This window comes from Passer montanus, unplaced genomic scaffold (assembly GCF_014805655.1).
Source record: "Passer montanus isolate IOZ18808 unplaced genomic scaffold, ASM1480565v1 scaffold3, whole genome shotgun sequence".
NCBI lineage: Eukaryota > Metazoa > Chordata > Aves > Passeriformes > Passeridae > Passer > Passer montanus.
The window spans coordinates 8,020,009-8,308,366 of record NW_024367707.1 but is presented as its reverse complement, the minus strand read 5'-3'; the positions used below and the strand labels follow the sequence as shown (position 1 = coordinate 8,308,366).

General features: G+C 39.5%; 1 protein-coding gene across 7 annotated transcripts; it reads left to right on the top strand.

Annotated features, from left to right (window-relative positions):
• The first annotated feature begins 133,019 nt into the window (after nt 1-133,019).
• On the top strand, nt 133,020-256,659 carry GLRA2 (glycine receptor alpha 2). Of its 7 annotated transcripts, none has more exons than XM_039714552.1 (10): nt 133,020-133,659; nt 135,901-135,966; nt 158,059-158,126; nt 164,950-165,173; nt 178,381-178,463; nt 179,602-179,739; nt 181,960-182,174; nt 228,098-228,247; nt 230,023-230,142; nt 255,142-256,659. In XM_039714552.1, the coding sequence occupies exons 2-10, from the start codon at nt 135,918-135,920 to the stop codon at nt 255,418-255,420; spliced, it is 1,326 nt and encodes a 441-aa protein (XP_039570486.1). In that variant the 5' UTR covers nt 133,020-133,659; nt 135,901-135,917; the 3' UTR covers nt 255,421-256,659. The 7 variants fall into 7 exon arrangements, with proteins under 7 accessions (XP_039570486.1, XP_039570482.1, XP_039570485.1 ...); XM_039714548.1 differs by lacking the exon at nt 158,059-158,126 and adding an exon at nt 158,223-158,290 and having other exon boundaries at nt 135,833-135,966; XM_039714551.1 differs by having other exon boundaries at nt 135,833-135,966; nt 182,098-182,174.
• The last annotated feature ends 31,699 nt before the right edge of the window (nt 256,660-288,358 follow it).

Here is a 288,358-nt window from a genome sequence, read left to right as displayed (position 1 = left end):
TATGGTACCTTGAGATTATTAAAAGCACAGTTCCATTGTTTTGCAAATGTGATTGAAAATGGTATTTCTTCACTTCTGAATAAATTTAGTCTCACCTGTCTTTTGCCTCTGCCTGCTACTACTTTTCTGAGACACGAAATGGGTTTTTGAGATGTTTTGTCTATGAAAAAGAAATGAGCTTTATATTCAGGTCAGCATTGCGGTCAGGGAAAAACAGCTCTGAGATTATTATTTTTCCGTAATTGCCTTTTGCTTGGTCGTTTTTGAACAGCTTTCCTCCCAGCTCCCTCTTATTCAGGATGCTTGAGGTGGAAAAAGGTCCCTTAAATCCTGTGTATGGCGTGCACCCCGCGTCATCTCATTCTCCCGAGTGTGAATAGCTGGACTCTGAGGAGGGATTCATCCCAGCTGCCTTGCATCCATTATCACTCTTGGCTGGTGTGTTCAGTGTGAGGGGAGCTCAGGAGGCTGGGCAGTGCTGCTCTCGCCTGCTGCCTGCTGTGAAGCCCCAGGCAGTTAATGGGGTGCACAGTGATGGGGTGCCTTCCTGGGGCAGTGACCCCTAATGCACCCAGGGCAGAAGCACATCTCCTATGAGGCTGTGTAAAAGGCAGTGATTTCTTTCACCTGGGGTCTGTGGATCCTGGAGGCATGTGAAAAATTGTGGAGGAATGTGTAAATTCAGAGCACACACAATAATGCCAGTTCCAGGAAATGTGCAGAGCTGCAGTTTCTGGGCAGGTGGAAAATCACTGAAATAGTCTCTTTGGAAAAGACTTTACCTCACCACAGGTAGACAGGTGCACTTGTGGGATTCTTTTGTAGGAAATTCTTCAGCAGTCCTTCAGCCTGTCTTACCCTCTCACCATTCCTTGGCAGGCAAATGTGAAAAGGACCAGAAGAGTGTGTGGTAAAGTACAAGTGGAAATATTTGATAAAAATGGAAATTTGTCTTATTGATTTGTGCTCTTTCAGGGTACATTTCATGATGTCTTATCATTTGAACTTCAAGAGCCTAGCGTTTAGAATAAAGCATGTTTTATATTCATTATGATGACAACTCTCCTCCCTCTCCACTTCCCCTGTTGAGGCTGCATGTACTTTGTTTAATAATAGAAATTCTGATAGGTTTTCTAAGAGAACAAAACCTCTGAGAGCACAGTTCAATTCATAGTTACAACTGCTGCCTATGTGTGGTGCTTTTTATTAATTTTTGAGGCAGCAGTCAATTACTGAGTCTTCAGAATTTTTTTTCCTTCTGTGTTGAAGGGCCACTGGAAGGCAGTACATTAAGCATCCCCTCTAACAATAAAGATATCTGAACCTCTCCATCAGAAGGATTCTGTATCCAATTATTTGCAAGCTCCTTGTAGATATGATTCTATGGAGTAAATGGAAAGCATGCCTCAGTCATTCTCTGCACTGATAGTAATTTAATAAAAATAAAAAGCTATTGATTTTTTGTTAGCTGTGTTAAAAGACCACTGTAATCTTGGCTTCACTCTGCTGTTGGCAGAGCATTTGCCAGCAAGTAGATTTTTTACTTTTCCTAGGGCACCATTTATTAAATGCTATCTTAATGTGTACAGATTATTAGATTTGTTGAAGTGGGGGAAGATTTATAATACCTTCCTGTTATTTAACTTCTCTTAGTCGATTCAGATGTTAGAAGCATTTGCAGAGATTTATCTCCTGTACTTTGTGATTTTTGTTTTTTCCATTCCTTAAGCCAAATGTGCCTTTGAGGTTACTGAGCCAGCACTTACTGGGCAGGAGCTACTTTTGATAGAGATAGAAAATAACATTCTATTTGCTGACTCTTATTGAAGTAACCACTCTGGGTTGACAGAGGAATGTCACTTAAGCTGTTCAGTAAACCTCAGCTTGAATAAGGAGTTAAATCAGTAAAGCTGGACTGATGTAAAATAATTTATTTGTCTAAAAGACTTGGTCTACTCTAAACTAAACTGCTCAGGAATATGCCTTCTCAAAAACTTTTCATATAATCTATTCCATTTAGAAGTTTATATTCATCTGCATTGACCATAGCTAGAGCCTACACAATTCTTTAAGTGAGTGGTGAATTTCAGATGTTGTAGTGAATTTCAGATACTGAAAAATTAGTTACACACTTTCATTGCATTTTAGGTGCAACTTGTATCTCTCTAAAACAATGTTTTCTGTGGTGCTGGAACATAAAAATTTGAAATTAATTTGTCAAATATGATTAATCCTGATGCAGTCCCAAAACATTTATGCAGGGGCATATCTTTGTTCAGGGAACGGCAAAGAAGCTGTTGAAGGGGTCTAGAGGGTAAATTCCATGTGGAGTGGCTGAGGGAGCTGTGGGGGTTCAGCCTGGAGAAAAGGAGACTCGGGGGTGTCCTTGTCACTCTCTACAGCTGTGTGAAAGGAGGCTGTGATCCCAGCTGTGGGGGCAACCTCTTCTCCTAGGCAAATTAAAGGATAAGAGGACGTATACCCAAGCTGCACCAGGGGAGATTCAGGGTGTGCATTAGGAGAAATTTATTCACAGAAAGGGTTGCCATGCATTGGAATGGACTGCCCAGGGACTGGGTGGAGTCACCATGCCTGGAGGTGCTTAAGGAAAGACTGGACATGGCACTTGGTGCCATTGTGTAGTTGACAAGGTAGTGTCCAGTCAAAGCTTGGACTTGATGACCTCAAAGGTCTTTTCCCACAGAATTGATTCTGTGCTTCTCTGATCTTCACCTCTAACCCTTTTAAAGATTTAGAGTTGTTGGCCGGGATCAGAGAGTCCATCTTTATTTCCACATGTGCTGGTTTTGACTGGAATAGACTTTATTTTCTTCATAGTAGCTAGTAGAGGAGCTATGTTTGGATTTGTGCTGAAAATAGTGCAGATAATACAGGGATGTTTTTGTTATGGCTAAGCAGTGCTTGCAGAGTCAAGGCCTTTTCTGCCTGTTACCCCACCAGTGAGCAGACTGGGGGTGCACAAGGGTTGGGAGGAGTTACAACCAGGACAGCTGACCCCAATTGACCCAAGGAATATCCCACACTGCTCATGCTCAGCATACAGACCTGGGGAAAATGGAGGAAGGCAGAGACATTCGGAGTTTTGGTGTTTGTCTTCCCAAGTCACCATCACCTGGCTTTCCTGGAGATGGCTGAACACCTGCCTGCCCATGGGAAATGGTAAATTCCTTGTTTTGCAACAAAGGCACTTGCAGAGTTGAGTGTCAGATGTGTCTGCAGAGAGTTTCAAAGAAAGGGAGGGACACACCTGGCAGGTTCATATAGATTCCCAGTCCATCTCAAGCACAGTGCCAACTGACTATGACAATTTTCAGTGTCAGTGACATTGTTCTGAGCAATGCCATTTGTAGTTTTGTTTCAACTAATACACTAATATCAGGAAAGTCACAGGATATCATAATCCTTATGCTCAGACCCAGGTATGTGGATGATTTTGTGTATACATCCTGATGAGCTAAGGACAGTAGCACATAGTCCTCCAGATGGACTGGACAGAAAGGACGAGGTTGAAAGCGATCTCTAGAGGTCTCTTGACCAACTCAGTGCTCAAGCATGACCACCTTGAGCTGGTTGCCCAGGACCATGTCCAGACTGGTTTTGAGTATCACCAAGGTGGAGACTTGACAGCTTCTCTGGGCAGCTCATGCCAATGCTCAGCCACTCTCACAATAAAAAAGTGTTTCCTGATCTGCAGAGAAAACCTCCTGTGTTTCAGTTTGTGCCCATTGTCTCTGGTCCTGGCACTGGACACCTCTTTTCTGTCAGTGCCCATCATATACATGGGGTTGTTCCTCAGGTGCAGGCTGAAGAACAACAGGATTGCAATTCTCCTTATTGAACTTCATGATGTACTCCACCATCTCATGTTTACTGCAAGTTTCAGTTTGTGCCCATTGTCTCTGGTCCTGGCACTGGGCACCTCTTTTCTGTCAGCCCCCATCATATACGTGGGGTTGTTCCTCAGGTGCAGGCTGAAGGACAACAGGATTGCAATTCTCCTTGTTGAACTTTGATGTACACTGAACTCCACCATCTCATGTTTACTGCAGGCAAGATTGCCTTCAAGCCTCACATTCCCAGCAAGATCCTCACTGGAATGAGGACCATTCCTCACTCAAAGATTGCCTTCAAGCCTCACATTCCCAGCAAGATCCTCACTGGAATGAGGTCCAACTCAGTGTTTTTCTTCATTGACTCCTCATTTGGAGGAGAATGATATAAAGAACCTCCTGGACTGCTTTTGTCCTGCCCTATTGTCCTCTAGAAGATTTGGGGTGATTGAAGTTTTTCTGAGGGCCAGGGCCTGTGAATGTGAGGCTAAATGGATGACTTGCAGTAGGCTAGTAATCCGTGACTGCCAGTGTCCTTCCTGACCATATGTTAGGAAGTGGTATAGGCTCTTAAGGAACAGGACACTTATTTCAATTGCCTCATTGTGGTCAGGAAGCATCTGGTCATCTCTAGATGGAAGCTGGCACTGCTCTCTTGCTCTTCAGCTGTGGCACAGCAGTGCAGTACTGGAAAGCCTGCTGTGACAATTGCTGTGATGAGTTATGCAAACCCTGATTGTATCTCCTTTGTCCTGAACTGACACCATCTAGAAGTTTGGCATGCCCAGCATTATCAAGTAATCAAAGTCACATCCAGTGTTCAGTGTTCTCTGAGAGAAGCTATGACTGCTGTAATTGTGAGAAGCACTTTCTATCTTGCATTTGGAAAATCAGTGATCACACTGTAATTTATGCATGCTGATACTGGACACACCATGCATATTACATCTGTATTTCAGAGTGGGGTATTTTCCTTCAGAAACTTGTGAATGTCCTTTCCAAACCATGTCATCTGTAACAGTGAAACAAAAGAATGTATATATCTACCACAGTGCACATGTCCTATGCTGGTTACTGCATCCCCAATGGATAGTTCAGGTACAGCCCAGCTCCAGTCAGTTTTCCCTCCTCTGCCAGTGAGGCAGCTGCTATGGCACACTGAGGGGAGTCCAAGACCTGACTGCTATGGGTGCTGTTAGAGATGTCCACTAAGGTCAGATGGATCAACGAAAAAGTTCCAAAGAGATCAATATCATGTGACCTGACAGTAAATTTATATGACTGCTAGCTGTCAGATCAGGTGGGTCTGGGGCTACAATTTCTGGGGAAGAAAAACAAACACGGGATAAATTTTGTACTTGATGCTAAATTAATGTAATATTTAGCAGATACAGACATTCAATAATAGGTCATAATCTGGTCCTGCTACTATCAAACACATACATCATAATAGATATCTTTTTACTTCCTGTTGCATTGCCAGTTTTCAGGAAGAAAAACAGAGAAGGCTTTCACAACCTTGTATAGCAATGGTCAAATTATAAATTTCCCACAAAGTTCAGTCAAAAGCCCATCACTGTTTGTAAAGAGCTTTCCTGTATTATCTTTAAAAGTGCATTAGAAAATAATAAGAGTTGGATAGAACATTTCCTACAGCGTGTTAAATAGGAAGTGAAGTGTTCTTTTAATTCTTCTACATCTGCTAGCTGTTTACTTCACTGAAACAGGGTATAGTTTTTTTATCAATGATGACATATAACCCATTTTTCTAAAAATACTTTGGATTTTCCATATAATTTCAGTGCCTCTGGGTAACTGATAGGAAGAAATGGTATAACAGCCTTTTATGTTTTTTCCCTTGCTACCGTGGTAGAAGCTGTTAGATCCATCAACTGATAATGAGGAATATACCTTCCATCAGATTATAACTGTGAAAAGAAAACTTTCCCAATTACTGTTCAAATTCACTGTCTTCCTTTGCTTTAACCTAATTTCCTTAGTACTCAGGTCTTTTTCTGGTGCACAGTGTATTTTTTAAGCACATTCCCAGGGAGTGCTTCTGCCCCACCCTGTTTTCCTTTGTTCAGTGTTTTTCTCAATAATTTTCCTCTGATTGCAGCCAGTAATCAGCCAGCAGTATCCTGCTTTGGCCCATTCCTGTACTGCTTTCATTGCTTACACCTGTTATGTTGCAAAAGGACTTCTACACTAAAAAAGTGATATTATTCAGGCTTTTTTCAAGTTCTACTTAATAGCTGTTAGCAGTTGCAAGGATAGTTTGATACTTGAGCACTTATGGCCCAAAAGTAAATGTTGTAGTTTGATAACCAATCACCAAAAACATAATGAAAATATATAATTAAAATGCTTAGTTTCTCTAGAAAATCTCATTTTTTCAATTAAAAAAAATTATTATTTTCCGGTGAACATAGTTTTTTCACTGCTAATGAAACTGCTTGTGTGCATTTCATACCTTTCTCTTCAGAATGAGTAGACAGCAGCAGAGACAGATCTGATGACATTCTTACTTTAGATCTACCTTACTTTGTATTTCAGAAATGCAGTTAACTAAATCTGAGGAAGCCTTCCACAGCTCCCATCAAAGTCTTTGGTGAGAAATAAGCATTTCTGGGACATGAGTCATCTGGCTTATTTTAGACTGCTCCTTTGGATGACGTGAATCACACCTAAGTGGCTCTTTCTCTGAGCTGATCATAAAAGACACTGATGGTGACCGGGTCACTCAAATCCCATCTCTGCTGTCCACATTGTGCATCGTGGTGGTTGATGTGATTGCAATTCACACTAACACAGCATCTGAACTTGACATTTGATTGCTGGTGACTGAAATCATAAAATCGTAGCATCTTAGAGTCATTAGGCCTCCAAGAAAAGTCCGACCTTTGACTGAACACCACCACGTCAACAAAACCATAGCATTAAATGGTACATCCAGTTGTTTCTTGAGCACCTCTAGGGGTGGTGACCCCACCATGTCCCTGCATTCCAAGCCCATTCCAATGCTTGCAACCCTTTCAGTGCAGAAATTTTTCCTGATGTCCAACCTGAACCTTCCCTGGTACAGCTTGAGGCCATTTCCTCTCATCCTCTCTCTTGGATGCCTGGGAGAAGAGGCCAACCCCCACCTGGCTACAACCTCCTTTTGGGAAGTTGTAGAGAGGGATAAGGTCTCCCCATACACTCTTTTTCTCCAGGCTGAACAACCCCAGCTCCTTCAGCTGCTCCTCTTATTGTTTAGTCTCCAGGCCCTCCACCAGCCCTGTTGCCCTTCTCTGGACACACTCCAGCACCTCAATGTCTTTCTTGAAATGAGGGACCCAGAACTGAACACAGGATTTGAGGTGCAGCCTCACCAGGGCTGAGAATAGCAGGACAATCACTGCCCTAATCCTGCTGGTCACACCATTCCTGGCAGGGTGCAGGATTCCCTTTGCCTTTCTGGGCACTGCTGACTCATGTTCAAGTCCTTTTCCTCTGGGCCACTCTCCAGCCACTCTTCCCCCAGCCTGTAGCACTGTGTGGGACTGTTGTGACCCAGGTGTAGGACCTGGCACTTCACCTTATTGAACCTCATACAATTGGCCTCAGCCCATTGATCCAGCCTGTCCAGATTCCCCTGCAGATCCTTCCTACCCCCCAGCAGATCAACACCACTACCCAGCTTGTAGTCTGGGAGCTTGCTGAGGGTGCACTTGAAGTCCTCATCCAGATCAGTGACAAAAATATTAAACAGGACTGAAATGAAAGAGCAGAAAAATTTTTGTCTACATAGATGAGAATTATCTCTCAAATATGGGCAATTATAGTTTTAAACATAATGGAAGAAATTATATTAAACAAAAATATAAATAAACAAATGGGGTAATTGTAGCTAAACAAAAATTATGAGCTCCTTGTTGTATCTTAGGCAGCAATACATTCTTCAGGAATCATAGAGAACTGCAAATAATGATTAGCTTGATGATTGATTCACCTATAGAATTTGTTAGAACTGTAAATGCAGTCAATGCTTTCCCTTAAAAATCATCAGAGAATCTTTGACAGATATAGTGAAAAAAAGGGATATTTTTGAGGGTGCTTGATGGGGATGATAAGAAAAAATACACTTCCTTCTTGCCCCAAGGTGAGGTTTGAACTCCAGATGATATTCCTGATGAAGTCTGATACATAAAGTGCTGAAACAATCTTGTATGGCTTTATTTTATTTTTTTTTTCAGTGGTATTTAATGGCTGCTTGAGTTTCTAGAAATCAAGCAGATGGAAAATGCCTGCAGTTCACCTGCTGTTTTTAAACAGCAATAGAGGTCAGAGTGAATTATATTTTCTTTAGTGCAGATATCCAGAAAGTTTTACTTGCCTCTGGTGTTGAAAGAAAACATGTAATTGGCACTTCTGTGAAGGAAAATAGATGTGTGCAATCATGGAGTCTTTTTTTTTTTTTTGAGGGCAAACCATAAGTGGAGGGAGTGAAGGGAATCTTCCAAATCATGCGTGAGTACCACTAGCTCAGAAACTTGTGACAGTCTTTTGCAAACACAAAGACCATATCACAGAGACAATTCACATTACAGAGGACATAAGCTTTTTCTCAAAATACTTGACGAATCTTCTGGAAGCACAGCAGTACCAAATATGGAGGGTTTACTACAAAATTTCCTAGGCATTGAAATACTGTTCTGTTTTCCCTAACAAATTAATCTCTACACATAGTGAGGTTGTAAATGTGTCAAATTCATTTGGAAAAGGACCTGTACCAGTGAAAGAGCCTGTGGTTGTCCCACATGGACATAAGTTCCTGCTCTGGTCTTGCTGTCTTCAGTGATGAGAGTTCAAAACACTTAATAGGATCCTAAACTCTCCCAATCCAGACCAAATATGTGTATTCTCAAAATAGCCCTGGTTGGAAGATTAAAAAAACCTAAATCTTATTCCCCCTGGACTATTAATACTGTCTTGTCTCCATATAATTTCCATTGCCTCCATTTCCTTCTCCACAATTAAATTTTCAATAATTTCTTCAAAGAGAAGACTTAAAAAAGACACTACAGATACTCTCTGGACTTTGATTTCTTTATCTTTTTGGTACTCCTTTCCGTTCACAAGTACAAACCTCTCTTTTTTTCTTTTTTCCTCCATTTCACTTCTGTTATCTCCCAGTGTCTTCAGATGCCTTTCTTATGCACTGAGTGTTAGCTGAGAGAATTTCCCCATATTCCACACTTAAGGTACCCACCCAGAGCCCTCACCTACCATTCCAACCCCTTTCAAGGCCTTCCTTTTCTTTTGTTCCTAAGCTAGTTATTACTCCAAAATTTTTTCTTCTTCCTCTCTCCAGTCTCTCCTCTATCCCTGACATATCTCTAAAACTTCTCTCACCAAGGCCTTTGATGACAGCACTGCATCTCAGATCCAGAGTCAGCTTATCTTTTTCAAGCTGTCAGGCTCATGCAGCGTGTTTAACCAGACTTTTCTACCTTAATTCTTGCCCCTTCCCCTATCCTTTCTGGGCTTCTTTCCTACTCTCTAATCATGTTTCTTGGAGACAATTCCTTTAGCATTCTCTGGATTTTCAGTAGCTCTTTTATGACCTTATCAGCATGTACTGTCTTTGAATGATTTCATCAGAAAACAAACTCAGCTCTGGTCCCTAAGAAGACAGACAAACAGATTTTCTCTTGTACTAAATCCTGGTTTCTCTCTTTGGTACTCCCTTCTGAGTGTTCAGTGATACACTTTACTTACCTGTGATTAAAGGCAAACTCATCCTCTCAGGGCCACTTGGCAGAGATAGGTCCTGTTTGTTCAGTCTTTAGTCAGTGGGGTTATGGCTGATGACTGGAATGCTGCAGCAGTATGACCATTCAAATAACAACTGTAGAGTTGAACTAGATGGAAATAAATCAATATTGAAATGAATGGTGCATTACCTGTGAGAATACTTACATAAAGAATATTATTGGCATTAAAAAATCTGCATTTGAGTCTATTGTTCCATCTAGTTGAGCCAATGTCTTTGATACTTCCAAAACCAATATATTTTGGTGATGTTGAATGAAAACATTTTATGTAAATGTTGATCACAGTGTCAGATGACATGCATGCTAGGTTTTGAATGCAGTTTAGAAACTAAACCATTCCAAATAATTTGCTTTCTTTTGGTTTTGCCAATCTTCTGAGGAATTAGAAGGTCTCTAGATGTAAAATGGCGGTATAACATAGGGATATGGAGTCCAGGTGATGCAACAAGGATTTGACTGTTCCATTAGAATTACAATGTTAATAAACTAATAAATACTCTATTCCCATCTTAATTTTAACACTAAATTTGAAAGCAGTGTACCAATAAATAGTAATGGCTTGTAAAAGAAGTGTTTAGGTCCAACTAAATTTCCATCTAGGTTTTCATTTCAAAATCAATAATGTGAAAACATTTGCACACAATCAAGTAATTGTGAGGGGATAAAATAGCCTGTGAGCTTTCAGTGATCATATTGGATAAGCTGTGGCTTTATCTCTCTCTATTGATTCTTCCTCCTTTCATTTACTTTATACTCTATGGAAATCTTCTCATCTAGGCACCTGTGTTTTCTTAAGAAATTACAATCAAGCCTGACAAGTTTATGTCTATTTTCACCCATGCATGAATGTACTGGAGGAAGATATGCATTTTTCTATCTTATTCTTCTGTGAAGCTTTATTATTCCCTATGTAAGACAGCATCTCTTTGATGTTTCATCTGTAGAAAAAATAACACATTTATCTTCATTGACACCTTTTTATTTCCAATGTGTGTTGAAAATAGATGTTGAGTGAAGCAGACTTCCAAGCTGATAGTTTGAAACCAAAACCACAGAATCCTTTAGATTCTAAAAAGACCTCTTAGAGAATAGATTCTAGCCACTAACCTAGCACTGGCTGCCACCACTAAATTATGTTCTCAGTGCAACATCCACCCTTCTTCTAAATACCTCCAGGAGTGGTGACTCAGCCACTGCCCTGGACAGCCTGTTTTGTTGCTCAGTAACCCTTTCAGTGAAAACATTTTTCCAAGCTGAACTTCTCCTGGTACAACTTGAGGTGGTTTTCTCTTGTTCTGTCACTTGTTACCCGAAAACAACTATCATTTGGCTGTAACTTCCTTTCAGGGAGTTGTACAGCGTGCTAAGATCTCATCCTGAGCCTCCATTTCCCCACAGGCTAAACACCCCAAACTCCCTCAGCCACTCCACATCAGACTTGTGCTCCAGACCCTTCACCAGCTCCATTGCCTGCCCTTCTCTGGACTCACTCCAGCACCTCAGTGTCTTTCTTGTAGTGAGGGGCCCAGAGCTGAGCACAGAATTGGAATTGTTGTCTCACCAGTGCTGAGTACAGGAGGACAATCCCTGCCCTGGTCCTGCTGGCCACACTATTGCTGATCCAGGGCAGGCTGCCATTGGCCTTCGTGGCCACCTGGGCACACCCTAGTTCGTGTTCAGCCAGTTAGCAGCCAGGATCATCAGGTCATTTTTTGCTGAACACCTTTCCAGCCACTCTTCCCCCTGCCTGAATTGTTGCCTGGGGTTGTAACCCAAGTGCAGGACGTGGCCCATTGATCTAGCCTGCCCAAATCCCTCTGCAGACCCTTCCTGCCCTACATCAGATCAGCATTCCCCCAGAACCTGTCTGCAAAATGGTTGAGAGGTCTCTCAATCCCCTCACCCAGAAAATTGACAAAGATTTGGATTATGACTGTATCTAACACGGAGCCCTGGAGAGCACCACTTGTGGCTGGCCCCTGACTGGATGTACCTCCATTCACACCTCTCAGGCCCCAGCTGTCCTGCCAGGATTTTACCCAGGCAAGAACACACCCTTCCACACTGGAAGGCAGTTTCTCCTTGAGAATGCTGTGGGAAACTGTGTCAAAGGCTTTACTAAATTCCAGATTTGCAACATCTACAAACTTTCATCCACTCAGTGGGTTACCTTGTCATAGAAGAACAGATTTCTTATTGGCTGGGTCTGTTCACCTGATCATCCTATTAAACTGTTTATTCATAGAAACATAATAAACCCATTTGGTAGCTAATGCTTTGTCTGATTATTAATGCTGGATATAAAAGAAAATGGCACTTATGATTACTTGCATGTCTCAAACTAGTTTCAAAAACACACCATATTTCATGTCACTCAGTGGTGTGTATTGTTATTGTCCTTTGAGGCACAGAATACCCTTGTTCCTCTGATTCAAAGCATGTGAAAGCCTTTATCTGTGAGAATCTAATACCTGACATTAAAAAAAAATCTATATTTTTTAATTAACTTGATGTCATAATTCACTTCTGTATTCAGGGAAAAACCCAGTTGTTTGTATTAAAATTGCTGGGCCAATGCTCTCAGGGCCAAAATTTCAGCTAGAGTAAACTATGTGTTTTGAAGGAACTATGCATATACCATTTGAAGGTATAGATTTTGGCTTCCATCTCACAGAGTCATTGTCTTCTGTGGGCTTCTGGAAATGCATGTTAAACAAGAACTGGTGAGAAATGCAAGCACTCAGATAATCTTACATCTATGCATATAGGGCTTTCCACGGGGTAGTTTAATGTCTGTAGTGAATACAATCTTTAGTCCAAAAATATCAAACAATTTGATTAATATTGACAAGGTAGGGAAATCTTGTAAAATTTTACATATCTGTGGCAAGACCTTTCACAATGTTAATGTTAACCAATTGTAGACTATCTGAAGGTATGAATGCTAGTGTTACGTTTAGAAATTTAAAATAATTCTGCTACAAATGTAAATATTGAGTGTCATGTTTCTGAAGTTTCTGTGCTTTCCAGGGAGTTGTGTTCCAATCAGTTTGTTGGTGTGATTTAAAGCAGTGCCTCAGTTTAAAGCTGCAAGGCACAGAAGAAACATCTTTTCAGCATTTTGCTCTTGTCTTGAAACACCAGTTATCTCTCAAGGTCCTAAATATAGAACAATTTTCTTGTGAAATTGGGCAAAATCATAGCAGAATCATCAGACCTCAGATGTGTTGGGTTTTTTTATTTTGTTTTGTTTTAGTGTTTTTGATCTGGTAGTGATATTTTGAAGAGCTGGTCACCATAGCAACAAAATAGGTTTTACAGGCTGCAAACAGTTCAAGAGTCTGTTGAACTGACAAAATGGCATGGTGCAGACAAAATAGAAAAATGAGTTGTGTTTCTTTTGGGACTGCTGCAGGAAGGGATGAGGTCTTTGAGCTGTTTGAGAAAATTTTGACCTTGAATATGATTTTTTTTTCCCAAATGTGAGTATAAAGTGTGTCTAAACACTAAAAGAAATGCTGTTGCAAATGGCATTGTAGATGGTGAGATCTAGTTGGATCACGGATGTATTTGAGTTGCCAGGAGAATATGTCCAAACCGGGGCAGGGGGTGCAAGGGGGTCAGCACAAGGACAGGTTTCTGTCCCCCCTGGCAGTAGCACTGCAGGCAGGGTGCCTTGGGGCCCCTGGGCTGGTGAGCTGTGTGTGACAGAGCATCTTGAGCATGGCACAGGGCACAGTCCTAGAGCCAGGAGAGGGGCACTGTGGCAGCCTTGAGGTCCTCATGGCTGGAGTGGTGGATCAGGGAGTCAGGACAGCCACTGACACAGCTCCAGAAAGGCAGAGTTGAGGGCATCCAGCACCTCTTGTGCCCCTTGTATGGCTGTTGTTGGAGGAGCTGGGTACAGTTTTTCTTTTTTTCTGCAATACATTCAACTGTGTTATGAATGTAGGTGATCAATTAAAAACCTGCCTCCTTGAGTGAACATGATCCTGGGATTTTCTGGTCTGCGAGTCTCTGTGATTGCTTTTTTTACTTGACTGTCAGTATTTTGGGGAAGGTCATAAGTCTAGCTATACTTTTTTCCAATTCTTTGTCCTGGCTTATACCATTTTTTTTCTAATCTCCTAACTAAAATCCAGTACTTTCACCATATTTCTCTTTTTCCTTCTGGGGCATTAACTCATTCTTTCTCAACCTGGTTGTCAATGAAGATTGTCCTGGGAGTGCAGAGGAGGGTTCAAGTGCTAGTTTGCTGAGTGTACTTAAGCTCCAGAGAATTAGCTTGTGGTAAATGTAGTGTTGCTTTAATAAAAATCTGTTGAGTCCATTGCTTTAATCCCCATAGCGAAACTTTCTTTCTTTTATTCTATATCTCAGGTTTAAGATTGCATCCACTTCTAGAGTGCAGAAACCTAAAGGGAGGTGGAGGTGCAAGGAAATTCTTATCATACCTATATCACCAACTAATCCTTGATTAATCCTTAAATGAGATTTTCTCAAGTCCACTCTTCCTCTGTACTTGACTGTACTCGGAAGCATTCATGGAGAGGCAGGTTTAGATTGAGTTCTGAAATATTCTTTAGGGGAAGAGACTGTCTCACCCAATTCTTGTTCACATGTGATAAGTAGACAAGACCTGGTCTAGTTGAAGAGCTGACAGTCTGTATTACCAGCAGGTATTCTGGGCTCAGCTCACCTCCAGCCTGTTCGGGATGCAGTAGATCCAAGTTCAAGTTGAACAGTACCCAGTAGCCTGGAAAGTGGCCAGGCAATGTGAGTGGCATGCTTGCATATATTCCTGAAGCTGTTGTTTCCATTTCATGGCAGATGGAGCTGGGATTTTTCAATTTCCTGTAAGGGAGAAGTATCTGGAGCCAGAAGTAAAAGTCTAGTGAATTCCAGAATTTTGTAACAAAGCTAAGCTCTGCAGTAAACCAGCCAAAGCAGAGGTATCCAGGCAAAGAATTGACCACTTATTATCACATTTCTGTAATTTATTTCCTTGAAAGCAAGAAGGAAGTACAGGAGAAAAGAAGAAGCAAGGATGATTGTCATTCAAGCATCACTAAGAAATTCTGATCTAAGATGGTAGGTTAGAAAGTTAGAAAAGATGGTAGGTTAGAAAAGTTAGGGGAATACAAAGTCTTAATCCAACGATTTCCTCTTGAGTTCTTAGATACAGCAGTTTATTTAAGTAGGAGATTGAAACAATCTGCTTTCTTTTTTTGTGTGTGTGTGTATAGCTTCATATTTGGAGTTAGTCAGATAGCAGAAAATTGTTGATGAGTAACTCAGTCACTAAATTATGGAACAAAAGCATTTTAAGCATACATATTACAGAAATGGTTAAAATACCTTTCTTTTTGTCTAGCCCCATCATATGCTTATGTGTGTGTATAGAGATATATCTACATACCCACACACCCCCCTACACACCCACCCACCACACACCCCTTCAGTAGCTTTGCTTGAATTCATCATCATGTCCCTCAAGCCAAGTGACTCTGTGTCCATAAAGCACCTCCAAAGGTGCTCAGGAACTTTCCTTTTCTCTCTGTATCCCAAGGCCTGTGCTTCCCCAACGATGCATCTCCATTCTAATCTCCAGACAACAATGTACCTAGAGACTTGCAAAAGCTTGAAAAAATTTGATCTGGGGCACAAACTTGAGACCCATGTTATCAACATGACATGGTAGCAAATGAACTACATACAAATAAGTTCCTGTTGCATCACAATTCTTTCATGCTATTCTACTCTTTTATCTTGAATTCTGTCTGTAATAACTTTTCAGCAACCTTATCTCAAGCAGCCTGCTCCTTACAGAAACTGGTGTCCTGACAAATCAATTACCTTTTGCCTATTCATAATCAGTTCTTGAGGTCACAACAAATGCCTGCAAACATATAGAGAGTGTGAGGAGGCATAAACAAGAGGTGAGTTGTACCAGTCACCAACAGGGCAATGAATCTCTCTGGTCTGTGTCAGATGGATCATTCATTAGTACCTGCAGAAACATCTGCAAAACTGTGTGGAGCAAACTGAGGGTATAGAAACATGAATGAGGGCAGCAGTCCCAGGTGGACAAATGCATTATCAGATTTTTTTTTTAAATATAAAAAAACCAGATGGCTGTAGTTATCTTGTCTTTAGTATGTTGCAAACATTCTGCCTCCAAGATGTTCTGACTCCTCAGTCAGTGCCAAGTGGCAGTATAAGCCACCTCACTTAACTCTGAACCCATAACAGCTAGATATGAAGTTTAAGCCTGCTTGGCTGCTATGGACACACTAAGTGCATCTGCAGAGGAAGTCTAATTTTGCCTTTTCTGGATACCTATCTTAAAAAGAGTTGGATTGTTATCCATATTGAATCACCTCTGCTCAATATATAAGGAATTTAAGCTTTGGCTTAAGGTGATATGGCTAAGTTTTAGAGGGCTGATTATAGACAAGAGGAACCCTGACTTAATAATCCATGTAAAGTCTCCCATGCATTGCTGTTCTTAAATATAGATCACAGTTGGCAAGGGCTGAGCTTATCTATTCTGTGTCTTTTAAAAAGGATGTGGTTGTCTCATTCGTTTTGAGAATCAAAAAGTCTTCCTGTCCTGGAGGTGGTGGTCCCTTATGATCCTTGTAAGAAAGGCACTCAGACTACATAAGACATCACTTAAAATACCATTTATTAGCACTAACAGTGGAGGATAAAGCAGTATTGTTAATCTTACATCCTTTTAGGTGCCAGAAATCACAGTTTGTGCAGTTGAAGAGGCCAATGATCCACAAAGTGCAGACCTTGTCTGTGGAAGAGGTCAGTCCATTTTGATCATTTGAGCTATTATGGAATTTTCCTACCAAAAAATGGCTTTTTTCATAATTTCTACTGTCAAACTTAGGGGTTTCTTGCTATACTTTTAGAGACATATGGGGTTAGGCTGATGGCCTAATCCCTGGTACCAAGTGGGAGCTGCCTGCAGGCTCCTCTATTAGAGCAAACTGGCTGAGTTTATTCTGCATCCATGACCTTTGTGTGGTACAACACTGCCCAAAGGCCAGGCTGGGCTTGCAGAACAGCATTGCACAGCACAGCAATGCTGCTCAGGTTAAAACTGCTGTGGGGATTGCTGTCTCCTCAGTGTACAATGCTCTTCAGTCAGGACCACTGTAATATCTTCAGAACAGCTGTGGAGCTCATGCAAGCAGTATCTGCTTTTTGGGGAAGCTTTAACAATGCATGGATGATATTTTGGGGCATTTCTGCTGAATGTCCTTGCTCCCCTTCTGTACGTCCTGGGCTATTTACTCAACTGCTGCTCTTCTGCAGCAAGCTGGTGCACACTAAACTTTGGAGGCCTCAGCAAAGCCCCAGACATGAGATGCCTCTGTGAAAGAACCTTAAAACATTGCAGTGTCAAATTGAGAGCTGGGACAGGTGCATAGAGCAGAGATCCAGGCTGATTGTTTTAGCCCAGCATAGGAAAGGCACATTCTAAGATAACCTTTTTGTCAGACTTACTGTTAGGGAATTTTGCACTGAGATGTGTGCACCTCTTTTTATGAGAGTCCCAGGGTGGGTTTTTGAGTCAAACTGACATCTCTTCCTGGGAGGCAGGCTCCATTTAAGATGCTTTGGTATCTCAGTCTCTCCCTAGTACAGATGTGCACCCTCAGAGGTTGTGAGTGAATGGCTTTGGGACTTTTGAAATGCTACTTTTGCAGCTAACTAATTCAATGAGTAAGTAAATTTTCTCCCAGTGAAAGATCCAATATCCTTAATGTACATGGTAGCATTTTTACTGTAGAGACAATCATCATGGCAGATGCTGAACAAAAATACAGATATTCCCTGCCCTTAAACATACCCAAAGCCCTGGGCATCATCTGCCCTTACAGCTTGTTTATAGCTTTCATCTGGTAGGTATTTTTTTCCTGTCCTTTTATTCAGATAATTTATTGTATCTTGGTGATAAGTTTTTCCTTGAAACCTTATGCTGAGGTGTGTGTATTTGGTCTCTTATAAGGCTAAATAGAAAGGAAGAATGGTTTTAGGGTTGGCCAAACACAGCTTGACAATGACTGTATAGGGAAACATTAGAGAGAATGCCAAATTTTTGTTTGAGGTAAGATGATTCTTTTCTCTTTACCTTCAGCCATCCCAATCTTGAGCTAATAAGACTCATCTCCCCAAAGTCACTTATTAGTTTTTAATTTTTTTTGCTTGGCACAATCTCAGCTATATTCAGTCCTCTCTATGCTTTAACCCTGCCATTACATTTTTTTATATGTAGTTCTCATTTTTTCCTGGCCTTGGTGTCCAGACAGTGCAACCTCCTCTTCATGCTTGGCAGATGAGTTTCTCCTACACTGATTCTATCTGATCAGGCAGTCATGAATTTTTCGTTGTTTGAGGAATTTTCAAAACTTTCCCAAGGCTGTTTTTAAAGTGTTTCCAGTCCTTCAAGTTTTCTTTTATAAGATCAAGGTCCTTCAGTTTTGTATCTGGCTCTTTACCATACAAGTTGCCTTCAAAGGTCATTTGTTTCAATTAATTTTGATTAAGAAATAATAATTTTCAACTGTAAATTGAGTGCATGCTCAGATTGCTGAGGGAAATTGTTTTTTTTTTTTCTGCTACAGTATGTATTTAAACTGTGTCATTTGTTTCAATTAATTTTGATTAAGAAATAATAATTTTCAACTGTAAATTGAGTGCATGCTCAGATTGCTGAGGGAAATTGTTTTTTTTTTTTTTTCTGCTACAGCATGTATTTAAACTGGTTTTGTTATCATTCGTTCTGTTGTGAAGGACAGAACAGAAGTCCCCAGTTTGGCTGTGGTGCAGGTTGAGCCTAACTTTAAAATATTGATTCAGCATATGAAGGCTTGATACAACTTGATCTGGTCACTACAGACCATTACTCAGAGTCCTTGACTTTTGTCACTCTCAGCTGTAGGCTTGGTCTGGATGAACACCAGGTGCTGCTCCCAGAAACCTGCTAAATAAAACTTGGTCTGAGAAAAGGGGTCACTTGAATAATTTAATACCTAACAGATGGACTTCCTTAAATACAGAAGTCATCATGATTGTATGGACATTGTCTTTTAGAAGTGGGGAAGGGTCTGTGAAAAGGAAATACTGTCAGTTTCTTTGGCTGTAGGATGTTGAGAGCAACTTGGCAGTTATAGTTTGTGGGAAAGTAATTTAAAATTGGAGGTATTTTCTTGTATTTGAAGTTTCTAAAACTTCAGTCAGCTGTGACTGAGATTTTGGACAGAAAGATTATAGTAATTATGACTGACATACTTGTTTATCCTTTTAACATAGGCAGAAAGAGGTTGTTAAGTCATTGGAATAATTCAGATAGAATGAGGAGAAATGTTTTATATAATCAAGAATGAATTTGCTGCTCCAAGGACTAGCATTTATTATGGAAAATTTTTGGTACTTATGTACCATGCAAATTTACAAGGGTACTTACAGATACATGCACTCAAAGTACTTTGCATAACAGTAATGGCTGCAAACGAATGAAAATATACTTAGGTCAGACACTAAAACCTACCAAAACATTCTTAAAGTAAAGCTCAATAAAATAAACCCCACCATTATCACCTGAGCTAGGATTTAATAACATAAAACCACATTTGTGTAATAGTATTTTATATTAGATACAAGAAAGCTATTCTGACAAGAGTCTATTTGATTGACTCTCTGGTAACAGAAGAAATATGTTATCAAAAGCAGTTTCCTCCTACCAGACCTGGTGCACTAAAGTCCAAATATATGTTATTACGTTTGTAGATGCAGTTTTTGACAGAGCTTTTCATTTTTTGAAACTGTTCATTAATGACACACAGTGCCTACATAATTTTTCAAATACTCACATATTGACCAAACTCAGTTACATAAACATCTTGGGTCTTGATTTTACCTTACAAAGAATTTGCTAGGAAAATAATAGAGCTACTTAAAATGACCACTTTTTCCAACACTTTTCTATATGTACATGTCTTAGATACCCACAGACCTCTGGAAATTACATAGTTATTATGGATATTTAGGAAAAGACAGCTACTATATGTCCCTAGCTAGCTCACATTGCACTGGGTACCTGAGTGTCTTAAATATCTTAAATATTGCCATCTCTGATGGTAACACTCTCATTTCCTCTGAAGTTTCCTTCTGTTACTGCAATTACATGGTTTTCATATTGCTGTACCTCAATCTATGTAAATCTGATTGCTGGATTGGGTCCTTCCTTTGTGTAGGTTTGATTTCACACATCTGGACCTCTTTGTACTGAAATATATAAAATTTTTCCTTGGAGTGTAATAAATGATTTTAACACAGCATCGTGAAGGAGCAGAAATTCCTTCTCCTTCCTCCCACTTACTGCTGTGGCTTATTTGAAACCACAGAACTCACAGAGATCTTATTTCAACTGTTTCAAAACTTTTTCTACAATCTCTGTCATTAATTTGTGTTATTGCTTTTTTGCCTTCTTTCTATTTATTATGAGGGTCTGGCCTCAGTATGAACCTTGAGAGATTGCTATCTGGGAGCATTAAAGAGATTTAAATCCCTTAATGTTCAATACTTTAAAAACTATTTTATGATATGCCAATTAAAGGTGACATGCTGCAATCCCTCATTGAGTGGCTGCCTAAAGTAACAGGATCCCACGGAGTACATTACAGATATGGCTCAAGAGAAAATTGACAGTATGTCATATTTCTCCTCTTGCCCTTTCCTCATTCCCTGAAAAATGCAACTTTAAAAAGGTAAGGAATTCAATACAGATTATTACTGAGTTGAAAGGTGCTGTTTTTGTTGGAGGAGAGAAAGTTGCAAGTGCTTTAGACAAAAACAATGGCCATCCAAAGTGGATAATTCCTGGTGCAGGAAATGTAACTCCTGGGATGGGGGGCTCTCCCTTCATAAATACTTTCCAGAAAAAGGTATAAACTCAAGCATTATTGCTAGAGAGGATCAGTCTTAATATTCATGTGTCATTTCTGACCTGTGTTTATTGTCCACTTTAACTGTTTGCAGTGATGACCACTCTGTCATCATTCTGGGAGAGTGGATGGCAACCCCACATTTAGGGGACAAGAGAAAACATAATCACTTTGGCACACTTGCTACCATGTTCTCTACATTTTTGAGAATCATTTAATGTTTCTTCTGTACCACTCAACCCACTACTCTTATTAAATGGAATAAAATTATGAAGGAAAATGTATTCTGGGCAAACCTGAAGCCAAATCTACCTTTAGTGGAACGAGATGCAATTTCTCATAAGTTAGGACAGCTGCACCCTCATATATTACAGATATATTTGATGAATTTGCACTCTCCTTCTGTTTAATCAAATGGTTGGATTAAAAAAGGCTTTACACATAGAGAAAGGGAGAAGACTGAAGTGGTTGCTTTTAGTGCTCATGTGGGAAGTGCTATCCACCCAAAAGTACTACTCAGACATGGCCCTTCTTGGCTTCTCTGTGGCCAACAAAAGTGGCAAAACCCAGATACTATTGCATATCTGCACATTCTCCATCTATTCACTCATAGCCATTGCCCAGTTTAACTTCTGAAATTCTCTCAGACCACAGCATGGTGGTGAGCAGCTGACAAATTTTAAGGACTGAAGGAGACGCAAATGAATCTTCCTGTTTCTAAAGTTCCTTATATGCTTTCTGTTAACCTCTAAATATTAGAAATGTAGTATAGTTATAAATTCCTGCTCTGTTTAATCAGCACCCAGGAGTAGTACAGCTATTGCAAAGGGGGCTTGGCTGAGCCCTAAACAAGCAGCTCTTTCAGAGATGCTCTTAGTAGGCAAAGCATGTGTCTGGCTGTTGGGTTTTGGGGTTTTTTGCTTGGGTTGCTTTTTTTTTTTTTCCACTTAAGGAAATGTGATGTATTCATGTTATGTATCTCTTATCTTTGCCTTGCCTCATGCTGGAAGGCTCTTTAAGAAAACAATTTAAAGCCCCCTCTGTATAGGATGAACCGACACAACTCGCTGTGAGCTGCAGAATGCCTGTGTATCTTTGGTTCATCTCTCAGCACTGGATAGCACAGGGGTAGGGCTTTGCTCTCTTCAAAACTAGAATGCCTTTTCAGAAAGCACTTGATAGGAAAAGTTCCCACTTTTTGAAATGTAAAGAGGCCAAAAAATGTAGCATTTTCTGTACTGTTGATATCTCTACTGTTGTCTGGAGGAAGGGCTGATAATCAGCATGTCTATGTTGCACCTTATCTGTGGCTTCAGTTGAAGGTCTTGCAAAGCAAGATCCGAAATCTTGAAATTTACAGTTAGTGAAAACAGGATATTCACTCACAGATTGAGATAAAAGTGACAGATGGGAGTAAGAAGAAAGTCTCATCACATCTAGCCTTTTTTCTCAAGCCAGAGACCCTCTGTCAGACTGTGATCTCATAGCATCACATAGTTGAAACAGAGATTGTATTTGGTTACTGCTCAAGTGGGAGACTTTGGGGGGTGAAATCCCATGGTGGTGTGGAAGCAGAGTAACAGCTGTCACCCTTCCCAAACCACCTGAGATCTGAGAAGAGTTCAAGAAAACAGGGGTAGTTCCATTTGCAGCCCAGTAAGAAAGCCGAGTTCCCAGGGCGGAGGTCTGCATGAAAACAGTCTTTAGTAAAACCTGTTTGAGACATGAGCCTTTCAGTTTCTAATTTCTGCAGCACTTTATGACCCTCCTCAGGTCAGTGCAACCATTGGTTGGCCTGTATAAATTACATCAAGCACTGGTGGGAATGACAGTGTAAGGTAGCAGTAGCTTAAAGAGATTTTTGCAAGCAGAGCTATTTAGCCCTCAGGGAATTGACACTGGTATAGTTTTTATCAATCACATTTTGCAAGAAGTAGAAGGATGTGATTGGGATAGCATTGATTTCAGTTTTCCTTTTCAACCAAGAAATCTAGAAGAATTTGGTAATAGAGAATTGGGCTCTGTAGTATCATGGAGGGGGGGGACATATCTTAACCAAATAATATTTTTATAAAATTTATTTCCTGCTCTCATGTAAGCATTAAAAAAAGTTATACTGAAGACTAAACCAATTGCTGGACCAATGAGATTCCATCTACACATATTTAATTAATCTCCAGACTTTAGGTGTCCCTATATAGATGTCTGTGGGGGATCTAGGGTCTTGGCTTGCTTCTTCACATAAAGGGACCTGATGCCAGTTGAGGCCCTCAGTGATCTGTCCTTGCCTCCTGCTCTTGGGCCAGACGGGTCTGGGGCTCCACTCTCATGCCCAGGAGCCCTTTACATACATCTTTGATTCACATCACACTTCTACACAAGTTTAAAGTAAAGCTGTTGGATGTGCTGATTGGAGCACTTACCCAGTGAACAGAAATGGGTTCAATGTGTCTTTGTATCATTGGAATACAGAAAAAAAAATCAGCTCCAAAAAGCCAAAAAAAAAATGGTAAGAAGTGATCTCACTGCTGCACTAGCCCAGGCAGATCCAGTTGTGAGCCATTCAGTGTGGTGGCTTCACGCTCTCACCAGCAAGATTCACTGTGAAGCCTGGTGATGAGGGACTTTGCCTGTAAGAGATTTAAATGTGGCTTCAATTCTTAGTCTGGAACTTTTTCCAGTCATTTATTCATTAATTGTTTGCAGTAAAAATAAACACAGAGGCATGTAACTGATGTGCCATAAAATGTGGTGTACGTTATTTATGTGCTCATGTTTCTCAGTCACTGGACTGATAAATTCTGAATTTGTTAATAGAAAGTAAAAAAAAAAAAATAGCTCCATACTGTAAGGATTGACTGGCACAGACTTTGCTTATGCTAGTAAAGCAAAGCTAATTTATTACTTAAGTTTACTAGTATTTATAGGTTGTTATGTTTGGTATATACAAAATGTTTTACTTGACCCCTTTTGCCTTGGGCTCTTTTAGAAACACACATTTCTTGATAATCCTTCTTATGCTAGTAATTTCTTTGTTAAACTCTTTTGCTAGCAATGTCTTTGTTATCTCTCTTCTTATCAGAGTGACCAGACATGATGTCTTCACTTCTGCTCTTGCCTTGGGTTTCTCTCTCCCTTGGCTTTCACTGTACCAGGGCTAAAATGCTGGCAGCACTACCCAGCTCAGCTTCTGTAGCTGTCTGATCTCTAACACCAAACAGGAACACAAAAGGGGTAGTGGGGTGTTCATGTGTGCTGCTGCACTCCTTTCCTGCCATTCTCAAAGCCCTGTACTTGACACACCTGACAGAAGGGCAGGTGATTTGGGTGTGAACACCAATGACACGGAGGGAGCTCAACCAAATCACTGTTCTCTGGGCAATCACTCCTTCAGCAGAAATGCAACAAGAGCAAGAAATCATGGGCATGGTCTTCAGGAGTAATATTTTGAACATTCAGGTACTGCCATGGTTTCTGTTTTAAGCTGAGATCAGAAAAGATCATATTTTCTTTGTGTAATGTAAGTGCAAGGATTTGAATAAAACCACAGAAAACAGTATTCTGTAAGGGAATTATACGCCACAAGATTTTCTGCAAAGGACAGTTTCAAATAACTGGAACTGGTGTGTTTCTCATGTCTGCTTAGTTTTACAGTAATTGGTATCTTCTAGGTCCCCAAACAATGTAGGATTCTGGCTAAGCATTTTGCTAAAATGCAATGCAGATGAGACAGCTCTGCACTGAACTAGCACCTGTTTTGCAACAAATCTGTATTTCTCTCTTAAAACATTAAAACAAAAAATGCATGAATGTGAAGTTAAAGAGTCACCTTAGCATCTGGTTTTAAAAATTTTACTATTTGCTCAGATTGATTAATCCCTGGGTTTCTGTTATTTGAGTGCTGCCCATAATAACTTCAGAGCTGAATTATGGTGAATGAATTAGGTACCAAATCACCTGTCAGAAGCTACTCTTACATCAAAGCAAGGCTGCATCCAACCCTAAGAGAAGAAGAGGTATTACTAGTCTAATCAGCCTAACAGTGGTTAAAAATCTCTTTTTAAAATTTCTTTAAGCACATCTGTTATTGGGTGATATATTTCAAGAATAAAATTTGTGAGAACATAAGTGATCTACACGTACAAAGCTAACCAGCTATCACTAGAACAGAGTATGTGGTATTTTCTGTACTCTTGGAACACACTAAAACTAGACTTCCATGTTTCACTGCTAACTCTTATGTCATAGCCTTGAGAAATGTGCAACAGCTCTGCAAATTAATCAACAGAATTATGCTGTCCTTTTAATATAGCTCACTCTCCTCCTTGACTATGGAGAGAAAGGACATTTTGGATCAGTATTTAATCAGTAGGTTCTCAGACTTAGTCTTGAAATGTCAGATCTTAATCTCTCTTGCCTTGAAAAGTGAAGATATTGGGATTTGATATTGGGATTTGATATAATAGCTTTGTCTGAGGGATATAGTCCTTCTGTCAATACTCTCCTTAGAGAGCAGCTTGCCCATAACCCAGGGCCCTGCATTTCTACTGCCCTGGAACCAGACTCTGTTTCCTGAGACTAAATGGCAAAGTCAGAAAGTTTCTCTGTACATTTTCTTCAGCTTTAAACATATGAATTTGCAGACATTTAATTTAAACATGGGGTCAATAAAAAAATAGTAAAATACTAGTTTAGGAAAATTGCATGAAGGATTTATTAATGACGTGTGGTAAAAGTTATCAAATCATAAAGATTAATTAATGTTCTATTAAAACCAAGAGTTCTCCACTGTGCCCAACATATTTTTATATAGAGAGAACAGTTAAGTAACTGATTTCATGGGGGAAGTTGGCCACAATTAGCAAGGAGAGAGCTGACAATCTCTAATGACTTCTTGGTGAGCTCTGTGGTGAAAGTGGGAAAGACAGACAAAAAAAGTGAGTAGGATCAGCAGAAAAAACAGTGGTTTCATGCATTTTGAATCCAAATACAAGTACCTCTGTCTGCTTTATAACTTGCTCATATTGCAGTAAATCCTAAACTAATTTCTTAAAGGTTCATCTGGAGCCTTAGCTGGTCATTCTGTCACTGTAAACCTTTCAGGCAGAAAAAGTGTCAGCAAATATAGATCACTGATTTGATAGCTTAGATCAGAGCAGGTTTTGGAGTGACCATGTCTTGCTAAGGAGGACTTATGAAGCAATTCTCTTTTCCATGAGTTCAAATGGTACTAAATCTTTGTTCCCAGCTGTACCAGTTTTAATTATCTGAAGTGTTTTTAAGAGTAGTCAAGAGAGTGAGTACCCTATCCAAAGCTGAATTGCTGAAGTTGAGGAAAGATTCACAGCTTATGTGAGGAGTGCAAGTGGCTTTGTGGGCACCACGCACAACCGCAGTTCTCACACGTCCATGCTGGAACACTGCCGGGGTGCCCTGCTGCTGCCTTTGTCCTCTGGAATTTGCTTTTCTCCCATGGAATTGAATTTAGGGATTAAAGGTGGAGATAAACTGCCCAATATTTTGTCCAATTAAACCTTCTGGATGAGAAGAGCTTTTGAATCTTGGCATTAACCTATCTTTAATGATTTCAGTAGACTTTGTGGATGACAGTAGACCAGCACTGAAGGTCAAGTCTGAACAAACAATATGAAATTAGAGGAGGTTATGCAGAAGAGATTGTTTTACCTAGTACTTTATAAATAAGCAATAGTTATTACACGTGAATCTTATTTTCCAGGGTATCATAGAAGTATTTTTCAAAGCTGGTGTTTTTCTCATTTCCTGTGCAGTCAGGTAGACAGTTTCCAATAATTTCAGGTCAGAATGCTTTGTATTTTTCCTCACATGCTGATAGCAATGACTTCAGACCTCATACCTAAAAATCCCATACCTGTTTAATCTGAAGGACATTAAGGCTACAGAAAAAATGTGAAAGAATTAAACAAGCACATCCCTATTTTCACTTGGTAGAGTAAAGATAATTTGTGCTGCCTTCTGTATTTGTTTATGGTTTTTTGTTGACTTTGGGTAACAGAAATGATCTAATTTTCTGCAGGACATTTCTATACTCAAGTTCTTCATTACTACCCTTCCCCCAAGGTCCTGCTTCCCTTTTTTGTCAAATATCATGAAAACTTTGGGTATCAATCCCATGGTAGTGAAGGTAGAATTTGTCAACCCAACAATAGGTGGGACCTACTGCCAGCTGAGCCCAAGACAACTTCAAACAGACCATGAAGGACATCTCCTGAAGAATGTAGGCAAGGGCACAGGAGAATCACATGGTCCTGCTGCAGGCTGTCACTGGGAGAATGAGGTGTCCAGAACTCCCAGATTCAAATCTCATGGCATTCAGGTAAAGCACCATTACCTTTAGACAGAGCCTGGAATCTCTGATATTGTGATTTACTTAAGAAAGTATGGAGTAAACACCATAAAGTAAACTCCTTAAAGTAAACTCAGATTGAATTAATGTTGCCTTTCATACAAAACAAAGATGCTTAATGGCTTACAAGATAGCAGCCTTGAAAAATTAAACTTTCAGTTTTAGATCCTTATATCCTATCTAGGGGAGAAATTTTGTGATTAGTAGGGTGGTGTGGGAACATCCATTACTTTTCCTTGACAAGGTTCCAAAAACGTGAAATTTCAGAAAAATTCAGATGAAGAATCGCATAACACTGAGGCTGAAATGGCACCTCTGGAGATTTTCTTGTCCGACCCTTGCTAGCTACAGCAACTTGCTCAGGACTGCATCCAGTTGGGTTTTGAATATCTCAGAGGTGGAGATACCTCTTTGGAAAACCTATTCTTGTGTTTGGTCAACTTCATATTAAAAGAAGTGTTTTCTTGTGTCCAGGTGCAATTTTATGTGTATTCAGTTTGTGCCCACTGCCTTTTCTCCTGTTACTGAGCACCACTGAACAGAATCTGGCACTCTCTTCTTTGTTCTCTTCTACCAGGCATTCTACACATCGATGAGTTTCCCCTAAAGTTTTCTTCTCCAGTCTAAGCAGTCCCAGGCCTCTCAACCTCTTCTCAGATGTTCCAGTCCCTTCATCACTTTCATGGCCCTTTGCTGGACTCCAGCACCCCTGGGGAACCCAGAGCTGGGCCCAGCACTACAATTGCTGGATCCACCAGTGCTGGAGAATCCCTTCCCTCAGCCTGCTGCCTGTGCTGTGTCTAACACAGCCCCCAGTCTTTGGTCACAAAGGCACATCTCTGGATCATGGTCATCTCGGTGACACTGGGGATGCCCAGATCCTTCTCTGCAGTCCTGCTTCCAAGCATGTAGCCCCCAACCTGTCCTGATGCCTGGGATTATTCCTCAGCAGGGGCAAGACTTTGCATTTCCCCTTGTTGAGTGTCATGACATTCCTCACAGTCCAACTGTCCAGCCTGTCCAGATCCCTCTGAATGGCAGCACACCTGACTGTTACTGTCACCACCTGCCCCAGTTTTGTGTCATCTGCAAACTTGTGAAGGGTGCACTCTCTCCAAACATCTAGATGATTAATGAAGATGTTAGCCAATATCTCCCTCAGTAGTGATCCCTGGGATACTCTGCCTAAATAAGTAATAATGTACTACCTAAGTACATAAGGATGACCTCAGTTCCACCACACACTTTCCTCAAGTCTGTAATACAGTTTTAGTTGAACTAAAATAAAGCTTAATCATAACTTCCCTAAAATCAGAAAGCTCTGTCACTACAATGTTGTACTGTCAGTACAATGCTGTTATGTTATGGTTTCAAGGATGTTAACTATAGGTCTTCCATATATTTTTAGCTGGTCTCATGTTATTGAATTATAGCTAATTTTGTACTTTTCTTTTTTTTTTTTTTAGCACAATTGTAATTGTCATGTGTGAAGATGGAGAACAAATTTTATCCAGTAACTTTGTATGAATGACAAAATGCCATCCTTACAAGATTTGTAGGGTGAAGTGATTCCTTTTTCTGGACTGACTGGAAAAGAATGTAGAGAAGCTATGTAAGGCCCTGACAGATCTGAAATAGAAGATGGGTGGTGGAATAGGGAGCACTGACCTTCAAAGGTAAATACAGTGTGAGAAGAGCTGCTTTGACTGTAACTGAACAGTGCCAACCATTTAAGGAGAAGTTAGCTTGAAAACAGAGGAGCATAGGGAAGGAAATGAAATTGTTAGAGTTCAGATCACATACACTGAGACAATAATTTCCATATATCACGTGTGAGATTCTTCTGCCAAGTGAGAAAGTATCATTGATTTTACTCACAGAGAGTTATGGCAGAAATGAGAAGCATCATAAATCTCTACCAAGCACTGTAAGTGAACTCTGTTCATCACCATTTCCTCCACTGTCCAGCAAAGAAGGTGGGGCAAGAGTTCTTAAAAGACAAAAAAATGGTGCAAGAGTTATAAAAGAGACAGTACTAGGAGAAAATGAAAGGGCATTCAGTGATTTGCCTCTAAGTGTGGATGTGATGCCTTACACAGCTGCAAACAAGTTGCAGGCATTAAACAAGTGAATAATGAGCTTCATGGCAGGTGTTGGCTGGATTTCTTTTGTTCCACTCTCTCTGCTCCGTGCTCTGTGTGAGCAGTGAGAGGGAGACAGAAACATCACCTGCTTGCTCAGTAGGAATTATATTGTCACTCAAACTATGAAGCAGAAGCTGGAGAATATTTGCTGCCTGCTCATAGCCAGTTCAGGTATGCAATGCTGTGGGCAAAGCGTGATGGAGCCTAAAGAACACAACTGGCCTTTGCAGAGTCTGGCCTCAGTTGTCTCTGAGAGGAGCTTTCCCTGCTATGGCAGTAATTTGTCTACAATCACACTGTGATTCATATCTCTGGGCTAAAACATATTGCAAAGGGAGTAGAAGCTTGTAGTTTTGTTTGAGGGTTGATACAAGGATGAAAAGTGAGAGAGAAGTACCCCTGTCCAATCTAGGGTAGGAAGTCTGTGCCTCAAATAGTCATCTACAGGTTAACAGTGGAAAATATTTCCATTTGTTATTTATATTTCTCAGTGTCTTCTTGGAACATTTTGCCCTCCATCAGGACATTCTCCCTCATTGCTTCCCTGTTGTACAGGGATGGACTTGGGACATGTGGATCCTCCAGTGCTGGAATGGTCTCAGCCCAGTTGCAAATTGCAGAATACTTCCTACAGCTCCTTGCCCAGAGAAATAGAGTGCCTTTTGTCACCACAAGTACTTTTATTTTCTCTTGCCCAGAGTTTTTCTCTCTGCATTGCTGATTTTTGATTATTTTCACTGATGTTATGCTGGTGAAAGCTCTGGGAAATACTTCTTCAGCTATTATTTTGCCTCTAATAATCTGATGTGATCTTCTGATATGAGAAAGTGAAGAATCTGCTTTCTGTTTTTGGTTTCTCATAAATGTGTTTGGACACTCATTCAAACATCACTGCAATTTACATCACACAGGTACACAGAATGCAAACAGTAATATTTTTGATAACAGCCAGGAGAAAAAGGATGGCTGAAAAGGCAGCACTGAGAGAATAAAACAAAAATATAAGAAAAATGTAACTTACCCATCCCTGAAGTTCTTCTCTCTATGTTATTCATTGCACCTGTTAATATGGTGCTGCCGGGGTGCGTTGCTTCAATGGTCATTTCTTGGAATTACAGAATGTGCCAAGTTGGAAGGGAGCCATCAGGATCGAGTCCAAAGCCTGACCCTGCACAGGACACCCCAGGAATCAACCATGTGCCTGAGAGCATTGCCCAAACTCTCCTTGAACTCAGGCTTAGTGCTGTAAACACCTTTCTGGGGAGCCTGTTCCAGTGCCTACCCACTCTCTGGGTGAAAAGCCTTTTTCTAATAAATATACCCTTTCTATGAAATATAATTTATATCCGTTAATGTCAATCTCAGACATCAGGCAACAAAAGCCCAAGGCATGTAAACACTGAAGCTCCTGGTCATTCTGCCCCATTTTCCTACCTTTCCTCACAAAGGCCTCGAGCAGGTGGGAAAACAGTGCTAATCAAGGCACACAAAACAAAAAATCCACAGTTGCAGCATGAGGATATCAGATGAGGTCTCTCAAGCCCTGACAGTGGTTGGATGAGTGTGATATGCACAGACTGACAGCTCCCAAGCGCTGGCAGAGATGTGAGTTCCTTGAACATATCTCACACTGAAATCAGAGGAAAGCATCATGAGTAACTGCTCTGTGCATGCTGGGGTACCTGGCTCCCGGATCCAAGTCTGGGAGCACAGAGTCTGATGTGCAGAAGGATATAAGAGGCACTCCCCAAGACTCTGGCAGGTAGATAGGAATGACTGCACAGAGTGGAGCTCTCCTTGTGGCCTCCACTCTGGGAAAGCCACAGATCAGCAGCTCCTCTTGCAATAGAAGAACACAGAAAATGTGCACTTTCTGCAAAGAAAGGTGAAATCACAGCACATCAGCTGAGGTTCCTATTGCTGCTAATGCTGACAGAGCTGAATGAGCAGAACAAACAAAATATGAGAGATCCCTGGAGAGACCCCAGAGTAAATATTCACCAAAGTTTTGCCACTTTAAAGCTGATATAAAGGGGTTTACTCACAGAAGTATTACCATGTATTAAAATGGGATTGCTCATGTGGATGCATCAGGTCTTAGGCAATGTTTGGGGTAATTTTTTTCCTACATATCAGGTTTTAATATTACTATTGTTGTCTTTTCTTACAAAGATAAACAGATTTTTAGCATGGCATGTCATATAGCTATCTCTTTCTAGTTAGTTTTAAAAATACTATTTTACATAGTATTTTTGATATTATTTGCCTCTCTTGCTGCATCATTGCTATGTATTTTTTCCTAACTGATGGGAATGTTTTTATCACAATTTATTTTACTGACTATATTGAAACGAGTTGCAAATATATCATGAACATTTTCCTCTTATATCAGTAAATTCTCATTCCTTTTAATCACTTTGTATGATGGCTTGCTTCCTCAAATCCAGTGTATTTTGTTTCCTGCTTTTATCTTTTTTTCTTGCAGATATTGCTGACCTTCATCCAAACGCTGTTCTCATAATCAGGTAATATAACCACAAACTTTAAGCTTCTTCCCAGCTTTATCCTCTCTCACATATGATGGATGAGCTCCATTTAAGCCATAGCCTCCAGTATCAGCATTCAGATCCATGCACTGGAGATAATGGGGAGATTTGCTGTACCTGAGGGAGCTGGGATCCAAGGGAATGAGGCAAGCTGAAAAGAAGAGCTGCAGGAAAAGGGTTTGGCAAATTTTTTCACAGGACAATGACAGTGACCTGCTCAGTGCCTTCTATTTGAGGATCACCTGGAAATAGGCTTTGCCACAGTGCTTGCTTAAGCTCCTTCAAATTAATTATTATACCTCTCAGCCTTATTATTAATGTATACTTTGTCACTGATCATCCAATTCATGTGTGTTACACCTCCTCCTTGGCTCAAAGTCTCATTAAATCTCCAAAGAGACTTGTGCTATCTTCCAGTGTGCCCACATATTTATGTAAACCTCTGCAAAATCAGACCTAGGAGCCCTGTCTTGAAAAAATTTTTACTGACAGTCTGCCATGCAATGTGGTTTCAAAAATGTATTAAAAAAGAAAGTGAACAATTTGTTTAATGAACATTTAAATGTATTATTCTGTCATATTTGCACGTTTAAAGTGTTTGTAGAACTGTGATACAGGAGCCACAAAATTTTATGTACAAAGCATGCAAACTTTGCCTAATATAGACTCCAAACAGCATCTGACTATTGCATCTGGCTCAGGTGAATCCCAATGTTTAAGTCATTACTAGTAAAGTAATGGGTGACTTTTGGGAAATAAATTGATGATCTCAGACGTTCTCCTTCTGGACAGTTCACATCACCATATAAATGAAATCATTATTCTACTGTTTTACAAGCTCGGGAGAGAGATAATGAACAGGTCAGGTAAAATAGCTGAAAGACACCTTGTCTTTAAAACAAGGTGGCAGCTAATTAACAGGATGCTAGGGTGATAACTTTTATTCCCACTGCCCTTCCATGTCTTCTTTAGGTTGAAAAATAGAGCTTCTAAGCTCTCTGAAACAGATACAAAGCTCCACACAGGTTTCTGCAATTCCTACATAAAGCTGATAATTTTTGTCTCAGAATTGTATACTAAATGTTTTCTAAACCCTTTACTGATTACTGGAAAATGAGGTTTTATTTACAAACAACCTAACCCTTGGGAAAAAATAAGGTGATTAAAAAAGCAGAAATAACAATATGCAAGAATGCATCTTTAATTAAATAACTTACAAGAGGGGAAACACATTCTAGTATATTTCTCATCTGCTGAGGACTGTTAAAGAAGAGCATATTCTACTAAAAAGGGTTCAGCTATTTTCAGTACATAAAACCATATATATATATTAGAAAATTGAAAGGTCAGTAGGTGCCTTAAGATAACATCTAAAGATAACATCTACTCTATCAACGCCCTGGAAGGCAGTATCAAGATGTATTATTCTTGACCCTTGTTTGTCTAACTGGTTCCTGAAAGTCTCCAATAATGGAGATAGATACCCTTTATGCATCCAACAGCATACCCCAATGTTTAATTTAACTTGCTTTTCTCATTTTTCCTCACATCTGCACAAACTCTTCCATGCATCAGCTTAAGCTGCATCTTGTGTTACCGACTACAGGTTTGGTAAACAGATTATTTTGTTCTTCTTTGGACCAGCTTTTGGTGTACTTTTGTCTTTTTCTCATCGGCCTTGTTCAGCATTCTGCTCTTACTGCCAAGAAACCTGAGTTTGTTATGTTCTTCCTTGAAGATGTTTGCTTTGCTTCTAAAGGATTTTGCTACTTTTCTATGGGTTCTGCCCTTAAAACCTTACTAAAGTTAATTATATGTTAACTACTCCTTCCCTTTTTACTTCCAAAACCTCGTCCTGTGATTGCACATTTGCTTTTCTTGACAAGATTTTTTCTTGACAAACTCATGACCTCAGTAATGACATATGTACTTACAGGGCAAGAATCAAATCTTCATCTTTCTCATCTCTAAAGTATAAGCCAGATGTGAAGTTTCTCATTATTGATTAATAGTTTTTTTCATCCTTATTATTATGGCAGCATTCAAGGCACTGAGAACATAAGGATATGGCATGGAATGTGGGGTTTGAACATTCTTCTGAGACCTGTCAATAAAAAATCAGCTAAAGTATAGTGTATGAGTCAGCAAAACCTGTAAAAATTCCTGAAGTCTTATCTGTCTGATGAGCTTGTCCTAGAAGATATGGTGGTTTTATCATGGCACACAAAGAATTTGAGCATCTGTGTCAAGAAAAGGTCAAACAGAACTCACTTCTGTGTGCCCACTGCAAGGCTGAAGGTTACTGCTTTCCCAAGGACCCTCTGCTCAGCACGGCACTGATGAAAGGTCAGATAACCAGTGGAGATCAGCAATAGGTGGAACTGCATAACCAGATAGTCATAAAGCTTGCCAAGAAATAGAACATGGTTTTATCCATAAAATTTCATTATACAAATGGAAATTTATATTACAGGTAAGACAATAATTATACAAGCATCCTGATAATTTCATTTCCATTTAGAAGTTTCTCCTCCAAAGTTTGTTTTCCCATTGGAAAAATTTCCTCCTGGGTTATTATAAAACCACTTCTCTTGCCTTTAATAGTTTTTCTCCTCCCACACATTTTCATAGTCTTCTCCCTGGATGTCTCTCCTTAGAGTGTGAGTAGGAAAAATAGAGCAACAGTAAAGCCAGTAAGACTTCTTGCTCCCTCATGAAAAACAAAGCATAGCAGCAGATACAGACAATCCCTCTCACTTCCTTGCAGAATAAAACTAACAAACATGCAGTTGCATGAGGGACTGCTCTCCTCAGTTCCTCTGAAGAAATAAAACACACATGACATTAGTAATGAAGTCCTGCTTTGTCACTTAGTACATTCAAAAACATGCTATTGCTGCTAAGAATCATATAGAATAGAAGTAATAAGGCAATAAACAGCCCTTAACGGGGTTTGGCACAATTTCATCCTTGAGAAGGCTCCTTCAGAGGGGCCCCAAGCAGACATTTGTGCATGAACAGGAGGGCTGGAGATGGAATATCACATCTGCTGCAGAGTTTATACCCTGCATAGCACTGCTGGCAAGGAGGCACAGAGAAGGCAATAGTGCAGTGCAAATGTGGAAGGTTTAAGTGGGATTTAGGGGAGGAGGGAATTGAGGTGTTATTTCAGGCCTCCTGTGGATGCATGTAGGCTGGCAACCATGTACCTGTAATCCTCTTCTCCCCTTTCACCAGACCAGCACTAGATTAATTCTCATGTCTATTGCTGACAGGTTTACGAATTACCTCATTAGCTTCTGTGAGTCTGCATTCAGTGTGTGAGAGCAAACAAGCAAAGACAAAACAAAGACAAAAATTCCACAGCAGCCTGGAATTCATTTGTCAGGAAACACAATAGTATGGTATAAGGAATTAATGCAACAACAACAACAAAAAAATCCTGGTCAAAATAATTACATTTCATTTATGCCAGCTGCAGAAGGGAATATGTGGTTTGATTACTTATTGGAACGCTATATTGATAATCACATTTTCCTGGAGACCATGCACTCAGACTTTACCTGCAGGCACTTTCTGTGTATTGAGCTACTATTAAGTTACCATGGAAATTTTTTTTTTCCTTTTTTTGTAATTTTTTTACAGTATTATATTTGTGTTAGGAAACTCTAGTTCTGTATGAATGAGTACCATTGTAAAAACGCATATTATAGAAATACCTATTAAAAATATAAACAATAGCTACAACTGTGCATATGTTTTCAAAATGAAAGAAATGAACTTTTTTTCTCCATAAAATACTTAAAATATTTATGTACTACATATTAATCTTATAATTCCTTGATGAGCAAACCTGTTTTGGGGAAGACAATCCTTCATATCCATTTTTAAAGCTAAAAAGCTTACCAAGGTTCCTGAAGTCCTATAAGCTTTTCTTTTGGGAGGTAGTTTTGAGTCATATATTTATAAAGACCATCTCCTTATTGCCCATGTTCTGCCAAGTTTACAGCTTAGCCTGAAGTGTGGTTTTGTCTGCAAAATAATGTGCAAAAAAAGTGTTCGATTTTTGTGTGATTTTCTCTGTTCTGCCAAACATGAATACATAAAGTCCATCATTAAGTGCCTGAAAAATTAGCTTTCAGTAGCATAGTCAGCAACTCCCATGCACATTTGTGAGGTATTTTGACACTTCTGAAATACACATACTAATTTTTAGAGCAAAAACATGTCCTTTTTTTGATTTTTTTTTTAGATGTTTGAGATTACAAACTTGGACTGTAAGTCTGAAAGTTAAAATGTGTGAAATAGGATGCCTGGATTAAAAATTGCTTTGTGGACGTCTTAGAAAGTAAGTGGAAGGCATAATTTCAGAAGGAGAGTACTAACAGTGCACAAACCATACAGGAATGAATGCATTACAGAAAGTATCAGACAGTACAAATGAAATTAGATGATGTACCATGGGATTTTTGTGTGTGGAAATGTTACAGAAAACAGACAGAGAAAAGTGTGACAGCAGTGTGAATGACAGCCCATATAACCAGTGGAGCCAGCAACCACGAGATGCTACTTACCAGGGAGCCATCCAGGTGGGAAAGGGGTTTGGAAGGTCTCTGTGCCAAAGCAGGGCCACCTCTCATGTCAGACTGCATTACTCAAGGAATTGTCCTGTTGGGTGTTTAAAAACACAAAGGACAGAGGTGGCACAGCCACCTTTCCAAAACAACTGAGCATGGCCTCGCAGTGACACTGAGCAGCTCTCTTGCCACTCCTGGGTGTACTCATCAGACACCACTGATGTGGGTATTTCAAGAGTTCCTGGACTTGATTTTCCTCCAGCAAGGGTGACTTTGCTTCAGACCTTCTCACTGGTCTCAAGAGCCTGGGATTAATTTCTAAAGGCTGGTGTTGCTAAGAAAGAATGAGGCAAGAAAAACATTGAGAACCTCAGGCTTTTCTGTGTCTTTTGCTGATGACAACAAATGGGGCTGCTGCCCCATTTGGAAGCAGGCACACATATTCCCTCGTTTTCCTTTTTCAGTTTATGTACCAGTAGAAACCCTTATGTACCTGGTTTTTTTTTAGCTCCTATGCTTATCCTGTTTATGTCAGAATTTAGTGAAGAGCTCCTTTTTCATCCATGCTCATCTCCTGCCACATTGCCTTGATATTCTGCTCATTGGGTTGGTCCATCCTGGATGGTTTTCCACACCATGTCACCCCTTCAGCAGATATCAGGGTCTGAAAACCTGGGATTTCTTCCAGTTATCTGAAGGACTCCATTTGGGAGGCTGTCCCACATGCCAAGGGTTCTGGTGGCCTGCTGATGCACACAGACCTCTGTTCCTCTCAGATGTTCTGATTTCCCAGAAAGTGTATGAGATTTTTCCCCGTATGCCTGGGAGACATTTCAACAGTCTCAGGCAAAGAAGAAAACATGAGTAATATCAAATGTTTGTAACTTCCCAGGTCTACTTCAGATTGAGAAAATTATATCACCATGACGCACTTGTTCAGTGTTCAAACACCATTGAATTCCTTAGAGAGGTATCCCATAGAGCACATTGTCCTGCCTGTAGAAAAACAGCTCCTGATTTAATCTGGTTTAAGACAGAATTAACAGTCACCTATAACACTGCAGTCAGATTTGATATCCTGGTAAGCAAAAAAACCCAAAAACAAAACAAAAAACAAACAAAAAACCCCCAAACAAACAAACAAACAAAAACACATACCAAAAAAAAACCACCACTAAGAACCCCCCCCCAAAAAAAACCCCAATCAAATAAAACCAACACCAAAATGTACATTCCAGTAAAACTACCAGAGATTTAGCAGACGCTTAACTAAAAAATGGCAAAAAGTGTAAAAATATTGCAGACAGCATGGACACTGTTTGAAGGCTCAGACTAATTTTTTGTGTCACTTAATGTGCATTGCAAATCAATGTTTTAGGTTCAGAGACAGCGTATCATAACTCAGAAAGGACTTGAACAGGATCATAAGAAAGAAAAAAGGCCATGCTAAAGGAAGAGAAAGAAGGAAACTCTTGAAAGGAAGATGTCTCTAAAGCTCTGCTCAAATGAGGAAAGTACAAAGAGACACAAACTCTGGGAAGGTAAGAGTTAATCCACAGCAAGTCAAGCCAAAAAATATTTTGATGAGAGAATTGCTAAAAGCATTTAAACTAGCCATAAAAAGACAACTTATAAAAATTATCGGAAGCAGGAAGTCTGCCAGAGAATCCATGGGGCTGAGAGCTGACATAAGCACAGAAGGATTACTCAAGGAGAAAAAGTCATGAATTTTCTGTATCAGTATTTGTTATACAAAAACTTAGCAATATTCCTAAAACGGTTATAATCTTTAGTGGGATAGTGGTTTAAAGAACCCACTCAAAACTAAGGCATGGAATATATTGTAGAATATTGTCAAAAATGTTAAAATTTTCTTAAATGAGATGATATTTGCTCACAGGTTTGTAGGGAGTTAGCAGAGAGAATTGTTGGATTGCAATGGATAGGAGTATATCACCACTAGTCAAAAGAACCTGAGCTTCAGACAAATATGAAAATGGCACTAATTTGGTTAAAATGAATCTAAGAATGGTCAAAAAAAATCACACACTATAAAGAAATGTATCTATAAGATTGACAAAAATAATGGGAAAATGTATAATGAAAGGACACAGAAATAAATATTAATATATGATCAGGAGTTTTGTAGAAGAAGGTAATACCGTACACCATCTCTCAAGTTTGAAAGGCTCAAGAGATGCAACAAAAAAAGAGGGTCTGTATAAAAGAGTATCTAATACACATGAGTTTTGAAAAATCTCTCAGAGTTTTTGGCAAGACTTCTCAGTAGAGGCTCTGAAAGAAAAAGTCAGAAACAGAAAAAAGGAAGGTGCTTTCATGAATTAATAACTGGTTAAAACACAGAAAACAACAAAAAGAGATTGTTTTTTTAAACAGGAAGAAGGGTTTAGCATGATCAGTGACATCGTGATCAGTTCCACTCAAAATTTTTGTCAGTGAGTAGGAAGATCACATGAATGAAGAGGTGACAAAATCTGATGACAGTATAAAATTATTCAACATAATGAAAATTAATGCTGCTTATGAAGATCTATTGAAGGGTCTTGCATTATGGAGACTGTAAAGATACAACAGCAGGGGATGAGACTGTGCAAAGAGGCTGATGAGATTAGCAGTTAGTCTTCCACTGGTTACTATTTGTTACTTTTTCACTCAGTTAAATTATTTTGATCTAAAATGAAAGATAAACCAGACCAGGCCTCTTTGTGGATGAAAACTCTGGCAGAACATTGCTAACCTTTCAGTGTTACCTGGCTGTGCTGTGTCAATGCTTTTACTCAGTGGAACATTGTGGAAGTCAACCAAGAAAAGGATATTTTCATGCTTTCAAGTATCAACAGTTAGAGTCCAAATTAATTTGTTTTGATTTTAAAAAATGTCCCAAATGATTGCTGCAAAGATCAGAAAGTGTTTCCTATTATTTAGTTTCATCTCTTGGCAAATTATTTGAAGAGGAAGGGGTTTTTTGTTGCTTAGAATTTGGCAAGAATTTTCCAGCTTGCCTCACATTGATCTGAAACTCCCTTTTGAGAATAAAGGCACCACGGGGATATGTTTGTGCATTATTGCCTTTCAGATTCATTATGTAATAAATTTAATCTGTGTGCATCCTCAGCAGAGATTGAATTTTAAATGTCAAATGGATCCACCAAGGGCACAAGGAACTGGAACAATAATTCAAAATACTTTTTGAAGGTGTTAATGCAAAGACATGTGAATTCAGTAAAACACCATTAAAGTGCTTCAGTGATGATGAAGATTATTTTGGAAGATTTGTTCCCAGTGTAGGTGGAAAAGTCCTGCTTTTGATATATATCTGGGCTGGATTTTATGGTTTTTTCTTCAAAGAAATGGAAAGCCCTTGTGTGTGAATTTTAGCTCTTCATAGTCAGACAGGAAGAATTTCCTTGCCTGTCTCAAACCTAACTGTGCAGGAAATGTAATACCTGTGGCATCAGCCAGCCCCCCTGGGGCAGTGCACATCCTACCTCACTAAGCATAAATGTTTGACAGAAAAGTGTTTTTTCTGGACAGGGAGGAACTGGTACTTGGAGGTCAGCTATGAAAACCCTACTCCTACAAACATTTGACATCACTGATATCCGGCAAATGCTTTGGTTTGCAGATGAGAAAAAAATATCAGAAAATGTAAACTTGATTGTAATGGAAATTCATAAGAAAAAAGCTTATAAATATATATTTCATAATACATAGAAAAATGTGAATTATTTTCTCCAAGAATTAAAAAACTGGTTTAGCACATCCACATCAGCATTGAATTTGAGGGGGGAAATTTAATAATGTTTCAGTATCAGCAAGATATAAACCAAATGTAGTGTATCAGAGAATTCAGTCAAAAGAATAGAAAATGGAATGTTGTTTTCAAGGTGTAATAACCAATAACATAGTTACTGGGTCTTCTCCTATATGAAGGAAGAACTCACTCTTTGAAGTGGGGCCTGGCAATCTTCAAATGCTTTTGAGAAGCAGATGGCTCAGGTATTCAGCAAAATCCGTGGCCTTGGTATGTTCTGCACTCAGCATAAATCTACATCTGTGCTGCAGATTAGACCACTGCACTGGAGAATGCAGAAAAAATTTGCGTCTGGAATTTGGCAGGGCTAAAACCCACTGTTCCCTTAAAAGTCAACAAAGCAAACCCAAAAATTCATTACATTCCTTTGTCTCTGTCTGAACGGCACTTACACGTATCCAGAGATGTGCAGACTATTACAGACAGTGTGTTTTATGCAGGGTATGGGGACTTCCAGGTGAATGATTTGCAATGTTTTGGCCTTCCAGCTGAAAAAAAATGCCCATTTCTTTCATTAATGGGTTTAATTCATTGCACCTCCTTCACAGGAAAGTGACCTATGGGTGATATAAGTTGCTTTCAATATTTCAATATTGCTTTTAATTTCAACGAAAAACATTTATACTATTCTTGATGCAACAAGTGGTATGGATTCATAATTTAATATCTTTTCCAGTGAAAGACCTGAGACATCAAGTTTGGTTTCAGGATAAAAACAAATAGAAATAGTAAAGCTAAATAGGTATGAATTCTAAGATCACAATAGAATTTTCCAGGTCAGAAAACAGGAATGAACTCTACAGAGTGGAGAAAGATAATTTGTCAGACATTGTTTCTTTAAAACCCTAATTAAACCAATTAATCTACCCAGCATTCAGACAGAGTTGTAGAAGCCTTGGCAAAAAAGAGAGAGAACACTGGAATGAGAATTTTACTTGAACAAATAAAATGTCTACCTATTTTTTTTTCTTAAATGAGTGCTATTTTCTTCACTCAGAAAAATGCCTCCACAGTGTATTTGACAGCTCAGAGTGTGTAAAATTGTGCAAATCAGCTTTTCTAGCAGGCTGGATATCAAAGAACTCACCTTTTCAGTGAGGATATAGAGTGCAAATAATGATGTTAATACTGAAATTACTCACTTCCAAAATGTAGAATTTGCTTTCTTTTAAAGGAAAAAACTCTTCAATCTCCTTTCAATGACCATTACCATTAGGTATTACTCTGATTAGATATCCCTTTGATCCATGTGGCCCAGTAGGAAACATATGTAGAGATAAGAAAGAATAAATTTCTTTAGATCTGTGTGCCATCACCTTATGTATTCAGAGGTTAGTACAGGTTTTTTAGGTTTGTGAAGGGTGTGGAGGTTTGTGTGTTTCTGCTTGAAATTATCATTGTAAGAGAGAAACTAGTGCCTTTTTGGTAGAAGTCAGTAAGTGCTTCGTAGCTCTGTAAATAACTATTATCTTTTTTTTTTTTCAAGCCCCTATACCACTCTGTTGGTATCAGCTGTGTTAAAACCACAGAGGTTTTGTGCTGGAGTGATGCTGCAGAAGTCTTTCCATCTGTCTGAATGCCAGGTAAGTTTTCAAATCTTTGCATGTACAAATTAGCTCTGGTAATATTGTAAGATCTTTTTGCAACATTTATCAGCTCTACTGTCATTTCACCATGGAGCTGCTGAACCTCTCTAGGAAACTAGGGCAAAACCCCTGAAAAAGATGATGTGAGAACTGTCAGGATAGATAGACTCCATTCATTCACATAAAATGTCAGCAAGAAAAACAGACTACTACTGCAGAAAATTAGAAAAAACTGGTCCTTTAAGTACGGTAGACTTTAAAGTGTCAATAATGTTTTGAGCTGGTGCTTTGTAGAGCTGGCTTCCCTGTTCTGTTCTGAGTTGTGATGTCATTTCTGGAACACAATAGCAGAAGCTGAGCTGTTCTTTGCATAGTTTCTGGCCAAGGCTTGTTTGGCCCTTGGGAACAGAGACAGGAGCTGTCACCTGGCAGCTGTTATATTTTTAAAAAATTTCCTGTAAAGAGAGAGGCTCCACACTGATATTGCAGGTTCATACCATGGCTGCCTATGTTTTGTGGTCAGGCTCTTTGGTGTCAAGCAGCTAAAACTGTAGTAAGTGGTGGAGTGCCTTTGTCATTTCACCAATGGAAAGGAGCCTGTCTTTACCCTTGAATTTACCTGAACTTTGAGCTGAAAGGAACTGGATCAGAACTTGTGTGATTCATATATACCTAAATCAGATCATGAATAAGCCAACAGCCAGAACATTTACTGGAAAGAAGAGAAAAGGGTTAAGTTCTGCTCCTGGTCACATAGAATGGAATCTGGCTTTGGTGAATTAGTGCTTTTTAGAAGTATTGACTGTTGAATCTTTGTTGAGTACTGAACTTGCTGTAATTTTGTCACTATATCTAACAACCTAAAGTTATGGGGAGTTGAGGATTTTAGGGGAGTTATTTAATCACAAGTCCCCAGTCTAAACTCACCACCAAGTAGCTCTATCCAAATCCCTTGACTGGGCATGGTTATTTGACAGCAGAGATATAACCACATGGGAGTGATAAAGGTGTCTTTAACAAGCTGGACAGTCCCAGTGGGGTTTGCTCACAGTGGGTGTGACCTCTCATCCTCCTGCCTTGTTGTATTTTCTTGGGGGTGAGCTCTGCACCTACACCCAAGCTGGTTCCAAAGGGGAGCTAGAAAGTGCTTCCATCTTATACAAAATCCAAACCTTGCTACCTGGAAAATTTTCTAAAGTGTTCCAAACACCCCCAAAAGCAAAGGAAGCAATCTGAATTTATCTGCTGTCAGAACATCAGAAGATAAAGGAGAGACTCTGTGCCTACATTTTCCTACCTCTGAATATCTATTGAAAAGTTTAATGATATAACCTGAAGTGTCACATTAGAAAGAAAGCATAGGTGGAGGATAAAATCAGGATATTGTCATGAGGAAACTGACAACAGCAAGAGATCTAAAAAGAGACTGTTCTGGAAAACAATTTCAAAGATTAATTGGTAAAAAACACTGTTATTTTAGAAGCTCCCATCAAGAAAAACAACCCTCCAGAAGATGTTAGAAAAAGAAAAGTATGAGTTTTGAGATTAACATTTCCAGCTGAGGGAATACCCAAAAAGAAAAAAAAATTAAATGTTGTTGCCTGAAAGGTTTTCAGTTATCTGTGCAGATTAAAAAAGGAATTGAGATTCTGTGTGAGGCTACAGGCTCTGCTGCTCAGAGAGCCTCTTTGTAATGAGACTTCGGAATGTTCTGCTTGCAATGCCAAGGAAATTATCCTCAGTATGAAAGCAGGATATTCAGGATCCTTCTGAAGTGGTGAAAAAGTCTGAATTAGGGAATTGGTTGGGAGTAAGAAACACCTTAGTGTGAGGGTCCAGTTTTCTCTAGACATAGACCTATTTAGAGACTGACAAGTGTTTCTTTTTCCTTGTGTGGGAGGCAAAATGTTGTGAAAGAAGTTATAGTTTCATTCACAAAGTCAAACTGGGCACGCAGCTGTTGAAATATCTTAAAAATGTCTCATAGCACCACTTCAAAGAGACAGACCAACACTTTGGTTCATCAAGTATTAGGAGAGGTTGCAATACCTGGGGCAGGTGTTCTCACCCTGGTACTTCTGAATTTGCACATCACCATTCTAGGTGGCTGGTGAGGTCACTGCTGTCATGTGAAAAAGAGGTCATGAAGCATCATTAAGGTTTATTATTCCATGCCTGCTCACACTTTTCTAGACATCTGCTTTATCAAAGCCCATGTTCCTTGAAAGAAATGTTCCTTTTCTCGGCTGCCTTGCATGAAGAGCTTGTGGGACATGGTGTTATTAAGTATGATTAAATGTGAGAGAATCTGTCCCCTGTTTTGAGGACATAGTGTTCTTTTTTTCCCCTTCATTTTGAAAAAGCAGTAGAATAACCAGGGAAATTATCTAGTCTGATAATGATCAGCCTGGTGAGTGGCTGAGACATTAGCACACTAATTATGCCTCCTTGTTTGTGATTTGTTCCTGTGCTCACAGTTCCACTAAGTGTTTGATATATACTGCAGAATGGAAGAATGAAATGGTACACAGGGGCTATGATTAACCTTAAGGGTAAATAAATAACACTCTCAGACCTCTAGCAGTAACTGTCTCTTCAAAAGCTGCCCTTTGCTGATAATTAAAGGCCCATTGGAGTCAGTGTCATTACTCCTACTGACTTCTGTAGGAACCAAGCAGGCCACTTCTTTTCTACTCTGTTGACTGGAGGCTATTTATTCCAGACAGAATGATGGAAGTCGTGGCAGGAAATGTCTAACCCTGGCTCACAGTTCTTACTATGTCCAGTATCCAGAGCTTTCCAGGAGCAAAAGAGTGACAACAGGTTTTCCTCTCTTTTTTCTGTGATCAAAAGCTCTTGTCAGATGGGCTCAGTGTTTCCAGTTCCTGCTCCTGGAACTGGGAAGCCTGGATCTAGCAGGGAACCACTGCAAAACTCCTGTCTCTCTACCTTCTGTGGTGGTGGGAGCAATAAGGGATTTCGTTGTTGTAGCACAAGATAAAAAAGGAACAACTCCCAAACCCCTGCTATGTTGGAAAGTGGCACAAAAATCATGTTATTTACTGCTTTGAATCCAAGTCATTCCTGTAGATCTCTTCCCAGTAACGGAATAACATCATGTGCTCATGAATCAACCTTGCCCTTTTTTCCATGGAGTGGTTTGTATTCACATGTGTGAGTGATACATCTTGTCTGTGAATGTCTGTGGTGTCTGAAAGAATTGTGAGCTTTTTTTTGCTCTTTGTTAAATCCGCTTTTCCATGGAATACTTGATGTTATTGTGCTACATCTATAGCAATTCAGTTTTTGGAGCACATTCCTTTTTAACATTGTGCTGAATTCAACCTGATACCAGGCAGAGCCCTTGCCATTTGTCAAGAAAGGCTAATTTTGTGATTGCATATGAGACCTATGATGTGGGTAAAACTTGCTGTTATTACTGCCATAAGCTGTTAGAAATACATAAAAATATCTCAGATGTGCATTGTGAATCTTCTTATTAGTGACAATTTATTGCAGCTGAGCCCCTGCAATAACAGGGGGTTTATTAGTGGGAGAAATAAGGAAGTGTAAAAAATGAATATTCTTAAGTAAGCTGTAAGCAAAGGAAGTCCTTGCTGAGAAATCAGACCATATATTTGTCAAGGAAATTATTTTTTTTCCTAATTAAGACGATCTTATTAAAAATAAGCAAAATAAACCTGAAGACAGGCAGTAAGGAGTAGTCTTCTTCCCCTGTTTAATTTTTGATTATCACTTTTCAAATCCTTTTGTCATGACCATGGCAAATGGGCAGAATCCTACTCTGAATACAAGAATGGAAAAGCCATGTCATCTGCAGAGTGGGGCAGTGCAGTGGGGTGCAGTGATGGGGCACCTCTCAGCTGAACTGGGGACGTGTCTGCACCCAGATGTGTCACCCACTTTCACCCTGTCAGCACTGCTGCCTTATGAAGGGTGTCAATCAGATGGGTTTCTCCTCTAGAGAGGCGTGAGAAGCACAGAATTACTTGTGAAAGGGAACTCAAAGCAAGCCTGAGCTTAGTGAGATACAGGTTGGATCATATTGCTCAGGGCTTTTCCCAGGGAAATCCTCAATAGTTCTTCAGGAAATAGATTCCACAGCCCTTGTGGAAGAACTTGTCCCAGAGTTTGACTGTGCTTCCTGTCAGAAGTATTCTCCTAATACTTAAGCAGAATTCTCCTTGTTGCAACGTGTGTCTTTTGTCTCTCATCTTTTTCACTATATATCTTCAAGACAAATGTGACACTTCTTTTTTCTAGCCTCCCAATAGAGAGTTGAAGACTGTAGTAAGGCTCCACCCTTAGACTCCTCATCCTGAGAATGGTCCAACACAAAAAAGGCAAAAAGAGCCTTTTGTAAGACTCTTTTGTAAGACTCTTCCTTTGAAGGAAGGAAGGTCATTGATAGGCTGTCACATAAAATATGGAATATATGGTTAGAAAATATTAGTTACAGAATTAAAAATGTCAATATATGTGAAATGCAGGTTGAATTTTATTGTTTGTCAATGTTCTGAGAAAGAGAGGAGGGCTCTTATTTTAATCACATTTTGCTATGTAGCCCTACTTGTACAGATTTTCATGTCTCCTAGTGTGACCAAGAGGTCTTCCAGGTACTAAGACAAGGGAGGGTTTATAAAACACATTGGTAATATTCTGCTCCCAGCAGCTCTTCATGCAATAGAAACATCCAAATCACCTCTTCTTTTCTCTTCACAGCCATCTTTCTGCTGCAGAAGTGCTTCGATATGTGTGCAGTGTAGCAGCTGATGTTTGCCACTGTGATAAACAGCAGATTTTATCTCTGTGACATGTGTTGCAAGACTATCACTCTCTGCAATCACAGTGTTTTATACAGCAATACCACATTGCAAGCAGATACCTCTTTTGAATTTCAGGCACAAGTTTGAATATTTTTAATGCTATATATTTTAAAATACTTCACACAGGTGAATATCTATGTTTTGAATTGTTCCCTTCACAGTTTACCTATTTAAAACCTGACCCAGTTTTTCTCTTCTTCTCATTGTTTTGTCATTCATCCTCCTTCCATTATTTTAGTGATTGCAGTGTTTTCTGTTCTAATACAGCTAGTAACATGGTGTTGACTGATTCATCTAGGTATGGAAAATTTCAAACAATTGAGTAGTATTTCTTGCACCAGCTGGAATATCCCTGTCTTGTTTGATATTGACACCTTGTCAATATTTCTCCTTTTTGCTTATAGTCCTTCACTGACTTCGTTATTCTTCTAACCTGTCACTCCATGCAAAACAAGCCATAATAATTTTCACTTTTCAGAACAATTCTCACCCTGTATTCTCAGACAGAGAAACACTTTGAATTGTGTTGCTACAGGAACCAAAGCAGATAAACAACTGCACCAGTGCCCACCCCTGAGGGATGATGCTGGGTATGGCTGCCAGCTGGACTTGGCACCACTGATCACAGCAGTGGGCTCCATCACTTTACCAGGGATGGAGGTGAGGCTGACCAGCCTCTTCTTAGTTACCAGGATCCTCCTGCTTGCCTTCTTGAAGAGAGATGAAGACTTGCTACATGGGTTGCTGTTCCTGCCATGTTCCTATAATGTTTTAGAAGAATTATCTTTAAAAAAGACTATTTTAAATTATTGTTTTGACAAGATCAACTAGTAGTGAAATACTGTGGTTTGTGATTCCCTAGACCCCAGTAACTTTTTTAGACTTAGAACAGTTGCTAACCTGCAGACCTGCAATGATGCTCATTTTAACCAAAGATTGCATATTTTTTTAGCTGTATTTTATGAAATACATTCTCTATTCAGCAACTTTGGTCTTTAGGAAGGTATCTGCCAGTGCTAATGAGTTGTTGTTGTTCAATTTTCCAGTGCGTTCCAGCTTCTCACACTTCTTTGCATGGCCTGTCCTCACTACTTGAAATTTCTCATACTAGATTAGACACTGTACAATTTTGTTGTGAAATGGTAGGAAATAATTATTCAAATAATTATTTTAATTTATTTTCATTGCTGCTTCATTTTTGTTTTAGCTCATCTTGTCTTGAGATTTGCTAATTCATTAAGGATCATTAGGGTAGGAAAAGAGCTCCAACACCAACCTTTGGCTGAACACCCCTGTGTTAGCTAAACCACAGCACTTAGTGCCATGACAAGTAGTTTCTTGAACACTTCTAGGCATAGTGACTTCACTGCTTCCTTTCCTGTTTCTGTATTGGCTGAAGACATTAATGAGACTTTCGTTACATCTGGTAATTATTCTTCCTATTCCCTTTTTTCTGTTCTGTCTTCTTTTCTTCACAATGCCAGTGGTGGCTTCCTATTTCCCCAGTTGGCTTCTCTTGGGTCAGTTTTATTTCTTCTGAATGAGGTCAGCTATGCTCCAGTAGATTTTTAACTTTGGTATGTACCCAAATAATTTTCTTGGTTATTGGCTTATTTTTTGTACTCATCACCTAATTTTATCCATGAGGATAAACTTTCAAGTCATTCTGATGAGAAGAATGAAACTCTGAATGATCTGCTGGGAAAACCCCAGCTATTCATTAGCTGTCTAGAAACCCCGTTGCTCAGTGCCATAGGTGCACTTCTGTTAATTAAGGATAAGAATGCACTTCACCAATGGAAACTGAAGAGGAAATATCAGGAGATGAGGAAATGAGAGATTTTCCAGCATGGAGTATTTAAAGCAGTGACCCTAAAGTGAACTTTAACTACTCCTACAGACAGCAAAAAATTCAAAGCAGTTGACAATAACCTTTAAGGTGAAGGATGAATGCTGAGGGAGGAAAAAAACTCACCCAAACCACACACACATAAAACCAGTTTCTGGGTTTATACATTGCTACAGGGTACTGAAGGTGGTTAACTTGTTCAATTTCTGTAAATCTCTCTATGTGGAATAGTTCAGCCAGAGAATCAGTAATGCTACTTCTATAGTAGCTCTATAGTGTAAAATATTAGATAACTTTGCTAAAGGTTATTGATAATATTTTCTTATAATTACTCAGAAATCCACATATATTTGTGATTTCTAAGAGTAAAGGAACTTGTATTCCTGGAAGAGAATACTTTCTGAACTTCAACCCTAGCCTAAGAGATCTGTTTTCCTAGCTTTGTTATTCCTGGCAAGAACAGAAGTCCACAAGGGCTTCCTTCTTCATAACCCACAGGTTTCTCTAGCCTGCAGCCATTCTGAGTACTTAACGAGCTAGCTTCTGAGTCAGATGTAGGAAGGTGATATATTTACAGCAAAATAAAATTGCCATTGGAAGTCTGAAAACTGAAATAGTTATCACTTTATTTCTCTCTCCATTTTCATCATAATATCATAAATTAAGTTACCTTTTATTCTCTTGGAAAGGCCTTTGTAGCTACAAATCCAAATGGTTATAGCATGAAGACAGTTCATTCCTCCTCCTAGCCTTTAATTCAGTTTGCAACTCTGCCACTGGATCTGAGCTGAAAAATAAAGCATGATGGAAAAATACACTAAGGCTTTTTGATATTTCTAAATTATAAACAAAGATTTAACATTTTGAATGGATAATCGTAACTAAAGGAGCTTTTGTCAATTTTCCTTCCAGAATTCTCAAACGCTGAACCTTTGCAGCTCTCAGCTTCATTAATTAATTATGTTGAACTTGCCCAGAACCACGATCTGTGCCTCAGGATTTTCCCTGACTGTGTTTGGGAGCTCACAGATCCCAGTGTTGCTGCACTACACTGCATCTGATGGCCACAAGAGTGAGTTGCTTCTGATAGTGTTTCTAATTGGAAAATATGTTTAAAGAAATAGATGCATGAAATGGCAGTCTTCTTGCTTTTACATTCTTACATGAAAAATTACCTTATTAATTTTCAAATGGTAGCATATTTTACACAAATGTTAAAAATCACAAATTAAAGAAGACCTTTCAAATTACTGACTGGTGGAAATGACATATTTTGAGCATTTGTTCCAATCAAGCAGCAATTCAGGTTTCCTTCTAGACATCCCATTTCTTCTCCTTTACAGGTGGAATCTGGCAGTATTCCTCTCACGGCCTCTGTAGTCTGATGTGTGCATGAGAGAAGAAGCAGAATGATTTCTATGCATCAGAGGAAATGGCTGAGATGGCTGGAATGAATGATGATTACCAGGATTTCCATTGTGAAGGCAAAGGAGCAGAAAATACTATGGCAGAAAGAATCCTACAATCTAATCCATGCACTGGAGCTGTAGCCTTCAAAGGCTCTTATTCAATTATTCTCCTCTGTGACCACTGCCTTAATACCATTTTTGTTCATTAATATTCTAGGTTTGTGAAAAGCTAAAAGGTACCAAGACACAACCTATTAGCATGTCTGAAATGCCTAATGCAGGGCCAAGTTTGAGCACAGCAGTGTGATGTTCTCATGCAATGTCCACTGAAGAAACTGCTGTGTAGTGGAAGAACAGCCAGCTGTGCTTTCTGAGGAATAAGTAAGAGGGGTGGAATGAGGAAGAGCCCAACCTGTCTGTGAGAACACACATGCAGATGTTCTGTCCAAGTGTTGTTTGAATAAACATCTGATTTTGCAATGAAGTTTTCCATATCCTGAATTATTTTCAGCTGATATATACTATTAATTTAATATTTTATCTGTTGTTCTTTATTTTTCAGGAAAATGTTTTGAAGAAGCTTGGCTTTGTGTATATGACCCAGAAGGGGCTAACACATCTCAGCTTAAATATCTCTCATTCCAATCTTAAGGGGGACAACCAAAAAAGAAAGACATTAGCTTAATTTAATACTCAATGCTGCCTAGCTTTTTTTTTTTTTTTTAAATTAATTTCTCAAAGCTCCTCTTAAAAGAAACTAATTTTTATTTCAGTTTTTTAATTTTACCCTTTAGAGTCAGGTAAGGTCAAGATCCTTCCTCTCCAAACACATTTTTCCTATCTAATTGCAGGCAACTCTACCATGATCATTGTTCCAATGACTTGTCTTCCATGACCAAAATTAACAAGCTAGTACACACTATCATCTTTCTCCCAGGATGTTGTGGCCATGCCTCCTCAGAAATAGGATATCCAGTCTCAACTTGTGCAGTCTTTCAGGAGGAATTCTCCAGATTCTCAGATGTTTCTTGTGAATTGATTCTTTTATTGATTCATTATTCCCTGAATGTAACATATTCCCTGCAAAGGGTAAGCAGCAGAGTATACTAATGCATCTCTGAAGCTTGAGGGAATTTCCTGACATATAATCGGTTTACTCATTCACCCCAGCTAATTCCTAATCCTAAAATTTAAAACTTTCATAAACTTGATGATTAGGAGTTTCTCTGATGATCTTCATGTCATTAACAGATTTTGAGAGGATCACATGAACTAGAAATTTTAATTGTTTTAATTGTTTGTTGTACATCCTTACACGGTTTTGGTCCTGATGCTTTGAATTTAGAAGTTGCAGTAGCTTTTACATTGAGAAGTTTATTGAAGACACAATTTCAAAATAGCATTTACTTGAACTCATACTGTTTTGCATGCTGTGATCTATTTCAAGACAGTCTACAAAGTCAGAATGAACCAACACAATACCCTCTCTACAAATTTATCTGAGAGAAAAATCAAGCCCTTATTTTTAATTTCAGACACCTTCATTAATCCTGGAGCTTTACAGATATGTGATATGGATAAGAAAAATAAATTTGCAAACAAAATATTTTGGTAACGAAGACTTTAATAATGTTTTTCACTCCTAACTTTTAGGCTGCCTTACCTTGATGTAACTTTAATAATATTTAATATAAACATTGTCTAGATTTATATTGAAGTCTGACCAACATCAATAAAACATGAAAGAAACAAAAAGGGCAAGTTTTAAGAAAAAAACAAAAAGAAACTACTATAGATCAGGCTGGTGCTGCTTGAGAAGTCTGACCAACATCAATAAAACATGAAAGAAACAAAAAGGGCAAGTTTTAAGAAAAAACAAAAAGAAACCACTACAGACCAGGCTGGTGCTGCTTATTGGAGTTCAGTTTATCTGATGGTGATAGCCAAAGAGAAGTGACACAGTTGATAGTCACTTGCTTTTTCAACTAAATGGATCAATGGGGATGTACAGAAACGAAGCCAAAACTACTGATAAGTCTGCACTGAGCCATTCTGCCCATTCAGATTCTGTCTTTCCATTTGTGAAAATCATCACAGAGAACATGCCATTACAAATCGAGCCAAAATTAATGCTCATAAATATGTGATCAGAGAAAGGCAGAGTCCCCAGATAAAAGATTAATAATGGCTGGATGGCCTTAACATATTTCTTTTGATTCATGGGAGCATGGTTATAGCACAGGGAACTGCCATTGCTTTCAGATGAAACAAATGTCTTTGTATTGACTATCGAAAGCAACAGATGTTCTGCAAACCAGTACTTCCACAAAGGGACAGCCTTGGAACTATTTGTAAACAACCTAGCTTAAATTTTAATACATGCACTTTGAGGATGGCTGTGTGACAGATGGGTTGGGCAAGCTCTGCAATGCAAAGGGCATCTAACTGAATTTGGAAAGCCTGAAGCAGCCTGCTTTGTTATTGGAAAAATAAAATCTAAGAGCCTGTGTGTGTATGCTTGTACATTTCTGTGTGTGTGTGTGTGTCCTTTTCTGTGTATATATTTATGAGAAAATGAGAGTTCTTTCTTCAAAATGTTTCAAAACCATTATGGATCAATACATATATATATATATATACACACACACACACACATATATATACATATATATATATATACGTAATTTTCTGAAAGCATCTTTACACATTTGATTTCTTTTTTTCTTTAAGTGATGAGCTTACAAATAGATGCTTAATGAAAGCATGGTTTAAAAGCAGTTGGAAAACTCCAGTGATACTGTGAATCTACTAAATTAGTGTCATTAGGGTCTGTCTTTCAGCTGTAAATCCTGCTGTGTGCAGCTTACAAAGGCACAGCAGAGCACCATGAGGTCCTCTTCAACGGAGTGTTTTCTGACATGTCATAATGAGAATGGCAAAAGAGAGGTGCTATTTCAGGAGAACTGCTGGGATGGACAGGTTGGACACCTACATCAGAGACACATAAATCTGTGGGATGGAATTCTTGCCAGCTCTACCTGCTTATAATCAGGGGACAGTGCAGGCTGCCCATTCCCTGGTGGACTTGTGACAATCACTGGATCAGGGATGGATGGGCCCAGGTGGGGTTGAAATGGGACTCCTGAGCCTCTGAAAGGTGGAGATGGTGACGGGAGCAGGTATTCAAGCCCTGTTGGTACCCTCAGGGCCCTGACACTTGGCATGTCACTGCTCTTGGCTCTTGCTGCAGCTATTGGTGTGCTCCATGGAGACCTTCTATTATAAGGACATTTTATAGTTCACCTGGAAAATAAATCTGCACTTTCATTTTACACGTTGGGTCTGATGGCACCAGGAGATATGGCAGCTTTATTTTATAAGAATTTTTGTGTCTACCTATCATTCACAATTTTAAGTAATTTTCTTTCCTGAAAACTTCCACCTGCCGTTCAGTTTCAAGAAGAAAATTGATTAAACCCTTTTAAAATGTCCCTTTCCAAACAATACCACAATGAAGAAAAGAACAAATCTCCTCTGGATAAGCCAACTTTCTATGTTTTGAAGGGGTTTTCCCCCAGTTTTCTTTAATTTTTTCCGTTTTCAAGGGCAAAGATTGCAGAAAGATTAAATATTTTGAAGTATTGCATAGCCTATGTGCCTCTCTCTTGCAAAAGAGAAAATAAATTGAAACTTTATTTATGTTTCAATAAAAAAAGTACATAAATTAAAATATTTTGAAGTATTGCATAGCCTATGTGCCTCTCTCTTGCAAAAGAGAAAAGAAATTGAAGCTATGTACTTTTAAAATCAGTGAACTCTGATTTGCTTATTTCAGTAGTTATCACCATTGACAGACATTTCTAGGCATCTTTCTGCGCTTCTGGTACTTATATCACTTAAATGTCAAGCTTTAACAGTGCTCCTGTGCATGTATTTTAAACAAGAGAAATAGTCTGTTGGTTGAGACTATACACAGGCATGCATGGTTGTCTGGCCTTGAAGATGGAGTTAATGCTTGCTTGACTGGAAGGGACATAAAACATACATTTAATTTCACTGAATATGTGGGCTTTAAGAATGGACTTAAGTGCCTTTCTTGTTGCTTTCAGAGCTGAAGCCTTTGAAAATTAATGATGCCGACTTAGGTACCCAGGCAAAAAACCAGAAAAGCTTATTGACCTGTCACTTGTGAAGTTGGTAGATGAAAAATACCAGGCTGTTTTGGGTAGATTGCAGTCCAAGAGGAAGTATTAAATCCTTCTTAATAATAGTAATATGTATGAAAAATGGATTGCTGCCTACTTTGACTGATTGGGAAAAGAAAATATGTTAAGGTGAACTGGTTATGGTCTTATATAACACTGACTGAATGCCAGTGAGGTAATGTACAGGTAAAAAAAAAAAGACAAAAAAAGAGCTAGACTAACCTCCAAATCTTCATTACAATGCATAATTTCCATTTCCAGAGAAACATTGCTTGGGATATATTTGTGTGGATCAAGAAAGTTATTGCTCTGGTACTGCCCTTAGGTAGCACATGCAGTAGTGTCTTATTACCTCCAGGGACAGCTTGAACAATTGCTGTGCTAGTGGCTTTCTCCTTCAAAGATAGAAATTTGCATTGGATTCACATAAGGTTGCATCCTGAATGCAAATATGATCATAATTAATACAAGGAAGGGACAGGCATAGCACTGCTCTATTATGGTTATACTGTAAAATCCATTATGTTTATAGGAAGCTCCTGACAGAAATAGCTTGCCTTCTTAAACAGCACTAATGAAAAAGAGGACAAAAAGTCATTGATAAACTGCCACCACCCCTATGTCCTTGCAATATATTAGCCCAAAATAGCACACTGATGATGTATAAATCTATGGAATTATGATGGAGAAACACGAAGGGTACAAAAGCATGCCTTTCCAAGGGCATTTCCATTATGCAACCCACTACACTGAGTCAATAGACTTAATATGTCACTGTCTGATAATTAAAAGGGGAGGGTTACTAGAGACTTTTTACTTTATTTATTTATCAAGGTATCAATGGGAAATTAGCATAATAAGAATTCTGACACTCAGAATTGCTTGTCTTTCATTACAGTTTCTCAATAGCCAGTGAAAAGTTTCAGTTTCTTCTGACAGTCACAGTGGTGAGTCTTTCAGCCACTGTTCAAATCAGCGGCAAAATTCCCACCGATATTGGTCTGAGATTTCTTGGAATAATATTGAAGATGATGTTGTTACCTATGTCTCTTTTCACCTAAAGACAAATTACCTTATCTCTGGGCTGGGAATCTTGGTGCTTATGCAGAAGATGCTGCCAGTCACTGCCCTAAATCCTGCCTGGTGATCTCAAGAAGACCTGTCCATGTTCACTGCTGGTACCGCGGTGCCTCGCAGCTCCTGTTGGCATTAACCTCACCTGCACTAGGGATGCTTCCAGGGTCTGTCTTGTGCCACTGATCCTTCTGAGCCCCAAACTTAATTCTGTGGGATCAGGGTGGATCTGTGGCCCCTTCAGGCACAGAGCTGCTCAATGGCCCAGTTTGCCTTAGTGACTTCTGCACTGTCCATGGTCCTGAGGTCCTGAAATGAGCTTAAATGAGCTCGGTTTTGCTGGGTCACAGCCAACCCCATGCAGTAAATGAAGAATGAACAGATTGTGGAGGCACTGCTATCAGCTGAATGGCAGGCTGTGGTGGCAGACTGACGTGGGGTTTTGGCAGGAGATGCAGGAGAGAGATGTATGAGTAAGAAATTAATTGCTGGCCCTAGCAGATGCCATGTGCTTCATTAATAAGAGTTAATATTAGTAACACTAAATAAAGTAATATTAATCTCTCAAATCTAGTTTTGAATAAATTTATTAAATTTTAAAATTAAATTAATTTTGGTTTAAAATAAAATTCTACAGAAGCTGGTGAGGCTTTTTGCAACTAATTTGAGGCATTCTGTAAGAACAAGGACTCACAGCAGCAGCCTCAAGAGCACATTTGATTTAATGCTTTCTAAGTATTATTTGCTTTCCCTCTGGCAGATATAATTAGTGTCTCCCTAGCACCCTCAGAGCCTGATTTGCCTTAATTTAACATAAAATCATGAATCAATTATTTTTTTAGTTGTGCCACATATCTATAATTCTGATCAAGAACAATCTACACTGAATGAGCCTGCATTTGTAGGCAAATGCTGGAGCAGACTTTGCTTGCTATTTTTGTCTTTGTGTGTTTTGGTTTTCTTTTTTTAACAGAAGGCTCATATTGGCACATCTTGACATTTTGGGCAGTATTCCAGTGGAATTTAACTGAATTAGCTGCATAACTCAAGTGGACACTTTTTGGTCCAGTCAGATACATGTGTGCACTCAACATGAAGGAAAAAGGTTCACTGTTCCAGTATGTGCCTGGGCTTACAGTTTCTGGGAACTGAAACAATAAACTCTCCATCCTATTTTGTTTTTTGCAGTTCCCTGTCTTCACAACCCTGCCTGTTCTGATTAAATATAATTTGCTCTCCTAGCTCTTTGGACTGGCCATTTTCAGTATTTTTCATTTCTTGTTTTTTAAATGTCCTTTGTGTGCTACCAGACATTCTGGGTAATCTGGTGACAAGACAAGCAAGTGTCTTTCAGCAGGAATAAAAGTACATAGCTATTCCCTGAGACACAATACAGACAGCTTTCTGAGTGTTTTGTTAGTGATGCTCACAAGCCAATGAGAAGCAATCAAGCCAGACTGGCAATCTAAAACTCAATAGAATAAGGACCCAGGACTGAGCTATGCAAAATGCAAGCTGAAACACAAAGGGCTAATGCTATTTACATGGACGAGAGCTGATTCAAGAAGCCCCAAATTATCCCCTTTCTGAAATAGTGAAATTATCTCCTTAATACGATGATGCCTAAAGTCTTTATTTTTTTGAAGCCACAAGGAGTTAGAATTAAATAGTATATTTTCTCTGCTCTGTCTGCAGTTCATTTACAATTCAGTACTTCATTTTACCAAGTTACATTTTACCAAATCAAGTTTAATATTTTAATACTTACTGATAGTACTGTATCTGACAGCAGTCCATGAAGCATTTCAAGTTTAAGAGAGGTTGATTACATTGTGGCAAAAGCCTTTACTGTAGGAAGATCTCTGGTAGCCCATCACCAGTCATGGAAAGCGTTTGTGCATGGTATTTCCAAACAAGAGATTGTGTCTGTGTCCCTGAATTAAATAAACATTGTAATCTGTGGATGTTTGCAGGATAGCAGGAGGCCTGAAAATGGAGCACTGACTTCAAAATAGTGGGTTTAGGGGGAAGTCTTGTGAATATTGCCATTTCTTGGCAATATTCACAAGAGTGTCAAGGAATGACAGTAAACAAGCTATTAGAGACTGGGAAGGTACCTGGAGAAAATTCCACTGTCATGGCACAAGACCAAGGAGAATTATTAACAACCAGCTCTTGTAGGGCACAGGTTTCAAAACATTCACTTCCTTGATTCTAAAGAGACTTGATACACCTGGCTTCCTTCAGCAAAACAAAGGGGAACCTGGCAAAGTGAAAGGGGGGCGGAAGTTGGATCTGTTGATTTCGTAGAGACCAGAGGAACTGAAGGAGAATTTTGCAGGGAAGCGGCGTAAGAGCTCAGCAGGACTAAGCCTTTGGGCCCGCAGGGCATGATATCTCCACTACAGCAATGCACAGATGCTCTCCCTGTCACTCAGGCTGGAAAACCCAGACAGCAGGCCTGGCATATGTACAAACGCCTGTGCTCAGTTTATTTAAATGTAGACTTAGAGGGTTTTGTGTACTGATGGCTGCAAACTTGCTCTGTGCTACCACCGTGTTTGGGAGTGGAAGAAAGAATGGATCTTGTCAAGATCCCAGCATTCTCACAGTCTGGCTCTGCCCTGGGGAGCCCTGCAGATGGCCCTTGTCATCTGTGAGGGGACAAACCAGCCTCCCAGCACTCCTGACACTGGCTCTGCCTGTTTGCAGAGTCCTTGGCGGGGCTCACTTTGCTTCTGCTGCTGGGAGAGCTGCAGCTCGCTTAAACCAAGAGACTGCATGTACTGCAGCCTGTAGGCAGGATTTATTTCCTTTTTACCCCTCCAGCTGCTCTAAAATAGAGGGGTCACTATGCTCTACACTCCTGTGCATACAGGAATGCTTGAAAATGCGTCCATCCATTTAAAGGATGAAAAGCACAATACATCAATCATTCCTGCTGGTCTACATTGAAGGTATTGAGTGAAAGGAAAATATGTGTTAATGTCACAGTGCGTGGGAAAAAACAGTAGGATGTGATGACTAAAATACTACTTTCTTAAGGAAAGAAGCTACTCTATGAAATATTTCATAATCCAGAGGAAGTTCACAGATCTCAGTTTATCCCTTATCTCTCAAAATATTGTACATGTAAATCATCTGCTTAAGATATGTGTGATTCAGCTCGTGCTTGAACTCATTCTTCACCTTGTCAGTTGCAATATGGACAGATTCCAGAAAAATAAATATATTCTGTTGTGGATATTCAAAAAATAATGCAAATTATCATGTGCTGAAATTTGACATAGGATATAATTTCCAGTAAAAATACTGTATATAAGCCTAGGCAAAGAGAAAGCGCATTCTCTCTCTCTTTCTTGTTTGCACTACAGCACTTGTTTGCACTACAGTATGTACACTATATGTACATACGTATTTTGTCAGTGTTTGCTGAATGGCTGAGTCTTTTCTAATGGATTTCATAAACAAATTTCATTTTACATACAAAATTTTATATTACAAAACTTTTCCAATATGGTAGATTGGTTCTTTTTTGAATTTTTTTATCATTTTTTTGATTAATTTAATTTTTTTATTTCAGTCATCCCCTTTGTGATTAAACTTTCAAAACAGGACTTTATACAGTCCTGAAAAAACCCTCCTCAGTCGAGATTTACAGAGCATGACATTGCCTGTGTTCTGTTCCAATACAATAAACTTCCACATGGTCAGAAATCATGTAGTTTTATTGAGAATGCAGTAGCATCTACACGATTAATGGGCATCTACCAGAACTTAATGGCAATGCTTATAAACTGAGCATAGTTTAGAAAATATTATTATTATAAAATACACACACACACATATATATAAAGGACTATGCACAAAAAAAAATATATATTGCAAACCCAGAACTTTTTTCCTGGTTGCAACAGTGAGTTGCAACTTCTTTTCATGGCTAGTGACAAAATGGCAAGGAGGATATGAATCACATTAGGAGACGGAGAAACAGAGGCACTGTGAAACTGAGATTATTTTTCAGGGCACTCAGTCACTGGATATGAGGACCTTCCATCATGTTTAAAAGCTTACATAACACAGCATTGGGTTCAAATCATGCCCTGTATTACAAGCCCCAAATCAGCTGGACCTTATTTTGTTCTATAGAATCTTCATATGTTTTTCAACTGATTTGAGGCCTCATGGTCAGAAAATACAGATTATTATATAGTATAAATGAAATAAAAATAAAGTTTGAGATGCCAAATTTACCTTTAGATCATTGTCTCTCCTGTTACAGGCTTGAGATGCTACAGGCTTGAGAAATGTTGTATTATAACAGTGACAGGGAGCCTTTCCTAACTGAGTTCCCCCTTGGGTGTAAGCATGATTCCTCACAAAGCTATTTATAGAAATATGATTTGTGGCAGAACATCAGCCCTAGATATTACACTTTATACTTAGCAAATAATCTGAGAAAATTATGAGAGTTGTATTCTGGCAATATAACTGGGTGCACATTCCCATGTGATAACAAAAATTTACATTAATATTGGGTTGTCAGCAGTGTGCAAAAAGGTTACCAACATCACAAAAGAGAAAAAAGGTCATCTTTCATTTGCACAAATGTATTTTAATTAATCTGATTAGTTTGCATATCCTGTTGTTTCTGGCAATAATGAAGACTGAATTGTGCCAAACATATACTAGGAATCTGATAGAGAGAGCTTTGGCAGCTTTGCATTCAGTGATTCACAGCAACATGCTAAACCCTAACAACTGTTCCTTCTGTGATGCTGTAGTGCAAACAAGAAAGATAAATTGGAATTTAACTGGGCTGGATAAATGAGCCCATTACGACGGGTTTAGTTCACTGTCATTCTGAGATGACAGTTAGATAAAAGATCTGTACTTTACTTGGTATTACAAATAAGTCATCACTCCAGAATTTTTCAAACAGACGTCCCTTTGGAATTATTAATTTACTTATTCCCATTATCTTGGTATGTCTGGGCAACATTCTACTGGCTGCATTATCAGCAGAAACACAAACAAGCAAGTTGCCTTTAGGAGTCTATTGCAAGATCACGGAGAGCCATAAATCCAGCCTTACAATTTCTGTGCTTGCATCACTTACCTTCTTCTGTTCCTTTCTTTGCCTGCCTGGAAGGGTTGTCCAGGTAGAATTCACATGCTACAATTGACAAATCACATAAGGATGGCTTTGAAAAATGGGTGCCACTGTGCCATCGCCATCATGATATGTAGCATAGATATTTGGAAAATCCTTCTTATTCTCCTCATTTTCAACATGTCAGCAACTGCAAAGCAGTTTGTCTATGGCTAGTCATGAAGGGTCCATGCTTTTGTAGGAATCATCTATGACAGATTTATATGTTATCAAGGATTAAAAGAAATGTCTGAATTTCTCCTCTGGAGGGAGCCTAAGTCCCAAGTCACGGGTTTGTTTGATTTTTTTCTTTTAGTGAAACAGAGACCAATCTCTCCAATGAATTATACAATTCCAGAATAGTTTCTGGAATCAAAAAGGAAAAACCTACTCTTAAACTGACTTGAGGCAGTGTTGGGTGACAGATATATATCAATTGTTCAATGTCCAAGGCAGCTATCAAGACACCCATCTCTCCATACCATGGACATTGACAGACCCAAAGCCATGACCAAAGCTGATGGGTGAGTAAATACTTCTGACAGGTCCAGAAAATTGCACTGTAGATCAGGAAAATATGTGCCAATAGAGGAAGTTCTTCAAATGAAAGCCATTACCACCAAAAGCAGACATATAAATAACATGTAGGCTTCCTTCAAGCAATCATTGTAAAATCTCTGAGCACTTAAAACTATAAAGAAACTCGCATAATTTCTATGGCTTTATACAAGTCTTTTAGAAATCTTGGATGGTCATTTTAATCATTGCTATTGAAAATTTTCCAAAGGAGAATTACAGTTTTAACTACTCAGTCCCCCCAGATCTCATGCATTATCTTTTACAGTGTTTCCCGGAATGCTCTTTACAACCTTTCATCCTGAGCTATCTTTCTGGACCCCAACAGGTAGCCAGGTCAACATCTGAGTTGTAGGCACTGTGACTGGCCCTTAAACCTGTGCATCATTCTACAGCTGTAACAGAGAGCAGACTTGAAATTCACCTCCAATGTGCTCTCCTGACTCACTATAAACAAATCAATCACCTGCTTGCCTTTTCCCTGAAATTACAGTCACCCTGAAAGAAAAGGAATCTGCATACATTAGATCTTTTTTGGAGCTTGGCTTTATTACCCTGACAAGAACATACCATTTCTGGCTGTCACTTCTTGCACATTCAGCTGTAGATGGGTTTCCTAAAGGTCAAGTTATCTCATCTGAAAGAATATCAGTATGGATTGAAAAGCATGTAAGAGTGTAGCTGGCGTAGCTCTCCAGTGAGACAGCTAGGCTGACTGAAGCAGAATTCAGAGGTCATTTTCTTAGGGTATCAAAAATATGCCAAATCAGAAACCTGCAAAGCAGTGACATGGTGTAAGTCATTAATCTTTACAGAACGTCAGGAACTGGAATTAGGTGTGGGATCATGTGCCAAGTTCAGAAGAGCAATACAATAATTAGTATTCAGCATAAACCATGAATAGTCCCTTCTCTCATCTTTCTTCGTGTCTATAACAGGACATATGCTCAAGTGTACTTGGAAAAAAAAATCCCTCTGCAGCAGTCATGCTTCTTCAATGTTCTATATTCCCCAAATCTCTGCCTTTCCTTGCTTTTTGCAGAACTGCAAGGATACAGGGAAATCAATCCAAATCCTTACACAAGAACATATGGAAGCTGAATACACATATTCAGCTGTGGTTAGCCAGAAGGAAGTTTTTTTCAAATCTTCAGCAAGTGCTGCCTGCAGAGCAGCATCCTAGTGGCACTAGAAAGAGCAGCAGGTCATTCTTAAAAGTTGCTTGGTACTCGAACTTGGTTTCACTGACTTCATGCATGAAAAGTAAATAAAATCTGTGTATACCACTGCTACCTTTGTGATATGAAAGGTATCCTTGAGAGATTGGGATGTACTGATCAAAGAATCATTTAAGGCACAGAGAAAACCAGAGTTCAGCTCTATTCTATGCACAAAGTTTGTCTACTTGATACATTTGCTCAACACCACAAATGATTCTGATCATGCAAGTGCCATCAGTGGAAACTGATGAGAGTGGTCTTTGCGAAGTGGGAGTGGAAAAGCCATGCTGAAGAAGGAAGGTGCATAAAGAAAAATCTTGTGTTTTTGGTTCCCTCTACTGCTTTTTGGTGTTGTTCTGACAATTTCAGAGAAAATTCACTATAAAACATAAATACATTATTTCTATATGTAATTTTGGATAACATACAATTTTCACCCCTAATACATTTTTTCTCACTTTTTTTATTCCATGCAGTAATTGAAAAATTGTAGAACTAATAGGAAATGCTTGCTTACTTACTTTTTTTCCAGTTCAGCAGTGATTCAATAGTGGATTAGAAAACAAAAACAGGCAAGATGATATGTCTTGAGCAAGAGATAATGAGTTGTCACTGTCTGTGGTTCAACAGCAGTTCTGCTAGAAAGCAAACCCCAAGATTTTTATGAACCCAGGAGAGGCTGCTTGGAAAGCTCAATAGAGTGATATTTGAAATAGCAGATCAGAACATTGTGTTTGAAGCAAAGAGTAAAACTGAAGTAATTATTACTGTGTTTCTATAAGAAAATGTAAGGATGTTGGATCATACAGAACACAAACTCCCATTTTATCAGAGGCGATGTAGAAACTTTATCCAGAGGAAACAGAGGAAAAGCTTTCTGAGGAGCAGCTGATGTCTAGACTGCCTCTGCCCTCACAGATTTTCCCACTGAAATGATGGAACCTTATTGATGGAAATGCTTCTAAACCTGATTTAATTCAGAGAAATGAAAAGGGAATGTTGGCAAGTTTAGCATTGTACAGATGAGTATGGCCCAGAGGTCAGTAGACCTGAAGCTAAGCATGCATTAGCATACTTTTTTTCTGAACTAAAGCTGATAAATCCACAAAAGTGGTTAATTTCCAACATTTGGATATATTTACTGCATTGGTAAACCTAAGATAGAGTTCATAACTTAAATGTCTGATAGCTACAAGGCCTGATGATGTTTTGCAACTTTCTATTTGCAAACAAGAAGAGAATATGATTCTATTTGTGCAGCATTTGTGGAATGGATGATTTAATACAGATTTAATGTGAAGCTGCCTATTCGTCCACAGACAAGAACTTGGCTATTTGTTATTCATAATTCTTTAGCTTAAAATATGGGAATAAGAACCATAACTTATGAATTCAGTTATCTGTCAGATGCATGGAGCAGTCAATTAATCATTTTAAAGCACTCGTTAAAAAGGATTGAGTTCTTAACCGTGTGAAGATCCAATTTGAATAAGCAAATCTTTAACACAGATTTGAAAGGATCTGCCTTGTTTTCATGTTTTATATATTTCTGAAAGGCATTTCTACTCTGTGAATGTAAAGCTTCTTTCTTACCCCCCTCAGAATAAACATTGCTGCACAATGCAGAGACAACCAAGTCATCTGTCGGGTATCAGGAAAAATTGCCCCTATCCTTCAGGGTGATCCAACAGGGTATTTAGTCTATGGGACTGACTATCCAAATGGCTAAGGGCTGCCTGGAAGGTACTGAGTACTTCAATGCTCATTGAGGCATATGGGCCTCAGCCCCCATTATCTTAATGCTGTTAGATTTGAATGCATCTTTAAAGTGAGGGGAGCTGCTCTCTTTAAAGCAGCTTTAAAGAAAGCTTGGACACTATGACAAGATGGAGTGTTTAGCACCCTTTAGAGTCGGCTTCCCTGCCATTTTCTTTCTCCGATTGTCACTTCATCCTGAAAATAAGTTAATGCAGTTCCACATGGAGATGATTTTACAGATTTAGAAATCTATAAAGAAAATTGCAGAAGGGCCAGGAGCTTCAGAGATCAGTAGGATACAGCAGTGCTCCTGTATAACTCACGGCGTGGTGCAGCAGCGGGTGCCGTCACACGCAATCCAATTTCTTCGGAAAGATGATGGAAGACAGGTTTTATCACACGCATGGCAGTTTACTTCTCAAATGCAAATATGGATCTCCATAATTTACAGCTTAGGTTTCTTTTAAAGTTTATTTTTTGTTCTCTCTCTCTCTGCACAATTGTGGAGATATGCTGCCTGAGTAATTGCTAGAATGGAGCTTTTGTTTGCAAGAGGGATCTAACTCTATCTTAGATTATGCTGCGAGGCTTTCCATAACTCGACACACTGTGATCATTTCACCAATTTCCGTTTCCAACTGTCACATGGAGAATTGTGTTCTCCACATACACAAAAATCAGAAACCTTGCATAGGGGTTGTCTGTTTTCACTCACAGCAAGGATGTGAGTGAAATTTCTTCTGACAGACCTAGAAGAAGTGTTTCTCGAAAAACCACAGTCAGCTCTGCATACGGCCAGTTGGAAGGTGGAATTTCACTTGGTCCTTCTGCTAGAATTGCTTGGGGACACCTCATAAATCAGAGTGAAGACAAGAGCTATGTGTCTTGGATGGATCCAGTGTGTTTTAGCCATAGGCTGAGACTAGAAATCTGAAGGAAATAGCACAAAGTGCTCTCAGAAAAAAAAGATGATGATGTCAGAAATTTAAGTCATTAGAAACATTATACAAAATCTGTCCTTGTGACTTTTTCCAAGGGATTTCTTAGAACAAAGCCATTAGAAAGCATGTATAACAGAGGAATTATATTGTTAATAAATGGGAAGAATTGTCTTCTAACAAACAGAGAATTGCTTCCTTGGCTTTCTTGGTAGCCTAGAACAAATTATCTAGGGCTTCATTTTCTTTCAGTAGAGCTGTTCCTCTCCTACAGCCAAAATAATCTAATCCTGGCTGTAAGTATTGTGAGGAGGTTTCATGTGTATCTCTTCACTGAAAAATAAATCCACCTTCTCTGTAGGATCATGTACCTTCCTGATATGAACCTTTTGTTTGAAAGGAGGATGCTATTCATGGAACATGCAAGTCTCAGGAACAGCACTGTGGAGTAAAAGCTGACCTTGAAAACACAAGGACATTTGCAGCTTCCAGTAATGAGACAATACATGACAGATGAAGGGAGTACCTGAGAAAATGGCAGGATGGTGGAGGACGGTTTATTTGCTGTCTCTGTGGAGCAGTTGTTGAGGTCAGCAACTCAGATGAGTTCTGGGGAAGAGGGAGGTGTGAAGGAATTCAACAGCCTGTTGACACTTACTGTGCCTGTAGAGAAGCCATTTTCTATTTGCCAGTGGCTGGAGTCCAGCTGAAAATAAAATTGCTGATAAAATGAAGCATTAATTTACCTTCCTAGACCATTCACTTGCTGGTGCAGCGTTGTTCTCAAAAATAGATCAATTTCTGCATTTTGCCATGGAATAATTTTGGAGCTTGGATGATTTTGCTTCTCAAGGAATTACCTGTAGAAAAAAAAGCTTTCAACCATCTGACACAGCCAAATTTATTCTCACTATTATATAACTATTCAGACTGCTATACTATTAAAGATCACCTGATTCCCTTCTGCCCTTCACCAGTGTACTGCTCTTTTGGCTGCTGGTAGCACGTGGTATCCACAGACAGAGACACAGTGACCCCAGGCATGGAGCAGTTGTGGAGCTGAGGCAGCCAGCAGACAGACCCCTGGCTAACCCTTGCCTGCAGCACACAGGTCAGTCCAACAGCAGGAGGATACTGAGCCTTCCCTCACCTGCTTCCCTTATCCTTCCCTCGAGGACCGTCATCAATACAGACCTGATGCACTGTGATCTGAGCAGAAGCAAAGAGATTTGCCCTCTACTTTTTCCCCTCTCAGGCACATTTTTTGCCTTAGCAATTCAGCTACATCATATACTGTGCTATTACTGATTTCAGCTGCAGCCATGGAGAGGCAGGGAACCCCTTTCATTGATATTGCAGGAGTACAGCTTCAGGATGCCTGGGAGGGCAGCCAGGATGCTTCAATGTGTCCAAGGAAGCCTTGAAGGATTAAGCCTTGTGGTATCTCTGTGTATGGCAGGGGGCTTGAAACTATATAATCTTTAACTTCCCTTCCAATCAAAACCATTCTATCATTGTATGATTCTACACATCTATGATTCTCTGATTCTATGATTCTATGATTCTGTTATTCTACAATTCTATGATTATATGATTTTACAATTCTATTATTCTGATTCTGTGATTCTATGATCCACAATTCTGTGATTCTATGGTTCTGTAATTCTATGATTCTATGATTTTACAATTCTATGATTTTGTGATTTTACAATTCTATGATTCTGTGATTTTACAATTCTATGATTCTGTGATTCTACGATTCTATGATTCTGTGATTCTATGATTCTTTGATTAGAGTGGCAGACAGGGCTACTGTTGAGGGCCCTGAGTCCCTGCTCTCTACTGCCTTTGTGTCCCAGACCTCAAAACAGCAGCTGAGTAAAACATCTCCCAACACCTCTCCCATGGAGCTGAGAGAGCTTACATTTCTTTGGGACACAAGGTGATTTGCAATGCAGTGGAGACACATGAATTAATATCTTTCTGAAAAGCTTAAGCTGGCTATGATTGTGTGTCACTTTTCAACTTTTCAACTATATTTTCAGGGAGGCTGATGACTTTCCATGTCCATGTCCCTGACAGGCAGAACCCAATGGGATCTGAGCTGATCCAGGAGGAGCACGCACAAGCTCAGCTGTCATTGGACTCCACATCCTATTACCATTTCCAGCATTATCTCCTATCTGCCTTTCCCTCCACCTCATGTATTTAAGAAGATAACTCGTCACTGCTAGAATAAATATAGCACACAGCTCTCCTGTCAGGGTGCTTACTTCATTAGTCAAAAGGAAAAAAATGATCCTCATAATTTTTCTCCTTGTAATTTTCTTGAAAGGCACTTTTTTATTCTTGCTGGAGGCCCTGTATGTGTAGTCAGCCATAGTATGTATTGTTTAAATCACTATTTGAGCTCTCTGTAAGTAACCCTTTCAGCAGCATTACTTATTTTGGAAGAAGAAATGAATGATACCAGAAGAACTGAGATCTGGATTTTCAGACATTTTATGAACAACTTTTGAAGTTCTTGGATTGGATTATATTTCAGTGGGCTACTCAGTGTAGGGTTAACAGTTGATCTGTATAATCTTAAAAGTATTTTCCAAAATAAAGTTTTATGGTTCTAAGAATGGTATACAGTCCATCCACACATGTTTAGCTCAGAAGAGAATCACTTGATCTTGGACTGAATCAGCAAGGAGTGAATTTTGGAAGAAGAAGTGAGATTTTGCAGTCAGGCAACAATCTTAGTTATTGGTAAATGTGTCTGTTTCCTGTCAGAACACAAATAAGCAAGCTGCAGAAGGGATGATCCTTGCCTGTGAATTCTGATGTCTCTGATTGCCATCCACTGCAGTCAGGACCACATGGCCACTACGGGCTGCAATGGGCTCTGTACTCTTGGACCCCATCCCTCCCACTTCTACCCTCAGGGGAGCATGGATAAAAGGACCTTCTTAAACCTGGAGGCTGGCTTTGCTGCTGAACACTGCTGTGGGTGTACAGCACAAGGAAGAGCCTTTGCAAGAGCAGTTTATTTTGAATATTTCAAATTTTAATGGAGTTGAAATGGACACTGCATCTTAGTCATGTGATCTCCTTTTTGTTTCTTTATTTAGAAAAAGTAAGCCTGAAATATTTATTTTGGTTTTTTGTTTTAAATAATTTGTATTCCAGTTTCCCACCAGAAACACAGACACAGTCTACTCTCTTTTCCCCAGAGGACTCTATGGATAACCAAAAGCCACAAGTTTTTATCATCAGAAGAACAAAAGTAGTGAAAAGGGAGAAAGAGGACATAGATTTCTAGCCAGGTTACTTAAAACTCTTTCTCTTGTCTGTTTTTAACTCTTAATTAATTTGAGCACCTGCTAGACACTCAAGTCTTGAGAAAACTCCACAAACAAGTTTCTCAGTCCCCTAGCAAGGCATGAAAAAATTGAAGAAGGCAGATTATGCCTCAGAAATCAGAAATGAACAGTAAGCAGAAATCTTTAGAGAAAAAAAAAAAAGAGAAAAATTAATTTTTTGCACTTTATGCAAAAGCAAGCTGAAAGAAGGCATGTGTCTTCATGTGTCTATGCAACACTGAATGATATGAAGTAAGACATTGAAGGCCAGGAAGTTTGTTAAACAAACCTTAATATGTAATGGATCTTGATTTTAACAAAATAATTATGATTAACATTGCTGATCAGGAGGAATGGAAGGTGCTTCCTCTGCAAAAGATACTGTAGTATCTTCCAAGTGGTAATACCAACACTTAATCAGAATTTCAAAGGATCACCTCATAGAAAAATACCAAGTAAGAGACAGGTTCCTGCAAAACTGAGTAGAATGAATTCTCTTGCCAGATGTGGTTAAAGTGTAATTTATGATCAGTGGCCTGCACATCATAGCTTAAATAGCTGCACTCTCTTTCAGATAATAAGTAATAGGGTCACCTTCCTTTCTCCTGTACCGAAAGGGGGTTTCTCTGTTTGGATGGCTGATTCCTGAGCCAAAACCAGGGAATTTTCTTGATGCTAATGGAAGAGGGCAGAGGATAGCATGTGAATCCAATTTTGAGGATAATGAGTCTGCTTTCCACTTCCCAGAGCTGGCAGGCTGTTTTCAGATGGAGCTGTAACAGCACATTTTCCTCATCCCCTGCCCTTTCCCGAGGTCGTTTGACCTGGCATACACTTGTCAAATGGTGCAGATTGCCAGAGAGCTGAGACATAACCAGAGTGTTGGAAAAGGTATCAGGTGGATTTTTCTCTCACAGTAGACAATATTACCAGGATTGTTTGGGACTCCAGATGGAAAAGCACATGACCGTAAGAAGAGTCAGAGCAGAAGGCTGGATCTGAAATTACTGTGGGTGATATCAGGCAAAGAGTAGGGGGAAGTTGCAGAAATACTTTGAAGCTCAAGTACTTACTCCTTTTCTCCCTCTCTGTGAAGTTTTTATATCAGGAATTTGAAGGTCATTCTCCAGCAAAACTAAAGGTCAGAGGTGTTTTCTGCATAGATGGATGAAACTCACATTTCAACAGCCTTTGCTTCTCTCTGTGGTCCCTTTGGTCAGGTTTAAAATTCAGAATAAAAGATCTGAGGATGGAGATACAGCTGCTAGGACCTATAACTTGGACTCACATGAACACATGGCTTCTGGAGTAAACTGCTGCTAAGTTACAGAGAGGATAGAAGAGGAAAAAAAACCCAAACTAAAGAAGATTAAGTATAGTTTGAGTCTTATTCCTGTTCCACAGACAGTTTTAGGGAATGTTTACCATGTGCATTTTTGAGGTAAATTCTGCATTCATATTTAGCTTGTTGCCAGTTCATATTCTGTCACAACATAGTCCCCCATGCAGAAATCATGTTCTATTTTTGTGCAATTTATAGTATCTCTCTGAAATTAGTCTAGCAAACTGCCTGGTTTGCATGGATGAAACTACTGCACTAGAATAACTTACAAGAAAATCTGGAAATTCACATAGCAAGCTCTTGACACACAGTTGGCTCTGTGAATTACTTATCCTAAATATCCCAGAATGTGTTTATGCTAAATTATCAGCTATACCTTTTATTCAGCTACAACTGAGGTGCTACAGTGTTTATCAAGGCCTGCTGGTGAAAGAAAATCTTGAGGCTTGAAAACATTTATAAGCAGAGATGGTTAAAAAAAAATTGTTCAAAAGCCCTGTGTTTTCAGGCTACTCATTTTGAGTTAGGAAGCATTGACATCTCCCTCCTGGAGTTTCAGCTTGGATACAAAAACTGACAGAATGTCAGAAATGAAGAGGCCAACTAAGCATAGTGTTATGAAGAGAGCCCCTGCTAATCAGGATATAACCTTGTGATCACCTCTGCTGAAGACTGGATAAACAAACCTTGGACCAGTCCTGTGCTCTTGCTTCATGGGGAGAGGTGTCTGTCTTCATGGGAGATGTGGTATCTCAGCTAAGAGTAGTTTCTAGACTTGCTAGCATTGGAATGGGGAGAGGTGTCTGTCTTCATGGGAGATGTGGTCTGGTCTCTCAGCTAGGAGTAGTTTCTAGACTTGCTAGCATTGGCCACAAGGATGAAGGAGACATCTAATGTCTCTTTCCTTCATGGTGCAATGCACAGTTCCCTGGGGAATTCTGCTGAGGTCAGCTCTGTGATAACCATGCCTGTGTAAATGGACATCCCGGGGAGATGTCTGTGTCTGTGTTTTAATGAAGGACTAGAAATGAGAGGAGCTGAGAATCACCTTCATATGTGAAGTTCTTGTACGTGTTGCTGATCTCAGTCTGTGGTAGAACCAGGAATGATAGTGGCAAAGCAGTTGGGATGAATTCTAAAGAATGTCAGTTAAAAAAAAAGAAAAAAAAAGAGGAACATTTTAGAAAGAGCAGCTGAAATTAGGTGTCTAACAGAGAGCCCACCTCCTCTCATGGTTGATAATTGTTCTCTAAAGGCGGTGCAAATTTTCCTTCTTTGCTTAGCAATTATTAATACTAAAACTGAGATCATATTGCAGTCATGCTTCTGAATCTCCCACCCAACTTCTTGTTTAATATCATAGGCAGGGTTTCTGCCAGTGTTTTCTCAAGAGAGTAGCATACTTAATGAAACAATTAAATTTAAATTTGTTTGGTGGCCTGAAAGTCCTCAACAGTATTTCAGGCTTATAAACACAGTGGGAAGAAAATTATTCTTGAGAAATGAGAATAGAGTCAAGTTGGGGATAAATATCTTAAATTGTAATCTCAGCCACAAATCCCATTTCAGGAGCAGGGAGCAGCCAGAAGAGGTCATGATCCAGCCTGACAAGGGGTGGAATTGGCAGAACAAGCATGTTAAACATAACCACTGAAAGAAAAAGAGATGCTGGGCTGAAGTGACAAAATCAGACAACAACTGATTTGGTAACACAATCCATAAAAGGTGGAATTCCCTCTTAGGGAGAAAAGTTACCAAGATGAAAAGTCCTGTGCTCAATTACTCTCACTGTAGTAAAACTGGTAGCAGTCACTTATAAACTCAATACCATATAAGAATTAAACCTAATAATTTCCAACAGAAGTAAGTAAAAGCTTTTCATTCTGACTCATGTAAATGCATGGGCTGCTTGTAGATTTGAATGCTAGTAACATTATAACTGTTTTAAGATGAGGATTGCTTCTGGACCCTGTGTCCCATTTACCATGACAGTAACATCAATGCAGAAAAACAGTTGTGTAACTTGAGAGCTAGGCCTGATCACAGTGTAAGCCAAGCCTTAGGGAAACTGCTAGCACATCTTAACAAGTGGATAACAAAGCACTTAAATGTGTCTGAGGTGTGATCAGGAGTGGCCAGCTCAATAGGACTATTTATTCTGGGTGCCCAGATACTGAGGGGGTCAAATCACCCCAGAGAAGGCCAGCTTGGCCTGGAAGTGTTTTTCTGACTCAGAAAGGTGCTCAAGAAACATTACACACTTTTGCTTGTACTTGTTCCACTAACAGGAAACTTCTCAGTTCTTCATCACCTTCAGGGTTTTATGCTTCTCAGCATTGCACCACCAGCAAGCTAATTTTGGAGTTGAACTATTTTTGAACATCAGTTTTTAGAAGACACTTTGTCAATGTCCAGCTAGTTTTTGTTTTGTCTTTTGCTTTTGAACAGAAATAATAGTATATACCAATAAGGTGACACTGTATATGTCTCTGTTCTCCTTTACACTGTGTCCTATACCTGGCTTTCCCTTGCTAGTAATACCTCGTTCTTATCTCAAAAAAAAATCCCTACCAAGATTTCTCCTTGCCCTGATTCAAAGGAGCACCACATTTTTTGTTTTACATGGCCTGAATGGCTTCATTTACAATTGTCTTTCCTCATACAGGTTCAGTGGTATAATTTGCCTGTTCAATGGAAAAGACAATCAGGTGCAAATAGAAAGAAAAATTTGCTCCCTTTTGGACATATTTTAGCCCATGCAAAGGAAAAGAGAGTGAGGAAAGGAGAGTGAGGAGGTGGGAAATACAGTGAGAGAAACAAGATCTGGCTGGAGTTCCTTCTGTGAATTTGTGAGGGATTTTTGTCTGCCTGTTTAGTTGTGTTTTGTTTGTTTGTTTATTAACTAGTGAACCTTTTTTTTTACTAAAAGCTCAGGAAATTATGGAGAGGTCTAGGATAGCAGAGATGCTTGTTTGGGAGGAGAAAAGACAAAGTATAATCTTGTCTAGTGGAAACGAGGTTTGGGGCAGGGAGGAGAAGCTTAGTAAGGGTGAAGAGCCATCAAAGATTTCCCAGTTGGATCTATCAGGGACAGGCTGCATGTGTTTGTCCTTCTGTACCTGCTTTCCCAAACAGGAGGCAGAGCAGCACCCCCTTCCAGACACCCCATGGATGTGTCCTGTGTGTCACCCCTGAAGGGCAGTAGTATCCACAGATGGAGAGACATCCTTCTGTGCTTCCCTGGGAATGCCTGAGCAGATTGTGTTCTTCAGGGTGATTAGTTTTCATCCCAAATTGCAAACAACAGCTTTATGAGGTTACTCAAACAGTGGTTTATCCAGAGGAAATCTTGTGTAGCTTGTGACCTGATGGCTTTGTGACTGACAAAAATGGATTTTGAATGCTCACATACGGTGTTACCAAGTCTGGATTTTATTGTCCAGTGTAGTTTTATTTCAGTAGGAATAGTGTTGAAAATGTTTATTCATCACCACACATGAAAATAAGAATCTTCTAGCTACTCCCTTCCATCTCATTATGTTTATTTAAGCATGGTGAGAAACACCATGAGGAGAAGATTTTTTTAATTTATTTTGCTCTATTTAAAAATAGATTTATGACAGTGGTGGTGGGCTAGGCCTGGCTGGCAGATAAGCCCCATTTTGTTCACTCTTCCATCAAATGGGGGAGATAATTTGAAGGGCAAAAGTGTAAACAGTTGGTGGGTCAAGATCAAGACAGCTTAATTAGTGAAGAAAAGCTGCATGCACAAGCAAAGGGATTTGTTCTCTGCTTCCCACTGGCAAGAAGATGTTTATCCAGTTCCAGGAAAACAGTGCCTCAGCACGCATTATGGTTACTTGGGAGGGTAGGTGACAGAACTTGAAACACCTGTGACTTCCTCCTCCTTTCCCCAAGATTTATTGTTAAGCCTAATGTTGTAGTTTGGGATATCCCTGCAGTCTGTTCAGGTCCTGGCTGAGTCCTGTCCCTCTCAGCACCCAGGGTGCTGGGTACCCGAAGAACAATTGTTCTTATTATTGAAGACTAAGGCAAAGAAGGCATGAAGTATCTCAGCCTTTTCCTCTCCTTTTTCACCACATTTTCCCCCTTCTTCCAATGAAGGAGGGAGATTCTCTTTAGTCCTCCTTTCATTGCTAGTGTGTTTATAGAAACATTTTTTATTGTCTTTTATAACAGTTGTCAGATTAAGTTCTAGCTGGGCTTTGTCCTTTCTTATTTCCTCACTGCATAACCTCACAACATCCTTGTAGTCCTCCCAGGTTGCCTGCAACTGCTTCCAAAGGTCATAAATTGCCTTTTTATTCCTGCATTCCAGCTTCTTGTGAGGCTTTTCCTCCATCTGTTGTGGTGGTTCCTGCTATACTGCTTCCTATTAATTCAAATAGTGGCTTATGAGAATTTAAAGGTATGTTGAAGACTAAGTTTTCCAGGTATTTAATGGCATAAAAATATCTTGGCCCTGGGTGTACCACCCTTTCTGGTCACTCAGCTGGCTTCCCCCACTTTGCCCGTGGCTCAGAACCCACTTCAACCCCTCCGAATCCTCCCTCCCTACTCACAGCAAGGCTTCCTTCCCCCATTTTCTTTCAGCTTTTTTTCTTTTCTGCTTTCTAGATCCAAACTGAGTTTCTTGCCCAAGCACAGATCTTAGACATGAATCTTTCTAAACAACCACAATCGGAAATATTTCACAGTGAAATTATGATGCGTTTGCGCTCATGAATACATTGCCTAAAAGGCCAAGTTTCAAGACAGGGAGAAAATGAATGGAACACTAAAGAGTAAGGCATAGTTTGTAGGGAGAAATATGGAACATAATTTACATGTAATTGTGAAAGTGATTGTTCTCATGGAATATGGTGTGTGGATATTAATTAAGGATGACCCCTAAGAAATAACTTACAAAAAATTGCTTTCTCCAGTACCTTTGGTTTTGATAAAATGGGCATTTTTGAACTGTTTCTGTGTTCTGGACTGATTCTTGCTGCCTTATTTGGGTAGAACATTTGCAACACATTAAAATATTCTTTCTGCTAGAGGCTGTGTGAATCCTTGCACTCAGCAGATTCCCCTTAGTACTAACATTTTAAGTACTCAGCATTTTGTTGCTGCGGTGAGTTTTCTCTGTCATGTTATGGGTGTAGTTTTTCATGCCTGCTTTTTAAATTCACAGTGTGAAGGGTCAGGCTATGTCAAATCCAATCCCCAGTCAGATATGAGTGCTGCTGTATTTTCTGATGACTGACACCAGGAAGAAAAATGACCTCATTCATGTTTTTAAGCATCTACCTTAAGATTGTTTAGTAGGAAGCACTTGACCTCCTAACATGGGTATATAAGAGCAGGGTCAGGATTTAATTCCAAATTAATTTTTTCTTCGTCTTTCAGTACTGCTTACCAAAGTCCCTGGTTACTGTGATTATTGTTGTAGACAATTTACATTTATAAACAAATGTCCAAAATTCCAAGTCACCATTTCAGGCAAAAAGATACCTTTCTTCTAATGTTGTCAAGAAAGTCTAATACACTTGTAAGCTATATGCAAGTGTACCTTCCAAACAGTTTTTTCAAGTGAGAGTTTGGTGTGTTGCAAGGGAAGTTGAGGAAGGTACTTGCACTGCTAAAGGCAAATGTAGCTTTTTCTCTCAGCCAAAGCTTAAGCAAACATCATATTTTACAGGAATTTGGAAAATAATCAACAGTCACATTTATTTCTCTGTGTACATTCCATTTCTCTTTTGAATGAACTATTAAGGAAGGAATTGAACAAAGATATGACAATCTCTTTCTACTGATGACAAACAAACCTGTAGTAGAAGATATAATAAAATTGACAAAGAAGCATGAGAGAGGAAGAATGAAAGCTCAGATTCTGGCAGCTTGAAGCCAGGATATACTCAAAATTTTAGAGCTGACGTAATTTGACAGCTCTGATGAAATCCTAGGAGTATGTATGCACATTCAGCAAAAAAAATATAGCCATGAACTCTATCTGTCTTGACAGGCTGCCACTTGAATGGATACTTGATTAATATTATCTTTATTTACAGTGCTGCTTGGCATGAGCAAATGAATTTCAAAAAATCGAGCTAAATGCTTTCATGATTCACTATTGCAGGAAGTGCAAATAAGACCTGGAAAATCAGTCCTACTTTAAACCCAATCCATCACTCTTCCAAAGGTTTGGCTCATAGGGGTATACACGTAGATTTGTACATTACAATAATCATTGGAACACATATTTTATATAAATGCAGCTTAAATTATTATTCATGTTAAAAAAATGTTTTACGGGTTTGCTGAGTTGGGTATTTATCTGAAAAAAACACTCTTCTGTTTTGTGAACTCCAGGCTATCATTTATTATACTTTTATTTACTGTTGATTACAATTTCTAAATAGATTAACTCTCTCTTTAACAACTCAGTCTAGAGCAAAAAGGATCCAGCACAAAATCTGTCCTATCAGCAACCTGTATTTTGCAAAGAAAAGGGTTCTAGGAGTAAATTTTGGGGCACTTATTTTAATGTGCTTCCAACTTTCCTGCTAGCAATGTTGTCCTGTTTCTAGGGATCCATTTAGAGTATGATGAACCCTTCAGTTATAGTTTCCCTCTCTTGTAGTTTTTCTTCCACAATTCACGTTGCTGTTATTTGGCTTGGCTTCTCCTGGAAGCTGTCAGTGCTGGTTTTGGTTGTAACCAGACCCAGCACCATCATAATATTGGAAATACTGACCTTCTGGCTTAAAAGGACGGAAGCCCATCTAGGATGTTTCTGTATTCTCTTGGGTACAGAATGGCAGTCCTTTGGCACAATTGCAGCTGTGTGAGATTTGGAAAGAGCTGTGCTAATGCTTCTCAAGAAAATTCAACTAGAAATTCAACTCACAAAGAGCTTGTCAATGGAGAAATCTTTTCTCTCCTGGAGCAGAAACAGGGATATAGGTGAAAGCATAAGCCAGCTGGTGAGAGGAACCAAAGCCTGAAGGTGTTCCTTCAAGAAAGCATAATTCTCATTATGTTATTGAGATTTTCACCTTGCAAATCATGGGGCAGTGCTCAGGTGCTTGTGCATCAGTGTCATTTGGATGTCTTGGGACGCCTGATAAGGCTGCAAGAGACCTGCACCCCTTTGGTTGTAATTCAGCTGGGACTAGGGAGATATGCAATTGGCACATGATGTTCAATGTCTGTTTGGTAGATTTCTGTCTATATCACCTCCCAGCTGAGTGCCCTGTGGTTGTTGTAAGGACAAGGCAGAGAACAGAGAAGGGAAATTCACATGATGTGTTCTCAGAATGTACTGTAGGTTAGAGAAAGAGTACCACATCTCTGCCACAGCTGCTAATATGAAAACTTGTGTTTTGCATAGCATTTTATGGGTGTGCCTCTCAGCATATGGCCTTTTCTTACCACAGTTGCTCTGAAAATGTGTTCCTGGCCCTACATGAGTTGTGGCCTGGAGAAGAGGAAGCTTGAGCCTGTCAAGGCATGGACATTTCGTGAGAGTGCAGACATGTAGAAATATGTTTGCCTTAGTAACAGGAAGGTGTCCTTTTGCACTTTGAGAAGGATTGATAAAGGTGGAGATTGCTCATAGAGATATTCACTGAAAGCAAGAAAACTGTGCTACAAAAAGTGGAGTGACTTAGTTCATCTTTACTCATAAAAATACATTTAAACAGTTTTCTTGATCATTCCTTCTAATCCTCACACTGGCACAGAGTCAGAGGCAGACTGGTTATAATGAGGTTCTCTATTTAACAAAACCAGTAGAAGGAACTGTTTACTACACAACAGCTCACGCTCAAAAAAGCATGTTTCCTTTTATTTTGTTTATTATTTTTCTATTGTTTTCCTAATTCATGAACAAGAAAATTCAAGAGCATTTGTTTCTTTTTTTTTTTCTGAGAACAGAAAATGTTGTTGCAGTTTTTGTTTGGACATGCGCAAATTTTTTTTCCCAATGTAGGACAAGGTGGTTTGGAAATTGCCTTAATAGATGGCCCTGGGAACTGTTCCCAACTAATGAACACTATTAAGTAGCCAGATCTAGTTCAAGGATGATGACTTTGGTAATTCTGCATACAGGCACATGCTGGTTTTGCTTTGCAGTATAATTAGTCTCTGCACCTGCTTTATTTTAAATGTAAGCCATATGCTTGGTTTATGAAAACCAAACATCTGCCATAGAGTTGCTAAAATATGTTCCTTAAAATAAGCCTCTGATCTGCTACTATATATATTTTTTTTAAAAAAAGAGCATATGATATTTAAAAAAAAGCATATGAAGACTGAATTTATGGTTGCTCCTCATTTAATTCACAGGTTTTCTCAAAAACTGTACTTTTGATGTGCGTAAGTTACTTTGTCTAAAAATGCCTTTTATACTTCTGAATCATCTTTCACATATTACCCACAAAGCTTACTTCTCTCCAAGAGAGAGTAGATCTCATGAATTTCTCTGCTTAATAGTGCTGGGATTGAATCCTCTTGACCATTGCCTAATGAGGTTACCCTGGGAAGATTTAAGCTAGGTTTATTTTCTGTCAATTTCTAACAGAGTAAGAGTCACTGATTGATGGAATGACCATTTAAAATTTCACACCTATTTGGAAGCTGCCATAAATCATCTTTTTGCAATGTATTTGCAAGGAAAATACTAAAATATACCAATAGAGTAGATGAATGTGAAGGTCAGACAGATTTTTCTGCTGTAACAAAAAGCTTAGTACCCTAAGTGGTGATGGCTTTTACTGATGAGAAGAAATATTATCCTTTGTGTTTCTGAGCAGTGTATTAAGTTTTCTGGAAGCTTTTATTTTATCTTTCCTGCTTACTATGACTAGAAAGTACAATTAATACATTTTATGATTAAATTGTCTAGTCTATGTTAAATTTAACTGTACTACCTGTGCTTGTGTTAAAATCAGCAAGCCATCAAAATAACTTGATAGTATTTTCAACATTGTTTTAAAATGGCAAGTTAGAAAAACAAGCTAAAATATTTATAGTGGGTTTTTTGTCACTTAATTGACCTCAGCCAATAACTGATTGCTTACACAGAGTAAGAGCAAGAGGGAAAAGTTTGATCTCTCAGGACCCTAAAGTGCAGGGTCCATGTTTTCCATGCCTTTCCTCTAAAGCATAATCTCCAGTTAAAAGTGGGGTCTCCATTATAGGTGTGCTCAAAGACATGGCTGTTAAAGACAGCCTGGATTTCTTCTGGTCAGAGATGTATTCCATGGCAGGAATTAGTTTTAAAGATCCTCTGCTTCCTTAACAGAGTTTGGATGCAGCATAGGACAACGTTGATTCTATTTCTTCTCATGCATTCACTTCTTGGGTTTGGGTGGAGATTTTTTGATGGTGTGGGGGGAAGAGAGGGGAAATTATGAGAAGAGTGGATGTCTTTAAATAAGGCTGTGAAAAATAACAGAGGCATCAATGAAGTATTGATGACTACAATGAAGTATTAATCTTGCCCCGCAGACAACTATATGGGACCATCTTCCATTAGAAAATGGAGATTGTTAAATAAGAAAGATTTCAGAGGGATGTTATGAGAATAAATGAATATAAACTTTATTTCTAATGGAAAAGTATACAGTTTTGTGTGCTGTGTGCTAACAGTAAACTTGAAATACACACCCTATTTAACAGGATTATAGGTGTGTAATATGACATTAAGTGATTCGATGTTTAAAAAAATTGATTCTTTGGGCTGAGGGTATTCTGAGTTTCCTTCTGTGCAAATTTTGATTTTAATTTCAAGATTTGTTTTAGGAGAGAAGCAATGAACAGCTCTACATGTAAATAAAGTTTTGTAGCAGATGGGTTTGTTACCTAGCCTAAGAATTATTGTGTAACATTAGGATTCTAATCTGTTTGTGTTCACATACTTGGCAGTCTTCAAGAAAGCTATAAGCCAGCACTGTTAAACTCAGAAGTCAGTGTTTTTTCCCTAATACTGTATTTTAATGTTAACAAAAGAGAGAGAAACTGAGACAGAACTCAAATCCAAGTTGTTAATGTTCCTGTCTTAATACCTTAGTGCATAAACTCAAACATGGTTTTATTTTGTCTTATCCATTTTTTCAAGGAAAAGTTAAGTTTGTGCCCTGTTTTTGAAAAAGCAGCTAGCAACTAGTACATGAGGGAGAAACCTTTTCATCCAAATGGCTTTTCAGTGCTTATATATGTTTGCAGAAAATAGCATTTTTTCCTAGCATCTGTCTGCAATGCCATCTGCTACTATGCTTCAGGCAGCTTTGATTGTGTAAACTTAACTTTCCAGTTTGCCAAATGTAGTGACTTTGAAAATGTATCCCCATTCATCCTCTCCTGAGACATTTGGTGCCTTTAGCAGACCCAGTGCAGAATGTACCAGCTTCATCTCCAGTGAAAACATTTCCTGTTTCCTGACTTTTGCTTGTGCCTTCTCATGTCCCACAGCCATCAGGTCAAGCCTAAGGGATAGATAACAGCACTATCTATATCTATATAGATAGTGATTTTTAATTCCATTTTGGGTTAAACCTTCATTCATAGTTTTTTAGCACCTTTTAACATTATTTTCTCATGGCTACTGAGGGACAAGTTAGTACCATAATAATGAGCAGTGCTACTACCAACACACTTTTCTGTGTTTCATTGACCTGAACAAAAACTTAAAGTTGTTATTTTCTGGACTGCTTGTGTAACCACCTCTTATGCTGTGCTTGTACAGTTATGTATATATTCCTCCGCGGGGTGTAGTGGGACAAATCCTTCAAATACTTGCCTTTTCTTGTTCTTGAAACCCTATTTTAGGAGTTGTTTTAATCCTTGTCATGGCTTTAGTTTACATGAGCTTCCTGCCTTTTAATATGAGATTGTAACAATATGAAATAGCCAAGAACAGAAGATCCTCAGAGACAAGTGAGAGAAATCAGACAAAGGCTCAGTCATGCCAATATCATGTTGCTGAGAGACTTTCTGCACTTCATAAAAGCAAAGTTTGAATACATGGATACTGTCCTTTTTTTTTCTCCCCAGCTGGATTGGAAGAAACACACAGGATTTTAAAACACAATAGCTCTCCTTGAGCTCTGATGGAGGAGCAGCATCACACTTCAAGCTAAAAGCAAACTTGTAACAATACTCAATTATGGTAATCCATATAAAACCGAGAGAAAAGGATGATTGGTACCTTTAGAGTAGAGGCATGCTAGCAAGGACAAGACTCATGTCCCACAGCCATCAGGTCAAGCCTAAGGGATAGATAACAGCACTATCTATATCTATATAGATAGTGATTTTTAATTCCATTTTGGGTTAAACCTTCATTCATAGTTTTTTAGCACCTTTTAACATTATTTTCTCATGGCTACTGAGGGACAAGTTAGTACCATAATAATGAGCATGCTAGCAAGGACAAGAAAGTTCATATAGTTTAATATTTTTAGTAATTTTGACAGAGCAAAGGGAAAACCAGCTAATTATTATTGGTGGAAGTGAGACATTACCAGAGTTGAGAGTAGGAGTAAATATTAGTGTGCCAAAATAATCTCTGTGTGTGTGTGTGGTTTTGAGTATCCATTAGAATGATGAACTGAGTTTCCAGTGCCATCCTTTGGGTTCCAATCCTTGAGACTCAGGACTGAACTGTCCCAGAGGTGGGGTAGTTTTTTTGAGAAGAACCTTGTCCCATGAAGATCCAAGTGATTCTGCCCTTCACTGACCACACCAGCTCACCCCTCTGAGTGCAACACCCCTGTTGCAAGGGCTGTGAAAAATGTGTCAGACCAGAGGGCGTGTGAAGTGTCCCACTTGGCTTCCTTGAGCTGTCTTGTGCTGTGATCGATCCATTTTAGCCCCAGTGCTCTGGATGAATAGGATTGCAGACCCTGAGAGACACAGAGGCTGTTTTGTCCTGTCTTAGGGGAATTTCTCTTAGGGGAATTGCATGCCTTTGAGAAAGCTGTGCAAGGAGATTGCTCATCCTTCCAGGACCAGACTACATGGATGTATTAGTGTGAGATGGTACCAGCAGGACCAGGTTTAACCTGAACTCCTGGCAAATGAGCACAGAGTTTTTAACCTCGATGGGAAGAACCTGCAGGTGCACTCTTACTGCAAAAACTAGCAAGATGTCTTTCTATCCTGTACCTTTCTAGCCAGTGTGGAAGACATGAGTGTCTTTACTCACTGGATGCAGCGAGTCTGGGGCTGGACTGTTGAAGGTATTATGCAAATACCTGGGTATTATTTGCACTACAAGAGCTTCTCAAGAATTATGTGAATCACAAGACAGTTTGTTTTGGCAAACACAATGTATTCAAGACTTTTTTTCTGCTTCATCACATGATTAAAAAAAGAATTTGATATATTCCTATGTCAGCAAAGGCCTGGTTTTTAATTGCTACAGTGAAAAATGGTGGAAAAAATGTAGACATGAACAAAGCTGTGGGAGTTGGTGGAATAAATGCATAGATCATAAATGTAGATATTTTAACTCCCATTAAAGTACCAATTTTCACTTTTTGAGACCAAAGCAAAATAAATAGATGTATATTAATGTAAAATGGATCATCTATTGGAAGTCAGTAATACCTTCTATGGAAAAGGCAAGTTTTCAGAAATTTGCCATATGAAAGTGATTGTGAGATGAAGGGTCAAAAATAAGCAACACTAGATACTTGCTAACACCAGGAATTAAGGAACCTGAGGCTGATGTTTCCTCAAACCAGCTGCTCTTGGGTGTATAGAGCCAGGTGTCTTAGAGCATGACAGTATATACAGAATAAAAGGCACAAGAATTCTCATCAAATGAAGCTGGATGAGTTCTTCAGAGGTGACTGTATGGCTTGAGACATCTGAGTGAAAGGAATGGTAATCTCTTATAGCTGAAGAATTAAATTCCCTTTGGAGGTGATGACAGTGCTATTACTCTAAATATCAACAGGTGGATTAAACATGATGGTTTTTGGCCTGTAGGATCCTGGTCTTGCCCTCAGCTGAGTGGAGAAAATGAAGCAGTGTGGAATAGCTAGGTGTTAATAGTATAATTTTAATAAGCCATCCAACATCTTTTAAACTACTAGAGCTGGTAGAGGCTTTCCAGGAGCCTGCAGAAGCCATGCAGAAGGCCTTTAGTCCCTCTCAGGTTCTACAGAGAAAGGAGCTGTGCCCATAGATGCAGAATTTTAGTAACATGTCTGTCTTTCATTGAGTATGAAAAGCATACAAAAGCAGACAAAACCTGCCCACATCCATATACATGCCTCAATAACATGCTGAGGTCTACAGCTGATGGCAGAGCAGATGAAGTGTCAGGGATTCTCTTCCTGGAACAAAATGTACTTAGCAGAGAACACAGGTACACATTTGGACTTACAATAATAATAGCTGGCAACAGGAGGGATGAGAGACCTTGCCTGGAATGGAGAACATCAGTTCAGCTCAATTTGGCTTTAAGCATAGAGAAAATTCCTGGAGTTGTGGAGCAATACTTGGCTTTGCTTCGAGAGAAGCAGAAGCTTAGAAGGACATGGGGTAAGCAAAGGCCCCAACAGTTGTAGTACCTCCAGGGAAAGCAGGCTCCATGGGAGCTCCAGTTTCTCTGAGACTTGTGCTCAGCATCTGCACATTTAATTCACTGAATGAATAGATTCCCTGTGAGTTTTGTTTATTTACCTTATATATATGTGTGTGTTTATATATGTATATATATGTGTGTATATATATATATATATATATTTTTTTTTTTATTTTTATTTTTTTTTTTTTAAAGCTTAACTTCTAGGGTTAAAAGAGGCCATTCACTCAAAAAAGCAATTCAGTGATTATCCATTATTCCAGAAAAGAATGGCATGTTTCTTTGGAGTCTTTCACATGGAATTGGGGTAGTGGTGGGATGGGTAGTGATGATGGTATATAATTTTTTTAAAATTTGTTTTTACACTGGGATTGAAGATTCTGAATAAAAATGAAAGATAAAATAATCAAGGATAAAATAATCAGGATAAAATCAGTCCCCAAAAAACAGATTGAAACCCTACAATAAAGAGGTCAGATTTGCATGACTGAGGAAATAATGAATGACAGTGTCATTGTAAACAGCATTTATCCCTGCAAAAGAATAAGCATTCTCATCTGGGTATGAAATTCATAGATTATTCTTTTCAAGTACTAAAGCATAAGGAAAATATGGAGGAAAAGCCTGGGACTGTGGATATCTCAGATCAAAGCCACCATTCAGAAAATGTCACTGGGATAATCCACCCTCCAGCTGATCCTTCCAGGCTGCCACAAAGCATCATGAATTCTGTTGGAAGTGGAAGGAGCAGACAGAGTCACAAACAGTGGTGGCTGTTGGACTTCTGGTCCTTCTACGATGCATGTGAGCTGCACTTTAATTCTCATTCCTAAAGGCTTTTCCCCCATCAGATATGGACTTTTTAAAATGAGAAAAGCAAGATATAATTTTCTCAAAGTTACTGGTTTCTTTCTTCTGCACTCAGACTGCCCCTACTGCTGTGCTTTTTATCATCCCATCATTGTTTTAAAGCACAACATCTCTTCCTCACAACAATGTAGAAGATAGCCAAGAACTGTGAAGACTTTCAGATTGACACAGGCTGGTAAGGGTGTTGTGTGAATAATGGACAGCAGATCTTCTGTGAACCCTTCAGCATTAACGATTTTTGACACTTGCAGAAAACTGTCCTTGTCACTGGAGATCAGGTTGCTCCTTCCAATGCTGAGTTCCTGTGAATGTCACAAGCATATAGTTCTTTACACTAGAGCAAATACCTTGTGCAGACAAATATTTTAATGCCTCTTACCAAAATTTCTCTATATCATTACTTTCTTTCTGCAGAAGAATTTGTATTTCCAATTTATATTAAAAATAAATTCTTGGTGCATTTTACTGGAGTTGCTAAAATATATTAACTATGGTTAATTAATAACTAACTATAATGTCTTTCATCACTTGTGATAACTTAGAATGAAAATATGTCATTGGTTTTCAAACTTAAACATTCTTAGGATCACCCAGTATGGCAGATTATAGGATTTAATAGTATTCAAGTGCCATGAGATTGAATTCTCTCATTTCCCTCTTCTTAAAACAGGCTCTCTTTTCCCCATACTGAACAGCTTAAATTATTTCCCTTAATATCAAACCTAGATTAGTCAGATGTGAGAACAAAGAAGAGACCTTCTGGCTAACTGCAAGGAGCCCATGTCCTGCTGTTGAGTATTTATCTGGACCAATCAAAGTATGTCAAGTGAGTAAGTTCTATTTCTCTGCCTAATTTTATTCCAGGTAAAACTTGCAATTGAAACAAATCACTGCAATAAATGAAACTATTTGATACCACTGTGTTCATCATTGTCTGTATCATATTTTTTAAATGTCTGCAATATAAAGCACTCTAAACCCCTTTCTGGATTTAAAGGTCATCATTGATGGCCTGTATTGGAGATTTGACATGTAGGAGATATGTATGTACTCGGCACAACTTAAAAAAAAAAGAAAAAAAAAAGCAGAGAGACAAAATTATCAACTAAATGTGGATCTGTGAGGCTACTCCTTTTGTCTTCAGTGCAAGTGAGAGAATAAAGAGAATACTTAAGATTATGTCATTTATACCAGTCAAGAATGACCTCTACCTGTCAAGAAGGGGGTTAGCTGCAATATAAAATGGTTTTCACATTTTCCTCTGGATTCAGGTAGAATGGACTTGTTTAAGGTTTAAAAATGACCTAATCAAATGGGCAGAAAATGCCCCCCAACATCTGATAACACTGTTGTGCAGCACTGAGCTATGTAACTTCTACAGCTGCTGAGTTTCATGTGATAGGTGAGGTAAAAACCTAAGTATGACTGAATTAAATTAGATCTTAGTTTCCTAGCTCATAAGCTGTTTCCAATGTCAGTCAGAATCAGGTATGCAGGGAAGTGTGAAAGAAAATGAGTGCATGTAACACTTTGCCCCTTATTCAGCTGCCATCATTGTGTAATCTCTGTCATATTGCCTTCAGCCATACCTTTACTGTGCTGGTGAGATCTGATTGACAAAGTCATTCTCCATGTAGAAGCCATTGTTTATTTCTGATCACTCTTCTTGCCCTTCTTCATCTCATCTCTAATTACATTCTACAACTTTTGATATATAAGGAGCAGGACTACATTAAGCAAATAGGGCATTACATTTTACAGGGGCATAATAAAGTCTGGGGTTTTTTTCCTTCTTCTATTACTTTCCTAATTATTTTGAATAATGCCCTGCTATTTTGGTAGGTACTGAACAGAAGTTTTCATTGAATTGTCTATGATAAAGTCAACATTTTATTCCTGTGTTATAACAGACATCCCAGAGCCCATCATTTCAAGCATGAGTTTTGCATTCCTTGAACAAAGAACAAAATATATGCAATTTAATCTGACCTTTTATTTACATTCACTTGACTTTACAATGTTCTGCCAATCTGGGCAGCTAGCACATATCTTTGGAGATGCTGTTCATTCTTTGTAAACTCCAGTTTAGGTCCAATGAGCTTTTCTTGAGCTTTTTGTTCATGTTTACAGGCATCTGGAGCGCTTTATGCTATTTGCTTGTTTCCATGCTGGTAGCTAGGCTCAGGAATGATGGAAACCTTTTTAGGTGCCCTGAGTGAATGGAAAGACTCTTGGTTTCAGTACATCTAGGCATCAATAGGCCTTTAACCATTTACAATTTGTCCTGCAACAGATTTTAATAGCCGTTCCATATCTCTCATAGTCAGATAAGACAGCAAATCAACATGCTCATGTGTTTCAGCCTTAAATACTCATTAATATCTTCCTCTGGTTTCTTTAAAGTTTTGGCATTTACTTAAGTAATTACTGCCACCACTAAATGGCTGCCCATATTTTGTTCTTCTCCAGAATTATTTATGCCTTTGTTTCACTTTAGCTCTTTGAGCAGCCTTTATCGTGTCTGCCAGGTGCACTGTGCACACACATGCTGAATTAATCTCTCTAGTCTGTCAGAGTGTAAGGAAGTTCATTTATTCAAAGGAGAAGGGGGGAGGGAAAGGAACTCAACCTGAGATACCCTGGTCTTGGTTGTCTGTGAGTTACTTACACTGGGCAAAATGCTTTCCATGTGAATAGTGTCAGTGCAAGCAAAGACAGTGTCGGACATGAGCAGCCTCAAGTCAAATCCTGTGCCATCAACATGCCTCAAAACAAGCTGATTAATTCTTCAAACTCTTTTATTCCAAGAGCTTTGCTGCGCTGCACCATTTCCATCATGTAAAATCTCATGGCAATCTCCTTTCCCATCATGAGTGAGATGGCAGCCCTGATTCAGGATCTGGGCACTTTGCTCTGCAACCCATCTCATAGCTGCATAAGTAAATGCTTCCTGAGAGTTTAGTGTAGCTTTCCACAGCTGGGCAAGTAGATTTACAGGCACAAAATGACATGAACAGTGGTGCAGTTGCATGATTCTTCTCTGTGGAGGTGGCTGATCTGACCCTGCATTGGAAGGCTGGGTAAGTTTGGGATGTCATGTGGTGGTGCTTGAACTGGCACTGGTGGACTGGGAACTCAGCCCTGGAACATTGGTGTTAATCATTCAATATTCACATATAAGCAATCAAGACTGCAGGATAACACGACAAGGAGCTGAAAGAAAACTGGAACATCTTCTCTTTCAAGTCAGGCTCATCTGGACTCAGTGTGAATCTTTCCAGGTAATTTGAAAGCACCTTGCTCTTTAAAGAATGTCTCTGAGTGACAATTTTCCACTTGGAAATGAGAGGCAAAAAGGAATCAGGAGGAAACTAATTATGAGTGTATGCTGAATAAACCAAACTTGCTATTTAAATTTCAAAAATGTTCAAGAAATATATGAAGCGAAACTGCTCACACAAATTGGTGAAGACAGTCCTGAGCAGATTTCGCCAATGCACAGTGGGAGCTGTGTAAGAACTCTTAGATCCTCCTGAGAAGGGAGGTCTGTGGGACTGCTTTGAAGGCAGATAATGAATACAGTCAGGAAGAAGCAACTGGGAGATGCTAGGAAAAGCCCACTGAGTGCTGAGAAGAATCATGCCGGATATCCATCATCACAGGCTCTGTCTTTGATGTGTGCTTTGGTACAAAGCTCTGGGAGAGAAGAAAATATAACTAAAGAAGAGAATTAAAAAAAAAAAAAGAAGATGAAAAAAAGGGAAGTTTAAGTTAGCCACTAGAAAGTTTATCACTTCTTCAGCTGATATAAGTGGCTTCTATGCCAATAGTTGTCCCTAAAGGTGTAGTGATGTGATCCATGATGTCTTTTCTGAGTTTATAATTTAACTTCAAGCCCAAAGAGAATTTAAACCAGAGAAACAAACAAAAATTGTTTAAATACTTTCTTAAGAAAAGTTGGGATTTTTTAAAATCAAATTAATATTGCAATTGCATTAAAAATACAGAAAGAGAAAAAGAGTTTGATTTCTTCTGTGTTACATTTGGCTGAATGGTGTCTGTGGGTATATGTCCTATCTGCCTACTGGGTACCTTCAAAAAGCTCTTGGTAACTACTCAAGAAAATATACTTATTACAGTATTTACTGAAAGAACTTTTGGTTCTTAACTTGTAATTTCATAGAAAATCATCCACAACCTTTTCTGTTTTGTTTTCCCTTTCTGTAGATAAGTTATTTTCTTCTGCCAAAAGCATTTAGGGAAAATGAAACTTACTTGCTCAAATATTCACTGAAAGCAAATTTAAGTTTTTTCTCTATAAACAATTTTCTTATCAGATAGTCATCAGACTTGGCACTTCCCTTCCCTGAAACCTTACGATTTGTTAACTTATAAACTGGTCCCTGTGGCTCAGGCATGCTCTGAGCTCTAGGTTTGTTTACCAAATAGACCAAATACAGATTTACTTCCCTGTGCTGTAGAGTTCATATCAGATACTATGCAGTAGGCTAACATTTTCTGTGCAAGAGAAAAGAGATTTTTTTTTTTATTATTATTTTTCTGATTTTGTTGAGGAATGCAACTCCTACCATCTTCAAAGGATCAAGACAATTTGTAAGTTAATAGACCAGACATTATTGCACTAAAGCAATTTCAATTTGAGTTTATGGAAGTAAGCTGTAGTGGCAGGTTTATAAACCAAGAGATCATAAGGTTGCAATGAACTGAGGTTGCAAGTTTGATGTTTCTGTGCTGAGAAAATTGCCCAGCTTCCATTGGAACTGACAGATATTACAGCCGTGACACCATTTTATGGTGTAGGCCCCAAGTGTTTGGAATTTGTAAACAGAAATGGCTTTAAAACTCTGCAGTGTCAGTTTGAGACTGGACCATGATTGAGATGGAAAAAAAATCTTGTAGCACTCCCTCTCCTCAGTTTTGTATGCAACGCACAAGAATGGAAGAGCCCTCCTGGAAAGGGTTCAGTCTCCTGTTGACTCTTTTCTCTCTGTTTAAGAAGATGCCAGAAACTTCCCAGAGCAGCCAGTTGCATCTCAGGGGTTTTGCACAATAACTAAGTGGGCCCCAGCTGGGCCTGTGCAGTTCCTTCATGAAGCTTTTTTTCAACAAAGGTCAAGAAATGTTATTTTTGTAAGCAAACACAAATAAAGATATTGAAATCTTTGCTTCACTGGGAGAAAGGGAAATTGCTGTATCAGATTCCCATGGTCAATTTGTGTCCTCACACCATTCTGGCAATATGAGCTGGCTGGTGACTGCAGCACATTGTAGCTGTGAAAAAAGTGCAATTTAACAACCCAAACTGACATCCCTAATGGTGTAATGCCCATCTGCTCTTATCTGATGTTTGTCTATGCATTTTTCTCCTTTTAGTTGATACACATTTTAAGATGTTACAAAAAAACAAACAAACATGCAAATGAAATTGATTTGAAAGTGCTAGCATTTTTTCAAGCACAAATTTAAATATTTTGGCCCACCCAAAAATCATACCAAGAGCTTGTAGCTTCTCAGCTTGAAAGCAATTTCATGATGTCTCATGGAGGCTGTAGTTTGGTTGCCTTAAATTTCCATTCCTCTCTATATACTATATATGACAGAAGCAAGAGTCACCCTTCTGGTGAGAGAGGAGCCCTTTTCATCGTGAGTGTCAATGACCTGAAAATGAAGTTAGCCACTGAAAGTAGCCAGTAGGGGAGAACTAGTAGAGGAGATGACTGAAATATAACTTCTCTGACCTAGGAGGAGGATCTTTCCAAATCATTGCAATAACTTTTTCATTAAGGAGAAAATATGCATTTTGCCAAAACCCTATTGGATAACAAAACCTGTTTAATCTGAAATTTTCAACCCACACACCTGTGCAGATTGACACACTCATGACCTATTTAAACTTCAGGCTTACAACACAGCTATTAACTCTCTTTTTTGCACCAGTCACTCCATGTTATCACCTTTAAAACTTCTCTCTAGGAAATTATGGAGTTGTAAAGAGCCCACATTCACATTATGTAAGATAGAAATTTACACTCAAAGATTTAATTATAGATTCTAGTCTCTTCTCTAAACTTTTTATTTTAACTGATTTATAACTTTCAGACTGCACAGTGCAATAATTTCTAACATTAACTGAGAGTAATTAAATGAGTTCTCTGAGTCTTTATAAGATTCTTTTACATTTGTTTTTGAATAAATAAGAAAAAACTTTAAAATAAGCATTTCAGGCCTCATTTTCATAATTATGAGACTCATAAAACAAGAAAAGATCAGTGAAAAGTTTTCAGTCTTAAATTTGTGAAACATTTTATATAAAAGTTCCTACCACAAGCAGATGAGAAATTATCTACTATTTCCTAATTTTAAACTAAATCTCCCTTCTTCAGACAGCTGAGTTGCTAACTGTAATGTTGCTGAATCTGATGGCAGCCACTCGTGGAAAACTAGGAACCACCTACAATTTAAACTTCATACAGGTGCTTCAAGTCCTGGGCACAGGGACACCAGTGACATATTTGCATCTGTAGTTAACACACAGAAAATGTTTTGGTACATAAATAGATGCAACAGCAATTCAATAAATGCTTGGCTATGTTCCAAAATGCCAATCTGAGGAAAGCACACTAAGAGGTGGTTGAGGCAATGGACTAGCTTTTAAGAAAAATCAGAATTAAACTGCTAGCAATGTATTTATGTGTTGTCATCTCTTAGCCCAGGTGAGGTATCTTGAGTCTGTGGATTTGGCTTTATTGAGTTCTTAAGTCAAATGTCTGGGGTTCAACCAGGATCAAAATTGGTCCTTGAACTACAGCTTCTGGCCTTCCCATTGCTGTACATTGTATTTTGCTCATGTTGAAATTAACTGTAGGTGTCACAGGATCATTAAGGATGGAACAGACCTTCAGGATTATCCAGTACAACCATCAACCCAGCAGCACCATAATCACCTCTAAATCATATCCCCAGGTGCCACATCCAGATGCTTCTTAAACACTTTCGGGGACAGTGACTCCACCACTTCCCTGGGCAGCCTATTCCAATGCTACCCACTCTTTTAGTGAGACAATTTTTCTAATATCTCATCTGAACCACCCTTGGCACAAGTTCAGGCCATTTCCTCTCATCCTTTCACTTGAGACATGTCAGAAGAGACCAACCCCCAACTCACTACAACCTCCCTTCAGGTGATTGAGAGCAATGAGGTTCCCCCTGATCCTCCTGCTGTCCAGACTAAACAACCCAGTTCCCTCAGGGACTGTAACAATTCAGCATTCCAATTTAAGGCATTAAAACACACACATTTGCTTCCTGAATCTGAGCTGCTTTGAAAGGATGTAAAATTAAAGCCTGCCAACAAATATAAGGTATTAGCATATGCTGCATTTTGTCATAAAACATTAGTGATGTGAGGAATTCAGGGATGAAAAAGAAATGTGTAGATATATCATAGTTACAGTGGAGACAGATCCACTTAGAGTAATGTGATAAACTTTCACAGTTCAGGGCTTAACCAATTCTTTTTGATCACTTCCTGAAAGACATTACAAGCTGTGGATGCTTAAAATAGCAAGGGACTGGATACACAGATCAATCCTGGGTTCTGTTGATTAAGACCCAGAGCCTGAAAGATTATTTTCTCCATGAAAAAGTAATTCCCTTAATTGTCCATGACAGGCTGTTTTTGTAACATTCTCTGAAACATGTGGCACTTAACTGCTCTTGGAAATAGGGTATTGAACTTGATTAATCACAGCCCTAGGCTTGGCCATCCCTGCACACTGTATCCAATCAGCCACTTTTGTTACATGGAATTTATTATCTTATAACCTTTAGGTATCTTCAGCAAGATAAAGCAAAACATCTTATTTTTGAAATGCTGACACATAAGGCTGACTGGTGGTGGGGCCAAGGGACCTTGTTCTCACTCTCATGACCTTTCTCTCTGTGATACTTTAACACAAGCAGATGTCTGCATCTCTGGTGAACCATTCTGCCCTTTGTATATTTTTGCTCATCTGCTTTTTCTGCAGATGCTTTTCCCCTTTCTTTTGTGGGACAGTAAAGCATTAATACTTAGTACTGATGCCCAAGAGACATGCAAACAAACTCCTAGTTTACAGGTGAGTTCACTTAGAGTTTACAAAATCTTCAGCTCTAATGGCTGTATGCCACAAATTTCATGATATTTGCAAGGACACTTTTCAAGGATCTTGATATTTCAATTTAAGATCCTTTTCTTCTTGGAGTTGGTAGGTTGCCAGTTGAACTTTTGGTTACTGAAGGTGTGGGCAGATACTGAGTACATTTTAAAGTCACTAATAATAGTTTTACTTCTGCACTGTAGACCTTAGCATTTCATGAGACAATTACAGCATCAAAATAAGTCATAGCTGGAGGCACTGACTGACAGTCAGCAGACTCCTCTGATGCTCACAGTAGCTATGGGAAGGCTGCCATTTCAGCTTAGGACAAGGGATTCAATTTCCATTTGCACAAAAGCAGAGCAGAAGGAAAAACAAGCATGAAATTACAGTTGAGGATAGATCCTAATTCAGGGGTGCAAGCAGGAAAGGCAGTACAAAAAACCATGTTCTTGACATCCCTACATCCTGCCACCATGCTAGGACAAGTGCTGTCAGAGCACTTTCCAGATGGATGAATGGAGAGATGGACTTTTTATGTGTGCCACATTTACTCCTTTTAATTATTCTGAAATCATAGTAGTGCTAAGGAGATAGCAAAATCTGAATTTCTGCATTATATTTCCACAGAATAGGGTTTAGTTTTTTGATTTTTACTGTTATTGTTTCTAGTTGTAGAAATCACAAAATCAGAGTCACAGGGAGATTGAGATAGGAAGGGACCTCTGGAGGTCACCTGGTCCAACTCCCCTGCTAAGGCAGGAATACCCACAGATGATTGTCCAAGACCATGTCCAGATGACTTCTGAAAATCTTCAAGAATGGAGACCCTCACTTTCTCTCACTCACAGTTCCCTCTCTCCTTATTTAGTTCTCACATTCAGAGGGAAATATGCATGCAGTTGTATATATGTGAAATATGAAATATTTCACATATGAAATTTGCATACAGTTGGATCTTTGTGTGTGTGTGCGTGCACACCTTTATGCTTCCCCATCCTTTTTTAATACTGTGAGGGGTCCATAAAAGAGATAAAAGTCTGTATATCCTTCAAGACCCTAGAACTTTTTGTCTTTGGGTAGGACTTGGTTCTATCTGATCTACATTAAAAATCAACAATGCTTAATGGTCTAATACAAATCTGTTTGGTGTCCCCTGAGTACAGTGGCAGATGAATGAAGCTGCAAACTCATTATGATAGTAAGAGCAGCAGACTTGTCAGTGTGCCATTATTAATTGTCTTAATTAGTCGTCAGTATAGCATGAAAAGTTTATGGAGCATTTTACATATAAGGCAGCTTTTTTCCATTCCAGAGCACAACAACCTTAGACCAATAGCCTGACTTTTTTTTGGAGCTGATTTATAATTCCTCCTCCATCTGTTTTTTTATGAAAATGTTTTCTTTAGATGTTACATCTTTTCATGGAAATAAAGGTAAAGAAAAATATTGTCATTCAGCAGAAGAACAGTTGCAATTCTGAGTGTAAGTTTTTGATCCACTTACAGGGGAAATCCTGTAGGCTGAATAGCAGGCAATGGTCCCAGTTGATCAGCAAGCTCCTCCCGCTCATGACTAAACAAGGACAGGGAGGGAAAACCTGAGCCTGAGCCCGTTGTGTGTTACAAATTAGTCACTTGGTTCAGGAGAAATTGAGGTTGTGGACACAACATGGAGAAATCCTCCTCAGGTTTTTAATTCCTTTCCCTATTGTCTTGTGCAGAACTGCTTGTATTAAAAAATACAACACAACTGAGACGAGTGGGGAGCAAGAATGGCACACAGTGCACTAAGAAAGGCATCAGACTCAGCAGTGCATTGCCCATTCCCCCAGCTTCAGCTCTGGCAGTACCCAGCACTGTGCTACTGCAGCCGCATTTCTCTTCACACAGAAAAGCAAGGCACAACTTCCCAAGGATATTTCTGGGATTCACATTCTCTGAACCTCAGAGAAAGAAAAAACAATTCTTACCTCAGTTGCTGCACCTCTAGTTGTTCACAAGTGGAATGCATTGTGGAAGATTATTTACCTGAAGGAATTTGCTTGATTGGATTCCGGTGTGAGTGTTTTGATTCATTAACCTTTTGAATCCACGTGTGTCTGTTGGGACTGTTGACTGACAGTCATGAGGTTGGGTGCAGTTGGGTGCTTGTGCAGATTCAGTTGAGATGTAGTGTAATAGTATAGAATAATATAGTATAGTAAAGTAATTAATTAGCCTTCTGATATCAATGGAGTCCTCCTTGACATTTCCTGCTTTCGTTGGGATTGCCCTGTGCAGCGGCTACTGCTGACCTCTTGGTCTCTGTGTGCCTATCATTTCCTGCTTTCGTTGGGATTGCCCTGCTTTACTATATGCTATCTCCATTAGAAATAGGAAAATCAGCCCAACTTCTCAGTCTGGTGACAGAGTTTCTAACAGGAACCAAAGAACTTAAGAGTCCCTCCAGGCACATCACTACATTTTTATTTATCTTGACAATATTTAAACTTTTGATTTGTATGGATTTATGATTTCGAAAGATGCCAAAGGGAGTTAATGTCACATTGAAGCAAAATATTAAAACGTACAGCTGCAAGTTTGAGACATAATGCCTTGACTTAGATACAGGTTGCACTTAACAGAACTTCTGAAGCCTCTTTAAATGTCATTGTGCTCTATGTGATATCCTTCAGAGCCTGTGACTGCCTGCCTTAAAAGATTTTGTTTTATTGTGCTCTGAAGCATGTACTGACTAAAGAGCCTTCAGAATTACCTTTGGCAGTAGCCCACATGAACAATTCTCGATGCTGTGTTTACTGGAAACTTGTATTCTTAATTTGTGTTTGCTTTGCTCTTTGGTGAGTTCTAAAAGCAGCTATAGTTACAGTAACTGTAGTATAGTAACAAAAGGAAGGAACAAAGAGCTAAAGAGAACATTTTCTTATGGGCACTGAAAATTGTAGAGGTACAAGTGAAGAAAATATTTTCTTTTCTGCTACTGCTTATGTTTAAACTTCAGCACTTAACCTTGAGAGCTGTCAATACCATAAGAACCTGAAGATCTGTAAGGACTCCTTTCTTCCTTTGAAGGGTATATCTGAAGTACAGAACACAGAGAAATACAGATTTCTTGAACATTGAATGTGAAAAGATGTCTGGAATGCTTACAAATAATTCTCTGAGTCTGATATATTAGAGAACATTTGAAATACATATTAGGAGTACCTGGTGAAAACAATTATATTATTTCACATAATCACAGAATATCCTGAGTTGCAAGGGACCCACAAGGGTTATGGAGTCTGAATCTTAGCCCTGCCCAGGACACCTCAAGAATCACACCCTGTTCCTGAGAGCATTGTTTGAGCACTTATTGAACTCTGTCAGGCTTGGTGGCATGACCACTTCCCCGGGGAGCCTGGAGCACTTATTGAACTCTGTCAGGCTTGGTGCCATGACCACTTCCCTGGGGATCTTCTTCCAGGCCCCAAACACCCTCTTAATGAAGAACCTTCTCTGATATCCAACCCAAGCCTCCCATGACTCAGATTCATGCTGGTCCTATAGGTCTTGTCATTGGTTGCCAGAGTGGAGATTAGTTCCTGCCCCTCCTTTTCCCATCTGAGGATGTTGAAGAACACAATAGGATCTCCCTTCAGTCTCCTCCAGGCTGAGCAAACCAAATGATCTCAGCTGCTCCTCATAAAATTGTCTGAGTACATCTTGGATAAGAATTTTTATCCTTAAAGTATGACAAAACACATTCAGAAAAACCCAAATGCTTTCATTCGCTCTACATTTGCTTTGAATTTTTTAGTCACACAAATTCAGTGAAATACAGTGAGAGACGCAGTTATATGCTTTCAAATACTCAAGAAAATTTGCACTGCATCTAGGAAGAAAATTTGCACTATATTTAGAAGGAAAATTTTAGGAGGTTGTGTGATTTTTCCAAAATAAGGTGAAAGAGTCTAAAAGAACGCATAAATTAAAACATTCTGAGTAGCAAGCTTGGGACCAGCTGCCTCTTTCAGGTGGCTCGTTTCTGCTATTACTCAGCAGAGCACATTTGATGGTAACATGAAAGAGATATTTTGCTGTGTGAATTGCAGGGTCATTTTTTGATTGTGGCACAGTCATATGGGTTTGCAGCCTGTGTGCATCCAGCACATTGTAGGTGTGTGTGGGGCTGCAGGAATGTACAGAAATCTGCTGCTGCTGCTGCTGCTGAGGAGTGCTGGGCCTGCCCCCAGATGTGCCAAGCAGACTGCTGTGTTGCTTTCAGGCACAGGAACTCTCTGCATGTTTATCTTTCAGATCTAAAATGTCCCTTGGGAAATAATCTTTACCTTCCTTATGGCCCTCTTCTTCTCAGGTGCTGGTGGTAGTAAGTGCAACTCACTGACCTTCTCTGTTGTTTCATGTGTAGCCAGTAAATTTGGATGGAACCGTGATCACCTTTCCTAGGACCAGACAGGAGAGAGAGTGCTCCAGTCAGACTTACCGGGACCAGAAAATACACAAGCATCTTTTTGGTGTTGTCTGCCTCAGGAACTGACAGCAGGGTGGAAGACCAGCTCCCAGGAGCTGAGCTTCCTTCCAGTGGATCTCTGCCTAAGATTCCTCATACTTCTGTTTCCATGTCCTATTCAGTTTGGACTTCCATTCTCTGTTCTCTAAGTATTTCCAACAACTGTGTGATAGCATACATACATATTTTACTTATATGTGTTTTAGAATGTACAGCCTTCTGAACATGTTAAAAAAGTGCACAGAAATGACAGGGAAAGGGGCTTGGTGTGTTTTGGTCAAATAAAATGTTTGGCTTTAGAAACTATTCTTGGTTTAACTCTAGTCTAAAGGCTCTTTCTATAACACTTTTGAGTGATATGTTTTGTTTCCCATTTTGAAAAAATGTCTGATAAAATGGTATGCATGAAAAGAAAAGGCTTGCCTGAGTGTTAACACCCATTAATTGGGATGAAATCTGACAGTTTTACTTGAGATACAAAAGCATACATTTGTCTTGACTCTACCATGATAAGAAGGATAAAGTCAAGTCTGGTCTGAAGAATGCAGGCATTCCCCAGCAACATCTGCTTTTTGTCTCCAATGATGCTTGAGTAGCTGACAGAGTGGTAATGACTTTTAAAGTGCAATGTCTAATTAGAGTCATGTTTGCAGCAAAATTGCTTCAGGATAATTCAGCAAGAAAATGCTGCTCTTGGAGAACATTATTTCTTCAATCCTTTAAGAAAAACCAAATCTGACTCCAAAATCTGCACATATTTTCCTTCCTGTAGTACACAACATTGTGAGTCTAACGGGACATTGGAAAGGCATAAATAATCCATCTAAAGCTTCCTAGCATGGGAAGTGCTCAATATAGAAGGAAGAAGAGCTCTTTGAAGGCTGAAATATCAATGTACAGCAGCTGGTTTATATCTGTGGGATCTTCATGTTCCTGCAAATAACTGTAAAATCGGGCAATTTTTTTGTTTTTAAGTGAGTCTGTATATCTTCTGTGTAGTGACAGAAGGCTGGCTGTCTTTGTGCTCAAGTAGTACTCTGTATAACCGGAAAAAAAAAGTACAGACATTTGTTCTGCCCCCCGATGCAGACTGAGGCCCAGACTGCTACACAAATAATTCTGAAATAGCAGTAAGTCTGCTAAAGTTTTGGGCTGCCTGTGTTCAAGGGCAACAAATTAGTCTGACAGGAATGCAGTAAACATTGCAGAGTGTGGACACTTCCCTTCCCCAGATAGAAGAGTGAGAGTATAAATGGGAGATCCTTGAGATCCATGGATCTTCAGCTACACAACTTATTTGCTACTCTGGAGGGATATCCACCAAGTAGTCATCCCCATAGGTGAGGAGATGAGTTATAACTGGCAGAAGCACTTTAATTTAAAGCCTCATCAGCAAACATTTTGGGGAATAAATAAGAACTTATAAAACAGTTATCTGAAAGCAATGCCTAGCAAATTAGCAGCTCCTATGCTTTCATTTTAAGTTGTTTCTCTCTAACCACTCTTCATAGTGAATGGGCCTTAAAACTCTTCTTTCTTTTCTTTCATCAGGCATTCAGCTGCAAGATGCTGCAGTAATTAGCAAAATGCAAATAGAAATGTAAAACACATTCCATTCGTAGTTTTCTATCAACAAGTTAGTGGATTTTTATTCACAAAAACAGGGGGATAAATCACATATTCTAGAGGCATTGGATATCTAATTCTTGTATGGCCAGCTTATGTACTGGCAGAAATACAAAATCTAGGACAAAATAATACTGAGTTAAAACAGCTTCAAGAGGAAGATGTTCCCATGGAGACAAGGTTCTGGAGCAGATGCTCTTCAGAGCAACTGGCAGGGCAGAAGCACTCTGTCACAGTCTGATCTCTGTGTGTGGTCTTCTCTGAAGTGACTGTTTTTTCTGTAGAGCATCATTCTTCATCATGTCTGTAGCTCAGGATCTTGTTGACAAATGTTCATTAAATATTCAGCATTACAATTTCCCTTGAAACACTTTTCTCCACATTCTACCCTATCCTAAGGCAGCTAGAAGAATTTAGTAAGCTTTACTTTAACAGTTCAATGAAGCTGGACAATGCCAGGACAACATGAAATTGCTTTGGCTCTGAGGGTCTGTGCCCGGCCTTGCAATAAAGGCATAAATACACGTCACCTTAAAGGGATCTCTGGCATTGCCCATAACAGAAACGTGTGTGCAGATCTGTGGCCCCTGAGCTCAGAATGAACTGTGAAGTATATTACAAGCCAAAATCCCTTTCAGAGGTCTGCACAGGGAGTGTGGGCTGCAGCTAAGCTGGCATAGGATAAAATAAAGCATTCTGTTTCCAGCATCCACTTGGGAAAAACATCCACACTCAGACCTTCAGAAAATGCCTGAGATAACTTTCTGAAGTACGACACCAAGAGTGCTCAAACAGCACATGGCCTGAAAGCTCAGCCCCAGGCTGGGAGCTGATAACACAGAACAAGAGTGAGTGACAGAGCAAACCGTGGGGAGAGCGAAACAAGTGACAGTGCTGTGGGTCAGGTAGAGGCATGTCTGCCTACTTATCAGAGTTAATTTTTCATAGGTTTGATGTTTAAACCTTTATCTCAGATAACAGTTAATGGCGTCCTTAAATTATCTTTGTTTAAATGAAAGGATTGTGTGTCTTGCATGAAGAAGTGTTAGGGCTTTTTGTTTTCTTTTTTCTTTCTCCCCCTCCCTGCAGATAATAGTGTTCTTTTATCTACATCACAATTAATGATGGTTTCTAGAAGCTGCAATATCAGGGAGCTGTGAGGTGCATCAAGCTCTGTAAAAGCCCACAAAGCTTGGATATTATATTTACCATACTGCAAGTATGGCAAATGCTGAAATAGTATTTTTGTCTAGTAGTGTATAAGTGTTAAGCATGTTATAGTGCAACATTAGAATGCTTCAATACATCCTGGTACTTGCATTATATTGTCTAGTGAAATTAAATCTGTTAAAGAATTCTGAATAAAAGTCTGTTTTTAGTGACAGGAGAATTGGAGGTTGAGCTGTGATACTGATTGTATCTTGTTAAAATTTTCAGGTGAAACAGAGAATATGTGTAGAATGTATATATTTCTAAATTCATAGTGAGAAAAAACTTAAAATTTATGAGAGTAGCAGTGCAATGAATCAATGAATTTCAAAACCGTTTTAATTAAACATCCTTCCCTTATTCAAAAGAGCAGCCCATTTCTTTTTAACACACACAGAAGCTTGGCTCTTACATATTTCTTGCATGTGTAGGGTATGCGTGCTCTGGCTTCTGCATAAGACAGAAAACAGAGAGATGCATCTTTCTTCTAGTAAGACACCAATTTAAAAAAGGAAAGTAGGTGCTGGTAAGAATGAGAGTAAGTAGCTATTTAGAGGAGGATCATTGCTACACTCATCTGAGTGCAGTGGGGAAGGTGGACATCTGTTCAGAAACAGAATTTGTAAGAAATGTACACTGATAATACACTGATGATTTCTTCTTGCTTATCTTTGCTCTCCATCAGAGCACAGGGGTTTGTGTAGTATGTGGTAGACAGCTAAAAGTGAAGCACAGGTGCAGGCAAGTACTTCACTAACTCACCCAGATGGAGCAAGTGTGCATTCTGTAAGTCACATGGCAATGGTTCACTGGCAGCTGATTACAGGAAAGGTGGGAAACTCCCTCTCACTGGAATGCTCACTTTCCCTGGCACAAACTAACACCCATTACAGAAATGTATTGCTCCAAGTGTCCTACTGGTTAAAAAGCTGATCAGCTGATGGCCAGCCTCATCTGGGACAGGATCTGAGCAGTATCTGAAACTGTCACTGAGGAAATTCACTCCCAAGTACCTAAACATGGTGTAGAATGCTAAAACTACAGTTGGATGAACAGGGGAATAAATGGGAAACTACTTCTCAAAATGATACATTTTAATAAGGCCCATATGAATGCAGGATTCCAGGGATGAAGTGTTTCTGAAAACAACAAAACTGGGTTTCCAGTTTGAGGAATAAAGCCAGCTTGCTGGATTATTGTGTCAATCCCCAGCTATGATGAGGAAGAGGGCATTTAAACAGCAGTGTGGCATGTAATGAAAGTGATACTGAGTACTTTCGTCTTTACATTGTGTCAATCCCCAGCTATGATGAGGAAGAGGGCATTTAAACAGCAGTGTGGCATGTAATGAAAAGTAATACTGAGTACTTTCCTCTTTATGGGTGTGGAATAGTTATTTTTATATATTCTTACTCTTCCATTACACAAATATATGAGAGGTTTTCCTCAGAAAACACTGTGAGAAAAAACCACACACTATGTCCCCTGAGTGCTATTCTCAGTATGAGAAGGTGGAAAGTGTGTGGAGTGAATTTCAGGCAGGTAAGCAGCTCTGCTGTCTGTGAGCTCTGAATATCTGACAGCAGGGGTAACCTGACTGGCATGAACCAAGCTCAATAAACAATGGGAAAATTAATCACAATCGTGAAAGAAGAATGCATTCCAAAGAGTAAGTGAGCAAACAGCTTTGAAATTTATTAAAATAATGTCCTGGTTTTAGTAGCCAGGACAGGGTTAATATTTTACAACAGCCTTGAATAGGTGGAACCCGGGCGAGCATGTCTAGGTTGTTATTCTATATCATCTCTCACAGCTGGGAAGTGGGAATAAGAGATTCTTGCTTCTCAGAAGGGAGTGGCTTCAGGTTGAGAAAAAATGTGGCAGGAGGGTGAAACCCTTCCACCACTGTTCATTGTGGGGTCCTTAGTGAACACTTTGCATGTAAATCACCTCCTCTGTACACTTTTATTATTAATTCTGTTGGTGTTGCTGTTTGTTTTTCCTATCTTGTTGCTGTAAATTATTCTTAACTCATAATCTCTGCCTCTAGTCTCTCTCACTGGAGGAGGGAAGGGAGCCGCTTGAGGTTTTCTCTTAGGTGGAAATACTAAATTGGGGAATACCATTCCTAAACCACAACAGCCTTAATGTGGCCCTTCCTCCCAGAAGGAAGAGTCCCTTACTTCTGCCCCTGGCAGTGACATGAGTGGGATAGAATAACAACCCAATCATGCCCACATGGCTCTGCCCCCTCACAGCTACTGTGAAAAATTTAGCTCTCTCTCCTGGCCAAAACCAGGACAGTAATAATTCTATGTAGTAGAACTAAATACTGCTTTATCCATGAAGACATAATAATATCTTCATGTTCAACATGGCAAAGTCCAGATGTGTCATCTGGTAACGAAGGTGAAAAATGAGGCCTTACATTTTTTCAAAAAAACCCCAGATGCTAATATATAGACTGTTCCTGTATAGTAATTCACCTCTTGGAACTTATTCCCTACTCACTGGTATTTAAAGTACTAGTGTTGGAAATAAACTTAGCATGCTTGTCTTTAGCACTGTCATATCTAGCTTGCTAATAAATGGGAAAGCCAAGGATTAGTGTTAATAACAGTTCAGTTAATTGCAAATAAAGTGTAGCCCATGGTAACACAAGTGTTCATTACCACATTTTTATTCCAAGAAACCAGTTTTTAATAATGAATGCAAAGTACGTGTTACTGTCACAGTTCATTGTTTAATTAGTTTTCTGATCAAACACATTAATGAAGGAAGACCTAATAAATCATGCAAAAGCAGAATGAAGTACTTAGTTAATACGTGTTGCATTGATTAATGGTGATATGAAACCACAGCAATCTTGAAACAGTGGTTATATGTGACCATGCAGAATTACAAGGGCACTTTGAAACACGTTAAAAAAAAAAAGAAAAAAAAAGAAGAAAAGGTATTTTGAAATCGTAGTGCACACTGGATCTCTGTGTGATCAATGCAGGGTGGTGCAGGGTGGTGGAAAGGGGATGTAATGGATGCACTTGACCCCTTTATGAAATGAGCTGTGGTTTGGTACAGCTCCAAAGGAGGCAAAGGTCTTTGTTGTAGCTGGGCTAAGAACTCCTCCAGGAAACCCACAAGAAAGCCATAACACAGAGAACACACATAACACACATGCACAGGAGCTTGGAACTCTGATTGTGCATTAATACATTAATAGCAGGTGGCTTTTTCAAGATTCTGTGAAGAAAATTGAAGGTACAGGGAGTCTCATGCACACCTTTTCCAATGTATGCAATCTGACCACAAAGAAACCTCTTATCCAGTAACTATGAGAAACTAAGGGAGCTGTCTCTGAGCTCTCCCTGCCAGGCACTCTGGCTGAGGGGCAGAGAGACCTACTTATGACAGATCTTTTGAGTTCCCTCTAAATTTCAACTGGACTGCACTCCAGTGACTCTCCCCTGGAGCTGGGATATCTCTCAAGTTTTGAGATGCCTTACCTGACAACTGAAAGATTTTCTTTACCCAAGGTGGAGAGGTGCCTTATTCACAACAGATCACTGGAAAGTGGCTGAGAGCATGCTATATCAATACCAATGATAACCAAGGAAACAATTCCTTTAGACATAAATCATTGTCCAAGCCTGAGACTAAGATTGGACCTAACTGCATCTATGCTCCATCAGGTGTTTAGGGTGCCCAGTCTGAGACTCATGAATAAATGGGAGGGTCTTTGGTCTCTGTGTAAATTATTCTAGCTCAATTCCAACTTGATTTTTCAAATTGATTTTTCATTGTATATGTCATCTATGGAGTAACAGAGTGAACTTTGCCATCAAACTTTATTAGGTTGCACTTTTACAAATTCATGCTATAACCACTTTTGCTGGTGCCTTTGCAATCTGTCCCCTCAGCTGCCACAAAGTCTGCAGCAGTGGGGCACTTGGCCGAGCAGGCTACCTTGGGGCAGCTGCAATTTGGCCTGTTAACTTGGATCTACATCTAAGGAAGGTTTCTAGGACCATCTCTTTCCCACTTAGCCTTGGGCATTTGTGGGTACATAATGCTCAGATGACCAGACAGATTTACAAGTTTGGAAGAAGAAGAAAAACATAGGAATTTCCAGGAAGCAGGTGTAAAGCACCTGAGTTGCTCCAATGCTTTGGAAAATCCCAGGGGACCCTGACTGTACCTATTATGTGCTGAAATATTCTGAAAACTCTTGCCCTGCATAACTTCCTCCGAGTCCCACTGCTGGTGTGTGTTACAGCAAGGCTTTCTTCAGCCTACCCTCACCAGCAAGGCAACAGTTTGCCTTGACTTGCCTTTGCAGAATGCCCAAAGGACGTCTCCTTGTACAGCCCCAGGGGAGATTCCCCCACAAGCTGCCATGATTAATGCATACACGATCAGCTTCCTCTCCGAAAATTGCTCCTTTTGATTTCCAAACAAACAACAGAAAAAGGATGGAACAAGTTGTTCACCTGCCAGAGGAACAGAGGGAGCTGACCTGGATTTCCTCAGGCACAGCCATAACTGGGAAGGAGAATACGAGTTCGGTCGGCTGAGCCTTCACAAGCACTTTATTCATATGTTGCAAACTCCACTACCTTCCAGCTAAGAGAAAAGTTAGTTTTCTTTCTGCAGAACACCTTACTACACATCTAAAAGGAACTTCTCTGCAGTTTTTTCTTTTAAGTTGATTTCCCATGAGATGAAACTGACTATTTACAATATTCTTGGACAAGGCAAGAAACACAAATTAGATTTATGATCCTGTTGTTGGAGTATTTTCAAAAGGGGAAGCTCATAGTCATTACCAAATAAAACATAATTTGAGATGTTTAAAAATGTTCATGGATGGCAGAGAAAATTCAGGAAAATGATAATAAGAAAAAATGTATATACACAATATTACACAGTTGTGTAATATACACAATCCCCAGCTAGACTGTGTATATTTGATTTGATATATTTTAAAGAGGCAGGAGAAAGGCACAAGCAGAGAGAACCATTCAAATTACCTTTTGATTGACAGCTTCGACAGAATTTTTCCTTTGAAAAGTGAAAATGAATTCATACAACCTGACATCATTATGAAACCAAGGGCCAAAACCCTTTCCTTGCTGGAAAGAAAATAGGATAAATGCCATAAGCAGAACATTTTTAAGTTTGTCTTATATTAATTGGTAGAATTTCTTGGGTTTTAGTTAAATAGGAATCAGCTTGGAAACCATGGCAGCCTTGTCCTCTGACAGTGAGGTAAATCAGCCCCGTGCTGTTTTGTTCTTACAGCTACTACACAACTTCCTATTGTATGTGTACTAAGGAGGGGGTCCAGATGTAATTTTCTGGTTTTCATCATCATTGAAGGTTGTGCCACTACACAGATTTAAAGGAAGTAACATGCAACATCTTCCTCAGAAGCAAACAGAGACATAACAAGAGCAATAATTATTCTATGAAATAGGATGAAAGAATTTTCATGGTGGGTTGTTGTGGCAGCAACTTTGATTTAAGTGACAAAAATTGAACCTGGTAAGACTAAAGTGTGCAATCTGTAATCCCACACTACCTAGAGTAGGAATAACAAATGTCTGTGTTATGTTCAGACACAGCATTCATCAGGTAGCATCTCTTCCCATCATATTCACTTAAAGAGACTTCAGAGATTCTGTGTCTAAGGGTGTCAGCCTCTGTTCCTGAAGGGGAAGGTTGAAAAGCAGGTTCAGAAGAGGTCTCCCCTGTATCTTTTAAAGGGATGAGGTTCAAACATTCATTGTTCACTCCCCCATTTACAACAGCTTTTGCACCCCTGTAGAATTCCCACTGACTTTCAGAGAGACAAGATTTCACGTCAGGTATTTGATCTCCAAAATATCAGATTTTTTTTTCCTGAAATTGTGGACTAATTTTAAATTAATTTCTTTTAAATAAGAAGAACAATAATTAAAACTCAAGAGGAAAGAAATATTCAGATTCATTGAGAATTTTAGAGAGGCTTTAATCAGAAATGAAAACCAGGATTTTCAAAACAGTTAAATGGAACGAAGCAGGTGAGAAAAAAAAAAAAGATTTTTTTCTTTCTACTGCAAATTGTCTAATGAGCAGAAAGCTTTGGAGATCCACTTTTTCCTTCATGGAGACAAACTAAATTTTTTGAAATGTTTCATGTGAAGTGGTGCAAAGAGACACTTGTCAACAGAAGGAGTTTTCCACTGCTTTCATTAGTTTTACTAATTGTTTCCCCAGCCTCATAATCAAAAGGTTGTTTCCTGCTTTTTTTTTTTTTTCCTTGGGGAAAAGGTAAGTGTTTCAAAGGCCCTGTTCTGTGCCGATCAGAAAAATCAGGTGTCACTTTGTTCCTTGATCAAACCATCAGTTCATATGTCCTGTGGCGATAAAAATGAAGATAGAACTTCACATTGAACCAACCAAAAGAGCTGGTTCAATGTGAAGTTCCATGGAACCCTCCCAAATCTCTTGGCTGTGTTAAATAGAAGCAATCACACGTGCACAAGGTCTGAACAAAAGACAAATATGACCAGTGTGATTGAGATATAGGTCACTTGTCTTTCTGTCCACTTGGGCCGCATCTGAAGAGGTAAAGGGTCTTTTCTGCTCATGTACCCCAGGTGAGAGGAGCAGCTTCCCACACCTTCATCTTCCACATTTCTTGAGGTGAGCTCTGTGAGCAATGAATAAAGGATGCTACCCAACGAACAAGAAACACCTACTTTCTTTGCCTCATGAAAGATGACAACCCAACAACCCTACTTTCCTTGCCACACCATGCAAATTAAAATCCAAAGGATCTTTTGAACAGCCTGCCCAAAGACTGGGGAATCACAGAATGGATGTGTCATACCTGCAGGGGTGTCAGGTCACTTAGAAAAATGATATATCATGAGGTATGAGATCTGTCACAGCTTCAGACAGCCAAGTTGTGATTTGGATAATCATTTTTTACTCTTCACCTATTTTAATAAACTTAGGAGTTAGAGACATCAAAGGCATTTTGTCCTGTGACAGTTTGTTGTTAGAATATAAATGGTGAGATCTGATGCACATAGCTTGGGTGAAAGACCACAAGGAGCCCTGCAAGCTCGAGCTACCTGTTCCTTACTGTCTAACGAGAGCAGTAGGGAGCTGATACACCAGTGCTCTTGTAATTGTCTGTAAAGGTGCAGATTATGCTAGAACATGTGTGTTGCTTTAGGGCACCTCAAGAACAATGTGGGTAAAGCACCATGAAATTGTAATGAGCTGCAATTGTACAAATTAATTCAATACACTCTAAAGATAATGCATGTTCTGCTTTGGTGCCCACAGGGTGAGAGAGACTGAAGGAGGTCACGCTCCTTTCTTGTCACTGACGCCCTCTCCTATTCTGGCAAAAAGCTTCAAAGGCTCCTGTGTCTAAAGCTTGTTGGAGCCCTTGCCCAGTGTCCTGAAAGCTGAGTGCTGTGCCAGTGTTTGCAGAAGGGAACAGGCAGGGCAGCGCTGTCACTGAGAGCTGGGGTGGGCCTGGCTGCATGCAGGGCCCCAAGGGCAGAGCTGTCTGCTGAAGTGAGCCAGGAGGGGAGCAGTGATGCTGCTGTGAGTGTAAGAATGAGCATTCTGAGAAATTAATGGCCTGGAAGAATTTCACTAGCACTGACTTGAGGGTTTCTTGTTTTGAGACTTTTCCCAGTCTAACAGAATTTTTCTGAGCTCATTGTCAGGGGGAATCTGGCAGTGTCTGTTGCCTGTGCAGCTTTCCAGCTTCACCTTCCCCTGAGTGTTGGAACTGGGGTCTGAACCCACCCCTTGTTGTTCCCAAATCTACTTCTGCACAGTACTTATATTTACCCCTTCTCACTGGGCAAAAAAAACCAAAGTTAGGATCACTTGGTGGTAAATTTTAGAATTTCAAATTCAAAAAGTTATGAGGATCTCTCTTGAATGAGATTCCTAAATCATTTAATGCAAGTCATCTTGTGCTCAGCTCTGCTGACCTGATCAATTTGAATGGCCTCATTTTCCAGAAATCAATCTTTGTAAGGATGTTGTGTTTTTACCTGGGGTGAATATACTGTACATTGGAAATACTGGTTTACCACCTTTTTCCTGAAACAGAACTACACTAGTGAAACTGGTGGTTGGACTAGGTGGTCTCCAGGGTTCCCTTGCAACCCCAACCATTCTGCAAAACCAGTATATTGAAAATTGAAAACCTTAAACTGTAATTAGAGTTCCACCATAGTACAAACAAAGCCCACCTGAACCACACACAGCTAGATGGGTTTTTTTGTAATGCCACAACAATGATAAATAAAAAACCTATAAACATAGCCAGTTAGCAATAGATATTATACAGACACTTTTGATGTATATTTATGGATCTAAGCTTGCTGGCTGCATTTGGCTTTATTTAGAGCAACATTAGAACAAACTGAATAAAGAAAGATATATATGTCCTGCAATTGCTACTTCAAAAACCTCGGATAAAAGATTTTCCTGGGCAAACACATGCACCTATACACAAGCTCATAGGACACATGCACATACATTATCTAAAGTGATGACACTATATATGTTTATAGTGCCATTAAAAGCCATTGAGAAAAGTGTTAACATTTACTTCTGTCTTGACAGAAGTAAAGGCTGAAAACTTTAGATTTGATAACATCAGAAGGTAGGTGATATCTGACCAGCCCAGTGCATTGCAACAATTACAGTGGGCAGGTACATACCAGGAGTGTGGTGATACCCTCAGTGTCCAAGGACACAGGGCTGAGCACAGTGGAGACCTCTCCATTGCTGCTTGACATGAAAGGAGGGCTGCAGCTGCTGGATCATCCTCCACAGTTTCCCCAAGAACCTCCTTATTAGTTTCACATTCAGCATAATGAACACTGTGGACCTTGATTTATATTCTTATTTGAGGTTAACAGAAAGAATTGCTTCACTCTTTAGAAAGCATAAGAGAGTGAATATTCCACTGCCTATACCAGCACATCAGGTCTTCTACAAAGATGTACCTTGCAGCTGAAACAAGGTTTTTGTTGAAATGGACTTTTATCAGAAGTCAGGCATCAATCAGTCAGACATCAACAAGTGTGTTTTAGGAGATACTTCCTGAACAAAATGTCTGTTTAACATAAAGTGCTTACATGGATTGTGGCTAAACTTACTGTAGTCACTCTTTTTGAGTACTTACTCTTTTTGAGCCAAATTTTGTCAACTTGGATGTAAAATTCTGAAATTAAAAGCAAAATTAACATTCTGGATCTTAAACTATTTTAATGGTTGAAGCCCATCTTGTGCACAGGATAAAGTGTATTGTTCAATATTCCATTAATAAAGGTAGGTTTTGTCAAGATTAGAAAGTGTATGCTGGTGTGTAGCAGTAAGTTAAAAAGTTTAAGCATATTCCAATCACTAATTTAAAAAAGTCTGTGGTTTTATTTCTGTTAATGTACATGCAAACACTTCACAAACTGGAATTTTTGATAGGGGCCATGACCAGAAGTTTCCTGAATAATGCTTCAAATTATACTGCCAGCAGCAAATTTAATTGTTGTATGCATACAACACATTAGCATTTATTTGCACTTTGTTCTATTCTTCAGTTGCACTGAAGATGCAATGGAAAACTGTCACATTGTAGGAATTAAAATAAATGTCATGGGCAACAAACTTATGCCGTGCCATACTAAGATATCTTCAGGGCAATATGCAGTAAAGCTTAAAATTGTTTAAAAGCTCACTCTGAATGCCTTTCAGCATGCATTGGTTTATGACAGGATGCAGAAGCATGAAAAAGAGTTTTCCAATGCCATTTTTTCTTCTAGTAGATCATTACAGGCAGATGTTTTTCTTTTTCACACTGAAATTCTTTAATTAATCTCTCCCATCTTTCACTTCCTTTGGCAGCAACAGTTTCTGTGTTACCTGGTGAAGGGTCAGTTATCCAGTTAATCTGAAGAGATGGGAGTATGAATCACTTGTTTGGTCCCTGTTTTTGCTTAGGTATAGGGATGCCAGCTGTTCTGGACTCTGCTGGAAATGGGCTGGCATTGGCATGCACTGCTTGTGTTGCTTGATAGATGAGTATCTAGCTCAGAGAAGAGCAAGCCAGAGCAGTTATCTCTATGGCATGGAGCCAGTGCTGTTTCACTTGCTGTTAACAAATAAAATGTATAGATAGCTGATTTCTCCTGTATAATGTAAAAGTAAAATTCCAGGTCATTTAAAAAAGGGATGAAATTGACTTCTGTTCGCAATGGTTTATCCTATGCTTGTGTAATCTTAAAGGCTTTTCTCTGCACAAATAATTTCAGTAGTTTCCTAGCTCCTGCCCCTGCTCAAGTCTGCTGACTGTATTTCAGGCTTCATTATCTCAAGAATTTGCTTTCTACCTGTGAACAATTTTTCCTGTCCTGAGAACAGAAAAGGAAGTATACTGTTAAATCATGTAGAGAATGGAAGTTTACAACAATAAAAGGAAGAAGGGGAAACACACTTCTAGAAGTAAATGGGTTTGAATCTTTTTTCTTTGTCCCAAGATTTATAAAATTTCATTGTGCTTTATACAGTAACATAGTGCATCTGGTTCTCAGCGATGACTGGTTGGTTTTGAGTTTGATTAGGTGTGATCTTCTCTTGTTCTCTTGGATCTTTGTATAAAAGTACACGTTTTATACTGTGACTGAAAAATAGCATGGCTTTTCTTCAGGGTACAGCTGGAAGAAGTTCATAGTATAGCGATACAGGAGAAAATGTCAGATCATCTCCCAAAGGCCCTGCTGTGTTCACCAAGACCAGGGAAGGTATCACAGGCTGGGGCTTCAGGAGAGTCCATGTAGATGCCTTGAGGGCTGAACTAGCTGATGGTGAACAAGAAAATTCTGAAGATACCATTGGGTGCTATGGCAGAACAACAGAGGCAGAGCAACAAAGTTCACCAAGGTTCAGATTTAGTACATAATGAAAAATAGCAAAATTTTCTGTAAAGACTAATTTTTTCAAGATAAGTTAATACCTAAACAGAGAACAACATGAAGAGAGGGTATTAAATATGCAAAGGTCAGGGCAGAGTATAGTTTGGGCTAAAGAGCCCTTTATTCTTCTCACCTAAAAGTTCTAAATTTGGCCTTCAATGATGCACTTTGCTGCTGACTGCCACTCCTTGCACCTGTGGCCATCAAATGCAGAATGAGTAACAGAATGTGTTGAGAGTTGTAAGAGCCCTTAAAAATGTTTTTCCAAGTGTCGTGGCTTAACCCCAGTAAAGTACCACACAATCTCTCACTCATTTACCAGCAGGATGGGGAAGAGGAACAGAAAAATTACAAAACTCATTGTTTGAGATACAGACAGTTAGGGAAAGCAAAAGCTGTGTACACAAGCAAAGCAAAACAAGGAATAGGACAAGAAGACATAGACTTATGTCAGGGAAGGTTTAGGTTGGACATTAGGAAGAATTTCTTTACAGAAGGAGTGACTGAACATTGGAATGGGCTGCCCAGGGAAGAGGTGGAGTCACCATCCCTGAGGGTGTTTGACAAAAGACTGGACACAACACTGGCACTCAGTGCCATGGTCTGGTTGATAGGGTGGTGGACTTGGGTTGGACTTGATGATCTCAAAAGTCTTTTTCCAACCTAAAAATTGACTCTGCGATTCTTACTTGTGACACAATACAGATTGAAAGCCTGTCTGCTGTTGGGTTTTATCTTCTATTTAATTTAGTTGCAAATAAACCTAATATCTTCAAGGTGGGATCAGCTAACTTAAAAAAAAAAAGTGCATGGATATGATTGAAAGTTTGCTGCTTTTATTTCAACATTAGAGATGTTTTTGTATTTATAAAGCTCATGAGACCTCTAGGTATAGCAAAACAAAAAACTCCTTATTACCTGTTGTAGATAAAAAGAATAACAGAGTCTGTTACAACCCTGAAAAACCCCAAATCATAAAACTGGGATTTGGACAATGAAATATCAGTAAATGTGCAATTTCATCTGTTTCTCAGTAGCCAGAGCAAAGGCATAACTTTTAAAGTAAAAAAAAGTTCTATTAAAAACCCAGATGGAGTTTGCCACACCATCTGGGTTTTTAATAGAAGATCTCAGTACTTGTGATACTTGATTCTTTGATGTGACTGCTGTTTTTCAGTTCTCTAAAGAAATGAGTAATCTCTGCTCTTCATTTCAAAAATTGGTCAGCCCAGTTCATTTATCAGTAGTACAGTAAGACAGAAAATGCCGCATTCGTTGCATTTTTATGCCTAAAGTATGGCATAAAAGGCAGCACATTGAGTATGCTTTGACAGATTGGTGCTGCTCCTGCAGTGAGTGCAACCAGAGGGGCTGAGCAGAGCTCTCCACCTGCGGGGAGCTGGGTGTGCAGGGTGATTGTATCAGGCTACTGGATGCTCTCCTGTGGTCCTTTGCCAGGTGCTGGGTGCTGGCAGCAGACACGGGAGCTTCAGGGGAAGAGTAGGTGGAGTTTTACAGGAGTCTGCTCCCCCAGCTGGTGTCAGCATGCTCGCTCAGCAGGGATCTGCTCATTGAGCAAATGTCTATGCTCACCTAAGAACCAAGCTCTGCTCACAATGCTGAGTCCAAAAGTCAAGTCTAAGAGTCAAGTCCAGAAGCAGAGTGGTTTCACAATCCACACAAAAGTCCCCAAAAGCTTCCAAAGGCACAGCCTCTGTGAAAGTTCATGAAGATGGATAAAAAATGAAGGGTTAATCTTCCCTGTTACATGTATGCTGCAGTGAAAACAGATGGCAATGCACAAATTTATGAGGATTAAAAAATAGCAATTAATCTTTCTTCAGACATGGATCAATGCCTCCTTCCCTCAGCTCATCACAGGAGGGCAGGGCCTCACCGAGCTCAGTCCCTGTTTACCAGAAGATGGTGCTGGCTGGTCACCCTGCCTTGCTATTAATTATTGACAGGATTATACTGGTGTAACTTGTCCTGGGATGCAGGAATTCAGCAATGTATTTGTTTTTAAAATGAGTATAGAGCAGCTGCTACACAGAATTACTTGGATGGCATCCTAGTGACTATAGAAACACCGTGGTACTTGAAACTTGGAAATTATATTAAGCAGAATGTCCACCTTTGTATTAGGAGTGAGAAAGAAAACCACAAGTGTTTGCAGGCAATTCTAAATAATTTTAGAGGAAGAGTTGATGGTGTTGGAATTCAGCTATTAGAAATGCAAATGATAGATCCAGCATAAGCTGTGAATTCTTCTGTCTTTGCTATGATGTTAAGGACAAGTCATTTCATGCTTCCTTGCCCATGCAAAACATGTGAACAAATTGTTTCTGAAACGTAAGTAGTGGACTGGTCATATAAATGCCATAAGACATTTATTTCTAGTTAATATATGGCAAAAAATTTCCCTTCATGCCTTTAACATGAATCTGGAGATAGGGTTGTGATAATGAAAAGCAGAAATTTGTCTTTGGCAGTAGTCAAACTGTAAAAGGGGTGACTTTTCAAAGTAGAAATCTTAAATTCAATGCATGTATCTTATGCAGACTGTGTTTACATTGAGCACCTTTCCCAAAGGAATTAAATCGGTTCTTTCAAGAGTGGTGGAAGGTGGAAGAATTGGGTTCTGGCAGTGAGTGGAGAAAACCCTTGAGAGAACAGAGCACATCACTGGTCAGTAAATGGGATTTTAAAAAATTTCTTGGGCTAACATATCCGTGTAGAACTGAAACTAGTAGTCTGCAGCTTCAGAACTGAAATTCTACTCATTAATGGTACAAACCCCATTTTTGTGATTTATTATTTAGTTATTTATTAAAAAATAATGAGATTATTTGGACAACAAGCAGTAGACTTTTTATGCAAGAAGACCTTGGTAGTATAAAGAAGAAAATACTTAAAAAAACCAATCCCATTGAAATTCATGATGATGATTTTATTTAATTCATGGAGAAGTATGCATCCATAATCATACCCTTTTGTGCATGTGCATTTTCATAAATTTTTGTTTGTGTATGTGAATCTTTAATTATTGGAAGACTAAGGAGGCCTGTGGTGTTTATCATATTTTCTAGCTTGCTGTTAAAATTTAATTATTGTGTATTTAATTTGATAAATTAATGGACTTATAATTACACACTTATTTACAACAAAGAAAGAAACAAACAAACAAAATCCCTCAGATACCCCAATCATTCTTGACTCTACATATTGAAAATACCATTTGAATTTTGGAACCATTTTTCTAGAAATGTTATTTTTCCATTTTTTGATTAATATGATCTTTGACAAACAAGCAAACGTCAACTGCTTATGAAAAACACATAAAAAGCTAACAAGACATGAAAAAAACCAGATTTTTAAACTCTAAGGGGATCAAGGAAAATCTGTTCTCATAAACATCCCCCACAAAAATCGCAAACCATAGAGGTCCTTGCCAGTTCTCACTGGAACTGAAATTTCCCCTCCATGGAAAGGCAGTTCTTAAAGTTTTATTTTGCCAGTCCATGCATGGCATTGCTGTTGTTATCCAAGCCAATACAACAGTCAGAATAACTCTGGCCCATTTCAGAAATGTGTTGTGTCAGTGTCCAGACAACAGAACACCATGGTTCTGTGCATTTCTTTGTGAAACACACCTACAGTTTTCCAGTGAAACATCTCTCCTTGATTCACTACTTTCAAAGATCTGAACAAGCCCTGTTTCATCTCTCTGGCTCAGAAATACTGCACAGGCACAGCATGCAGATATTATCTCTGTCCCATTAAAAGTAATTGCAGAGAGTAATGCAGATAATTATTTCTGACTGACTGAGTTGTTTATCTTTTTGGTTCAAGGAAACAATATGAAGGTCTTCTGCCCTCTTTCCCTGTCTTGTCCTGTTTAATTGACAGGCCAACATTACAGATTGCAGTCTCCTGTCAGATGACATTCTGAATTTAGAGCATAGTCTTACATTGCTTTGCTACTAAGGTTAATTAACACTTCTTTTTGCTGATACCAGAAACAGAAATGTGAAGGAAACAAGAAACTGGTATAAATGGAAATCTGCCAATTATACTCTCTGAACTTGACTTTAGATATTGCTTAGTGACAGTAATGAGAAAAACAAGTGTTTCATTTCTATTTTGTAGAAAACATTTTTTCCACATTTCAAGTGAGTATGTATTTGTAAAGCATAAATGCCACCCTTTTTTTGGCTTTGAAATATTTTTTGGGACAATAGCTTAATTGACTTATCTTTGAGTGACCCTTAATTCTTGACTATTTCCTCTTAAATATTTGCCAAAATTGTTCCAGTGCATGCCAGTTTCATTTTTCATTATTCTGCCTTAGTAGAAGTGCTCATTTTTCCCTGAATGATTTCTCATCCTTTTTATGAAAATTATTTCTAAGTTACAGTTCCTACAGTTCCACAAAGTTTGATCACAGGAAAAAAAAAACAAACCCTCAACTAAGTTCTGAAGACCCACACTTGTATTAAGGTCCATTAAAAAAGCTGGTTCCACTGAAAGTCAATCTCATCCTCCCACCAGCAGAAGGATTAGTTCCTTCCAGCAGCTGCTTTTTGGAAAAAGAATCAATGCTTTTGAAGCCTTTCCCTGAATCCATCCCCCTCATGGACATGTGGTGGATTGTAACACAACAGTTACCATAGCTGTAAGAGTGGGAGTCAAGCATGATGGATTTAAGTTTAACCTGGAACTGAACTGAGGAGGGGAATTCACAGAAAGGACACTAAAGTCACCACTCCTTTTCCCCAGCACTCTTGTGCCACACTTATGGATATTTGTTGTGATTCCCTCACTTGAAAGGGCTTTATATAAATACAGATCCATTTTTCCTGAAGAACTGAACTGTTCTGCTTCTCTCAGAGAAGTCCACTGTTTGTCCACTGGAATAGACATTCTTCTTCTTTTTACCTACAGGAACTCTAAGATGGTGAGGGACCAGATTCCTGAGGGAAAAGCCAAGGTGGTTTAAGCAAGGAACATGCTCCACAAACTCTCCTTTAGGCATAGCCACAAATGAATGTGGAAGCACTGACAAAAGAGCAGCCTCATGGTAGCCCACGTTGAACAATTCACTGTTTCTGGCAGATTGTGGGAACTTGATGTTAGTGTAAGTTCATTTGAAATGCAAGTGCACTTCAGAAATCCCAGAAGGGGGATACATTGTGAGAAAATGGGAAAATACCAAGAAATTGATCTACAGAAATCAACTTTCAGTAGGAGGAACTGAAACCCAAAATCAGTATGTTTATGGCAGGCATAGAAACCCAAGATGTATTTTTCAGACTAATAGAGGAAGACTGCTGGCAAGACTCCAAGACTGCTCTGTTTAATTACTTCATCTTCATCACAGATAGACTTTTATTGGTGATATTTCAGAATGCCCCAGGGTATCCTTGTTTGGACAACACAGATTGTAGGAAAAAAATAAAAAAAACTATTTATGATATAATAGTCTCTCTGTCATAGAATATCTGCTTATTTAATTCTTAAAGTGAAGATATTTTTTCTTACGTTCTTTTCCCCCCATATTTAACTAGCCAAATCTACTGCATCAAAACGGGATTTACAGGAGCAGAGTATGATAGGTTAATTGGACCATTATTGTAGGATGGTACAATGCAATTATCACTTCTGATATAATTTGGAAGTGTAGGTTCACAGTATATTGCAAACTATTGTAAAATCCCACGACTGGTATGAAATTAACCATGTTCAACATTGTAATTAGGAACAAAAATCTTAGTAGCAGTAATGTTGGCATACCTCCAGTTTCTTAAAAATGCTAAAACTGTTCTTCCTAAATTCAGTGTTCTACAAATTAAAAGTAAGTGTATTCAAAGTGATTCTGTCGCTTTGGGAGTATATTATAATTCTGCAAAAGGTACAATATTAATGGTAGAATACTTTGAAGACCTACCCCAAGAATACACATCAAATTAGAAAGCTGAAAACTCTGTAATAACCTATTTTTTCTTTCCTATGAGACAAAGGAAGCAAATATCACATTATGTAAATCTGTGTTTTGGGAATATCATCAAAGATTTGAAGGGCAGGAAGTCCAATCCCTGTCCCAAAGAACAGGGAGAAAGTTTTCACATTTCATAATTCCTAACTGATATTTATCTTGTCTATACCCAAATCTAATGATGAAGATTTCAAAGCATTCTGTAACAGTGTTTACCTCCAGATCTGAAGAACGGAAGCTATTGCCTGAGCACTGTCTAGGACCAAACACATTGCAGGACTAACTTGGTTTATGCTGAGTCCTAAAAGTGCTAAGTGCATTAAAATTGCAGGGAAAGCAATGATGGGTGACTTTTGCTTTCATACTGAAAATCAGGTCACTATTTTTCTCAAGGTGAGAAGTAAGACAGTAAGTTTCAATTCCTAACCCAGCTAATCTTTAACACAGAAAGGTGTTATCCTACAATAAGTTCTAGAAACAATTCTCATACATTTGATGCTGTCTGTGAAAATTTGAGCATTCCCATAACTAAATATTTACTTTCTGTGGTGTTCTTTAAAATTACATTACAGAGATTATTGAAAAGGCATGGGAAGGCTTTGAGGAAGTCTTTTGGCTGCTGGATGGTAGCTATACATATCATTGTGCTCTGAAGTTCCAGGCTGCAATTTAACTGACCATTTAGTTTGGTGAAACAAATAGTCAGAAATTATGCATTTGTGGAGGAATGTTATGCAGCTAAAATTAAATGTGTTACCACTTATAGCTTTAGAGATATTTAACACTTTGAATAGGGGGAATTATAAGAGGTGTTCTCAGAGTGCTTTCTGTCTGGTGTTTGTAGAGTTGAGCAGTCTCTGAATCTGTCTCTTACCAGCTATTCCTGTTAATCAAGCAAAGGATGTTTCTAGGAAGAGCAGTTCACTGATTGATGGAACTGCTCCTTGCAGCTCTGGTATTCAAACCTGTTTCTTTCAAGATATGAACATTGCAAAAAACATTCAGAAAAATAATTTTGCAGAAGTACTCTGATTTCAAACAGTGTTTCCACATATCATGGGATTCAAACTACCCTCTTGATAGGACTTGGATAAATTTTCTGTCTCCATCTGCAATAGTGTCCCTTGCTGTTGCTTCAGACTCAGGAATTTGAAGATGTCTTTACTCATGTGCATGGATTGTGAAAGACAACTGTCCTTTTCATGGGTATGCCAGTACATAAGTATACAAAAAGTTTTGAGTTGTTAAGATTACTGGATGAAAGATGGAGGAGATAGAATATTAATTATAGAAAAAACTACACAAACCATGATGGATACTTTCCTCTTCAAGCAATGAGGAGAAAAATAGGACCCAAGTGGCCTGACCAAATCAGGCAGTTGCAATACAAATTGGCATTGTTTTAGCAAGTGAATGGGACCAGATGACCTTCAGAGATCTCTTACAAAGCCAACTACTCTTTGTCTCCATAAGTGTATTTTTATAACATAAAAAGCACAGAAAAGTGCTCTGCACAAGGTTTCAGGAGGCTGTTTAGTCCCTCCTCACCCAGTTCAATGTCACCTGTTCTCAGTTGTTCCTTTTTCTCAGGGCTGAAGTATTTTCTCTGTGCATAGATATTTATTTTCACAGTCTCCCAGAAATCTGTTCCAGCATCCAAAAATTCTTACTATTTGGAACTTTTCCTTGACATCAAATCAAAATCTCTCCTGATGTAATTTAAGCTGATTATATTTGCCCTAACCTCAGTGCTGGCAAAGAAGAATTCATTAATCATTTGTTTTGCAGCTACCTTTCTCCAGCTGAAGCCAGCTGTACATCACCTTGGGGTCATTTTCCCTAGACTAAGCAACCCAGATTTTTTCAGTCCACAGGGCATGTAGACATCTGAGCATTTCTGTTATTCCCCTTGAACCTTCTCTAATGAGTCCATCGATCTCAGGAAAACAAAGTTCCAACCTGGACCTAGGTGAGACCTTCCCAGTGCCGAACTGAGTGGTAATCTCAGTAGAACTGAGATTGTTTGAAATGTTTCAGCAATGATCCTCTACTTGGTAGATCACAATACAATTTTTCCACTTTAAAATCAGCATAATATCACTGACTCGGCTTCAGCTGTAAGCATTTTAAAGCATGATCCTCAGTCTACGTGTTCTCAAACATTTTTCAACTATCACATTGCTATTATTATGTCTTTTGGTGAAATACAGCTCTCTACAACAAGGAACAAAAGTTATAGGACAACACTGGTTGGAATGCTCTGGTAGTCAGAAGGGATGTGTTTCAGAAGAGAACTCCTAAATGCCCCCTTTGCTAGAGAAATATATGACCTTTTCTGAAAGGAAACAATGAATACTTACGGTCAAGTAACAATATCTTAGCATGTATTTTCAATTAATTATTGCAAACACTTCGTGTTGCTTTGTCATCTGTTATCAGAAAGAACATCAGGCTGCATTAAATTTCCTACTCATTGCAATGGAGTTAAAAAAAAAAGCAGAGTTTCTGTACTTGGTTGGTTCCTTATTAGCTACAGTACTTCTTATGTTGTAATTTCAATCCTGTGCTCTGTGCAATAAAATTGTTAACAGTCATATTTTGAGCCTAGAAATAATGAGGTAGCTTTGGAATGCTGCCTTCCCTACCAACAAAACACTGTCCCTTAAATGAACGCTTCTAGGAATGCCTCAGGAGTACTATGCACAGCACGGATAACTTCAGATTACGTAAAATAATGATGCCTTATGGAAACCTTTTTTAGTTCTTTCTATGTCAAACTACAGTAAAAAAATCAGTGAGATATCATCCTTCAAATCCATCAAATTAGTAGTAATTGGATGCTCTCCTGCATGAGGAAAACTGAGACCAGGGAGAATGGCGAGGCCATTCTGCAAAAGGTCTGTGGCAGAATGGGGCACATCCAATGAATCCTGTTCTGAAAGGTGCAGAGCTATTACTGATTCAAAGAACTGAAGGACAAAATGTGACTATTGAGCTAAATGGGACATGCCATGCAATATTAGGTTCAGGTACTCAGCTGTTTTGAAGGTATACCCATGAAAGAAGCTTGTGTTAAGGAGAGCAGGAAAGCCATCAAAAGTCAGGAGTGCTGGCTCTGTGCACCTCCTACTAAACTCAAGGCAAACGCAAAGCTTCCCATTCATCTCATAAGTTGTCTATAGCAGTGATCCTCCGAGTCCTGTAATAAATTACTGCCAACTTTCATGGCTTTTCATGGACTACTGGGCATTCTTTATCTCAAACTTTTAACTGAAAACATGTTTTTTGACCATTTCACAGACAGAAGTGGACTGTGGACTATAATTGTGGAGTCATTAATACAAGGAGACATAGATGACAAAGACCTTGCAGTCTCCTGTGGGTATAAAAGGCAAAATTAAATTCAAGTCTGAACAGGTGTGTCACAATGTTGGCATTTTCACATACTTATACCAGCAATATGGACAAGATAATTCCTAGGGCTTAGCATCAAATAAGAAAATGCTTAGCACTTACAGCTACAGTTCAGTTTGTATTAGGGAGGTTTATTTTCTTTGTATACAGACATAACTTTACTGATCATTTCAAGCGGTTTGATCCAAAATCTGGTGCAGACTACTCTTTTATTCCCCTGCTATTTTTGCCTGTTGATTGATGGCTGTTTCAATTCTTTCATACAATCAGTTGTAGTCATTAGTTTTTCCTGCAATATTAAGCATCCAGTCACTGAACCACTACTAAATCCAGATAAAAGGAAGACTGTATGATACCTGACCCTGACATATACACATGGGCAGAGTGCCCCAGTGATTGTTACTGGGAAAAGAACTGTGAACTGCAACTGAGGAGGCAGGATAGAAGAGCCCAGTAGGAAGCAGGTGAAGCTGCTCACAGACACAAGGAGGACCTTAGAGGGGTAATGGACTGGTCTGCAGGCAGGGAATGGTCTGAAATGTCTCAGCAAGCCAGTCATTTTCTCCTTCATGATTTCACTGCTTGTTTCCACTTACTGATAAAGAACAGCATTGGGTGTCAAAGTCAGTCTTTTGAAAAAGAACCTGTGGCGAAGTCATAAGCTGAATAAATATGTGGATACATCTTGTAGAGTGCATGGCACAGCAGAAAATAAAAATAAAAAGCAAGATATCTGTTCTTCTAATTTAAAAAAAAGTTGATTATTTAAGGAATTGAAACTTTAATACATGTGTATTATACTACTATTTAAAGTACTCTGCAAATTAAATGGATACATGTTTTTAAACATTAGATTAGAAATTTCATTTGTTTGTGGAGTTTCCACTCAATGCTCTATTAACATCTTCCATTAAACATTATCTATAGCTATTAATTTATCTGTCTCTTGTAAGATGGTTATGGTAACTTTTTCTTTCTGCATCTACATCTCCTACTACACTTTAATGAAAAACAGGTGTAAATGATATCAGGTTAACCTCATTGCTCTACAGGTATGATGAAAGACAAACAAAAATTATTTAGTGGATGGTACAAGTCTTGGTAAAGTACTATTAGTGATTATAAGACCCTCCCGTATTTCAAAATACAGCAAATGTCACTGAGATATCTTACTGGACATGGGAGATTTGAATTTTTCAGTGTTCCCAGGCAGCTGTCCTGAAACACGATTTCGGTTGGAAAAATATTGCACTGATGAACCAGAAACACTGCTCTGCAATCTGACTGTGTTAATCAGATTTAGTAATGACATAATCTGGATAATACTTACCCAGATCTTTACCTAGATCCATACAGGATCCCATACATAAATTATACTCCCTTGTTTATCCATATAGGATTGCTCCCTTGTAGCCTGAGCACCACCTTCCTTTTGAGCTATTTGTATTGTAGACTAAGCCTAGATTTGTTTCCACAGGGAGCAATCTTATAGCTCTATATCGGGAAAGGGGCATTTCTTATTACAGATATTTGTCACTTGTTTGGATCATGAAGTGATACAGCATTTCAGCAACATCCTAAATTTTGTAATGAAGCAGGAAGCTCTTGATGAAGTTCACAGCTACACAGGAATTAGATGATCTTTCCTCTGAAGATGATTTGAGGGAACAGTGCTTTTTGTGGGACTGAAGCAGTGTCTAGCATGTGAATAAGTACGAAGTTACTTTGAGGACTTGTGTTAAAAAAATGAAAACAAATAATGTGGAAGGACTATACTTCTATGTGAATTTGCTGTGAAGGGTCAAGACATAATGAGTAATGTTTCATCACAAGGAAGGAAATTAAATCAAGAAATACGGCTCTAAAGAAAATATAGAACAAAGAAGTTGTTGTTTGCTAAATGGAAAAGACTAGTAGTCTTATTCATAGATATTTCCAAAAAGTTGCTTCAAAGATAATTATACAAAAAATTCATCAAAGACCTGAATTCTCCCTTTCCTTTCTTCACATATTTTTTAAGCTTTTCCTAATGAACACAAGCTCTAATTGAAGTCAGAAAAAACACTTGTTTTGATTGAATTAGGAATTAAGTAATTCTTAAATATACACAATTCCTCTTGATACCAATATGAGTTTTGTATGAAGACATGTAAAAATCAGTGATGCAGGTCAGGGAAGAGAATTTAGATTAAAAAAACCCCAAAACTAAGTGAATATGAAATATATTTCTATCAGTAGTTCTGTGGGAAAAGAAGGGGGGTAAAAAAGGCAACACTGATTCATGAGCAAGATAAGGAATATGTTAGTAAAATCAACTAAATGTTTCCTCATTAACTGAGGGTAGTCTCCTTTTCCAGACAAAGTTAGGTAGCAATATAACAGAAGGATGCGGTCAGAGTATACACCAAATAAATCTTTTCAAGCCTCTGCACTGCTTATTTACAGTGATATCAGTGATACACAATAAACATTCAAATACTCAAAACAGGTTGAATAAACATTATCATTGGTACTCTAAAGGAATCAGTTAGGTTGACTACAAATTAATCTAAATTTTTAAAAGTCTACAAGCAACTTACCAGCTTACTAACCACACTTGGTGCAGTATATCACACTTCAGTTTGGCCTGAAGCACATTTTATTATCCTCCTGCGTTAAGTACAAGAGGCAAGATGATTAATTAATACACTGATTACCATTTATCTCAAGTTTGTGGCATGTTCCAGTTACTTTATGTTATCCCAGCAACTGATAGCAGAGGATATGCCCAAATTAAGATTCCAAATAATCATACTGCCAAAAAGAAGACCTCAGCATCCTAGCAAATTTTGTTCAGAAGAGGAAGGAATAGCGAGTAAACTGAAACACATGAGCTTTTGGTTAATTCAAAGACACCAGTTGTTTCTCAATACCCACTGTGGCTTTCCAGTTCCACAGCTCTGAAAGAGTAGGAGCACAGGCACCTTGGGCTGAGCTTTCTGTATCTTGGAGTGCATGAGGATTCATGAGACACAGCTGAAATTCACTGTTTGCATGGCTTAGGAGGGACAGGTAAGGAAAGCTGATGCTCACTTAAGTTATCTGAAGGTCTTTTGGAAGTCTGCCTTCAGATGCTCAAAAGTTTCACATTTCACATGCAAGTGAAATGCAATTCTGAACTTAAATACCAGGGAAATTGACACATTCATTGTCTTCTGCTCCAAGATCTCTTCTAGGAGGTGCTATGGAATAGCTACACATTTGCTGTGATTATGGCACTTCCCTTGCATTTATAGTATAAATACTTTTTCTTGACCCCTCTCCTAAAAAAATTTTGGTTGGCATCCAAGATGTCAGAGTTAGAAGTACTGAGGAATTGTTGAAACATCAGATCTGGCAGTCAGGCACAAGAGCTGCCTTGGCTTGCACCAGCAGAGAGAGATTAGAGGATGTAAGAGAGTTGCTACTTTTTCCTGGGTGGTAACTTTTTGTTTTCTGAGTTTCAGTAAAGCTTCACAGGCTCCAAACCTTTTGTGAATCCTGTTTTTTCAGATCTAATTCAGAGGACATTCTACACTGTACTGATCTTTTATTCATATTATAGAAGAATAAAATAAAAAAATATCCTTCAAACATTTTCCTACAAACAAACAAAAAAAACCAAACATCCAGGCTCAGTAATTTTTTTAATGATGCCTCCTTCTCAGTGTCATTATCAAAAGAATAATTTGTAGGATTTGGTTGGTATTATTCTAAAGGTATTTCCCCATGGTTTTAAAGTCCTGTAGAGTTATGTGACTGAGTAACTCAACATTAGACAGAAGATTGGATGTTTTGACTTGGAAGACCTCATGTTTAAGAGAAAGGACCAAGACTGAGGGTGCTGGAAGTCCAGGGTCCCTGTGTCTGGGATCATGGAAACAGGGTAAGCGTATCACCAAGGCGCTGCAGCAATGCTTTGGGTGATGAATACTCCTGGAGCTGGATTTGCTTAAATCAGTATGAAGGCTGTCTTTCTGTATTGGTGTCAACCTTTAGCTTGCTAACAGGATTAGTTCCACAACAACATAAATTTAACTAGTAGGTGGTTAATATCTTTCTTTCAAAACACCTGTGTTCTTGTCTTTTTTTAACACAGACATCAACAGCTGCAAGAAAACTTCAGTATTTTTAAATTATGTTGTTAGGAAGGCTTTGGGTTTGTTATTTTTATTTTCTTTTTGTCTTCTGTTATATATTAATAATTATTGAAGCAGCAAAACTGATAACTCTGATTTTGAAAAATATATATTCTTTTATGAATAGGAGATTCTAAGAGCTATTTTTAAGGTATATCATCACCCAGATGATTTTAGAAGAGCCAGTATGTACCTAACTATAACTGTAGTGATGACTGAAACCTTGGCATAAGCAGCTTTTACTGAAGCTTTTATTGCTTTACTGAGCAAGCTTCTTTTTTTGTTTGTTTGTTTAAGGTTGGGTTTTTTGGGGGGGGGGTGCGGAGAGGTTGTTGTTTACAACATCTTTGAAATAAACCTGCTTAACAAGCTGAATTCTTACGATGTCTGAAAGCTTCAATGAAACTCCAATTGACTTTAATTTAGTTCATATTTTTGCAGGAAAGTAGAAAAGCCTGGGAGAATGACCTTTACTTATTCCCTAGAGTGTAAACAATTGAGAGATAGATATGAAGAGATCCACATTCTCTGTAGGAGCCTTTCTCTCCTCTCAGTGAGTACTGTGTAATGAAACCGTAACTCACACTGGTGTCGATAGTAATTATGTACATGCACTGGGAAGGAATGAAATTTTAAATTGGTAACTCTTCATAAAATCTTATTACAACAGTTCTATAGGCCACTGTTCAATGCAGTGGGTTAATAAGCATTAGTCAAACTCCTGCCAGGGCAGGAATCCAGTAGGATTAATATTGGTAAAATGTTTAATAGAAACTTGTTTTTTAATTACTTTTAAAAGAGAAGAGAGCATACCTAATATGAATGTTTTGTAAAAAAAAAAATCTTCTTTATTGTAGCTCTCTGTTACTTAATACTGGTTTTGTCACTGAATACCACTAGATATGAGAAAATCATTTAAACCATTGGAATAACAAAACTTTCATATAAAAAGCAAGGTGAGAGAATACAGACCTGCATTGCTAAGCCTTTCAGGAAATGTATGGGCAATGTTCATTTTACCCCATAATGAACACGGCATTATATTATTTTATGCCACTTCTTGAATAAAACTATTTTCTTCACCATGTTTTAAATACTGGTTTATGCAGGTTTTTTTCTAGTGCTATCTATTATTCAGTATATGCTAGAAAGGATCCAAGAAAAGTATTTTATATCAAATGACATAGCATGCTAATGTTGCCCAATACATTTACAAACAAATCACCCCTTTCTGCAACACTATTCTTCTTTGGCTCTCAGACAGCCTTACAGGGGACTGAGGCATACCTCAGCAGAATTTTAATTCCTCTAGGTCCCAAGAAGCTGACCCCTCCACAGCATGCCTTATTGGCATAATCAAACACATGTTCTAAAGTTAGGAAACAATCACAGCTCTAATATTGCTAATGACTGAGACAATGCCTTGCAGATATCTCTGTTCATAGAGAAATCCGATTATGAACATGCATACCAAAAACATGTAGGCTGTGAGGCTGCACTCAATACATTGCTAGGTCTTTTCTCTGCTTTTGAAGTTCAACAGACTCCTGATCACAGGAATACCCAAATTGTGCCAGCTACCAGGCAGCTGCAGAGCCAGCAGTGAGTCACTGGAATGCAGAACTCAAGACCCTCCCTCTCCACGCTGCACCACAGAAGCCAAAGAGATTGTCAGCTGAGGTAGAAATTACACTTCCCCTCCTTGTAAGCAGAACCATGGGAAAGATACAGGCAAAGAATTTATGCACCCACACATTCACACATTTGCTCTTGATACTCCTCTCTAGTAAACACTAGGGAGAAAAATAGAAATCAGACACTTCTATGGCACGGAAAAATCACGAAATGAAGTTTTCAGAGCACACATCAGTATTTGTTTTGTGATGCTGATACCTTATGGCATACTCCATGCTATAGTAGTTCTTATGCCACAGGTAAGTGTCCCAAATATCACCTGGGATGAAGTATTTTCCCCTTTCTAGTTTGTCAGGATTTTACATGTGTTAACAGTACTCATATGAGTATGTGTCTGCATTTTGGAGTTGCTACAGAGCAGCTAATCCTGACAAGGCAGAATCAGCACAAGCAGCACACACATAATTGTCTAAAACATCTATGTTTTGTGTCGTGATTATTTTCATCATGCTCTTCAGCAGGTATATGAAATTAAAAGATCAATTTTAAGTAACTCCTGTAATCCATTTATAAATAAATTAAGCTTTACAGCTTTTCTTTGGTCTGCATGCATGATTACAGCACTCAAGATCACAGCATTCTTATGGCTAGATCAGATACCATATTGCAAAATCTATTTTAAAATGCTATTTTGAGTAAGCTTGATAAGCATTAAATAGGGAAAAAAATTGTTTTGTTGCAAGCCAGGAAGAATGCATAGTTGATTAAATATCAAAGACCAAAATTTACAAAATAATACCATGAGAACAGAAGCAAATTTAGCTTACAAGCATTAAGGGAAGACATGATTAAACTGATTACCATGCACAGCATTAGTCATTGTTACTATACAATTCTGCTGTCTGCTGAAGTATCTAATCTACAATAGAAGTAAGATATTTTAGCATCAAGTTAACATATAACAGCTGGCACATAATAATTACTGCAAATGAAATTGAGAAGTGTGATGAAATTTTCATGTACTTATACATATATATGGGAAGGAAGTGTTCACCAGATAAATCATCTCTACATAAGAGAGCTCCTTGTTAGTCTACCTATAAGACATACATTAGATAAAACTCTTGTATAGTTTCTTCTAGCTGCTATTTCTGTCAGAACTTAAAAAAATTGAAATACTAAAGATGAATGAATGCTGGTCAGATATTTAATTTCTGCTACTAAATCCTAAGAAATGAATGGCATGTTGATTTTCTGTGAAAATAATGTCTGTCATAGTTGTAGTTACTTCAGAGAACACAAAAAAGGAGGTGGGTAATAGCATATATTTACAATAAAGTTGTATACAGGTTCATATACAGTAAATGTAAACATAACTTAGTTCAAATAATTGATTTTCCTTTTGAGTGGCTCCACTCAGTGAGCTCAATTTGCATGTGATGTGTTTTGTAGAAATTGTAACTGATGTTTCCATTCAAGTGAGATCAAAACAAGAGTCTTAATCTGTTTTCCTGCAGCAATGATGATCTAAGGGTGGTGATCCAAAGCCCAGACTCACTCAGAGGGACAAGAACTTATCTCACAACTCATTTAACTCTATTTTGGGTGTAAGTGTGCAGAAGAAAACAAGGTTATTTTCTGTTTTCCCTGTCCCTGGACCCTACATGAAGGTAGGTAATGGACATTACCTTGTCAATTCATGCCACCTTCTTTGCCTCCTGGCTATCATGAACTCAAATATCTTAGGGCAGAGAGGGGGAAATGCTCTGCTGGAATGGGTCTGGAATCACTTCTGACTACTGGAATCCCTTCCTCTAAGCCAGCCAGGATTTCCAAGTAAGGAGGTTCTAGTTCCACAAGAGAAGCTTTAAAGAAACAAGACACCAGTTAAATGTTTAAGACAGATTTTCTCATCATGGCTAGATTGCCTTGGGTGAAAGGGTCCTCTTTGGATACTTTATTGAAATACAATATATGGTACAAGTTGTCTTAAGGAATTTAAGTCATAAATGAGAGAAAGTGCTAGGAATTATTCAATTTTTATGTAAATTGCCAGGATGAAATATGAAAGGGGAAATAAGACAATTTTGTGCTGTTTCTGACTACTGTTTTTTTTTCCTGTTTGAGTATCTGACAGGTTCTTCCAATATGAATCACATACTGGGGCTGAAGGTCAAGGACTGAATGAGTTGCTCATTTTAACCTTCCTGCCTTCTTCTACAGTCAGACTGAAACATAAGTAACAGTTTATTCATATTTTCTACTTATTTTCAATGTTATCAAATTCCAAATGCCAGATATTTTTACTTTATTTGTATGAAATGCTCCCCTATTCTGTAATGGCACCATTCATACCACATGAGGAGTAAAGTGTTACAAATCATGCAAAACAAGAACCTAAAACTCAATAGCTGGATCTGCTTGAGCCAGCTGGTGAAACTGATGTAGTTCCCTACATAATTTTACACTGTAAAATTACCTTTAATGGAGGACACAAATTTTCAAATAAGATTTACTTCATTCTTTATCTCTTACATTTGCAGTGTAAAAAATTACACCAGGAATTTATATTATAAGGCACTTTATAATACAAAGAGGAATACATGCATATATTATAAATTATTATTGATGTAATATATAAAATATATTCAAGATTTCAGAAAACTAAATTCTGATAGAGGATGTAAACTCAATAAGAGTAGTATATTTAAAATACCTAATTCCATTAAAAGTAAATTTGTTATGCTCTCTTTCCAGGTATTTTTGTTACTATTTAAAAGGAAAAACTGCATAATATAGAACAATAAGGAATTTCTACGTGGGAGGTTTTATTTTAATTTAGAGATACCTTAGGATACTAAGGCAAGTAATAACCAAAAAAAAAAAAAGGAAGGATGTGAAAATATGTTGCAATGTTGCATATATACAAAACGGAGCTGTACTGACAAATGTACTGTATCTGCTAATGTCAGGTATAAAAATGTTCAGAATAAAACAATTTTTTCCTATTGGACAGTTGAAAGTCTAGCTATTGCCTTTTCCTGACAACTAAGGCTATCACTATCATTCACTGAGAATTCTCACTAACAGAGTTTCCAAAATTAAAACTAAGCAGGATTTAATTACATTGTTTGATCCTTTACGCAGTTTGTTATGGTTCATACACAGTTATGTATGGTTCAAAATCCAGGCCAGTTGGTTTCTTATCCTTAGCTCAACATGCAGTCACATTAGATTACCTTCAGGTTTTTGTTTTGGCTTTTTTTGCTTTCACTATAATTGGAAATTTTACATAGACTGTACTCTCAATTCATTTATATTTGGCACTATATTGAAATACACTCGTCATTGTTAACCAGCATCCAACAATTATGATAATTTGACATACCAGTTTGAAAGTTATATTGAATTTTCTCTTCTTATAGACACTAATTGCATATTTGAAGTGATGGATCTTGTTCTCTCAGAAGCATGCATCTGGATCCCTTATTTATCATAACTTGAGAAGGAGGTATGGCCTTATTTCTTCCATTTCTTAGGTTTTCAGAAATGCATAAACAGTGCAAACAAACATAAATCATGTTCCATCAACTAACTGCTATAAAACCATTTACATGGAAACAGGGTAATTCTGTCCTATTTTCTGCCCAGTAAGTTAGTCCTTAAAAACTCAGCTGGAATAGAGAAATTGGACTGAATTAGCTCATACTTGAAATATATGCCATATTTGGCACGATTATTAAGCTTTTGTGTATGCCTGGGAAACCACAGGGATGTGTTATTTAGCCTTTTCACCTGAAAACATTTCCATCTTGTCTCCGTGCCCATCCCTGTGCCATTTTACAAGCCTCCCCTCCAGTCCCAGGTGGGAGTCTTTGACTCCTATTTATTTGCAACACTTCTGCTGTCAGAAATGTGTTGTGGGAGATAACAAATGAGCGACATTGAAAGAATCCCATCTGTGCAACTGAACACACAAAGTTCATCCAGAACCTGCTGCACATCAGTGGCACTACTCCTCACAGCTCTGGCTCTGGCACAGGAGGGGGACACCACAAAGTGCCATGCACATCCAGGCAACTGAGCTCCCAAATGGTTCCCCTGCTCTGCAGGGCTCTGAATCCTCCCTTGCCATCGGGTGCACATTTAATAAACACATTTTCGTTGTGAATGAATGACAGCTCAGAGACTCACAGTACTCAAAACAACTATGAACAACTTTTTCATTTTTTATGAGTGGAGGATGAGGAGAAACTGTGTTGCAAGAATAGCTGAAAGTAAGAAGTTTTTCATACATGTGTTAATTAATGAAGAAATGGTGATGGACTGAAATCTGATCCCTGTTACCCCCAGTGTACACGGGAGCTTGACCTGGAAGTCTGATTAGAGAAAACATTTGCTTTGAACCCCCAGAATTTCAGGTACAGAACTATTTGAATGACTCTTGCTGTTAGCTAAATAAGCATCAGTAACACACTATTTTCAACCCTAAATAATTAATTTTTGCTTGGCACTTCCATGTAACCACCATACTGAGTAACATCTCACTGAAGACTAGACATTTGGAGGTGTAACAAATGGTGGAGCAGATACTTTAAATTTTCATCATGACATCTCTCACGATGTTTTTTAAAAGCCCACATCAATTAAGGGAACTCTGCTTTGAAGAACTTCCTGCAATTTTTGTTTAGCTTAGAGATATAGTTATTTAGCATTTCAAATAAGCCATGAAGTGCAGAAAATGGCCAGTAGCAGCTAAATCCTGGAAAGCAGAATTTTAAGTAGGTTTTCTACAGTTAGAAAACTTAAGGAAATGTTCAGTTACTTGCAGTTACCAAGAAGGGTAATGAACATTTATAGGTCTTTAAAAGCATGTCATGTCACAAAATCCATATTAACAGACTCATTGGAAAGACATCTGCCGTATTCAGTGACTCCTGCATTACGAACTCTGCAAGCAGTTCTGAGATTCCCCACACTTTTAAGCAGGTGGCAGTGTAGGTTAAAGAGACAGATTTTTCCTGCAGCTGATAGAAATCATGCTTTCCTATTTTACCATTTATCTCAACTTAAGGTAAAAATATCTAACACTATTACTGGGTTCCTATCTAGATGGGAACAGGCATGAACTTTGAAATGCACCTCTTTGTTGACTCAGAATTCCATTATTTCCAGATGCAGCTTTGTGAACTTTATTTCTCAGAATGATACACTGCAGTAAGAGACATAACTTAACCTCTCCTCTTTAATATGACAGTGGGAAGACCTGTCTTTTGAAGGGGTTAGGTGATGTTACAGCACAGTGATTCAGCACCTGTGCTCAGTGTCTAATCATAAACTTTGATAGCTTTAATAAAAGCAAATATGGTGCCCTTCTTTCTACTGGACTTTAATTCATGTCACTGACACAGACTCAGCTGCTAAGGAAATAAGGAATTTAGTTTACATTTGCAACTTTGGGTTGCCCTTTCAGTTATTTCAATCTTTTGTGCATAAAATGTTGCATTATCTAGCGTTTGTGCCTAAGGATCACTAATAAGGTTGATTTTAACATCTTTGACAGCGATGTGGATGGTGGGATGGAGTGCATCCTCTACAAGGCTAAGGATGACACTCAGCTGTGTGGTGCAGTGGACAGGCTAAAGGGAAAGGATCCTATCCAGAAGGTTCTTGAGAGGCTTGAGAGCTGGGCCACATGAACCTTGTGAAGCCCAACAAGACCAAGAATAATGTCATGCATCAGGGCAATCCCAAGCACAAATACTGGCTGAGCAGAGGATGGGCTGAGAGCAGCCCTCGGGGAAAGGACGTGGTGGTGTTGGCAGACAGGGAGCTACACATGAGCTGGCAATGTGTGCTTGCAGCCCAGAAATCCTAACACCTCCTGTACTGCAGCAAAAGCAGCGTGACCAGCAGATTGAGGGAGGGGATTCTCTCCCTCTGGTTTGTAAGACCCCTCCTGGAGTGCTGTGTCAGGTTCAGGGGTTATCCTGAACAAAAAGGACATTGACCTGTTGGGGCAAGTCCAGAGGGAGCCATAAAGATGATCAGAGGGATGGAGCACCTCTCCTATAAGCGAGTTGGGGTTGCTCAGACTGGAGAAGAGAAGGCTCCAGGGAGAACTTATAGCACCTTCCAGTCCCTAAAGGGAGCTTACAAGAGAGCTGGAGAGGGACATTTTACAAGAACATGTAGTGATAGACCTTAAACTGGAAGAGGGCAGGTTTAGATTAGATATTAGGAAGAAATTCTTTACTGTGAGGGTGGTGAGGTACTTCAAAACGTAGCCCAGAGAGGTTGTGGACACCCCACTCGTGGATGTGTTCAAGGTCAGGCTGGGTGGAGCTTTGAGCAGCCTGGTCTAGTGGAAGACGTCCATGACCATGGCAGGGGGGTTGGAACTAGATGATATCTAAGATGCCTTCCAACCACAACCATTCTTTGATTTTCTATATTTTTAAATTTTATATACTCTATTTAATTTCTGGGGGTTTCAGATACATCCTTCCTTATTAAACTAAAAGAAACAAAATGCAACAGCTGAGTATCATTTAATGAACAGTATGTGGCTTTGATCTCTTGCTAATGTGTGAACAGAACAACTCTTTTTCAGAAGCTTTTTTTTTTTTAGCTGACTAGACGCATGGTGACTGTAGCTGTCATGAAGCTATAGGTTTTTTACTCGGAGATATGAAAAATGTGTGCATGTGGAAATACTCTTGTGGAAGTGAAGCAGTGTTCAGGTGCACTGGTTCTGTGGCAGGAAAATACAGCTGGACTTAAAAAATATATATGAACCTAAAACCGAAGAAAGAACAATAGCTCCTTTTATTTTGGGAGTGCATGATGTGTAAAAATCCCAACTTCTTTGCAGGAATTGATTTCCACACTGCTGAAAGTAAAGTTCTTCGTGTTCAGGTGGAACTTGTGCATCAGCTTCTGCCTGCTGCCTCTCCTCCCAGCGGCTGGCACCACGGACAAGACCCCGGCCCCTTCCTCTCGAGGCCCGCCGTTTCGATATCCCCGCAGGGGGACGAGGCCCCGGCTCAGCCTCCTCCCTGAGGGCAGGTGCCCTGCGCGGGCTGAGGGCAGGGGCGCAGCTCCGCAGGGTGACGAGGCTCCCTTTGAGCCTTCTCCCTGAGGGCGGGTGCCCTGCGCGGGCTGAGGGCAGGGGCGCAGCTCCGCAGGGGGACGAGGCTCCCTTTGATCGGCCTCCCTGAGGGCGGGTGCCCTGCGCGGCTGAGGGCAGGGGCGCAGCTCCGCGGACACGCGGCCAGCGGCGGGCGGCGGCTCCCGCCCGGCACGGCCTNNNNCGCGGCCCCGCATGCGCGGCGCGGGCGCGGAGCTGTCCGAGCGCTGAAGCCGCGGCGCGCCCGCCCCATTCCAGCAGAGCGCCGGGCATCCCCGCCCCGCTCCCCCGGCACCGCACACCCTCCCTCCCTCACACCCTCCGCCCGCCCCGGCAACGCCGACGCTTCCCTACCCAACGAGGGGGAAAGCAGAGCGACCCAGTAGCCCCGCCACCGACCGTTCATAAATACTAATTGTCAGCGAAAGGGGAATAAAACATATCGACAACAGAGCCGCTCTCAGCGCTGTTCCCTTTTGCCTGATGCTCCTCGCATAGTTGTGTTTTCTCCTCCTCTCTTTTCATTTTTTTCCCCTTTCTTTCCATTTCTTTTCTTCTTTTTGCTTGCTTTTTTTCCCTCCCCCTCCATCAGCAAAAGCAAGTCGGGGGAACGACTGTGTCTGATGCCTTATCTCTTTCGTGCTGACTGCTGGAGATGAGCCTAGGCTTGACCTGACCATGATTCCAAGGACTGGCACTTCTCTTTTACCCCCACTTTGTAGAGATCCAGACCTTCTCTTCCTGATTGTCAAGAAAATTAAATTTTTGCTGAATTTGGAAATCTAGGCAGCAGCAGCTTACTTTTTCCCTGCATCTCTCTGGAATCGTTTCTGGGATATTTCCAAATCATCACAGAAAGCAGGAGGAATGAACCGGCAGCTAGTGAGAATTTTGACAACCTTGTTTGCATTTTTCTTAGAGACAAACCACTTCAGGTAGGTGATACCACTCTGTAATAATATTTGTCAAAAGGTTGTGAGAATCATAACTATAAAGATACTACGTCACAATAACCTAGTTTGTTTGCTGTATTTGAGAGTGTTTTGTGTTCATTCTATATAGACTATCCCTTTTACACTCAGAGACTCGTTGCTTGGTAACAAACACAAAAAATAATAATCTCAAGTTTGGGTGATCTATTTTCCATTTTCTGATGCAAAGATGTGGGGTGTTTTTCACTGTATATGAGTACAGCTAAGAACATGTTCTCTGGCTTTTCTTCCTAAATGCAAATTCTCTGCTCCTGGCAAAGGTTGTTTAGGAAGTTGCTTTGGTTCCCTCCTCTTCAATCTTTGGAAATGATTGTACCGGTTTTGTCAGGGATGTAGTTATTTGAAATTAGAGAAGGAGCCCTCTGATTTTGGGAAAACCCTGGATGAGACTAGTATTGTGTTGACTTAAAGTCCCAATGTTTCTGATTTTTTTTTTTATGTTTCATGAGCTTTTGCTTTAGCTAATGACTTTTCTGTGGTAGTGAGCAAAGAGGTCAGTCCTATTAACCAGAACAGCATTTCCGAGGAGATTCATTATTGGACTGGATGCTGCTGTGCATCTGCACGTACAGGTGAATCTACACGTAAAACTGTTCCAGGACTAATGAGGTGTACATATAGTGACACAGTGAAACAGTGTTTATATTTGTGAGCCTGGGTTCACAACACGACTCGTAACTAGTGGGCTCTAAATGAAAACAGAAGTAATTTGTATATGAATAAGTGTACTATCTTAATTTTCCAGTTCTTATTTTCTTAACTGAATTATTTCATTATTTAAGTTGGATAGATCATCTGCCGTGTATTAGATATTAAAAATATTTGCAATGGTACCCTGTCATTGACAAAAGCAAAAGGAAGCAACCGCCTCCTCTATATGGAACCTGAAAAAAATGCGTGGAATCACACCATGAGAATTTACTATCACCTTTCCTTTAAACAGTTTGAGTGAATTGTTTCTCTTTTGTAGCGAGAAAGGATTTGATATTGTCTTCTCCTTTCAGATGATCAGATATATATCTGATATTTTTGTACTTGCATGTAGATGCAAGTGTAATGAAAATACTCCATGAAACACTCCTGAAACTGAGAGGTTCCCTTTGGGCAAATATTTAAACAGAGAGTGGTTAAGAAGTCAGAGTCAGAATTAGTTTTAATTTAGCTCAAAGATGAAGTGGAAACAGACACAATTAAATTGGTTATTTAAGACTTAAGATAATGTTTTATTATTAAATCTGTGCCTCTGCACCCCAAATATGACCATTTTCATTCTAGTTTTTTTCCCCTGGGGAACAACTGTGGGGAACTCCTAAACTGGCTTTCTCTGCAATGTACTATGTGTTTGCAGTATGCAATGTGCTGTGTACACAGCATTTCACACACATGATATCGTATCAGAAGTTTTCTCTTAAATCCTTCAAACAGTCGTATTCAATGAACTTGCGTATGAATACCACCTGCTGATACTAAATTTTATTATTCAGTGCTCATGGAGAGGGGGTATAAACCCCCCTAAGATAGGTTGTGGCTGACTCTGAAGCCCTTTTTGCCGTGTTGGGAAAGAATCTGGACACTCACTAGCATGATTTAAATATATTTTGGGTAGCATCTGTAAAAAACAATTAAATTTTTTTTTCCCATCTGTATCTTTCCCAACATTAACAAATCCAGTATTTTTCAGTGTTGCTGGTTAAGTGTTGTAGGTTGTTGTTTGGAAGTTTAAGACCACCTTAAACCAGTGTTAACATAACATTTTAACAGCATCCATGCAATTAAAATAATAATATAAAATGGGTTATGAAAATCACTCTAAGATGGACCTATACATTGAGGTGAAAAGTAAATTGAATTTTCTTAAAGTATTAAAATTGTAATGAATTTTTTTAAAAGCTAAGGCTTTTTCTGAATAAAAAATTCTGTTAATGCATGATACCTGAAACTTGTCTTTATTTCTAGAATAAAGTTTTCAGATGAAATGTAGAGTTTGTTGCTCTTTAAGAACACTAATTTCTACCTTCACTGAGTTGAGACAATTTTATTTAGTTATGTAATTTCTCCATGACTTGAATACAATACAAGCTAAATATTAGCTAATGGTGGCTAATAATTTATTTAGGACGACTTTCTGTAAAGAACATGATTCAAGATCTGGAAAATCCCCCTCACAGACCCTGTCTCCTTCAGATTTTTTGGACAAATTGATGGGAAGGACATCGGGGTATGATGCTAGAATCAGACCAAATTTTAAAGGTAAGTTTTCTAAAACTTCTAATTAATTAATTGATGAAGTTTGGGATAAATTATAGGTTTTGAGGAGTTTTTAACCTCTGGGTTTAGATTAAGTTTTCAATAACTTCACTTTTCCAGTGTTATAGTGTCGTGGAAAACAGCTGGTCCATGGGATGGAATAGGAGACAGAGCAGTGTAGGTATTAAGGGTCCAGAGCTTGAAAACCCTCTTTTGACATGACAATAATGTTCAGCTGTCAAAAAATGCTTCTGAAGACCTTACTAACTTAACGTAGTGAATAGGATTATGAGCTTCAGAATAAAACCAAATGAGATGACTTGTTCCTGAAATTTTTGAGCCACAAAGACAATATAATTAAAACTTTAATGCTGAGATATTCTCTTCTTTATAGCAGTGTCTGAAGAAAAAAAATAAATCTATGTTTTCTTTCGACTTGGAGAAACTAAAATATTCTTCCCTAAGGTAGGGGGGACTCAAGGAATATACACAGAAGATTTTATCTTGCAAGTGCTGAATGAATAATAAAAAACAATGAATCAGGATCCCTATAAAATATAGAAACTGTATTTTGTTTGGTACTTTTATGACAGCCCCCATTTCTTCCAAAATTTAGGCTGAATTGTGGAACATCACCACTGCCATCCCAGCACGAAGAAGGCTATGTACTGGAAGCTTCTTTTGCAAACATTATTACTCAAAGCAAGTTTTCCTTGCTGTAGTCCTGTAAATCCCTATAGAAAAGAGCACAGAATTTCTTGTGGCTTTCTATGAAAGGAGCTGGAAGTGAAGTTTTCATTGCCAATATTTAGCATTTTGGGAGAGTCCTATAATTCCACCAAAATAATCTCCTCTATGCCAATTTAAAGCTCAGAATATGGTTTTACTTTGAAAACTGATAGAATGCTTTCTCCCTTAACAAATCTCATGGCAATGTACATTTGCAACTCCTGTCTATTAACTCTGGCCACTGAAATGCATTTTTGCCCATATTAAGCCTTTTCAGCAGTACTGTGAAAGTTGATAATGGATGGAAAAAATAATTTCTTAGCCAGTGAATGAACTGTAAGGAGAGAAGAAGCTCACATGTCAATGAGAAAAGTGTTTAATTAAATTTAGATCAAAGATTGGTTTCTTCTCTCTGTTCCACATGTGCAAATTACAAGATTTAGAACAAAGTGCCTTTTTTTGACTGCTTCCTATGCCTGAGCGAGGAGCAAACCAGTATGGATTTCAGATCCAAAGGTTTGAAAGCTGACAAATTAAGAAAACCAAGTCAGTGAAGTCTAAAGTCTTAATTTCAGAGTATTTTTCAAAGTGTTTATTGAGTTCCTGAACTGGTGTCCACATCAGCTTATAGTAAGTAATATTGCATAAGTTTCTCACATTCATTTCATGTGTTTCCATGAGTATCAGCGAAATTTTAGAGAATGTAAATGAAGGCAGAAATTGCCTGAGCTGAGCATGATATCAATCCTTAAGAACATTTTCCTGCTCTTTAAATGGGGTCAGGGGGTGCATAAAAAAATCTTCATCTCTTGTGTATCAGACAAAAACCCAGTAATAGCAACAGTTCCATGTACATACATGGCTTAGAGACAGAACTCTCTATTGCTCCCCAGGATGTATCTACAACCATTTCAGGACAGCACAGGAGGCAGATTCATGGCTTTGCTCCCCTGGTGCTGAAGTGTGTAGAGCAGGTATTGTGTGGTGCACAGCACTGTGAGGTGCACGCTGAGCTGTTTGACAGACACTTCTCCCTGCTGAGTCCTGTGTTTTGTTTGCGTTCCCAAGTGAAGTTGCTGCCTGTTGACACATATGAGACCTTACTGGGAAAGCATCTGCCATATTTTGGTTTTTGATTTTTTATTAAGCCACGCTCCGGAGCAGGATGGTACTTTGCGGTAGTTTGAACTGGTTAATAGATCTTCAATTCTTTCTCATAATTTTGTGTCTGTGAGAGTTCCCAGAGCTCTCAGTCTCCTATTGAGGGGCCTGAAAATTCTCCTTGTTCTTTTGCTATGTTCGTTTGAATGGTATTTTGGACCTCAGAGTTTAGAACTAGGGAGTTAAGTCATGCAGTTTTGAGCTTCATATCACCAGTCAAAACCTTGCCAGCTAATAACCCTCTTTATTAGTCAACATCCATATTTTCATTGCCCAAGTCTCATCAATGTTTCAAAGAAATGGAAAGTACTAATTGTTCTATATTACATACTTCTTCCTTTTAAAGAATAAGGACAGCTGCAAAGGAGTCAAAATAAATTTATTTTGCTTGAAGTTAGTAGGATAAAGATTATTTTTTTACTGAGTCTTTACTCTGTCCATAATAAACTTTTCTGGTTTTTAACATTTATATATATGTTGAAGATAATTTTGGGGGTAAGGCCTATTGCACAATACTGATATTATAAATCATCTAAATGGAAGAACGTATGAAATGCTGAATGAGTACCTGATTCATAACATTTCTCGTATTTTAAGGACAGAACTTTGTATAATAAAAGAGGCTGCTGGAGCAATGGTTTAAACTAGGGATCTTCTGTCTGGTTTTGATTTTAGTCTGGGGATAATATTTGTTTACTATATTTCAGGAAAGACATTGTGAGTCAAGATAGTCATGCCACCTTCAGCCTCTCCTCATAGGGTCTTGAGGAGCAGCTCTTTGAGGAGTGGCTGAGGGCACTTGGTCTGTTCAGCCACAGAGGAGGAGGCTGAGGGAAAACCTCACTGTGGTTTCAACATCCTCACATGGGGAAGTGGGGGGCAGGCACTGATCTTTTCTCGCTGGTGACCAGTGACAGGACCCGAGGGAATGGCCTGAAGCTGTGTCACGGGAGTGACAATAGGTTCAATATTATAAAAAAGATTTTTCACCCAAAGGGTGGTTGTGCACTGGAACAGGCTTCCCTGAGAAGTGATCACAGCACCAAGCCTGGAGAGCTCAAGAAGAATTTTGACAATGCTCTCAAGCACATGGTGGGATTATCTTGGCCCCTGTGCAGGGCCAGGAGTTGGGCTTGGTGATCCTGATGGTCTCTTGCAACTCAGTTAATTCTGTGATTCTACTCATGCATTTGTCTAGCTTTTTCTGGTTTAGACCAGTTACACAGCTTTTTCTGAGTCCACTACAGGGATTTTAAAGTGTCAGAAAAGTCTGATTTCATGGAAATGCAACTGAGTAGAACACATTTATCTTATGCCATTGATTTTACAATAATTAAATATACTTTTATGACTAGTTTGAATTACTGGAAAACAGCAGCTATTAGATTAATTTTTGAAATAAAGGCTGTGCACGCTAAAGAGAGAGGAAAATGCTACTTACTGGAACAAGGTGTTTTATCCAGATAAAGCATTTCTTCATTAGTGACTACTTTTTCCTATCTTGTTCTTGCAAATTAAAAAATTCAGGAAGATAGTGGGAGAGCAACAGGTGAATATATAAACATTTAGACATCAACAGCAGGGGTTCTTTGGTTGTGATTTTTTTTGTAGCTGGTTTTTTTTGGTTTTGTGCTTGGCTTTTTACAGCAGTACTGTATAATGAAAAATACTTTCTCTTTTTATCTTCAGGAATAAAACAGAACACATTGTTCTGTCTTATACAATCATTTGAACATAGAAAAACATATTTCTTTTTCTTTTTGATTTCAAGTGGTTGGATACAAAAATGTCAAGACACTGAGAGGGGATATCTTCCTGATGAAAAGCCAGAAGGAATTTCTAGAGTGACAGCTCTCAAAACTGCCCTTCTTTAATCATACTCTGTCAGATATTTAGTGCATACTTTTTCATCTTCCACTTATCTTTCACTGAATTTGAATAGGCTAATAATTTGTGTAAGGATACAGTGGGGAATACTTTTAAATGTAAATATGAAAATTGCTATCTATTGCTAACTGCAGTCCCTGAGAGTCTTTCTGTTGACAGCAAATGTATGCTCATGGTCCTATGAGTTGGTTTGCAGTTTCTTCATCAATTATAACATCAATTGAGCATGGTTTCTGAAATATAATAAAAGGTGAGGCTTGGACAATGCATTTTTACTTTATTGATATTAATTTTCTATTTTTTTATGGTAAAACACTAGAGAAGCAATATCTTTTACTTTCTCCAGTGCTCACTTTGCTTTCAAAGTTTAAAAAAAGGCAGGAAATAGCAGTGTAGAGCTAACCTCTGTTATGAAACTAGCCAAGAATGTGCTTTCTCATTGCTAGAAACAAGGGATGGTGAAGTGGTATCTTAGCTTAGTGCACGTTCAGCTCAGGCTCAAGAGCACTGCATGTAATGCTAGGATACAAGGGATCAATCTAAAACTGAATTACAACATGAGATGTGGGGTTAATGGAGAGCCAATTTGAATTTAACATTTCTGAGCAGGTGTTGGTCTTCAGAGGTTACTAAATTATTTCAACTTTTTAACACTTTCATCATCTACCACCCCCAAAAATCTAAATGCAATCTAGAAATTATCAGAAAGAAAAAACTCCCTTATCTATAGGTACTGCTACGTCCATTATGCCAAATACTTTAAGTAATAGGCTGGCTGTCATGCCCTGGGTACAGAGAAGGGGAGTTGGTCACCAAGAACTGCAGAAGTGTGCTATCATCAGGTATAGAAAACATTTACAATGAAGATGATAGCCATTTTCTTTTTATTGAATTTCATTCCATGTTTTAAATTCAGTCTTTCTGATTGAATCCTTATTTACTAAAGATTATTCTGATTTTTATGGAGTTACAGGAAAGTGTACAGCAATAGTGCCTGTTAATGTTACCCTCATGACTGGATGGTGCAATACAGTGTGAATTAACTTGCTCAAAAGCTGCTGTTTTGTTAGTGATGCAGTTTGGGGGTGTAGGGCCATAGTTGTAAAAGATTAGTCTGTGATTACAGCAGTGTAATGCCATTTTCATGCGGAGTCCGTGGGTTTATATCTGAATAATAAACACATGGACTAAGTAATTTACTGACAATTAGCCTGATAACTGTTACAGGAAATGGCTTATGCACTTTAATACTTTAACTCCTTGGCAGCAAGGATCAGGTTTTCCCATATGTTCAAACCCATTGCTTACTTATGTTGCCCCTGAATTGACCAGTAATGAAATGTTTAAAAAACATGAATGGAAAACACTGAATAACATTTAAGGTGAAATAACTGTCACCAAGCTTAATAAATAAAAGCAGTTTTCATTCACATGATAAGAGGATCTGTCTGCAAAAGCTGACCCTTATCTAAACATATAAAAGTTAAAAAACATGAAAGGAAAACACTGAATAACATTTAAGGTGAAATAACTGTCACCAAGCTTAATAAATAAAAACAGTTTTCATGCACAAGATAAGAGGATCTGTCTGCAAAAGCTGACCCTTATCTAAACATATAAAAGTTAAAAAACATGCCAAAGATAAGCCTGGGACTGTAGCAATTTGTTCTCCAGTGGCTAACAACCTTCCCACCCCACTTCAGTTGGTAATAATTACTGGTCCTGAAGTCAGATATGGTGGATATCCTGTACTGGGCTTTTCTTCACAAAGGGCCAAGTTCAAAGGCTCAGAGGGCCAAGTCCAATGGAGACTCAAATCTGCTTCAGGCAGAGCAGCATGTCATAAGAGAGGGCACATTATTGGTGCATTCAGGTTTCAGGGCATGGGATGAGGATTCTTTATAGGAGAAGCACAACTACCGGGGCGCTTTTCAGATCTGGCCAGACCGCTGCACTCCCTACATATAGTTGCTTGAGATGTCCAAGCATATATTATTAGGAAGGTAAGCTTCTGTTTTATTTTCTGTCTTGAAACACATCTAAAACATCACAATGTTTTCAGATAAAGTCATGTACACACCTCATTGCACAGCAAGGTACTGCACAAGGATACCTACCCACAGGACATGGGGTTTATTTGGTTTTGGTTTATTTTTCTTCAACTGCAAAAATGAAGCTAAGGAAATGATGCTCAGTCTCTGCCCTAGGTATGCACATTTTCAGGCAGAAGGAGCCTTTTAACTGTGTTTCTTTTAAAACTGCTAGGGGAAAAAATAAAGGGCTATGGATGTTGCACTTCTTCCTCTCTTACTTTAATTTCAGGTTCTTTCTCAGAACATGAATAGGCTGGATGAGTTGCATGGCTAGTTAGGTTATGTCTAGGCTACTGACAAATGGGGCCAGACAGCGAGCTCAAGGCACCCCTGATTAGCTATGCTGCTTGGCTTTTTGCTCACCCCCTGGACCTCTTTCTGAGCTACCCACAGCCAGCTGCTTGCAAGGCAAGCCAGAAAGGCTGTGAGCACGCAGCAGGGTAAAGCACAAGCTAACCAGTGCTGCCTGGCATCCAAGCTGAGGATCAGTCCAGGTCTTCTTTTATTTATAAATGTTTAGCCACAGTCATCTGTATTGTATTGGTGTGTTGCCTTTATTCAGAACCAATTATTTAATTGAGAGACATCAATAGAATTGTCTCTTGTTATATTATTCTGCTGCCGTATAAACTGCAAAGGGTATTTAGGAAAAACAAATGTCAAAGCAGAGCCAAAGACCTTTCATATCAAAGGAGTAGATGCTATTGTTTTGATCATATTCTAATAGAAGTGTAATGTTTTTATCACATCCAGTGTCATGTTCACACTTAAATTTTCTATGCAGTTGAAGCCAAGGCCCTTGGGTCATTCATTAAGGATCTTGTGTTTTGGGTGTTTTAGAAAGCAGTTTATATTTGGAACATATAAAAACATGTACATTACATTTACTGTAAGTATATACATTTATATTCTACAACTCTATTTTACATGGTCACTAGAAAAATGAATTCATAAATCAGAAATATGCAGTTTTATTCAACAGATTCAATACTTTATTTTTTTCTTCTGTAGATTTCCATGGAATCCTAGAATGGTTTGGGTTGGAAGAGACCTTAAAGATCATCTAGTTCCAAACCCCCTGCCACAGGAAGGGACACCTTCCACTAGACAAGATTACTCAGTTCTCAGGTCAGCCTGGCCTTGAGAACATCCAGGCATGGGTCCTCCACAACTTCTCTGGGCAACTTGTTCCAGTGTCTCACCACCCTCACAGAAAAGAATTTCTTCCTAATATCTGATCTAAACCTATTCTCTTTCAGGTTAAAGACATTATCTCTTGTCCTGTCAATACATATCCTTGTAAAATACCCCTCTCCATCTTTCTTGTAGGCTCACTTTAGGAGGCTACTGTAAGGTCTCCTCAGAGCCTCGTCTTCTCCAGGATGAACAACCCCAACTCTCTTAGTCTGTTCCCGTAGAAGAGGAGTTCCAGCCCTCTGTCCACATTTGTGGCCCTTCTTTGGACCTGTTCCAACTAACCTGTGTCTTTCCTGTGCTGAGGGTGCCAGAGCTGGATGCAATATTTCATGTGGGGCCTCATGAGAGCAGAGCCGAGGAGGACAGTCTTCTCCCTCTCCCTCTCCCTCTCCCTGCTGCCCACACTGTTTTTCATGCAGGCCAGGACAGGGTTGGCTCTCTGGGCTGTGAGCACACATTGCTGGGTCACGTGCAAGTCGTTCTCCTCATCCCTTCTCTGCCCAGCCTGTGCTGGTGTTTGGCATCGCCCCACATACAGGACCTTGCACTTGGCCTGGTTAAACTTCATGAGGTTCACACAGGCCCAGCTCTCAAGCCTCTCAAGGACCCTCAGGATGGCATCCCTGCCCCCCAGTGTGCTGACCACCCCACCCAGCTGGGTGTACGAGAGCTCTTGCTGAGGGGGCACTCAGTGCCACTGTCCATGTCACTGACAAAGACATTAAGCAGCACCAGTGCCAGTACTGACACGAGCTGTTGGACCTGGACATTGAGCTGTTGACTGCAACTCTAGCAGGACTGATGAAAGAGGTTCCTGCTCTCCAGAGTGCCTCATCACCATGCTCAGGGCTCTAATCTTTCCTGTACTCCTCAGGCAGCTCCTGGCTCCACATGAACCAGCAGCAGCAGGTGACAGTGGGCTGTACCAGGGTGAACAGCTCACCTCTCTTGAGAGCACATGGAAGAGTCCCCCACTGTCCCTTTTCTCAGCTGCACAGGTTGTCACACAGGGAGCAGATGGAGTGCCTTACTCAGTTCCAGCAGCAATCCTGATCTGACAGGTCTTTCCTCTTCTCTCTCCAAAGCAGTGAAGTGGTTCTGTGATGGCACCCCAGCCTCCAGGGGAAGTCCCTTCATCCTGCAGGTCCTTGCCTGTCCAAACTTCCATTCTTCTTCATTACTTCCAGTGCCTCATCACCATGCTCAGGGCTCTAATCTTTCCTGTACTCCTCAGGCAGCTCCTGGCTCCACATGAACCAGCAGCAGCAGGTGACAGTGGGCTGTACCAGGGTGAGCAGCTCACCTCTCTTGAGAGCACATGGAAGAGTCCCCCACTGTCCCTTTTCTCAGCTGCACAGGTTGTCACATAGGGAGCAGATGGAGTGCCTTACTCAGTTCCAGCAGCAATCCTGATCTGACAGGTCTTTCCTCTTCTCTCTCCAAAGCAGTGAAGTGGTTCTGTGATGGCACCCCAGCCTCCAGGGGAAGTCCCTTCATCCTGCAGGTCCTTGCCTGTCCAAACTTCCATTCTTCTTCATTACTGCCCCCCTCTCTCTCTGTGTGTGGGGGGCAGTTCTTGACTGTGGGTACATGTAAATCTCTGATTAAGTAGTTCAAAAATGTATGTATGACAATTCAGCTTCCAAATAAGCATTTCACAGTCTTTCACAGAAATGTGTGATTTTAAGTCTGCAGAGAGGAGCCCCCCAGATGATGCAGACAGGGTGGTACAGGGTCTGGCAGAACTCTAACATGAAGGATGCACCATGTATGGCATAGTGACCTGTCAATGTCATAAACACCAAGGCCATTATTAAAATTCTAAATTTATACAAATATAAAGGCTCTGGAAACTGTGCAAGATCTAAGACATACAGTACATGAGAGAGAAGTGCAATTTACCAAGCATTCAGTTACTTATGAAGGTTAAGTAAGAGCAGTCTAGTGGCTTATTTGAACTGTGCCAGCTACCAGCAATCCTCAAGTATTGCCAGGGAATGAAAACGTTATGATTAACCCTGATGCATCAACTTTCATGAGTCAATAAAAGAAGAAAGCATTTAAAATAGGACTTGTGGAATATGAGTCCACAAACAAACCCCATACCCCCTCTCCAGAAATCACTGATCCACCTGCTTTGTAACTCTTGGCAGTGCATTACTGTTTTACTTAAAGTTTCTCAGATTCTGTCAGTTTTGCTCTCAAGTGTGCACAGAAGTGCCCCAGTCTGCTTCACAGAGCACCCACCTCTCTCCTAACCCAAATTTAGACTCTCTGATGAGGCACTGCTCCACCTCCATCTCCCTTTATGGACCAGGCATCTCAGAGCCTGCCTTATATTCCACAGGAAAAAGATTCCTCTCAGTGTGGATCTGGAATCACTTAACATGCCATGCTGCCACCCCCAAACAAATGGTGTCTTCTGGGTGGCCTGCCATCCTCTACAATACATAGAAGATTTTCTGGCCCAGTTTTCCCTTGGCTTAAAGAGTTCTCCCTCTGATCCAAAGGAGTATAAATGATTCTGAGAGGTATATTTTGAAACAAAGAATTCAAACCTGACTAAGCCAGGAAAAAATTGCAAAGGGAATCTGACCTTTCAACCTTTCAATGTAGCTGCTTGTCTGAGAAAGGAGAGCCTTTACTCTTGACCACTTTGATGAGATGCACAGAAGTGTCTGTTGTAGGCAGTACACCTTAGGGACAGCTGACATGACTGTTACAGAAAATGTGGTAAGGACAGGGTCTGAGAAACAGCGCTTCTCTCACATTTCCTGATGATTGCCACAACCATTAAGATAGAAGTATTTTAGCAGTAACCACAGCTGCACTTTAGGATGAATCCCACCTCCTCTGAATAAGAGTGAGAGACATACCATCCCATTTGCCTAGAAATCCAGAGCATTGTAGCCTAAAAGATGCAAGTCAGCATCCCCTCAATCTGAGACAGGCATAGAAACTCTTAGAAAGGAACCTTTCACATGAAATCTCTCAATATTTTGTTATTGACCAAAAAAGAGATTGTATTTTAGAAGGAAAAACTGAAATTCTTGACTGATTTTTCAGTGTAAGGTTGAATATGCTGATCTGGTGCAGAGTGGTCTGAGCAGTGGATCCTGAAAGGAGGTGCCTCATACCCACTGAGAATCACAGTTTCTGGAGGGCACGCAAAGAGCCCCTTGCAGATTTCTTGCTCTCTGCAAGTAGAACCCTGCTGTGCTGAAGGATCATGTTCTGCCCCATGGACCACATGGCTCCTCCTCAGGGGCCTGGGTATTCTGCACCAAAGCAGCAGCCACTGCAACTTCTTCTGCCTGCCATGGGACTGTGATTTTTTTGGCTGTAACAAACAGTGGGCTGTCCAGGGAAGCACAGTAGCAGAATGATGCTCTTCTCCCAAAGCTAATAATCTCTACCTGTGTATTTCTGAGTCTCCAAAGCCCAGGGCTGCAGAGAAGCAACTGGGCACAGCTGTGACTGGCTGAATTTTGGGCACTCTCCATTAAGGAAGGGTAACCAACACTCAATTGATTCATGCTGCACAAACGAACTCCTTGCTCCTCCACCCCAGGAACACAACTACGGGTTATCTCCCTTGCTTTTGTCCTTGGGGAAATATATCTGAGAAAAGGCTAAATGCTTTCCTTAAACTGACATAATTAGTCAGAGAAAACCTAGGATTACAATTTACCGGATCGATACTCATTATGTTAGGCTTCCTCTAATGCCAACACTCCTGATGTGTGCTGTTTTTATGTCTATGTCTCAAGCTATGAAACTACTGTATCAGAACTACTGTATTGCTATTTCTTCTTGCACTGTTTACTATGTCTGATAAAGTATTAGTGCTAAATAATAAATAAAACAACAGAGCAGCTTGCTCAGAAGGCTGCTATAAACTCTCACACCGCAATTTAAATCAGCTGTTGAAGAGATGCTAATTACATGCATGGTGCCAAAGCAGGAGCATATGTAAAAATTCCTTTTTTCCAGTTGTGAATTTGCCTATTGTTGTGCATGTGTTTATGCACAGGCAATAGGCAAATTCCCCCTCATGTTAAACTAAAATGGAGTGTGTATTTACTCCATATAAGTTTCAGACTGCAGCAATTTTCCTCTCCAGAGAGTGATATCCCATCAGATGGAGCAGTCTGAGGTGTTAAAGCCTTTGGTCAGTCTGGTTCTAGGAAACATCCAAAAATAAGCATTTGGGAGAATGTTTCAGCTCTTTGACTTTGTACCTCTGCAAATAATTTTGCACTCTTTGGCTTCATACCCCTGAGAGTTTTGGTTTTTGTCACACTTCAGAGGGGTGTTTTGTGTGAGGCAAAGCACACACAATCTGTTAAAACCAGATTTTAACTCCGTGGGTTTTTAAAAATAAAATATAAATTTGACTTATCAAAGTTAAATATAATTAGGGATAGATTCAATTTAGATGAATAAGTTCCTCAGTGTGGACACAGTCTCATTTGGATGACTTTGTAGAAGACCTCTGCTCAGCATGACTGCTAGTGGTAGAAGCCAGAAAAAGATCATATGTCCTGACCCTGCAACATGGTTTATGTCAGCAGAGCCTATGTGAAAGCCACATGGTGCTCCTCACAGCAATGCAGTGAACATCCTGCACCAAAGGAGCAGATTTGGTATTGATAAAAAGTAAGGCAGTCAGATTTGGTATTGATAAAAAGTAAGGCAGATGCTTATTTTTTAGGCTGGCAAAGAGTTCTCATTCCACTCCCATTCTTCCAGTCATTTTATATATACAAAGAACAGATGACTGAAAAAAATGCTTTTGAAAGACGCCAAAGAAATATCTCAGGGATGTCTTGCAGCAAAAACACAAATTATTTCTTGTATTTAGGATGTGGGATTCAAGATAGGATATTCCCCAAAGGAAAGGAGATGTGTGAAGGAGAGGGATAGGAGGCTGAGTTAAACAAGAAACGGATCAGCTGGTGGGAACATTGAAGATGAGAGTCAGTATGGAGGAATTAATTTCAAAATCATCTTCTGCACACATTGTGTGAAAATGAGTTTAATTGTAAGGAGGTAAAAAATAGGAAATACTTAAAAAGAAAAGGAAAGTTTTATTTTATTAGTGCAAGATCTGATGGGTATTTGTGTCATGTCTCTGACCTGTTGCTGATTGACATCCATACCAGCTCCTGACAATTTCTGTTGTCACTTGTCCCTATCACTGAGCCATCCTATTTGTCTAAATCCCATTGTTCACCTGTGTCCCATGTATCATTTGGTGTATAATTCCATATCAGCCATAAATCAATGTCTGCTCTCTAATATTAGTCACCCAAACTGCTTTTATAATTCAAGTCCTGCATATGCCTTCAGACAGTAAAACAAGGAAGATTACGGAGAAAAGCTGGTAGAATTGTTAAATAAAGGGAATGTCTGAGGCTCAGAGGAACAAGAAGGGAGTTAAAATGGATTCTGAGTCCTCTCTGTAGCCACAGGGATAGGTATTGTCTAAACCAGTATTTGAGATTATAGCTGTTGACACTTATAGCTGAGCTTCCATTAATTTCTGCAACACAAGATCAGAATCACAGAGAAGGAACAGAGTAAGACATATTTATAGAGAAATGAACAAAGTAACATTTCTTTTAAAAGAAATATTTTGAAATGTATGCCAAAAGAGAGTAATCAGTTCATTCTGACTTAAAATAGAAACCTAGGTTAGTAGCAACATTTTAATATTATATCTTTCTTTTCTTCTTTCTTTCATTAAGTAGATCTTCCCTCCTGCCTTCTCTTCATATTTATATCTTGTGGTTCCATGCAGTCTCTTAGATGAGTTGGCTACCCTGGCTTCATAAAACATTGTTAATAAGATTACCCAGAAGGAGTTTTTCTGACCCTATTCTGGAGTGCAGATTTCATGATTTCATGACTGTAGATGAAATACCATCTTTTGTTTAACTACATTCAGGAGTGTCCCAGGCCTCTGCACATGTTATGCTGTTCCCATGCCAATCAGCAGGGAAGAGCTCTGTTTTTATTAATGCAGAGCAACAGAGCAGTTTCTCAGGATCAGGTGTGAGGAGCATCTCTGCTGAGAGCCACTTCAGTGAGCACTGTTTTGTGATAGGAAGAGAAATAGAGGTCCAGATCTTTTCACGTCAGAAGAAAAGCAAAAAATTCCTTTTGCCCAAATACTGTCCATTGCTCTATTGCATTGGAAGAAGGAGAACTTTAGAAAGAGATGCCTTGAGAAGAGGTGCTTGTCATGACTTGAAAATATGAAAGATTAGTGGAAAGCTCAGACAAAGAAAAACAATTTGATGGACATATGAAAGATTAAGGATTGATTTGAATCTTCTCAAAGTTGACATAAATTCTAAAGAACTTTCCACTCTAATCTTGTAGTTCCAGTGGGAAGTTTCTGTAAGATTTCTGATTCACTGTTTTTTAGCCTTCCACTGTTCCATTTGCACATGGAACACTTTAGCTCTGGGAGTGGCTGCACCCAGTCACAAGTGTTGCTGAGGGTTGTGTAGTAATATCTGAGTGAGCTCTCAAGTGATTTTCTCAGAGATGTGCTGCACAACACTGCAGTGATATAGAGCTCAGTACGAGCTATGATGTCTGGGGTTAATGGCCTCCAGTGAATTCCAGCCTGCCGTGACTACACTGGTGCCATCCCTCAAACTCCCTATGTGAAAGCCAGCTCCAGCACATTTGTACAGTCCATTGTGACTGCTGGGGCTGTATATCCTCTGCAGACCAGCTCAGGTTATATGGGTAAATCAAGAGCATGTCACCTGTTTAACAGGCTTTTCTTTTCTGAACTCCTGGTTTGTGAAGGGAAATGAAATAGTGCCTGAAAATTGTTCTTGTTCAGTGTCTATTAGGTAACCAGTGTGGATATATCCCACTGTAACCCAGAGCTGACAGTAATGTATGTTTCTGTTATCAGCCTCAGCAGAAAGAGTCAGGGAAGAATGAACACATCATATAGACTATCCTGTAATGCCAAATGCAGAACTGAAGAGGCTTTGTAGAGTGAGTCTTACCTTCCTCTGCCAGAACTGGGTCTGTGGACAAAAGCATTCACTGAATGTGAAGCATGCCAATCCAACAATTTTCACAAGAGCTTTAAGGCACAAAAAAGTCCATCTTAGCAGGGATTCTCCTTCCTTGAAATTTTGATAGGATTTTACCAGCATGACTCCAGTTACATTCAGCAATAGTCCCACAGCTGAAAACTCACATACCACTTCAGGAATTGACTATTCACTGTTTGAGCTCAAGCTGTGTCAATGTATATATATAGAGATGGCTTTAACAGTACTTACTCCGGAGAATTTTCTTTCTGTGACTCTTCCTGTGATCACCTGTACCTGACAATCACTGGAGTATTTGTCTTGGGAGGCCTCAGTGGTATTTTGCTGAAGAAGAGTTTTCAATTCTGCAATATCACATGCCCTTCTTACATCTGGGTCATCTCATAGGGCCACATTCTTGCTTAGATGCTTTCTCAAGCAAGTGAAGGGAAGCAGCTTAAATCTTGATGTAAGAGTAGAGTTCTCTTTTTGTTTGTTTGTTCATACATATTTGTATGTGCACTTCTGGAAAGAGGCAGCTAGAACTAGGGAAGAATTGTACTTTCTGCTATCATGCTTCCTTCTGATTCCATCCAGCATTGCCTCTATAGCTCACCTGCTATGGGTAGGACACGTTGTGTCTCCCCCCGTCTGAAAGATACCATTTTCATAAATGGTATTGCTCACATGTATTTCTCAGACACTTGGTAATTCTTAGACTGAGTAATATCGATGGGAATGAGTCCTAAAAAGATTTTAGACACCTAAAGATCTCTCCAGGTTTTTCTCTGATTCTGTAAGTGCTTTTGTGACCCTTAGCTTCAGTCCGTTGGTTATAAATATATATTGATTACACAAAATACAATTCTGAGTTTTCAATGCAACAGTAAGCACCCAAAATCATTGCCATATTCCTACCAGGGCAAATGGCATTCTCAGCAAGCTAAGTTATTATATATGACAGATGAACTTTCAGAGTATGTTGGTTTTAGCTTGATGAAGCAGAACAATAATTTTGTCTTTGAGTTTACCAGCAAATTGAATCAGTGCAAAATAGCATACAATTATTACATTTCTTGAGATTTTTGGCCTTACAAATTTGTGTGTTTGGTTTGATTGGTTACTTTTTTGTTTGTTGTTCTTGTTGTTTTTGTTTGGGTATTGTTTATTTTTTCTTTGTTTGGGTTTTGGGGGGTTTTTTGTGCTTTTTTTTCTGTTCTGTTTATTTTTAATTTGGAGTGGTTTTTGTTTGTTTGTTTAGTGGGTATTATTATAATGAATTAATAATAAATGACATAAACTTAATAATCCACATCGGATTCTGTTGAACAGTTCTGAAGAAGAAGGAATTCTGTGTTTACTAAGCATGATTATACTGAGGCAGTCAGGGTGATGAACTTGACAGAAAACCCATAGGAAGACAACCTCATAGAAGAAAGGCATCACTACTCAGCAAAAAATGTCACCTTGATTTGTCAGCCCTAGGGTAACTGTGTTGTCCTGGTGCCATTAATTTTGCCTCCTGTGACTGAGCTGTTAAGACTCTAATGAGAGGATGATGTTTAAATAGAGGAAAAGATTGGTTTTGCCCAAAGGCAAAAAAAAGAGAAAATCTTACCTAGGTGCTTGCAAAAAAAGCTACCTGTGGTCTGCCTCCTGATTTCTTACTATAACCTTAAGCAAACTCATTAAATTGTGTGAATTTTCTCATCACAGTTTGGATACACATTATATAGACCCTTGGAAACAAGTGTGCAGCCACTTCTTCTGGGGTAGCTGCAGTATGCCTATGTCTCAGAGGAACTTTTTCAGTGCATCGAAGCCGCCTTTGTCTCCCTGGCCCAACACCCATGGTCACTGGCCACAGGACTGGCTGAGCTGCCTTTGATAGCTCTTCTCCAGTCGTTCTCCTGTGTGCTGCACTCTGAGCAGGGAAGGAGCTAGGATGATGAACAGCTTGTCCCTGTCTAATGACCATGGCTGGCTGAGGTGTCCCAGCAGCAGTTTATCCTTGTCTGACTTACAGGGATGTGCCTGCAGGGCCACGGAGAGGTGTCTTGGCAACTCTTGAAGTGGTAATTCAGGCACCTGTAGCACTGCAGCTGCAGAAGCAGAGGCCTCCAGAGGGGTTAGCTCAGTTTCAGGTCTCATGAGGACTCTGATGGATGTTGGAGGCTGTTCAGTTTGGTTGGGGATAAATGGTTTCCAAAACCCCAGCTGTCTCCAGAACTCACATTTAAAAACCATCTCCAACAAGTTGCTCTCTCCTCCCCTGCTGTCCTAGGATGTGGGTTACTGGTGCTCAGGTCAGCATGTGGGTCTTTGTCCTGCCACCATCCACATTTTGATCACCTCCCTTGTTTGAGCTCCACATGCAATCCCTGTCCTACAGACAGTGGGGTTCTCCATCCCTGGTGGGATCACTGTCTCCCCACTTAGGCCCTTGGTTCTGTTCCTGGATTCCTGCACTACCTTCTGAATCAGGTGGGATTGATTTTAGTCTTTGCAAATAGTCTTAATTATCTTGCTCTCAATGGTAAGGGGAGAAGGGAGATTTGGCTCAGCTTTCTCCTCTATATATACAGAATAAATAATTTGAGATAGTGAGAAAAAACCTCTGCATTGGCACAGAGTCAAATTGAGGAGGTAGACCAGAAAATATTACATATAGAAGAAGATACAAGGTTCTTCACAGATCTGTAAATATCTTGCCTAAGGGGAGAAGGGAGATTTGGCTCAGCTTTCTCCTCTATATATACAGAATAAATAATTTGAGATAGTGAGAAAAAACCTCTGCATTGGCACAGAGTCAAATTGAGGAGGTAGACCAGAAAATATTACATATAGAAGATACAAGATTCTTCACAGATCTGTAAATATTTCCACTGTCATTCCATAAGGTGGTTCTGCCTCGTTATCTTTTATTTTTGCTTCCTCATGTCTCTGCTTTGCCCACAGTTCTCTATGTGTACTGTATCTTAATCCCTTAATAAATACACATATCAAAAAAAACAAAAACAAACCCTGCAAGTGTGCAGGTATACTTTTAAATCCCTTGTGTGATTATAATAGTCCCTTCCTACTAAGGACAATTTAGCTATATGTTTGGAATTACTGTGAAAAGTCTGCCAGGTGTGACCTGGAAACTCTACACCAAAAATACAAGAGTTGTGATTAACTTGAGGATGTAGACATGATTAGCTGCAGTTAGGATCATCTCCAGGGAAAGAGTATGAGTAAATCTTCTAAAGAATGCACCAAATGGAGCAAGATTTGTGACTATAGGTTATCAATACTGACAAATATTTAGCAGAGGCTGGAGTTAGGACCTGAATAGGGCTTGAATGTATTCCTCCCAGCACTCATCACTCCATATGGGGACTGTTCCACACGTTGGGATGGATTCACCTCCTCTGGCAGCTGATAAGGAAAAGATTCATTCTCTAGCCAGATGGCAATAAGATCACAGACACATTGGGTACAGGAGTTTTGAGGCAACATGCTGCAGCACATTCAGGGAAATATTCTGTGTATTCTGGTTTCTTGTGGGTAAGGTGAGCAGATGAGTGCCAGGGACTTTCTGTAAGTGTTAAGTGCCCCAAAGTCACAGGAGGTGTGTGACACATTCTAATGTCAGGGTTTTCAAGAAGGCAGTGTATCAGAGAGCCCTGCTGACTGGTAGCAGCAGCAGCAGCCCCAGCCCCTCTGGGGGAGCAGAGGAAAGGGAGCTGCAGGGAACAGAAGCAATATCTGAGCTGTTTATCAGAATACCAGACATGTACTTTCTGGTTGATTTGAGCATTAGCTCCCTGGTTTGGGCTTGGTTTGGTGTTTTTTTGCCTGTGTCCTTCTGAGAAACCTTTTCCTTATGACTCAAAGAACACTCTGATTATCTTGAGTGTGTCTGAAAGGAACCTGGACTGTTACCTTGTTGCATTGGAAGTGACAAAAGGAAAACTAGGGGGAGCAAATAATTTATTTTGATTAATTTTTTTGTAGGTAATGTCAACTCTTTTTAGATTTTAGGCAGTAAAGTCAAGTTAATTATTTCCTTTCCCTTTGAAGATTTTTATATTGTGTCCTGAAACCTTGGCTATGCTTCATGGAAAGTTGCTGCTTTCATTTTAATTGAACTATTAGATTAGAAAAATCTTATAGGATGAAGTGTGTTTTAGTTTACCATTTCCCCTTGTCCTACTGCAGAATACACCCACTAAAAAAATTTGTTCCCATCTTTCTTACAGGCCTGCTTTAAGTACTGAAAAGTCACAATCAGTTGTCCCTGGGACCTTCTCCAGGCTGAACAAATTTTACACAGGTTTCCAATTCCCAGATGGATGTTGTGGGTGACTGTGTCAAAGACCTTACAGAAGTTCAGATAAATGACATCAGTAGCCCTTCCCCTGACACTGATGTAGTCACTTCTGCCATAGAAGACCACTACTTTGGTCAGGCAAGATGTGTCCTTGTTGAAGCCATGCTGGCTGTCCCAAATCACCTCCCTGTCCTCCATGTGCCTTAGCACAGCTCCCAGGAGGATCTGTTCTGTGATCTCCACAAGCACAGAGATCAGGCTAACAGGTCAGTAGTTCCCAGGGTCCCCTTTTCTCCCATTTTAAAAATTAGTGCAATGCTTGCCTTCTGCCAGTCACCAAGAGCTTCGCCTGATTGCCATGGACTTTCAAATATCATGGAGAGTGATTTGACAACTACATCAGTCAATTCCCTCAAGACTGGGATGCATCTTAGCAGGTCCATAGACTTATTTATATTCAAGTTCCTCAGGTGAGGAAAAAGCCTGATCTCTCTGTTTTTTTACTAAGTTTACTGAATTCTTATAGTTCTTAGAGAGTTCCACTTCTACCAGCAGAAGGCAAGTTAAAGACTTAATTATAATTAAGTACTGAAATGGAGGGAGGTACTTGCTTTATTGTAAAATACAGTGCTCTGGCATATACCTACTCTGCACATCTGGACTGCAGTCTGTGATGTGGCAGCATATTTCCTAACACACGTAAGCCATGTTTTCCTAACATAGTTAAGCATGTGTACTAGGTTCTGCTGGCACTCAGGAGCTGGAACTGTGATGCTCACATATGATGACTTTTGCAAGACAACAGCTGTGAGCCTCCTTCTCCACAGTTTTTACTATAAAAAATGGTCTTTAGGAATCCCATGCCACTGATACCTGTAAAAACGTCCAGATCAATAAAACCTTGGTGATGAAGAACTAGGCTACAGAGCACTTAGGGCAACTTGACACAGACAAGGCCATGAGACCACATAGGAAACATCCACAAGTGCTTAGCATAGCTGTAGAAGCTGGGTGGTTGCATTCTTAGTTATCTTTAACAAGGCAACTGGTGAAGGTTCCTAATCATGTGGGGAAAAAATGTCACTCCTATCTCTAAGAAGGCCAAGCAGGAGAAAACAGGAGTTACGGGCTGGCCAGCCTTACCTCAAAGCCTGGAGCAAATCCTTTTGAAGCCATTTCCAGATATGAAAGACAGGAAGGTGAGTGGTTGTAGTCAACATGGATTTCTGAATGGGAAATCATTCCTTGGAGTGCTAATAGCCTTCTATGACGACTTGAAAGGCTTAATGAATCAGTGTATATCTCAACTTTAGCAAGGCTTTTGTTAGTGTCTCTCACAACATGGAACAGATTATTGGAACAGACCAGCTAAATGGGCATGGAAAACTGACTGAATTGCAATGCTCGAAGGGTTGTGACCAGCAGCACAAAGTTCAGCTGGTGGCCAGTCACTACTGTTGTGCTACTGACACAGGTATGGGTCAGTACTCTTTAACATCTTCATTAATTACCTGGATGATGGGGATATGGTGCACCCTCAACTAATTTGCAGGAGATAAAAGATTGGGAGGAATGGTTGATGCCCTAGAGAGTTTCCTCATATTCAGAGGGACAAGGAAAAGCTGTGGAAATGGGGCAACAGGACCTCACTGTGCACAGGAAAGGGAATGCAGTGCTGCAACTTGGAAGGAATAAACTGGGAGATGCCCAGCTGGAATGCAGATTTGCAGAAAAGGCCGTGGGGCTCCTGGTGGACACCAGGTTGAACATGACCCTGCAGCAAAGGCAGCTAATGGACTCTTGGGCTGCATTAGGCAGAGCATGGCCAGCAGGATGAGGGAAGGGATCCTTTGCTCTGCTCAGAACTGGTGAGACACACCTGGAATGCTGAGCCAACCTCTGGGATCCTCAGTATGAGAGAGACATGGACTTATTGCTATGGGTCCAGCAAAATGTTACTAATTTCATTAAGAGACTGAAGGATCTGTCATACAAGGAGAAGCTGAGATTGCTGAGGCCACCCAGCCTGGGGAAAAATGGTTCTGGGGAATCTCAGCCATGTGCATGAATAACTGATGAGGTGTAAGTAAGGAAAAGGTAGCCAGATTCTGCTCAGTGGTGCCTAGTTACAGGAAGACAGGCAGGGTGGACAAGCTGAAACCCATGAAATTCCACTTAAGCATAAGAGAAGCATTTTGCTGTGAGGGTGACTGCACACTGCACAGGTTGCTTAGAGAATCTGTGGAGTGTCCATCTCTGGATATATTCTGAGTATCACGTGGCACAGTCCTTCTCTAGCTGATCTTGCTCTGGGACAAGATGGACTACGGGGACTGGGTGATCTCCAGAAATTCCTTCCAGCTTCAATGATGCAGTGACTCAGTATGTCTGGAGGTAGACATTGTTCAAGGTGCCTAGCTGGTAGAAATACTATCAATTCAAAGGAACAAAAATGATAATATGGAGGGAAAATAGAAGACTATTTGGCTTGGTTTTGACTTGGTATTGGAAATGAAAACACATTTGCAAAATAAAAAGGAAGCATTTTAAAAACAATTCTAAAAAACCTGAGTTGAACAACACACCTCATTGGAATTGAACAACCTCAAAACATGTTACTGTTGTAGTTTTTATTCCCAAAACCAACACGATTGTTTCCTTTAAGGTGGGTTGTCTAGCACTCAGGAAGTTGACAATGGACTCATTAGTTTATTCTTTCATTTTACGAAAAAGAAAGTAATAATGTTTCCATCTTTATAAATAAATTTCAGACCTGAATTATAAACCAAATGGGGATATTTATATTCTCTGCACTGACATTTTTTCATTTATAAGGAAAATACTGTGTTTAAAATAGTAATGGCAAAAGAAAGAAGAAAGTACTTGATACTCAATGCTTGTACCAACTTCTGTGTCACTGAAATTCAGGCCTTTAGCATGAATCCTTTTTTATTCTGTTGAGAACCCCTGTTTATTTCATCACACCTAAAAAAAATCAAGAAGACTCATAGGCAACTAATTAAATATGAAGTTCCCATTCATTCTGCCACACGTCAATGACTGCTGAATAACAGCAAAGGTGGTGGGAGGGAAGAGAATACAAATAGCTGTTTAATGAAAGCTATCTGTTCAAGGTAGGACAGGTATTGCTAAAATATTTGGTTGTGGCAAGCCAGACACATCCTGATCAGGTGCAGGAAGAGTTGCTTGTGGACTGGAGTCAATGTGAAAAGTTTCCCTTGCTGAGAATTTATTTCAGTGGCAAATGTTTGCCTACGGAGTGGAGGAAATGTGGAGAGATGACCTTTTAAGTTCTGGATGAAGGGAGAAGGGAGAGAGGAGTGGTTGCAATGCTAAAATATATTCTGTGCTGGTACTATGGATAAGAAAAAAGCCCTCACTCAACTCTCTTGTCAGTCTCTAAATGCAAGGATGTAGTTCTGTGCGTTTATGCAACAACTTGCAATGAAACTGGATTAAATAAATTAGTGTTGATAATGCTTTCCTTTTGATCAAAATTTACATGAGCTGTTTGGGAAAACTCACTTTCTACTTGTTTTCAGCCACATCTGTACCAGATTGTATGGAGGCTGAGGGATCTGTACTTTTGTTTCAATGTGTATTGCAATATTTTTATTGCATTCCACAGGTCCTCCAGTAAACGTTACTTGCAATATTTTTATCAACAGTTTTGGATCAGTCACAGAAACCACAATGGTAAGTGCTATGATGCCACTGGCAAGAGAACAACAATACTTAATATATGTCATGAACACAACCTGTCAATTTTTCTATTTATTGTTCAACTTGCAGGTCCTCCTGTAAATGTTACCTGCAACATATTTATCAACAGCTTTGGTTCAATAGCAGAAACTACAATGGTGAGTGGGACTGATCATTGAAGCCATCTTGTGAAGGAGTGCGATGTGATGTAGAATAGAGATGCTCAGGATGTGGGGACATTTACTAAGTTATGAAGCTACTAAAAACCTACTAAAAACCCATGTAAAAATAACATAAAATAAAAAACAAAATAACAAAAATAAACATAGAAAAAAATGTATATATAAAATTAAACTCACCTATCAAGCCTAAACACACCTACACAGGGACTGCACCACAGTCTGTAGTGACTGTGATGGCAGCAAATATAGGTGTGTGCAAACCTGCTTTCTCAGGTTTCATTAGCTCTGAAGAGGCAGAGGAATGGCTGGAGCTCAGCTGTGGGTTTCCCTGCCAAGAGCACCATATTTGAGTGTGCTTTAGACCACATGCTGAATCACCTGCTGCTGCAGAAAATGGTCTTTAACAGAGATAGATCTCTGTGAATTGCAGCCACATCAGTCACAGAAGCAAGTGTAAAACTTGAGTCAAATGACTAGAACGTGTGGGTATAAGACTTAGGTATTTTGAGGTTAAATTAGTACTAGGAAATGATGGGATTGAACCTGACTGAACTTTGTATTTTGACTGAATGCAAAGAACACAGTAAAAAAAAAAGGTCACATTTTCATTTAAAAAATTTCAAAATATAGGATAACCAAAATCAAGCTAAGAAAAAAATAAAATCAAAATGTTCATCCAACCTTAAAAAAAAATCTTTTAGTCTAGCAGTCTATCAGTCTATTACCTTTTTTCAATATTTGCTAGAGAAAAAAACCTTCAAAACTTTTCTGATTCCATTTAAAATGATGCTAAGTTTTTTAATCTTTTTCAAAAGTGAATAAAAAGGATCTGGTTTTTATTCAAACCAACATACTCCTGACTATGGGGGTTAATCCACAGAAAGAATTTTGACAAATTTATCATAATAATGTGATTAAACCCATAATAGTTATTAGGTGTTCATATCTATGGTACTTTTGAAGTATGGTTTCAGTACAGTTTCACAGCTCTGTTTTCCAGAGATTCCAACACAGCATCCAGGTTTTTCCGGATTTGCTGAAGCCAGAGGCAATAAAGGTGCTTGGCTTCCTGTAGGACTGAGAACTTCATAATTAATAATGGACTTGCTGCGCACTTGAAGTAAAGCAAAAAAGCAGCTTTTTTGTAAGATGAAATAGATACTGCCTTGCAGGTCTTGCATTATGAAGGAAGATATCTTCAGCCTGACTTATGTATTTTGTTTAATATTAATTTAGAGTCAATTGTAACTCAAGACAGCATTTTAGTGAGTGGTGATTACAGAATGTAGGAACACAAATCTTCTGCTCCTAAACAGATTTATTTTAAAAACCCACCCTGTTATTTAATGTTTTCTAGACATACAAGGCAAGTTATTGCTAGGCTGGGTTGCTTTCTTTAACAGTGTGGGAAAGACTTTGCTATAAATGACAAGCTGTAACATACAGAGCTATAAAATAGACAGATAAGTGAATGCTTTAGACTATATATCTGTAATATTTTAAAAACACCTTAAAAGAAAACTAAAATAACTTTTAAAATGACAGGGAAATAAACATATCAGGATGTAACATAATTATCAACAGACTTAATTTTAATTATTTTTGGAAAACATTAATTGTTTTCCTGTGTTTTAAGGATTCTGAGAAGATAGCTGTGAATGTAGCATTTTTACCCAGACACGTCTGTTGATCCTAGCGTGTAGAGACATCAGCATAGCATTAAGTAGCAAAACTCCTGCACGTCACTAGCTTTACAAGATGGCATTCAATGAAAATATTTGCACGACCCAATGCTGATTGCATTAATTAGACTCCTTCATTGCTTTGATTAAATCCCCTCATTGCATTTTACCTTCTATCAAATATGTTAATGTGTACCTTTCCAATGTTCATTAACACATTTTGCTGAAAACAGCCAAACATTCAAGTAGATGAAAACAAAGACTATTGGCTTTCTTATTTGCTTTGTTCATTATATCTGCTGAAAGTGTGGAAAGATTTCTCTAAGATGCTGTTCACTTATTTGATATTGATTTTCTTAATGTTGTCACTTCTTTAATGATTATTGTGACTAGTTTTAGGAGTCTGCTCTGAGAGGCAGACATCAATTGCTGTTCCAACTACTTTGCCTTTCTGAAATAGATATAATTGTGTGGTAAAATTGTTGGCATCCCTTGTGATAAATAACAAATTTGTTTGACTCCTAGGAATAATTTTTCCCTATAAAATGCTCCTGATGATTTTGACATAAAACTAAATGTTTCATTTTAAAGCCTGGATTGCAAATTTAATAGAGACACTCCTGTCTCAGAGGAGAGGATTTCTTAGTGAAACCATGTACATACACTGAAGGAACATTATCAGAATATAACTTGGACCATCTACAGCAGTTCATTGGGAACTTGGAGGGTGAAAATGTGCTCAGGGAAGCTTTCAGGAGGAGAAATTAACAGGGCAAAGAGCACTACATTCCCAGACCTACTAATTTCACTACCATTATCAGTAATTCTATCTTCTGATTAAGACACACAGTACAGGATAAAATTCCTCCCTATGTGAAAGGCCAGCACAACTCCAATGTCCAGCACACTCTTCTAAAAACTAAAACCTTACATTAAGAAATAAACCTGGGATTTTATGCTGATTCAGATGGATGAATTCCATAGACTCTTCATGAGATCTAGAGAAATAAAATGCAGATGTAACTGTCTTTCTGCTCTATAATGCACATATGGGACAGTATCATAATAGATTTTTTTCCTGGAAAATGAATGCTTTTATTCCTTATTAAATGATATATGTTATACCAAAATGAAAATAGTAAAAAAAAGGGCCAGAATCAAGATAACATAGTTAAAAATTTTCTTTGATTTGTCGTTAATTTAAGCCCTAACTTACAAAGAAAGAGAAAAAGATTTTTCTGAATAACTTCACTGAATAAAGGAGTTATGAGAGTAAACTCTGTATCTATTTTTGGAAGTATTTACACATGCAGTATTCAGCAGAAAATTCACTGTACAGCACGACTGCAGCTGAGTATCACAGATGAGTAATCTACATCAGCCTGGGCAGCATCCCAAAGAATTTGGATGTTCAGTGTTCCTAATGACCAGGACTTTTTAGCTATCAGCTGTAGGAGAAGTTAAGAGTGGTTTGAAAATTGACAAGCTAATTGTTAATTATGAAAATGACTAACTGTGAGGACATTCTTATTGTTGCTGTGCCCTATAATCAATGAATGACACTATGCAGCAAGTTCTCTGTTGGGGTAAATGATCCAAACTCCAGTTGTGCTTTGAGTACTTATGTTAGCAGAAAAAATTGCCATTTCTTAATTTTACAAGCTTTGCTGTTGCTGGCTGTATGATACTATCTCCCATTTAGAGGGAAAAAACCCCATAATTACAAATAAGCTTATTGGATCCTGATTAATTCACATGTATACTTTTAACTAAATAAAAGGCTCCCACTGAAGCCATTGGGGCACACTGCATGCTTATACCCATAAGTAGTAAAGTGCTTTTTCTTTTGCATGGCCTTGGAAAAGGTCATCAAACCACTGCTTTTCAGTTAGCATTTATCTTTAGGATTTAGACAGAGAGAGAGAGAGAGAGTGGTCTTTTTGGCAATCCCCTCCTATTTGTAGAAGGCCAGCTAATTCTGCTGTTTACTGCAGACTCCCAGCTCAACTCCTGGGCAATCACTGCTGTTGGAGGGGAAGCTGGGAGGAAATCTCAGACCTAAGACAAGAAGGGATTCAGAGACAGAAAGTGGCTCCCCTGCACTCCTCCTGCCACAGCAGTGCCAGGCCAAAGGGATCCAGGGCTTTGCGCTGTGAATCTGGATTTAGATTTGCTGAAAAATGATATCTGTCTACATTCCTATAATACAGACTAAGTATATCTGTTGATCAAGTCCCTAAATCTTCAGATAGAGCTACTAAATCTAATCAGATTAATATTCTTTCAATATGTTTGTATTGCTGCAAGCTTATGGCTTGAGAACATAGGAAAGTTGTTTATCTGAGTTGCCTTGAGCTATTGCTGACACTGGTAGTGCATCTGAGATTGAATCTTCAGGTCCACACTTCTTGTTCAGAGTGGTGATGCTGTCAGAAAGAATTTGCAGAGTAGGTGTACTTGTGGTTGTGTAGGAGTGCTTTACTACAGCACACCCACTTCTACCCTCAGGACCTCGCCAAATACACACTGTAGTGTGCCTTAACTCCATGTTTTCTACTATTCTCAAGAGAATTTTCCTTCAAAACATAGTTATAGTGGTAGCTCAGGAAAAGTAAATTCAAAATTCTGCACATGATTAGGTCTGGCTGTGTAAACACACATCCCTCTCTACTGCTTATACACCAAGCATAGGAGGATAAAGTAATGCTGTTCTTGTGATGAGCATTTTATATTTAAATTTTTATTTCTCATTAAAATATCTACAGATATATATACAAAGCCTATCAGATATAAACAAAGGTTTCAGTTCTGTTTTGCTTCTAATATAAAAGCTTGCAGAAGGAAAGCATTTCTAAGTTTATTGGTGTGATGACTCTGACAAATTTATGAAGGGACATATTGAAAAATATAGGGTAATCTTATTGGCACTATTTATGATTTTGGTATAATATATATTATCATATGAAATCCCTTCTATGAATAAAGATTTTTCCAGACTGTTTTTTATTATCTAAATCACCAACCACTGAAGTTCATCAAAGCAATTTTTTTAGATATAGCTATATAATTTACTGATCTGACTTATTTATGATTTCTATGTCATGGGGAAAAAAAATCCCTCTGTTTTCCATAGACTTCATTATATATCATGTCACAATGAAGAATTAAAGGCAGTCTCACAACTAGTTGTAGCAATTTTATTCTGTCAGCAGTTGCTTCTGCCTTCTTTTCTGCAGAATTCAAATCAGTGCATTCCTGGATTTATAGCTAAAGCTGTCCCATATAAACTCTGAGACTCATATAGACTTAAAGATAAATATAAGCTTAAATACGCATTATAAACATAAGAAACTCTCAGTTTCTAAGACCAGGAAATAAGGGATAGTATGATTATGGATGGTGTATCCTCACAAGATGTGATGACATTTTAAAAGCGCAGAACTGCAAGTAGCTATTTGATATTTAAATGTCTGAAACAAGAACAACATAAAAAGTACAATGAGTTGTGAAAAACAGATACAGGCTTTTTGTAAGTGTCTTTAATAAATGCTATTCTTGAGACCTCTCTCAGGTCTGTCTTGCTCTGATTAGTCAACATTCCTGTTTGGAGTCACATCCACCCAAGAGCAAAAGGAAAATGAAAAACAAAGAAAGAAAAGTTATTCACCTACTGAGATTATAAAGCATCTTCCCATTGGGCTCAAAATCTGCATCAGTTTGGATGTCAGAAATATTCTGTCAGGGCAGCAGCACACCTCACTAGCACCCCTTGGAGCAAAGGGGGCAAAAGCTCAGAGGGGCTCGTTCAGAGTCTGTATATTGGGCAAGCTGCTTTCTGCAGCTCTGATCAGAGTGAGAATATTTATCTACATTTCAAGGGTGATAACAAGGGTGATAACTTCTTTTCTATGTAGTTCAGGTACCTGACTAAAACCCAGCCAGCTCATACATTTTCCAAGTCAAAAGCACAGTGTTGCCATTTTAATGTGCAGCTGAAAATCCTAAATGTTAATGCCTTGTAGTATCAGCAGAATTACTTGATAAAGAGCTCCTTCAGATAATATAATCAATACAAATATTATTAAATATTTTTCTTTTAGATGAAGAGTAGATGGTATTTCTAAGAGAGTGTTCATAAACAAATTTAAAATGGTAATTTCAGAGAGATGAAGATCTTATTTGTTGACTTTGGAAACCTGGGACAAGAAGAGTAAGCATTTGTTTCTTTCCACTACCTGCAGAGAATTTAGAACCTGAAAGCTCATTTCACACTCCCCTTTAATAACCAGTTCCTGACACAATGTTAATGTTGGTTCTAAATGAACCTGTAAGTAATTGCTGCCTTTCCCACTTGCGACTGGCAGACCACCAAGGAGAAGAATACGATCAGGCCAATTTTAATGGGATGCAGACAGGGAGGAGTAAATGAAGGAACATACACAGAAATCATACAGTAAATAGGAAAAGGAAACAAGTAGTAAATAAGAAGTGGTGATTTAATTTCTACTATACAATTTGGCTTTACTGGAATTAAAAATTATTCATGAGTACATTAGACATAAATGACTTACATATTAGAATAAATTTATTTAAATTGGTAATTTTCTAGCATCTTTGATGAAATTGTATATATTTAGCTGCAATGTCTCTTACAAATATCTCTTAGGTATTCCACAACATTTGAAATATGGTTACATTTAGTTGTGGAGATTGCACTTAATATTTTTCTCATCACTGAAGGAATTTTGATTTGGAAAATGTATCAGTTGTGTTTATTTGGTTCAATGCAGCACTTTCACAACTTTATTTTCAAATGACAGCTCTGATGTTCAAAGGATAACGCAAATGTTTGCTGTAATGCTGGTATTGCAGTATATCTAAGATCATAAAGCAAGATAAAGTGGGCTTCCAGTTGTGGTGGCTTAGTAACCTGTTTACATGACATTTCTGTAGGACTACAGAGTGAACATTTTTTTGAGGCAGCAGTGGAATGATTCACGTCTGGCTTACAGCGAATATCCTGATGATTCCCTGGATTTGGATCCCTCTATGTTGGATTCTATTTGGAAGCCAGATTTATTCTTTGCCAATGAGAAGGGAGCAAATTTCCATGATGTTACAACAGACAACAAGTTGCTGAGGATTTCTAAAACTGGAAAGGTGTTGTACAGCATCAGGTAAACCAGTTAATTTTACTTTTTTTAATCTTCATCCCTTTCTTTCCCTCCCTATTTTTCTGGATGCAATGTAGATGTTTAATTTTTTGTTGTCCCATGTGTACAACTAAAATGAGACTTAGTAATAGCAGGGTGGAAGGAAAATTTGCCTACGTTTCTTTGCTAACATTTTACTTTTTGCAAAATAGTCTCTAAGTGACACAGTGGTACTTCTTGGTCTTGTTGAAAACTTGAGGCTGTCTAGAACTTTAATGGTATGCCCCAGTAATTCCCATTAGCATTTGCTCAAGTCACTCTTCTTGCAAAGAGGAAATAATCTCTTCAGTAGTCTGTGGATTGCAATTTAAAAGTAAAGGGGAATATTAATTTAAATAACTGCTCAACACTTTAAGTAAAAACATGCATGAAATGCAATAAATTTGACATGCAAGTCACTGGTTAATTTGATGTATCTAGTCACATTTTAAAAAAACACCTGGAACTATGGAAAGCATTTGCTTTTTTTAGTACTAAGAGCACTGAAGTGTGTATCATGTGACTAGCTTTAGCTGAATTAATAAACACTGACAAAATATGATTTGATATGACCCGATGAAACAGGACATAAGCAGAAAAACAAAATTGCATTCCACAGGCATAAATAGCAGCAAACAACCTGCTGTATTCATTTGACATTCAGCTTACTGTGAGACATTAATTACTTAATAGAGATAGCCAAAGATGCAAAATACTCTATTATTTCTCTTAGGATTGTTTAAAATGAAGTAATTACTGGAGTTTTTTCTTGCTGGGGATGGTTCTTGATGTTTTCCTTTCTTGAATTGTGGAAAGTAAACATGACAGTATTTGTTTAACAAGTTGTTTAGTGAATTTGCTCATCTGTAAAGCAGATTAGTTTAGAAGGCAGTTATTTCTGATGGGGTATTGTGGTTTTCACTATATTTTCATTAAGGAATTGCTATTGATGCAGGCTTGGGATAGCTGTACTCTTTAGGATGTTAAATAAATAAATATTAGCGTGGAACTTCATCCACTTACATAATTGTGGAAATTCCTTGATAAGACTCCAGTAATACTGGGACAGATGAAGCAGGGTTACTGAGCAGGGTTTCAAATTGCTCTACCTGAAGGGTTTGAGAAAAATAATAGGATACAAGGATGGTACCAACACTAGCAGAGTGATAAATATGCTGTCACTTACAAACATTTCCTGTTTCACCCTGAGAAAGAAATGAATGCATCTGTTTGTCTGAATGACATCAGACACCATCTTACTGGAGGAATGGATGCTGCTCTGAATGCAGATGGATAGTTTTCCTGACATTTGCTCATGCAGCAAAAGTGGTATTTTGAGCTGCCATATCACATTTGTAAAATTCCCACACCTAAATGCAAATTAATTTGAAGCAGAGTAAGCAGAATTCCAAGAGAACACTGAGCAATGCTCATCACTTCTCACTTGTATCACACAACAGTAACAGAGTAACCCGGCACATCGAAGGTGACATAGAATTTTTTAGCACTTTCTGGATTATGGAAACTGGAAATCAGGAGCAATTAGAAATACTTGCCTTTACTCTCTAAATACTGAACTAGATACTTCTATTCTATGCCAGCTGCTTGTAGAAGAAACAAACAAGAATATTTCAGTGACTGGTTTCAGTACATTGTGAATGTTCACTACTGCGCCAATAGCACTTTGCCTGTCATTGTGATATTTAAAATTTAGCATTTAGTGTGCTTTAAGTGTTTAAAGCACTTCACAAATGCCTCTGGGATGTAGCAGGTAGGCTGTTTTGTTGTATTTTCACATTTAACAAAATCAAGATCAAATTAATCTTGCATAAATACAAATCTGTTCTTTGCATAAAGTGAGTTTAGAAGTGGTCCTAGTAATTAAAGGGCAAGAAGCAAGGGGTGTGTATTATATAGGAGTGGTATCCCTCTTCCCCATATACTGCACCTAAAACATGAAAATACCCTATGCAGGAGTCTGAACTGCCTTGTGCTGTTAAGTGCTCACAGAGGCCAAACCTGCCCTTTCTGAACAGAACTTGGAAAGTCACCTGAGACAACAGTTCATGGTCCATATTTTACTAAAATGAGACATTTGGTGTAGGATATGGGTGCTCAGAAAAATCATGAACAGGTGAGTGAGGGTCTGGGCCATGTACCACCTCCACTGCAGTGCTTGGCTACAGGAATTATCTCATCCTGTGGTAAGGATGAGGCTCTTCATCCTTCTCTTGTATAGCTGGTCAAAGAAACAAGCCTAACACAGTACAGAAGAGGCATAATGCAGATTGCCATCAGAGTTTGCCTTGTAATAATCATGATGCTCATACTTGCACATTCCTACAACTATATTTAATACCTTGGGAGTTGTTACAGAAAATAAGAAGTTGTTGATGGTTGATGCACCCACCTCTGAATCATAACTTTAGGAACCCAAACCCATTTTCATATGTTTGCTGCATTCTCAGATGATTACCTTGATGCCTTTTTTGATCTCAGATAGCATGCTGTGTACAGCCTCAGGCTCTATAGCTGGGTAGCTGGTCTGCACCTTTGGGTGCTGCAGGGAAAACCAGAGCATTGTGGAGAGAATCCAGAACTACTTAATACTGCAAATATATGCTATTGCCACTGGAGATGGAGCAACAGCTCTTAGAGACACCTGCATTTTGAAAAGTCTGCAATTACAGCAAAGTTATGTTCAGCAAGGAACTTCACTTTAGTCAAGATCAGTCTCAGTTCCACTCGTATACAAAATTGAAAACTGTTAAATAGCTATAACTTTTATTTTAAATCACTCTGTAGAGAGCAGTCAACAAGAAATGTTTGTAATAGCAGTGTTGAATAAATTAGTTTGTGTTTATATTGTGTGCTGAAAAAATAGTAAGAGTTCAAATGATAACCTACACAGTTTCACCCCCTCGACACTTGTGACTCATCTGCTTCCAATCCTTGACTGATTTCTGCATGGATTGGATTTTGGAGGAGGTCCTGCCCTCGCAAAGTGTTGCAGCACGGTGTGATGGTACCAAGAGTCCTGTTCCAGGCACTCACATTCTGTATGACACCTGCATTTTGCACTGCGGTGATGGTACCAAGAGTCCTGTTCCAGGCATTCACATTCTGCATTTTGACATGCACACCCCACTGCACGGGCTTTGTGTTCCAGGGACAAGGACTGTGCCTTCTCTTCTCCCTGAGGACACCTGGGACATCAGGAAAATGCTAAATAAACTCACAGAAGGCTTTATATTCTCTCTGAGCCACCCATTTGTGCTACCTGATTCCCACAAACTCATTTCAGGCTGCCAGCCAGCTCAGAATATTAGCATCTGCCTAAAAGCTTATTTTAGCAAAATGATAGAAAGTGGTTTTATTTAAGGTTTGTGGCTTTTTTTCTGCATTAATTGCCTCCTTCTCTTTTTAATATTTTCAGTGCATTTCAGCCATATGGGATTGATTCAGAAGGTGATATTATTCAACCGTAATATTGATCCACAGCATTGAATTTAGAATACATTGATCAGGAATGTAAAATGTAAATGACATTGTAAATATATATATATAATTTTTTTTTAACTTGCTGCTCCAGAAAACACTCTCAGTTTAACTTTGTTCTGAATTGTAGTGCCAGTGCATTTAGCCATAAATAGTTACAAAGCAGATTACTACATATTTTTAAATATGAGAAGATTTTAGAATGCGTTGCATGATTTAACAAGAAAGACACTTGGAATCCTAGGGAGGAGATCTGTGAAAATTCTCAAAATACATTTCTTTCCTTGTTTTTGCTATTCCTGTTCAAAGAGCAACTAATTACCTAGGAAGGTTTTCCTCAAGTCTTTCAAAATACTTGTTTTTCTGTCTTTTTCTTCCCAGTGCCAGAACTGTTAGTTATATAGACAATTAGTTCCTTGTGGTTTCAACTATCGACCTAGTTTTAATTGTAAATGTTGCTGTGGCTGAGGGCAGAGTGCCTGTTTGAAAGCACTGCTGTGCTCTGGGGCACTGGAAACAGAGAAAGCTCAAAGCTGTTGGATTGCTCAGTTTGTGAGGCTGTTCTGGGAATGCTTACCAGCCCTCCATTCCACAGCCAGGGAATGGGCAGTAGGTATATCCCACCAGTGGGAGCTGGTACCTCCCCAAGCCCTCACCTGCTTATGCAAGCCAAGAGAAGTCTCTGTGAAACAGTACATCTATTTAAAACACTGCCTCCCATGCCAGCTGCCTTGCTCAGGAGTTCCCAAAATCAGCTCTTCCTGGTGTGGCCAAGCACTGAGGGACAGAGCACTGAGTCAACTCCCTCCTGCACCCCCACGACCCCACACAGGTCTAGGTGTTAGATCAGCAGTTATGACTGCCATGTCCATCATATAAATCATCAGATGTAATCCATGACACTTTTATAGCCCAGTTTTTCTGAGAGGAACTTCTGTGTTTTGTGGTCTCCTCTGTACTTGTGTTCTTTGCCTTCTGGGAAAGAAAAGCAGGTTAAGGAAATACACAGCACTGCTGATCCCTCTGCAACAGACTGCTCATGGCAAAAAGTTCACTATCCTGCTGAAATGTATTGCTTTTAAATAAGATGGCTACTATAGAATATGTTGAGATGTTGCAGCAAAGTCAGGTGTAGGTTTTCTAAAACAATTTTGCGGTAGAGACTTTATCAGCTAAATTATATGGAGGATCCATTTATACCCATTATGTGTAAATCATCCATGTCCCAGCACAGTCTAGCCCAGCACAGTGGTAGAAAATTTTATATTCTACAGCCCTGTGTGCATTCTGTGCTTTAATTTGATGACTTCAATTTTATTTTACAATCTAGTTTTGGGATTTAAGAGGATTTGGACTTGACTAGCAGCATTGTCTTTCCATGTGACAGATTGGCAGAGGTGGGATCACGGAGACATTTATCACAATTGACATGTCTGTTTGCTTATTAAACTGCCACCTCACACAAACATATCTATTACCCCAGGTCCTATCAGAATAACACTGGTATTGACAAGGTGGTGATTTTCCCTTGGAAGTGAATGTCAATAATCACAGGGACATTTTCACTGAGAATTATTTCATTCTTGCACTGGCAAAATGGTGCACTGCCCCATTTTAACTACCCTGACTTTACAAAAACATAAAATTTCTTCACATACATATGTCAAAATAAATTTTCTACATTTAAACCAAATCAAAACACTGAAGAATAGTCAATGGAAATGCTAACTGAAACAGAGAACATCTAAAACATTTTGGTGTTTGACAGCTACTATGTACTGTGGGCTGGGGCCTTATAGAGCTACAATCATTAAACTTCATTATGCTGCACAATGTTACTGGGACACAGACACTTCCCAAATGTGGCTGTGTGCTATGTGAATCTAGTGAATTTGACAAATTTGTCTTCCCATAAGCATGATTACAATAATAACAATGGTTTCAGAAACTAAAAAACTGCATCCTTTTGTGGGACAAGCAGCTGTTCTCATTACAGCTGAACCCAATGTCCTTGGATTATCAGTAGCTCTCTGGTTTTCACCCTGCCTTTCTCTTTCCTTTTTGCCCTTACTCCTGCCTCTCCTTCTAGCCCCACTCCAGCCCCTTCCTTCTGCAGCTTTTTAAATAAATGAACTCAGATTCTTCTCATGTTTCGTGGTTGTTTCCAAAACTCTCTTTAATGCATCACCCATTCCCCTCTTTCTCATTCCCTCCCAATCTACAAATTCAGTCTGACGATCTAGCCCCAGGTTTCCAATACCCTTACTTTCCTGTTGGATCTAAAGTACTTGCTTTGCATAACAAATAATAAAATCTACTAAATAAATAATAAAACCTAATGTGGGTACTTTGTTATGCAACTAACATAGCTATTGTGAAAACCCCAATGATTATACTGCTTAAGGAAAGAATAATTTACATTTTAATGACACAAAATTAGTTGCTTTTCACTTCATAAGGCATTTAAAGCAGAGCAGGGATATGGGCATTATATCTGAGCATGCACTGCCTCACTTCTTCCTCTAAGGCCAGGCACATCCCCAGATGGGGCAGGAGAGCAGAGGAGGTAAATACAAACACAAGAGGTCTAAGCCTCTTAGTCCAAAGGACAATGCTGCCAGGAGAACAGATGGCTCTGAACTGGTCATAAGTAAGCTCAGAGAGGAAGTTACAAGGTTTACAGCCATATACACCTTGAATTCCTACTGCAAAATTCCAACAGAAATAGGGACACACACACTAGGTACCATGAAATAGACTTTGATCATTTTTTAAAGGGTTGAGAGGATGTGACTCTGGGTGGTAGCAGATGATCAGACATGATGGCAGAAATGTCACTTCTACAGCCCTGATTTCCTGTGTCTCAATTAAAAGGGAAGACTTTGTTCTAAGTAAAAAAGTGAGAAATGCTTCTGGAGACCAATTTGTACACATGAAGTTGATCTTGGCTGGCAGGATCAAAAATACTGGCAGGTGGCTACTTCTGGATGCCTGTGCCAATGGGATGGTTGCACAGCCAATAGATGTCTGTGTACCACCCTCCTTATGGCTATTGGCAATGCCTGCCCTCGACTGCTGGTGATCAATCACTTCATTTAACCATTAAAGGTTAAGTGTAAAATGATGCAGGTGAAGGAACCCTTCCTAAATGGTACAAAAAAGCATGTTTTTCTAGAACATGGTCCCAGGGATAAAGGTCTTTTGCCAATTGGATTGAAATATATGGCTTAGAACAGAGATGTCAGCATGCCAGGAGGAAAGCAACACCATACCAAACACACACTGCAGGAAAATGACAGAGAAAAAAAGAAAAGGTGAAACACTGTTCCTCGTGTAAGGGAAGCAGGTGCTTATAGAATTTAACTGTTACATACAATCAGACTTGAATTTAATTTCATAGATTTGTTTGAGCAATAATTGGAAAATCATTTGCTGGCAGCTCATGTGCTGGCATTGTGTATCTGCAGACAGTGATTGCATTACAATGAGAAGTGGGATGCCTGAAATGAGAACTCCACCACCCTGCTCTGTGCCAGCTCCTGTGTTGTTAAGCAGCACATGAAGCAAGGCAAAGCACTGGAGGGAGCGAGGACATGCTCAGAAACAGCAGTATGAGAAACTCCAGCCTGTAACTCACATTTTACCATAGCAGAGAGGGTTCCACGTCTCCTCTAAGCTTGACTTCAGCCCATTCCCACCTGGCAGAAATGAAGCTGCAGTACAAATATTAGAGAGGAATTCCAGGACTCATCAAAAATAAGGAAAGAACCAGTCAGTTTGACTGTTCCATTTAACAGGACAAAGCCTGTAGACTGTGAAAATTACCAGAATTTGCATTCAAAATGATGAGTCAGGTCCCTGGAAAAATAATGAGATGGACTACACAATGAAAAGACATTTAAAAGAAGAATGCCACTGGGAATTTTTTTTCCTTCCTTCTGATAAGTTATCACTGTGTGTGCCCTTCTTTCAGGCACCCAAGAGAGGGGGCTGGGAGGAATATAAAGAGATTTTAGATTCCTCTCCCTGTTTCAGTGTCACTAGCCTGAGTGGCATTTGCTCCTGTGTCATGCAATGCTGTCATGGTTGCTGTGCAACTTCATCTCCCCTGCCAGTTTAATAGAGAACTTTATCTGCTTGTGCTTAGGTAATATTTTAATGTTATTTCAGCAGCTAGAAGGATCAGGAGTTTAATCTTTCAAAGAAAAGAAGTACCACTAAAATATCTTTAACTTTATTGTCAGCTTGGAGCTTTAAGAAAAATACCAGAAACCTTGCAATTTACAATAGCATCTTTAGACTTAACAATGCTGGAAAAAAGAAATCCCACTTGTCTCACTAAATCCAACACTGAGGTGTTTGCACAGGTATTAGTTTTGAGATAAAAATGGCACGTAGCCAATGCTACAAGTGATCATGCATGTGCTATTTATGTTCTGGTATTTGCAGCATAAAATCCTAGATGTGAAATCTCTTGTCCCAGCAGCTGAGGTGCAGATGGGCGTAGTGTGAAAGAATGAAGGGATAAGAATAGAAACAAAATGTTATTTTTAATGTGATGCCTACTCATGGTGAGGCATTTATTGCTTTTCATGCTAGTGAGGAGATAATCTTGGGGGTTTTTTTGCAGGCAGAGGGGATTTATACTCTTATCTACAGGACTTTTTAAATTCCCAACAGTATTTCTATACATAAGAGGACTGATCCCAGTTATTTATCATTACAAAAACTCTGTGAGGAGGCTGCTGTTCTGTAGCCCACTCACACCAACCTTTCTTGCAGAATAACTAATGAAAAGTCCCCTGTCATGATACACCACATATTATGATCCCCAGGGCCCTTCTCTTGTGGAACCAGTGTCCTCCTCTGGGATAAGATGTCACTGAGATGAAGGGAAGTTTTGGGTGTCTTGCAAGACATCAAGCTAAGGAATGACAGCTACTTGTAAAGGAGTGGTTAGAATACAGTGGTTGCTGCAGACAAGGCAACACGTCAAGTCTCAGTTAAAATTATATATTCTCCTATATTTATTTTTTAAAAAATCCTGGATTATGTAATGTGTAAACACAATTCTCTAAGTGTTCAACAACATACTAGCAGTTCATAACTTCAGATTTGTGTTGCAGACCATTCACAAGCAGTCTGTCTGTAAAGTACCTTGAAGTGTTTTTGTTGCATTGTGATATTATCAGAGAAGTGGTGTGATGGTCAGGAGCCCCAGCATTCAAAACCCTCAAGTGAAAGAATGAGATTGGAAAGCATCTTGAGAATAATCTATTTACAAACATTTTATTTCTATTGATTTTTTATTTTAATTTTTTTTTAAATTCAAGATCCTTACCCTCTACTGATGGTGCTGCTTTGGGGGTTAGTTGTTGAAGGCAGACTGGCCTCACAACTCAATACTCTGAAAGCAGGTGGGAGTGGCATTTGACAGGATTGGTATACAGGAGAAGGAGGGGGAAGGGGTGTGAGGACAGACCAGGAGGCAAAGGAGAATGTCTGGGCTCTTTGTTATGTAGGTGTCTCTGAGAGAGATGTGGGGTAGATTGGCAAGCATAGGAGGATGTGGGGAAAATGTCTCTGGGCTGGAGAAAGAACAGGATAAGGGCAGGAAACCTGCTATCTCAGCCCCAGCACTGAGCCCAGGGCTTGGTTGCCCTGCACATAAATACCTCTGAGCCCCCTTGGCTGCAGGTGTGTGCCACCCCTCTGGTGCCTTTTCCTGGCAGGAGGATGGCGATGCAGCAGCTGTGTCCAGGGTGGCAGTGCCTGTGCTGAGTGCTGCTGCTGGCCCACCTGGGGCCATGGCAGCTCACACCATGAGAAAATACTGACATTGCAAAACATGGTCAGGTGTGAAAGATAATGAGCATGAAGGTTTCTGATTAAGTAGTCAGACTATTTATTTTTTCCCATTAGATGCCTTATTTTGACTTCTGTGGCAGTGGCCACAGCCTAGAGGACCTTGTCTTCCTGCTTGCAGAAACTGGGGAAGGCAGACTTCTGAGTGATGCTATGAGTGGGTTCCTGGGGTGACCAGAAATTTAAAGATTTTGAGTGGGGCTGGGAAGAGAGACAGGCCCACAATCCAAGTCTTAGTGATATCTCAGCACTTTATAGTGGAACCAAGGGATGAAAAAGGGGAGCTTGAATGAAATGATGAGTGAAGAAATCCCAGCAATGCCTGCTGTTATTTGAAGGCATTTAAGTGTCAGGAAGAGGGTCCAAAACATAATGCAGAGAATGCTGCCCTGGAGTACTTGGATTATAGCCCTGTCTGTGCCACAGTGCTGCTCAGTCACTTTATTAATTTATTTTATTTATTTATTTATTTATTATTTTTGTCACAGTGGCAGCTAATTGTTCATTCTTTGTTTTCTGGCTCTGATTCCATATTTTGTTCTGTTCATACTCTTATTTGCATTATTCCAGTGTTTGATTCTTCCTTGGCTGCGGGTTGAGTGAGGGAGCAGGGAGGGGAAGAAGAGAGCAGCTTTTCCTCTTCTCTGAGGCAGCTTGCTGTCCCTGGCACGTTGCCTGGTGTGCTGAGGCACTGGAGACGTGACTCTCTCCTGCTCCCTCATGAGCCCTCTCTGCTCAGCTGGAAAATAAAATGTGCTCAGCCCCAGAGCTTTCCGTGAGCCAGCTGTGCCACGTGGGTCTGGCTGCTGTGGGGTGGAGGGTGCTCAGGTAATGGAAGGCAAAATCAAGTCCTGGTCAAATTCTTCTCACTTCAGTTTTACAGATGGTTCATAAAGCACTTCCCATCAGTGTTTTATGGTTCTCCACCACCAATCTGTTGTTTATGCATCTCAAACGCCTTGGTGGCGGGATGCCTGGAAAATAAAATAATTGTTCTGTGGCAGTTTGTTCTGTTTTATTAACGATTAAAGTATTCATCAGTGTAATTCCCTATTAAATTTGCTCTTTGCTCCAAACCTCCAGGGGCCCTTCTTAAATTTGCCAAGTGTGAGACATTCATTTTGCTGAAATATTTTCTGTCAATGACACTGTTATTATCAGCAATGTGGGTAGCTGTATCTACCTAACACTTTCCAGTTATGACCCCATGTCCTTTTTAGTGTAGCTATATATAAGTAGTGACATGGCACCGGGGTTTGGAAACATTTGCAGGCTCATAGTTTTACTGAAAAGGAGTCAACTGGTATAAATTGACCCAAAACCATGGACTTCAGTGGATCTATTTCAAATTCCAGCTGCTGAACATTTAGTATGTAGTAATCTTGTTGAAAATCAGTGGATCTGTGGGTGATACAGGGCTCTAACCACTTGTTTCAACACTTGCATTACTGCTGCTAAAAGGGACCACAGGCAAAGATCTTGATTTTGAATGGCTACTGTGCTGAGGTAAACAACAGGCAGAGGTAAAACTATAACTAACTATAAATACAATGCCTTGAGCTGCTCTCATCAACACAGAAATAGAAATTATTTTTCATTTTTCAGGGTGAGAAGAGAATAATTAAGTCTTTGTGAAAGACAACAATTAGGAAGAGAAAGTAGGACATTAGGCTTTGTGTGGACCTACAAAATGAGCCTACATAATTTTGTCACCTCACCTCAAGGGGGAAAAAAAAAGATATATCTGCCTTATATCAGTGGAGATAGATTATTTTTTCCTTGTGAATCTTCAAAGCTGCAACTGGGTGTATTTGCTTTCTCATAAATTTGATATTAAAATAACAAGGGGCCTTCCTGATCATGTGTGTAGTCAAACTCCCAAATTACTTGAATTTTTGGGGAGTAGAAAGGGCTGAAGAAGAAAGGAAACCCAGTCAGTGTGCAGTCCACACCTCACAGTCAGTAAAATCCAAGGGGTGAATAGCCCATGCCTACTTCAATGAATGCAAACAAATTACATATTTACAAAGGCTGCATTTGCATAAAGGCATGTTTGAAAAGAGCTTAAAACATCTAAGCCATATTTAGAAGATGACTGAAAATAAGGGAGTTTGATATAGCAATGTTTCAGGAAAGAGACAGAGGCACTGTTTTGTTAATGCTGGGGATTAGCAACTTAATTAGCTCAATCTTTAATGCAGGAAATTACCTAGCGAAAATGAGACTAGTTAACATCTGCAAGGACTTAAAATATTTAAATCAGGAAAGGACAGATTTTCAATGACACACACCTACTAGATAAACTTTTTTCTCTAGATGAAAATTTTATTTTTTTAATATTTCTGCTATTTGATCCCCAAAGGTTAAATGTGAGTTGATTTTCTGTGGAGATGTTGAGACTGGGGACTTCATCTCACTGCCACTAAATGTGATCTCTAATTTCCTGATACTATCAACTTGTTTGCTGAAGACTGTGTCAAAATGAAAATAGTGTAACTTTTTCTAGGCAGCCCACATGTAGGCAACACCAGTGATGTTGAATGTGATCTTAGATCTGGGTGACACAATTTTGATTTCAGTTACCTAAATATCATCTTTTTGTCACAGTGATTTTATGGCTAGAAGCCCCAGCCTGGTGGTCTCCAAAACTTCACATGGTGAAGAAATAGACTGAAAGACCTTGAATCAGTTGTATGTGGTAAGAACCACAAAATCATCTTTGGAGACAGAATTTAGTCAAGTATTTCTCTGATCACATACATTTGTGGGACAACATTGTTTCAAGGTTATACTTCTAAATAGGTGACCTGTGGGTCCACTGAGATAACGAAAAAATTATTGTCATTATAATGTGTCAAAGTTTCTGTCCCTTCAAATCAGACTTGTTACTGCCCTTCATAATAAATGGGCACAGAGGGGCTTTTTTTTGCATTCTTTGTTTCAGAGTGGGGTTTTTTTGTGCGGAATGTAATCAGAAATAAAATTGTACTTAAAAATATTATTTAAAACAAAATTCTAATATTTGTACTGTTTATCAAAGCTAGTTGTTTGTAATTAGGCCATCTCAATATCTTCGTTAGCTAAAAATTGTTTCTTGTCACACAAAAAAACCCAAAAAAATAACCAGAAGAGACAGTCTTGAAATAGATTTCAATCAAATGTTAAAAGGTTAAATCAACTAAAAAAAAAATGGAAGAAAGAAAGAAACATTAAAAGTATTCCCATTTAAGTAAAGTAATGCTTTATCTGGGACAATAACAACTGAAAAATTAAAAGAGAAATATATTTTGTATGATTATGTTCCTTTAGGCTTACTTTCTTCTATCTGTACTCCTTTAATGCAATGTGATTTTTTTTTAACTGAATAATGTTTTTTTCCTTCTTTTAGTGGCTGAGCAGTAAGAATGAAGGCTTGGAAATGGAACTCATTCCAACAGAACAGAAGCACTCTGTTAAAAAAATACCATGGTTGTTGTTTCCTCTTTTTTGTTTTGCTTTTCCAAGATAAAACTTAAAACCATGTGTCCCATGACCAGGCGTTTCAGCCTTTGGATTATTTGGTTCAGTATTGTGGACAAAACATTCACTGGTGCATTAGTGGAGAGCATATCTTACTAACCTGGTGTTGTCTTCTCTGCCTCTGCTCTGCTCAGCCAGGGCAGTCTGCGAGTGCCTGCTTTGCTCACACATTTTTGTCTCCACAGCTCAAAGGGGAAATGAGCCCAGCCTTTGCGGTGTTAAGATTTGGTCTTGATTCTTTGAACTCTAAGTATGGGCTTTAGAAGAAACCTGTGGATGCCTAACATATTTTTTTCCCTTCTAATTTTAGGCTTACTTTAACCTTGTCCTGTCCCATGGACTTGAAGAATTTTCCTATGGATGTACAGACATGTACAATGCAGCTCGAGAGCTGTGAGTGACCAGTTGCTTTATGTATCAAATAACAAGTTTTTACCCTAACATTCAGTGATTAGATTGTATTTACATCATCACATTTGTGTGGTGAGACTCAGTATTCCTGTTTTGTAAGGGAATTATGTTTATCACCATAATGTGAGGGTTGCCTGTTTCTGTGCTGTTCCTGCTCCCTTGTCTTTCTCCCTCCTGGGTCACATCACATTACCCATCAGAGTTGCATCACTTCCAGGGGTAAATACAGCATTTCTGCTTGTATTCTCCACCCTGAGTGGGAGAAATTACTAAATCTCAGGAAAGTGAGAATAATTATTGCACAGCCAGGAATTTGCTATGTCTGATAGAGTTAGGCTCACTTTTGGGAAATGGAAGTAAAATACCCAACGAAGCAGAGTTACTATTAGTGATACCTAAGCTGGTGTGCTAAACCCAGGCAAGGCAAGGACTGGAGAACCAGCACACACCCTCCATGCTGTGCCAGCACACACCACTGCACTGCCTCCACCTGCCCCGGTAACAATCAGGCAAAGCCAGGAGAGGCTCAGGCTCTGGAAGGCGCCAGTGATTGTTCCCGCACACACCCTCCATGCTGTGCCAGCACACACCACTGCACTGCCTCCACCTGCCCTGGTAACAATCAGGCAAAGCCAAGGGTCCAGGAGTGGCTCAGGCTCTGGAAGGTGCCAGTGATTGTTCCTAGTATTCAGTAAGCACCAGTCTCCCCTGATTTTATTTTGTTTTTATTGTTTGCTGTTTGTTTGTTTGTTTGTTTGTTTGTTTGTTTGTTTGTTTTATTTAGGGGAGAAAGGATTTATCTGTATGGCTATGAACTGTAGGGTGCCACTTGCCTTTCTGCCCAGAGAATCTTAGACTTGTTTAGGCCAACAAAGTTATGTTTTGATGGCAAACCAGGGCAGTACTTCAGAATATAACAGTGTTTACTTCTTGCTTTTAATAGAGTAATGATGCAGTTATAGCAACCAAAAACTAGGAGGAATTGTGCTGTTAATTGAACAGTTTGAAAATGTAACTGAGATAACACATGTTGCAATAAAAGACATGCTTCTCAGACATAAGAACATTTGCTCTTTTCTGGTCATTTGCCGTCTAATAAACTCTGATTCCTTTATTACAGTTGGCTACACCATGAATGATCTGATATTTGAGTGGCTAAGTGATGGACCTGTGCAAGTTGCAGAGGGTTTGACCTTGCCACAGTTTATTTTAAAAGAAGATAAAGAACTTGGTTATTGCACAAAACATTACAACACTGGTGAGCATTATTCTATTTTTTTATCAGTTGTTCTAATGGTATCTATTGTCAGTTTGTAATGGAAAAATATGGGTAAAATGAAAAAAAAATTGAAATTAAATTTAAAAATAAATTGAAATTAAAATCTGATTGAGTAACACTTATTTTTAAATCTGAATAGAAAGAAATTTTCTCTCTGTTATTATTTTGAAAGATTAAATTTCAAAGTTCACTATAATGTCATTAAAGTATTCTAATACACTTAAGATCATTAAAGTATTTAAAATATTAAAAAACTGATCAAATATCTAATTATTTTGATATTCTGAAAATGAAAAATTTTGAAAAACTTACTCTTTTATTAAATATTGAATAATCAGTTTTAAAGTACTGATTTTTCTGAACCTAGTTTATTTCTCCAGCATATCATATTTCCAATGAGGAAAAATATTAAATTTTCACCAGCTTTTATGTGTAGTCTAATTTATGAGATGTAGCATGTGAAAAGACAATGTTTTCATTGCTGATCTGAATAGTGTATGGATGTGGAATGTTGGGAAATTGTTTGTTTAATACTCTTAAGTTTTGTTCTTTCATTTGCTGTTTAGGAATCTACAATGCTGTGTTTTCTAGTTTTAGCTTTACAGGGAAGAGGAAACTGTTAAAATTTTGATTTAGCTGCTTGGAGTTTATTTATGGGGACAGCATTTTGAGAACAGTTTTCTGGGTGCTTTCTGGGATTAAATATAATCCCTCTCATCTAAAATAGCTTTTTCATTATTTCAACATAAGAGCTGATCTGGTTGCATCAAATACATTTGTTTCAGTCTATAAAATAATGCAATGAGAGATGTTCTGTCTCTGCCAAAAATAATGTCACATTTATTTCTTATGAAGATTGTTTGCTTTAATTTTTGTAAATGCAGCCTCTCATTTTGGAGCCCAAAGTACCAAGGAAGGAAAACTTTGTGATTGGCACACCCACTACTGTCTGCTCTGTTGTTTGCTCCTTCAAGTTTAGTGTTAAATTAAAATGTGGATAAAACTTATTAGTCAGCCTTCTCCTAAGATCACTGTCCAGGCTGTGCCACAGAAGTCTGGAGAGCCTGTGACAGATGGTGCTGCTCATGCCACTGCTGCCACAGGTGGCCACCACAGCCCTTCCCAGTCCCCTTCTGTATGGGCAGACTGGCCAGGAACAGCCTCTGCCCAGGTCTCAGCATCTGCTTTTCATGTCACAGCTCACTCACTATGAACTTCTGGGCTGTCAGAGGATATTATTCAGTCTCCACTCCTTTGTCAAACAGCCTCTGCACTCCCCTTTGTGCTGACTCTTGCACCCCCCATTCAGCATTGTAGACCACCAGGAAAATATAGCGACATCACAAAAAGGAGCAAACAGTCAAATTTCCCCTGAAAGGTGAACGAGGGAAAATGCCTCTTCATTCATTTTCCAACCAACACAAAAGAGTTTGAAACCATTAGCATGACACTTTAGGAATGAGAGGCTTTCCTGTAGTCTGCCTGGAGTGAGTACCTAACCCAGAGTAATTCTGAGAGCAGCACAGAGTGCTTGCATTAGTAGCTGATGAGCTGTTGCAGCTCAGGACTCTGCATCTCCTGCTGCAAGCCAAAACCTCTGTCCCCCAGGACTGCTGTGCCCCAGCTATCGCTTGTTTGAAGAATCTCTCACCTCCCACAAGAGATTGGTTCAGGTTTCCTGGAGTCAGACTTTTAGCAAAATTCAAAGTAGACTTTGAGTTGATTCTGCTGTGAGACATAATCCACAGACAGAGCCAAATGACATTGGCAAAATGGGGAGTGTGATCTACCCTAGGACTGTAGGAGCACTAGGTTACAATTTGTCCGTTCAAACACAATTGCTTAATCTCATGCCTCTAAAAGACCAAAATGCTGTCCCCTTTTAATACTTGACATGATATTTTACTAAAGTAAAAGCTCATTGAATGCTGAGAAAAGAAACATTACATTGCATTTTCTGGTGGTGAAACAATTGTGCTAATATTAATTTTCTCAGTTAATATGAAGAACTGGGCACAGTATACTTCAGTGGTCCCATACTACCCCCAGGCTAGTATGCAACAAGTGGCTGACTAGTGTTTGTATATCAGGATCTGCTTATAGTGTTAGGTTAGGAAACAGGCCACACATCTAACTTATGTTCAGCAAACAAGATAAAAATGTGCAAAAAGCATTTATGAAAGTAATTTCATGTTCTAGGAAAGTTTACATGCATTGAAGTCAAGTTTCATTTGGAGCGTCAGATGGGATACTATTTAATCCAGATGTACATTCCTAGCCTGCTGATTGTCATTTTATCCTGGGTTTCTTTCTGGATCAACATGGATGCTGCTCCAGCCAGAGTTGCACTGGGTATCACTACAGTTTTGACAATGACCACACAAAGCTCAGGATCGAGAGCTTCCCTCCCAAAAGTAAGGAAATAATTTTGTACCACAAATTTGCTCTTAATAAGAAATGTTTGTGCTACCCTTTTAAACTTCAGGAAGATCTGTGTAAATATGCATCTGATAAGGATATGTGAGAAAGTGGTAACAGTGTGATGTTAAATTTGCAATACCCTTCCTTGCATTTGAATTAAGAAATGTTTCTGCTGTTTTGGTGGATGGCTGAATGGTGCAGCAGTATGAATTTTTAATGAGTTTCTACTAGTTTTGACACTTATTTTTGAGTGTTTAGAAACCAGATTTTCTGAGGTATTTAGATGTCTTACTAGATTTCTTTCAGACTGGGGACTTTGAAAACACTGGACTGTTAGACTGTCATATATCTTGATGTTTCTAGATATGGCACTTAGTCCAATGAAAATCTAAATATATACCCCAGAAATGTATATATAACATACATGCATGTAACATATTTCACCAAAGATTTCTTTGGTGAAACTTTTTAGTGTGGAACTGCTGGTGTCTTTGTTTAACAGCAGAGTTTTTCCATATTCCACCCATTCAAGAGTCATCTGAAGACCTTCATCCTATCTATGCACAAAAATATCCTCTCATTCAAATTTTGTGGTCTGTTTAATCCTGGCCAGATGCTGTAGATGAATTTACAGATTACAGACTGGTTTCTCTGTTTAGTCAGGCTGTCAGCTCTTTTCAGCATGGGCGCAGCCCAAATGCTTCTGTTAATAGCATTCCCAGCGTAATTTAATGTGCAAACTCACGTTTTATACAATTTTCTGGAAGGGAGCTCAGAGGTGGGTAGGTTTGCAATAGTCTAAGGAGTTATGAGATAAACTCCCTGAAGAGTCTCTTTCCAGCAGTCCAGCATCAAAGGGACTGGGATCATAGTATCAATGAAAAGCACAAATTTTGTGTGTTTGTGTCAATCATGATCTATTCCAAGAAAGCACCCTGTGTATTTTGGTGTTTCACCCTCAGTATCACATTTGGTCTCATTCCAAATATGCAAGTTGGTCAAGTGGAAGGAAACTTCAAAAATATAGGGAAACTCCAAAAAGTGCACGGATTGTCTTACTTCTTTGTTAGTAATGAGAAAGTATCACTTAAAAATCTGATGAGTACATTTAGTTCAGCTTCCCTTATTCACTTGGAGAGAAGCATAATTTTCCATGCAAACTGAAAGCCTCTCATACATTAACTCAGAATTTCAAATTGAAAATTTATTAAACGTTCCGTCAGACAATTCAGTCTATATTACCAGTGACCATTCTGAAAAGAATTTCTGAAAAAAAAAATTGACAAGAAGCATATAGGCTTTTTAAATCTCAAGTTTGGAGTTGCTGAAGACTGTGTCTAGATGGCACAACATGAATCCATATGAAATATTCCAAGTTTCTTATAAATTATCTGGCTTGAGGAGTATAGATAATAGAATCACTGTAGTGGAGATTCCCACCCACATTTCCTCCTGGGCAAACAAACCCTGACAAAAGGTTCTGCAGTGCTGGTGTGCCCCAAATGCTTTAGAAGGTGTTTTCATCACAGCTTTGATCCAGCTGAAATGTTTTTCCTTTTACATCCTATTGTGTTTGAGTAGAAAAGTATTTGTTGTGTGGAACAATGAGAAGATGCAAAATATGTTGACCGTGATAAGTTGATTATTGGAGAGGTTCTTCTCCAGCCTCAGGATTAAATAAATTTATCTCATCAGCTGTCAGAGAACAGTGGTGCTCTGCCCATACTCCATCTTCTCCTGTTCTGCTGTGTTCCTTTGCCAGAAAACAGGCACTAAGATAAGTATCTCACCAGAAAGCCCAGTACGACTCATTTCAGTCAGGCTGTTGTATTTTTCCTGTGTAATTCAGCTGAGCTCTATTTTACAGCTTGGATCTCTATATGTTAGTTAATCCCTGTGGGGGCTTTTGAAGGTGTGTCACTTGACTTTAAAATGTGATTCTAAGTAAATGCCAGCATTCCAGCCAGCTGACTCCCACCTTGGATGATTCAGGTGCTTGGAGAAACATGGGCACCATTCAGGTCCTGAATCACCACTACCTGATTCCTTATACATAGAAACAAGGTTTTCTTGCTATTGCTGTTCCAGGCATTTAGCTGTTTTAAAACCCCATCTGTACCTTAATATAAAAATTGTATTTATTAATAAAATCTGTCCAGCTGAAATGCACCTAGAAATAAAAAGATGAAGAGAATTGAATCAAAACAGTATCAGACTTGAAGCCTGAAAATCCCTGTTTAAAAATAATGGTTTTCTAAGCCCTGTCTAGATATTGCCAAGACACAGGAAGTTAGGCTGCCAATGAAACATCCATTTAGAAGTTGCTCCTAGCATGAATGTCTAACAGAATAAAATATTTCAGGAGGGTTATTTTTGCAAGAATACTGAAAAACACAGATGCAACTTTGCTTTGTGAAAGCAGCCTAGGATTGAATACAATGTAATTTCCCCATCCTTCTTTGTGTCCTGTTCTTATTAATATAGATTTATGCAATTTAACTTTAATTTACCTAGTTTCATGCCAATAGTTTCTTTCCATTCTCCTCTATTTTAATAGAGCTTTACCACAGAAAACAGCAAAGTATCACAACTTGCCAACTTTAATGGGAATAATTTCTTTGCCTAAGAAAAACAAAGAAATGTTGTGATAAGATTCCTTAGGGTTTTTGTCTGTTTCCAAGTCACTATCTAAATGACTGAAGTGTTACTGTTTAGACGCAATTACCAACGTATTCTTCTCAACTCTGGTGTAAGATAACACAACAATGTTCTGTTGCTTAAAATCACTCTTTTCCATATTAATGACTAACATTAATTTCCATACACTGATTTCATAATAGTAGGTCGTGGCCACACAGACATTAGGCAGTCAGCTGTTGAAAATTAACCATAAGATTGAGATTGCTGAAAAGAAAAGAAAGGAAAATGAAAGGAAATGAAAGAATTAAATACATTCAATCTGAATCTCATATTTGCTGCATATAAAAGAATTAAGTAGAATGTATTCTTCTAAATTAAATATATTTCTTTGGTAAATTTAGTAGTATTTCTGTGGAATTATTATATTTGGAGTATTTTGTAATGCTGTCTAAGAATATGGGGTGAAATTCCAAGAAATATTCACCATGGAGCCAATCTTTTTTAAAGTGATGAAATTATTTTGTGTATGTTACAGAGAACTTGTGAGGGGTCCTGGAACATAGAATTGTCCTGTGTTAGGGGGTGGTAAAGAACTCATCTAGAAAGCTGGGATGGAATTCCCTACTTCCAGTTTGACAAATCCATCACTGGGATGCCCAGGAATAGTGATCCAAAATAGCAGGATTTCTATGATCATTTCCCCTTCCCACACGTTCATGTGTGTAAGTCTTACCCACATTTGATACTCTTATGTCTGAATTCCCTAGTGACTTCATCACTTTCCACTTAGAAACTCCATCTGGGGAATGTTTGTGCACCCAGCTGCACCAGTGGCTCTTGCTGATCAGCCAGCTGAGCAGAGACCCTGGGCTCCAGCTGGGCCATCACTGTGACCACACAGCCACAGAGACATCTCCAGGTGACCCTGAGCTTCCTGTGGGAGTCCTGGCCACGGGCCAGGGCCATCCCCTGCCCCTGGGCTGTGCTGGGCTTTACCTCTGCAGAGGAGCTCCAGGGTGCTCCAGTTGTGATCCTGACTGACTGCACACCCAGGCAGGGCCCAGACCCTGCTGGTCCTCTGGAAACACCAGTCCCACGGGCACAGAGGGCACCGTGTATCCATCAAAACAGGGACTGAGCATTGTCTGGGCACCACCAGGGACACCAGGACATCTGTCTTTACTTGCAGTCCCAGGTGTGTGCAAAATGGGGGAGTAAAGCGGGGGGAATTCAAGGGCCAGTAGTGCAGAATTGTTAGGAAGTGTTACAAAACAGTTCTTTTCTTCAGGGCTTTGAAGCACCATTTCCTTGCTATTCTTTTTACTTGTAAATGGCTCTCCTGTTGAATCAACAGAATAAAAAGTTTGAAAGGATTTTCAAAAGAGGCATTTGAAAGAATAATGAGTTCTCTGCTGTGCTAGTTGTGTATTTTTCAGACTGCTTTCTTCTTAAAACACTTATATAAACCAAATCTTAGCAACAACAGTCCAAGAAAATGAGTTACTTTTAATGCCATAAAGCAAAACATTTTAGGATATTTTAAGTCAAGTGATGGCAACTGTATTTTACACAGTTGCATAGTATTCATATTGTGTTGCTTTAATGCACAGTGCTTAATGAATGCATTTTCTGTCCCTGGGGAACAATCTGTGCAGGAAAAAGTCTCATTCAAAGCTCACCAAAACCTCTGGGAGTCCTTTCATTCACTTCATTTTGCTTTAAACCACTCCATATATTACCAAATGCAATAAAAGCATAGGTACAGAGACCTGAAAAACCAAAGCCAAAGAAGTCTATCCCCTTTGGCAGTAAATGACTATTTTTATGTGTCATCCACTATCCCCTGCATATTTGGAGACTTTTACAGATTCTTTGACTTCTGGCAGGCCAGTCTTCTTTTTTTGAATGTCAGAAGCTATCAAGTAAAGAAGATACAAGAATATGGCACTTTTGATTGGGGTTTTTTTAATTAAGGTTAAAATTATACCATAATAAGAAGGAAAAAAAAAGAAGAGAGCAATAAAAGCATAGGTACAGAGACCTGAAAAACCAAAGCCAAAGAAGTCTATCCCCTTTGGCAGTAAATGACTGTTTTTATGTGTCATCCACTATCCCCTGCATATTTGGAGACTTTTACAGATTCTTTGACTTCTGGCAGGCCAGTCTTCTTTTTTTGAATGTCAGAAGCTATCAAGTAAAGAAGATACAAGAATATGGCACTTTTGATTGGGGTTTTTTTAATTAAGGTTAAAATTATACCATAATAAGAAAGAGAAAAAAAAAAAAGAGGAGCAATACCAATAAGGACAAAGGAATAGATGCTATTATCAGTGATGATTTTGTTCTGTTTTGTGTACATTTGCTTTCATAGGAAGTAGGGCACAAAGGTGATTGCTTACTGTTTCATTAGCAAAGCACAGAGATGATACATTCTGGTGCAGCATTATGGTAAAAAAGCAATAATAAAGTAGCTTGGAATGGAAGCAATTTTTTGACAAATTACTTTTAGTCTAGTCTCCAGATCTGAAGAGGAAATATGGAAGTAATTTGGCAATCATGAGATTTGTTAATTGGCACTTGGATTATGTGGGTGTCTGAGCATTTTACACACTGCTTAAGTGATTAAGACAACCCAATTGTTATAAGCTGTTTACAAATTCCTTCTGGAGTCCTAATGGTCCTAAACCTTGATACTTTAATGTGTCCGGTCTACATCACATATTTATGTATCCTGATAGTGTTACTGTGAACAAATTTCAGCTTCCAGTATAAAAAACAATTGTTCAGGACTCTTGAGTATTTTATTGGTTGTCAGTGTTCTAAAAGAGTGAAAGAGGGTATCCTGTCCAAACTCTGGGCAGTCAGGCTGCTTTGTCAGGTAGCCATGAGGAGCTACTCTTCAGTCATGTGCCTGCATGGAAATGTTTTAGTTTTGTTAATTTCCAGCATTCTTATATAACTTTCCTGTTCACATTGCAGTTTTGACATACAACAGATATTCCTTCTTACTAATATTAAGAGATCTTGAAACCTACTTTAACTCTTTTTGGGAGGGTTGGCAAAGATAAGTACAACTAATTTTTGTATTGAGACAATATTTTCAATATCCATTGGTGTACTCCATACAGTATTTGAATCTGGATATAGAAATCTGTTCTACTCTCTATGACAAAGGAAGTCATATTGACTGAACCTAATTTTCAACAAAAAAGTAACAAAAGTAAAAAAGCCTTTAAGTAAGTGGACATTTGTTTGCATACTGTGAGTTATTGAAACAATTAAATGGGTACAAACTGATTGGGACTAAATAAATACTTTTGTGTGCAAATAAAAGTCCTACAAATGCTAGAAAAAAATTATTCCTGACAAGGAGTTTATAAGTACCTACTAATATCTCAGAAAAGGTGTTTTCTGGTTCTGCTCTACAGATGTTCATATGTCATTTCTTTATTCTTATTTTGTCTCCCTTTAAGTGTGTTTTCTCAATAGTGGTTTTGAGGCAGGACATTAATGTGTGTGCTTGAGGGCAGGAGGTTGTTAGAACGGCAGTGGGAGATGTGGTGCGTACATCAGATGATACCTGGAGTACCAGGGAGAACTTTCCAGCCTCTTAAAATATTAATAGCACTATGGCCATGTTAGTGCCAGCTTGAAAATACATCCTTGGCCCCACTTAAAAGAATCTGTGGTGTCCAGAAATTTCTCTGCTACTTCCAGGTGCAGCAGCTGGTCTTGTTAAAGACACCTTGTTTTCTTGACAATCTTGCACTTGTGAGACCTAGGTAGATACCTTCAGAGCTAGCCTGTGCAGTTACAACTTCACTGGGAGCAGAAATCTCAATTAAAATGATGTTGGATGATCTTTGGCACAGTTCACATGCTGTGATCATGCATCCATAATAGGAAGAATTCTTTTTCTTCCATATCACAACTGTTTCTCGTTCTATAAAACTGAAGTATTCAGTATTCTGCATAGGTAAGAAGACAAAACCCAGCAGAACCCATGCTACTTGTGAGAAAAGCAGCAGGAAGAACAATATAAAAGTTAAAATACAGCACCTAAATCTGATGCTAGAAATTGTCACATTATTCTGTGGAGTTTGGCTGCAGATATGTGGTACCCTGGATATTCTTTGGGTCTTACAATGATTATGTGTGGTTCTAGAGTTTCCCTCTGTCCTCCATTCTGTGCAAAGCTGACTGATGAGATATGACTGCTATTGTTGTCTGATTGATACCAATACTTTAGGATCTATAGCAGATTCTACTCTATGGAAGTGAAAAATGAATGACTGAGTAAATCAGTCACCTTTCCCACTGTACTCATCTAAACTTGAGAGTTTACTTTTCAGTATAGTGAAGACAGTGGTATTTACTGTACAACAAAAGCAGTAGTTGCTGTCATGTGTGACAGCTAAAAATATGCAATAAGATGTGTCTGAATACCTCTGGGATGTAGCTTGAGTACTCCTGGCACTTCCTTAGCAGGTTTTATAATGCATTCATCTGGGAGGGCTGGCATTCAGCAGAGCCTATTTTGAGCATCAAAGAAGGGTTGAAGTTATTGTGCACACCAGACTGCTGATTGTTTCATAACCCTGGCACAATACTGGAGCCTTCAGCTTCATTGTCACACCCTTCAGGACTTTCTGGTGGCTTTTAGTGTCTCTCTGAGGAGTGCTTTCTGCTGCTCTTTCACAGACATGAGCACTGCAAACTCACTCTGAAGCAATGACCTACTCTGTTGTGGCTCATGTGTTTCAAGTAGTTGCAAGACTTGACTCTATTAGATCATCTAGAATTATTACTTATGACTATATTCTGTTAATATTTCATTTGAAATAATGTTGATGGGACCCCCTGGAGTCTGTGAAAAGCATTTTCATTTGTAGTTTACCTCAAGGCTGCTGCCTTCCAGTCTGAATTTCAGTGCTCACTGCACGTGGCTGTTGAAGCAGCTGGGCCATTGACATCTTACTCCCAAAAGCTGAGTGACAATGGAGCCATTTGAATTCTGTTATTTGAATGACAGATCTTTCTTTTCCCTTTGGGAAACATTTTCATGGGAAAAAATAATTACTTGTTGATATTGATACCTAAAAGTATTAACTATGTCTTCTCCTCACCCTCTTCCCTGCAAGGAAAAGAGAGGGAGACAATTTACTTTTTCATAGATGCATCAAACAAATTTCTTCAGGAGCAGGAACTAAATGACTCAGTGTGTCTTGGTTTTGCATAAAATATCTGTGTTATGACAAAACTACAACTTTAATTCACCAATAGTGTGGCACAATAGTCTTTGCTGAATTAAGATCAGCTTTGGAAATTAATAATTCTAAACTAGGTATTGCCAAGAAAATGATATAATTTTGTTTTTTAATACATGCATTCTAAAATGTATCCTTATTCACAAACCCTTGTCTTAAAAAGTTTTAAACCATGATGAAAAAGTGTCTTTTTCTTCTTATTTCCTCTTCCTAGAAGCTTGGAGTTAATTGAGATACCTTGTCTCAAAGAGAAGGGAGCATGAGAATCAAAATCTTTGATCCTCAGTAGCTTCTATCTGGTGTTAGGCTGCCCTGCCTGTGAGAAACAGACATGGTGTGCTGTCTTCCCTCATTCCACCAAAGGTTAAGGCTCTGGAGAATGGAGCCAGAGCTTTCAGTACGTCTAGAGAGGAACACAATGACTCAGTCACAGCAGAAAATGTAAGTTAAGAAAAAGGGAGAATACATAACAAATGTTGCTTGGTTCAATGATTCACAGAAAAGATAGTACAATTATGCTACAAATAGTTATTGATAATGACACTTATAAGGAGAATATATCAATATTTGCCACTTATTGGAGAAACCCTTTCCATTATAGGGGTGTATACTAAGAAACTAAAAATTGCCTTTAATTACTTCATTGATGTAAGTTATTGCATTTTCTGTCTCTTTCCTGCAGAAGGGCATTTTCCTTTGTGTGTGTAATAGCAATTGGAACAATTTATTGATTGGTTTGTACTAAAATTTTGTTAACAGTTTTACTGTTTAAATTTATCTGTGGTCATGAGGCACATGTGGGCATGATGTCCATCCATTTCTTAAGGGATGATCAACTTGAAATCATCACTTAATTTCTGAGGGAACCATATAGATTGGTGACAGACTGCAATGAGAGTGCCACCTTTCTGGACCACACCACTTTATGCATGAGTGTGCTCTGCTCATAAAAAAAAAAAAGACTTAAAAACACTTTGATTTTTCATAGAACTGACAAAGAAAATATGAAAAATTAAGAAAGTGAAGCAGCTGAAATGTCAGGATTATAATAAAAGCTCTTTAGAGTTAGCACTCTGTTCTGTTTCTTTTTCTAATTCAAACAATAAAGATACTCACTTGCTTTTTAAAGGAAGCTGTAGTTGTCTGACAGGATCTATTTTATGAGTTTGTTGGCTGCATTTTGCTGTCTCCTGAACATTCTAGCACAAACAGAATCTGCTCAGAATGAAAACAAAATCCTGTCACTGGGAATGATGTGACTTAAAGCATTCAGATGCTCAGCCTTTACTGCTGCCCTTATTTTTGCCAGGGCTCCCCAAAGTCAAGGATGACAGGGTTATGTTATGAAAATAGCACAGATCAACTCATTTATGCATATATCTATGCCTGGATATGAAAAAAACCCCACCCCGACATTGGTTTATGTATCTCAAAAAGGATAAAATACCACTCTAGGAAGAAATGTGGTGTGGTGGTTTTTTTGTATCTTTTCTTTATCTACCCCATCTAGTGAGAGGGAAGAAAAACACATAATTATTCTCTTAATGGTTAATTATTCCCTCTGAAGCTGGTTCATTTCTCATGTTTTAGGAATGGTGTAGTGTTGATTTTAACTGGGTATGTTTGGGGATTTTTGGTAAATGAGATTTTTTTTTTTTTCCTGACAATTTTCCAGTGCCCTGTTAGGATCAGGATAAACACTGCATTGTTCATGCTAGAAGTGTTATGTGTGAGCTGCACAGCTGGAACAGACTGGGACAGCCCTCATTGACTGGAACAGCAGACAGATGTTTCACAAGTTAAAAATGTGTGTACTACACATCCTTCCAGGAAAGACCTGTAGCCTGGCAAATGATGTCAGGGTGAATTGTTCAAAGGTAAAAAATTCTCTTGGTGAGTGCAGTTATAAGAGTGGATTAGCTTCTTACATTAATGAGGTTTCAGTAAAAGCTTTTCCCAAATTGAAAGACATATCTCATTAAAGGCTGTGCATTGCCTGAATATGGGAACTGCACTTCGTGGCAGTTCATCTGGCCAGTTTCATTCATGATTTCTGTGATTAGACTGACTTCCTCCAGATGTACTTCCCTCTTAGTTAAAGCAAGGTGTTTTCTATAGCAGCTGTTGTCCACAGCAGAGTTCAAAATGATCTTACCCAGCTCCTCTGTCTGCCATCTGTGAAAGAGACTTTTAAAATACACCCTTGGCGCTGCTAGCTGCTGTTCTCATTGTGATTTTTTTTCCAATTTATACTCTTTTGAGATGCTCTTCTAAAGAAAAGGCAAGTGAAAATCAGCCTGAAGAGAGAATGAAAGTGAATTTTCAGATATGCTATCTTCATCTAAAAATGAATTCTGCAGTTTATAGCTAAAATCAAATAAATAGTTCTTCCATTCTCCTCTTTGTGTAGTACACATTGTATTAGATCTGTGCTCCAGCAGTGACAAACACTTCATGTGGGGTCAGGCATTTTCTCTGAGGAACTGCTTTTTGTAAAACATATCCCTTTGTTGAAGCTATGAAAAGGATACTCTAGCACAATATTTTCATTTGTTGGAAAAATTCCCCAAATAATTTCTATTGACTTGCAGCCACCACTGATTTCTCCAAAACATCTTTATTATTGTTATCATTATTGAAATGTCTCAATACCTGGAAATCAAAATTTAACCAGTCTAAAAATATCTGAAAGGTTTGACATGAAAATAGAAATTATAGAAATTATTCAGTTGACATTATTTAAACCCCCTAAATTTGTGGTTTGTGACTTTTTTTACATTTTTATTTTTTATTCTAATTTTGGATATGTTTCTGAAATGTCAAAAATCTTGAGGGAAGGGAAAAATTGCATTCTACTCAGATCTAATATTTACTGAGATACTGGTAGGTACTTTTCAAGCATGAATAATACTAAGGGTTCAGAGACAAACTGCTCTAATTAAAAAGTTACCACACAAGATGAAGCTCAGGCACACAAACGCTGAGAGGAAGAGAATAAAATTAAACTGCTTCACATTGGGCTCCATGCTCTTTGTAGCCAACATATGAAGCTTCAAGTTACTGGGGCATAGTTTGAATTCTGATGTGGCTTAGTGACTTGTAGAAATAATTTTCCAGCTCCAGAAGAGCCAATGTGATTTTACAGCATAACACTATTTTTTTTTTTTTGCATCCAATTTCTGCTACAGTTGTGTTTTATAGATATTCTGTATTTGGCTTCAGCTTGTCTTGAAAGTGTGCAGTCTTCTTTTGAAAATGGAGTTTGGAATTTTATTTCAATAACTACCTGGGCACACTCTTAAAGGGAAGTGTTTTTAAAGACAGGATTCTCTGGCTTTACCCTCCAGCCAGAGTTCCTTGATATGCAATTCTTATTTGGTCTCAAATGCTGTCCAGTCCCAATGTCTTCTCATCCAGGAAATCCTGTGATGAAACCAAGTGACTTTCTGAGCTCTTTTTTGTTGTTTGTAAACTACAAATTGAGCTTCTTTTGTCTCTCACTCATTCAATGTCTTGTCAGCCTTCAATCTTGTATCTTTCTCACTGTGCCAATATAATCTTTTAAAATACAATTTCCACAACTACGCTACTGTGGAAACTCTTGATAATAGCTTCCTTCTTCCTGCTCCTCCTCCTTTGTTCTCTTTATAGTCTCAGGAGTCATATTCATCTTTTCCCCACAGCTTTCCAGAGCTGATGCTCCATTGCCAGTCCCTTTCTGCTCCTCTTGAAATAAAAATGGAAAAGTTTCATTAAAATGAGTGGTAACTTAGAAGGAGTATCAGAAAGGTTTGTAAAAATTGGTAGTTTATATTAATTTTAGCCACTTAAATAGCAGCAGAGTCTTGGGCAGCTGGGAAAAGTGTGATTGCCTGCGAGCCTCCCAGGTTCCAGCCAGACAAACAAGTGATGATTTGGGTGTATGGGGGTGGTGAAGTCAGAATTTTTAAGAACTCTTTGTATCATCAAATGGGAACAATGTGGATTTGTATGGTACATGTAAATTTATGAGTTTCTTTAATTATAAGACAGAAAAGTTCCAGTGACAGCATTAGTCTGAGAGAGAAAAAGCTCTTCATGAACAAAGTGGATAAGCAATAATTTCTAATACCAATTGAAGTGAATAAGACAATGTTAAAAATAGTAAAAAAAACCCTCAAAATGTAGAACTCCTTTGGGTTAGGGGAACTGTTCCAATGTAAAAAGTCACTTGTTCATCCATGCAAGATAAAAAAGAAAAACCTGTTTAACAGATGGGGCAGGGTCAAGAGAGGAAGAAATATATAACAAGACCTTTAATAGTTTAAAATCCACTAATGATGTACATTACTGGTGATGTTGAGGCCACACATCCAATCTCATGTTCAGTTTTGGGCTTCTTGCTACAAGAAAGACATTGAGGTGCTGCAGCATGCCTGGAGAAAGAGCTGGGGAAGGGTCTGGAGCACAAATCTGATATGGAGCAGCCGAGGGAGCTGGGGGTTTAATCTGGAGAAACGAGGCTGAGCTGGGACCTTATTGCTGCCTGAAAGGAGGCTGCAGCCAGCTGGGTCAGCCTCTTTTCCCAGGGGACAAGAAACAGGACAAGAGGAAATGACCACAAGGTGCACCAAGGGAGGTTTAGATTCGATATCAGGAAAGATTTTTTTTCACAGAAAGGGTTGAAAAGTTTTGGGACAGACTGTCCAGGAAGAGGTCGAGTCACCAACCCTGGAAGTGTTCAAAAATATGGGGATGTGGCACTTGAGAACATGTTTTAATAGTGGATATGGTGTGGTGCTGCTCTGAAAGTTTGACTTGATGATCTTAAAGGTCTTTTCCAGCCTTAACAATTTCATGATTCTATGATTCTAAACATGCACTGAAAGCATGAATGTGTAGCTGTATGTAATTATGAATAGAGGGCAATTTTTCAGCTGTGGTTTGTAATAGCAGACTGAAGAAAAATAGCCCAAAATGGAAAGAAATTGTGTTCTATTTGCATTTGCATTTCTGAAGTTGTTCAGAGAAAGCCAGAGAAATTTTTGTTATTTTTACTTGAGATGGCTATTTTATTATCTGCATCTGTTTTTTTAGCAATAATTTTAAATCAGAGAGTAAAGAGCTGACTTGTAAACCTGAAGTGAGATTCAGCTGTCAAAACTGAGGTGTCTGAAAGTCGTTTTGGACTGTCTTTCTAGCCACCTGAGAGAAGGAGGCACCTCCACTGCCAAATTCTTCTGACACTCACCTAGGTATGTGAGGCAGGTTAGGTGACCTGTTGTTTCAAGTGTCAACCAGCAATGCCAGGCTGGCCCATCTGAAAGTCAGATGTCTGAAGCAGTGTGAGGTAAATCCCATCCAAAACATGCAATATGAAATGTACTAAAAAGTGCATTATAATACAGAAATATTCAAAACTTTTTTTTTTCTCCAGACTAGTAGCTATACAAGAATTTTCTTACCTACATCTACTGTTTGTGCGTGATTAAGCTCAAACCTGTTGTATTTAGGAAAAGAAATTAGTTTTTTCCTTCTCACTCTTATTCACATGTCATGCCAACAGGAATTAGAAGAAATTAATTGTAGATGAGGTGGGATCCAAACTCTTGTTTCATTTCAGCTGTTATACATTTGTTAATCTTAAAGAAAAATAGGTTACAGGAGGTGACTGTAAGACCCTGCTCAGAGGCAGTGAGGCTGCCCACAGGACAGTTTTCTCCAGTTCCAGTTTTCTAGGCAGAGAGCTGCAACTGTGCTATCACAAAGACTCAGTTTGACTCTTGGAGCTGTAAATTAGAAAAGAAAATTGAATACATGCAAAGTAAAAATAATTCAAACGTGTGAATTCGCAGTGGATTAAAAAATCAATTCTCAACATAAACTGGTATTCTAGGAGGAAATCAGAGGCTGATATTAGTGGTTTCTTCGATGCATGCATTTCTGGATAAAAATGATTTAAGCATTTCAAGAAGGGATTGTCATCCACTGAATTTATAAAATCCTCCTGCTTATAAAATGGTCACATTGCATATTGACTGGAGACAATATTGGTTTTCTTACATCATTTAAAGTTATGTACCAGTGCCATTTTTACATTTATGCATAGATCTGCCATGCATTGAGCATTTCTATGATCTGTGAGAGCTCTGGGTTGCACTTATTCACATGCTGGATGTCACTGTGATTATGCACGTTTGAAGGAGGGAGAGGCAAATGCAAGTCTCTGACTTAGGAGGTATCTTTCCCTCTGTGATCAATACTTGTGTCCAATATATCATTTTAGAGCTTCTTGCTCACTGGGGTCACGTTTTATTTGCTACTTTTTGTGTAAATGCATGTAGAGGTCAGTACGTGAGCAAGGTTACAAGTGTGTCTCAGAATCTAATATAAAGTATTTAATTGAGTCCTTTGCTCTAGTGTGTCAACAGGCTGCATGGGGAGATTCTACAATCTGTCAGAAAATTAAAAGCTGAGCTTTGCTGGTTAAATTCTGCAGTATTTTGTGTGGATCCGTGGATTTTTCATATGCGTGGAGCAAGCACACACCATAAAACTGAGATCTGCTTTTCAGAGTGAGGCTAAATCTTTAGTTCCTTTAAAATGACACAAAACCTCTGACTAATTTACCAACTGGAGAATTTGAGTATATTTATTTTTTAGTGGAAGATTTTTTTTTCTTTAATAAAATCAACATTCTGCAGATAAGTGTCTTCTTTAAATGCAAAATTTAGGGATCCCACAAGTAACCCAGGAGAACAAAGAGCCAAACCATATCCCAGAAAACATGTCGTAGTCCTTCTTTATTGAATGATTTTGATTTGTTCCAAATTTGAAAGCTGACACCTATAGGTTGTTGTGTGTGCTCTTGCTAGTTCCAGTGCTCCATTAGACAGAATCTGCTGTTAATGTTTCAACACTGTTGACATAACCATTTTTTGTGATTTACCATCTCCCTGTGCTGTCTCTTGGTCACTTAGAAATCCAGGATCCCAAAACAGCAGGAAATTTTGCTGATTAAGGAAAACAGATCTGTGAAACCACAGCTAGTTCCCAATATGCTATTCTTGTGAAAAATGTTCGCTTTTATTTTGTTCTACTAGATAATCTCCAGTGCAAGAGTTTAGCTCTAAAACTAACAGTGGCCACATTACACCTTACTTTTCATGTGCAAATATTTAAATTTTCAGGTGTCATTGTTTATACATGAATTTGGTGATAAAGGCAGAATATTTTGTAATTCAGACTTGCAACAAATAGATTGAAATGCAAGAATTCTGTGAAGAGATTAAACCAGAAGTGAAATTACATTTTATCTAACAAACAAGCACATGCTTTGCCAACTGCAGAAAGCATTCCCCTCCTCAGAGAATTTTATCAAGGCTATTGTGCATGTTCAACAATTCTGCTTACTGCTACATCACAAAAAGCCTTTAACTATTTCGCCATTGCTACCAATGCCCAGCAATAACAGCAGATAAGAGCACTGCAACTGGGACTGCAGTGTTAGAATAGAACTGAAGGAAAATAATTATCCTGCATCCTTTTTGCTTTTAACCGTCATTTCTGTTTCTGGGAACTTGGGTGAAAATCTGCAAATTGGTGGTTTCATAGAAAACCAAAGCTGCAATGGGGGGAAAAAAAGTACAAAGCAATCTGTTGTACTGTACATGTCAGCTGTAAAAATGAACCTGAAGAGAACATATTTATGCAAGTGTTTTCAAACAGCCCCACATCATTCCCCCTCCTATCTCTCTTCCCCTCCACATAAGCACACTCCATCCAGAGTTGCCAGGATACTGTGACAGAGGCTGGTTTTGCAGCTGGTTTTGCAGCTCCAGCTGTTCCCAGGTACAGAACTGGGACTGCTGTGGAGAGGGCTTCCCTTTGTGGTGTTTCCATGTGGTGTTGGCAGGCTCAGGATGTGTGTGTAAAAGCACTCCCACAAGCACTCTCAGGGTGAGGTACATCGATACAGGAGAGTCCTGGAGCACATCCTTCTGGAGATTGGCTCCTTCTGTGTCCTTCATGGAACATGAAATGTGTCTTTGGCATTTGTCTCAGATAAGCTTCACTGACCTGGAGACTATCTAGCATTCATGACTCTTGGAGGAGCAAAAAGAAGGTGATGATATCAACCACTCTTTACTCCCAGCAGTGCACAGAGATCCAAGTGATGCTGTGGACTCAGTCACGGAGACAAGCACCAGACCTGTCTGGTGGTAAATATGGATTTTGATCTTACTGGTTGGGGTTTTTTTCAGCATAATCTTATTTTTTTTTTAATTTGGAAATCCTGATTTGTCCAGTTCAGAAAACTTTCCTCGGGACAGGATGCTGTTCTATGATCCAAGAGCAACTAGCAGAATGAAGCAGAAAACCAGGAAATAGAGATCTCTGAATCTGGTTTTACTCCAAGTATTTCCAATAAAAAATTAAAATTTTTATATTCAGAGTATTACACATGCATGCTCACGCTTCAGGAAATAGGTTCTAGAAATCAGTAAATCCCAGTTTTAGAAACTATAGGGGAAAAGTTTAGAAACAAAAAAAAGTTTATAGGGGACAGTTTTAGAAACTATAGGGGACAAGTTTATAGGGGACTCAAGGACTACAGACAGATGCCATTTAAAAGGGACTAAATTAGTCTATGGGCAAGTCAGCTGTGAATGAGAAAAGAAAGATAACTTTATGTCTTTATATAGCATTTTTATGACTAACACTTGTATAATCCCTTTTTTTATGTGACCAGGGGAAATAGAACTACCTACTTCATAAGAATAAAATTTATACTTTTTGTGAAATGGTCCTGGATACGGTTTTACTCTCTGTTTTTTGCTGAGATTATAGGTCTGTTTTTTCACATTCTGTGTTGAAACCCTTTGACATTGTCCTGCCATTTTATACAGCAAAGCTCTGTGTGGCCTGATTGATTCATGCAGGTAGCTGCAATCAGTAAACACAGGCATCACTTACACAGACAAAACTAGCACAGGCACTGACAAAAGGGATAAGAACATTTTTCAAGTTTTCTTCCCTTTTTATTTGTCCTAAGATATGATGTGTCACCTCTGACCCAATGGTGACAGAGAGCTCCTGCCAAAGCCTTGGAAAAGGTGTCAGAGCTGGAATGTCTCCCCAGGCCTATGGCATTCACATTCTCTGAAAAAATCCCTTCACCCAGGATTTTTCTCCTGGGAAGCTGAGAAGCCTCAGAGAAAAGAAAAACAATTCTCATCTCATTTGCTTCTCCTGTGTTGTGCTCATCTGTGGAATGTGTTTGGAGATTGTTTACTAAAAAGTGATTTTTTAATTGGATTCTGGCGTGAGTTGTTTTCACTCAATGGCCAATCAGGGCCAAGCTGTGTCGGGACACTGGAAAGAGTCACGAGTTTTCATTATTATCTTTAGCATTGAGTAAGTATCTTTTCTGTATGCTTTAGTATAGTATAGTACAGTATTCTTTACTATAATATAGTATAATAAAGTAATAAATTAGCCTTCTGAGAACATGGAGTCAGAGGCATCATTCCTCCCTGCCACGGGGGTCCCTGCAAATGCAATACAGGCCAGTGTGTGCTGTGAGCACTGTCAGGGAGGGGTGAGGCACAGTCATGTCCCAGTCACGGCCAGTGATGCTTCAGGTGCGTGAAAGATTTGGAATTAGCTTCTTGCACTGCCTAGAGCTAAAGACAAGAAGCTGCTTCTTGAAATGTGTTTCATTAGAAGTCTATTGTTATTTGTGTAGTAGAGAAAAACCTTGCCCTTTCCTTCTTTCTTTCTCTTTCCCCTGATCTTTTTGGACTGTTCCTACCTCCTTGAGTAGGCAATAATTGGGAGGTAAGATGTTCAGGTGCCTCTTTCTCTGTTAGGCTTGGGCTTGCCTTGGTGAAAGGAGCTTCACTTTGAAACTGAGTGACCAGCTCTGTGTGTTCCTTGTGTTCCATCCTGGTTTCGGCTGGCCTAGAGTTATTTTTCTTCCTAGTAGCTGTTAAAATGCTGTGGTTTGGACTTAGTATGAGAATAATATTGATAACACACTGATGGTGTTGTTGTTGCTGAATAGTACTTACTGTAAGTCCAGGACATTTTTAGTTTTGCGTGCTCTGACAGAGACCAGATGTAAAAGAAACTGGGAGGAAGCATGGCCAAGACAGGTGTTCTGAATGAGATAAAGGGATATTCAACACCATACAACACCATGCCTAGAATACAAACTGGAGGGAGTGGGCTGTGAGGTGCCAATCACTGTTTGGAGCCTTGATGGATGTCAGTCAGTGGGGGAGGAGCATCCCCTTTCTTTCCTGGGTTTTATTCCTCTTTCTCTTCCCCCTGTCCTCCTCTTCCTTCATTACTTTACTACTACTAATTATTATTATTAATTATAGCAGTAGTAGTGTTATTTTACTTTATTTCCATTATTAAACTGTTCTTATCTCAATTCATTACTTTTACCTCCTTCACCACAGTAGGGAGTGGGGAGAGAGTGAGCAGCAAGAGTGAGCTGCATGGTTCTTAGTTACTGGCTGGGTTAGCACATCTGTACCAGGCTCTGCACCACAGAATGTTACTTGTGAGCTCCAAACCCACTCAAGTGAATAACACAATCACAAAGCTGACAGACAGCAGGGGAGCTGCCCTCTGCTCTGCTCTGACCACCCTGCTATTGCATATTTTTAATATGCATATTTTTAATATGCTATTGCATATTAAAAATATATATATATTGTTACTACTAGCACCTTACAACACCCTAGGGTTGCCAAGACATCCTGTCCTGCAGAGAGCTCCTGGTGGCATCCTCAGTTCTGAAGCAATTGGTTTGCAAACTCATCTGCAATGCTCTCTCCTCGGTGAAGTGTGGGTTAATCCTGCCAGTGAGATCAGGCTCCTGAGGACTGTTTGGGGACTCCCTGGCAGACGTCTCTTGGCATGCCTCTGTGGAGGCGGGAGAAGAGGTTTGGAGCACTCCCTGCTGTCTCCTGTGTGCTAGGACTCAGTCTTGCTTGAAAGGACCCAACACCAGGCTGAGGTCCCTCATCCCCACTTCAGAGGCAGCCAAACAGGGCCTGGACAGAGAAGTTTGCTGGTGGATAAAGTGACACAGTTCTCTGGAGATATTAGTTCATTTCACTGTGGGTGTGTGCAAATGTGCTCTGCAGTTGGTGACCATATCTGTATATTCACAGGCATGGTTTAATTAATCCTCTTATGGACAGAATCTACCATGGCATTAAGAGAGCAAATATTTTTAGCCTGTATAAGAAGTCAGTCCTGCCCACTCACATTAAATCCTTTAGAAGGCAACTTATCTACTGCAGGTTAGCTGGGATGACACAGGAAAGTGAGGTTTAGATTATAGTAATTAAAACTTCTTGAGCAAAGGAAGTCTTGTGCAAAGGGACAAGAATAATTGATGACTTCACCTTTTAAAGAAAAAGAACAACTATTTTGCAATGTGCCAGTCCCTCTCCCTGCCCTCAGGGCAGAGGTCCTACTGCTTTTGATTGTGACTTTTATAAAGGTGTGAAAATAAACCACATTAACTGCTGAGTTCCCATGGCTGACACTGATAGAAGCAAATTGGAAGGACTAAGACAGAAAAAACCTTGAGATAGGCAGGATTTTATATACGAATTATGAACAGCATCTCTCACCTCTTCTTGTTTGTCAGATAGATTTGTGCCTCTTCAAAATCATTAGGACAACTGCACATGTGAATTTTTAATAACTGTGGAAGTCTTAGAAAAAAAATGAAAAGTGTGTTGCTGTTTACCCCCTTTCAAAGAAATTGCAAAATCCAACAGAATGTCTGCTGCTGATTTGCCTCTATATTCACAATTTAGGTATAGAAAAGCCCTGTAGGAACACCTGAGTATTCTTTCCTGACTACAAGTAATGCTTTTAATGATCTTTCATGACTTTTAGAACCAAAATAAATTCTTACCCTGAAGTTCTTATTTTATATCCCTAACTCAGCCAAGTTCTACTTGCTGGAAGAAGGAGCTCTAGCATTGCATGTGAGTGTAGGGAAAGTGTTTAGAAGTGTGGGCAAAGGGAGGGACAGTCTTGCAAATACCTGGAGGAACATGAGCCATGGCAGATACAGTGCTTAAAGTCTGTTGGAGAAAGAGTGTTCAGAAACTCATATAACTGAGATTGTTTTTTACTCTTTCAATTGCAAGAAACTTTCTTTAAAGCCTTTTATGACCATTTCCTTATGGAGGGCATATACACAGCTCATGGTGAGAAAATTGTTTTCTGAACATATTTCTTTGTGTTAGAAATTCAAGCAAATATTGGGATAGTGGACAAATTGAACTGATGCTTTTATAAGAAAAGGATATCACTAACGAGATTTAACCCAGTTACTGTATCAAGGAAATAGCTGTTAATGTTTTGGCATATTTACTTTTTTTCTGTTGTTATTAAATGGAGGAAAACTATTTTTATGCATGCCTGATAAGGATAAAGTCAATTTTGACTTAAAACACTGTTCTGTGCAACTTAAACACTTTGAAGCAGGACGAAACACAATTTCCAGTATGAAGGCAGACAAGGAGAGGCAGAAAGAACCATTTTCCTTTCCGTTTTCCTTGCCTTTGGAAGGATCATGTATTTGCAGTTGAAAGTAGAAGGCAGCTTATCCTAGCTCACGTGTGTAAACATTCACATCAATCTGCCACGTACACAGTGGCCAGCCCTAATGAGCCTTTTGAAGCCCTCTTTGTTTTGTCTTTGCCATGCCATCCACTCACCAGCCACAGAACTTTTCCTCCTCTCCTCATCCCTGCTCCAACTGAGATGGGAATCACAGGAAGAGTCAAAGAAAAGGTGCACCTAAAGTTCTCTTTTGCCCCACTGAAGGTGTCTATCCCTTCCTGACAGGCTACAGTTTCACCTCAGAAACTTCTCTGGATCATCCCTGTTCCTGCCTGTGCTCACTCTGTGGCCACCCCTTTCCAGCAGCCTCAACTAAGCTAAAGTAGGGGAGGATGTGGGAATATTGGCTCATTGCCATCAAAGGGTTCAAGGACACAAGACTGGGGAAAGACACAGCACCTGCACCTCAGTGCACCTTTCCATCTGCTCCTTGCACGCCCTGGGGACATCCTGCTTGCCTCCTCCATGACCACAGATCACAGAGAGCTGAGTTGGTGAGGCAGCCTCTGAGGCAGGGACCAGAGCCTTTTGAGGTCAGACTTACAGCATGAGAGAGGCAGGAGCAGGGAATCACCTCAGGGAAAGGGAGAAGGGCTCAACAGGCACCTTTACTGCATATGTGCTGTTTTGTTGGATGGTGATGCTTCCTGTCAGCATTATGCTTATAAAGGGTCTCTCATTCCAAAATCAATCTCTTCTTCTTAGGAGCATTGTCTGCCCTAATAAGAGAGAACTCATCTCCTCAAACCCACTTCCTTTTAAATCTGTAGCCCATCATGGCTGCAGCAACTCCTCTGCTGTTATTTGTTTGCATTCTGCAGAATTGCAGTAGATTTAAACTCTCAGCTGCTAAAAATTAAGTCCTTCCTCAATATTGATGGGATTACTTGTAGATGGTCCTGGAAAAATATCCTGGCTCTGACTAAAGATCTACCACCATTATCTTCTACAGTTTTAGTATTAAAAACAGTGCAGTCAAGGCAACCCTTGTGTAGGCTGCATGGTCAGTTTAATAACTTTTTTTTCAGAAAGAGAAAATCCACGTTTCAGTACCCATTTTGAAGAGCCACTGTGAGATGGATCATTTAATTGTGTTCAACAGCAGCTGAGTTATAAAATACATGAGAAAAAGACTTTGAAAGTGTCAGGGATTCACTAATGGAAATTAAAACAATATGCATCTCTAGTTAGTTCTGAGTGAAATATCAAACATCTGCTGCAGGCTATTATAGAGGGGAAGCCAAATGAGAAAGGCAAATGTGTAGTCTCAGCTGCAGGGACTGGAAGGAGACAGCAGGTAAATGCCATTTGGAGGCATCCCTCATCACTCCACATTGCTCCTTGGAAAGCCAGGATCTTTTCTGATGGACTTTTCATCTCCTGAGCAGAGGGTATGCAGAGTAGGGAATTGGCAAACAGGCTGGAGATACTGGGGAAAGGACCTGGCTGTGGGGAACAGAGAAAAACAGGCAGCTGGCTACATGTGCAGTGATCAGATGAGGAGGCAAGAGGGATCCCAGTTTGATTCCATTTGCTTTCCAGTGTGGAAATTAATTAGTTGATTGGGAGAGAAGAAAGGCTCAGTAGAGGTGCTTGAAGACAGGGCAGTCAGTGAGAAACAGCTGCTTCCAAAGGAATGGCTCTGAGCCTAGCAGTCTCTCATCTGGGCACTAAGGAGTACTTACAGCACATCCCCATCAAAATTAATTTATTTTCCTGGTGATTACTGTACAGGGCTCAAGGGTTTAGATCCTTTGTTGTTTAGCTCCTGCCACTAATTAAGGGCATCTCTTCAGTGTGAGGTACTCTGGAAACAGAGTAGGTACAGGTCCAGATACAGATAGATACAGAGACAGATACAGATGAGGAATTCCAGCATTCCTTTGGCCAAATGTTTTCAAATTCAGGTTACCCACTCCCAACATCCCTGAGATTTTAGGGCATGGCTCAGGTCCAGAAGCAGATTAATTATGACGGTGTCCATACTCAAAAGAGCTAACACACACTGCAAGCATAGGGCTTCCACATTTACTCTTCTTATGTTTTCATACTGCAAGCTCCAATACATGCAGTCCTGTAGAGAGATAGAAACTATGGAGATAGAAGCAATGGGAGATACCTAAAACCCCTGGAGGTGCAGCAGGCCCAGGAAGTGTGTTAAACAGCTTGGAAAATCCTCTTCTAGCCCAGGCCTACTTGGCATGGTGAGCACATGCACTTACAAAATGTCACCGTTTCACACCAGCCACTTCCAAGAACCTGCACTCTCCCCGGGGCCCTGCAATTTTAAAACACTTGAAATGTATTTCTGTTGTGTTTATCCTCTTCATTTTCACATCAAGGGAGCCTGTCAGCAATTTGCTGTGGGGATGGGTCCTACAGAGAAACACTAGAAGATCACCTGCCATCTTTGTCACTCAGTGCGTAACAGCCCCTCAGGCCAAGCACAGCTCGGTGGTTCTTGCTCTCAGGACAAGACAGAATTGTAGCTTGGGCACCTAAAGGTGTGTCCAAGCTGTAGGTGCTGGCTGTAGGTGCTGGCTGCACCACTGCAGCATTCAGCTTTTAGTTTTTCAGCTTTAGGCAGTGTTAAGCTAGGCAAGTGACCTGTACAACAATCTTGTCTCCTGGGAATGTGCAAACTGGCTTCTCTATACCACAGGTCTGAGCCAGAATTTTTTGAAGGGCCCTGTTCATTGATGTTGGCAATGTTTCAGAAATAAAGGCACCTTGTTACAGGTGTCTGTACTCCAGAAACTGGTACTCTCAGAGTTGCAGTATATACAAGGTATTTCTTTGCTTTCATTGACATTCAAACACATTGCACGTTTTCACATGGTCAATAGTGTGATGGTTAGTGTGTCTCAAATGAATGTGTCAGTTTGAAACCTTATAACATGCACAAGAGAAATGAGAGAAACACTTGGTATGTTTTTTCTTGATTAAACATCAGTTTTCGTTTGTGGAGCCAAAAATCAAATTAGCTAATGCAATGCTCTGCTTGACTGACTCTTCTGAGGAACTAAACATCCAGCACCATGTCAGCTAATTATGGTTAAATAGGTGACAGAGAGAGAGTTCTTCTCAGTTAATGTTGAAAATTACTGGCTACTCTGTTGAGTCAGGTTAGTCACGCCATTAAATTCTGATTAATCAGGTTCCATTTTTTGGGAAGTGTGCATGGCACACGTGGATGTTCTCCAAATGATGGGGGCTGACAGTCTGTCTTCTGCCAGGGTAGAGTTAATGAGAGAGAACTGGAAACTTGCTAGTTATGTTAATATTTATTTGAAGTTGATAAAACATAACTGTGACCAGTGTTGGTCTTATGGAATTTGACTAACATTTTGGGAGACTTGCCTGATGCACTTCCAGGGTCTGGTTATCTGTAAGGTACATAGAATTCATGGCAGAGAAAGGCAGTAAGCAAACATGATATCCAGCAAAATTACATCATGTTAGTATGTGCAGATTTTAACTTCTCTTTTTAAATTCAGGATCAGAACACAGTAAAAATGTCATGATTGAAGCAAGAATTTCAGCGAGACATTTTTCAGGAAACAAAAAACAATGAATCAGTCTTGTAAAGAGTAAATAAATTCCTCTTGTCCTTCTCAAGTTATGAATAACTAGTTTTGGCCTATTACTCTTATTTTTGTGTGGAGATTATAGAGTTGTCATACTCTTTCTCTTCCCACAACTCACCCACATTGAATACATGGGTCATGCAAAAATACTTACACAAAATGCAAGAAACATCTTACAAAGCATTTGCAAGTTATGTGCCAATGACACCATCATTGATCTTTTAATTCAGCATGTGTTCATGTAAAAACCTAAAGGAATAGCAGGCCTGCTGTGAATCTTAACGTTGTTACCCTTTTGTTAAAGAAACCAAAAAGTGCTTTTATTTTGCCCACAAACTCTGGTATTTCTAAGGTACTTTAACATGACCGTTATAGATTCATAAAACTCTTTTTGAACACTACTTCATAGGCACTTTCTTAGCATTTTCCCTATAGTAACATGAAGCTTGTTTCTTGGAAAGAATCCTTTCAAAATCTGAGTGGTTTAAAGATGGGAATAGAGCAAGTTTAAACCTGGAGCTGTCTGCTGTACTTTTCCACAAGACAACAAAATAGATGGTATCACTAAGGTTCAAGTTTGTCCTCCTCCACAGAGGAACAAAAGGGCAGGAATTTTCTAGTCTTCCATCACTATCTCACTAAAAAAACCTGGCTTTATTTCTGAAACACTGCCAGCTATGATGAACAGGCCCTTAGAAAAATTCTGGGTCAGACCTGCGGTTTATAGAACCAGTTTGCACATTCCCAGGAGACAAAATTGCTGTATGGGTTGCGTGCCTAGTTTGCCATTGCCTGAAAGGGAAAAGCTGAATGCTGAGGTGGTGCAGCCTACAGCACCTACAGCCACCTGCAGACACCCTATGGACACCCTATAGCCACCCTATTGCCACCTACAGCCACCCATAGACACCCTATAGGCACTGCAGTCACCCTATAGCCACCCTATAGCCACCCACAGACACCCTACAGACACCTTATAGCCACCTACAGCCACCCTATGGACACACCTTTAGGTGCCCAAGTTACAATTCTGTCTTGTCCTGAGAGCAAGAACCACTGAGCTGTGCTTGGCCTGAGGGGCTGTTTTGCACTGAGTGACAAAGATGGCAGGTGATCTAGTGTTTCTCTGCAGGACCCATCCCCATCCCCACAGCAAATTGCTGACAGGCTCCCTTGATGTGAAAATGGAGAGGATAAACACAATAGAAATACATTTCAAGTGTTTTAAAATTGCAGGGCCCTGGGGAGAGTGCAGGTTCTTGGAAGTGGCTGGTGTGAAACGGTGACATTTTGTAAGTGCATGTGCTCACCATGCCAAGTAGGCCTGGGCTAGAAGAGGATTTTCCAAGCTGTTTAACACACTTCCTGGGCCTGCTGCACCTCCAGGGAAGAAGAGTTTACAGGATTGTGGCTTATAAGCACCTGGTCATTTGCTCTGAGTGATGGAAAAAAAGGGTGAATTGTGTGAGAGGTGAATCCTGTTTGCCCTCCTGACTGATTTGTATGCACATGGTGGAGTCAGTATTTGGTCCTGCTCTGACCATGCTGCCTGACTACACTTTACACCCCGAGAACACAGGACAGCTCCTCAGTCTAGGCATTGGACTTCATTTTGGTAAAGAGCAGAAGCCCTTTGAGGATGGCTCAGGAATTTTACTGTGCTCAGGCGAGCTTGGGAGTGGCCAAGTTATCCTGTCACACAGGGTCAGTTCCTGTGTCTCCAAGATCAGGTGGTTTCCATGTCCCCATCTCTCTGTGTCTCAGTGCAAGGAGTTTGAAGTGCACCAAGGCTTTCTTGTAGCTCAGAGATCATTATCCAGAAATGCAGCATTTGAAAGGGAAGGAACCAACTGAGGAGGAAGGTTAAACAGCATTTCTTCATCTGTGGTGCTGTTAGGACACAAAATGTTCTTAGGTGTTTTAGCATGTTCTTGTGTTGGCCAAATATTCATTAAAAGGGATTCCAATTCTTCATGTCTCCTTTTGGCAGGGAAATTTATGTTTTACATGGAAAATATGATGGTTTGAAATTTACATATTCATATGCAACTGTGAATTAAAAATTACTTCTTGAAAACATGTAAAATAATAATGTAGGGAAAACTGAAGTTACTTCCACATATCAGAAGTCACCTTGCTGGCTTTGTTAGAATCTGTTGTGTCGGGTGCTGAGCCTTCCTCCTCTGTCCAAGTTTAGCCATGTTTCATTTTGGGGCATGTGAGCTGTAAAGCTGAAGTCCTGCAGTGCAGCTGGGCACTGACTCGAGGATTCCATGAGTGTTTATGTGGGGACTGTGTGTTGCTGGAGACTTTAGCTGATTCCCATCTGCTGTAGATCAGGGGCTTCCTAGGGATGCTTCATGAGGAAGGTTACCATAGCACCAGGCTCCTCAGATGTAGCATTATCTTGTTTCACTTGTCTGAGCAGGACAAAAGAAGTGATGTGTATATTATGTTGCATTTCTCAAAGTAGTCATCTCTAGTCTTGTACAAAACAAAAATCATGGACATTGTGCCATTGCTTAAGGATAGAAATTGAGAGAGGAGGTTCTGCCATTACTTGTAAATGAAGATGAGTCTAGAAATGACATTGGCATTGATCGAAAGGGAACTTCAGTGAGCCAGAAAATGTAAGATCAGGTAAAGAAGTTACATCAGATTCTTACAAATTGCAGTTGAGACATCTTTTCACACATGTGATTTCTGTCAGGCTCACAGGAGTTAAGAGAAAAATTTCTGCTGTGCTGGAGCCCAGTGAAGAAGAAAAGAAGAAGAACTTCTACCTGGCAGAAGAAATTTCTGTGACTGTAAGGTCACTGGAAAACACAAATAATTTTTTGAAAATAGCCCTGTTTTGGAACTTCTTATATTCTACCCCAGATTTGTGACCAATGACTACTTTTAGAAAGACGATGCTCATGTTCTTAACAAATTCCTGATATTCCCCTTTTGTGATACAGTTGAACTGTCCCGTAAAAAGCAATGATTTCACATTATATATGTATATATAAAATAAATGTTCCTGTAAAGTTTACAAGTGGTATAAATGTTCATCACTACTCCTCATATGTTTCATATTAGGGTATCAAAATCATCTCATCCTGATTCTTTTTATTATTGCTCTTGAATTTCATTCTGATTTTAATGCAATGTATCTTAAACCCCACCAAAACCCACAACTATAGAGTCTAATGGTTTCAGTGTTGTTGTTTTGAGCATACTAATACATGAATCTGTGCAGCCAATGGATCAAGGACAGCTGGAGGCCAGGCTGGTGGCAGGGCTCACTGTAACACAGGTCACTGATCAAAGGTCCATGCAGGAGACCTGTCTGACCACGGCCTGTGTGTGACACAGCCCAAACTGGGCTGGGAAATCAAGTGAGACTGGTCAGGTCAACCAGTCCCCACATCCCCAGGCCCCCAGGGACCCAAGACATCTTCATTTTCCCTACCACATTTGCTACTGACCTTGCTTAAGAAGAGGCTTTGTTAAACAAACACTTTCAAAAGAATGGGCCAACATTTCAGCTGCAACTGAATGTTAGACAGCAATGCTTCATTTGAACTTTTCTGCAGTAATCATTATTTCTGCAGTCATCAAAGCCAGTAACAATGATATATGAACAGCAGGTTAAGCCTTTGTCTCCTTAGAGAATCTAAGAAAGGCTTGTCACAGTTTGCTGTGGTCTCTCTTGCTGATTAAACAAAGCCTTCCTTGTGTGGGTTCTGAAACTTAAAAAAAAAGTCTTAAAATAATTCACTGAAAGAATAATGGATACAATGTTAATTGCAGTATGACTATATTTGCTACAATTACACCAAGAAGGATTATCATTCAAATGCAAAATATGAGGCATGTATAACTGCAGAGTCATGACATATTGTGCATATCATGGCCCAAGCAACTGAATAGTATTTGACATTTGTCTGCCCATATCTTTATCTCTTTCCCTTTGCTTGAGCTCCTGTTTTATCATATACCAGCTCTTTCTTTCGGTGTCTAGGATGAATCATCAGTGCAGAAAAATACTGATGTAGTCTTGATTTCTGTAGCAAAATACTCCTTATCTAGGAACAAACTGTATGACAATGAATGCAACATCTAAGGATGTATTGTATTTCTAAATATTATATATAAGTATATGTGTGGGAGGTGGCTTTGAAATTTAGACTACTCCAGCAGAACAAAAATGTCTGAGTAATGCTAAATGCATTCATGAGGTTTATTTTTTTTTCTTTTGTCTTTTTTTTTTCTTGTTTGTTTTGCTATCACTGTTTTTATCCTGCAGGGAAATTACTGCTAAGGAACTGACTTCCATCTTGGTTGCAAAATTGATTATGTTCTACCCTTGAAACCATTTAAATTAGTTGTGCTGGGGGCCTGAAATAAAATGTTATTATAACAGAAGAAATTCTCAAGGCTTCATGTCCTAAGCTAATAACAAGTCCTGTCAAATAAAGCCTATCCAACCCTTTTAGTCTAAACAAATACTCCAGTTTCAGTTTCAGAAAACATTTGCCATTTGAGCAAAATTGTTTGGTTGTTAGGATATTTTTAAGCAAAAATAGGGACCAGCAAGGTTCCTTTCAAAAGGCAGAATCAATGGAATAAATGACATTAACATGTGCAACTGCAGTCTGGTGCATACAACAGTATTAAACATTTTTGCAATAAAAAGCCATTGGCCTGGAACAGCTCAGCTTTCTAAGCTGATAACATTTTAGTGAGAAAATAACTTTAATAATCCCCCTGAACACCATATGCATGCACAAATTATTAGATTAGACTGTCCTAGTTATTTGGTTATTACAAGGCTTCTGCAGGAATCACACCCAAGCCACAGGAAAACACCGATTAAAAAACTCCAAAGCCTAAAGATAGCATAATTACCAGAGGAAAATCAGTTATTAAACAATAATATTTAAAATAAATGGCGCTGTTGAAAGGCTTTCCAAAATGTGTTTTAATAATGTTTGTCTCTGTTAAGCCTTGGAGATAAATAGACAAGACAGTATAAAAACCAGAAACTTCTCTTCCAATTAAAACACTGTTCACAGCAGGAAGGGGGACAGAGTGAATCAGGGAACCCTATGGCTTTGTGGTTTCTGAACTGAACCCCAAGTTAATTTAATTGGATCCTTCTCCCCTATATGTCTCTCTTCCCCTTCCTCCCCCCTTTCAATTCATGACCTGGTTTTCCAAATCGATTTGGCCAGCAGGTATCCTTTATCATAATTCCCTCTTCAGTGGGCAGAAATGGATACTTCCCGAGAGCCAATTCATCCCTATGGCCCATCAACATCTAAAGTGGCTGGGCTGAAGTCTTCCCTGCAGCTCCTTTTCTGTTCAAATGGTGAGCTGAATCCTCTCCCCATCATTCACATAGCTGGGGACCTTTCCTCAGACAGCAGCTTGAGCAGAGAGCAAATAACTTACCAGTCAAATAAAGTGTTTCTCCATTCTAGCCAGTGAGTGACAATATGCAAGAGGCAACTAAGGCATAGCTCTTTTCTCCTCTTCATTTAAACAAAATTCAGGAATTTTGCTTTCTTTTCTGTGCAGAACAGTTTCCATTTGAGCTTTAAAACCCCTTCTCTTACCATCCTTGCTTGTAGTCTACGATTCATATTGTGGGGGTGAAAGAGATGCACCAATATCCTATTAGTCTTGGAAAGGCATTTAAGGGCTATTTCCCTCTTCCTTTAAAAGTGCCAGTGCCACAGATCTTCCAAGAGAGACTGGCATGATTTTTTTTTACTATTCCTGCAGTTACTGTGGCATTTCTTTAAAGGGGCCAAGGCTGTCAGTATGTGCTTGGTAGACTCAATAAACTCCTGTGCTCAGTCCTTATATGTTCCTATGGTAGCTCCCAAATCATATTTGACCCAGGTTGGAGCTAGATACCCCTCTGCACATAGAATGGGGGATTCTGGGCATTGGAACTCAGCTGCCCAGAAAATGTCAAAGTTAAACAGTGGAGGACCTGCTGAACTTGTGTTATCTCCAGGGTTAAGCAGCTGCTGAACAAGGGCAAAGTGTTTGGACTTAAGCACTTAGATCTTTTCTATATCTGTGATCAAAGGCACTGGATAGAGAGGAAAGATGAAACAAACACTTCCCTCCAGTTAATTTTTGTCCCTTTGTATAGATACTGGGTGAAAAAGAGAAGAGTAAATACTTGTGAGAACTGGATTGTTAAGGCCAAGAGGGGAACATTGCTTGAGTCAAGTTGAAAGAAAGAACATACTATGATACAGCAAATTACTTTACAGGCCATTGGACCTAATGCAGCCGTGAGAACTCACCTGCCCTGTAAAAGTGGGTTATTTTCGTCAGGAAAGAGATTGTGAGGTCTTATTGTAGCAATGGAAAATTGGTGCCAACGCACCTGCTGCATGACAACACTGGTGCCAAGAGGAATATTGACTTTCAGCCTTTCTGAAGATATATTCAGGAGTACTCAAAAAATAACAGACTTCAGATAAGAATGCAGAGAGCTTCCCAAGAGCTCAGCAGACCCTCTGTGGAGACCATTCTGTTCAGCAATGGCTGCTGCCAAGCGTGCAGGACAGCTCTGACAATATTCACTAAGGATAAGAAGCTTTTGCTTGAGGATGCTTTGTGCATCCCTTCCTCTGGTAAAAGCACACTAATATTGACTGAATGGCACTGATGGATTTTGATGGGATGTGCATGAAAAGGAATGTGGTGAGCATATTTGTTGGAGAACCAGGCCCTGCTTGTGGCTTTTTCTAAGCTGTTCTGCAGTTGATTGGCAGCTGGGGATGTTAAACAGATGTGGGTTTGTTAGAGACAGGAAGCTCTGTCAGCTCTGTTCCTTTGCTCCCCTCCCTCCCAATTACCTTAACACCACTTAAGGTAATTTGTACCCAGGACATGACCTGTGTGAGTAGGACTGAGTGGCTGTGATGCCCTTCCTCCTTGCTGAACTTACAGTTCAGACTGGGGCTGGGCTGCTCTGGCACACAAAGCATGTTAAAAAAGCAGCCATTAAATTTTAATTTTGGTACTTTAAGGTGTTTTTGTGTAGGAGTTTTCTGCACTTAAACTTCCTGATATGCAATCGATCAAAGTCATGGCTGCTGAAATAACTTTAGGTTCAGGTACGCTTTAGGCAGAGTAAGTGCTGCAAAATTGACAAATATGTTTACAACACAAACATTGTATTGACAACTTAAGCAAAAATCTCTCTTGCAGCTGCATATGCTGAAACATCTCCCTTGCCCTCCCCTCACCTTACCATGAGTATGGCCTACTCATAAAAAACTAAATCTGTTTTAATTTCTCTTCACTTCTTTTTATTATGTCCAAAATTGAGCTGACAGCAACAACCACTAGCATTGCACATTTTTTCCCTGCCTATCTCTCATTCTTCTCCTGTTGTGTCTGACAGTGATACAGATATGCATTTTTTGCAAAATCCTATTTGTAGAATGTTAGTGATGCAGAGTCTTCTCAGGAAAATTCTTGTGGGTTTAGGCAGTTCTGTAGAACAATCAGCAATGTGGATTTGGGAAGGATGATCAGAATTCTAAAACATGGATTAAGATTTCATTCCGAGCTCTGCCACTGGCTCCTCCGGAAAACCTGGACAATGTACTTACCGTATATATACTTACCATATACACACCTTATTTTCCCTGTTTGTAAAATGGAGCTCAGAATATTTCCCTACATTGCACATACTCATTGAGGAGCAGGCAGATTATCTTCTTTGAGACTCGTCATTAAGAACTTTCAGAGGAAAGGGGCAGAGAAATCCTCCTTTTTTTTAAATACTTGGGATTTGAAATACTCCTTAGTCTTTGAGTCTCATTAGGTGCAATCTACTCTCTGCTAACTTGTGATATTCCATGTAAAACAGTTCTCTAATTTTCTTTTGTTTGTTTTATTTTCTATCTTTGCCATAATTGCAACTGATGAAATGTCAGTTCATGTGAGAAACATGTAACAGGGTTCACCAGCCAGGCAAATACTTCCCTATAGCTCTAACATGATGGAGCAAGTGTAAATGAAATTTCTGACATCTTTTAATAACTTATCAAACAGAAAGAGAGCTATTAAATAGAATATGAAATGTGTCTCTTTGTATTTCTTGCCATGTGTGACTCTCCTCAGAAACTTAATAGTGGGGTTAGAGTTATTAAGTAGTAGGATTTTTCAAAAGATTTCTTTATACTGAATGTGAATACTGGGTAACATGGCAATACAATCCATGCTTCTGTACAGGATCAGAAGACTCTTCTTTTGATCTAAACCTGTATAATATGTGCTGAGTCACAATGGAAATGGAGATTGTAATGACCACGCGGATATAAATGATGTAGGTGTGAATTCCTACATCTAAGTTAGTAGCAGGAACATTGCATTCTTAAAATGTTGTAAGAATATTTAGTGCTGGGAAGAAACCTGGTGGTGAGCTACTATTACTCTAGACGTACCACAGAATCACAGAATCACAGAATCACAGAATAATGAGGTTGTAAGAGATCTCTAAGGTCATTGAGTCCAACCTATGTCCCAACACCTCAACTCAGGACCCAGTCTACAGCACAAAGTGCCATGTCCAGCCTTTTCTTAAACACATCCAGAGATAGTGATTCTACCACCTCTTTGGGAAGAGCATTCCAGTACTTTCTTATTCTTTCAGTGAAAAATTTTTCCTACTATCCAGCCTATACCTTCCCTGACGTAGCTTGAGACTGTGTCCTCTGGTTCTGTCAGTTGCTGCTTGGTGGAACAGACCGACCCCACCTGTCTACAACCTCCCCTCAAGAAGTTGTAGAGAGCAATAAGGTCACCTCTAAGCCTCCTCTTCTCCAGGCTAAACAACCCCAGCTCCTTCAAACGTTCCTCATAGGGCTTGTGTTCCAAGCCCCTCACCAGCCTTGTTGCCCTCCTAAGGCAAATGCCCAGAGAATGATTCAGGAAAGATACATGTTCATTTCCAATTAAGCAGATAGAATTCCTGGCTTAGGCAGTTCATTAAAGTCTCCTGAAACAGTTATAGTTTGACCCTGATCTTCATGACTTAAAATTCTGACCAATGTGTTTTCTGAGCTTCCTTAGAACTTTAAGAGAGAGAGAGACTGGGGGTGGGGTGGGGGGTAACATGACTCACTTCAAAGCTTTGTTCTTCTCCATCTACTTATGGAACTGATGGGGGGGAAGGCTATATAGGTTGTTATTTATATGTAGGCTGTTTTCTTCTCTTGCGTAGGCTGACTAGGTTTTGCAGCTTCTTTTAAGTTACACGAGTCAGCTGAGCATGCCAGAATTGCCTGAGAGTCAGAAAAACTGTTCCATTTTTCCCTTCCTCTCCCACCTCTGACACGTGCTGTGCCCAGCCCAGGAGCTTGGGCTCATGCAGTGACTGTGCCAGGTGTCCCCAAAATTGGAGGGACAGCAGAAAACAGGCTCTGGGGCACCAGGTCTGTGACTTTGCAAGAGGGACAATCCCAAGGCAGAGCTTTGAACTGGATGTCCTTTTACCTTCTTCTCACAATGAGGTGCCACAAGGGATTAAAAGTTTTAGCTGAACTTAAAAACTACCCATGTTTCATCAGAACATGAATAAACCAAGATTTTTTTTTTTTTAATGAATAAAAGTCAGAGCAACTAGATAAGACTAACCAGGAGTGCAAGAGTTCATGCACAGCTCTCCTCCCACCTACCGTGTCCTCAATTATAGCCATCCAAATGATTTTAAGTGGCAGAAAACTCAGTTTGGTCCCCTCTGGGCTTTCAGGAAATTATTTTGGTCATCATCTCTGAGAGTTTCTCAGTGCATCTTCTCCAGATCCCATATCATTAAGGCTTTTGAGCCTTCTCTGAGCAGGATTAGCAGTTCCCCAAGGATGCAGAAGTCTCTGCTCCTTGTAGGTTGTTCAATCTCATCTACTTACTGTTTTACAGACACAGTATATGACACAAACTAGGAATACACACACACAAACACACACAAAGAGAAGTAAAGGGACTTCCATCAGTTATAATGCTATTCTTATAGCAAAAATGTAACTCAACACATCATATGCAAGACCCAATACATTTGCAAATGGAAATAAGAAAACCAGAAGTTATCTGGTCCTTGCTTCCTGCACAGATGAGCAATCTTCACTGTGAATCTTCACTGAGCAGTGGTGATATCCTCAGTAGCTCCCTCCAGGGTTGTTAGCTCTCTCCTGGTTGTCTCCAGCCTTTTCAAAAGGTGAACATTCATCTGTCAGTATCGTGAAGTCATTCTGGCAGCAAGATTTTGCTTGCCACGGGGCAACAGAGTTCAACAAGCCTTGAGCATGTGGTATCAGACTGGCATGGAAACCATTCCCTTTCCTTGTGCTGCAGTGCTTGGAACCTCGAGGGCCATCCAGCAGTCCGTCTGAGGTGCCTGTGCTGTCCTTCAAAGAGCTCTCCATCTGTGCTCCACACTGCTCTGGCACTGAGTGCTGTGGGTGCTGCTGGTGCTCAGTGGTGTGGGAGTTCCTTGGAGGGTCTCTGGCTACTTTAACTACAGCTGCAGACTGCAGAACCAGTGAAGCCACCATGGCTTTGGAAAAGGGATGAGGAAAAAAGAGCAGTTTGTAGGAGTAAACATTGGCCATCAGGCTAAGCAATCAAATATACTTCAGAAAAGAATTTTCCTGTTATGAAAGTTACTTGGCTCAAAGTTAAGTTGAGAAGGCAATGTAGATGTGCTCCGTACATGAAACTGCATTGGCTAAAAGGCTTCTGCACAAACATCTTTCAGTGAGAAGCGATGGTGTTCTTAGTTATTGCTTTGATTATATATTTGTACTGAGTTCCTAACTATTGTGACTCAAAATGATTTCATTCAGCCTGAGTGAAACGTGTGATGACACTGTTTTGAACAAGGCTCTTGGTATCAGAGTCCTGGAGACAGTTTAACATTAGAGTATGAGTCAGAAAGTTCTCAGATTTATAGCTCAGGTGAAAATGAAATTATGTGAAAAACATGATAACTGCAAACAAAACCTCAGTACAAGATTCTGCTTGGAAGGAAAGGTTCAAAATTTAGGACAACAAGTTTTTACTCTAAATCAGCAGAGTTTTGTTTTTGTCTTTTGAATCACTGAGGAGACAATTGTGCAGCAGCCCATCAAGTTATTGCCATAATCAAAATCTGCATTAGAAAATGAGCATGAAAGGTGACTGTCTCTTCTGGGCTTAAGTAGCCTTCTGAGTCCATGCAGATATTCCTGCTGGTTCCACACAAACGGAAAAGGGAGCCTGCAGTGATGAGTTCCTCTGCAGGTATTTCTTTCTTTTTTTTTCTTTTTTTTTTCCCCCAAGGGCTGATCTTTCACAAAGGGATTGAAAGCATAATTTACTTAACAATATAAATTGATCAGACATCTCTGGCTGGAAAGGACAGAGAGATCTTGATTAAGAAGTACTACAGAAAAGAGGATAAAATGATCACTGCATTTCAGAGAATATGAATAGGAAAAACAGGGAAGAGGTTACAGGCCAGTAGTTCCAAACTGTGTGGGTCTGTGCACCACAAAGCCTGGTGCTCCAGTAGCCCTCAGGCCCAGAGTTTTCTCCAAAAGAGGTGGTACAGGCTGATGCTCTGTAGCTGTTAGTGGGACCTAAGAGTGGGCCAGGCAGGTGCTTGGTTGGAGGAGTCCATGGGAAGGTAGGGATCACTCAGCTTCCTCCACCATCCCAAGTGAGGTGAAAAACAGAGGTCTGGGCGTGCAACCTGTGTTTCACCACAGGCAGTGTTGGTCCCAGGTCCTGAGCCCCCAGGATCGAGCACATTTGGGTGTGTGATAGGTAAATTTACATTAACACTGCAGCGCCGATCCATCTAGGATATGGCGACTGATTCAGTTCAATTAAAAAAAAAATAAATCTTTGCATGAATCTTGCTAAATGCTGCTGTTCATTTCCCTTTATCTGAATTCCATTTCCTTTCTTCTAACCTGCCCTCTTTATCCCATTTTCTTTCTTTGTGTTTATTATTACTCAAACCATCAATTTCTTTCAATGTACATTCTCACCTTTGCCATATGCTATTATTCCCATTATACATCCTCTTTCAATTCTGCATTTCCTTAAGTGCTTTACTGTACCTGAAATGTGACTCACTCACAGTTACAATTGGAATTGGACCATGTTATCCTGCCAGAGCCTGTCTTCTTTGACATCAGCTCAGCTTCAAGATCTGTTTTTACAGATGTTTTTATTTTTATTTTTAAAACTTTTTTTAAAGATAGAAAGAGAAGAAATATAAAAAGACAAGAGATTTTTATAGACTGTATATACAGATCTATTTATTATACCATTATTGTCAAATACAAATTGCTTAAATTATCCAAATATAAAGCATTTTTTCCCTTTCCAGTTGAATCAGATGAAAGAAGCAATTCAGAATCCAGAGCCAGCAGATATGCTAGATAAAAATGATAAGTGGCTCAGTAATAGTAAGTAATTGATCAAGTAATAGTCAAGAAAGAAGCATGTGGAGTTACTGAGTAATGTAATGATCCACCCATTCTCAGGTTTCTTTTTTAGTCTAATCTTATTTTTGTTACTGATAAGGCAATTTTCCCTGACCAAAGACCTACTCTGATTTACCCATCTCTAATCTAGAGAGATTGGCAGTCATAAAAATAAACAAATGTCTTTTCCCACCAGTTTATATTGCTGAAAGTTCTAGGAAATCCAGAATTTAGTAGTATGATCTTAGAGAAGAATTAGAAAATTAACTCTCTTTTCACAAACAGCAGAGACCAAAAGTGGAAGAAAGAAGCTGTATTGCTCCAGGCACGGTTTTATAATTTCAGGTTTGTGTTGTTTGGTTCAGTGAATTGGATCACTTTTAGTTGTTCACTTAGTTGTGACTACAGTAGGAAATACAGCACAGAGAAGATGTTGTAGAATGTTCTGAAGTCATGTGAGACTGAATACAATTTTATGCTATTCAATGAAGAAATACCACCAAGCATGCATGTATAGCTGCACATGCTCTTAGTGTTGATCACAGTATCTACCCTGCCATACTCCGCTACAGGGGTCCTTACCTGCTTTACTTGGAGGGAAGAGATTTGTTCCTCTTGCTACAAAAATTAAATCCTGACTTGTTATTTGATAACAGTCATGCACTGAGTCAGTTAACTCTTCAAAGGTCAGTGAATAATGCAATTTGGTGCAATTCTTCCTAACTGAATGGCAGAGGTAATAACTGAACCTGCATGGCTATGGCTGAGCTGAATGAAGATTACTTTTCACCTGAGGCAACTAAAGAACTTTTTGGTCTACAAACAAAAATAGTTTTCTAAAGCTGAATTAACAACAACAAAAAAAAATCAGAAAAGCATAATCACAGCAGGAAACTGGCCTTACAAAAGTAGGCACTCTGCTGTGCTCAGATACATACCACATTGAATTCTGACTTCAACTGAATCTTAAATATAAATGCTTCTTTGGTCAATACAAGCATTTGACTCTCTTTATGAATTTAATGACATTGTTCAAAGATCAGGCCAGTGGTTCTTGCTAGCAAACACACAATCTTTCTCAGTTTTTTCTCATTAGTTATTGTTTTTATCCAAGCTCTCATCCAATGAAAAATTTACCACTTAGAGTCCAAATATTCAAGTGAGCATTTAATGACGTTAAAGAAATATTATCTGTTGACTTCATTGGGAAAGAAGAGCAAAATCTTCTCCTTGTAAACAAGACACAAGACTGACATTGTCATCTGTCTGCAAGGGCTGACAGGATATGTTTTTAACCATATCTTAATGCAGCCACATATAATTCTCAATTTGCACTGAGCTCAGCTCATGTGTGGGGGTGTTTCTGTGTGATAAATGTCTTTCAATTACTTAGCAATAAGAAGCTGCTTCCTTGTAGCAGAGACATCAATCCTTATTTGTCACCTTTGTAAACTGATCACCATGGCTGCACCAATCTGTTGATTACTTTTTTTGGTTCATACACAAGAAACATTAGAAGCATTGTTATTATTTATTTAATTTCTGACACTATGAGCTTGCTGTATTTACAAGCCAAATGAAGGGCACTGAGATGTGCTAAGATGGTAGGGCTGTGGCAACCTGTGGGGGCTGTGTGAGCACAGAGTCCTAAGGTTTTTGTGGGGCCCAAATATTTCTTCTCCCTTTGACTGTATAAACCTTTATTGGAAGTCTGGTTGGTTTTCAAGGGAAAAAATCCCAATCAAATTGTTGTAAGTGCTTATTTAAGACCAATTTCTTAAATATTGTAAGCTGTGGCAACCTGTGGGGGCTGTGTGAGCACAGAGTCCTAAGGTTTTTGTGGGGCCCAAATATTTCTTCTCCCTTTGACTGTATAAACCTTTATTGGAAGTCTGGTTGGTTTTCAAGGGAAAAAATCCCAATCAAATTGTCGTAAGTGCTTATTTAAGACCAATTTCTTAAATATTGTAAGCTTATTTAAGACCAATTTCTTGAAGACAGAAGAAGACTAAACATACAAAGCGAGACCAAGGAAAACAGCAAAGATGTGCAGAATAAGGGTGATGAGAAGCTGATGTTTGGTGTTGCAGGTTTATTCCTGTGACAGCTCAAGCACAGACTGTGGGTGTTAGTGGCTTCTCTGAAGTCTGACCAAACAGAGTGGTGTAAGGGGCCTCTTGGTCCCCAACACTCCTGAAGAACATTCACTTGTTGGCCAGCTCAGCCATAATCTTTTCACCAAGAGGGCAGAGAGAGGCAACCAGGCTGGAGTTGCAAGAGAACAATAAATTTCTATTTACACATAGTGTTAAAGATGTGTTAAAGATGTGTCTGAGCTGCTGGGAGAGGTGGTGTCTCCAACCTGTTCCTCCCCACTGTTTTTCGGGGCAATGAGAAAAGTCAGCAGTGCCCTGGTGCATGCTAAAATCATAATAAATGATGAGCAGAGAAAATTTCACTTTCCCCTCTCATTTTTTCTATAGTTTCAATCTGTTTCCACAGGGGGCTAAGGTTCTGCTCAATCTTAGTTCCACTCTACCATGGTTTACAAGGCATGAACTCAATAGAATTCTTGAGTGGGGCCATCAGAACCTCCGGTTTCCAAATAATTTAGCATTTCAGTTCTATACTTTGTTACTATTTCTGCAGTTGTCTGAGCTGGGTTTGAACTCCTGAAATATGAGACATTTCCAGACATTATTGTCATCTTAGAAGTGTTACAACATGCAGGTGACTACCAATTTGTAAAGGTGGGCTTTTGACCCCAGTCACAGTTTCAATTGATGTTGCTTGGTGCTCATTGGCAAAGGTCAGCCTGTCCCTGCATCATCAATGCAGAAGAAAATCTCACAGTTTGCTCCCAAGCTGAGCACCAACACCATTATCTGTCCAAATCACAAGCCTTTGTTTTCTCAGCTGTAACCTGCTCTGTTACAAAAAGTGCCTTAAGGTATCACTCAGACTTCTTTTTCTTTGTCCGCAAAATAGTCATACTATTTATAGAGAAGTTGAGGGCTTTTGAATCACAGAATCACAAAATGGGTAAGATTGGAAGGGACCACAGTGGGTCATCTGGTCCCAGCTCCCTGCTCAAGCAGGATGAAGTGGAAATGCTGCATCCTGTCTTAAATTTACTCCACAGAAAGAATGAATTCTCACGTATAGGAAACTCAAGGCAACTACACCATATGATTGCACAAAATGACACATGATGAGTATGCCAATACTTCCTATGGCCTTGGGAAAAAAGCCCAAGCAGTATTGGCTTCACCAATCTGCAAACTGATTTTGTATTCATGGTATTATGTTTTTCAAAGGTGGAAATACACCATTTGGGAAGGAAGATCAAAATGTGTCAATAAACACTGCCCATGCTAAAAAGAAATATTTTATTGCTTTTCTAAAGTGGCTTTACCTGGAAGACAAGTTTACTCTTTTTTTTTTCTTTTTTTTTTTTTCTTTTTTTTTTAATTCCTGCAGTTTCTTGGGGTCCAAACCCAGTCTAAAGTTGGGGAGTATCTTGCTTTCTGTCTTCAGTGGGAATTTGATGGAACTGGCACAGAGGTAGCTGTGACCACTCACAAACCTGGCCTGTATTTTTGGCATCCTCGTTAGCACAACAAAAATAGCTGGTAGGCCTACTAGTGAATTTTCTTACATGCCTGTGATCACCTCTTCTGGCCCCTGCCCAGGGGGCTCTCTGAACATCTTTGGAAATACCTTAACTCACTGATCTCCTTCAAAGACTTGAAGAAAATTTTCCTTTATCTTTGAAGGAAAAACAAACCATAAATATTTCCCATACGTTTCCTGGCTTGAATGCAGTCAGCATTTATTTCTGCATCAGCAGTGAGTGGGAGGTTTAGCATCTCATGACTTGGCAGAACCAGCAATAGAAATAGAGCAAAAATGTTTGGATGAATAGTTTATTCACTAAAAAAAAGGCAATTTTGGGTGGCTGGAACAACCTGTGAATCCCTTCTGAGCAAGGTGGACTCTTTCATATGGAATCTGAATAATAGAGGAAGAGTAGTAGTATTTTTTTCACCCTGTTTAAATTAGATATTTCTTGTTTGTTTCTTGTTTTGTTTTGCAAATTGCCCACTTTTCATTTAAAGTAACTTTTGTTTCAGTTTTGATTTAAAATGACACTTTGTTCTAGTTCCACCTTTCCAATGTGAAAAATTCTTTAAAACCTTTTTCTCCAAGAGTTTCTTTTAATGCATGGAAAAAGTTAATTTCAAATAGTAAGATTTTGCAGTAGCTGATAATTTTATTCTTTGAAAAACCTTACCTAGAATATGGCATTGTGTAAAAACAGAGGTTTGTGGCTTTATATCACAAGTAAAAGCTATTTTTTCATAAGATTTTACCTACCAAAATAAGTGAATATGTGTTTGTGAACACAAACTGAGTACCTTTGACTGCATGTTGAAGTTATTTTCACAGTGTAGAACCCTGGGAGTGAATGGATGTGTCTTTATTTCCATTTTACACTCGTTTGACAGAATCAGAGAGTTAAAGCAGTTGTCTGGATTCTCATGAGACTGGCACTGTAGCAAAAACAGAGCTCACATTTGGCTTGATTCAAAAATGTCAACAAATGACAGCTGCTGAGCTGCAGGACCCATGACCAAGTTTTCCCCTGGATTCTCTCCACAAAGACGTTCTTCATTCTGGTGGTGACACACTGTGGGAGAGTCACAGTGACAAAATAAAAAGAGTTTGAGAAGTAGAAGGTTCTATCCCCCCAAGTCCTTCACAAACACTGTAATTCTCCTTGTGCTTTCATTTCCAGGAACTTCACTGGGGCCAGTGATGCTACAGCAGTGCATGGAGAACCAGCAGGTCTTTTTTTATCTAGTGGGTATGGCCAAATAACAAATGAGGAAAATTATGAAGGGAAAGAAGCAGCTTTGTCACATTTACTATACTTAGCCTTACCATACTTGGCTCTTGATGCAGACAGCTCTAATTCGGAAAAAGTTCCCTCATTAGCCGGCCCTAAAACATTTACAAAGCGTCTGAATAATTGATGTAATTTATGGTTTTATTGGTGGGAGCCATTAAATCCCCTCCTCCCAAACAGCATTAGGGAGGAAGCTTGGCAACATGCAGTAAAAAATGGAGCAGCTATTTAAAGAAAGAAAAGGACAAGAAAATCTTATTGGGCTTTCTGAACATGATAACACTGAACAAGGCAGGGTTTCCAAATATCCACTTCTAAAAGTATTTTCTAGTAAATAGAGCCAGTGTACTGTCAATGTTACAGACTTTTCACTGGAAGTTTTACAAGGTCTACCTTTGAAACAACCCCACTTATTTTTAATTTTATGCATGCTAACTTAATAATATCAATTTGGAATTTGTATTGTTTCTGGATTCTGTGCTGCAGGTGAAATTATGGGAAAGGTGACAAATGCTTAAGTAACAATCTCTATTACATAAGGCTCATGTGGGGTCATTTCTGATATTCTGCTCTGCTCTGATTAGGATTACATCAAGGTACTGGCTAACAGAAATAAGTCATAGGCTTTATCTAGCCAAAGTTAGTATATATCAAACATACATGTATACCTGAAATAGCCTTCCAAAACTCCAGTTTTGATCAAAAAGGAGAGACTGGCATTTTTAGGGTACAGTTTATTGTACTAGAATGTAGATATCTATGTTCCACTTAAAATAATTTTGTCCTAAAATTGCTTGTTTCATAGCATTACTTGAAAAAATCTCCACAAGTACATAGTGTTTTTTAAGTTAGGTGAGAAGAAACCTCCAACAAAAAATCAGTCTATACTGTCCTACATGTACCCAGCAGTGAGTGTAGGACTCACTGGTGGGTACATGTAGGACAGTGTAGACATGGTAGTTAAGGAAGCTGGAGAGAGAGTGCTGTTTGGTGAGTCCTTATCAAAGCTGATGCTATAAGCCTTTAAGTTGAACAAACATATGAGTTTTAATGCTATACTATGATCTGGGGAAAACCCCCAAGCTGATAATGTTGGTTTTGAGTTTGATGGAAGAACCTGCCTGAGCAATGGACGTGTCTAGGCTTTCATGATTTACTCAGTTTTGCAGACTTCATCTTCTATGTGCATGCCATAGGTTTTTAGGCTTTGAGCAGCACAATTCTGTATATACTGAGGATTCATAGGTAAACTAAATAAATTGATTTGAAAACAAAGGTGTCAGCTTTTACTCGTTACTGGATTTTACCATTTATTTATTTTTAATATGGTGCTAGAAGCAATTGCTTTTTGTGTGCCATGGTGTGGCCCTGGCCAAACAATAGAACAAGCTATGTATCTGCCAAGGATATCGTGATTCTCTGATTCCAGCCCAGCGGGCTGGAGTTAAAATAATCCAGCTGGCTCAGCAGCTATGTGGATGCCATTTATGGTAGCACAGTATAAGTGGCAGGACGACTAACTCAGGGCTTCCTTTATCATTTTGCCTTCCCTGCTTTAGGCCCACCAGGACAGGATTTGCACAGTCAGAAATGCTGATTCTTCTGACTTCAGCTCCTTGTATTGTGCTGTCTCTAACAGCACAGTCCAGCTGTTTATTCATGTTTAATACATCTCCTAAGGGCTTTTGTAAAGGAAACAAACTGCCCCTTCAAGGAAAGCAGCAAACAACCTAATCTCAGCTGCATTTTACACAAATTATAGTGACTCGATTCCTACTGTGCCTCAGCCTGTGGCACAGAGCGTCTGGGACACTGTCGAGTTTTCTCTGGTTTTCACAGCTGCTCAGTAAAGATGTAACTTGTGCAATTTTTTATATGTGAGGGAGTGAACTACATACGTGCTGTGTATCTAATTGAAAGGCACAGTTCAAGGTGTCACCTCAGCCTGCTACATGGCAGCCTGTGTGAGCTGTGTGGTGGGCACTGCCACGTGGAGCTGCACTATTGCTACTGAAAGGCATGTTCCTCTGATGCAGGCTGAATAACAGTGCTAGGCTCCTCTAAAATATCCTTCTCAGTTTTCAGGATCTGCAGGTGAAGCTCTGTTTCCTTTCTGCTGTGCTCTGAATGCCAGTTCCTCTGCTCATATTGCTTGCTGAAGCACATAGTGCAGTATATTCCATTTGACATTAACACAAGATCTTTTATGGACTTTGAAAAATGATGCTATTCAAGCACATGGCAAATAGGACCAAAACCTATTTGCATCTAGAGCTGCAATTTACACCTAGAGGTGAGATTCCTTGCATCACAGAATGGTTGTCCAGCCAAATAGTGAGGTCATTTTGAATAATATGCAAAGGATAGAAGTGGATTTTCCAAGGTGAAGATTTGGTCTCCTTAACATGAGTGTCAGAAACACAACATCATTTTCTACTGCCTTTTCAGACCTCTATATGCTTTGACTGCAATGAAATGTTTTGTTGGCAGGTTATTATTCAAATGTTTATAATATTTCGGGGTTTAGGTACAATCCATTTTGCTTATCTTGATTCACCTGTATGGGGGTGCCATGGGTCTCTGTCAAATTGAGGTGGTATCTGAGACATCGCCAGGGCACTGGTTAATGTGAGATACTGAAGCTTTGTGCGCTACTGAATTAGCAAATGGATGCTAGGTACCTAATGTGTCAATTTGTGATGCTGTTATTTAGACAACTGTGTAAAGCCCTGGGTGCCTCTGGCTACAGAGGTGAACTAAGCTCCTCCTTATGGACATGAAGAAGAAGAAACTCTATTTGGGTGTTATTAATCTCATTGTAGAGAAAACATGTAAGACAGTTCAATGCCTTGCATCCTAGATATGCCCATTTTTCTTCATTCCTTGATTTATTTATGTCAAAGTAGTTTATGCAACTAGCTCACATGTACATTGTAGACATTAAATCAGATCATTGTAATTTCACTCAGGAGGTAATACCTGATAAACAAAAGAGACAACCTGCTGTTACCTAATCATAAGATCTCTGCCTAAAAACTGCAAGGCTACAAAGAAAAGCAGAGACCAAACACCTGTGGAGAATGTAGCTTTGATAAGCATAGTGTGTAGCTCATTAATTGGCTACTGCTTGGCCCAGTGTGGGTAATATGATAAACATCTTGTGACATTGCAGTGCTGTAGTGTATCTGATTTTATTGTGGACCAGTCAATTCAAATGAGAATAGATTTTTACTAGAACAGAGGCAGCTGGTATTTGGGTATTTTTAGTAGATAATATCTATGAAGATTTATTTTTCTTATAGAGATGTTGGGTAAAGGGGTCAAGCAACTAGGATGGAATATTTAATAATTGGTAAAATTGTATCAGCCCATACCATAGAGTACCCTGAGTTTACTTTGAGGTTGTGGATACCAAATATAGGTAATTAGCATTATGGTAATAGGTTCATAAACATTTAAAAAGGTGAAACCTATAAACTTTCTACAATTGTTTTTCAGTAGGCTTTTTAATCAATACAATATTTGTATTCTTTTTTCCAAACTTTGATTGCAATGATAAGAACACTTGTACTTTGTTAAAGTAACCCTGATCTTTCTCTAAAGGCAATAGCTCATTTGTGTATTCTTTGTGGACACTCATTTTCATTAATAGTTGGATTAAGTATTTTTTATCAGCCAATGAATTAACAAATCAATAATATGATAAACATCTTGTGACATTGCAGTGCTGTAGTGTATCTGATTTTATTGTGGACCAGTCAATTCAAATGAGAATAGATTTTTACTAGAACAGAGGCAGCTGGTATTTGGGTATTTTTAGTAGATAATATCTATGAAGATTTATTTTTCTTATAGAGATGTTGGGTAAAGGGGTCAAGCAACTAGGATGGAATATTTAATAATTGGTAAAATTGTATCAGCCCATACCATAGAGTACCCTGAGTTTACTTTGAGGTTGTGGATACCAAATATAGGTAATTAGCATTATGGTAATAGGTTCATAAACATTTAAAAAGGTGAAACCTATAAACTTTCTACAATTGTTTTTCAGTAGGCTTTTTATCATATCTTGTATTTGTATTCTTTTTTCCAAACTTTGATTGCAATGATAAGAACACTTGTACTTTGTTAAAGTAACCCTGATCTTTCTCTAAAGGCAATAGCTCATTTGTGTATTCTTTGTGGACACTCATTTTCATTAATAGTTGGATTAAGTATTTTTTATCAGCCAATGAATTAACAAATCAAAACACAGAACAAGAAAAACCCACCTCATGGAACTCACGCTGTGCAAAAATAAGTGTTTATTTTTTTCACATCAATATCTTCAGCTTAGGAAGTAGTTTGAGATATAACATGCTGTGTCCTATTTCTTTCTAGGTCTCCTATGTAAAAGCTATCGACATTTGGATGGCTGTGTGTCTTCTCTTTGTCTTTGCTGCTTTGCTGGAATATGCAGCAGTCAACTTCGTTTCACGGCAGCACAAAGAGTTTCTGAGGCTTCGGAGAAGGCAAAGAAGACAAAACAAGGTACAGCTGCTCTTTACCTGGGGAGACTGAACATGCCCTGACAGCCCTGCTAATGTGAAGCTGATTTCCTACTTCACTTGCCCTTGCAGGAGAGTCTTTTTTTCTAAAGTTTCCTTTTCAGTCATTTACTCCTTGATAAAGAGCTCATAATTGGCTGCTGGGTTTATTTGCAGTATATTAAGTTATTGACAAATGTCAGTAATTGGTCACCAATTCCAAGAATTTTCTTCTCTTCATGCAAATACTGTGCTACTACGTGGCAGCACCGGTGGATAAAGAGCTGTTGGATGCAATGACAGAGATAGAGGAATGATATTATCCTGATGTGCTGTCATCAGAACACGCCCGAGACCTGTCTTTTCTAGTGCTGCCCTAGCTAGCTATGCTGAAATGGGAGGTTCCCTAGGAGAGCCCATTGCAATGATTTGCAGTTCTGCTCTCACTTTTACACCACCAGCAGCTGGTGTCTTTCCCAGCTGAAACCAGGAAACATGGCCATTTTAAAAAAGGAGAAGGATGAGGAGAATTTCCACTCTGGATTCTGTCATTTCACAGTTTGTAACTGATGCAAACTTCAAACTTTTAGCAAAAGACCTTTTTGTGAGTGCCACTGTCACAGAATTTTATGCCAGTGACTGGCAAGTAGAAGAGGGGATTGTTTGTAACCTAGACATCAGTCTAGAAATAATTTTAGGAAGACTGTCCATCTGTCCTGATTGTTTTGTTTTTTTTCAGTAAATGTGAAGACAAGAGTAGACATTAAATTGAGTTTTATTTTTTATTCGAGTCATGATCATTCACATGTGTAGAGAATCTGGAACTATAAACACTACATATATATTTGCTAGGTGAAGTAAGTATTTGCTTGAGCTGCACGAGTGCTTCAAGCCACAAATAATGGTTTCCTTTACAATAGGGATGACAACAATGGCACAGGGCATTTGTGTTTTGACAGGCCTGTCTAATAAATGTTCTGTAGCTAATGTAATATTTGATGGATACTCTGGGAAGAAAGCTGTTCTCTAGTTTAATATTATTGTCAGATGAATTTAGATTCCAGTGAAGATTAGATTACAGGAGAGAGCAGAGCTGCTTGCCTGTCTACAGGCCACACGCACTGCCACTGGAAGCCTTTGTTTTCAAACCCAGCATGGCAGCAGCAGAAACTTCTGTATGGCATCTGTAGTTTCATTTTTGGATGCAAGATCTGTTTTAGAGGTGAACAAGTAGCCATCCTTGGTAAGTAACAGTATCCAGTGACATTACTCAAGTTTATGAGATCTTGATCCATGGAAGTGGCCATTCATCTGCTTTGTAAACTATTATTTTGGTGACTGTGAAAAGAAAGTTATTTAAGACTAAATCATCAGAAGACTTGTGTTTATCCTAAGCGATGTGGTGCACGGGTTCTTTGCAAAATAGATAACAACATAATTAAGTACAAGGAAATATGCAGCTGAGTAAGCCAGATCTATCCATTTGCATAGGCTTGCTTTTTTCCTATGAATCTGGTCGCACAAATTTCAAAATAGGGAACAATGTTACTAAGGCAGTTTCTTTAGGAGGTATTTTCTGCATCTCTGTATTTGATTTTGTCTCTCACGATTTTCTCAGTTTATTTTGCCTTGAAAGTGATTCTCATTGTTTTGCATGATGGTCTTCTCTAACCAAGCCATTCTTCTCTTTGCCTGTTGTGTGTGTGTGTGTGTCGTCATGCTGCTGCTGTGGTATTCCCATTCTTGCTGCTGCTATCTATGCTGACACTCTGGGGACAGGCACAGACTGTGGCTGTTGGGAATGCGAGCGTTGAGTCCGTGCGGCGCATGAATGGCTTGCGGAGCAAAGAGTCATCAGCTTACGGGACAGTGAATCAGATCGGCAATTCAAGTTTGAGGGTAAAGCTGCAGTGAGAAAGAGAAAGCAAGAGAGCTTTAGTATGTGCAACGATGCCATAAATCAGCAAAATGGACCATTTTGATTGGCATCACTAGTAGTCTCTTGCATTCTCTTTGCTAAATGCCCCCACAAAATACACAGTACTGTCCCCAGCATGAACAGCAGTTTCATGTTGTACATTCTTGTGGCCCACCCTTATGCTTGCTTTTTACTGTGGCTGGGCAATGCCACGCCTATTCCAAACCTCTTAAGGAAAGTGCATGCATATTCAGCAGCTTGGTGCTGTATAAAGATAGAGTGAATGGGGTGGGGGGAGAGGGCCATAGGAAATGCCTTGAGACAGTAAATCCCACATTGTGTCATCTTCCAGATGAGCGTGTTCCAACAGAATGTGGTACGTATAACAAAATGTGGTTTTCTTGCTGTGGTATTTATTCCTGAACTGTCAACCTGCAGCCTTCCTCATCGTGATGTCCTGAGCCCTGCTTAGTGGAGTATGAATAGCTATGAATGAAAAAAGTATTTCCTTAGTTTCTTTTTATTTGCTTGGAGTAGAGCCACAAAGTCAAAATCTTTTACACCGTGTAACGTAGTAGATCAGAAGCAATATGATAGCAGCTGATACATCCAGATTAGGGGTGAGTTGTGGAGGTAATAAAATCAATGATGGAGAAAGAAATGAGCTTAGTGTGCAGCTCACTGCTTGCTACTAGTGGCAGAGGAATGAAATGTGTTCATTTAAATAAAATGGGACTGGGGTTTTAATCTTTCAGGACTTGATTTCCCAGAACAAAAACATTGTCTGAGCCACTCTTGAGCTGTAAAGGGTTTCCAACTTTGATCAAGCTCTGTAAAGTCGTGCTATTATAAAATACAGATGAATTCAGTGAATTTTGTACACTGTAAAGGGACTTAGTAGCTTCCAAAATCAAAGCAAAACCCACAGTTCATATTACACAGCAAAATTAAGATAGAGAGTTTACAATGCAATAAATCATTCACTTTCAGAGCTACAACATCAAGCAGTAGAAGAGAGCCTTAATTTCTTTGTACTTTCTATTGTAGAATGAATCATATTTACATATATACAAAAACTGCATATAAAAAGAAAAAAATATCAGGGTGTCTGTAGGAGATATGACCAGTATTAGTATGCTGCCACTGAAAAGCTGATGCATACAGCTGCAGAGGTACTCCTAGTAAGTTCTCAGTGCTGCATATCTCACCAATCACAAAGTGCTGGCAGTCCAGTTAAAGTTTGTGTAAATTGTGGTTATCCCCTCCTTTAGGTAAGTTTGCAGAAACCTGTCTTCTCCTGTGGAATATTGTGCATTACAGACAGGCAGGGCAGTACTCAGAGGGGCCGTGTCGCTGCAGTGCTTTTGCTGCAGAGCCCTAAGAGCTGGAGCTGCTCTGGTATTGTTTTCCCCTGGAGAACTCCCATCACATAAGTGATGCACACTTGAGAGGTCAACAGAGGAGACATAGCAAGGCAGAGGTTTCTGGAGCAATGCTACCATGGCTGCAGATTTCTGCTCAAGAGAAGGACGTTTATGCACAGAAGAGAGCTTAGAAGCAGAGCCTGTGGGGCCACAAGGAGCCTCACAAGCAGGGAACTTGACTTGTTGAGGTATTGCTCACTGAACCAAAGCTTATGTTGAATACAAATGTCAAAGTCGTAGTCAAGAGAAGACAGTATAAGAGCGTGGTTGAGTATCTGTATTGCATCACTCGGTGCTAATATAGGGAGAGGACAAAGGTGCTGAAGCACACCTGGCCATGATTTCTGGATTTGCAACTTGATCTACAGGAAAAGAAAATACCTGTACTCAGTTTTGTAAGCCTGTATCTTTGGCACTGCATTTTTTATTGTCTGTGCTGCGTCTTGTTCTTCTTAGTGCTGCAACCCTCAGACCAGTTAGTCTGAGCAGACATCTTAAGAGACCGTCAAATCTCCTAAATCAAGCATCAGGTTGTTAATGTTTTTCTAGGAAAAGTCTGGGTTGTATTGTTGATCATCCAGAAATTATAATACAGATGAACCATTTGAAAATACAGCTTTATCAGGACCTGTTGGCATCTTCCACACATGCAAAATTCCTGAATCCTCAGGTTATCAGTGATTCACTCTCTGTCTTCCCTATACAATTTCTCTTGGAGGAAGCATTCCAAGTTCATCCTAAAGTTTTATGCAGTCTTTCTGCTCAAGGTAAATCACCCATTAGCTGGAATACTTGATTGCTGCAAGATATGGTTGCCTATTTCTTGTATATCATGGTACAATAGAGAGAGTACAGGCTGCAGAAGCCAGGAGTCTAATGGTACTGAGGATGTAGTGAAGTTTCATTATATCAAAATCTAAATTTTTATGGTTCCAGATGACTGGACAGAAAATAAATTCTTTTTAAAACATGATTTTTAATAATTAAACATTATTTCTTAGTGTTCAAAATTATGGGCTTCTAGGGAAGCAGAACTGTTCATACAGGTTCAATCATCCCTTTTTGAAAACAATAATTATTGTGTTGTATGATCAGTAGTCAAAATTACTCACGGTACACTAATATTCATATCATCATCTCAAAGATGACTTCCTAAATTATATGTGTGATGGTTACCACTGTGACCAAACTAGGGGTTAAGTTTGGGATCATTAGTGTTAAAAGCAATAAGTTATAGCTTGAATGAAGAACTGTGCAGCTGGAAAATTTGACAGGTTTAATCCCATGTGCAGGGCACACGGAGCAATACAAATAACAATGCTGCAACCAGGGAGGTTCATATGCATGCAGATTAGCAAAGGGGTCACAAATGGTGTTCTCAAATGAAAGAGCTGGGACTGGGACTAAGTGTGATTACAGAAGTAAAAGATAACTCACTAAGCAAAACTGGAAGCACCTGGTGAAATTCTTCAGAGAATTGTTGGCCTTTGGATGGAGCTGCCAGTGGTGAAGCAAGTATCACAAGTACCCAAAGTTACTGAAATAATACAGTATTTCTACCTTTCAAAAGGAGAAGATATTTGCATTGAGTAACACCAGCTTCTAGAGACCATCTCTATCATTTTAATAATACTGAAATCCCTCTGTCAGATCCCCCAAATAATTTTCTAAGGTTTTCTAGACTTGCCCATTGAAAAAATCAGTGCTTTCAGCCTGCCTTTGCCTTTAAAGCACTTGGCACCACTGTCCCTGGTGGGAATGTTTTCCTGCCGCCACCCGTGTGCGCCGCGTTCGGCGGAGGCTGTGTGCGCTCCGCGTTATGTAAGGTGCCGCATCATGTGAATAATGGAAGTGCTCAAGGAAAGCCCTTTTGCTGAGCTATTTTTGGTACTCACTGAACAACTCAAACACATGAGTTTCATTGTGAAAAATAGGAATCTGACTCTGGATGGCTTTTTTTCTCTCTGTTTCATTTTGCTTACTTAATGGATTAAAGCGCATGTAACTTCTGCTGTAGATAAACACCCTCAAGATACTGTGGTTACTTTTATTTCTCCTGGGCAATTGCATTAGTGCTTTAATGTAACTGTGCAGAAAAAAAAATCCAGTAGAAGATAAATACACCAAAATTATCATTTAGCTTGAAGTTATAGTCCCACATACAACTGCAGTGAATATTTAGCTGTAGTTAAACAATAAACACAATTCACTGCATCATGTTGCCATGTCACTTTGTGGCTTCATCTAAATGTCCTTGTCTGTCTGTATATTGAGCATGAATAAACTCACAATGGACCTAGTTAATATCAGTGAAAGTATCTGTATTGTTTATAAAATGGACATACATCACATACTTTAAACATTTAAAAAGACCATCATCTCAAGTTTGAAAATTATCTTGATATAAATCCTTAGTCTAGCTCTAGGCACAAATCTAGAGCCATGAGTTCCCAAAGAAAGAGCAACCTCTAGGAAAAAAAGCAGCTCAGCCATGGGGGTGGTATCCAAGCAATGGATCAAAAAATTCTAATAAGAGCATTCTGACCAGATGGAGAGGCTAAGTTTACTAGAAATGTAGATTTTTGTGAAAAGCAAACACATACAAAGAAACAGTGGAAGAGAAAAATTGGGTTTCATAGTGTCCTATTTACAATGGCAATTGAAAGTGAAATGGAAGCTTTCCCCTCTCCCTTACTGGAGAAGAGAAGGTTAAAAATTCTAAACAAATTACTGTGTTTTGTGTGTTTTACTGCATCAGATGCAAAAAGATGATGGACTATGTGGGGTGGATTTTTCACACCAAAACAAGAAACAGAAGAGAAAATTGATAGTTGCATTTCAAGGGAGAGAATTCTGAAAACCAAATTAAAAAGCCATGAAACATTCTGTAATAACAGGCAGACTAATTTATGGAACATGTCATACCAGTTCCTGAGAAAGTCCCAAATATCTAAACAATAATTGAAGTGGGTAGAGTGCTAGGGCACTAGCTGGAGTAACGGAATACAGGTACTAGAGTAGAATTAAAACAAGGAGAACAAAATCAGGAGAAAAAAAATTAGAATTTCTGGGGGGAAAATACCCAAACAAACAGCATCAAACCAAACCAAAAAGAAGCCACAGCAAACAAAAAAACCCAAACAAATACAAACAAAAAAGGAAACACACAGAAAATGAGAACAAGGAAACCATGGCTAATCTAGACAGGGTGGAAACCAGAGAAGTGGATAACTGGTGGGGAGAAGTTAAGGCTGCAGAATGATGAATTTTCATACCCACTGAACTAGTCAGTGATACAACAAGGATTACTCTGTGGGGCAGGGGACAGATATTGAAACTGTAGGGACCTTGCATGGCACCAAAGCAGCAAGCAGGACATGATGCAGTATAATGACTCACATTGTCCAGCTTGCAAATACTTAAACAAATTATTCCTTATGGTTAAATAAGATAGGAACAGGACATAAGCTGCAGAACAGCAATATTACAACAATATTACAGCAATATTTCCAGTCTGGGGTAAGGAAATGACTGTGTGCTGTACCACATGGGACAGGTAGGACTGGAAAAGTCAGGAGTACTGGATAAAGTTTTTTCTTGTTTGCTCAGTAGCGGAACTTTGCTTTAGAAACTCTGAGTGCTCTCTTGTACCTACCCAGCAGGCAGTGGCTGAAAGGATCAGCTGTGAACTGACAAGCCTTAGAGACTGAAGTTTGCACTTCACTCGAGCGAGTTTGTCCTGGTAGTTACTCATGAACAGCAGGAGACACACCAAAAATGAACTCTGCAGCTTTCCAGCTCATGAAAGGTACTCTCCAGCTGGGTGCAAATGTCTTATTTCTTATTATACTTAGGGGAGAGTGCAAACTGAAAATAGGGCAGAGGAAGGTAGAAAGAGACAGGAAATGTTCTTATTTTTGAAGCTTTAAAGCAACAAGTAGCTTTTCAAGAACCATCTGACACAGGCACCAGATCTTTGTTTTCCAGATTATTTTAGAAAATGGTGATTCTTTCATTGGATGTGTTCTGGCCCACCTCAATTCATGGGGAAAAAAAAAGGCAGTGAAAGTATTGTCCAATATATGTTAATGATAAAATTATAAGGAAAGTAGACTTCAGAATGAGTATGTTTAACCTAAGCTGTCCCTACCCAAGACTCCACATAGAGAGTGTAAAGCCATCACAATCCCAAGATATAGGCTTAGGCAGCACAGGAGACAACTTTGCCCCAAATTCATTCCTTTGTTCTTTCATTGTAGGTAGCTTATCTTGACTCCTTCCATGCCCAGGGTCAGCACCCAGTAAGGTCTTGGTCTCAGGGTTTCTCACTGCTGTGGTGGCCAGGTCCTCTTTCCAATGGAGGAAGTGAGGACACCAAGAGGGGAGCAGTTTCTGATCCATCATTGCCACGGGCCTGTCATGATGCTTCATATCGGTTCTGAGTTCTGTCCCAAGCCTCATTTTCAACAGCAAAAAAAAGTATTTCAGTGTTGGTAAATAGAAATTAGTGTTTCTACAAGAGAGTGAAGGGGTTGAGCAGTTAGAGCCAAGCATAACACAGGCTGAGAATGCCAGCACTCTGTATCTGTGTATTCTTACCCTCACCAGCAGCCCTGCTCGCCCTGTGGATCTCCAGAGCATACTACACCAATTGTATCAAATTACATGGAAACTGGTGAGATGGGCAAGTGTTCAGTAGGATACATGAAATGCATATTTACATCTGACCCAATTAATCCCGTTCTCCACAGGGGATAGAAGCTGCTATTGGAATGTAATTAATTGTGAAGCATTCTGTAATGATGTTGTCCAAATGGCATTGTTCAAAATCAGATTGTATTAACCACACTGCTGAAAGCTCATTCTCTCTCAAGTCTAAAAAACTTCATGGGTTCCAGTAAAATCCAGTTTTTACAGTACTTTTTAAAAAGTGGTGTTGAAACCATTTATTTCTCCACCTTTTTTTTTTTTTCCTAGCGGAAAACAGCCTTGTTTATAGTTATTCCTGTTCAAGTTGACAGCTTTTCTTATGGCAAACTGATCACTCAGAGCCTGATTCTGACACATGTGGCTTGATTTAATGATCAGATGTGTTTATTCCTCTTGATACACTGTTGGAGAAAGATGCTATTTACTACAATATGATAATTTGTAGTTGGGCATTTCTCTTGTGGTCTGACATTTTAATTTGTTTGCTTGTTTGTTTGGTTGTTGTTGGTTTTTGTGGTTTTGGGTTTTGTTTGAGTATTCTTTTCTAGTGAGGGATAACACTAACATGGGATAGCACTCCATGTTACTGGGAGTAGATGGATAGGGTAGGTGAGGAAGGAGATTTTCTTTTCTACAACATGAGGAGGGGGCTAGGGATAGTTGCACTGGAAGGAATAAACACCTTGAAAGCCTACATATTCTGAGAACTTGTTGCTGAGTCTTGCCAGAATTCTCACAAAGACTCATTTTGAGTTGGAAGCACCTGGAAACTCTATGCTAAGCCAAACCAAAAGTCACCAAAAGTTTACTCACTTCCACTCTCTGTGAAGTCCCAGCAGTATCTCAGAGCTGTCCACTGGCCCTTCCCACACTCTATGTCTTTACTACAGCAGGATCAATGTCAAGAAGGAGTTACTATTGAAAAGTTCCATTTTCCAGGGGCTGCTTAAATATGTCTGGCATACTGAGCATGTCAGAGTGTTTTTAGCTGCTGGAGAAACAGATTGAAAAGGTCAGAAAATGCTGCTGTGTTTGCCAATACACGTGAGGTGCCAGAAGTCCAGAATCCTACCTGTGAATTTCTGCATTGATCCTGTAACTTCTCTCTGAGCAAGGACATAACTCTTAAAGTCATTTAATTTCTAACTTGTGTATGTAATTTTTCATACAGATACTGTGTGTGCATTTGTACATACAAATAATCCACCTGCATAAGTGAAATTTTTTACCAAGGGTCCAAGGTTTTATTTTCTTTGCAATAACATGACAAGACTCTTAGGAGACAGGACACCTTTGTCTTCATGCTTCACCTCATTCTCTTCAAGTGGTTCTCCATGTGTGTTCTGATATAACCCTTTCTGCTAGTCATGTGGAAGTGCTCTGCCTGTGACTCATTCCTTTTTCTGTTAAGCCTTCCCAAGCCTGCTGGTGGTAGAGGCTTGCTTTCAGGTTCTCTGTAATCTTCATCTGTCAAAAGAATAACTACTTTAGAATAGAGATCACAAACTCTGTTCATTAGAGATTATCTGAGTTGCACAAATGTGAGATCTTGCACACCATTCTAGTAAAGAAAGTTGTGCATTTACTCTTCAGGATGTAAAGTCTTAAAGGCATCTGCAAGTAGCAGCCTTGACACTCTCTAGCACAAAGTTTCCATGAAATTTAACTGTCTGTTGTCTGTTAATGTATGCTGGCTTTCTTTTTGACTTTCTCAGTGGGATCAGGCACCAAGTCTACTCATTTGCCCCATCAGCAGAATTTTCATCTTTCAGGGGTTTTTTTTTTTGTGCTGATCCTCACAGGCGAGAGAAATTCTAGCAAGTCTAATCAAGTATGATGCCACTACAGGCTGGTGAGATAAAGAGAACTTGTGCATCACAGGATGCTCTTTTACAGCCCTTGGTAACTTCTGTCTGGAAGTACTTCTAGGTCTTAATGCTCTTTTTTCACCATTACATACCTAGTTAGATGAATTAAGGGGTATTTTTCTGGTGCAAGTGTTTCATTGCATGTCCAGAATGGGTGGATGTCCACCAATGAGTGGATAATCAAGTCTTCTGAAAAAATCACTATGTGCTCCTGTTGAGTAGTTTTCCTGCCTTGCTAATAGACTATATGTGTTTTACAGTGGCTTCCAGTGGCTCTTGCAGAAGACAATGGCCTTTCTTTCAAGATTTGCAAGCTCTTGCCCCATCCTTTCTGGAGGAATAGAGGCAAATTATGCAGCTATTTGACTGCAATTTCCTTGTTTGACCATAATGACCATCTTCCATCAGGCAGGTCCCTCCTGGGGTATGAACAAATACAAAGACATTTATTTTGGAACACACACATGTTTGTGTGTGTGTCCAAGACAAAAAAGCAGAAGAGGCATAACTTATTTTAGATACTACTCTCCCTCCATTAGCTTTACACTGTATTTCCCACAGAGGTTTCTGGATTTCTTTTGTGCCTGTCTACTTAGTAATTACCAGTTTTCCCACACATTGGCATATCCTGTTATGCCCAGGCTTCAGTTTTCCTGAATTTATTAATTCTGGTTCTCCTTTTGAGCATCTTACATTTGGGTATCATGCTTCTCACTCCAGGTAGCCTCACCAACATTTCTAGCTATGAATTTTCAAGCAAATTAAAGAGGATTAGGGTTTTTAAAATTTATCTGCTACTTTCAAAATTTTTGCTCCATATAGCTTCTTTTTTAATTACTTCTCATCTGTTTCCTACCAAGCATGAGCTGAGATGCTCGTCCTCATTTGCAAAGCTGTTTTTTGGTTTTTCAACCTACTCACTGTGCTTTTCATGTAGCATTTGTTTTCAGTTTTACCTTTCTATCTAGCAACAGTCTAATTTCTTATCATGGAGTGCATAAAACTGGATTCCTATCAGAAATAAGACCTATCTCTATTACAGATTATTTTTAAAAATGCTTATAAACAATTGTTTTAGCAATGCCTATGGAAAGGCATAATATTGAATTTAGATTCTTGTTTTCAAGTTTACATCTTAGCAAAAACAGACTTTCCACCTCTTTAAGCTAAATATGCAGCATTATAGTCGTAAAATGAAGGGATTTGGTAGGAACATTTATTTGGGTCATTATCCAGACTTTTGAGTTAAACAGTCAGTGTAGCTTTGAAATTCATGAGGCAGTTGTTCAGCAGCTGGCCACATCCCTGTGCTGTGGGAAGCTCCATCTGGAGATCACAAACTCCAAGGAGGCTGCCCTGTGTTGGGCCAGGGCTCTGCCTTGCAGGGGAAGCAATCTGTCCTTGATGCATCCTCCTGGGCTCCAGGACTTTGCAGCTCAAGGACTTTCCAAACCAGAGGTGGTATTTTTGTGATGAGCAGCCTTTGCTATTTATGGATAGAGCAGTCAGTTCAATGTGATGATTCATGAATTATTAAAATACTTTTTTAAAACTTGCTATGAGTTGTTCATATTAGGTCTGCATTACCTGTGGGACTGGGCATATGTATGGCCACTGGAGCCAATGGGAGTGCAAGCCAGGAGGGAAAAGGGCATTGGAAGTGGAGGAAAATCTGGTGTGAGGTGAATCCAAAGATAGAAATGACCAAAGGTCTGCATTAGATGGAAGCAAACAGGATGACTAATGGTTTTGCCAACTGCAGCGCATATTCACAGTGTTTGGTGGGTATTTGCCACAAGCAAAGTGACCCTGAGTTCAGTGACTGTGCCTGCAAGGAGGGCAGGGTTGAAAGAGGAGGGAGGGGAGGCAGTTCTGTTAGTTTTCTTTCCTTATCTGATGTATTTCTGTTTGCACAATTACACAAACAACAGCAGGAACAAAACCAGCACATTTAGGGATTTAGAGTCAGACAATTTCATTCTGCCATTTCTGGTTTCTCAGTTTGTGGTTGGGGAGTGACTGGTGATCCTTAGCCCATGCAAAGAAGAAAAAGCAATGGGGAAAACAAGATTATTTGCTCTTATAATTAAAAGCATTTATAAAAGGAAATCGTTAAACACTACGTCAGTGCTGCTGTTCCAAACTTTCACCTTGGCTTTAGACTTTATGTAAAAGTAATTGATTATCTAGCTGTTTCAGTTCTCTTTTAAAATGTCTTTGAGAACTGACATTTTGTTCCTTATCTTGAAGATGTCCTAGATTTGTCTGTCATGAACTCTGGTGGAGTCAGTTTTATATTTTTTGCTAATGGGTTGGTCTTTTATTATTCTGCCCTTACTGTTACCTGTGCTGGATGTTCATGCAATGGAGACACAAAACGTACTTTTTTTCATAGGGACCAACCAGGAGTGTGAAGAAAAAGTAATAACAAAGTCATGAGAGGGTAGCTTTTTTCAGACATAGAAAATGTTGTCTTGCTTCTAAATGTAAACACTCCTTTTTTTCAAGTTTGCACAAAGAATGTTTTTCCCCAAAGACATGACAGCTCTTTTAAGATGCTCTGGTGCTGTATGCTGCTGTTCTTTGACTTCTAGATACTGAGGATGCCTGTTTATGTTTTCTGTCTCTTATTTGCTCTTTGATCTTTGTTCACTTTCCCTTGCGGCTTATATTGTGTTATTTTGTTGTAAAAATAATCTATTTGAATTTTACTTTTTGATGCATGGGGACTGCTGCTTTTGTCACACTTCTCTGTACTGTTACTGCTTTCCTCTTTGGTGAGTTCTCTTGTGAGTATTTGTGTAGCTGGGGTTGAATATCAGACTTATATCATAACAACAGATCTTTTTCATCAGATGCTGTATTTGAATCTAACAGCTGCTATTTCATGGATGTTTTTGAAGCCCACGTGAAACTTAGTGATGTTTCTATTGCATGTGGCATCCCAGCCAGTGTTCTCAGAACTTCACTTTTTTTCCTGTCACTGCTGTATGTTCCTTGCTGCCACACCTGACTCTTGTGAGTCTGTCAAATATTTGCCTCCTTTAGCTGTGAAACATGAACCCCATTCTCCCATGGTGAGGCCTCATTCATCTGAGGGGAGATAGAAAGGTATTTAGCCAGAAGCACCACACCCCAAGGGTACAGGGGAGCCCAAAGAGTAATCAGAATGACGTGGTGGGATGTAAATTTTGACCTTTCTTTTATCATAAGTCTTCCCTCCTTGCCTTCGATTTCAGAGTGAAGATGTCTTAGGAATTGGTGCCATATGAATCTGGGGATCTTTTCTGCTGGCAGCTTTCAAACCTTTGAAGCAAAGAGGCTTAGACTTTAGCCTCTTTGCATTTTTAAAGCATTACAATTTAGAGGAAGCTGTTTGGCCTGGACAGTTATTGATTTCTATTCTGTTCTTCAAACTACAAACACAGAATTGTAGGATGGCAGGGAACAGGACCAGAAGAGCCCTTGAGAGCCAGCTGGCAGAGCCAGCACCAGGCAGTGCACTGGACAATTTACAGTTGCTGAAAATATTAATCAGTGCTGTTAAACATTCTTCTGTAATATGCCCAGTATATGCCGAGTGAGTTTAAAAGAGATTTGTTAAAAGGGATTGCTCCTAAGGGAGAGTGTGAGCTGAATTATATCTTTTTGTGGATGTGCTGACCCATAGCTGAGTATTTCCAATTTACATGCTGTAATTCTCTTTGACTTGCAAGTACTTCTGGAGCAAAGGTGAGTAAAAAAGTCTCTGAACAATTATTTACCATTCTGGACAGAAATGGTGATAGGCTCTTTCTGTCCTAACAGTGTTTGCTTCCCCTTCCTTCTGCAGCAACACAGATTACAGCTGCAGATATGCTGCTGAAATGCAGCTACATGGGTTTCTATTTCGTAACTCATGCCAATCTTCTACTGAGATGCCTGCTGCCTGCTTTTTTGTTTGTGGGATCTCATTCTTTCTCAGCTGCCCTTCACCCTTTAGCCCCTTTTAGAGGCTGCCCTGACTTTAACTTCTGTCTGGACTGAGGAAGCTAATTCTCAACATGTAGATGAGGAGCCAAGATTAATCCAATACTTATTTTTACAGAGATATATAACCTATAAATGCATTATACAGTCTAAAAACAACCTGCCTGAGCAATTAGCTCAGTAATCAGACATTTTAAAACAGTGGCAGAAGAGCAGAGCTATGGATTACGATGCACAATGATTTTTATTTAATAGAAAGCATGCAGAATTTTAATTACAATCAGGAGATTTTACATTTGCTGCAAGTACTCATGTGGGTTGCTAATGTGGCAACCGTGGTATGACGAGGAGGAACCACATGAGGCAAGACTTGAAACCTGGCAGAGAGGAATATAGAGACTATTTCATTTCAGGCCTGCAAGAGAGCACATTTCTGAAATAAATATGTGAAGGAAGTACTGGATTTCTGTGTGAGGAGCTGAAAGTCAGACAAACAGCAGCCATGTATTATCTGTGACGGTGAAAAGATCACATCACTTGTAACCTTTGAAGCAACAGGGAAACCGAACGCAGCGTCATTCTACAATGATCTAAGAGAGAACTGTCCCTTTCCTTCCCCTCCCTGGTTATATATAGCTGTTAGAGAGAGCCCTGCTGAGTGGAAAATGGAGCATATGATCAAGGGCAGTCCAGTGAGTCAATTTACTGACTAATACTGTAGATTATCATGTCAAATATATAGCACCAGCAGTATGAACAATAATGAAGCCTAGTTTATTTCTTTGCTGTAAATTGAAATGAAGATGTGATTGGAATTGTCACACCTTGGGTATATGAGCCATATTCTCTTAATCATCCAAAACAAATTGCTTTATTCTTTATAGTGACTTCTATTTTAGGATTCATTCTAAAACTGGCAAGCTGAAATCATCCATTCAAATGTGTCAAACACATTTAAAACATCCTCTAGACCACTCTCCCCTCAGGTGATGGTTCAGTGGTCTCACACTTTGAAATATCTGCTTCCTTCAGACCCAAAGAAGGGATAACTCAGCCTTTCATCCTGTGGGAAGAAATCATTCAGCACAGCTCCATGCAGAGGCACCCTAAATGAACTCCAGTAGCATCAGTAAAACATCCAGCTGTGAAGCCAACAGGGCAAAACACTTGTGGAAACCCCAGATGGCAATTGCAGGGAGCCTTTCCTTGCCTGGTTTTCTATTTTCCTGTGTCTCAGAGTGTCAGTGAACAGTTCTGAGGGGGATATTGCCAATATTGTACAGTCTCCTTGTGTCAAACTGATCACTGCCTGAAGAGAAGTTACAGTCAAATAACCTGCTAAAAATTCCACTCCAAACAGAAGGAGTTAATTTTAATTTAGCTGTACAATACCAGACTTGTGTTTTACTGCTTTCCAAGCTCCAGGTAAAAGTCTAATTGCCTTTGGGTCTGTCAAAATTCGAGTGTGAGCGAAAACTTAGGGAATTAACATTTGAATTGCAAATCACTGCCATTCCTTCGGGGTTAAGAATCATAATCTATGTTATTGATTTCCAAAGTCCTTTGTCTAAGAGATGAGTAACTGAAGAGGCTTTTACTAACTGTTTGCTAACAGTAAGTCACAAAACCCAAATATTGCATGTCTGTTAAGTATAATTTCCTGAAACTGGCGAGTAAACTTTTACAGAAATTAGCAGAGTGTTATAAATTTAGCACATATAAGGAAAAGCAGATGGTACTGCTGTGATTGGACATGTCACTGGAGTACTCCAGAGCATGCCAAGTCTTTAATCTCTTACTATTTGCATATACTACCACATTAGTCAGTTTTCAGTAGACTGGAACAACATGTGCTATGCACAAACAACAATTCTTTTTTCTGAGCTTTAAACTTATAAAAATGAAATTCTATTTGCTGGTTTTGCAGCACTCATGATCATTTTCCAAAGCCTCCAAAAGGTTCATGTGGCATATTCTGTGTGGTCAGAACACAGTCACAAATTGCTGCATGGGCCCACACACTTGATGATCTTCAGCTCTCCTTGCCAGCAATGGGACAGGCTGTGTGTCATGAGCAGTAGATCAAATGAGAAGCATCACGTTTCAAAATGCTTTATGGTACTGGAAACTCTTTGAGCAATTATCAGCTCTGTAGATTTCCAAAAGCAGAACCTTTTAATTAAAAAAACAAACAAACAAACAACAAAAAACCCCAACACCAACAAAAGAAAACAAAATCTAATTCCTGGCTACTCTTAAAAAATGGAGCAACACCTCTCAGTTTAGGGTGGTCTTGACAAGGTGGAGTTCTGCTTTTATGGCTTGCCTTTTCTTTGGAGGAAGATAATTTAACTGCTAAGAGCAGAAAGAGCCACAGCAGGTAGGACTTAAGGAAGGAACAGAATTTTGCAAGCAGAATGTATGGGCCACATATGAGGAAAACAGTGAGGATGAAAGCATCAAAGAGCAGGTAAGCAAAAACAGGTCTGGGAGGCAAAATGTGTCAGAGAAAAAAAGGTTAAAAAGGAGTTAAAAAGAGAAGAGACAATTGTAGAAATAAGGAGACAGGGAAGCAAAAGACCAAGAGTAGATACCAACTTGCCTGTGTTTCACATCAGGGGTGCTAAGACCCCATTCATGTTTCCAGCTCAGAGGACAACAAATCAGTTTAATGCCCATGTACAGCATGTGTGATATCCTACTGTGCAGAACTTAGGTTGTCACCAAACACCTCTTCTTGTCTGCTCCTGCCTGGTACTTATGGAGTTCCTGGATGTCCAGTGAAGTAGAAAGCTGAGCTGCCAGATCTCCCTGTCTCTCAGGGTGCTCCTGCTTTGCTTTGTTCTTTGGCTTATTGGCATGTTTTCTGAACACCATCCTTCCTCTTCTCAAAAGTGGAACCTCAAGGTCAGGAACTACCTTCAGTCGCAGTGAGTCCTGACCTCTTCCATGTACCTAATGACAGGCTTCTCCAGAATTCTGGCACTGCAAACACTGTTTTAGAATTGCTCCAGGACATAACAGACGTAACATACAACATGCATGTCTCAGGAAGGCTGCTGGCATAGCAACCCTTTACTTTTGTGTTATCCTTGTGTGCTGTCTTTTAGGTAAATTAATTGGACATTTATTATCCTGTTTTTCTTTATATTCTTGAACAAAACTTAAGTTCAAATAAGCATCTGAGATTTTCTCTCAAGAATACCTTTTCCAGTGCTACAGCCATGCTTCCACATTTCATGTGCCTGTACCTCTCAGTACTGGCTTCTCTCATACACAGTTAAATCTCCTGTTTCAGGTTATCCTTGTACCAGTTTTGCCAAGTAATAAAAAGCCATCACCAGGAGATCTGTTGCTTAGTTACTGGCCTGGGCAGATGGTCCTCCTGGAGAAATGTCAGCACCCGACCAACGAGCCTATTATGAGCAGAGAGGATTGGGAAGGTTTAATGACCATTGCCTGTGTGATCTGTATTCTTGCTCTTCAGAACTACTGCAGGGGAATATCTGGTGTAAAAGCTAGAATTTTGATAAGTTATTAAAAATTAATAATTAATAAATTCTCAGGAGAGTGCCCTTAATCTTAAAATAGAATAAAATTTTCTCACTAGGTGAACTTGCCACTAGCTAATGCCTTCAGGGAATACATTAGAGGACTAGATTAAGTAGTTGCCCACATCTGTATGTAGTTATATATATCTCCATGGATGGGTGCATGCAGACTGTGAGTGTGTGTGTGTAATACAGTAAAACTATCTAACACATTTTAAATGAAATATTATTTAATTTCAATTGTATGCATACTTCCAATGACCTTCTAGAATTTGTGGACTTATTACTTATCAGATGAGAAAAAAACACCCCAACAATTCCATGTAGAGATTGCACTGTCAAGTTGCTGTAGCATTGAGTGTCATTGATTTTTACCTCATGATGAATGTTTATTTTCCTGAGAATAAATAATACCAGAATTTTATAGAGCAATCCTCACAGAAGCAAATAAAAAATGAAAATGCAGAAGTCTATATGTGTAGTAAATCTCTAATACATTCAAACAGTCAAGATGTTTCTAAGATGCAACAATTTATTTTGGAAACAAGTTTGAAGGGCAGATAACTGGCAAAGTTTTTTTAACCCAATGATGCTTTGGGCCTATGCAAGAATAGCTAGAGAAATCCAGATTGAGATCTTGACTAACCACGAGAAATAAATTATATGGAAAGCCAGAAAGGGTAACTTGTGTAATAGAAGATAAGGAAATGAAACCAACCCCAGAATATTATTTATTGGAAGCCTGGTATTAAAAACTGATAACTGGAAAAGAGAGTCTTGTCCCTTCAGGAACAAAAAACCACCCCAAACAAAAAACAATTAAACAAACAAAATACCCCCCACAGCCTCCCCTGACTAAATTTATAAAATTTGCATGTGAACACTTTAAGATTATTCAAATATTCTTGACTATTTTTAGCCATAGAATTTAAATTATTAATGTAATTTGCAATATTTAATTCATTTTATTCAGTATTTACACGAATTGAATGTATTAATGTCTGAGAAAGCCCTGGTAAACTCTGCCTGCATTTGCTGGGGTTCGTTCTGGGTGTTCATTGTAGAAAATGGCTTGAAGGTGAGAATCCACCACCAGAGAGGCAAAAAGCCTTTTTCTCTTCCTTCCCTTTGCCTGTCCCCTTCCTGTGCCCCTTCCTGGCACCAGGCAGGAGATCTCAGCAGGGTGTAGGGATGCCACAGGTCCCAGCACTTCATCCCCACCCCTGGCCCAGGTGGGGAGGTCGGTGCCTGCAGGGTGAGCTGCACCTCAGCCCCAAGGAATGAGGAGCTGAGAAAATCAAAGCCTGAGCCATCAAACAGGCCAGCAATATGCTGTTCTAGAGGGTAATCTGCATCAATCCCATCATGAGTGCTGTTTATGGGGCTTGTGTGGACATTTATTTATTTTTTTTGATTTCAGCTGACTGGCTAATGAGGTACTCTGAGATGGCACAGCCAGGGCATGGGAGTGGTCTAGCAAAGTCTCCTAGAATAATTGCAGTTAAGGAAGAGGGCACTGAGAAATTCCCCAAAGTATTTAAATCTTCTTTGAGAAAAGGACCATGATGGGAAAATTCTGGGTAGAGGGTAGCTCAGACATCTGTGACCTGGGGTATTCGGGCAGGGGTGTCCCACATGATGCTCTGGCAGTTCCACCATGCCTGTCACCCACCTGGGGACACTGTGTGCCCTTGTCCTGTGATATTGACCCTGCACCAGGTTTTAGGGAGGGAGAGAACTCTGAAGCCTGAGGCTCAGGCTTGAACATTGCTGAATGGAGGAAGGTGAGAGTCTGCTCGTCTCTCCTGACGTAGGCATCTTGCAGAAAGCAAGAGAAAATGGAGTAAGTGAATTTTAGGTACATTTCCATTGGTGTTTCAAGTTTTTGATCTAAAATTTTAGCTAATGTAGTCTTGCTTTTTGTTGTTTAGTTTGATGTGCACATTAACAGTTATTTCATGTTCTAGCTGAAATAGTCACGTATTTAAACACCAGCTTTGCATTTTACTCAGCCTTGCATGCAGACAGAATGAGCAGAAGTCAGTGGCCCTTTATCCAACAGATTTCTGGTCAGAGCAGATTATCCTTCAAATCTAGGTCACCAACATGTATTTGTCTGATGTAAAGCAGAATATGTGCCATTCCCACTGATAAAGTGGCCAACCTCTTCTTTCTTTGGAGTGAGACTGGCAGCAGTTACCCAAGCAGTCAAGTCTCCAGACTTTACTGTCCTGAGGGAATTTAATATCCAGTCAAATTATACCTATAAGACTCACAGATCACTATATCTGAATATTTTAAGGCATAACTTTCATTTAAAATAAAGAGAAACAAGCATTCCTGTGTCAGGAATCAATCTACTGTTTTTTAGGAGGAATGACTTCTATCATAACATTTATGGTGCTTTGCAAAATAGTAGGTCATCTGGTTCTCCCTCCCCTAAAATGAAAACATTCATTATATTATATATAAAACTTGAAATTAAATAAGGAATTTTCATAAATTGTGTTGGAAAAATTTAGAGACAGAAGCCTTTCTTTACTAAGAAAAAGTGGTTTTTTGGGGGTTTTTTTTGGGGTTGTTTTTGCTTGTTTTTTGTTTTGTTTTTTTTTTTTTTGGTAGCAAACCACTCACCCTTACCAACTGTATAATCTTTAATATTAATATAATTTTTGAAAAAAATAAATTCTACTTATAGATATTTCAAGGCAGGAAAATATTTTTGCTCACAACATGTTTAAATTATGTTACTCCTTCAGTTGGATAATGTTCAACTCCTACTTGAAAAGGGCGAAGCTGCATTAACTACCATTTCATTATTGCATTAACAACAGTTCACTTGCTGTTCTTACGGGCTGCGTAAGTAAATCACTCATGCTTCAGAGACTTTTTTGCTGTTTACTGGAGTCAGAACATACTACCAAACACAAGCTTCCAAAACAAGCCTAAATTTATCCATTGGAATCCCTCACCAAAGACAACAATGACCAATTTCCCTTCCATTAATTCAAATGTCTATTTATAATACAAGGTCTGTTTTATTTGGACTCCATAAGGCGTGAGGGTTCAAATGAGAGCAAAGGCAAACCTCAGTGAGCAGGAAAATCGTTGTTAAGAGAGGCAGGGACAGGGTGAATGCCACTGTCACATGCAGAATGATGGGTCCTGATGGAGTGCCATCTTGCAGTAGGATTAGTCAGACACTGTTTATGTTTCTGATTAAACATCTTGGTGAATATTTAGGAAAAACTATATTTAAACCAAATTCTGAGAAGTATTTGGTCTATACTTTGGGCAGGATTGAAGTGAGAAGGTGACAATTTTACATCACCTTCTGCTCCTCTCAAGTCTGGATTCAGAAGGTGTGGGAATGACATCTGGCATAGGTGAGCTGGCATCCAGAGCTTTTCAGGCTGTAAGAAATCAGAGAAGTTTGTCAGCATCCTGTGATATCACCTTCCAAACACAGCTTTTCTAAGATGTGAAGATCTCATCTCTTTTCTTCTTCCTTATGCAAAATAAAAGGCCTTTACCATCCTTGGTGCTCCTCTTTGTATTTTATCTACTTCTGCTATGTCTTCACTAGGCTTGAGTGACCAGAAATACCTATTGTGTCCAAAAACTGATTGCTCTCTGAGTAGATAAAATGGCAGAATGGCATTTTCTGTTTTGTTTGCCCATTTCCTGACTGCTATTTAGCAGAGGACTGATGTCAGAATCATATATGTAGTAATTTCCCAAATTCACAAACAAGAGAAAAACAACAACACTTTGAGCCCACTACTATTTATGTGTAATTAGGGTTATCTTTGCAATGCTTTACCTTGCACCTATCAACCCTTTATTTCATTCACTGCTATTTTGTTACTTAGTCACTCATCTTTTAGAATCCTTCTGGAAAGCCTGGCTTAGCTTTGTCTGCTTTGAATATCCTGTTTCACCTGTGTACATTCCCTTGGGACCCTTTGTCCCAGCTTATTTATAACTGAGTTCCTTCTGAGTGCTTCTCACACAGATTCTCAGAGATCGCCTCCAGCGAATCCCCCAGTTATGAAATCGATCATTTACTGCTAAACTCCATTACTGCCTTTTAAACAGTTAATCTGTGAAAGGACCTTCCTTCTCATCTCCTCACAATTGAATTGAATTGAATTGAATTTTTTAAGAGGCTTCTGTGAGGAACCAAAGGGATTTGAAAGTCCAAATGTGCTTCTCAGCTGAACTATCTTCGTCCACATACTCAGTGACTCCTGAGAACTGAAACCATGTAAGCATGACTGTCTGCAAACCCACACCATGAATTATGTAAAGTATGAGAGATGGGAGGTGTTTCAAAGTCGTAAAGATGATTTAAGAATGAAATCTCCAAAGATATTTTGGTGTCCACTCCCTAATGATTCCATTTTGCATTCAAGTCTGAATTGATTCCGGGCTTCTAACTTTGTACTTATGAATACCAAAAGGAAAATTTCTCTGATGTTCTCTATCCTATACCTAAAATTAATCATCTGTGTCCTTGAAATTTAATTAAACCAGATAGTCTTTTAAATAGTTTTTCCACCATATGTTGGAAAAAGAGTAGCAAAATTAAAAGAATAAATCACATCAGAGAGTAAATTAAATACACTGTTTGAAGCCAGCCTCTCTCTCATTTTCCTCATTGTTAAAACTTAGTCAATGCTGACAATAAGCATTTAAAAGTGGTGGGGACAAAGCACTTCAAAATGCATTGTAGTGAAAGCTGAACATGGAAGGCATTGAATGGGCTAGATTTTCTAAAGTGTTTTTCCTATTTCTGATTGCTTTGGTGTGAAACTGGTAGTATAAAATACATTATACCCCTGCTGGAGTAGAAATAAAAGCTTTACAAAAATGAAAAATGAAAAAAGAAAAGAAAACCATTTCAAAAGTATTACCCCCATTTATATGTTGCTTACTCTAAAACTAAGTCAAGAGAATTTAATGCCATCAATTTGTAAAGCACAAAAAAAAGCACTGAATTCATAAAGGATAATTAAAAAATGAGAAAAATATGTAATTCTTGTTTAATGAAAATTGTTTAATGCCAATACCTAAGCCTGTTCATTATGTCATCCTAAGATAACAGTCATAAATTTACATTGTTGAAAAAGCATCTATAGAAAGTATTTTCCCAAATCTCAGGAAATATAATTAGTTTTCAATGGATAATTCTTCTAAAAGATTCAGGGTGTGAACATCTGAAAGAAAACTATCAAAAGAACACTTTCCTCTTCCTATTAATTATTTTCTGTTTCTCATCCTAGTTTATGACCCTTTCCCCTATGCCTTAAGGACAGATGGAGTTGTGACTCTATTTTATGTAACATCTAACTTCACATCCCTTTAGAAAGATAAAGTTAATAACTTCAATGGCAGTGGATTCTGCCACTCCAGTTGATATCCAGTGGCTTCCAACTGCTCTTTGATTTTGGTTTTAAAATCTGTAAACACATAAAAAGTCTGGGATTTATGCGAGTGAGATTCTGTTCAGTTTAAAATTAATATGTTTTTAAGTCTAGTCTGATTAAAATAATGATAGAGATGTTTGAAAAGTCATTTGGACTGCTTTAGCAGTGACTAAACTAGAGGGGAGGTTGAAGGCTGTCAGTGGATGAGTGTCCATGGTAGATATGTCAGAGGGTAGGAGCTGAGCATGGCCTTGAGAATGAAAAGTGACTCTGCAGCCCCAGCAGAAGGTACCCAAGGTAAGGTGTGCAGCAGTTCACCAGCCCTCTAGGTCAAAGGAAGACATGTTCACTCCTTAAGGGAAAGCACCTTAGGTCTGTTCTTTATCTCACATTTTGAATTATAATTTTAAAAAGGTTCTTTATTCTTTTGTGTATGGTGTATAAATTTGTTTTTCTTTCTCTGTGACTATTCCCCCAAGTCCTTTATATATAACAGGATGTTGGAAGATTATCTGAAATGTCAAACTGTGGTTTTGTCATAAGATTATGGTGGTTTAGAGACAGGTTTTTTTAACTACATCCGTAATGCTGAAGTAAATGAGATGGGGGATTTTATTGTTCCTGAGGCCAAGTATCACCACATGGCTCATGATGGCAGTGTGGGGCATCAGTCCCCAGTAGGGCAGATTTGTCTGGGAGAAAGCTTTTTTGGTTTTGTCATAAGATTATGGTGGTTTAGAGACAGGTTTTTTTAACTACATCCATAATGCTGAAGTAAATTAGATGGGGGATTTTACTGTTCCTGAGGCCAGGTACCACCACATGGCTCATGATGGCAGTATGTGGGGCAGATTTGTCTGGGAGAAAGCTTTTCGGTATGATCCACCCCAGAGTGAGCTAACCCACAAGCAGCATGGACAGTGAAATTCCAGCAGCTGGGCTGATTCCCCAGCTCCCCTCAGCAGTGTGGAAGGAGCCTTATGGTCCCCTCTGCTTCATTTTGGGTGGAACCAGTTTAGGGGCTCAGAGGGCCAAAAGGACACAAGCCCACTGCTGCAGTCTCGTGGCAAAAGTATCCTCTTAGCACAGACATGTGGGTCTTCATATCTCTGGGTTTCATTGTTAACTTTCAACCCCATTGGCCACTTTCATTGGAAAGGGCAGAGTTCTCACCACCCTGAGGTCTTTCAGGTGATGTCTGCTCAGGTGGGAGAGCTCTGGTGGGTCAGGTCTTGCCTGTGACAGCTGGCAGTGCTCAGAGTGCAGGCACGGGCCAGGCTGCAAAGCCCCTTCGGCTCCTGGGGGATTCTCCTGTTGAAAATCCCATGGTGGTTATGGAGCTGTGGCATCTCCAGGGCTGGAGGTGGGGCTGTAAGGGCTCTGACTTTCCTTGCTTCTGGTGGCACTTAACAGATCCCAACAGCTACAGCTTGGGTGGTGTCTCTAGTGCTGTGTTTGTGTAAATGCATAATTTCAGGCATAGTAACAAGTGCATATAGCAAGACAATGCTGTTCTCCTAACTGATTAGTCTTTGGAAAAGGTTTTTTCTGATAAAGGTTAAAAAAACCCTACATAAACTTTTTTTTTTTTTTTTTTTTTTTACAACCAGCAAACAACTCCATGTTGGGAAAACAGTAACAAACCAATCCAGAGATCTATTAGGGAAAAAGAGATTAAAATCTGTTCAAGCAGAGAAGGAAACTGACCATGTATCACTCATACCCTCATACCCCAGGTGAATGCTGTACCTCTTGTGCCCAGGGTAAATCCCATCTACTGTTGTCCTAAATAAAAAAAATAGCATGTGTCCTGAACATGCTTCCCCATGGCTTCTGTGAAAAAGAAGTGGCACAGGCAACTGTCTGGGTTGGAAAAGCAGGACTCTAAATCCCATTGGGACATAAGTGGCTCCTTATAGTTAAGGGTTGGGCGCTGAATACCTAAAATAATTTGATTTAAACATCCCTGTGCCTAATGTTAGATGGCTTCCCACTCAAGTTGCTACAGTGTAAGCTCAAAAGGAAGGCTGTGACATTGAAGATGAATTGCTCAGCCCCATGTGACAAAGCTGTGATCCACCAGGGCACAGTGGAAGTCAGGACTCTTCAAGCTGGCGTTGAGCTCAGTACTTTTTATTCTTCCCACAGATCTCTCAGGAGCAACAGAAATTAAATTTTTTAAAAATGAATGAAGTACATATGGCAACACAGCTGCTGAAAATCTGTTACCCTTTTTAATCACCTCTCATGTCCTGGGCATGCATTTTATCCTTCAAACTCAGTAAAATGAAAAACACTGAGGGGAGGGCATCTCCCTGTATTATTGGGGGACTTGGTAGTGTTATTAAGTCATTAAGTCATGTCAGAGAAGCCTTGCCTAATAAGGCTATCCAGAACTTAGGTCTCAGTGGGTTCATCTTTAAAATACTTTACATACTTATAATCACTAGGACAAGCAGGGTTTTCACAGAGGTACTGCAAACTGCAAATAAATAAAATTGAAAAAGGAGAGGACCATCCTTTTTCTTAATGATGGTGAACTTTGGAGATGGAAAGGTTGTAAGCCCTGGATCAGTGCTCAAACAGCCTTGCAATGATGCAATTTTCCACCTCCTTATGGATACACTCTAGAATAGACCTTCGTGCTGAAGTGACAGGGTCTGCAAAGCACTGTTTACTGCCTACCCTCCTTCCATAAGCATTCAATGCCATAAGCAGTCAGAGTGACTATTTCTCATTTGGTAGCCTTGAATCACGCTACTGATTATTCGCCTTTGCGTGTCAGCTCCAAGGTAAGGACAGCAAGTTGGGTGATATATTCAATTCCAGTCCTGGAGCTGGGCAGAGAGAAAAATGCTGCTATTGAAAGTGGTTCTTCTGTGAAGGAGCAGTGATTTACATCCTGAATAGGTACAAATTATCCTCCCTTCCCACCCCCGAGTTCAGCCAATATGCTCATTATTAAATATCTTGGTGCTGTGGTGCTTTTTTTCCTTGCAGGTTTTGATTTTCTGTTAAGTTCAGAAGGCTGTGGTTTGGTAAGAGATATGAGGATATTAAATATCTCTCCTTATCAGCCCAAGAAGTGGTTATTTTCAGTCAACAGTGAAGCATCTGTCAGTCAAAGAAAAGGTCTTTAACTAGAACAAGTTCCTGAACGTACAATTCATCCCTGCTGGAATGAAAAAGAATAGAGCTGCTTTGTCTGTTGGTTTTGAATCCTTCATGGAGAGCTGCCAGCAACTGTTAACTTGTATATTATTGTTCTATCAGACAGGAGAAACATCAGGGAGAATTTACCAGCACAGTCACAAGCCTTTCATCACTCAGTTATTATAGTGATAAAGTTCAGTGGTAGTTACTCACCTCTCCAAAAACAAATATCACCCACTCAGACAAGAGAGAATGGATTTCTGCAGGGTGATGCTACATTAGCTTGTGCTACTGCCACAGACTCCCAGCTACCACTAAATCCAAGTGCCCAGTGCACTTTGAGGTACTGATTGTCAGAGCAGTCCTGTGAGCAAGGAGGGACCATGACCTTCCCTTGTTTCCCAGGTTTGAGATGGAGCTGTCAGGCTGCTGTGAGGCTGAGCAATGGAAACCCCCCAACATGAACTTGGGCCCCTGGATCTCTGGGTCATTCAATTCAGCCCGGTTGGAGCAGACACCCTGCTACCAACATGACCATGTTTCCTCCCCACAGAAAGCTCAAGGAGAGCAATATAAACCTGTGAGTCAAATCTCTTCCCTATAGGGCTGGGATACAGCTTGCTGCTCGGGCGCTTGATTTAGACTAGAAAAATTAAAGCTAGAAAAATATAGCTAGAAAAATTAAATCTTGAATTCACAAACACTGGAAGTCACCTGATTTACACATATTTTTAACATGGGTTTTAACTTCCTGTTTGTCTTTAAAACCCGGACTTTGCTGAGGTGCTTTGGAGGGGTGCACCTCAACTACTCAGCTACATGGCATGCTCAATAGACAGGTGATTGTGTGTCTTATTTGTCCTCTTTATCCTCCAGGAAGACGAAGTTGCTCGTGACAGCCGATTCAATTTCAGTGGCTATGGCATGGGCCACTGCCTCCAAGTCAAAGATGGCACAGCAGTCAAGGCTACACCACCCAACCCAACCCCAGCACCACCAAAGGATTCAGATTCCATCAAAAAGAAGTTTGTTGACCGTGCAAAAAGGATTGATACAATATCCCGTGCTGCGTTCCCACTCGCCTTCCTCATTTTCAACATCTTTTACTGGATTACATACAAAATTATACGGCATGAGGACATTCACAAGAAATAGGCAACTCTGGTTTGCCAGGACTTCTCAGCCAAAGTGATCCACATGTAAATAAACAGCAAAATGTCATTCTGTCATATGGACTAAGGATTTCTTCCCCACTCCCCCAGAACACTGGAGAAAAAATTAGCAAAGAGGAAAAGAAGTGTAGAAGGAAAAGTGATTCCATGACAATTATGCCGTGAGACCAGTCAAGAGGTTCCCCCTATGTACTCCTAGTGTGTTCTTCCAGATTCAGCATTGATCAGACATCTATAATTGGGGCCAAATTATACCCAGCTTTATCACCAAGATATTACCTTTCAGAACAAAAGAGAACCAGAAAACAAACAATTCTTCTAAAACATCTATCAAGAGACTGTGGTGGCTACAGTACAGTGAGTTATAAGAGGACCAAAATTTTTCAGGATAATGTTGCCTTTCTATTTGAAACGAGTCTACTGAGCTACATTCCATGATCATGTCTGTAGGTAGTGGTTTCACCAAGGAGTCCTTTTGTGGGTTGTAAATTATTTCTACTGATAAGGGAGAGGGAAAAAAAAAGGAAAAAATTTATACTTTACTATCCTTGTGGATGTGCATTTTAATATTATCTTGCTTTACTAGAATTGTAATTTTGGGGTTGAACTTGTGTGTCATGTGATTTATTTGATAGTTGACACTCCAGAACCAGTGAAACTGCCCGGTTTATTTCTGTTGGGAGACAGTGCACTTACTTAATTTTATTTCTGCTGATTTTACATGCAACTTGAGGTGCCAAAATGTATTTTACCTATTGTGCTACCCTGTACCACACTACTTAGTAAGAACTTGTTTCCTCAAAGGTGTAGCTCAGTTTAGCATTGAGTTTCTATTATTGCTCTCATTGTAGCTGCAGTCAATAGCTCTATAGGTAAACACAACTTGTTTACAGACCTCTAATTTATATCTTTACTCAAAGTGGCTATCATTTTAAATATCATTAATTAACCTAAGAATTTTAAAACTGTACTGTGATTTTCAGAACCTGTTACCTTTTGGTGCCAGATCTGCGTTATTCGAATCCTTGCTACATGTTTTAAAGTAGAAAATTTAAAAAAAAATTTAAAAAGAGGAAAAAAAAGATGGTATTTTTGCTTACATGGAAGAAGACAACCTGTAACATAAGATGAGTAAAACATTAAAATTTTACACTTGCTGTAAAAGGGTTTATTAAAAAAAGGTATTTGTTCAATTTCAATAAAGCTAAATGTGGTACTAACATTTCTTCACTCTCTTCTTCATTTGCAGCAGCAGCAGCAGCAGCAGCAGCAGCAGGGCTGTTCGTGCCACAGCCCAGCTCTTCCACTGCTCTGTCAGCAGAAAGAGGGTGAAAAGCAGCCTTCTGCTGACATGACTTACCACACCAAATTTTTCTGTCTATCCTGCAGCAAAGGGACTGTTGCAGCCCCTGGGAGTACGTCAAGGACTGTCAGAAGTGTGTCTGGGATATGATGGGAGCATTTGTAGAACATTTGTATGTGCTGAGCCAGGCCAGGGGGAGGAGGGATGCTGCTCCCCTCTCACACCAACCCTGCAGAGCAAGAATTACAGCCCAGCTTCATACATGCTGTGCCTGGCTTGGGGGTGTCCAGAACTTTCTCCTGGTTTTCTTATGGCTTTACCACTTTGGTGAGCTGAAGGATGCTGAGATGTCCTGTGCCAGGTGCCTCTCGTAGGCATGGGAATGACCAATAGTTTAAAAACAAATTAAAACCTGAATTCAGTTTTCTGCCCTTCCCTTGTGAGGCCCAAACACATACACTGTAGCTGCCCAGTAGAGGCATTTTTTCTCACTCCCATAATGAGATGTGGCACTGAGACATGAACATACTGAACCTTCAGCACCTCTCACTCTGCTTTTGCCACTGGTCCAGCTTCTGCTGAGAGAATGCAGGTTCCACAGCCCATCTGAGCCTGTATTTGTGTGTTTATGTGCCTGTGTTCCCATCTCTCTCCACATGGCTGCCTGTAGCTACCTGTCTGTGTTCTTCCCCAGAACCGGGGAAGGAATCTGGAGGTTGTGGCAACTCTGAGTCCTGAACAATGAATTGGTGACAAAAAGCCAGTCGTGCATTTTATCTTCCCATACCCTCCTCAGCTTTGTAGACTCTTCTGTTGTTTACACCCTTGATAGAGCTGGCAACATCACCTCCACCTTGTTGAGGCAGGAAATCCAGATGTGACTGACAGCCCCAGAAAGGGGGACAAGTGGGAACTCAAGACAACTATCCAAACTATTCTGCTCTGAAGAACAAGCTTTTGATGCAAATTCAAATATCATAATATATGGTATTTATGGTATCAGATTTGCTTTTATTATTTTTTAAAGTGGAACAGTATTTGATTACAGATACTGTAGTGGAGGAAAAGCCCAGCACAATCCTAGTACCACGAACTGGGGCAGGGTGAAGACACCCAGCTGTAAACCATGCCTGTATGGGAAGTTAGGAGCTTCACTGGTATGTAAACATTCAGACCTCACTTTTACTAACCCCTTGTTCCAAACCCAGTTTTTCAAATGAAGGTGTAATGCCAGCATTAATCAGGATTAATCCTCAGTGCCCAGATGTGTGGCAGAGATTCTCATGAATGTCAGAGCCTGCTGCTCACAGCTGCCCCAAATGGCTGCAGCCACAGCAAGAGGAATGCAAACCTACTCTCAGCTGATGGATGTCTTTATGTCCCTCCTGTGGTGAAGCTCATGTGCCTCCAGCATCCACATCACAAATTCAACTGCACTCTTTGCAGTGCTTGGCTATAAGCATTTATCAAATAGTTCACTAAAATATCTTGCTGATCAGAACTGGGGTTTGCTGACAGTATCCACGGGAAGATTGCTCTGCTGTTGCCTTCTGTATAAACTTTGGTCCAGCCATGAGAATAATCTGTGCAAAAAATCTGAATAGATCTCTCTCTCTCTTTTGAAGACAGAATTTAGGGATACATGACAATTATTCAATTCACGGATGTTGAAATTATCTAACTAAATTTTGGAAACAATGTGTGCAAATGGACAAGGCCCTCCAAGCGTGACAAATAGGAATGGCCACATGATACAGAAAAGTTGCCACGTGCTGGCTAGTGGTCTGTGAACCCTGACACAGAGATGGTTTGATATTGGCTATATATTAAAGAACCTTCTCTCAAAGAACATGGCTGGCATCAGAAACTGGTTGAGAAACTGCCTGCAGATAAAACATAAATTAACAAGGATAGCAGGACACAACTATGCTAAACAAATTCTCAGTAGGGTTCACAGAGAAAAAAAAGACTCAAAAAATGATCACCTTGAGAAGAAGGAGAAGGAGAAGAATTAAATAGTGAAGCTGTTTTATTCCAACACACCATTGCAAGAGGGAAAAAAAAGGCTTAGAAAATAACTCTGAGACAAATAGCCTTTGTGAAACAGGAGACACATCAAGATGGAAGGAGAGAGAACCAGGATTAATTCTGAAGAGATTCCACACACATTAGAATGCTTGCATGCTACAGTTCTAGCTGGTAAAATAAAGTAAGCCCTAGGGCATTTAAACTACTTGCATTTAGTTATAAGACAATTATGATGACTTCTACTTTACCAAGAAAGCTTAAAAAAACTTTAAGCTTTAAAGGATGCAACATCAGGTCAGGTCATTGGGATCCTGTTGTTACAGGCTGGACCTGAGTGATTTAGTACTCAAGGGGAAATGTTTAGCTATCTCTCACCAGGTGCTGTGATAAAACTTTACTGGTAGAAGAGGGCTTTAAAAAATCTTATTACATTAGGAGGAAAGTGAGGGGAAAAAATAGTGCAATATGAAATGAGAGATATCTCTTTGTTACTCTTTCCTGGTTTTTTTCTCTCCATATTTCTTTAGGTGGCAGAGACATCATTTGTGATGTACTGAACCAAATGTGGTGTAGCAATAGAGGCTTTTGGAGTAACCAATATGAGATACCAGCAATTCCTAACTGCTGGAGGACAACTCCAGGATATGCAATGACTCTGGGGTCAGATGTTTTCATGTGCTGCAGAGGTGAGGAGTAAGAGTGAACCTCATCCACAGACATTGAGATTTTCTCCCTTTGATTCCATTTTTCGTCAGCATGAGCTGTTGAAAGCAATAGGAAAGGGCTGATGGAAAAATAATGTTTGTCTCCTGCAGGCTGAACTGCTGCAGCTCTTCATCTTTGTACAAACCTGCCTGACACGGGTGGCACAGGAGCTGCTGCCAAACATGAGCTCCAGCCCAAACTTACAGCCTTTTGTAGCTGATGTTACTGAAAATATTGTGGGAGAATCTGAACCAGCCTTTGGGATTACAGACATGGGCATTTCCTGGGAAGGGTTTTCATTGGGGTGAAGTGGTGTCTGCCTCAGCAACAGGATTCAGCATCTGCACCGATGCATAAAGTCACATTTTGTGAATATATTCAAAATATCTGACTCAGTCCAATAGTGCCATTTCTGTATTTAGAAATACATTTCTAAATACAAGAATAACTATATTTAATGTGTGGTTGTAAAAAGTATATGCACAGCTTTCTTTTTCATTTAAAATTAGAACACAGCAATGAACAAAGAAACAAAACATTTGTAAAAATATCAGCTTTGTATTACACAGAATAGTATGAAAATAATTTTATTTAATATATTCATTTTCATTATCTATAATGTAGTAGCTGTGGAAAATTATCTTCTGCCAGACTTTGAAAGTAATTTATTCTAATGATTTTTGGCATAGAAGTTTGCATCTTAAAATGTTTTGGAAAACTAAAAACCAAAACCAAGGCTGCCTAGAGAAACTTCTGCCTGGGAAAATACTCTAAGCAGGAAACATATTTTCTCCCTAAATGCCCCTCACAGATTTTTCATTAAAAATCAATCTTCTCTAGTTTAATGGGAAGATAAAAAGAAGATATTTTTGTCATTTAAGATACCTTTCCTAATTTTGCAAGGCAATTGTGAAATATCATCAAATTTAGGGCTTAGCTTCAGAACAAGGGAAGCATCACCAGTTCCAGAAAAGCTCATCTATCCAATTTACTTCCAAATCCAATGCAGTGCTTACTGAAAGCAGAAGGCAAAAAATTCTTCAACAGCTTCTAGATCAGTTTCTTGTAAAGGATTGGTTTCCAACACTAAGCACTAGAAATAATTTGAGAAGGAAAATATTCAGAGTGGATTAGCTCTCTTCCTCTCAGGAGGAATAGAAAATTGAGTCAAAATAAGCATCTCAGATAATAATTAGGAAAACTGACTCTGTGAAATATATACACTCAATTCTTTAAGTTGCCACTGAAATGAACATGCTAATTAATTACTTTGCTATGGAGAAATGCTGTGAGGCAATATTAGGAAAAAAGTAGTGAATACCAGGGATCCTGATCACATTTTGATTGTGCTAAAAATGGGATTTTACTTGGACAAATTACATAAAATCCTCTCTAGTCATCTGAACAGCTGTACAACTGATTCAAAACCAGCTCCTTCAGATTATCACAAGGCTTGAATCTGATGCCCAGCAGAGTGGGCTCCCTTTGTGGAGATGGTGGACAGTGTGTGCCATGCCAGGAAGATGGCAGCTGGATGCATCCCTCCTTTTTCCACAGGAAAATCAGCAAGATCCCTGAGGGTGCACACAGGTAGTATATTCCACAGCAGTGCTTAATGACAATGCTTTAGACAGAGCAGTTGAAGGACTCACAGATTTCCACCTTACCTTTGCTTTGGCATGAATCCATTTTCCCTGAGGTGATGAAGAGTGCTACCCTTGACATGCCAGGGTCAGGCCTGTGGCTGGACATGTTTGGAAATCACATTTTTATCACCTGGTTTCCAGAAAACATGTTCCCTGTTCTCCTGTTAATGCAAAAAGAGAAAAGAACATGCCACTGTAGGAAACACTGCAGAACTAGAGTTTTTAGCAGGGTTTTCCAGTGAGAAAATGAGAGCACCAATGACTTAATTCACACTGGAGGCACAGCCTCCTGCTCCCTCTGCATTGTCAGGCAGAGATGTTGTGAAAAGGCAGGAGAGTCTGGCAATGAAGAAGCCGCCAATGCATGGTTAAAGTTTTCCTCTTAGCCATTGCTTGGAGTTCAAAGGGGACACATGTATGGCTGCATTAGGGGGGGACCAAGGAGAGCAGCATGGACAAATGTCTGTGATGAGCTAATTAACCTTTAGAAAAGGAGAGTGAGTGCATTTCTCCTGTAATAAGCTGATGAACTCTATCCTCTGGGGAAGATGAGGGACATAAGCAATGAGGCTCCTAACAGGGGTCTGCCAAAGATGCTCTTCAGAGGAGGGGTGAAGAGCAGGGCTGTTACTGAGTCATTAGCTTAAAAAACAAGAGCTGAAAGAGCTGCCTGCTGCAGGAAAATTGGGTTCTCCTTCCATGTGTATTACAACATTACATGTAATAGGGCTTTGAAAGCATGTTTTCTGCTTGGAAGAATATCACAAATTTCCACTAATCCATGTAAGAAGCAAAGCTAAAAAAAGAGAAAGTATCTTTTTCTTGGCAATTTTTCCTTGTAGTGGCTCAAGTCAAAACCAAGAGAAACTTTTATGCTGACCTCAGATGTAAGTCAAGCTGTTACAGCTTGATGGTGAAAGTTTCAATAGGGGCAGGGACTCAGGCTACATCTTGGCTGGCTGCTGTTATGGCACATTTGCTCCTCACTTTGTAGCCCAGTGACTTCATTTTCTTGAATTACCCAATGAAAGGTTCCATCACTGACCCTTCTGGTGTTGCAAGTGCAGTAAGTGAGGTCAGAACTGAAGAATTTGCTAAAGAACATTTAGAATTTCAATGAAATTTTCCTCTCATCAGAATTTGTGTGTATAATAGCCTTTCAAAAGGATACTGGCAGAGGCTAAAGAGTAGGCTAAAGAGCATTTTAATGTTTCCTTTGATTTATTAACACTAGCTCAGTTTTTAATTTGCAGAAAAGAGGTGCTCTATTAATACCCACAGTAACATTTCACATTAAACATCCTAAATGTGACCTAATCTATTTTTAAAGGAACTAATTCCCGTGCATTGGTTGACTTATTCCAGGCATCACCAAGGCTGAAAACATGAGACCTGTTCCTGACATGCAGCAAGGTTTCCTTGAACAGCTGCACTGTTATTCTGTCTGTAGTTTTCTGCAATAATATCAGTGGGCAGGACTTGTTTTATGTCACTAATAAAACAAAGGAGGTTATTTTATCATAAAGGAAATTTGCATATTTTTTTTCTATAATAGCAGAGAGAATTTCACTGGAAATTAATAGCTTCTGCAAATTGTAAAGCTTGTATTTCATTTGTGCAGCACACACACACACACACTCTCCTTTAACTTTGCTTCCCTCAATCTTATTGCAGTATTTCTGTGACTGATGTCCCTGAAAATTTCATCTGCTACACAGTGCTAGCTAGTGTGGTAGCACAGATAAATATCTACCTTCTTTTTCTCTGACCTAGATGTGGAAAAGGTCCAAAAGTTATCTTTAGCCTGATTAATCTAAGTCTGATCTGCTAATATGGATTAAATATATATGTATGTCATCTGAAACAGCTGAGGCACAGCTCAGGCATCCTGTAAATGGCAGTACAGGGATGTACCTGCAGTGGGTTTTGCTGAGCAGGCACTCTGCCCAGTGCTCTCTGATGAGGTTTCTGGGTCATATCTGAGGGCTTCAGCAGGAAATGTGGTTGTGGTTACTACTGATGGACATCTTTTCTGCAACTTAAAATTCGAGCTGGTCTTAATAGATCGCAAGCGAAACATGCACTACAAAGGGAGAATCCTTTAACCTCTCCTCTGTGTGGTGCTGGCACAAGAACCACAACAATGCAGAAGGCCACCAGAGGCCCCTGTTGCAGCTGGGGAGGGTCTCCCTGGCACTGGTGCCTGGGGAATCAATCCCCACCTCCCAGACATCCCACAGGGCATAGAGGGGCTGCCTTGCAGCAGCAGACAGGTCAGGGGACACCCAGACCCCACCATCAGCAATGGCCACCCTTGGAGCAGGCCAGGAAGGGGCTACTTTACAAGTGCTTTATTCTCCTCACCATGGCTTGATCAAATTGTCTCTTCAAGGTTGCCCAAGCCCTAATGTTCACACTTCAGTTTTCAAGCTGTGGTGAGGTGACCTCATGGTTGCACTCTGGTGCCTTTTGCAATTTTATCATGCACATCTCACCTCTGATCACTCCCTGGGATGGGTGTTCTACCTGCCCTCCCTTTTCACTAGCTATTCTCCCTTCAGGCTGGGTAGAAGAAGTGAGCCAGGTCCTCTGTGAAATTAGAAAAATGGAGAAAGAAACTTTCCTGCCAACTCCAAACCACCCAGAGAGCTGCTCCCCAGCTCAGCCACACAGGCTCCCTGTGAGCTGATGAGGCTGCAGCTCTGTGTGTGCAAAAACCCCAAGAGTAACTGGAAGGCAAAAGGGAGCAGATTTTGGAGACACCTCAAAAAACATCAGAGACTTCAGGACTGTCCCAACAGCAAAAGAAGAACTGAAAACAGAGAGAGGATCCTCTTGCTCGTTTCAGTGGTGATATGAGTAAGACAAGCAGATCTCCACCTCTCCAAGGATGTTGTCACCAATTGATGTTTTTAATGAAAATTGCCTGGCAGATCCCCAGTATCAGCTACTCACTCAGAGGGGCTTTTCTATTATTAGGACAGTCAGCTGGGAGAATGGCCAAAGTTTATATTATCTCCATTACCAGCTAGCTTTAATGGTACTGTAGAGAATCTTTGATTTTTGGATGTATAACTACATCTTTTGCACACTACTCCAATATTCCTCTGTTTCAACATGGTCAGCACTGGCCCCTCAAAAGAAAAATTAAAATTCTAGACTGAAGTAATGAAAAATCAAGGTTTGAATGACCTTAAGAGACTGCAGGATCTACTTTGGCCTCTAAGGGACTGGCTGAAGATGGAATAATGGGTGTGTGTCCCCTGGAACCTCCTCTTACTTCTGGTCTGTCTCATAGCAAACTTTTTGTCAAAGAAAAATTAAAATTCTAGACTGAAGTAATGAAAAATCAAGGTTTGAATGACTTTAAGAGACTGAAAGATCTACTTTGGCCTCCAAGGGACTCGCTGAAGATGGAATAATGGGTGTGTGTCCCCTGAAACCTCCTCTTAGTTCTTCTCTGTCTCATAGCAAACTTTTTGTCCTGCACAGCATTTTCTCATTTATATATCCCCATGAGAAAAAAAATCAGTTTCTCCCCACAGAAACTTGTATCATCTTTACCAACTTTTCTTGTCTCGTGGGGGTTTACAAAAGCAATTGTTAAATTGTAAAACAAAGTCATTCAGCAAATAAGCAGTTTGCTACAGAAAGCACCATTCAGCTTTTTGGTCTTGAATATACAGGTGTTTATCTAAGCTATAGAGCATACTTGATTGAAGAGTTCCTGAAACCCCATTGTTCCTGCTAATTCCTGTAGAATTGTTATTTTCCAAACTACTGCATCTTTATTCCAGAGGAATGGCTTACTGGGAGAATTTTTTCCCTCTTTTTTAATTATATGTTTCCAATTATGATCACTGGGCTTCAAGGACAAAGGAGTTTTTTTATTATTATGCTTTTCATGCATCATTGGAGCACCTAAAGAGCTTCCAACAGATTCAGAAAATCAGGCTGCCTGTAGTGAATGAATTCTTCAAAAACAGTGATATTATTAGCTCTTCTGTGTCATTGAACAGACAACCTAAATGCTAAAACCAGAAATTTCATTAAAGATTAAAGAAATATCATTTCATGTTTCACCTGCTCCATTAATATCAAATATGAATTCTATCTTTCATGACACAACTGAAGTGCAGTGTAAGATTTCAGATATAGCATTATTTAATCTCTTTCAGAAAAAGGAAAAAAAATGTTCAAAATCCTTGAAGAGCTATGTCTGAGCATGACAATATGCTTTGTCTGACCATTTCAAGTCACTAAAGAATATCTTGGCCTTGTGATTTCTCAGTACCTCCTGTTCTTCATGCACCACTTGAAATATGTTAATGGAGACATAACTTTCAGGAAATGCTAAGCACTTATTCTCAGAGTCTGAGACCTCCAAAGACTTCTCTGCAGGAATACCCAAGAAGAGGCATTCAAAATCACTAAGTGCTTTTGGAAATCTCAGTGTTGAATATTATGATCAAACTGCTTTTACCTGGAGTTTTTCCTGGACACCTACTTGCAGCTTTTTCCTTCTTCTCACAAAGAGTAGCTTTCTGAGTATCTGAGTTTCAGACTTCTGGCCTTTTCACCAGAGGCCAAAACCCCTGGGACCATGGTGAGTTGTATTTTATAGCTCAGCAGTAAGAAGAGGACTGTAAAAGTTGCCTTAACAGAAAAAAAACTGGGAAAGATGCCTGTCAGACATTTTTCTAAGAGCAGCATCATAGCAAAAAGGAAAGTTCAGAAGGTCATTCCACCATGTTAACATTCCCTATGAAAAAGGACACCAGAATCTTCCCAGAAAACACATCCCCATTGTTTCTGAATACTTTTCAGCAGAGGCTTTCAGAAGACTATCAATATTCAAAAGAGAAACTGTCCCACAAGCAGAGTGTAGATCCCAGTTTTGTCCCCTTCCTGGAACTGTGAATACATATATTTGTCACACCAGCCCCAAGGTCCTCTAGCAGGAGCCATGGGGTGCTCTACCACAGCTCTCCATGTCACCAGCTTTTGCACTTTCCCTGTGCTTTAGACCCCTGCTTTTCCCAGTGGCACATGCTGGTGTCAGCATAGGGCAGGCCATGGAGCCTTGCACAGCAGAGAGAAGGAGCCTCCCTTGGGGAAAAAGGAAACCTTCTGACAGGTTGCTTTTGAAATGATTGAGGTTTCCACAGCAGCCCTCTGGAAAACAACACAGCCAGGATTCCTCAGCCAGCCTTTCTCTGCAGATATCCTTGTCCTGGCTATGGCAGAACTGTACAGCTTTCCAGTCCTTGTGGCCTGTGAAAGAAATTGAGCCACTATTTTAAGAAAAGAACAGCACTAATAAATAAAATGGAAAAAAGGGTAAAAGCATGCGTTTTTGTGAAGCCATAGCCCCAGGGCAGCTTTACAGAGACTGAGTCTCTGGGGTGCCAGGAGTAGCTTTTAATCCCCATTGTGCTTTGGGAAGTGGTTGCCAGCCCGTGGCTAGGTAGGACCTGACAGGTCTCCTTGTCTCCTCCTCACTACCCTGGCCCATGAGCACATGTCAGATACCACCAACATTTCCCCTTTTGGGCCAGGGTACAGCTGAGCCCATGGGGGCTACCCCATATTTCAGTTTTGGCTTTTCTTCACAGGGTGGGTGCACAGAGAGCTTGGCCACAAGCAATCCATCCTGCCCCCCTCCCTGAGCCTGTGCACCCCGGGGCAGGGGCCAGCTGTCCCCAAGTGCTCCCAGCTGCCGTGCACACATGGCTCAAAGTTGCCTGGGCAGCTCAGGCAGCACTGCCAAACCCGCAGTGACAGGTTATTGGGCTCCTACAAACCTTAATGTGATGTTTACTGCTCACACTGAAGTGCCACATGGGCTGCAAGCTGTTTTCTCTTGGCTCAGAGCTCGGAGGGAGACAACCCCAGCTGCCTGGTGAGCAGAGACTTCTTCCCCAGCTGCTGACCAAGCAGGGCAGGAGCACGTTTGCTTTTTGTTTGTAGAAAACTCCTGGCAGGGATGCGTCAGCTTCATTTCATCTTCTCACAGAAATCTCTTTCCTCTAGGTAGTACATGAGACAAAGGTTTACAGATGAAAACACTCTCAAATGTACAGCCTTGAAAAAAACCCAGCCACATCTCAGCTCCCTGATGTTGCAAGGAGCACAGGTATTTTCCCGTGGTTGATTTTCTTGGTTGATCCTGGAAGGTTACAAGCATTCCTGCAGCAGCAAATGACCTCTACAACATTTGCTCCCAGCTGAATTCTCCTGGCTGACCTTCAAATCCTTTTACAAAGATTTCTGATATTCTCACTGCCCTGCCAAAAGATTGCTGGGATTGGCAAAGGTCTGGTGAGCTAAGCAGACAGAGGAGAGCAAGTGCAGCTGAGCTCCTTGATGGCCCCAACTTACTTCTCAGCCCACTAATGCTCAGCAGTGCAAACAAGTGGAAAACAAACAGCTCCTATTGGAAGAAGGCTGTGAGCAAACCTAAATTATTTGGGAAAGAGAATCCCTTCAGAGCCCCCTGTTTTCCTGACAGAAGGCAAGCTGAAGAATTGTAATGGAAGGAAAGCTTCCTACTGTGGTTTCTACACTGAGGCTGCCATCATTCAAAACCAAAAATTTGGGTTATCCAGAAATTGTTTCACAATCCCTCAACAAATCTTTTAAGTCCTCCTAAAAACTCCATATTTTCCTTCAACAATGTATCAACAAATAATTTTTATTTTATAAGCATTGAAATCTTAGGACTAAAAAATTTAACCTTCAATAGTACTATGGCAGTCATTAAAGAAATCTGAATTCATATTTTGGTAGTCTGAAAAGGTTACATTTAAAATTTTTTTTTTTAAGACTTTTTAACCTGCTGATCTGGCAAGATGATGTCATAGGAAACATTATGGATAGGAGCAAACTGCTAAAAACATCTCTCCAAGCAGGGTTAACCTCACTAATTCAATAATAGTGGCAAGTTCAAGCAATTCAATACTGATACAAGCTTAATCACAATAAAAACAGCAATGCAGATATACCAACAATAACCTCTCCATGCTGTTCTCCAGGCAGCCAGGCTCACAGATGACTCAGACAACTTGGGACTCAGATCATGGGTTTCAGTGCATTTCATCATGATTTACTGGTTGATTCCCAGGTGTATAAAGCCTCAGGGGGGTGTCTGCTTCTTGGGCAACACGCAGAATCCATTTGAATAATCCCCATTTAAACTGCAATCCTTATTTAGGGCCTTCTTTCATGTCAGGGCCTGGGACTCTTTCCTTCTGTACTTCAGAGGTTTGAGGATGGCAGAGATGCTTTCAGTAGTGTCTCTTTCCCTCCCCTATTCTGCTGTAGAAGTTAATATTTGGGTATAGAGGAAAAGTAAAACAGCCTCTGAGGGTAATAAATAGGCAGTCAGGAAGGTATAATTTATGTATAGGGAATATTCATGCATTCATTTCAGGTCAATACCTAACTGACCTCCTTTTAATTCAAAAAGCGTCACCCTCGTTGGTATTTCAGTGAGATGCCACGTTGGAGAGAACCCAGAAAATCCTTGATGCTTGCTGTCCTTTGGAGAATGGCTAAAAGGACAAACAGGCTCTGAAATGCTGTTGGATGACTTCTTTGGAGCCACTGTCAAAGGACACATTTTCATAATTGATCTAGGAGACTGAATTCTTTCCATTACCACATTCCATTGAATCCATATAACCCTCTGTAGATCTGGCCAAATTCAGCTTTTGTAATTACATTTTCCAAAGCAGAGTAAGCTTAAATCAATAATTAAACAAAAATTAGTTAGCACTTTTGATTTACTTTGCATTTTTAATGTAGACTTACTGAAAGCTGACATAATTTATGGACATCTCCTTCAAGCATGTACAGTCTAAACTATAATTTAAATGAACTGGAAAAAAAGATTACTTCTATAAGTTGAATCAATATATCATGAATTGGCACACAGCATTAAGCAGGGCAAGTAAAATTGGAAGAAAATTATACATCCTAGAGTACAAGGTGATGTCTGTGTTCTCCAAACCTCAATATCTGCACTTTCCTGAGTGCTGAAGAGTGGAACAATCCTGGGTAACTCAGTAACTCTGGGTAACTCTGCCTTTATTTTTGGAAAAGAAAAACCATCCTTACTTTACCTTGTGGTCTAAGTCTGGGTTTCTCTGAGGGACTTTATTTAAAAATCTAATACATGTTTTCTCCCAGAGAAATATTGAGTTTTCATGAGTTAGGATGCTTTTCTGTTCACAAATTAATATTTTTAATTTTCCTTTTTTTTTTTTTGAATTCACATTCAGAACAAGTTACTTCATAGTGGTTGGCTCTTATGAGCTTGACAAAAAAATGGGCTAGATTACTCAAATTTTTCACACAGTTGTATCTTACTGAAAAAGAGCATTCAGCCATGCCAGAGGAAATGAAATCATAATTTATCTAGTTTATTATCAGTATTTACATTTGTTTTGCTATAAACATAGTCAGGGACAGTTAAATGATATGTGACCCTCTTAAATTAGGCTGCTTCTTACACTTGTGACAAAATCCAAGGCACTTGGTGTAGTGCACATAGGAGTGAGCTTTGATGTAGTGGACAGGTATGACAACAATGCACTGAAACCCATGATCTGGTGACTCCAAGCTGTCAGAGTCATCCGAGAGCCTGGCTGCCTGGGAACAGCACAGAGATGTTATTGTTGCTGTATCTGCACTGCTGCTGTTACTGTGATTGAGTAGCAACTCGTACCAGTGTTGAATTGCTTGAACTTGCCACTATTATTGAATTAGTGAGGTTAACCCTGCTTGGATATGCCAGCACATAGAGCAATCACAGCTGTGGCTGCAATTCAGACATAAACTTTGTGGGTTCAGGGGGAGTAATCTCTGATGATTTTTCCTCTGAATGATTTGCACATTGATACCTTCTTGGTCTGGTGGTGCCTGCCCTTCTAGATTCATCACTGTGGGCCAGTCCAGATTCCAGACTCTGCACACCAAGGGATTTCCATTCTTCATTTCTGGCCTTTTACCAGGCAGCAACCAAATTTCACAAAAGCCCAGTGTACTGCAAAGTCCACCTGCCACAGAAGGTACCTGTATGTGGAAAGGCAGCAGGGAGAAATCCTGATGAGTGTCCACTGAACAGAAATCTGCAGGTTGGAGCAGTGGGGCTCAGTACACCCCTGTCCTGCTGAACAAGAGTAATGGTACTTGAGAGAACAGAGCCAGAGGGTGAGAAAAGTGGTAGCTGGAGGCATCTGAAAGCTGTCGGGGGTGTGAACTGGGGGGTGTGAAGTAATCCTCACTAGCATGTACACCCTAAGAGCTAAGATAGCAGCCACAGGGAAGACTTCAGCCCACATCCTGGAGCAGCCTCCAAGTCCTATTCTTGTGTTTAGATTTCAGTTTAGAAGGTGATTTTCAAAATATATTTAAAAGAAAGTAATTGGAGACTGTTGTATAACATGCATTCGGGATTGCAGAGATAACCTAAATGCTGATATTTTCTGACTTCAGAGTGATTGAATTACTCTTAAAACACTCTCTTAATATAGTTAGTGAATGTAATTAGATCACAGCGGCTGGCTTAAAACATCACAACTGCATCACAAGTGGAGGTGTTCAGCATAATAACCCCTCATTTCATCTCTCTGTGCATCAGCCCAGTGTGCCTTAATTCACATTCCCCCCATAATACCCACTGTTGATCCAATCACTTTTCTGAGAGTGCTCTGACATCCTGACAGTAAAAGTAGCAATGTTAATATCTTATCATTGTCAACAACAGTGTCACAAGAAAGAGATGAAGGGTGCAAGACAAAATGCAGTCGGGGGAAGAAGAGGAAAGGTAAGAAACAAAATTATTTTTGCTCCCACTCATTGTGTGCTTGGCTAAGCAGGTGGGACAGGGAAAAAAAATTCAAGCAAGCCTGGAATCAAAATATCTACAAGACAAGAATGGAATGAAAATCATGAGTGAGAACTATCTTCTCCCACCAAGACACATTTGATGTTGACATGCATGAAGCAATGGAGACTAAGCCTGGCCAGCTCCCATGGCTGATTGGCTCTATCACTGCATCTGCTAAAGATGAGGTGAATATTTTGGCAAGAACCATCTGTGATGAAGACACTTGTCCCCAGCAGCTGGATGCATTATGTATAGGACATGGAATAACCACGGCCTGAGCAGGTACCAACCCAAGTACTAGCAGACTCCCATTCACTTCCATGCCAATAGAGAACTAGCTCCTTTATAGAGAATGCTTCAGGAAGTTAATAAATTAACTAGTTCCTATATATAAGATACTTACCTCTTCTCATGCACCTCTGCAACCTGTATATGAGCAAGTAGATAACTGATTTTACATGATCTGAGTCATACTAGAAGGAACTTCCTGAGTTCATCTACTGGATCTTTTTATGCAGCAGCTTGGTGTCCTAAGAAAATGATGCCTGAGAATCCCAGCTTTTGATCCCTCTGGCTAACTGCAATCAAATGTGGTGGTAAGGCCTGTGTTTAAAATACTGTAAAAGATACGTGAAAACTAAGATCTCATGGGAAAAAAATGATCCCTTCATCTCCCTGATGAAGAGTTAGGCAGACTTCAGGTATAACACATACTTGTAACAATTGCTTGCTGCACAACTGGCAGGCATCTTGCCCCCAGACTGAGCTCTCACAAGGGACAGACAAGGAAACTGGAATTACTGTAAAGCAGGGAAGGTCTACAAGTATAAGACCTTATTTCTCCTCACCAGTAGAATAACTGATTTTTCCTTTCACAGGCTACTGAAGGGTCCTACCAATGGCACCACTTGAAGATGAAATAATGAAAAAAGAGTCCATCTCAATGCCTTTTCAGCAAAGAGGCAATCACTCTAAGTAAGCCTGTGTTGTTCTCCCTAAGCCTTTGACCACCTTCAATGCCAGGTAAAGAGGTAGTGCTGATAGCCTCTTGGATTTAGGACTTTGACAGAAAATTAAAGGGCTCCTGGAGAGGGCAGTCAATAGCTCACTGCAGGCAGCAGCCCTACTGCACGAACAAGAAGGACATGTGATATCTCAAATCAGCTTTTCTCTGCAACCAGTAAGAGAGCTGCTTTTAAACAGGTTTAAATCCAATGCCTTAGAAATTCACAAGTCTTCCTCTTCTCAGATGAGCTAGACCAAGATGGAGAAAACACAAAGAAGTAAATTGAAGAAGAGTAACATGAGGGACATGGACATTACACAGAGATGTTGCATTACCTTCAAACCATGCATTATTTACCCAAAGTGTTTATAGTCAATGTTTTATCTCAAAGAAAGGGAAACAATTTCAGGAATGAGAATACTCAGCTGGTTCCTGTAAATAGCCTTAAGTCTACCCTGCAGTGACACCTTGAGGGGAAAACATTAAAAATAAATAACCAGAATGTTCATTTCAAGTCAATGCTAAAGAAACAAGAAGCACAAGACTACCTGGATGGACGGCTGCCTGGTCTCCTGGAGCAGCTCATGACACTGTGTGGCTTTATGGCACCAGTCCTGACAAACAGCTTTCTGTTAAGCTGTACTACCTCTCAACTTCTCTTGTACACATCCCATATTTCTAGTCTCACTTTTTCCTCTTCTCCAGAGAAGATACAATTATCTCATGATTTTCAGAAATGGCTCAACATTTGGTTTTGACATTACTTCTGCAACTCAAAATGATCTTACACAAAAAAATGAGGGTTTTTTTTCAGAAGAGGCCATTTCTTATTCCTTGTTTCATAGAATGAATTGCTTAGCCTCCTGGAGGGTCCTGGAAGGTCCCAGGGTGACCTGGAGGTGGCTTCTGTGGGAGCCCAGTCTGGGCTGGCAGATTTGTTTGTGGGGTCAGCCTGGTGGTTGCACCTATAGCGGGGCTAATTTGTTCTGGCCCCTCTTCTACTCACCAACCTTTTCTTTTTCTTGCACATTCAAGACTGGTCGTAAATACAAGTCTTTGCAGAAGCTTTCTGTAGACATGACCCAAGAATGGCATCAGTGGTGCTCCTGGAAATGGCCCCCACTTAGGGCTGTGTGCCTCACCTCTGCTGAGTGCAGAGGCAAATGTTTGGGGAAATGTCCTCTCTTTTTTTACAGTGACCATTTTCTGGGCTGGCAGATTTGTTTTGGGGTCAGCCTGGTGGTTGCACCTATAGCGGGGCTAATTTGTTCTGGCCCCTCTTCTACTCACCAACCTTTTCTTTTTCTTGCACATTCAAGACTGGTCGTAAATACAAGTCTTTGCAGAAGCTTTCTGTAGACATGACCCAAGAATGGCATCAGAGGTGCTCCTGGAAATGGCCCCCACTTAGAGCTGTGTGCCTCACCTCTGCTGAGTGCAGAGGCAAATGTTTGGGGAAATGTCCTCTCTTTTAGCAAACTACAGTGACCATTGGTCTGGGGTGTCCGAGGGATTGTTGCTTATGCAGAAGAGCAGCTGCAAATGATCACTGCTCTTTCCAAAGGGCATTCATATGGAAATAAATCTTCCATATGTGTGAGCTGCACCTCTGTGCTGTGTGCTCAGCACACAAAATGCTTTATAACACCTCCAGTGGGGCTTTGGTCCAGTAAAGTTCAGCAAGGGCAAGTGCAGGGTTCTGCACCCAAGGGGGAACAACCCCAGGCACTAGCACAGGCTGGGGGCCAAGCTGCTGGAAAGCAGCTCTGCAGGGCAGGACCTGAGAGTCTTGGTGGACAATAAGCTGTCCATGAGCCAGCAGTGTGTCCCTGTGGACAAGAAAGGCAATGGAATCCTGGGGTGCGTCAGGAGGAGCTTTTGCAGCAGGTCATAGGAGCTGACCCTGCCCCTCTGCTCCAGCCCTGGTGAGAATCACCTGGAGTGCTGTGTCCAGTTCTGGGCTCCTCAGTACAGACACTGAGATCCAGGAGTGGGGTCAGTGGAGAGCAGCAGAGGTGATAAAAGGACTGGAGCATTTCTCTTTCAAGGATAGGTTGAGACAGCTGAGCCTGTTCAGGCTCTGCAAGAGATGTCTGAGAGGGGACTTTGGTGTGTTGAGCAATAAATAGGACAAGATATAATGGGCAGAAACAAATGCACAGGAAGTTCCACCTGAACATGACCAAGAACTTTTTAATGTGCAGGTGACTGAGCACTGGAACAGGTTGCCTGGAGCTGGTGTGGAGTCTTTTTCATGGAGATATTCAAGAACTTTCAGGATGCAATCCTCTGCCATGTGCCCTGGGATGACCCTGCTTGAGCAGGGAGGATCCACTGCGGTCCCTTCCAACCTGCTCCATTCTGTGATCCTGGTTTGGGTGTGGAGTCTTTTTCATGGAGATATTCAAGAACTTTCAGGATGCAATCCTCTACCATGTGCCTGGGATCACCCTGCTCGAGCAGGGAGGAGCCACTGCGGTCCCTTCCAACCTGATCCATTCTGTGATCCTGGTTTGGAGACCAGGTGCCATGGCAGGGTTTGTGTGGCTTGCAGGCTTCATGTTTTGTGAGCAAACACAGTTCGTTTGAGTTCAGTTTGGGGGAATGGGGGAGTGCTTTATAATGCTGCTGCCATGTACAAAGTAAGAGATAACTCTGTGTGCTTTTGCTAGGGAGATAAAGGGCACAGGCACAAAAAATTTGTACATTAGTTTTTACGTGCTCTGGCATACTAATATGAATTCATTTTAATTTCTAATCACTATGTTTAATTTGTAAAGTCTTAGAAAATACAACTGATGTCATTTGGGAAGGGCACATACAAAGAAAATTAGAGGTTTTGAGTACAGAATTCATTTTAACCTTGCCTGTAGTGCTGGTCCTAACCTTCATAATTAAACTATCTCAAATGTAAAAAAAAGATCTTAAAATACATTTAAACTGAAGATTTGTGAGTTCAGTCAAATAACACGCCTGTAGTGCTGGTCCTAACCTTCATAATTAAACTATCTCAAATGTAAAAAAAACAAACCTTAAAATACATTTAAACTGACGGTTTGTGAGTTCAGTCAAATAACATAGTCAGTGCACTGTTTACTGCTGCACATATGAAATTCTTCAAATTAAATTATATTCAAGACAGGTAGTGTGACCACTGCAGGCATGTGTCATGTGTCCTGTATGTGCTGGTACTGGGGAAATGGGAAATATTTTCTTTAGTCATTGCAAGATTAGTCTCAATTACCTTTAAATGAAGCTACCAACTATATCATCAACAACAAAAATGTCAATCCCTTTGTTTGTCCTTACAAAGTGCAGCAAGTGGGTCTGTAAGGAGTTAATCAATAATCATAGACCATTAAGGGATTCAGCAGGTCAACAGGTCAACATATTGACAGCCCTCTCTAGGACATCCCACAGGTGTGGAACAAGAACATCAGGCACTATTCCTGCCTTCTGCATGCCAGTGTCCTTCACTGGTCAGGAAATCAAGCCCCAGAGAAAATGACAGTAGGGTATCTGATCTCATCCTAAATACCCATCCCATGGCACCAGTGATGCACAAGTTCCATCAGAGGCATCTCATGCAGAGTCATGTTTATTAGGTGTGAACATGACTGTATTGTTTCCAAGAGTGCCTTGGGAAACAGATATGCCATTCCAGCTTGGTGAGACACCTGGACCAAGCTTACCAAACCCAAGCTCACCACACACAGAGCCAGACATGGCTGCTGGCACATGGTCCCTACAACTGGGCCAAGCACCACAGGAACAACTCAGCCATACCCAGCCTGCCTGGGAGGCAGCAGGTTTATTAAACCTGGGCAGGTGTGTATTCTTGGATGGAAACCAGTGATACAAAACCTGGTGTAGGATATGATGGAGTGGGAGGTGATACTTATTTACAAATATCTGTGAGAAAATCAATGTTCACAGCCATTCCTTTAAACACTTTATCCACACATTCCCTCATTCCACATATGTACAAGCAACAAGATGACTTTTTCCCACTTGTGTATGACACTAAGGACAAAGAACACAAGCTGCAAAGCTCTCTATTTGTCCCTGGAGTTCTTCTCAAGGGCCCCATAAAATCTCATTTTGGACAGATCTCATAGCTATTAGGAGTTATATATAATCTCTTATGGGGCAGTGTCTCATATGAGCATTGTTAATTTCAGGTATTTAATCCTTTTATGCCAAGTTGCTGCTCATTGTGGGGTTTTTTGTTTGGAAAATTTCCCTTGTGGGCTAATGGAAAAAGCACATATGCAATGTTATATGGGATCTGTTGCCATGTTGATGCCTCTCTCCTGTTGTTAGAATGCAGGGTCTGCTGGGGAGTCTTCAGTGCAGGCCTGGGGTCTTTCAGTGCAGGTTTTTTTGTTTGGAAAATTTCCCTTGTGGGCTAATGGAAAAAGCACATATGCAATGTTATATGGGATCTGTTGCCATGTTGATGCCTCTCTCCTGTTGTTAGAATGCAGAGTCTGCTGGGGCGTCTGCTGGCCTGGGGTCTTTCAGTGCAGGCCTTCTGGGCTTGGTACAACCACCCTTGCTTCCATTTTACTGCTGGAAAGTGTGTTTTTGAGGGGAGCATCTATGCATTTAACCCTTTGTTCTGCCAGTTCTTCTGGTGCTCATTCATTCTCTGTTCCTGCCAACCTTCATGTTTCTATTACAGATCTCCCCACCCCTTGGGCTCTCCTGGGCTCCAGGCAGACTCCCAGCCTGGGATGAGGCTCAATGCAAGCACAGAGGTGACAGGCTCAGCTGTGCACCTGGCTCACATTCTGCCTAAATGGCCCAGGAAAAACTGTCTTGTGGCAATGGCCGCAGGTGATCTGCCCTGGCCTGTGCCAGACCTTTGACAGCTGATGAGGAGAAGCACTTTGCATTGAAAGAAATTTGAGGATGCTCACAAGTACTTGGAGCTATGCTGAGCCTTATTAAATGAGGGTCTCTGCAGAGCAGCCCCTTGTTCCCTCTGAGTGGTGCAGCCCCCATGGCTGAGCAGAGACAGCTGGGCCAAGCAGCTTCCTCCCCTCTGGAAGCAGTGTGCCCTGGGAACCTCACATCTACACCTGATCCTGCATGGCCATGGTGGGCTCTTCACAAGGCCACGGTGGGCTCTCCCTGGATATTTGTATGGCTTGCCTGGGGCCAGCTCTCTGTGACTCACTTGGGCTAAGAGCTAGTGAAACTCTTCACCTGGAGAGAGAGGGTTGAATGATAGCCAGAGCATGCTTTGCTTTAGTTTTAGTTTGGTTTGAAGAAAGGAAAGATATGTTTCTTTATCACCCTGTCATTCTGTCCAATTGGCTTTATGCACTGCATGGTCCCCTGTAAGCACCATAAAGCTTTAACATCTGTGGTGCCTTCAGCCCTGCAACACAGCCTTGCAAACTGAAAATTGTCATTGTACAACTCAGGTCTGTATTATTGCGTGAATGGAGCTCCAGCCTTCAGAAACTATCATTTACAGTTTTCTTTGGAGTAAAGACTACTGGGTAGGCCTTTTAAAAAAGGGTGAAAATAGCTTTGAATTGAACAAATTGCAACAAATAGTGGGTAGTTGTATGTATGCCAGTCTGTGCCACAGGGAAGGTAGATATTACAAATGCTCTGGGATTCCACTTCATCCTTTTATAGTAGCTTTTTCTCCACCACTGCATCCTCTCCAGTAATGGCGTTAAATAATGCATATGTAATTTTGGTGTTTTATGATGTGTTTTGCTTCTAACACTGGACTGAGACTGTGTTTCCCTCCCTACCCTGAAATTCAGTTGTGGATATATAAATTCTATCATTTGTTGCTGCAGCATCTGAAGAATTAGAAAATTTTGTTTGGAGCACACATCACTTTTTCCTTGGCCTCTCTTGACTGAATCAGATGGTCAGACACTGTCATGCCATCTGTAGTAAGCCCTGCAGGTGGATGTGCCATGCCAAGAGATTCTGTTTGACAGCCTTTATTCATCAGATTGTTTTGCAGGCAGCTCATTACAGAATGATGAACCTGCCTGTTTCTGGTTAATTATCAAATTCACAGTCCGATGGGTGAGATCAGCTCTCTTATAAGTGACTACGGACTCCTGTAAAAATGATTTTTTTTTTCTCTTTTTACTGCACCATTTAAAAGGAAACCAGTATTTCAGAAGCTTTAATCACAATTGCCTTTTAGTCTTCTATAGAGACATCTCCACTAAAAAAAAATTGCCAATAATACATGTACAGTGTACTGGTCATCTTTGATAAATCCTTTGTTTCTGCTCTTAGCACATGCACACTATCAAGATGAAAGGCCAAATTCTCTCTTCTTATAACTTCAAAAACATCAGACAAATTGCACAGAGAAAAGTTTGGCCAGAAAGAACAACAAATATTTTTTTTCTCTATTTTTTATGTGATGAATGATATAATATAAAAATTAGTTTGAAGGAATCATTTATGTTTCTTTTAAAGTCTGTGCTGTTTATTTGATGAGTTTGCACCTTTTGTTCTGTTGCTGGAAAGCTTCTACTGCCTTCTGGGTACTAGTTTATTTAGAGAAGTTATTGTGTTTGTTTACAATCTTTAACATTCAGAGCTCAAATATGTACAAAGGTGGATGAATAATTCCTTTCTTAACATCTTCCTGTGGGTCGGTGCAAGAGAAATTAGTCCAGAGCAACAGGAAATTGCATCAGGAACAGTGGTGCATTGAGAGAGACCAAGCAAAGAGTCAAATGCCATCAGATACAGCTTTCAAAAGCACTTCTCACACCAAGAGAGGAACAGGGTTGGTGTTTTACACCTGGAGAAGTCCTGGACTTGTTGGCATCACAGCAGCCACTCTGTACATTCATTAATTTGTATTCCAAGGCAAGCTATCAGGTTGTGACTAGTAAAGCATCGCAGAAAGCTGTGCAAGGGGGGAAAAATTGCATCACTGGTTTGACTCTTAGCACAAGGCTTGGTGCAATGGGGCTTCTCACGCTGCCCTGTCTCAGCAGGAGTGCTGTGACCCCATGCTGGCCGTGCTGGACGGTGCCATGCAGAGCTCTGCTGCTGTCCTGCTCCCCACAGCGCCTTTCCCTGGGCACAGCCAAGCCCCTGATGCTTTCCTGCTCTCCATGGGACACAGCCTGTGGGGTGCCAGGCAGGTGGCTCCAAGCCCTGGGCTGCACAGTCCCTCCTCTCTCAGGGCTGAGAGTCACACCATGCACCCGTGGGTCCCGGTCCCAGGGGAGGTTTGGCTCCCTGCAGGAGCTCCAGCACTGCACTAACACACTCCCCATGGATGCAGGTGAGCCCACAGGGCTGGTCCCCAGAGGAAATGGTCCTAGCTGGTATCCAATAGGGGGAAATTTGGTTAAAAAAATGCAGGTTTGAGAGTGCAGAAGCCTGCAAGGGAACTCCTGGTAGGAAATCATAGCAGGCAAAACAAAGCATTTTCTCTTAACAAAATGGATTCTGTCTTCACATTACATCTCCAAACAGAATGACACAACACTGGAGAAAGCACACAAAAAACATAAATATAGTTAAGGAGTACACAAGCGAAAATACCGTGCTCTTCTATAACAGAATTCTGGGTGGATTTTCAGAAATGGCAAAATGTCACCTATGTAGGAGGTAAAGCAAATGTCCCATGTTATCCAGCTGGTTCTCCATTCTGTCTATTGCAACACATCAAGAGGCATCTTGGGAAATGCTACCTATAAAAACTATAGTTTAAATGGACTGAGAAGCATTTTCTTTGGGAAGATGAATCCCAAGAACATTAAAGGATGTTTCATAACTGTATGGTGTTCTAATGAGGAGCTAAGAAATTTATTTAGTCCCAGTAAGTGTTGATGTTATAACAGAGTTCTCGAAGCACAAAGATAAATTATCCATCTTTAAAAATTATTCCAGCAGCCAGTTTGTTGCATGCAATACAGCAGTGTAAGCCATAAGTGCAATTCCTGCTGTAATCACTGGGTGGCATTTGGATGTGTTGGAAGAGTTCAATTTTGGATGCTAAATGAAAGGGAATTTTGTATTTTATACATGGTAATGAAATGTTAGCAGCAGATCAGTGACAGAAATAAGAGTGCAGGTGAGTGCTAGATATAGGTTTATAAAAATTCTAGAATAAATATACATATGTCATTAAAATGCTTAAAGATTACTGTAAGGTGCTTGATGATAAGTAGTGTTATTAAGGCAAATCTTAGGATAAGCTTTTTATTATGAGAATAGTGACTATTAGTCTTGTGGCTGTGTACCAGGCATCATCCCACTGGGCAGGTGGGATCCAGGTACATTGTTCATCTCACCCTTAGGCTCCCACAAACTATGGAAAAGCAAACAACCACTGGGCTGCTGTGCTGACCCATCCCCTGGGTGCCCCTGGATGGCCCCATACAGACATAGCTGCAGAGACCATGTCAGTCTGTGATGCTGCTCCTGTACAGGTTGGGTTGGACTTCCTTCCTTCCTTCCTTCCTTCCTTCCTTCCTTCCTTCCTTCCTTCCTTCCTTCCTTCCTCCCTTCCTCCCTTCCTCCCTTCCTCCCTTCCTCCCTTCCTCCCTTCCTCCCTTCCTCCCTTCCTCCCTCCCTCCCGCAGATCTGTCTTGGTCACTCCTCACCAGACTCAAAGGGCTCTGAAATTGTAGCTCACCAAATGCAGCCAGACCACAGTGAAACAGGCCCTACCAGTTAGGAAACAACTGGGCAAGTTCCCCCCTTCCCTTCTGTTGGACAAACCACTGCTTCATGCTGACAGAAAGGTGAGTGCTGCTGAGCCCTTGTGGTCTGTGAAAGTATGAATTCAGTGTATAATGAGGTGCCCCCTGGTTCCAGCAAAGCATTAAAAAGAGAGAGATCAAGTTCTGTTTGTCATTTGAAGGACAAAATCAAGGAAGAAAAAAATCTTTTAGAAAGAAAAAGTATGCTTTGTCTGCTCTTTGAAAAGAAGAAAAACTAATCACAAACTGCCTCCTTCACTTTGCTTCTAGAATTACTTCTAAGCAGAAAGGAAAGGGGATGAGAAGTTTTTCTGTTTTATCTTCAGGTCTGGCAGTTCTTACTAGGAAAAAACAATCAAACTTTAAATTATTGTGAAAGCATAGAGGAAAGAAATGGGCAAATAAAATGCTATGAGGGAACTAAACATCTTTTCTATACAGAAATTCACCTTACCTCATCTCTAATATAGAAACTTGGGAATTTTGTACTGAGCACCAAAGTACTAGCAAAGACTTAAAAGAACATAGCTCCTATCAGTATTTCCCTATACAGTCATCTGTAGGTATATGATTGCTGGGATGTCCCTTTCCCTAATATTTGCAAAAATTGTACTTCTGGATGTAAGTCACTGTGTATTTATTGACCTGAACAAGTATGCTTTAAAAGAACAGCCCCTCAGTTTCCATCAGAAATGCTACTGCCATAATGCACATGTTATAAAGAAACCTGGTTTTTATCAAAGGAGGAGGTTTTTTCTCAAAAAAAGTGGTGACAAATCTTTTATTGAGCCATTTATTTCCCTTGCCTCCATCATCATCACCCATTTTCTAACATATGCAGTCAGGGCATGAACACCAATTGCTGAGTTAGTAAAATTGCAGAATTATTATTATTTGCTACACACTGCTTTACCTCCCTTGTGCAGGACTCTTTCTCTGGTAAAAAGCAAGAATTGAAACAGGGGGTCCATCTAAAGGTGAGACACCTGCATGAGACTAATGCATTAACCTACTCACCACAACAATTCCTGCTGCATCCTAATCATCACACGAACACGGCCAATTTCCAATCATGATGTCTAAAATATTGCCTTCCTGACGTGTCTGCTCTGCAGTCTGCTCCCTGCACGCACCCACTGGCAGCCGAGGGCTTCAGAAACAGATCCATCAGCTACTGGGAGCAAAAAGTCAGTCGGTGGCCTTCCCTGTTCAAACTGGAAATGGAGATGTTTATTTTTCAGTGTTGCAAAGATACATCTAACAAAGATAGTGGGGCGCCCACCTCTTTTTTTTTTTTTTTTTTTTTTTTTTTGCTTCAGGTCTGAATCACAAAGTCTCTGGGTCATTCCTAGCCTGGCAGCAGCTGGAAAGGTGGGGGTGTCCAGGCCTGTGTGTCCTGGTCCTCTGTGTGCCATCAGATGAATCAACACACAGTTCTTACACTGTAAAAGCAAAAGTACTCCCAAACTGGGATCTGCTCCAAAATTTGGTAAAGTTTATTTGGTAGCTATCACTGTAGGCAAGAAACTGAGACTGATACAGAAAAACAAGGATTTTTATAAATCAGATTGTGTTCAGGGATAAAACAATCAAAATAACTCACAGCACAAGCCTGATACGCTGTTACGAAGCTCGAGGCACTTCCAGAGATATAAATAAACCAGCAGTGTAGTCCCCTGCCACCGTCACTCGAGCAGCGTGTGGAACTATTTATACATGCAGAAGAGCTATTTCTGCCTCCGCATCCCCTGGGGCACTGCCTCCGGCCGCGACTGCCACTGCACTGCAGCCAGGGCCACCCCGGGGCTGGGGACACAGAGCATCCCCAGGGCCACCTGCCGGGGCTGGGAAAACAGAGCATCCACAGAGCATCCCCAGAGCATCGCCAGGACCACCCCCGGGGCTGGGGACACAGAGCATTCCCAGGGCCACCGAGGGCAGACTCACGGGGAGCCCTCCCAGAGAGCACAGAATTCTCTGGAAAGGCTGTCTTAAAAATTCTCTGTGCAGTTTTAAGACATCCCCTGTGCGCAGACACAAACACCCTCACGGCATCACCTCCAATTTTACGAATTCCCAGGGGTCAGCTGCAGACAGATGTGCTTTCACTGATTGGCATCTTAGTCCACCAATGATTATTAATCAGCAGACATGCTGTAGGCTAAAAGTAACTAAATGCCAAAGGGAGATTTAAATACACTTTTCCCCCCTCCAAGAGTATTTGATGGTTATTTGATTTAGTATTTGTAGTATTCGAATTTTGCCAATTTCAAGTAATATATTGAAATAACTTCTGATTTAGGAAATAATATTTCATTTTTCAGGTATCAAGTGAAAATTCATTTTTCTTTAGTGATACATTCGTGTTTTTAAGACAATACAAATTCAACTCTTTTCTTCCTTCCATAAAACACTGTTTTGCAAACATTTTTGTAATGGCAGGATGTTAGAAATGAGAAGCTCAGCACAGTTTACTGAGGTAAGATTTGCTCTGACTCAGAACAGAGTGGGAAGGGATTCCAGCACAAAGGTGAGGTAAATCAACACACATCACCTGCAATAAAAATAAGAATTCTACAGTGATAAGGGAAGAGTAAACCCTGTTCAAATGTATAAGAAACTACTGATAATTTTTCGTAAGTAATCTGAAGTAACAACATTGTTTAGAACCAACAGATCCTTTTGAAGCATTTTATCAGGATAAGCTGTCTTGTAAAACTTCTTAAGCTAAATAACAGATTCTGTACTAACATCACTATCTGCCCAAGACCACAGATAAAGTATATAAAGAATGCTGCAAAGCAAGGAAGCTGATTCCCAAATTGCAGTCTCACAAATCATCAAAATCACCTCAAGGTACCCTACAGCTAACTTGCTGGTGGCCAAATGTTTCTTTTCTTCATCTTTCAGACTCATAAGATAGCTCATGTAGCTTAACTACATTCATTATTGCAGTGCCACTTTCTCACTTGATAGCACTGTCACAAGGATGATGGTGATTTTTGAGTGGAAGGGTAATGCACAAAGAACTCCTTATGTTTTGGTTGGCATACTTGAAATAATTTGGTAATTCCTTCTGGAGATGTTTGTTTGAATATCTGCAAATACTATTTAGCTTTCAAGCTACTCTTTGTGTCTCTAAAATTTCTGATAGAAGGTGGAAACATGACCTCCTAAGCATGTCTTTATTTCTTTGGTATGATATTAGAAGAACTTGAACCTAGAATGGAAAAAGACCCCATACAGTATTTCTACTACAACCTGAAGAAGAAGTGGTGTTTCATTGCTCTGAAATTAAATCTAACTTTAATGGATTCTCATAGTTCACAACTGAAATCAAGTTTTGATTTTTAGCACACCTTTGGCATTCAAAACAGAGGCATTTTAGTATTTGTTCAGTCAATCTTCAAAATGTGCAGTTTGCCATGAAGATGTACAGCCTGAAATATCATTATCAAAGACTACAAAAGCTGTACAGTGTTACCTTGTTGAATATGGGCACATTATTGGCCAGCTTTACTGCAAACAATTTCAAATAAAATCAAAGCACCACATCTGTTGACAAGGTAAATATAAAATAAGTAAGTAGGAATAGAGACTCAACTAAACATTTGAGTGACTAACTGCAGAATAAATGTAAGCCTGAATTTATTGCTCTGTTTAGAATTTATTACTTCTCTGCCTTTACTACTTCAGAAAGGCATCCAAGTCGTACCTACCAAAAAATTACACTAATGGCTGATAAAAGGCTGGGCAGAGGAGTAGAGCATTTATGAATCTGTGAAACCCACTAACTCCCCTGCTAAGACAAAAAAATAAAAGCAGGTTCTGAATCATGACAGGGATGTGCAGACCTTGGAAGTTCTCAGGAAGCCTCACAACTGTCTTGTATGAGGTTTAAGCTAAAAAGTGTAAGAGGTATAAAAATTAGTTCAGGACGGGGGAAGGGAAGGCAGTGGAGAGCACGATGCATTGCACTGATTCCAAGTTTAAAAATTGACTCGCAGAGGGAAAGGGCAGTTAGGGCTGTATACAGATGAACCAACACCTCACAGCAAATGAAAACAAAATGCGGAAAAGTCAGATTCTTATTTAGAAGAGAAGATTCTAATTTTTTTAGGTGTACAGCTGCAAGGCTGGCATGGGGGTACATGGGGCAGGTTGAAAAATCCATGTTAGGAAGGCATGAGAACCAGCACTGTATGGCTGTGTTTGAGGGTCCCAGAACGAGGGAAGAGATGAGAATCTTGACTCCATGTTTCAGAAGGCTTATTTATTATATTATGATATTATATTGTATTAAAATGCTGTACTAAAACTATACAAAAAAGAATAGAGAGAAAGGACCCTTCAGAAGGCTGGAAAAGAAAATAAAGGAATGATAACAAAATCCTGCAACTGCTCACAACCTTGACACAAGTGGCTGTGATTGGTCATTGAGTGAAAACAATCCGCATGGACCAATGGAAGCTGCACCTGTTGCATTCCACAGCAGCAGATAGTTATTGCTTATGTGTCTTTCCTGAGGCTCCTCAGCTTCTCAGAGAAAATCCTGGCAAAAGGATTTTTCAGAAAATATCATGGTGACAGTACTGGGCAAGGTGATGGCTCAGGAATGGCACACAGCAGTGTGAGAAGGGAGCTCTCCATGGATGAGCTGCATCACTGGGCAGACTCAACATGTGGATGAGTGGGTTGATATGCAACAAATTCTTAATAATTTCAAGGAAAAAAAGAAAAGCAATTCAGATGGTGTTAAGGGAATAATTAGTCTAACCTCAGGCTATCTGCAGTCAGTTAAACCATTCAGATCCTGGATCGTTCATATTGTTAATGTGTTACTTGTTTAGACATGCTACTAATTTATAGAAGGTTAATGTGGATTGTTGAAGAATTAAATTCATTCCAAGTGTTTTCAACAGCCAATAAGAAAAAAATACATATTGTAGAAAAAATAAATTTCAACATGACAGGGCTCCTCTTTTCTTTATCTTCCTTTAGATTATAACATGCCAATTTATGGAGAAAATATATCAGTTTGAACAAATTACTGCCTCTTTGGTGGGAAAATAGAGGAGATTTATTATTTCCCCAAGCCTTTTCATATTTTTTTTAAAAATTATACAATTAATGTTATTTTACTTGATTATTTAGTTATAACTTCACAAGACAATATATCCATCTTTGAGGAAAAAGCAATAAGCAGGGATCATTTATTCAACCTATTTGATTATTTCTGCAAATCTACTTCATTATCCCTGTCCTACAAAATATAAGGAAAAGTTTTAAAATTAGCCATTTCTTTCTGAAGGAAAACGCCCCAGTACTAAAGTATGATGGATTTTACACACTGGGTCATATATATGGTCTATATACATTCAGAGCAAATGTTTAAAAATTAAGCTACTTTGAAATGAACAAAACTGATATATTCTTTCCAGAAAATTACTAAAATCTGATCTGTAGCTAAAAAAAAAATCACATTTATTGGATGGTTGGTGTATACTATTGAGGCACTTTGCATTGGCATACTATACACTGCAAAAGTAAGTGAATAAATAAATATAGTGCCTTAGGAACATTTTTTTTTTCATTTCTGCATTTACACATGCACTCGTCTGTCCAAGTGGCTGGTAAATTATGGAGTAAACTGAAATTATAAAATTCTTGAGTGTTTTAGTAAAACAATCACAACACAAATTCTGAATAACTAAATAGAAATTATGTACTTTGAAAACAGGGACATCATTAGGGAAATCAATCCCAGTGAGGAAATCAGCATTAAGTCATCAGCTATTACTCCGCACAGGAATGCATCATTTCAGCTCTGCTCCTGTTGAGGTCACAACTGCTGTTCTCCATAGGGTGGTGGTTGTATTTACCTTCCTGTCATTAATCCACAGACAGCCTTTGGATGTTGAAAAGGCCACTCCTATGTACAACATGACAGCTACATTGAGTCTCCAGCTTGGGGAAGAATTCATAATCTAATGAGTGTGATCACAAATGAGAATTATTTCTCACAGACACTGTATATTCTAAGAAAGGACATGGAATCTTCAAATCCAACAGCTGCTCCCCTGGACTATTCTACCTTATGCTGACAAAAAACCAGAAGCTGTTAAACAGGGAAGATTGCTGAACTAGCCTATCTTGTATTATTTCTCCTTACATTTGTGTTGGAAAATACATGTAACTCCAGTGTAACAATTTTCTTTTCTTTCTCTGATGTAACTATCTTATGCAGCTGATTTGGGTTCATTAAAACAGCTGCTATACTATCTGCATTCAGACACATCTGGATGATTTGATAATTAGAAGGTTTCATACTACTTAAAAAAAAGGGGGGATTCTGATAAACCCTCCAGAAATTCAGTCCTTTCTTTGTGTGTTAACAACTCATATCTAAATAGAATTAAACAATCCTAGTAGTATACTAACCTGTCCAACAAGTGCTGGATTTTCCTAAGTGAGGTTGAGAAAAGGCAAAATTAAAGCAAAACCTTAAAATGTTGTAGGCAGCATTAAAATCTGTTAACAACAAGTAAAAGTATGAATGAGTCTTAACTTCAGAGATCTTATAAAGTGAACAAAAAACCCTGTGCAGCTTATCAACATAAACAGTCATGAAGAGCTCATAGAAAGCTCAGGCCAGGGCTGTGGAGAGGAAATGCTTTTTTCTGTGTTGCATAATTACTTGCAGCACTTGAAAATTTCATCTAGCTTGTTCATGACTTCTATGTGTAGATTCTGTGATTCAGCAGTTTGAAAAAGAACACATACCTGTTTCCTACAGGAAAAAGCATGGCAAAGTGATTTTTTGCCTTTTTTTTTTCATTTAATAAGTGATTGTGGTTTTGGTTTTCACTATTTGATCACTGAGGCGAGAGAAAGAGAGAAGCATGAAAATACAGTCAGCAGAGCCTGTGCAGAGGGAATAGTACAGACTTCACAGAAACAGCAGACTCCCACCAGCCATAAATTTTGGAAGTTTTTGGCAGCTTCTGCATTTCCCCTCATGCTTGAGAACATTTCAAAGGCAGGATTACAAAAGCAGACGTGTTCAGTTCGAAACTGTAACTGGGGCTCCGGGGAGAGGGAAGGGGCAGGCACAGAGGCAGCGCCCGCTGGTTTCAAGGACTCGCTTCAAAGCCTTGCCCCTCTCCCTCTCTGCCAGGCGAGGATCACAGCCCGGCTCACGAGTCACCGCCTCCCCATTTAGACAATAGGAGGAGGATTAGTTAACCTGAGACTGCGTTACCAACCTGTGCCTCTGACCTAAATACCAGAGTTAAGCGCCAGGGCTTTGCGAATGCAGGACTGGAGGCAGGAGCTGCACTGACACAAAGCCGGCGCTGGGCAGCCTCTGCTCCAGCCAAGCGCTTTACAAACATACAGCTGCCGTATTGCACCTACCAATTAGGGATTTCTCCATATATTCATGGGATAAGTTTTTCACATACCACAAACATGAGGTCACAGAAAAGATCTAAGTAGTATCACTTCCTTAAAGCAATAATTACCGTGATTAAACAGCAGCATCAAACCTCCTACTCTTGCTTTTTCCCTGGGAGGATTTTCTTGGCTAGAAACTCCTGCTACATGCTGATGTTCACCTTGTCCTTAC

Bases quoted from the DNA above. Each gene is read 5' to 3' on its own strand.
- GLRA2 (XM_039714548.1), top strand. From the start codon at position 133,592: ATGAACCGGCAGCTAGTGAGAATTTTGACAACCTTGTTTGCATTTTTC. The intron at 133,660-135,832 runs GTAGGTGATACC...TAATTTATTTAG, and splicing joins TTAGAGACAAACCACTTCAG to GACGACTTTCTGTAAAGAAC. The intron at 165,174-178,380 runs GTAAACCAGTTA...TTCTAATTTTAG, and splicing joins AAGGTGTTGTACAGCATCAG to GCTTACTTTAACCTTGTCCT.